The following is a 288,358-nucleotide window of genomic DNA, read 5'->3' as shown; positions in this document are numbered from 1 at the left end:
TCTACCAGGATACCAGGATACATCATCACAATAGGCATTGGTTAATGGACCAAAATTCTTAGTCTAAACTGTTATATCAAATGCCTTTGTGCCATATGTTGGAATTTTCTCTGTTATGTTGAAATTGAATTTCTGATATTTTCATCAAAGGTGTCACTGTCTGCTAGATACCGATATAAATTGGAGAACTGTTACTCCTATTCATATCTTTTTTTCTTATTATTAATAATATAGAATCTGTCTTCAGATTCAAAAGATATTAGTGGAGAGAGGTTAAAAATTCTTTATGACCTTCTCCCAAAATATTATATGTGTGTTTGTCGGTGTACCATAATCTTATCATATTCTAATTAAAAGTTAAGTTTTATTTTTAAGCGTACCCCAACACAGAGTCTCTCTTTTTTCTTTTAAATACTGTTAATAGGACTTATAAGGATTACATATATGCATTTGTTTTTTATCTTTAAGACACATTTAAGCATTTGAGGATTGCCATGACAACATCTAATAGAAAGTCCTCATGTAAGAAAACTGATCTGGGAACGCATACATAGAGTGGAACAATTGTTGAGGGATCATATGATGAGAGGAAAGATCTTGCGGTACACACCTCCGGAGGAAGTATGGCAGACACGAGAGATCGAGGGAAGGAGACCGCGGAATGGACTTCCGGCGGAAGTGGGGCGGATGCCGCATCGCTCGTGGATGGAATCTAGCGGCCGCATCAGAGGACCGGAAGATGGACCGCTGGCGGAAGCGGGGCAGACGTCATGTTACGTTTGGATGGAAGTTAGTTAACGGCCATATTAGGAGTGGCAAGGACCACCTCACGGCCGGGACTGTGTTTGTTTTAATCAGGAGCCATGTATTTAAGGGAAATCCATCCCTAGTATACAGAGGAAGGGGCTTTTCCTGTCAATCGCACACACCTGAATTACATTGTTAATTTCATTGGGTATTTATTGCACACATCACAAGTTACCCCATACACCTTGACAAAGATCCCTGGACGATTGAAATGCGTAGGTGGGGGTACCTGTGCTACCGAAAGGACGCTATCCGGCGAGAAGGGACTTCTGGGATTGATTAAACGGGGCCCCGTTTTTTCATAGTTACCATCTGCTTCCTGGGCTATCTCCAATCCGGGTATGCTCCTTAAAGCTTTTTAAGAGAGTTGTTTTTAATAAAATGTTTTTTTTATTAGTGAAAAATCGGTATATCATTCCACTTTTTTTTGAGGATTTGCTTTGAGAGATGAATGTGGATTAAAACAACCATAAGGAAGAGAAGAGACCCACCTATTTTGCATCTGTACAAGGTTTTGTTTGTGAGTGTCTTGCTGAAGGGGGCATCCCCTGACTTTCATCTAGTTTTGGAGTCATTTTATGTGTTTACATACAAGTTTCCTCTTGTGAGTCCTTCATTGAAGGGGGCATCCCCTGACTCTTTTATCCTGTATTTATGTGATTGAAGTACTCTACGTGCCTATATACAAGCTTTCACTTGTGAGTTCTATGTTGAAGGGGGCATCCCCTGAAATCCATATGGTGACGGTTCTTTATCATCTTAACATATAAGAAAAATCCAATCTCTATATCACCATTGTCGAGTGACTGGATATAGGGGTATAGAACCCCAATTGAAACTCACATCACTATTAGTGAGGTGCTATTTCCTTATCTGAATGTGCAATCTTACTCAACAGTATTACACAAGGATTTGTGTTTTTTGCTCTCTTTTATGTCATACATCAACTTAAAGAGACAAGTGGAACATCTCAAGAATCACATAAATCAGGGGAGTATATTTATCTTTTCTCTCATATATTTTTTTAGTTTAGGCGCACATATATACCAGAGATAATTTGTCTTTTTCTGCATTACTGTTTGGGATCTAGGGTGTGACCCCTTATCTCATGGTTTATTAGAGCTGCCTAATTGTGCGCACATAGACATTATCATTGTATTTCTGGTCTAGCCTGATCTCAGCCCTCTCTCAGGCAGTGACCATGCAAGAAACCCAGGTGGGGCAAGCCCAACCGGTAAGAGCAACAACTGCTTCCTCTTCAGGTGAGACGGCTGGGATCAGAGCTACCGGTAAGTATGGGTCCGTCTATTATGAAGAGACAGTGTATCCCCATGTTGATACAGAAAGGAGTGATATAGTTGGGCTACACCCCATCTGCATAATAGCTGTACCTAATGGGAGAACTGAAAGGGACGGGGTAACCCCCATGAAGAATGTTGCAATGTATTGCCCGTGGACCAGGTCTGAACTGCGGTCGATCATTACAGAATTCCTCGATCATAGCAAGGATTTGGTCAAATGTCAAAAATTCATCAGGGATCTGGGTAATGCCCATTAACCCACAAACAAAGATTAGCGGATTGTGTTGCGAGCGTGCCTTCCCCCTAATATTGACCAGCAAAAATTTATAAATGATTGCAAAATAGAGAAAGATGAACCTCTAACGGATGAATATAACCAAGAGAACGTTAAAAAAATTAATGTTCAGTTAGGACTATGTTTTCCGGTAGTGATGAATTGGGGTAAAATATTTACCATCAAACAAAAGGAAAGTGAACTGGCAGCAGACTATTTCCACATGGGGATAGAAGAAATGCCTAAGCACACTGGGATCGAGAATTTCAAATTGAGGTGAATTATAGGGAGGTGGCTGTCTTGGTGTTAATGAACAGACTCGGGGAGCCATTGAAAGCCAGGGTACAGTCCTCTCTGCCCAATTGGAGAGGGATAATAGTGGATGCCCTTAGGGAATCCACAGTGGAACATGATAAAAACATTCTGAGACGGAAGGAGGCACAGGGGGAGAGGTTGATGGTGGTGAGTATACAGGCACTTGAAGGAATGACCAATCAACCGAAACCCCAGACCTTTGAAGACAGGAGAAGGTCAATCAAATGTTATAATTGCCAGAGGGAGGGACATTTTGCCAGAGATTGTAGGAGCACAGAATCATATAGTAAGTATAGATCCCCTAGACAAAAGCACAAGCCACGTTATCAGACACATAGACTTGACCAGGTAACATACAGGAGGGATTATGAGCCACACAGAGGGGAAACACAGAGGTTCCCACCAAAGAAGGACTGGCAGGCCTCCGAAACTTTAAAGCTAGCTTCCCCACACATAATAGCTGCCAATACTCTGCGGGGAGGCCAACATCCTTAATGGGGGTCAGGTCACACCTGTAGTCTGCAGCCAGTAAGATTGACCACTAGACTTAGCAACGAACCTGAGGTCATGGTAAATGTAGCTGGTACAAGACAACCCTTCCTTGTAGATACAGGGGCGGCCAGATCTGTATTAACCTCTTCTAATGGAGTAATGACAATGGGCAAAACTATTTTGGCAATGGGAGTAATGGAAAAAGTGCAGCACTATCCTTTGACTAGACCTGCAGAGGTTACGATAGGGCCCTTGCATACCAAACATTCTTTCTTGTTGGCTGCAGCGGCCCCGACTAATCTACTTGGCAGAGGGCAGAGACCTATTATGTAAGATGCGGTGTGTTATATATTGTACCCCTGAGGGTGTGTTTTTAGATATCCCTGAAGTCCATGCCCAGGAAGTACAATATATGTTAGACACACCTTAAAGGCTAATGTTTCACTCTACCGTTCTAGACACATGTCCATCACAGGTAGAGGAAATGATCTCACAAATACCGGGTTCCCTATGGACTAAAGATGGACAGGACACTGGATTGATGGCAAATGTTGCCCCAGTAGTTGTGCAAATAAAAGATGGCAGGATAGCTCCAAAAATCCCACAGTACCCTCTGAAGCCAGAGGTGGAATTAGTAGTATACCTTGTCATAGAACGGCTGCTACAGCAGGGCATCCTAGTCAGGACATCCAGCACAGCCAATAGTCCCATCTTCCCTGTGAAAAAGGTTGGGGGTGGGGTTACAGGCTAGTGCAGGATTTAAGGGGGATAAACAAAATAGTCGAGAGTCAGTTCCCCGTAGTGCCCAATCCAGCTGTCATTCTTATGCAGATCCCCTCTACCTCTACTTACTTCACTGTAATTGACCTCTGCTCAGCTTTCTTTTCTGTTCCTCTTCACCCCGACAGCCAACTTCTTTGCTTTCTCTTACAGGGGAGTACAGTAGACCTGGACCTGTCTTCCCCAAGGTTTCATTGAGAGTCCAAGTATTTTCTCCCAGGCCCTACATCACTGTTTGCAATCCTTTCAGCCTGAGAATGGATCGGTGCTTATACAATATGTTGATGACTTGTTGTTATGCTCTGATTCATTTGAGTAGTCCCTGGCAGATACTAAACAGCTTCTGTTTCCCCTCTCCCAGACAGGACACAAGGTTTCTAAGCATAAATTACAGTTGTGCCGGACAAGGGTTAAATACTTGGGACACTGCTTGACACAAGGACTAAGACACCTGACCACAGACAGTATACCGGACATCCATGACGTGACTCAGCCACAGACTCAGCAACAAATTTGCACATTTCTAGGAATGTGTGGAAATTGTCGGAATTGGATTCACTCTCTACGTCTTCACTCTTACCATTAAAGCTATTGCCACCACAAATACTGCTGTGTTTACCGCAAAGAAAATAATGCAGGAATTTGTGTTTAGATATGGTATCCCTAAGATTATTGAGAGTGATAGGGGTACCCATTTTACAGGTGAAGTCTTTCAGGTTATGTGCAAACTTATGGGTATTAATAGCAAACTACATACTCCCTACCGACCACAGGCCAGTGCAAAGGTGAAGAGAATGAACAGCACTATTAAAAAGAAGCTGAGCAAAGTGATGGCTGAAACTGGACTGTTGTGACCAGAGGCACTGCCACTATTGTTGTAAAGCATCAGAACCACTCCCAGGTCACAGCTTAACCATTTACCTTTTGAAATTCTTTTTGGACGACAGCCCCACGTAATGATAAATCCCCAGGATGATCTGAAATGCAATAATGAGATGACTGTGCAATACTTCGTTAGGATGAGCCAGCAATTGAGAAACCAGCAAAGGAATTTGAAACTGGCGATTCCTGACCTACCAAACAGTAACTGTCATGAAATTGAATCTGGGGACTATGTGATGATTCGAAATTTTCTACACTCAGGTTGCCTAATAGACAGGTGGGAAGGACCGTATCAAGTTTTGTTGACCAGCACGACATCACTGAAGGTTGCCGAGAGGGAGACTTGGGTCCACTCATCCCATTCCAAGAAGGTCGCTAACCCGGAGAAAGCTCGTGAGAAAGAGAAAGGTGAAGAAAGCCTGATATCACTGGAGAATCTGTTCCGGGAAAGCTGAAAGACAGAACTGTCAAACGGTACCTGAGCATGGTGAGAATCAAGACCAAGGACTGTCATCTTATTTTTCTTTTCTCCAACACCCCCTTTTTTTCCTGCCGAAATGGATTTGCATCGAGAGACTGTGTTATCCCTATTCCGGATTTTTCTTGTGACTCTATTTTTGATCAGGACAATTTGTTTTTGCGAGGGCCCCCGAGAAGTTCAGCAAGGATCTGGAATGGGTTCTGATGAAGGAGATGAATTTGTAGTACTCCAGGATCAGTCCATCACTTTGGTCAAAGCTGGTATAAGTAAGATATCAGGTAGTCACGGAGTTTGGAGACAATGTGAGGGGTTGTTGTCTGATAAATACTGCATATGTAAGTACTGCGACCCCATAGTCGAAGATGAGTGCATCCAGAGATGTCAGTCAAACAATAATATCGATATTGACGGACATCCCTTGAGTGACTATCACTCACTAGTGGGTACGGTCTTAAACCAAACAGAATGCTGGGTCTGCTCACAAGTACCTCAAGGATAGAGTAAATAGGGATTAGTGCCATACCCATTAACAGTAAATGAGGTACTCGAATTGCATGGGGGGAGACCAGTGGACAGAAAATACAATATATCTAGACCCCCTAGCCTAAAGCTCCACCAGTACCACATAGACAGATCCCTACTTTGTTTCAACGTAACCAATTTCTGGAAACTTGGAACAATCAGACAATGACCTTCTCATACAGAGCTGATGAGGAGCCCATCAACTTTGATCTTGTACGTGGGATAGCCACAAGTGGGAGGTACTTCTGATACAGGTATACACGTGGGACCAAAACCATGTGGGCTGGAAAATTGTCACAGGGATACTGTGCGCACATCATCCAGCCAGATACTTGTGTCAATGGAAAAACTGGGGACAGGTGTCTTTTTGAGAATTATCTGTGACATGATATTAATGCATTTTGTCCCCTATGTTCTCCCAGATGACGCTTATTTCATACGTGGAAGAAAGGCGTACAAGTGGCTCACTCCGAGCTCTGAAGGGTTATGTTACATAGGCAGAGTACTACCATAAATCATGACCATTGCACATGACAAAATTAAAGACATTCACCACAGCGCTCCGCCTCCTTATACTCACACCCACTACGAACACATTTATAAGAGACACCTCATAGATAGGGGAGAGCCAGTGGCCTCAAATTTGATTCGTGAATCCACCGGGATTCAGATTCTTCTTGCATTAGACATCACCCGTACTGCCAGAGGAATCATAAATTATAGGTATATCCATGCGCTAGCGAACCTGATAGACAATATCACTAAGATGTTTGACAACACCTTCAGGTATACGGGTAGGGAGCTACAGGCCTACAAGAAGGAACTGGTACAACACAGAATGGTCTTGAATTACGTCACAGCCGTGACGGGTGGGTATTGTGTTACTTTAGCAACTCAGTATGGTGTAAAGTGCTGTACGTATATTACAAACAGTACTGAGGACCCAAAAGAGATAACTAATCAAAAGATGGATGCGATATTACAGTTAAAATAGGAGTTTAGAAAGAAACACAATCTCACTTTAGTGGCTGTGGGTAATGAATTGACAGGATGGGCCTCATGGTTGAACCCACTCAAGTGGTTCTCTGGGTTAGGAGAGTGGGCACAAGGAATGATCATGAATGTTGGGAAGCTTCTTCTCTGTATCCTGGGTGTTGTCATAATTATCAGACTGATATTTAAATGTGTTCAAATTTTGACGCAGTGAAAAAGGACAAACCACAATACAAACCTGATGAGTCTAAGGAGCGGGTGTGTTGTAAATGTGGCAGATCTGGTATACGACCCAACGATAGAAACAGTACTGTGATAGGAATGCAAATGAATTTCACGGCCTGTTTCTTTCACCATTTGTTTGTGTTTTTCTCTCCCTCTACCCATCAAAACCTCTACAGAATCCAAACATCAGTGTGCAAAGGCGTAGGTACATGTATGTATACAACGTACGTGCAGATCAGACATCATAGGCTATAGCACTGTCCCAGCATACTCTATAGATTGAATGTCGTCCCACATCCAACCACTGGTCCCGCGACCGCCGAGCGCATAAAGAGGATGTCACATCCTCTTCCCTGTCATCCCCAACTATAGTCAATATCTGATTTGCGAAATGAATACATACACCAGTTATGTGTTTGAAATATTTTTTTTTTATTATGTTTAGTGTGACAGTTATGATAGTTATTGTTTACTGTCAAAGGGCGGACTGTCACAGTCAAATATATTATACACACACGTGCAAACTCCAAACAGAGTGGCCTCTGTTCGTGCGCATTGCCGCCGTGCGTACGCATACACGCATGCTACATACCCAGGCCTTACATATGAACGCATGGCAAGAGTATATACGGTAACAAACGCATTCGCACAGAAAAGCCACAAAGACATATTTAATACTTTTTTCACATAGTGCATAATTTACACATAGTCTCCACACACTGTGTCAGCAACTTACATGCACTTAAAAGGTAAAACAACAGAGCTATTCAGGTTTAAAATTGTCTTCATAATCGTAAGGCACACAAATAACAAGTATTTGTGAGTCATGCGATTTGATCGCACCTCTGCTCATGTGATACGCATCGCAACGTGATACGGTTTTTGCGTCATTTTGCGCAAATAGCGTCATTATACGCACTGTGTTAGCATATGCAGAGGTGATTGAGTAAAGAACTTCACTGCTCTCCCAGAAAGATTCTTGGTGGACATTCATTGGATGGTGTGGTGACATTTCCCACATGGAATTCCAGTGGATAGAAACCCAAAAGTAGCAGGCCTGTAACCTCCACTGGTAAGGCGTGGTATTACTCGGTTAATACATTTCGTGCTCCCAGTGCCTGAGGGGTCTGATAGGGTCCTCTCTGATATACGCGTGTCATCAGTCGGTGGGGCGTTGTATATTCGGTTGGGAAGGAGTTGGTGAAAGAACTCTGAGGACTTTCACCATCTGCTCGTATTGTCATTTGGGGATCGTGTTAAAAGGCCCCCAATGGGATCCAAATGCACAAGCGAGAGACGTTCGGCAGCTAGGGTTCAGGCCTCTCTTTTATACAATGTGTCCAAATACAGTACAATAGGTCAGAGGGCAGATCATTTACAGTACATGAGGGGTCATAGGCTGGTTTGAACCAGTTGGCGATGCTTGGTCCAGGGTGCACTTGCAGGTGTTCGCCTCTGGTTTCCCGCCGAATATCCTGAGTGCAGTATCATAACAGTTTGCGAATATTACGTTTCTGCGTATATCTACATGCAGAAACATGCGATCAACTGTAAATAGCAACCGGAATGTAGATCTAAAAAACCTGCACATCTGGATACCAAACACTAAGTCCTAACCTTGCTCCATCCCCTCACATCCTGAAAACCTGAATAGCTCTGTTGTTTTACCTTTTAAGTGCATGTAAGTTGCTGACAAAGTGTGTGGAGACTGTGTGTAAATTATGCACTATGTGAAGAAAGTATTGAATATGTCTTTGTGGCTTTTCTGTGCGAATGCATTTGCTACCGTATATACTCTTGCCATGCGTTCATATGCAAGGCCTGGGTACGTAGCATGCGTGTATGCGTACTAGTGATGAGCGGGTTCGGTTTCTCGGAATCCGAACCCGCCCGAACTTCACCTTTTTTTTACACGGGTCCGAGCGACTCGGATCCTCCCGCCTTGCTCGGTTAACCCGAGCGCGCCCGAACGTCATCATCCCGCTGTCGGATTCTCGCGAGACTCGGATTCTATATAAGGAGCCGCGCGTCGCCGCCATTTTCACACGTGCATTGAGATTGATAGGGAGAGGACGTGGCTGGCGTCCTCTCCGAGTCCGTTGTATTATATTAGAACTTAGTTAGTTATAATTGTGGGGAGGATTGGGGACGGGGAGCAGCTGTTAGGGAGTACAGTGCAGGGTTTTGAGTTTAATCCGTTGTTTCTCTGCCTGAAAAAAAACGCTCCACCATATCTGTGCTCACTCAGTGTGCTGCACTGCTGCATGATATATCTGTGCTGAGTGCACTGCTCACACTGCCTAATTGTGGGGACTGGGGAGCAGTTATAGCAGGAGTACAGTGCACAGTTTTGCTGACAGTGACCACCAGTCCAGTATACGTTTGTCTGCCTGAAAAACACTGTGGTGTTTTTTTTTTTCTTTCTTCATGCTAGTTTGTTTAGCAGTCTGCTGACACTGCAGTGTCCACCAGGTCCGTTATACAGTATATTATATATATAATTAAGCACTAAGCAGCAGTACGGTAGGCCACGGCTGTACCTACCTCTGTGTCGACTCGTCACTCGTCGTCCATAAGTATAAGTAATACTATCCATCCATCTACATTGTATACCTGTGGTGTGTTTTTTTTCTTTCTTCATACTAGTTTAGCAGTCTGCTGCTGACACTGTCCACCAGGTCCGTTATACAGTATATTATATTTATATATAAGCACTAAGCAGCAGTACGGTAGGCCACAGCTGTACCTACCTCTGTGTCGTCACTCGTCGTCCATAAGTATAAGTAATACTATACTATCCATCCATCTACATTGTATACCTGTGGTGGTTTTTTTTTCTTTCTTCATACTAGTTTAGCAGTCTGCTGACACTGTCCACCAGGTCCGTTATACAGTATATTATATATATAATTAAGCACTAAGCAGCAGTACGGTAGGCCACGGCTGTACCTACCTCTGTGTCGACTCGTCACTCGTCGTCCATAAGTATAAGTAATACTATCCATCCATCTACATTGTATACCTGTGGTGTTTTTTTTTTCTTTCTTCATACTAGTTTAGCAGTCTGCTGCTGACACTGTCCACCAGGTCCGTTATACAGTATATTATATTTATATATAAGCACTAAGCAGCAGTACGGTAGGTCACGGCTGTACCTACCTCTGTGTCATCACTCGTCGTCCATAAGTAATATAATACTATACTATCCATCCATCTACATTGTATACCTGTGGTGGCTTTTAGTTGTGCGCAAAATATGGAGAACAAAAATGTGGAGGTTAAAAAAATAGGGAAAGATCAAGATCCACTTCCACCTCGTGCTGAAGCTGCTGCCACTAGTCATGGCCGAGACGATGAAATGCCATCAACGTCGTCTGCCAAGGCCGATGCCCAATGTCATAGTACAGAGCATGTAAAATCCAAAACACAAAAGATCAGTAAAAAAAATGACCCAAAAATCAAAATTAAAAGCGTCTGAGGAGAAGCGTAAACTTGCCAATATGCCATTTACGACACGGAGTGGCAAAGAACGGCTGAGGCCCTGGCCTATGTTCATGGCTAGTGGTTCAGCTTCACATGAGGATGGAAGCACTCATCCTCTCGCTAGAAAAAAGAAAAGACTTGCGGCAAAAGCACAGCAAAGAACTGTGCGTTCTTCGAAATCCCAAATCCCAAAGGAGAGTCCAATTGTGTCGGTTGCGATGCCTGACCTTCCCAACACTGGACGGGAAGAGCTTGCGCCTTCCACCATTTGCACGCCCCCTGCAAGTGTTGAAAGGAGCACCCGCAGTCCAGTTCCTGATAGTGAAATTGAAGATGTCAGTGTTGAAGTACACCAGGATGAGGATATGGGTGTTGCTGGCGCTGGGGAGGAAATTGACAAGGAGGATTCTGATGGTGAGGTGGTTTGTTTAAGTCAGGCACCCGGGGAGACACCTGTTGTCCGTTGGAGGAATATGGCCATTGACATGCCTGGTGAAAATACCAAAAAAATCAGCTCTTCAGTGTGGAAGTATTTCAACAGAAATGCGGACAACAGGTGTCAAGCCGTGTGTTGCCTTTGTCAAGCTGTAATAAGTAGGGGTAAGGACGTTAACCACCTCGGAACATCCTCCCTTATACGTCACCTGCAGCGCATTCATAATAAGTCAGTGACAAGTTCAAAAACTTTGGGCGACAGCGGAAGCAGTCCACTGACCAGTAAATCCCTTCCTCTTGTAACCAAGCTCGCGCAAACCACACCACCAACTCCCTCAGTGTCAATTTCCTCCTTACCCTGGAAAGCCAATAGTCCTGCAGGCCATGTCACTGGCAAGTCTGACGAGTCCTCTCCTGCCTGGGATTCCTCCGATGCATCCTTGAGTGTAACGCCTACTGCTGCAGGCGCTGCTGTTGTTGCTGCTGGGAGTCGATGGTCATCCCAGAGGGGAAGTCGGAAGACCACTTGTACTACTTCCAGTAAGCAATTGACTGTCCAACAGTCCTTTGCGAGGAAGATGAAATATCACAGCAGTCATCCTGTTGCAAAGCGGATAACTGAGGCCTTGACAACTATGTTGGTGTTAGACGTGCGTCCGGTATCCGCCGTTAGTTTACAGGGAACTAGACAATTTCTTGAGGTAGTGTGCCCCCGTTACCAAATACCATCTAGGTTCCACTTCTTTAGGCAGGCGATACCAAGAATGTACACGGACGTCAGAAAAAGACTCCACAGTGTCCTAAAAAATGCAGTTGTACCCAATGTCCACTTAACCACGGACATGTGGACAAGTGGAGCAGGGCAGACTCAGGACTACATGACTGTGACAGCCCACTGGGTAGATGTATTGCCTCCCGCAGCAAGAACAGCAGCGGCGGCACCAGTAGCAGCATCTCGCAAACACCAACTCGTTCCTAGGCAGGCTACGCTTTGTATCACCGCTTTCCAGAATACGCACACAGCTGAAAACCTCTTACGGCAACTGAGGAAGATCATCGCAGAATGGCTTACCCCAATTGGACTCTCCTGGGGATTTGTGGCATCGGACAACGCCAGCAATATTGTGCGTGCATTACATCTGGGCAAATTCCAGCACGTCCCATGTTTTGCACATACCTTGAATTTGGTGGTGCAGAATTATTGAAAAAACGAAAGGGGCGTGCAAGAGATGCTGTCGGTGGCCAGAAGACTTGCGGGCCACTTTCGGCGTGCAGGCACCGTGTACAGAAGACTGGAGCACCACCAAAAAAACCTGAACCTGCCCTGCCATCATCTGAAGCAAGAGGTGGTAACGAGGTGGAATTCAACCCTCTATATGCTTCAGAGGATGGAGGAGCAGCAAAAGGCCATTCAAGCCTATACATCTGCCCACGATATAGGCAAAGGAGGTGGAATGCACCTGTCTCAAGCGCAGTGGAGAATGATTTCAACGTTGTGCAAGGTTCTGCTGCCCTTTGAACTTGCCACACGTGAAGTCAGTTCAGACACTGCCAGCCTGAGTCAGGTCATTCCCCTCATCAGGCTTTTGCAGAAGAAGCTGGAGGCATTGAAGGAGGAGCTAAAACAGAGCGATTCTGCTAGGCATGTGGGACTTGTGGATGGAGCCCTTCATTCGCTTAACCAGGATTTACGTGTGGTCAATCTGTTGAAATCAGAGCACAACATTTTGGCCACCGTGCTCGATCCTAGATTTAAAACCTACGTTGGATCTCTCTTTCCGGCAGACACAAGTCTGCAGGGGTTCAAAGAACTGCTGGTGAGAAAAATGTCAAGTCAAGCGGAACGCGACCTGTCAACATCTTCTCCTTCACATTCTCCCGCAACTGGGGGTGCGAGGAAAAGGCTACGAATTCCGAGCCCACCCGCTGGCGGTGATGCAGGGCAGTCTGGAGCGACTGTTGATGCTGAAACCTGGTCCGGACTGAAGGACCTGCCAACGATTACTGACATGTCGTCTACTGTCACTGCATATGATTCTCTCACCATTGAAAGAATGGTGGAGGATTATATGAGTGACCGCATCCAAGTAGGCACGTCAGACAGTCCATACGTATACTGGCAGGGAAAAGAGGCAATTTGGAGGCCCTTGCACAAACTGGCTTTATTCTACCTAAGTTGGCCTCCCTCCAGTGTGTACTCCGAAAGAGTGTTTAGTGCCGCCGCTCACCTTGTCAGCAATCGGCGTACGAGGTTACTTCCAGAAAATGTGGAGAAGATGATGTTCATTAAAATGAATTATAATCAATTACTCCATGGAGACATTCACCAGCAGCAATTGCCTCCAGAAAGTACACGGGGATCTGAGATGGTGGATTCCAGTGGGGACGAATTAATAATCTGTGAGGAGGGGGATGTACACAGTGAAAGGGGTGATGAATCGGACGATGATGATGAGGTGGACATCTTGCCTCTGTAGAGCCAGTTTGTGCAAGGAGAGATTGATTGCTTCTTTTTTGGTGGGGGCCCAAACCAACCAGTCATTTCAGTCACAGTCGTGTGGCAGACCCTGTCGCTGAAATGATGGGTTGGTTAAAGTGTGCATGTCCTGTTTATACAACATAAGGGTGGGTGGGAGGGCCCAAGGACAATTCCATCTTGCACCTCTTTTTTCTTTTTTTCTTCTTTGCGTCATGTGCTGTTTGGGGAGTATTTTTTGGAAGGGCCATCCTGTGTGACACTGCAGTGCCACTCCTAGATGGGCCAGGTGTTTGTGTCGGCCACTAGGGTCGCTTAGCTTACTCACACAGCTACCTCATTGCGCCTCTTTTTTTTCTTCTTTGCGTCATGTGCTGTTTGGGGAGTATTTTTTGGAAGGGCCATCCTGCGTGACACTGCAGTGCCACTCCTAGATGGGCCAGGTGTTTGTGTCGGCCACTAGGGTCGCTTAGCTTACTCACACAGCTACCTCATTGCGCCTCTTTTTTTTCTTCTTTGCGTCATGTGCTGTTTGGGGAGTATTTTTTGGAAGGGCCATCCTGCGTGACACTGCAGTGCCACTCCTAGATGGGCCAGGTGTTTGTGTCGGCCACTAGGGTCGCTTAGCTTACTCACACAGCTTCCTCATTGCGCCTCTTTTTTTTCTTCTTTGCGTCATGTACTGTTTGGGGAGTATTTTTTGGAAGGGCCATCCTGCGTGACACTGCAGTGCCACTCCTAGATGGGCCAGGTGTTTGTGTCGGCCACTAGGGTCGCTTAGCTTACTCACACAGCTACCTCATTGCGCCTCTTTTTTTTCTTCTTTGCGTCATGTGCTGTTTGGGGAGTATTTTTTGGAAGGGCCATCCTGCGTGACACTGCAGTGCCACTCCTAGATGGGCCAGGTGTTTGTGTCGGCCACTAGGGTCGCTTAGCTTACTCACACAGCTACCTCATTGCGCCTCTTTTTTTTCTTCTTTGCGTCATGTGCTGTTTGGGGAGTATTTTTTGGAAGGGCCATCCTGCCTGACACTGCAGTGCCACTCCTAGATGGGCCAGGTGTTTGTGTCGGCCACTTGGGTCGCTTAGCTTAGCCATCCAGCGACCTCGGTGCAAATTTTAGGACTAAAAATAATATTGTGAGGTGTTCAGAATAGACTGAAAATGAGTGGAAATTATGGTTATTGAGGTTAATAATACTATGGGATCAAAATGACCCCCAAATTCTATGATTTAAGCTGTTTTTTAGGGTTTTTTGAAAAAAACACCCGAATCCAAAACACACCCGAATCCGACAAAAAAAATTCGGTGAGGTTTTGCCAAAACGCGTTCGAACCCAAAACACGGCCACGGAACCGAACCCAAAACCAAAACACAGAACCCGAAAAATTTCAGGTGCACATCCCTATTGCGTACGCACGCCGGCAACGTGCACGAACAGAGGCCACTCTGTTTGGAGTTTGCACGTGTGTGTGTGTGTGTGTGGTGAGGCCGTGAGGGTAAATTTGGGCTCCCATGTTCAGACCTTGCTCCTCCACCTGGTGTCACGCAGCATGTGCTTGTGATGTCAGGGGTCCCTTAGCCTTGTAGGTTTTAGACCTATCCGAGAGAAGATGATAAGCATTAGCGGCAAATCGTTGCGTGATGGTGTATAGTACTACACGAGGCAGCACGCCCTTCCACTCGGTCTGCAGCCTGATTGCCCTGAGGAGGAGACCCATCACCCAGGCAGTCCTGGTTCCTGGCCCCAGCAGCAGCACAGCACAGAAACTGCAGTATCAGCACTGACAGGAGGATCCATGTGCCGGCCCCCGCCAGGGTAAGTGCAGATGAATACTTGCCCTGGCTGTCTCACTTTCTCTGTCCCTCCCCCATCCTCTCTCCCATCCTCACTTCTCTCTCTCCTGTCCTTCCCTCACATCTCTCTTTCTCTCTTTCAATATGTTTAGTCTGGGTCATATAAAGCTTTAGGAAGTGCTTGGACATCCAGATGGAACTGAAAGTGGAAGAGAGAATGGAATGAGAGGCTTAGGAGAGGAGAGGAATATTTGAGTGTCATCAGCTTAAAGATTAAAGGAACTAAGTTTTACAAGAGAGGAGGTGTAAAGGGAGAAGAGAAGTTGGCCAAGAATGAACCCTCTAAACGTAGAAGTGAGGTGGAGATAGAGTGATATGAAGAGACAGGAAAGGAGTGGTTGGTAAGATAGGAGTCGAAACAAGATAGAACACAATCACAGAGGCTACTGGAGTGGAAAGTGAGGGGTAGTAAAGGCTGGTGTCAGTGCTGAAGACAGCAAAGAGATCATGAAGGATGAGGAGAGAAGTGATCCTTGGATTTGGCCGCGAATAGGTAATTGGTGTCTTTGGCAGGGCTGGCAACAGAACTCTTGGGGCCCTATATATGAGCAAGAGAGATGGTGTCAGGGTGAGAGAGAAGTGAGAAAGAAAGGGAGGGGTCATTCCGACCTCATCGCACGCTGCAGTTTTTCATAGTGCAGCGATCAGGTCACTACTGCGCATGCGTATGCACTGCAAAGTGCAGGCGCGTCATACGGGTACAAAGTGGATCGTTGTTGTGCGATGGATTTAAGAATCCATTTGCACAGCCGATCGCAAGGAGATTGACAGGAAGAAGGCGTGTCCAAACGTTTGCAGGGCGGGTGACGTCAATTCCGGGACCGGGCAGGCTGAAGTGATCGCAAAGGGCTGAGTAAGTTCTGAGCTACTCAGAAACTGCACAAACTGTTTTTGTACCGCTTGCCTGCACATGCGATCGCACCCTTGCACAGCAAAAATACACTCGCCAGTGGGCGGCAACTATGCGTTAGCACGGCTGCAAAAAGTAGCAAGCGAGCGATCAACTCGGAATGACCCCCATAGACGGGTGGGTCAGGGAGAGAGTAGGGTTTCATTGAAAAAGATGAAATGAGAGGAAGAGGGGGGACAGTGAGAGAGAGGGAGAGAGAGAGACAGGAGCAAGAGAGAGAGAGAGAGAGAGAGAGAGGGTGTCATGGAGAAAGAGAAAGGGATGAGAGAGGGCATCAGGGAGAGAGCGAAAGGGAACATCACAGAGAGAGGGGGAGGAGCAAGTGGGAGTGGGAGAGAGAGTATCAGGGAGGGAGAGAGAGAGGGGAGCAAGAGAAAGAATAAGAGTGTCAGGGAAAGATATAGAGAGGGAGAGAGGGTGTCAGGGAGAGAGAGAGAGAGACAGAGAGAGAGTGTCAGGTAGAGAAAAAGAGATAGTGTCAGGTAGAGAGAGTCAGGGAGAGAGACAGTGTCAGGGAGAGAAAGAGAAAGGGAGAGAGACAGTGTCAGGTAGAAAGACTGTGTCAGAGAGGAAGAGAGGGACATAGAGTGAGAGAGACCGTGTCAGAGAGACACAGAGAGAGAAAGACAGTGTCAGAGAGGGGAAGAGAGTGTCAGGGGGAGAGAGGGAAAGAGACAATGTCAGAGAGAGAGATGGAGAGAGTGTCAGATAGAAACAGACAGTATCAGGGAGAGAGAGAAAAACAATGTCAGGGAGAGAGAGACTGTCAGCGGGGGAGAAAGATACTCTCAGAGAGAGGAGCATGAGGAGAGAGAGTTATGGAGAGAGAGGACTGGGAGTGAGAGAGGCAGTGGGAGAGAAAATACCTGATTACACAGTGATACAGCATAGGTCTCATGGAGCCAGCCAACTTTTCGGCAGTAGGCTCGACCTACTAAACACCCGCAAATCGTGGCACAGCTCTGCTGCTGGGAGCTGGCTCCTGGCAACGGGGGAGGGGTAGAAAGGAAGGGTGGGGTTTGTGGAGTGGCTTAATTATAGGATACTAGGAGCCGCAAAACAGTTTCTGGACTTTGGAAAATTAGTGCACAAAATTAGTTTGTCAAACTGGAGTTTGTGTAGTCTCTGTGCAGTCCAGCGTCAGAAACCCTCCCTCCAAATGCCTGGTCCCTCTGCGTTTTTCTGGACACTCCTCAAAAACGGTCAGTTGCCACCCACAAACACCCTCTTCCTGTCAATTTTCTTGCATTCGCAGGTGCGTTGGGATTATTCGCAACCATCCCGTTGCTGCCCGGTGCTCCCTGTCGCTGCAGATTGCTGCGCCTGAGCATTGCGGTGCATACACATGCACAGTTCAGACCTGATCGGCCACTGTACGAAAATGCACAGCAGCGATCAGGTCTGAATCGGCCCCCAAGACGGAATACTGTCGGTAGGAAGAGGTGGATAACTGAGAAGATGGAGGGTGCAACGGGAAGGATCAGGGAGGTGCAGTAGTACAGCAGAAGAACTTTCACCATATTGTCGATCATAAAATGCCCCTGGCTGAAAGAGCTTCAGGGGAAGTAGTATCTAACAGGGAGAGCCAGGTATTGGTAATGGATAGGAGGAAGTGAGAAAATGAAAGGCAAAGTTCTGAATGAAGACAAATCTGTTAAAGACTGATATGACGTACCACAAGGCACATGAGAAAGAGAGGGAGTGACAGCGGTTGATGGAATATGGTTGGCAGGATTGATTAAAAGTTTAATTCATGTTTGTATGAAATAACACAGCCGCTACAATTCCGTGTAATTAAAATTCAAATGCAGCAGGAAGTGTCTGTAGGAGATAGATGCCTCCTGCATGCATTTGCGAGATCCAAGTGCTGCATCTCAGGACAAAGCCTTGTATCACCATTGCAACCATCCAGCAGTTTTCCAGTCACGCATATATCAAGCATCTCGTGTCTGGATGGATGTAACAGTTTGGGACTGTTATTCAGGGGGGTTTCCACAGGTATGTGTGTATGTATATGCAGTATATATATATATATATATATACTGCTCAAAAAAATAAAGGGAACACTTAAACAACACAATGTAACTCCAAGTCAATCACACTTCTGTGAAATCAAACTGTCCACTTAGGAAGCAACACTGACTGATAATCAATTTCACATGCTGTTGTGCAAATGGAATAGACAACAGGTGGAAATTATAGGCAATTAGCAAGACACCCCCAATAAAGGAGTTGTTCTGCAGGTGGTGACCACAGACCACTTCTCAGCTCCTATGCTTTCTGGCTGATGTTTTGGTCACTTTTGAAAGCTGGCGGTGCTTTCACTCTAGTGGTAGCATGAGACGGAGTCTACAACCCACACAAGTTGCTCAGGTAGTGCAGCTCATCCAGGATGGCACATCAATGAGTTCTGTGGCAAGAAGGTTTGCTGTGTCTGTCAGCGTAGTGTCCAGAGCATGGAGGCGCTACCAGGAGACAGGCCCATACATCAGGAGTAGTGGAGGAGGCCGTAGGAGCGCAACAACCCAGCAGCAGGACCGCTACCTCCGCCTTTGTGCAAGGAGGAACAGGAGGAGCACTGCCAGAGCCCTGCAAAATGACCTCCAGCAAGCCACAAATGTACATGTGTCTACTCAAACGATCAGAAACAGACTCCATGAGGGTGGTATGAGGGCCCGACGTCCACAGGTGGGGGTTGTGCTTACAGCCTAACACCGTGCAGGACGTTTGGCATTTGCCAGAGAACACCAAGATTGGCAAATTCGCCACTGGCGCCCTGTGCTCTTCACAGATGAAAGCAGGTTCTCACTGAGCACATGTGACAGACGTGACAGAGTCTGGAGACGCCAAGGAGAACGTTCTGCTGCCTGCAACATCCTCCAGCATGACCGGTTTGGCAGTGGGTCAGTAATAGTGTGGAGTGGCATTTCTTTGGGGGGCCGCACAGCCCTCCATGTGCTCGCCAGAGGTAGCCTGACTGCCATTAGGTACCGAGATGAGATCCTCAGACCCCTTGCGAGACCATATGCTGGTGCGGTTGGCCTTGGGTTCCTCCTAATGCAAGACAATGCTAGACCTCATGTGGCTGGAGTGTGTCAGCAGTTCCTGCAAGACGAAGGCATTGATGCTATGGACTGGCCCGCCCGTTCCCCAGACCTGAATCCAATTGAGCACATCTGGGACCTCATGTCTCGTTCCATCCACCAACGCCACGTTGCACCACAAACTGTCCAGGAGTTGGCGGATGCTTTAGTCCAGGTCTGGGAGGAGATCCCTCAGGAGACCATCCGCCACCTCATCAGGAGCATGCCCAGGCGTTGTAGGGAGGTCATACAGGCATGCGGAAGCCACACACACTACTGAGCCTCATTTTGACTTGTTTTAAGGACATTACATCAAAGTTGGATCAGCCTGTAGTGTGTTTTCCCACTTTAATTTTGAGTGTGACTCCAAATCCAGACCTCCATGGGTTAATAAATAGGATTTTAATACCTACCAGTAAATCCTTTTCTCTTAGTCCGTAGAGGATGCTGGGGATGCTACAAGAACCATGGGGTATAAACGGGATCCGCAGGAGACATGGGCACTTTAAGACTTTAAAAGGGGAGTGAACTGGCTCCTCCCTCTATGCCCCTCCTCCAGACTCCAGTTATAGGAACTGTGCCCAGGGAGACGGACATTTCGAGGAAAAGGATTTATTTAATTTTTAAACTAAGGTGAGATACATACCAGCTCACACCTCAAACACGCCGTACAACATGGCATTCAACAACAACGCATGCAACAGCATGACCAACATCAGCCACAGACTGACTGAACTTAACTCAACATGAGTGTAACCATAACCAAACTGCAGATACAGCCCGCACTGGGACGGGCGCCCAGCATCCTCTACGGACTTAGAGAAAAGGATTTACCGGTAGGTATTAAAATCCTATTTTCTCATACGACCTAGAGGATGCTGGGGATGCTTCAAGAACCATGGGGTTTATACCAAAGCTCTATAACGGGCGGGAGAGTGCAGATGACTCTGCAGCACCGATTGACCAAACAAGAGGTCCTCCTCAGCCAGGGTATCAAACTTGTAAAACTTTGCAAAGGTGTTTGAACCTGACCAAGTAGCAGTTCGGCAAAGCTGTAATGCCGAGACCCCTCGGGCAGCCGCCCAGGATGAGCCCACCTTTCTGGTTGAATGGGCTTTCACCGATTTCGGTAACGGCAATCCTGCCATAGAATGAGCCTGCTGAATCACAAAAGTCTGCTTGGAAGCAGGAGCCCCAATCTTGTTGGGAGCCCACAGGACAAACAGAGCCTCTGTTTTCCTAATCTGAGCCATTCTGGCGACATAGATTTTCAAAGCTCTGACCACATCGAGAGACTTCGATTCCGCCAAGGCGTCAGTAGCCACTGGCACCACAATAGGCTGGTTTACGTGAAATGATGAAACCACTTTCGTCAGAAATTGCTGACGAGTTCTCAACTCCGCTCTATCAGCATGGAAGATTAAATAAGGAGTTTTGCGAGACAAAGCCAACAACTCAGATACCAGCCTTGCGGATGCCAAGGCCAACAACACTACTACTTTCCAAGTAAGGAATTTTAACTCAACCTTATGTAAAGGTTCAAACCAATGAGATTGCGGGAACTGCAATACCACATTAAGATCCCACTGTGCCACAGGGGGCACAAATGGAGGTTGGATGTGCAGCACGCCTTTCACGAAGGTCTGAACTTCTGGAAGAGAGGCCAATTCTTTCTGAAAGGAGATTGATAAGGCCGAAATTTGTACTTTAATGGAGCCTAACTTTAGGCCCGCATCCATACCTGCTTGCAAAAAATGGAGCAAACGCCCCAGCTGAAAATCCTCCGTAGGAGCCTTCTTGGATTCACACCAAGAACCATATTTCCTCCAAATACAGTGGTAATGCTTTGCCGTTACTTCTTTTCTAGCCTGAAGCAGTGTGAGAATGACTTCACTGGGAATACCCTTTCGGGCTAGGATTTGGCGTTCAACCGCCATGCCATCAAACGCAGCCACGGTAAGTCTTGAAACACGCACGGTCCTTGTTGGAACAGGTCCTACCTTAGAGGAAGAGGCCAGGGATCTTCTATGAGCAACTCCTGAAGATCTGGATACCAGGCCCTCTTTGGCCAGTCTGGAACAATGAGTATCGCCTGAACCCTTGTTCTTCTTATAATCTTTATCACCTTTGGAATGAGTGGAAGTGGAGGGAACACATAGACCAACGGAAACACCCACGGTGTCACTAGGGCGTCCACCGCTATTGCTTGAGGGTCCCTCGACCGGGAACAATATCTCTGAAGTTTCTTGTTGAGGCGAGACGCCATCATGTCTATTTGAGGAATTCCCCAACGACTTGTCACTTCTGCAAAGACCTCTTGATGAAGACCCCACTCTCCTGGATGGAGATCGTGTCTGCTGAGGAAGTCTGCTTCCCAGTTGTCCACTCCTGGAATGAAGACTGCTGACAGAGCGCTTGCATGTCTCTCCGCCCAGTGAAGAACTTTCGTGGCCTCGGCCATCGCCGCTCTGCTCTTTGTTCCGCCCTGGCGGTTTTTGTATGCCACTGCTATTGTGTTGTCTGACTGAATCAAGACGGGCAGACCGCGAAGAAGATGTTCCGTTTGCAGAATGCCATTGTAAATGGCCCTTAATTCCAGAATGTTTATGTGCAGACAAGCTTCCTGGCTTGACCATTTTCCCTGAAAATTTCTCCCCTGTGTGACTGCTCCCCAGCCTCGGAGACTTGCATCTGTGGTCACCAGGATCCAATCCTGAATCCCGAACCTGCGTCCCTCCAGAAGGTGAGAACTGTGCAGCCACCACAGGAGGGAGATTCTGGTCCTGGAAGATAGGATTATTTTCTGGTGCATGTCCAGGTGAGACCCGGACCACTTGTCCAACAGGTCCCACTGAAACACCCTGGCATGGAACCTGCCAAACTGAATGGCCTCGTAGGCTGCCACCATCTTCCCCAGCAACTGAGTGCATTGAAGAATCGACACTCTTGCCGGTTTCAGAATCTGTTTTACCATGTTCTGTATTTCCAGAGCCTTTTCCACTGGAAGAAAAACTCTCTGTAATTCTGTATCCAGAATCATACCCAGGAACGACAGCCGTGTTGTTGGAACCAACTGTGATTTTGACAAGTATAGGAGCCAACCATGTTGTTGCAGAATCGTCAGTGGCGAGATCCAAGGAGCAATTGCTGAAAAACATGGCGCTCTCACTGAGAGCGCCATGTTTTTCAGCAATTGCTCCTTGGATCTCGCCTTTATGAGGAGATCGTCCAAGTACGGGATAATTGTGGTAGAGATGAGCGGATTCGGTTTTACTCGGTTTTACTCGGTTCTCAAAACCGAATCTTATTGGCTATCCAAAACACGTGACATCCGTGAGCCAATAAGATTCGGTTTTGAGAACCGAGTAAAACCGAGTAAAACCGAATCCGCTCATCTCTGAATTGTGGTTCCTTGCTTGCGCAGGAGAACCATCATTTCCGCCATAACCTTGGTGAAAATCCTCGGAGCCGTGGACAGACCAAACAGCAACGTCAGAAATTGGTAATGACAATCCTGGACAGCAAACCTCAGGTAAGCCTGATGTGGAGGATATATGGGGACGTATAAATAGGCATCCTTTATGTCGACCGACACCATAAAATCCCCCTCCTCCAGACTGGAGATCACTGCTCGGAGAGATTCCATCTTGAATTTGAATTTTTTTAGAAAGAAATTGAGGGATTTTAGGTTCAGAATCGGTCTGACTGAGCCATCCGGCTTTGGGACCATGAACAGGCTCGAATAAAAGCCTTCCCCCTGTTGTGACGGGGGTACCGTGACAATGACTTGATTTTGACACAGCTTTAGTATTGCAGTGCATACTACCTCCCTTTCTGTAAGAGAAGCTGGCAAGGCCGATTTGAAAAATCGGTGAGGGGGCACGTCTTGAAACTCTAATTTGAACCCTTGGGTTACTATTTCTAATATCCAAGGATCCAAGGCCGAGTGAACCCAGACCTGACTGAACAGTTTGAGACGTGCCCCCACCGGTGCGGACTCCCGCAGAGGAGCCCCAGCGTCATGCGGTGGATTTGGTAGAAGCCGGAGAGGACTTCTGTTCTTGGGAACTTGCCACAGCCTGAGACCTTTTTCCCCTTCCTCTTCCTCTCGCAGCAAGGAAGGAAGACCCTCGTCCTTTTTTGTATTGATTGGGCCGAAAGGACTGCATCTGATAGTGGGACGTTTTCTTTTGTTGTGCAGGAACATAATACCCCTTTCACACCGCAGCTTGTACCCGGTAATTCGCCGTTTTTACTGGCTTCCTAAATGGTTCGAGCTGCGATGTGAAAGGGTCACCTTCAATTTACCTTTTACAAAATACCGGTATTTTGAAACGGTAAAAAAGCAGGGTCCTACCCGTTTCAGACCCGTTTAATTGTGCAGTGTGAAAGGGTCTGAAACGGTATTTGCAAGCCCCAGAAGGTGATATGCTGTCTCCATGTGTGATCTCACCAGGCAGAAGCAGGAAATAAACATTTATAATGACAACCACTGTTTTCTATGGGTGAAACGGGTTCAGTGTGAAAGGTAATGAAATGGTAATGAAATGGTAATATACTGGTTACAACATGCAATGTGAAGGGGGTTTAACTGCTCAGACCCGTTTTAAGAACCGTTTAAAGAACCGTTTCAAAAGCAGGTTAAGGTAAAAATTATGACTTACCCGCGGTAGCCGTAGATACCAGGTCAGTGAGGCCGTCACCAAACAAGACACTACCGTTAAACGGTAGAGACTCCATAGTCTTCTTAGAGTCAGCATCAGCATTCCATTGATGAATCCACAATGCCCTCCTAGCCGAGACTGCCATGGCATTGGCCCTTGATCCCAAAAGGCCAATATCCCTCGCAGCTTCTTTTAAATATGCTGCAGCGTCCCTGATATGACCTAGAGTCAAAAGCACACTATCCCTGTCCAGGGTATCTATCTCAGATGACAAGTTATCTGCCCACTTTTCAATAGCGCTACTTACCCATGCCGAAGCAATGGCAGGCCTGAGTAGCGCACCTGTAGTGACATAAATGGATTTTAGTGTATTTTCCTGCTTAAGATTCGTAGGATCCTTTAGGGCTGCCGTGTCAGGAGACGGAAGCGCTACCTTTTTGGACAGACGTGATAGAGCTATGTCCACCGTGGGGGTTGACTCCCACTTTTCCCTGTCCCCAGAGGGTAACGGATATGCCACCGGAATTCTTTTGGGAACCTGTACCTTCTTGTCAGGATTTTCCCAAGCCTTTTCAAAAAGAGCGTTCAGTTCATGAGAGGGAGAAAACGTTACCTCAGGTTTCTTTCCTTTAAACATACAGACCCTTGTATCAGGAACAGTAGGGTCCTCCGTGATATGTAATACATCTTTTATCGCCACAATCATGTACTGAATGCTCTTAGCCAGTTTAGGATTCAATCTGGCATCACTATAGTCAACACTGGAATCAGAGGCCCTCATTCCGAGTCGTTCGCTCGGTATTTTTCATCGCATCGCAGTGAAATTCCGCTTAGTGCGCATGCGCAATATTCGCACTGCGACTGCGCCAAGTATCTTTGCTATGAAGAAAGTATTTTTACTCACGGCTTTCTCATCGCTCCGGCGAACGTAATGTGATTGACAGGAAATGGGTGTTACTGGGCGGAAACACGGCGTTTTATGGGCGTGTGGCTGAAAACGCAACCGTTTCCGGAAAAAACGCAGGAGTGGCCGGAGAAACGGGGGAGTGGTTGGGCGAACGCTGGGTGTGTTTGTGACGTCAAACCAGGAACGACAAGCACTGAACTGATCGCACAGGCAGAGTAAGTCTGGAGCTACTCTAAAACTGCTAAGTAGTTTGTGCTCGCAATATTGCGAATACATCGGTCGCAATTTTAAGATGCTAAGATACACTCCCAGTAGGCGGCGGCTTAGCGTGTGTAACTCTGCTAAATTCGCCTTGCGACCGATCAACTCGGAATGAGGGCCAGAGTCCGTGTCGGTATCTGTATCTGCTATCTGGGTAAATGCACGTTTCTGTGACCCCGAAGTGGTCTGAGCTTGCGACACGCATCCTCCATGGATTTTCTCCATGTCTGGTTCTTAGACTCAGCTTTATCTAATCTCTTAGTCAACCGAGCCACATTTGCATTCAAAACACTCAACATATTTACTAGAGATGAGCGGGTTCGGTTTCTCTGAATCCGAACCCGCCAGAACTTCATGTTTTTTTTCACGGGTCCCAGCGACTCGGATCTTCCCGCCTTGCTCGGTTAACCCGAGCGCGCCCGAACGTCATCATGACGCTGTCGGATTCTCGCGAGGCTCGGATTCTATCGCGAGACTCGGATTCTATATAAGGAGCCGCGCGTCGCCGCCATTTTCACACGTGCATTGAGATTGATAGGGAGAGGACGTGGCTGGCGTCCTCTCCGTTTAGACACTTGATTTACTAATTTTGGGGAGCATTAGGAGTACTCAGTAGTGTACAGTGCAGAGTTTTGCTGATAGTGACCAGTGACCACCACTTTTATTTATAATCCGTTCTCTGCCTGAAAAAAGCGATACACAGCACACAGTGACTCAGTCACATACCATATCTGTGTGCACTGCTCAGGCTCAGGCCAGTGTGCTGCATCATCTATTATCTATATATAATATTATATATCTGTCTGACTGCTCAGCTCACACAGCTTATAATTGTGGGGGAGACTGGGGAGCACTACTGCAGTGCCAGTTATAGGTTATAGCAGGAGCCAGGAGTACATAATATATTATATAGTGAGTGACCACCAGACACACAGTGCAGTTTATTTAATATATCCGTTCTCTGCCTGAAAAAAGCGATACACACAGTGACTCAGTCAGTCACATACCATATCTGTGTGCACTGCTCAGGCTCAGGCCAGTGTGCTGCATCATCTATATATATTATATATCTGTCTGACTGCTCAGCTCACACAGCTTATAATTGTGGGGGAGACTGGGGAGCACTACTGCAGTGCCAGTTATAGGTTATAGCAGGAGCCAGGAGTACATAATATTATATTAAAATTAAACAGTGCACACTTTTGCTGCAGGAGTGCCACTGCCAGTGTGACTAGTGACCAGTGACCTGACCACCAGTATATAATATTAGTAGTATACTATCTCTTTATCAACCAGTCTATATTAGCAGCAGACACAGTACAGTGCGGTAGTTCACGGCTGTGGCTACCTCTGTGTCGGCACTCGGCAGCCCGTCCATAATTGTATATACCACCTAACCGTGGTTTTTTTTTCTTTCTTTATACATACATACTAGTTACGAGTATACTATCTCTTTATCAACCAGTCTATATATTAGCAGCAGACACAGTACAGTGCGGTAGTTCACGGCTGTGGCTACCTCTGTGTCGGCACTCGGCAGCCCGTCCATAATTGTATATACCACCTAACCGTGGTTTTTTTTTCTTTCTTTATACATACATACTAGTTACGAGTATACTATCTCTTTATCAACCAGTCTATATTAGCAGCAGACACAGTACAGTGCGGTAGTTCACGGCTGTGGCTACCTCTGTGTCGGCACTCGGCAGCCCGTCCATAATTGTATATACCACCTAACCGTGGTTTTTTTTTCTTTCTTTATAGTCATACTAGTTACGAGTATACTATCTCTTTATCAACCAGTCTATATTAGCAGCAGACACAGTACAGTGTGGTAGTTCACGGCTGTGGCTACCTCTGTGTCGGCACTCGGCAGCCCGTCCATAATTGTATATACCACCTAACCGTGGTTTTTTTTTCTTTCTTTATACATACATACTAGTTACGAGTATACTATCTCTTTATCAACCAGTCTATATTAGCAGCAGACACAGTACAGTGCGGTAGTTCACGGCTGTGGCTACCTCTGTGTCGGCACTCGGCAGCCCGTCCATAATTGTATATACCACCTAACCGTGGTTTTTTTTTCTTTCTTTATACATACATACTAGTTACGAGTATACTATCTCTTTATCAACCAGTCTATATATTAGCAGCAGACACAGTACAGTGCGGTAGTTCACGGCTGTGGCTACCTCTGTGTCGGCACTCGGCAGCCCGTCCATAATTGTATATACCACCTAACCGTGGTTTTTTTTTCTTTCTTTATACATACATACTAGTTACGAGTATACTATCTCTTTATCAACCAGTCTATATATTAGCAGCAGACACAGTACAGTGCGGTAGTTCACGGCTGTGGCTACCTCTGTGTCGGCACTCGGCAGCCCGTCCATAATTGTATATACCACCTAACCGTGGTTTTTTTTTCTTTCTTTATACATACATACTAGTTACGAGTATACTATCTCTTTATCAACCAGTCTATATATTAGCAGCAGACACAGTACAGTGCGGTAGTTCACGGCTGTGGCTACCTCTGTGTCGGCACTCGGCAGCCCGTCCATAATTGTATATACCACCTAACCGTGGTTTTTTTTTCTTTCTTTATACATACATACTAGTTACGAGTATACTATCTCTTTATCAACCAGTCTATATATTAGCAGCAGACACAGTACAGTGCGGTAGTTCACGGCTGTGGCTACCTCTGTGTCGGCACTTGGCAGCCCGTCCATAATTGTATATACCACCTAACCGTGGTTTTTTTTTTCTTTCTTTATACATACATACTAGTTACGAGTATACTATCTCTTTATCAACCAGTCTATATATTAGCAGCAGACACAGTACAGTGTGGTAGTTCACGGCTGTGGCTACCTCTGTGTCGGCACTCGGCAGCCCGTCCATAATTGTATATACCACCTAACCGTGGTTTTTTTTTCTTTCTTTATACATACATACTAGTTACGAGTATACTATCTCTTTATCAACCAGTCTATATATTAGCAGCAGACACAGTACAGTGCGGTAGTTCACGGCTGTGGCTACCTCTGTGTCGGCACTCGGCAGCCCGTCCATAATTGTATATACCACCTAACCGTGGTTTTTTTTTCTTTCTTTATACATACATACTAGTTACGAGTATACTATCTCTTTATCAACCAGTCTATATATTAGCAGCAGACACAGTACAGTGCGGTAGTTCACGGCTGTGGCTACCTCTGTGTCGGCACTCGGCAGCCCGTCCATAATTGTATATACCACCTAACCGTGGTTTTTTTTTCTTTCTTTATACATACATACTAGTTACGAGTATACTATCTCTTTATCAACCAGTCTATATATTAGCAGCAGACACAGTACAGTGCGGTAGTTCACGGCTGTGGCTACCTCTGTGTCGGCACTCGGCAGCCCGTCCATAATTGTATACTAGTATCCAATCCATCCATCTCCATTGTTTACCTGAGGTGCCTTTTAGTTGTGCCTATTAAAATATGGAGAACAAAAATGTTGAGGTTCCAAAATTAGGGAAAGATCAAGATCCACTTCCACCTCGTGCTGAAGCTGCTGCCACTAGTCATGGCCGAGACGATGAAATGCCAGCAACGTCGTCTGCCAAGGCCGATGCCCAATGGCATAGTACAGAGCATGTCAAAACCAAAACACCAAATATCAGTAAAAAAAGGACTCCAAAACCTAAAATAAAATTGTCGGAGGAGAAGCGTAAACTTGCCAATATGCCATTTACCACACGGAGTGGCAAGGAACGGCTGAGGCCCTGGCCTATGTTCATGGCTAGTGGTTCAGCTTCACATGAGGATGGAAGCACTCAGCCTCTCGCTAGAAAACTGAAAAGACTCAAGCTGGCAAAAGCACCGCAAAGAACTGTGCGTTCTTTGAAATCCCAAATCCACAAGGAGAGTCCAATTGTGTCGGTTGCGATGCCTGACCTTCCCAACACTGGACGTGAAGAGCATGCGCCTTCCACCATTTGCACGCCCCCTGCAAGTGCTGGAAGGAGCACCCGCAGTCCAGTTCCTGATAGTCAGATTGAAGATGTCAGTGTTGAAGTACACCAGGATGAGGAGGATATGGGTGTTGCTGGCGCTGGGGAGGAAATTGACCAGGAGGATTCTGATGGTGAGGTGGTTTGTTTAAGTCAGGCACCCGGGGAGACACCTGTTGTCCGTGGGAGGAATATGGCCGTTGACATGCCAGGTGAAAATACCAAAAAAATCAGCTCTTCGGTGTGGAGGTATTTCACCAGAAATGCGGACAACAGGTGTCAAGCCGTGTGTTCCCTTTGTCAAGCTGTAATAAGTAGGGGTAAGGACGTTAACCACCTCGGAACATCCTCCCTTATACGTCACCTACAGCGCATTCATAATAAGTCAGTGACAAGTTCAAAAACTTTGGGTGACAGCGGAAGCAGTCCACTGACCAGTAAATCCCTTCCTCTTGTAACCAAGCTCACGCAAACCACCCCACCAACTCCCTCAGTGTCAATTTCCTCCTTCCCCAGGAATGCCAATAGTCCTGCAGGCCATGTCACTGGCAAGTCTGACGAGTCCTCTCCTGCCTGGGATTCCTCCGATGCATCCTTGCGTGTAACGCCTACTGCTGCTGGCGCTGCTGTTGTTGCCGCTGGGAGTCGATGGTCATCCCAGAGGGGAAGTCGTAAGCCCACTTGTACTACTTCCAGTAAGCAATTGACTGTTCAACAGTCCTTTGCGAGGAAGATGAAATATCACAGCAGTCATCCTACTGCAAAGCGGATAACTGAGTCCTTGACAACTATGTTGGTGTTAGACGTGCGTCCGGTATCCGCCGTTAGTTCACAGGGAACTAGACAATTTATTGAGGCAGTGTGCCCCCGTTACCAAATACCATCTAGGTTCCACTTCTCTAGGCAGGCGATACCGAGAATGTACACGGACGTCAGAAAAAGACTCACCAGTCTCCTAAAAAATGCAGTTGTACCCAATGTCCACTTAACCACGGACATGTGGACAAGTGGAGCAGGGCAGGGTCAGGACTATATGACTGTGACAGCCCACTGGGTAGATGTATGGACTCCCGCCGCAAGAACAGCAGCGGCGGCACCAGTAGCAGCATCTCGCAAACGCCAACTCTTTCCTAGGCAGGCTACGCTTTGTATCACCGCTTTCCAGAATACGCACACAGCTGAAAACCTCTTACGGCAACTGAGGAAGATCATCGCGGAATGGCTTACCCCAATTGGACTCTCCTGTGGATTTGTGGCATCGGACAACGCCAGCAATATTGTGTGTGCATTAAATATGGGCAAATTCCAGCACGTCCCATGTTTTGCACATACCTTGAATTTGGTGGTGCAGAATTTTTTAAAAAACGACAGGGGCGTGCAAGAGATGCTGTCGGTGGCCAGAAAAATTGCGGGACACTTTCGGCGTACAGGCACCACGTACAGAAGACTGGAGCACCACCAAAAACTACTGAACCTGCCCTGCCATCATCTGAAGCAAGAAGTGGTAACGAGGTGGAATTCAACCCTCTATATGCTTCAGAGGTTGGAGGAGCAGCAAAAGGCCATTCAAGCCTATACAATTGAGCACGATATAGGAGATGGAATGCACCTGTCTCAAGTGCAGTGGAGAATGATTTCAACGTTGTGCAAGGTTCTGATGCCCTTTGAACTTGCCACACGTGAAGTCAGTTCAGACACTGCCAGCCTGAGTCAGGTCATTCCCCTCATCAGGCTTTTGCAGAAGAAGCTGGAGGCATTGAAGAAGGAGCTAAAAGGGAGCGATTCCGCTAGGCATGTGGGACTTGTGGATGCAGCCCTTAATTCGCTTAACAAGGATTCACGGGTGGTCAATCTGTTGAAATCAGAGCACTACATTTTGGCCACCGTGCTCGATCCTAGATTTAAAGCCTACCTTGGATCTCTCTTTCCGGCAGACACAGGTCTGCTGGGGTTGAAAGACCTGCTGGTGACAAAATTGTCAAGTCAAGCGGAACGCGACCTGTCAACATCTCCTCCTTCACATTCTCCCGCAACTGGGGGTGCGAGGAAAAGGCTCAGAATTCCGAGCCCACCCGCTGGCGGTGATGCAGGGCAGTCTGGAGCGACTGCTGATGCTGACATCTGGTCCGGACTGAAGGACCTGACAACGATTACGGACATGTCGTCTACTGTCACTGCATATGATTCTCTCAACATTGATAGAATGGTGGAGGATTATATGAGTGACCGCATCCAAGTAGGCACGTCACACAGTCCGTACTTATACTGGCAGGAAAAAGAGGCAATTTGGAGGCCCTTGCACAAACTGGCTTTATTCTACCTAAGTTGCCCTCCCACAAGTGTGTACTCCGAAAGAGTGTTTAGTGCCGCCGCTCACCTTGTCAGCAATCGGCGTACGAGGTTACATCCAGAAAATGTGGAGAAGATGATGTTCATTAAAATGAATTATAATCAATTCCTCCGCGGAGACATTGACCAGCAGCAATTGCCTCCACAAAGTACACAGGGAGCTGAGATGGTGGATTCCAGTGGGGACGAATTGATAATCTGTGAGGAGGGGGATGTACACGGTGATATATCGGAGGGTGAAGATGAGGTGGACATCTTGCCTCTGTAGAGCCAGTTTGTGCAAGGAGAGATTAATTGCTTCTTTTTTGGGGGGGGTCCAAACCAACCCGTCATATCAGTCACAGTCGTGTGGCAGACCCTGTCACTGAAATGATGGGTTGGTTAAAGTGTGCATGTCCTGTTTTGTTTATACAACATAAGGGTGGGTGGGAGGGCCCAAGGACAATTCCATCTTGCACCTCTTTTTTCTTTTCTTTTTCTTTGCATCATGTGCTGATTGGGGAGGGTTTTTTTGGAAGGGACATCCTGCGTGACACTGCAGTGCCACTCCTAGATGGGCCCGGTGTTTGTGTCGGCCACTAGGGTCGCTAATCTTACTCACACAGTCAGCTACCTCATTGCGCCTCTTTTTTTCTTTGCGTCATGTGCTGTTTGGGGAGGGTTTTTTGGAAGGGACATCCTGCGTGACACTGCAGTGCCACTCCTAGATGGGCCCGGTGTTTGTGTCGGCCACTAGGGTCGCTAATCTTACTCACACAGCTACCTCATTGCGCCTCTTTTTTTCTTTGCGTCATGTGCTGTTTGGGGAGGGTTTTTTGGAAGGGACATCCTGCGTGACACTGCAGTGCCACTCCTAGATGGGCCCGGTGTTTGTGTCGGCCACTAGGGTCGCTAATCTTACTCACACAGCTACCTCATTGCGCCTCTTTTTTTCTTTGCGTCATGTGCTGTTTGGGGAGGGTTTTTTGGAAGGGACATCCTGCGTGACACTGCAGTGCCACTCCTAGATGGGCCCGGTGTTTGTGTCGGCCACTAGGGTCGCTAATCTTACTCACACAGTCAGCTACCTCATTGCGCCTCTTTTTTTCTTTGCGTCATGTGCTGTTTGGGGAGGGTTTTTTGGAAGGGCCATCCTGCGTGACACTGCAGTGCCACTCCTAGATGGGCCCGGTGTTTGTGTCGGCCACTAGGGTCGCTAATCTTACTCACACAGCTACCTCATTGCGCCTCTTTTTTTCTTTGCGTCATGTGCTGTTTGGGGAGGGTTTTTTGGAAGGGCCATCCTGCGTGACACTGCAGTGCCACTCCTAGATGGGCCCGGTGTTTGTGTCGGCCACTAGGGTCGCTAATCTTACTCACACAGCTACCTCATTGCGCCTCTTTTTTTCTTTGCGTCATGTGCTGTTTGGGGAGGGTTTTTTGGAAGGGCCATCCTGCGTGACACTGCAGTGCCACTCCTAGATGGGCCCGGTGTTTGTGTCGGCCACTAGGGTCGCTAATCTTACTCACACAGCTACCTCATTGCGCCTCTTTTTTTCTTTGCGTCATGTGCTGTTTGGGGAGGGTTTTTTGGAAGGGACATCCTGCGTGACACTGCAGTGCCACTCCTAGATGGGCCCGGTGTTTGTGTCGGCCACTAGGGTCGCTAATCTTACTCACACAGCTACCTCATTGCGCCTCTTTTTTTCTTTGCGTCATGTGCTGTTTGGGGAGGGTTTTTTGGAAGGGACATCCTGCGTGACACTGCAGTGCCACTCCTAGATGGGCCCGGTGTTTGTGTCGGCCACTAGGGTCGCTAATCTTACTCACACAGCTACCTCATTGCGCCTCTTTTTTTCTTTGCGTCATGTGCTGTTTGGGGAGGGTTTTTTGGAAGGGCCATCCTGCGTGACACTGCAGTGCCACTCCTAGATGGGCCCGGTGTTTGTGTCGGCCACTAGGGTCGCTTATCTTACTCACACAGCTACCTCATTGCGCCTCTTTTTTTCTTTGCGTCATGTGCTGTTTGGGGAGGGTTTTTTGGAAGGGCCATCCTGCGTGACACTGCAGTGCCACTCCTAGATGGGCCCGGTGTTTGTGTCGGCCACTAGGGTCGCTAATCTTACTCACACAGCTACCTCATTGCGCCTCTTTTTTTCTTTGCGTCATGTGCTGTTTGGGGAGGGTTTTTTGGAAGGGACATCCTGCGTGACACTGCAGTGCCACTCCTAGATGGGCCCGGTGTTTGTGTCGGCCACTAGGGTCGCTTATCTTACTCACACAGCGACCTCGGTGCAAATTTTAGGACTAAAAATAATATTGTGAGGTGTGAGGTATTCAGAATAGACTGAAAATGAGTGTAAATGATGGTTTTTGAGGTTAATAATACTTTGGGATCAAAATGACCCCCAAATTCTATGATTTAAGCTGTTTTTTAGTGTTTTTTGAAAAAAACACCCGAATCCAAAACACACCCGAATCCGACAAAAAAAATTCGGTGAGGTTTTGCCAAAACGCGTTCGAACCCAAAACACGGCCGCGGAACCGAACCCAAAACCAAAACACAAAACCCGAAAAATTTCAGGCGCTCATCTCTAATATTTACCCAATCAGCCGTCGGCGATGCCGACACGGTCACTTCCACAGCCTTTTGTGTCCCCACTCCAGCCTCCTCCTGGGAAGAGCACTCAGCCTCAGACAGTGTCGTAACTACTGCCCCCGCAGCCCTCGCGGTGGCTTGGAGGCGCAGGGCTGCGGGGGGCGCCGCCACTGATTTAGCGCAGATTGACATGCGGATGAGCTGTCCGCATATCAATCTGCTGTCTCGCTCCTTCCCTCCGCTGGCGCCCGCGGCCCTAGCCGCTGCTGTAAGGAGGGACACAGAGGGCACAGCGCGCGCCTCTCCTGTGTCCCTCCTGCATCTCCGACGGGTCTATTGAATGAAGCTCTGATTGGCTCACGAACCGACACTTCATTTAACACACACGCCGGAGACGCAGGAGGGAGACAGGAGAGGCACGCGCTGTGCCCTCCGTGTCCCTCCTTACAGCAGCGGGGGAGCGGGGGAGGGGAGCTGTACCTGGCACTGGGGGAGGGGGAGCATATTTGGCACTTGGGGGGACATATGTGGCACTGAGGGGACATATGTGACACTCGGGGGTATATGTGTACCTGGCACTTGGGTGGGGGGGGGCATATTTGGCTTTGGGGGCATGTGTGTACCTGGCACTGTGGGGAAATATCTGGCACCGGGGGCATATGTGGCACTGGGAACACAGCCCTAGCAACAAGCATTACCCCCTAGCAACGAGCATGACACCCAGTGCATGAAACCCCTGGCAACGAGCATAACACCCAGTGCATGAAACCCCTGGCAATGAGCATGACACCCAGTGCATGAAACCCCTGGCAACGAGCATGACACCCTGAGCATGGAAACCTCTGGTACCGTGCATGGAACCAAGAGCATGAAACCCCTGGCAACGAGCAGGTAATTTAAAAGTAATTAGAAGCCTTACTGTAGGACTTAATGTGTAATGGGCATTGCTGGGTGTGGGATAATGTATCACGGACATTGCGGTGTGTGTCATAACGTGTCACAGGCATACTATATCACGGGCATTGTGGTATGTGGTATAATGTCTCAGGGGCATTGCAGTGTGGCATAATGTATAACGGGCATTGCGGTGTGTGGCATAGGGTATAACGGGCATTGCGGTATGTGTCACAGGCATTACGGTGTGTGGTATACTATATCAAGGGCATTGTGGTATGTAGTATAATGTCTAGGGTCATTGCAGTGTGTGGCATAATGTATCACGGACATTGCGGTGTGTGTCATAATGTGTCAGCCATTACGGTGTATGGTATACTATATCACGGACATTGTGGTATAATGTCTCAGGGTCATTGCAGTGTGTGTCATAATGTGTCACAGGCATTGTATGTGCTATAATGTATCAGGGGCATTGCAGTGTGTGGCATAATGTATAACGGGCATTGCGATTCCTGTCATAATGTGTCACAGGCATTACGGTGTGTGCATATTGTGTCATGTGCATTATTGTGTGTGGCATAATGTCTAAGGGCCATTGCAGTATGTGGCATAATGTATACTGGGCATTACTATAAGGAGGAAAAATTACAAATAATGTAAGGGGCATGAATCAGGATAATTTTTCTTTCCTGTTGTGGCCAACGTCTGGGCGTGCAGGGTGCAAAACTGGGGTATAAGGTAGTCTTTTTCTGCGAAGCCACGCCCATTTCAACAAAGCCACGCCCCTTTGTGTGAAGCCACACCCATTTCAACAAAGCCACACACCCTTTTTGCGACACGCGCACGCTGAAGGCGCGCGCAAGTTCAACCCTTTACTAGTGCTATTTATGGGGATGAGGGGACGCCGGAGAACTTTTTGGCTTGGGGGAGAAAAAATTCTAGTTACGCCACTGGCCTCAGACATGTCGACACATGCGTACCGACACCTGCAACCACACTGGGGCTATAGGAGACAGACCCACAGCAAAGTCTATTAGAGAAACACAGAGGGAGTTTGCCAGCTCACAACCCAGCGCCTATCCCGGTTCTGAAGCGAGTAATATACTGCCCAGACCTGTTAGCGCTTTTATATTCAATAAAATAGCACCAAATCAACTGTGCCCCCCCGTTTTGCACCCTGTTACTTGTACAGCAGTGTGGGAGGCCAGGCTCAGCGTCTCTGCAACTGTGAAGAGAAAATGGCACTGGTTAGAGCTGTGAGGGCTAAGCCACGCCACCTTAATGGCGCGCTTCAGTCCCGCTTATTTTTATATATTTATACTGGCGGGGGTCTGTATTTAGTGCCCACGCACTGTATACACCTGTGCCAGTCGCTAATGAGGATTTATGCTGCCCATGGCGCCCCCCCCTGCGCCCTGCGGTTCCGGTATGAATGGTCGACCATGTTATGGTCGACAGTCATTAGGTCGACCACTATTGGTCGACATTGACATGGTCGACATGGACACATGGTCGACACATGAAAATGGTCGACACATGAAAGGTCGACACATGAAAAGGTCGACATTAGTTTTTTTAACTTTTTTTGGTGTCGTTTTTTGTGTAAAGTGACTGGGAACCCCAATTAGTGCACAGCGTCCCCTCGCATGGCTCGCTTCGCTCGCCATGCTTCGGGCATGGTGCCTTCGCTCCGCTACCGCTTCGCTCGGCACAGATTACCGTTCCAATCGTAGTCCACGTGGATCGTAAAGTATGAAAAAGTTCCCCAAAAGAAAAAAAAGTTAAAAAACTCATGTCGACCTTTTCACGTGTCGACCATTTTCATGTGTCGACCATGTATCCATGTCGACCATGTCAATGTCGACCAATAGTGGTCGACCTAATGACTGTCGACCATAACATGGTCGACCATCTGAACGGATACCGCGCCTGCACCCTGCAGTGCCGTTTTGTATGTGGGAGCATGGCGCGCTGCGTGGTACCTCAAAAGCCGTCACTGAAATCTTCTGCTGTCACTAAAGTCTTCTGATCTTCTTCTACTCACCCGGCTTCTGACTTCTGGCTCTGCAAGGGGGTTGACGGAGCTGCTCCGGGAACGAGCATCTAGGCCTACCTAGCGATCAGACCCTCTGGAGCTAATGGTGTCCAGTAGCCTAAGAAGCAGAGCCTTGAAACTCACAGAAGTAGGTCTGCTTCTCTCCCCTCAGTCCCACGATGCAGGGAGCCTGTTGCCAGCAGGTCTCCCTGAAAATAATAAACCTAACAAAAAGTATTTTTTCTGAAAAACTCTGGAGAGCTCCTCAGTGTGCATCCAGTCTCACTGGGCACAGAATCTAACTGGAGTCTGGAGGGGGGGCATAGAGGGAGGAGCCAGTTCACACCCCTTTTAAAGTCTTAAAGTGCAGATCCCGTCTATACCCCATGGTTCTTTAAGCATCCCCAGCATCCTCTAGGACGTATGAGAAAATTTGATTTCCATTAATAATTTTTGTGTGATTTTGTTGTCAGCACATTCAACTATGTAAAGAACAAAGTATTTAATAAGAATATTTCATTCTTTCAGATCTAGGATGTGTTATCTTAGTGTTCCCTTTAGTTTTTTGAACAGTGTATATATTATATATATATATATATATATTGTGACAAGAACACTGGGATAGTGTTTGAGGGCAGGTATATTTGTCCCAGGTTCTTGTCTTACATGTTTTAGAAAATGTTAACTTCTAGGAAAAATGCTTTTTGTTTTGTCTGAACCTTTTCAGTTTGCTGTAAAAGCTGGGTAAAGGCTCTGAGAGAGAGATAAGGCGAGTTCTAGACATTGGGCCCAGTTCGGGTCTTTGGCCTCACAGAGGGCTAATCAGGGTTTCAGCTGTGTAAGAGTGATATAGTGCTTCTAACCTGATTAGTATGGGCAGACTGCCTGGGAAGGCTGAGGGATCTGTGTGTGAGAGACACGCTTTCTGATGCAAGTAAGCTATACAGTATGTACTGAAGAACTCTGTGTTTTGTTTAGTGACAGTTAGGAATATCTTATGTTTAGTTAGTGCCGGACAGGCAAGGTATTTTTATTTTGGGGTTTGTTTTATTTTCTGTTTCAATAAAACTGGCCGGGGTCAGTTGTACCAGAAACTGGACTTGTGTTGTTCCTCAGCTGCTGCGTGCTACCATATTCCCCAGGAAAAGGCGCCTTGCACCCCTACAGTGTTACAACTTGGTGGAGAATGCGAGCAACCCCGTTCTGCGCATAAGTGAAAGCAGCAGCTTTGTGAGGCCTGCAGAAAACGGTGGTTTATGCAGATACAGCCCAGTGTGAAGTTACTGAGACTCACCCCTGAGGGTTTGATATATGTCTTGGGTGAAAGCAGCTACAAAGCCGCCTGAAAAATCTGTCGACATGGAGGATCTGCTTAAAGCCTTGCTGCAAGCTACAGCGGCTCAGCAGGAGGCCAACCGACAGCAGCAGGTGGCAATGGAGGAAAATAGGAGACAGCAGCAGGTGGCTATTGACGAACTTTACCGGCAACAGCGTCAGGATAGAGAGGCCTTAACAGAAGTGGTGCAGAGCCTTGCAGCCCGGATTGGAGATGTGGCCGTCAGTGCTCCGACTAGCTCTAGTTCTATACGGGCCAGTCACTTCTTCCAGAAAATGACAGAGGCTGACGATGTGGAGGCCTACTTGACCACGTTTGAAAGGACTGCAGAGCGTGAGAACTGGCCAAAAGCACAGTGGGCCAGTCTGCTGGCACCTTTTCTGTCAGGTGAGCCCCAAAAAGCGTACTTTGATTTAAGCCCTGCTGAGGCTCGGGACTATGATAAACTAAAGACTGAGATCCTGACCCGCCTGGGAGTCACGCTGTCAGTACGAGCACAACGGGTGCACCGTTGGGTGTACGCCATGGAGAAGCCTCCGCGCTCTCAGATGCACGACCTTATTCAGCTAACAAAAAAATGGCTACAGCCAGAGACATTAACTGGTCCCCAGATGGTTGAAAGAGTCGTCATGGACCGCTACTTGAGATCTTTGCCCATGGTCCTGCGCAAGTGGGTGAGCCATGGAAACCCGGGTACTGCTGACCAATTAGTAGACATGGTAGAGCGGTATTTGGCAGCAGAGGAACTACTGATGACCACCCAGCAACCCATAGATCCTCGACAGCGCCCTTCAGTAAAGACTGGTAAGACTGTTCCGTGGGAAAACGTTGCTGGGCGGTTAAGAGAACGCAAGGCTGGAGAGACTGTAAACACTGGCCCTGGAGACAGGCCAATGGGGCTAGAACGGTCTATGTTGCCCAAACGGGTTGATAATCGTGTGGTTAAATGTTTTAGATGTGGTATGCCAGGTCATGTTGTTGCCAATTGCCCAGTCATGCAAGAACCCATGCATTGTGATGCTGCCTTTGAATGTCGCAGAATGTCTTTCTTTGCTAGGTTAGCCTGTACTGTGGTACCTTCACCTGAGCTGGAAAAACAAATGTGTGATGTGTTCTTAGAGGGTAACCGGGTAGAGGCCTTGCTAGATTCAGGAAGTTTAGTTACCCTCGTGAAAGCTGGGTCAGTGAACCCCTTAAAGGTCCAGCAAATACCTATTGGGGTAACTTGCATACATGGGGATACCCAACATTATGCCACTGCTGAGGTGAATATAGAAACTTGTTGTGGGTCAGCAATGGTTAAAGTGGGACTGGTCCCTACCTTGGTGCATGAGGCCATAATAGGGAGGGATTTTCCTCATTTTTGGAAACTGTGGGAATCACGGTTATCAACAGATGTGAGAAGTAAAAAGCCAGTTGATAATACCGGTGATTTTATGGATGTACGTGGGTCTTCGGAACTTTCTGGCCCTTTGCCTTTTGCTAGTTAGGCTGGGGAAGTGACAGATGGGGAGTCCAGTGAGGACCCTCTTGCCGGGAACAGAGACATAGTAGTTAGAACTGAAAGCGTGCCTGACCTGGAGGTAAAGAAGGATCTGTTTGCGTCTGAACAGTTAAAGGATCCTACCTTAATAAAGGCTAGAGAGAATGTTAAGATTGTTAATGGGGAACCTGTGGTACCAGGTGACAGGGTTACGTATCCCCACATGGCCATCTGTAATGAGCTCTTGTACCACATTGTCAAAAGGGGTGAGGATGTGGTAGAACAGCTGGTAGTTCCCCAGCCTTATCGGAGAACGGTACTAGATTTAGCTCATAGTCACGTTACCGCAGGACATTTAGGGGCAGAAAAAACCACTGAAAGAGTTTTACAAAGGTTCTTTTGGCCAGGGGTTTATAAAGAAGTGTCTGAATATTGTTCTTCCTGTCCTGAATGCCAGTATCATGCCCCTAGACCCCATTTCAGGAGCCCACTAGTTCCCATGCCTATTATAGAGGTCCCGTTTGACAGAATAGCCATGGATCTCGTGGGGCCCTTGTTAAAGTCTGCTCGGGGCCATCAGTATATCCTGGTAATTATGGACTATGCCACTCGATATCCTGAGGCTGTCCCTTTACGCACTATCACAACCAAGGCGATAGCTAAGGAGCTGGTGCAGGTATTTAGTAGAGTGGGAATACCAAAAGAAATTTTGACTGACCAAGGTACTCCATTTATGTCCAGGATCATGAAAGAATTGTGCAAGTTATTTAAGGTCACTCACCTCAGGACGTCCATCTACCATCCCCAAACTGACGGGTTGGTGGAAAGGTTTAATAAAACATTAAAAAGTATGTTAAAAAAGGTTGTTGAGAGAGATGGGAAAAACTGGGATTGTTTGTTGCCCTACTTGTTAATGGCCATCAGAGAAGTTCCTCAGTCCTCTACGGGGTTTTCTCCGTTTGATTTGTTGTATGGTAGACACCCCAGAGGGTTGTTGGATATTGCCAAAGAGACGTGGGAAGGACAGCCCACTCCTTATAGAAGCGTTATTGAGCATGTAACACAAATGCAGGATAGGATTGCAGCCGTGGTACCTGTTGTCAGAGAGCACATGGAACAGGCAAAAAGTGCTCAACAGAGGGTCTATAACCGGAGTGCCAAGATACGGGAATTTGCTCCTGGAGATAGAGTTCTTGTTTTGGTACCCACTGTGGAAAGCAAATTCCTAGCTAAATGGCAGGGTCCATTTGAGATTAGGGAAAAAGTGAATGAGGTTAATTACAAAGTATACCAGCCGGGAAAGAGAAAACCCGAACAGATTTACCATGTTAACTTAATCAAACCCTGGAAAGATAGGTTGTCTCTGTCAGCGGAGCCTTGCCCTTCGGTGTCTTCACCCCGGTTGCTTCCCGCAGTGAAGGTGTCAGAGACATTATCAGCTGATCAGAACAATCAGGTTAAAGAATTTCTCATCCAAAATAGGGAGGTATTTTCAGAGCTGCCTGGCCGAACGACCATAATAAAACATGACATTGTCACAGAACCAGGGGTCAGGGTTCATTTAAAGCCATATAGGATTCCTGAAGCTCAGCGAGAAGCTATTTCTAAGGAAGTTAAAACCATGTTAGAACTTGGAGTCATAGAGGAGTCTAACAGTGAGTGGTCCAGTCCCATAGTGCTCATCCCGAAGCCCGACGGTAGCATACGCTTCTGTGATGACTTTCGTAAGTTAAATGAGGTGTCCAAGTTTGACCCATGCCCCGTGTGGATGAGCTTGTAGAAAGGCTGGGAACAGCCAGGTTTCTCACCACATTGGACCTGACCAAAGGTTACTGGCAAATACCTTTATCTGATAGCGCCAAAGAAAAAACAGCCTTTTCGGTTCCGGAGGGGCTGTACCAGTATAAGATGTTACCCTTTGGGTTGCATGGGGCTCCAGCAACCTTTCAACGGGCGATGGATAAAATTTTGAGGCCCCATAGAAAATATGCAGCTGCCTATTTGGATGATGTGGTAATTCACAGTACAGACTGGGGGTCCCATTTGGTTAAAGTACAAGCAGTACTGGACTCAATCAGAGAGGCAGGGTTAACTGCTAACCCAAAGAAGTGCTGCCTCGCAATGGAGGAGGTCAAATACTTGGGCTTCACCATAGGCAGAGGTCTGATTAGGCCCCAATTGAATAAAGTTGATGCTATTCAAAACTGGCCTCGTCCAGTGAATAAAAAACAGGTAAGGGCTTTTTTGGGAATTACTGGGTACTATAGACGGTTTATTCCTAATTTTGCGACCACAGCGGTGCCGTTGTCAGACCTTACCAAAGGGAAGCAGTCAAATGTGGTGAAATGGAACCCTGATGCAGAAAAGGCGTTCCAAGCGTTAAAAGTGGCTTTGTGTTCACAACCGGTGTTGATAACACCAGATTTTTCAAAAGAATTTGTGGTACAGACAGATGCCTCAGAGGTAGGGATAGGTGCTGTGCTGTCCCAAACCAGAGATGGGGACGAACACCCTATCATTTATTTGAGTAGGAAACTCAATGAGCATGAAAAAAGGTATGCCATTGTGGAAAAGGAGGCTTTGGCCATTAAGTGGGCAATAGATACCTTGAGATATTACCTCTTGGGTAGACAATTCAGACTAGTGACAGACCATGCCCCTTTAAAATGGATGTATGTAAATAGAGGCAAGAATGCTCGTGTAACTAGATGGTTTCTAGCGTTGCAGGACTTTAAGTTTACTGTCGAACATAGACCGGGAACACAATTGGCCAACGCAGATGCATTGTCTCGCATCTTCTGTTTGGGGGCTACAAGTGTTCCGGCCCCTAGGTCGAAACAGGGGAGGGGGATATGTGACAAGAACACTGGGATAGTGTTTGAGGGCAGGTATATTTGTCCCAGGTTCTTGTCTTACATGTTTTAGAAAATGTTAACTTCTAGGAAAAATGCTTTTTGTTTTGTCTGAACCTTTTCAGTTTGCTGTAAAAGCTGGGTAAAGGCTCTGAGAGAGAGATAAGGCGAGTTCTAGACATTGGGCCCAGTTCGGGTCTTTGGCCTCACAGAGGGCTAATCAGGGTTTCAGCTGTGTAAGAGTGATATAGTGCTTCTAACCTGATTAGTATGGGCAGACTGCCTGGGAAGGCTGAGGGATCTGTGTGTGAGAGACACGCTTTCTGATGCAAGTAAGCTATACAGTATGTACTGAAGAACTCTGTGTTTTGTTTAGTGACAGTTAGGAATATCTTATGTTTAGTTAGTGCCGGACAGGCAAGGTATTTTTATTTTGGGGTTTGTTTTATTTTCTGTTTCAATAAAACTGGCCGGGGTCAGTTGTACCAGAAACTGGACTTGTGTTGTTCCTCAGCTGCTGCGTGCTACCATATTCCCCAGGAAAAGGCGCCTTGCACCCCTACAGTGTTACAATATATATATACACAGATATATGGGATGCAGTTAAAATGACGGCTGTCAGGATCCCGGCGTTCAGGAGACCGGCGCCGGAATCCCGACAGCCGGTGATATCCTGACTAACGGAATTTTGAAATCTGAAGCATGGCAAGCGCGGGGAGCCCGCGAGGGAGGAAGGAGGACTCGATTTTAACAGGCGGGATGGCGCTGTTGGTATACTGAAAGCCTGCATCCCGTGTGCCGGTAAAACATACCTTTTCCAAGAGGAAAGCTGGATGGCACTCATGGGTCTTCAATTAGCATATGCTAGTAAATATAGGGGGTCATTCCGAGTTGTTCGCTCGCAAGCGGATTTTAGCAGATTTGCTCATGCTAAGCCGCCGCCTACTGGGAGTGAATCTTAGCATCTTAAAATTGCGAACGATGTATTCGCAATATTGCGATTACACACCTCGTAGCAGTTTCTGAGTAGCTCCACACTTACTCGGCTTCTGCGATCAGTTCAGTGCTTGTCGTCCCTGGTTTGACGTCACAAACACACCCAGCGTTCGCCCAGACACTCCTCCGTTTCTCCGGCCACTCCTGCGTTTTTTTCGGAAACGGTAGCGTTTTTCCCCACACGCCCAAAAAAGGCCTGTTTCCGCCCAGTAACACCCATTTCCTGTCAATCACATTACGATCGCCAGAACGAAGAAAAAGCCGTGAGTAAAAATCCTAACTGCATAGCAAATTTACTTGGCGCAGTCGCAGTGCGGACATTGCGCATGCGCATTAAGCGGAAAATCGCTGCGATGCGAAGATTTTTACCGAGCGAACAACTCGGAATGACCCCCATAGTCTGCACGACTTAGTAGCAACAAGTCTATATACATACAAACACATACACACATACATACATACATACATACAAACAAATAAATACATACATACATACATACATACATACATACATACATACATACATACATAAGCACACATACATACCTACAACAAATACATACAGTACATATAAAAATAAGATTTTACTTACCGGTAAATCTATTTCTGGTAGTCTGTAGTGGATGCTGGGGACTCCGTAAGGACCATGGGGAATAGACGGGCTCCGCAGGAGACATCGGCACTTTAAGAAAGAATTTAGATTCTGGTTTGCACTGGCTCCTCCCTCTATGCCCCTCCTCCAGACCTCAGTTAGAGAAACTGTGCCCAGAAGAGCTGACAGTACAAGGAAAGGATTTTGGTAATCCAGGGCAAGATTCATACCAGCCACACCAATCACACCGTATAACAAGTGAAAACAACCAGTTAACAGTATGATAAACAACAGAGCATCAGGTCAACCCAGATGCAACCATAACATAACCCTTATTGAAGCAATAACTATATACAAGTATTGCAGAAGAATTCCGCACTTGGGACGGGCGCCCAGCATCCACTACGGACTACGAGAAATAGATTTACCGGTAAGTAAAATCTTATTTTCTCTAACGTCCTAGTGGATGCTGGGGACTCCGTAAGGACCATGGGGATTATACCAAAGCTCCCAAACGGGCGGGAGAGTGCGGATGACTCTGCAGCACCGATTGAGCAAACACAAGGTCCTCCTCAGCCAGGGTATTAAACCTGTAGAACTTTGCAAAAGTGTTTGAACCTGACCAAGTAGCCTCACGGCAAAGCTGTAATGCCGAGACCCCTCGGGCAGCCGCCCAAGAAGAGCCCACCTTCCTAGTGAAATGGGCCTTAACTGATTTTGGCAGCGGCAACCCAGCCGCAGAATGAGCCTGCTGAATCGTGTTACAGATCCAGCGAGCAATAGTTTGCTTTGAAGCAGGAGCACCAAGCTTGTTGGAAGCATACAGGATAAACAACGACTCTGTTTTCCTGACCCTAGCCGTTCTGGCTACATAGACCTTCAAAGCCCTGACCACATCAAATAACTCGGAATCCTCCAAGTCAGTAGTAGCCACAGGCACCACAATAGGTTGGTTTATATGAAAAGATGAAACCACTTTCGGCAGATATTGTGGACGGGTCCGCAATTCTGCTCTATCCGCATGGAAAACCAGATAGGGGCTTTTATGTGACAAAGCCGCCAACTCTGACACACGCCTAGCCGAAGCCAAGGCTAATAGCATGACCACCTTCCACGTGAGATATTTCAACTCCACCGTTTTGAGTGGTTCAAACCAGTGGGATTTCAGGAAACTCAACACCACGTTAAGATCCCAAGGTGCCACTGGAGGCACAAAAGGGGGCTGAATATGCAGCACTCCCTTTACAAACGTCTGAACTTCAGGTAGGGAAGCCAACTCTTTTTGAAAGAAAATGGATAGGGCCGAAATCTGGACCTTAATGGAACCCAATTTTAGGCCCAAATTCACTCCGGACTGTAGGAAGTGAAGAACACGGCCCAGCTGGAATTCCTCCGTAGGAGCATTCCTGGCCTCAGACCAAGCAACATATTTTCAACATATACGGTGATAATGTTGAGCTGTCACGTCCTTCCTAGCCTTTATCAGCGTAGGAATGACCTCATCCGGAATGCCTTTCTCTGCTAGGATCCGGCGTTCAACCACCATGCCGTCAAACGCAGCCGCGGTAAGTCTTGGAACAGACAGGGCCCCTGTTGCAACAAGTCCTGTCTTAGAGGAAGAGGCCACGGGTCCTCTGTGAGCATTTCTTGCAGATCTGGATACCAAGTCCTTCTTGGCCAATCTGGAACAATGAGTATTGTTCTCACTCCTCTTTTTCTTATTATCCTCAGCACCTTGGGTATGAGAGGAAGAGGAGGAAATACATAGACCGACTGGAACACCCACGGTGTCACCAGGGCGTCTACAGCTATCGCCTGAGGGTCTCTTGACCTGGCGCAATACCTCTGTAGCTTTTTGTTGAGGCGGGATGCCATCATGTCCACCTGTGGCAGTTCCCACCGACTTGTAATCTGTGCGAAGACTTCCTGATGAAGTCCCCACTCTCCCGGGTGGAGGTCGTGTCTGCTGAGGAAGTCTGCTTCCCAGTTGTCCACTCCCGGGATGAACACTGCTGACAGTGCGCTTACGTGATTCTCCGCCCAGCGAAGAATTCTGGTGGCTTCCGCCATCGCCACTCTGCTCCTTGTGCCGCCTTGGCGGTTTACATGAGCCACTGCGGTGATGTTGTCTGACTGAATCAGAACCGGTTGGTCGCGAAGCAGGGTCTCCGCTTGACGTAGGGCGTTGTATATGGCCCTTATTCCAGGTTGTTGATGTGAAGGCAAGTCTCTTGACTTGACCACAGACCTTGGAAATTTCTTCCCTGTGTGACTGCACCCCAACCTCGGAGGCTTGCGTCCGTGGTCACCAGGATCCAGTCCTGAATGCCGAATCTGCGGCCCTCGAGAAGGTGAGCGCTCTGCAGCCACCACAGGAGTGATACCCTGGCCCTGGGGATAGGGTGATTAACCGATGCATCTGAAGATGTGATCCGGACCACTTGTCCAGTAAGTCCCATTGAAAAGTCCTCGCATGGAACCTGCCGAAGGGAATGGCCTCATATGATGCCACCATCTTTCCCAGGACACGAATGCAGTGATGCACTGACACCTGTTTTGGTTTTAATAGGTTCCTGACCAGTGTCATGAGTTCCTGAGCTTTCTCTATCGGGAGATAAACCCTTTTCTGGTCTGTGTCTAGAATTATGCCCAGGAAAGGCAGACGAGTCGTAGGAACCAACTGCGACTTTGGAATATTTAGAATCCAGCCGTGTTGCCGTAACACTTCCAGAGAAAGTACTACGCTGATCAGCAACTGCTCTCTTGATCTCGCTTTTATGAGGAGATCGTCCAAGTATGGGATAATTGTGACTTCCGCAGGAGTACCATCATCTCCGCCATTACCTTGGTAAATATTCTCGGTGCCGTGGAGAGACCAAACGGCAACGTCTGAAATTGGTAATGACAATCCTGTACCACAAATCTGAGGTACGCCTGATGAAGTGGATAAATGAGGACATGAAGGTATGCATCCTTTATGTCCAGAGACACCATAAAATCCCCCCTTCCAGGCTTGCGATGACCGCTCTCAGTGATTCCATCTTGAACTTGAACCTTTTCAGGTATATGTTCAGGGATTTTAAATTCAATATGGGTCTGACCGAACCGTCCGGTTTCGGGACTACAAACATGGTCGAATAATAACCCCTTCCTTGTTGAAGGAGGGGAACCTTGACCACCACTTGTTGAAGATACAATTTGTGAATTGCAGTTAACACAATTTCCCTCTCGTGGGGGGAAGCTGGCAGGGCCGATTTGAGGTATCGGTGCAGGGGCATCTCCTCGAATTCCAGCTTGTATCCCTGAGACACAATATCTATTGCCCAGGGATCCAACTGGGAGTGAACCCACTTGTGGCTGAAATTTCGAAGACGTGCCCCCACCGGGCCTAGCTCCGCTTGTGGAGCCCCAGCGTCATGCGGTGGATTTTGTAGAGGCCGGGGAGGACTTCTGTTCCTGGGAACTAGCTGTGTTGTGCAGCTTCTTTCCTCTGCCCCTGCCTCTGGCAAGAAAGGACGCACCTCGGACTTTCTTGTTTTTCTGTGATCGAAAGGACTGCATTTGATAATACGGTGCTCTCTTAGGCTGTGAGGAAACATATGGCAAAAAATTAGACTTTCCAGCAGTAGCTGTGGAGACCAGGGGCAATATTTACTAATATTCGTGTTTGAGTCGGTTTGTGTAGTGTTTAAACTCGTTTTGTATCGGGTGCATTTTCATGCAACTTTTTGAATCCATATACGCAAAGTTACGAAGCAGTCGACTTTATGGTTTTCGTGTTTTCCAATGTCGATGCCAGTCGTTTTTTTTGGGCACATTTACGGCCGTCATTGTCGTTTGCGTACGTGTTTTTGTTGTATTTGCTGTTTTTTTCCCTAAGTTAAACGCGGCAGGGTTTTTTTTTTTCCCGTGGCCGCATTTTCACTTTCAGTTTCGATTTTCATCCCCGTTCGTGATTGGTTGTGTTTCAGAAGGTAGGAGTGTCTGTGCGCAACCATATAAATACGCCCCAAACCGTCCACACCTCGTGGGTTTAGTTAGTGGTGAGGAGGAGGGAGGTTGTGCTGTGGAGGTAGGTGAATTTGTGGTTTGAAGAGGAGTGGTGGTAGCTATTTCTGAGTGTGGTATTGTGTTTGAAAGTCATCTTGTCATTCTTGTTGTCTTGTATTTTGTGGTTTTGTCTCATTTTTAGTCCAAGTTATTTTTCTTTATAGTCCCTTGTCAGTGTTTGTGTGTATGTGTGTGTGTGTGTGTGTGTGTGTGTGTGTGTGTGTGTGTGTGTGTGTGTGTGTGTGTGGGAGTTGTGTAGTGGTAGTGGAGATGTGTGTTGTTTTTTGTTTTTCCTGTGTTAACTGTTTAGACACACAATTATGTGTGACTCAGAGGTGGAGGGTGTGAGTGAGGGGGAGGAGGTTGGTCAGGTGGAGGAGGTGAGTGTTAGTGAGGTTAGTGAGGTGGAGGAGGTGGGTGAGGTTGCTGCAGCAGCCTCAAGTGATAGTGACAGTCAGAGTGCTCCGCAGCCACGCACCACTACTAAGACTGGGCGGAATGTTAAGTTTAGTTTTGATGAAAATGTGGCATTGGTGCGTGAGCTGATGAAGTATCAGAGGCAGCTATTTGGCCCTGAGTCCGCCAAGGTGCCAACACGGAGGAAGACGGTGTTGTGGGCGAAAGTAGTTGCTGCTGTCAATAGTGAGGGGGTGGTCAATCGGACGGAGGACACGTGCCGCAAGCGGTACTATGACATAAAGCGACGTGTCAAGTCCAAAATGGCCAAGGAGGCCAAGTCGGCTCGGAAAACCGGTGGTGGGCAGCCCTATATTGCAAGTTATCTGGAGTGTGAGGAGCCCATGCGGAGTGTAATACCTCCAGAAGTTGTCTCTGCAACCCATGTCCGGGATTCAGATAGGCCCAGGAAGAATGGTGAGCATGTGTATTAGCATTTATTTTATTTATTTTTTTTATGTATTTTTTTGTAATGTGTGTCATGTGACGTTGCATATTACTCCCATCTTCAAGTGTGTGTCAGCAAATACATTGTTTTGGTTAATGTTTTATATAAAAGCCAATGTAACATCTTACTTTATTGTATGTCATGTGTTTTTCAGACAGATATTTTGCATGTGTAGTTTGGACTTGGTGTGTCTCTGAATTGTCCTGCAATAATGTTTTCCTTTTGGCCGTTTTTTTTTTTTTAAAATTGTGACTATGGGGGTCATTCCGAGTTGTTCGCTCGCAAGCGGATTTTAGCAGATTTGCTCATGCTAAGCCGCCGCCTACTGGGAGTGAATCTTAGCATCTTAAAATTGCGAATGATGTATTCGCAATATTGCGATTACACACCTCGTAGCAGTTTCTGAGTAGCTCCAGACTTACTCGGCTTCTGCGATCAGTTCAGTGCTTGTCGTTCCTGGTTTGACGTCACAAACACACCCAGCGTTCGCCCAGACACTCCTCCGTTTCTCCGGCCACTCCTGCGTTTTTTCCGGAAACGGTAGCGTTTTTTCCCACACGCCCATAAAACGGCCTGTTTCCGCCCAGTAACACCCATTTCCTGTCAATCACATTACGATCGCCAGAACGAAGAAAAAGCCGTGAGTAAAATTCCTAAGTGCATAGCAAATTTACTTGGCGCAGTCGCAGTGCGGACATTGCGCATGCGCATTAAGCGGAAAATCGCTGCGATGCGAAGATTTTTACCGAGCGAACAACTCGGAATGACCCCCTATGTTTTATATTTAAGTGATCCATGTGGAATTTTGAAAAAAAAGTGGTTGTCATGTTAGAGGCTGGAGTACTGGAAAGTGGTTTGGAAACCACTTACATGTGTAATGTAATCTTTAGATAATGTTAATTATTTAACTTAAAAAACAATATTTATTTATTTATATATTTTGCTTGTATTTGTACCGTGACACCACACTGCAGTGTAATTTTTTTTATAAATTGCTGCATTTTGTTTTTGCTCATATAGTGGTAATGTGTCTTTGGAGTGCCACATCACAGAGCAAATTAGATATTGCATCTGTAATATTTTTCCTTCCAATACAAAATGAAGTTGTGTGTTTTTTTTTTTATTTTAAAACCTTTCCTTGAACTTGTGGCCTATGTCAGTGTCCTGTACATGTTTTCCTGTGTTGATGTTGCCATAGTGCATATGTGTTTTGGTCATTGTTTTTGTTTTTGTTTTTTATTTCTGGTCTTTATGTTTGTTTTAAATAAAAACCAAGCATTTCTAAAAGAATAAATGTTTATAAGCATATTGGGTGGATGTATACACAATAGCATGATTTTGTAATATAATTCATTTTATACAGTGTCTGAAAAAAGCAGTACTACTCGTCGGTTAGTAACTCCTATCACATCTGATGATGATGACGCTGCGGAAGCAGGTAACGTGTCCATTGTAGTATAGGGTATGCTTGTAAAGGAATGGGCATAACAAAATTGCACTTTCATTAAAAGGTCCATCAAAAGAAGTATGGAGCAGCAGAAGTGGCACTTCTGTAAGACATCACCACAAAAAACCTGTGGCCGAAAAGAAAGCAAGGTCGTATGTCCCGGCACAAACACAGCAGGCTACCCCGCCACGAAGATTATCGTCCGTATGTTCTGTACCCCCACTCCAAATTTTGGACACACCTCCAAGACGTCATCCACACTCCCCTCATCTTGATTGTGAGTATCAAACTGAAAAAAATGTGTAAAATGTCAGAACATAATCAAAATCAGTCATAACCGCATTGTCAAAACACATCCAAAACTAAAATACTTACCGCAGTAAGTAAAAGCTGAAATGGAATCCAAACTAAATGGTCTTGTCCACATCCAGTAAAGATATGTATGTCCACTTGAGCCATACAGTATGACATTGGGTATAAGATGCTGCAACAATAAAGCATGTTGGTTTGTTTGCAAAAAGTAAGGTTGTTTTTCCAAAAATCACATGTGTGCTTGAGGTAACATTGCAAAATACATATAAAAACATTACTATGTTTGTTAGAACATAGCTATAAGGTAACACATTATGTATTCCAATGTGTTTTTATGGTGGAGTATGTGTGAGCTACAATAAAACTAAAGTGTTTGCTTTCACAATTAAGTAACCAGACACATTTGCCTCAAACAGGCATATGTATGTATTTAAGCTATGAGTGATGATGATGCTAGCCAGAATAGTTGAAAGCAACAGTGAATGACATGTGTTCCATGTGTAGTGATTTTTTAACATTTCTCAAACATATGGATAGCTAACAGAGATTTGTTTAACATTTCAGCTTCGAGTCCTGGGAACAGCATCCCTCCACAACAACACCAACACAGTGACATGGAGGAGACAAACATCTTAGAAATGCAGCCATTAATGCAAGGAATGAGCCCCCCAGCACCTGTGAGTACACCACCACAGCAAAGCACACCACCACCACAACACAGCCCAACAACACCAGGAACACAAGGCCCTGATCAGGTGTTTTGGACTATTTGGGCTAGACAGCAGGCCACTAATGAAGATTGCCTGCGTAAGCAGACACAAATGTTTGCAATCCTACCATCTCACTTCAGAAGAATATCTAGAAATCTGAGTAGACAAAATGAACAAACAACCAGAATAGGCAATACCATGGAACTCATGCGTACAGACATTACACAGGTCATGGGCAACTTACAGCGCATAATGGAAGAACAGCACAGACAACAGCAAAGTTATATGAGCATTTTTCAAAACAATCAAAAGATTAATGAAAGTTTATTCCGAATAGTAGACAATCAAAATGCTGCTACACGTGAACTCAATGCCACCCTCACTAACCTGAATGAAACACTCAGATGCATGCACCAACAGCAAACAAGCAGCAGTTCTGGTACGACTACTCCAAATACCACGCCAGTCATCACCACCACCAGAGCACGACAACATGATAGTGCTAAAGGCAAAGGGCAGGACAAGCAACCACCCAAAAAACGTGAAAAAAAACAAGTTAGACATTTGTGATAAGTAACTCAAAATAGTTAGCAAGTGTTTTTGTTGCTTAAAAAATATAACACTTAGCTCATTGACCCTTTTTTCAACATCATTAATTATAAGTGGGCCAAAAAAAAAAAATTTAGTACGCACATTTATTCATTAACATTTTTTTTTGGTATTGGAGGAGGGAAATGTTGATGGAGACACACATACATGTTAGCAGGAAGTAAACTGACCACTTTTTTTCTAATCATTACTCTTTCTAGATTCCAATCATTCTCCGTGCCTGCAGACAATCCAAATTACAATGTTAGTGATACATATCTTAGCTATCTTATCTATACAACATTACAAGAAGAACACAATTGAGTTGCGTAAAAAGCTTGTAATATGTTGCCTTTGTTTTGTTTGAAAAACATTGTCCAAATGAATGTCAGTATTGTTGGGACATGTTTGTGTGTGTTAAAATTTCTTAAGCATGTTTTTACACATGATGCTGAAACAAACAAATATGTATTTTTTCAACAAAAAACAAAAACTGTGTATAATAATGTATATGTGTGGCAAACTGTGTATTTACTTACACATCATCAAGTTTACAGCATCAAACATTAGGAAATAAATTTTTCCTGATTACAGTAAGTTTGTGAGTCTTAAATATGATGGTGCATCACACATAGGGACACATGTATTCCTCAAGGCTAACATATTATATGTTGAGGAGTGTTTTTTTGGGAACACAGGTTCTCAAACTCGGCCCTCAGGAACCCACACAGTGCATGTTTTGCAGGTCTACTCACAGAATCACAAGTGACATAATGTTAGGGTCTCCTGCCCTGTGCTGCCACGTCGTCATGGCAACCGGGAGACAAGTGCTAGTGGAGTAACCTGAGCGCAGCTGATACTCCGGTTCGGGTCTTTTGCTGTGCAGTGGTTATAGGCTCTGTGCACGGCAGGGGATCCGGTGCTGGTTTTTGTGCTCACAGTCTGTGAGGTCTGAGTGGGGCGTGGACAGCACCTGCTTTATAAGGCCTCTTTTCAGGGTAAGCAGATGCTGCTGAATCTCTGTTGGTTAGTCAGTTCATGAAAGTTAGCCAGTACTGTGTAGCTTTGTATTTGTTTGTTGCTTACTGCAAATAGGCCTGGGGATTTGGTATTACACTCTGCCAATCCAGACCTAGCAGTAAGACTGGAGTCAGTCGTTTAGCTTGCTGGGGTTCTGTTATTACTCTGTGAACTTAGCAAGTTTGCGGCTGTATTCTAACACTTGCCTGTCTAATCCTGTCTCACTGTGCTAGGTGTCAGGGGTCAGTTTAGTGGCAGTAAGCTTAAACCTGTGCACTGCAAGTGAGAATCAGGATTGTGGAGGCTCTCCTTGTGTCTATCATTCCATCTCTGACCAAGGAGTTTACTGCCACACCCGTTGGTAACCCTTTAGGGTTTTGCTGTTGCCCTTAGCAACAGCATTTCGGGTTCTCTACTTATTAAAACACAACATCTTGCTTTTTACATCTGAGCAGTTCTAATACAAGGGAGATACCCAGTTCCTTAGCCTCTGGGCTTCTCTGTTCACTGTGTGTGTATTTTGTTACCCTATCACCTTCTGTGTACGTTATGTCATATTCCCCAGTTTGTCTGTGAGTCCATTTGTTTTGCATAACAGTTCAAACACCAGTACATTCCTGCAGACACTGGAGTGCATAACAGTTCTGACACTAGTACTTTCCTGCAGGCACTGGTGTGCATAACATATTCAGCAGCCTAATACTCCTGTTGAAATTTTGTGGGAATATGGAGCATACCCCTCAAAATACGTTGCAACAGGTGGTCGATCAGGTGCAGGTCCTGACTCGACAATTTAATGATTTGTCCATTAAAATGCACACCTCCCAGGCTGCTGGCGGAGCTCCCGCAGCAGCAGCACCTGCAGGGGTTAAGGAGCCGAAAGTAAATCTCCCGGATCGTTTTTCTGGAGATCGCTCGCAGTTCTTTTGTTTCAAGGAGAGCTGCAAGCTATACTTCCGGCTTAGGCCTCAGTCTTCTGGGTCGGAGATTCAGCGGGTGGGCATAGTGATTTCCTTGCTACAAGGAGACCCACAGGTCAGGGCATATGGGTTGCAGCCTGACTGTCCGTCGCTTAAAAGTGTTGATGCTTTTTTTACGGCACTGGGCATGTTGTATGATGACCCTGACAAGACTGCCTCAGCCGAGGCTCAGATTTCGATCCTTAAGCAAGGGCGAAGGCCAGTTGAGGTTTACTGTACGGAGTTTCGGAGGTTGGCCCATGATACCCAGTGGAATGACCCAGCCCTGAGACACCAGTACCGAAGAGGTCTTTCTAACCAGATAAAGGACCAACTGGTACAATATCCCTTGCCTGATAGCTTGGATCAGCTCATGCAGTTATCCATCCGGGTGGATAGACGGCTGAGAGAGCATAGGCTTGAAAGGGAGACTGAGATTTCCTTCCTTCCCATGGGAACCTCAGACTCTGAGGAATTTTCTGAGGAGCCTATGCAGATTGGGGCTAACCGCCTCTCCTCGCGTGAGAAGACGCGGAGGAGACAGCAGGGGTTGTGTTTGTACTGTGGGAATAAAGGTCATGTGGTAGTATCATGCCCAGAAAAGCCGGAAAACTTCAGGGCCTGAGGGTGATGGGAAATATCCTGTCAGGCCAGAAGTCAGAATTTCCCAAGAAGACTTTTATCATTCCGGTGACCTTGAAGATCCTCGGTCAAACTGTCAAGACTGAGGCCTTTGTGGACAGTGGGGCCGACGGGGTTTTTATGGACCGCCAATTCGCCCTAAAACACTCTGTTCCCTTAGTACCCTTGGCATCGGAAATTGAGATTTGTGGGTTAAACGGGGAACCATTATCCCAAGGTAAAATTACCTCTTGCACTAGCCAGATTTCTTTGTTTATTGGAGCCACACACTCTGAAAAATTGTCCTTTTATGTGACTGTCTGTACTTTTGCCCCATTGGTGTTGGGGTTACCCTGGTTAAGGGCCCACAATCCTCAATTTGACTGGGTCTCTGGGGAGATTCTTAGTTGGGGTACTGATTGTTTCAGGAGTTGCTTGAGCCTTCCAGTCAGGCTCTCGCAGCTAAGTTTGCCAGGATTGCCAGGGTGTTATGCAGATTTTGCGGACGTGTTCTCCAAAAAAGTTGCAGAGGTACTACCTCCCCATCGCCCCTATGACTGTGCCATTGATTTGTTGCCAAATGCTAAGCTTCCCAAGAGCAGGTTGTACTCCCTGTCACGTCCTGAGACTCAGGCTATGGCAGAGTACATTCAGGAGAACTTGGCTAAGGGATTTATCAGACCTTCACAGTCTCCAGTTGGGTCGGGGTTCTTCTTCGTGGGTAAAAAGGACGGTTCGTTGCGACCCTGCATCGACTTCAGGGAATTGAACCGTATCACGATTAAAAACTCATACCCACTGCCTCTCATTTCGGTCTTGTTTGACCAGCTTCGTACTGCCACCATTTTTTCTAAGATTGACCTACGCGGTGCGTACAATCTAATCCGAATAAGAGAGGGGGATGAATGGAAGACTGCCTTTAATACCCACTCAGGGCATTATGAATATTTGGTGATGCCTTTTGGGCTCTGTAATGCCCCGGCAGTCTTCCAGGATTTCATGAATGATGTGCTCAGGGAATATTTGGATAGATTCTTAGTTGTATACTTAGATGACATCCTAATCTTCTCCCATTCCCTGGAGGAACATCGGAAGCATGTACGCTTAGTCCTCCAGAAACTCAGAGACCACCGGCTTGGGGCGAAGCTGGAGAAGTGCGAATTTGAAGTTCAGCAAATCGCATTTCTAGGATATATTATCTCCCCAGAAGGTTTCCAAATGGAGGGTTCCAAGGTACAGGCAGTCCTGGATTGGGTGCAGCCCACTAGTTTGAAGGCGCTTCAGCGTTTCCTGGGCTTTGCGAATTTTTATAGACGATTTATCGCTGGATTTTCGTCTATAGTGGCGCCCTTGGTGGCACTCACTAAGAAAGGGGCGGATGTTGCTCACTGGTCTTGTGAGGCTAAAGCGGCTTTTGCCCGTCTCAAAAGGGCATTTGTTTCGGCCAAGGTGCTGCGACACCCAGATCCAGAGCGTCCTTTTGTGGTGGAGGTGGATGCCTCTGAGATGGGTATTGGGGCAGTGCTTTCTCAGATGGGAGTGTCTGATAATCGCCTTCATCCCTGTGCTTACTTTTCCCGTAAATTTTCGCCTGCCGAGATGAATTATGACGTGGGTAACCGGGAATTGTTGGCTATTAAGGATGCACTCGAGGAGTGGAGACACTGGCTTGAGGGGGCTAAGTTTGTGGTCTCAATTCTCACTGACCATAAGAATCTGGCATATTTAGAGTCAGCGAAGCGTCTCAATGCCAGGCAGGCACGATGGGCTTTGTTTTTTGCTCGCTTTAATTTTTTGATAACATATCGCCCTGGGTCAAAAAACATCAAGGCTGATGCGCTCTCGCGGAGTTTTGCTCCAATCCAGGAGACCACCGAGGAGCCGTTGCCCATTGTTTCCCCATCATGTATTAAAGTGGGCATTACCCAGGACCTCTTATCATTAGTCCTTAGAGCACAGGAGCAGGCTCCTCCAGACCTTCCGGTAGGTCTTTTGTTTGTGCCTCCTAGGTTAAGACAGCGAGTGTTCCTGGAATTCCATGCCAAGAAGTCGGCAGGTCACCCGGGTATTGCCAGAACTCGGGAGTTGCTATCTAGGGCGGTGTGGTGGCCCTCGGTGGCTAAGGATGTGGATCAGTGGGTTCGGGCATGTGACATCTGTGCCCGAAATAAGACTCCTAGAGGGGTTCCTGTTGGCCCATTACATCCACTCTCTATCCCATCTAAGCCATGGACCCACATTTCAATGGATTTTGTGGTGGACTTGCCCAAATCCTCGGGGATGACAGCCATCTGGGTTGTCGTTGACAGGTTTTCGAAGATGGCGCACTTCGTTCCACTGGTTGGGCTGCCATCAGCCAGACGCCTGTCTGAATTATTTATGCTGCATGTTGTGCGTCTCCACGGGTTGCCACTTGATGTGGTCTCTGACCGCGGATCCCAGTTTGTGGCCAAATTCTGGAGGGCATTTTGTTCCGATCTCCAGATTTCTGTCAGCTTGTCGTCAGGCTACCATCCGCAGTCTAATGGGCAGACTGAAAGGGTGAACCAGTCCTTGGAGCAGTTCCTCAGGTGTTATGTCTCCAAGTGTCAGACTGACTGGGTTGCTCATCTGTCCATGGCGGAGTTTGCCTATAACAACGCGGCTCACTCTGCTACAGGGATCTCTCCCTTCCTTTGTGTGTATGGGCATCATCCTAAGGCCAATTCTTTTGACCCCCTGGACTCCACGCCTGGTGGTTCCTCTGTGGTTTCGGTCCTTAGAGGTATTTGGCGGAAAGTGAAGAAAGCCCTTGTGTCTGTGTCATTAGTGACCAAAAGGGTTTTTGATAAGCGGAAAAGACCCTGCAGCTTCAAATTAGGAGACTTCGTCTGGTTGTCTACCAAGAATTTGAAGTTGAGACAGCCATCTCATAAGTTAGGGCCCCGGTTCATCGGCCCTTATAAGATCACCAGGGTTATCAATCCGGTGGCATTTCAGTTAGATCTGCCCCGTTCTTTGGGTATCAATAAAACATTTCATTGTTCCCTTTTAAAACGGGCGATTAGTAATCCTTCTTCCAGTGGAAGACCTTCCCCTCTTCTGATACGTGGCCAGAGGGAGTTTGTTGTTGAAAGGATTCTTGACTCCAAGGTGGTTCGGGGTCGGCTGTCATTTTTGGTGCACTGGAAGGGGTATGGCCCGGAGGAGCGGTCGTGGGTGCGCAGTTGTGATCTTCATGCCCCCAGACTGATACGCTCTTTCTTCTCGCAGTTCCCCGATAAACCCGGTGGTAGGGGTTCTTTGACCCCTCGTCAGAGGGGGGGTACTGTTAGGGTCTCCTGCCCTGTGCTGCCACGTCGTCATGGCAACCGGGAGACAAGTGCTAGTGGAGTAACCTGAGCGCAGCTGATACTCCGGTTCGGGTCTTTTGCTGTGCAGTGGTTATAGGCTCTGTGCACGGCAGGGGATCCGGTGCTGGTTTTTGTGCTCACAGTCTGTGAGGTCTGAGTGGGGCGTGGACAGCACCTGCTTTATAAGGCCTCTTTTCAGGGTAAGCAGATGCTGCTGAATCTCTGTTGGTTAGTCAGTTCATGAAAGTTAGCCAGTACTGTGTAGCTTTGTATTTGTTTGTTGCTTACTGCAAATAGGCCTGGGGATTTGGTATTACACTCTGCCAATCCAGACCTAGCAGTAAGACTGGAGTCAGTCGTTTAGCTTGCTGGGGTTCTGTTATTACTCTGTGAACTTAGCAAGTTTGCGGCTGTATTCTAACACTTGCCTGTCTAATCCTGTCTCACTGTGCTAGGTGTCAGGGGTCAGTTTAGTGGCAGTAAGCTTAAACCTGTGCACTGCAAGTGAGAATCAGGATTGTGGAGGCTCTCCTTGTGTCTATCATTCCATCTCTGACCAAGGAGTTTACTGCCACACCCGTTGGTAACCCTTTAGGGTTTTGCTGTTGCCCTTAGCAACAGCATTTCGGGTTCTCTACGTATTAAATCACAACATCTTGCTTTTTACATCTGAGCAGTTCTAATACAAGGGAGATACCCAGTTCCTTAGCCTCTGGGCTTCTCTGTTCACTGTGTGTGTATTTTGTTACCCTATCACCTTCTGTGTACGTTATGTCATATTCCCCAGTTTGTCTGTGAGTCCATTTGTTTTGCATAACAGTTCAAACACCAGTACATTCCTGCAGACACTGGAGTGCATAACAGTTCTGACACTAGTACTTTCCTGCAGGCACTGGTGTGCATAACACATAATTAGCTCCACCTGTGAACCTTTTAACATATGTCTGCGAGTAATTCATACACCTGTGCTTCTACTGGGTTACGAGAAAAACATGCACTGTGTGTGGTCCTGAGGGCCGAGTTTGTGAACCTGTGCATTAGGACGTTACACACAATGATAAAGTGAAATACTAAATGGATGATGTGGGCTTGTAATAAATTAGCACTGCAAGTTTTCGATCACTTATCCAGACTTAATGCATGCCACTCATAATCTGTTGTTTTGAGATTAAAAATACACACAATACACATGCGACATTTGTTTTTCATATAGCGAGGGTATGTTTGTATGTGTCAAGGAGACAGACACATTCTGAGAAATGGATTTTGGTAAAAAAGGCAAAACATCTATTTATGAATACACAACAAATGAAATAAGCAAACCAAGCTTACCTTAGAAATAGCGATTGATGATCTGTTGCCTAACCTGCCTCCCTACATCAGTACTCCAAGTATCACCAGATGTCTCTAATTCCTCTGCTTGCTGGCTGCTTTCTTCCTCCTCCTCAACATGTGGCAGATGTTGTTGCAAACACATGCTATGAAGAAAGCAGCAGCAGAACACAATTTGAGTCACCTTGGAGGGACTATACAACAAAAGGCCACAAGACTTATCCAGACACCGAAACCTAGATTTCAGCACACCAAAACATCTTTCTATCACATTCCGCGTGGACTTATGTGCATTATTGTAATTGTGTTCAGCAGGGGTAACAGGTCGGGACAATGGAGTTAGAAGCCAAGAGAAACAGCCATATCCTCCATCACCTAAAAGACAGATATAGTAACGTGATTCATGTTAAGATACAGCAACACATAAGTAACACACTGTGGGGCAGATGTATTAACCTGTAGAAGGCATAAGGAAGTGAAAAACCAGTGATATGTGCAAGGTAATAAAGGCAGCAGACAATCTGTTCCTAAATGTTAATTTACATATTGGAGGAGATTGGCTGGTGCCTTTATCACCTTGCACAGATCACTGGTTTCTCACTTCCTTATGCCTTCTACAGGTTAATACATCTGCACCTGTATTTGGACAAAGTATATGCAGGCCTACACATATCAAATTACATACCCAGCAGCCATCCATCTGGCATTTGTCCGTCCTCAAACTTATCAAAGAGGGATGACTGACTGAGGATGAAGGAGTCATGGCAGCCCCCAGGGTAACCAGCAACAACACTCATTATTTTGAGATTTGCATCACAAACCACCTGCACATTTGTGGAGTATTCGAAATGGCGGTTTGTATATATGTGCTGCCTGCCCCTAGGTGGTCTCAGCTGAATGTGTGTGCAATCTATGGCTCCAAGCACATTGGGCATGCCAGCCAGCTCATAGAAATCTACCCTGACGGCATGCCACTGAGACTCCTGGGTAGGGAAGCAGATTGAGGCCTCGATGTGGGGCTGCAAAACAGCCAACACCTGTGTGAACATTTTAAAGAACAATAAACATGAGATTTTAGGACAGAACTGGCCACCGAGAAAATAAAACAAACACAAAACAGAAGAGGTCGTTAGGTATACATCACCTGTGTTAAGATTCTGGAAAATGAGGGCTGTGAGATTCCTATGACATCCCCAGACACAGCCTGAAAGCTGCCAGTAGCCATAAAGTGCAACACAGCCAGGAGTTTGTGCAGGCCTGAGACAGGGCGAGAGCGTGCTGTCTCAGGGTCTAGGCCCAGTTTGACAAGGTCATACAGACGGAAAATGTTGTTACGATTTAGACGGAACATCTGTATGACCTTATCATCGGACAATGCGTTCAAGTTTAAACGCCCCCTAAAAAAACGAGGCCTGCGCAGCCTCCGCGGAACCTGTACAACCTGCTGACCATGTTCAGTTTCTTGGCCCTGGGTACTTACAGGCTGATGTCTGAGTCTGAGAAATCCCACAGCACACAAAAGATCACTGGCCCACAGTCCTGCTGCCATTTCTGAGTGTAGGTGTATTGAAATGGGCCTAACATCCTTTTATAGGCATCCTAATTCAGGTGTGAGTGATTTTTTATTTGCAACACATGTAAACACGACTGAAAAAAGCAGGTCTATTTTTTTGCCGCTTTTTTTAACGAATCGCAAAAAAATACGACCGCATTTGAGCACTCAGAAACTAACACCCAAATACGAATGAATAGTGAATTCCCGTATTCTATGAAATAACAGCCGCGTTTGACCGATGGTCTATTCATTCGTATTTCGGAACGTTGTCATTCAAACCATTACGAATAGACCAGACACTGCCGAGATTGGTGCTTAGTGAATTCCCGGATTGGGAAACACAAATCGGCCAAACTCAGATTTTTAGTAAATACTGGCCCAGGTCCGAGAGACCCTCCCCAAACAATTCCTCACCCTTGTAAGGTAAAACCTCCATATGCCTTTTTGAGTCGGCATCACCTGTCCATTGCCGAGTCCACAGGACCCTTCTGGCAGAAATCGACATAGCATTTATTCTAGAACCCAGTAGACTAATGTCTCTTTGAGCATCTCTCATATATAGGACAGCGTCTTTAATATGCCCCAGGCTCAATAATATAGTATCCTTGTCTAAGGTATCAAGTTCCTCAGACAGGGTGTCCGTCCACGCTGCTACAGCACTACACACCCAGGCCGACGCGATCGCCGGCCTCAGTAAGGTACCTGAATGTGTATAAATGGACTTCAGGGTACCCTCCTGTTTTCTATCCGCAGCATCTTTGAGGGTAGCTGTATCCTGTGACGGCAGGGCTACCTTCTTGGATAAGCGTGTTAAAGCTTTGTCCACCCTAGGGGAGGATTCCCAGCGTAACCTGTCCGTTGGCGGGAAAGGATACGCCATAAGAATCCTTTTGGAAATCTGCAGTTTTTTATCTGGAGATTCCCAAGCCTTTTCACATAACTCATTTAGCTCGAGTGAGGGGGGAAAGGTTACCTGTGGCTTCTTTTCCCCATACATATGTACCCTCCCGTCAGGGACTGGGGTTTCCTCTGTGATGTGCAACACATCCTTAATTGCTATAATCATATAACGGATGGATTTAGCCAATTTTGGCTGTAATTTTGCATCATCGTAATCGACACTGGAGTCAGAATCCATGTCGGTATCCGTGTCAACAATTTGGGATAGTGGGCGCTTCTGAGACCCTGTCGGCCTCTGCGACATAGGATCAGGCATGGGTTGGGACCCTGACTGTCCTGAGGCTTCAGCTTTTTCTAACCTTTTATGTAAGGAATTAACATTATCATTTAAAACCTTCCACATATCCATCCAATCAGGTGTCAGCGCCGTCGACGGAGACACCACATTCATTTGCTCCCGCTCTGCTTCCACATAGCCTTCCTCATCAGACATGTCGACACAAGCGTACCGACACACCACACACACACAGGGAATGCCCTTTTTGAAGACAGTTCCCCCACAAGGCCCTTTGGAGAGACAGAGAGAGAGTATGCCAGCACACACCCCAGCGCTATAACCCAGGAATAACACAGTAACTTAATGTTAACCCAGTAGCTGCTGTTTATATTGTGTTTTTGCGGCTAATTTATGTGTCCCCCCCTCTCTTTTTACCCTCTTCTACCGTGAATCTGCAGGGGAGAGCCTGGGGAGCTTCCTCTCAGCGGAGCTGTGGAGAAAAAATGGGGCTGGTGAGTGCTGAGGAAGAAGCTCCGCCCCCTCGACGGTGGGCTTCTGTCCTGCTTAAATATGCATTTTTTTAGCGGGGGCTCATACATATATACAGCGCCCAACTGTATATATGTTTACTTTAGCCAAAAAGAGGTTCCAAATGCTGCCCAGGGCGCCCCCCCCCCCTGCACCCTTACAGTGACCGGAGTATGTGAGGTGTGTGGGAGCAATGGCGCACAGCTGCAGTGCTGTGCGTTACCTCAGTGAAGAACGGAGTCTTCTGCCGCCGATTTGAAGTCTTCTTGCTTCTCATACTCACCCGGCTTCTGTCTTCCGGCTCTGCGAGGGGGACGGCGGCGCGGCTCTGGGATCGGACGGCGAGTCTGAGATCCTGCGTACGATCCCTCTGGAGCTAATGGTGTCCAGTAGCCTAAGAAGCAGGACCTAGCTTCAGAGAGTAGGGCTGCTTCTCTCCCCTCTGTCCCACGATGCAGGGAGTCTGTTGCCAGCAGAGCTCCCTGAAAATAAAAAACCTAACAAAATACTTTCTCTCAGCGAACTCAGGAGAGCTCACTGAAAAGCACCCAGCTCGTCTGGGCACAGTATCAAACTGAGGTCTGGAGGAGGGGCATAGAGGGAGGAGCCAGTGCACACCAGGAACTAATTTCTTTCTTAAAGTGCCCATGTCTCCTGCGGAGCCCGTCTATCCCCATGGTCCTTACGGAGTCCCCAGCATCCACTAGGACGTTAGAGAAATACATATATGGTGGTATACATAGTTACGCTTCCATCAGGCTGGGAAACAGGAGTGGCAGACTGGCGGCCCTGTCACCTGTGAGGAGCGAGGGAGCTGCTGCAGCTGAGCATGTGCAGCCAGCAGCTTCTCCCGGACTTTCTCTGCGCAGAGAGCTACGTAGCTCTCAGCAGCAACAGCAGCTCCGCGGTCGCGATCGCGGCTTCTGCTGAGACGGAGCACTGCTGTCTCCATCTCAAAGATTAAACACTTGGCTCATCAGGGGGGGTTTCTCGGTACTCGGAACCCCCCCCCCTGCATGCGCTACTGTCATAGGTCATGTTGTTTCATCTGCAATAGAACATTTGAGGAGTATAAATAATACTGAATAGTTAATTATTTCACTGCACCTAAATGTCGTGGTTTAAAACACAGGTGCAAGTGAGGTGTAAGGGGCTGTGATATAAAACTAAAGAAAAATGGAGCATGTTTTCACAATTGACCTTTTTTTTTTTAAACTGGGCTGTTTGGCTGTAGAGAGTGGGAGGCGACGGGTAGCATTCTACAAAACGGTGGGGGTGTCACCTCCATTTTGCAGGCGTTACAAAGCCGGGGTCTTTGCCTTTTGCAGACTTTCTGGCCCCAGCCACAGTTGGGACAGCCTGCAGAGTGATCCGATGCAGCATCCTCGGACACAGCAATGGATCAGAGAAGCAGCCAGGAGGCGCCTATTTACACAAGATGCCTCCTGCTGGATTAGCATTTAGCAGTAGAAGCTACGACTACTGCCAGAGCTGCTACTGCTTGCCATACTAGGATGAATTAAGCCCATACTGTGGTTGCCAATCAAAAACAAATCTTGATTGTAGCTCGTATAAGAATTTGCTACTAATTCTGCATCAGCCCATGGGTCTGATTCAGAGAGGAATACTGCTGCATCTGCTCTAGTGCACTGTTCCGTAGTTGCGGATGTGATAATATGCAAATAATAGTTTCATCCTACCCCTTGTACACTAATGTGCGGCGGAATGTGTAAGTCCTGAGATGCTCATTTTCTGTGCCCCTGTGCGCAGTAGCACTGCCGGTGGTTTAGATAGTCCACCATCGAAACTTGAAACTGTCTATGGCTGGTGCAGTGTCTCCGTATGGACATGGCCTCTGTGGACAGTGTTGTGCGACAATGCAACTGCTTGCAGTGACACCACCGTGACACTTCCATAACATGCTCAGGCAACAGATTATTTTGCACTCCCTTCAGACCACCTCCTATGCATGCTCAGGAAAGCCCATTGCTTTGTCCCTGCCATATTGGATTCCAGTGGCTCCATAAGCAACAGTGAATTTGTGTGTACACTTACAGTTAAGGTATGCACCATAGAGGCTTTCAGAATAATTTCCACATGTGCAGTAGAAATAATCACTCAACTGCGCACACATCGACATTGCTTTCAGTTAGCGTCCACCTCTGTATCAGGCCTGATATGTTGGTAAAAAAATTAGCACTAGATCTTAAAAATACTGACTTGTTACAACGTAGACCAGAAGCATCTTAGTTTAGATTAATTAATTTTAGTTCAAAAGTTATTTGCCCATTTGTAGTACCTACAGTATGGTTATGAACACCAGCAGTTCGGATGATTCCCACTCAGTGGCAGTGCAGGGAGGTGCCAGGCTGAAGAGGCGCTCTCTCCGCTCTGCTACACTGCTGTTGTTGCCAGCTGCCGCTGTGCCTGTCAGACAGGCAGCGGAGTCAGCAGCATGTAGGGCAGCTCCCCGTGTAAGGTTCCTCCTGCTCACTACCCCTCCTCCCGCAAAAGCTGGCCTTGCAGTGTATGCCTGCCCTGCTGCACATACCTGGTCACACAGCCTGGTCCCTGCGCCCGATGAGTACAATGAGTGCGGCCACATGTCATGGACCCTGGTGAGAATGTTACAGTGTGCACCCCCTGGCACTGCCATGTCTCTTCTACTTATTGTTCTGCCTGGCCTCATTTATGCCAGGCTGCTGCACACTTTACCGCGGTCAGGCAACCTCTGCAGTGCCGCTCAGATCAGGGATAATTCTGTGTAGTTACTAAAGTCCTGCAATCACTGCCCAGGATTTGAACTGTCCATGCTGGACCCTAATATTCATGTGTGTTCTATGCAGCACCACTACTGGGGGCACCACGTGTATAAGTGGCACTACTACTAGATGCATTATGTGTATAAGCGGCACTACTACTGGAGACATTATGTGTATTGGCGGCATCACTACAGGGGGCATTATATGTATACGCGGTACTACTACTGGGGGCATTACGTGTATAAGGGGCATTACTACTGGAGGCATTATGTGTATAAGCGGCACCACTACTGGGGGCATTATGTGTATAAGCGGCACTACTACTGGGTGCAATATGTGTATAGGCAGCACTACTACACGCAGGGTAATGTGAATAAGATTGTGCTACTGTGTGGTGTAATTTGAAATGGGGGTACTATTGTGTGGCCACGCCCATTCCTTGTGAAACCACACCTCTTTTTTCGACGTGCACTGTCCCTTTGTAAAATATGGGAGGGTGCAAATTTATAGTTTGCAGGGGGGCAGCAAACACCCTAGCACCGGCCCTGGGTGCAGGGATGCTGAAACATATTGTGATGGATCTCTCTGTGCCCCCCTGACAACTGGCAACTGGAGGCCAATGCTTCCATGGCCTACACGAGTTCCACCACTGTGTCACAGTATACAGTCTTGCAAAGTGTCCCAAGACGGACCATGCACATGCTCAATAGACATCTCAGTGGCCATCTTGGAAAAGGGCATGAAGCCTCTCGGAAAGGACAGGAAGACTGGAGTTTGCACATTAGTAAACTCCTCATTCAACACTATGGGCCTATTCTGTGGTAGAAACATGGTGCATGTCTCCCGCTCTTATGCTATGTACGCACAGATGCGCACTTGTGCACGCTATCAAATTTGCAGTGAAAAGGGTGGGTGGTGACTGGAAGGTGGATAGAAACGCACACAAAATTTGTCCACCTCAGGGACGGATATGGGATTGTCGTGGGCATGTCAATGAAAGTGGATGTGCTCCCAAACGCACAGTCACAGATATAGTTGGCCAGAGTCAGACTGAGAATCTGTATTATCCATAGGGCTGGTGCAAATTTCGATGATGCGAGCCACGGTGGTGTCTAAAGATGTACCGGTGGTATTACAGAGTCCACAAAGCATAAACAGCTTGCAGCTGAATGTGTGTGACTGGACAGGAATAGGGTGTTCACATGTACGATGTGCAAACTACGCAATGTCATCAACAATTTCCTTTGAACTCCCAGGCAAACTATATAGTGCATCAGTGTCGGACTGGGACATGAAGGGCCCACCGGGGGAATGCTGCTGTAGGGGCCCATGCTTAAAGGTGTAGCCAGGTTCCAGTGGGGGTGTGGCCAGCCACCGCAGAGGTTTGGCTAACAATTACATGTTCTGTGCCCCTTGGTAAATATATAATAAACCAAATTATTGTGAAGTATAATGTAACATATGTATAATGCATAAATCCAGTGCACTAGGATAGTCTGGAACTTGATCCCTAGAGGAGGTGGAGGGCCCACAGGCAGTAGGGCCCATCGGTGGTTTCCCCTGTGGGCCAGTCCGACCCTGTAGTGCATACACACTGTGCAATGTTGCAAAATATATTGTCAGTGTCCATATCCTGGAGCCTGATGTCATTAAAGATATCATCAAATTGAGCTGCAAGCACGACCAACCTGAAGGCTCACGGGAGCGTGCGTACATACTGGTTGATATGAACGATCCTGAAGTCCCGATACGTAGGAATTGAGCACATCGTTGAATAAAATCGTCTGACGTGTGTACCCAGCTTTAGTGTTGTGAATGCGTATTATGGGCGTGTAGACAGAATTGCAGGTCATGCAGATGGGATGTGGTCATGTTACCGGCGGTCATGATCCTGCCGGTCAGTATACCAATGACGAAATCCTGACTGCTGGAAATCCCGACTGTCGGCATGCTGACTAACAGGGATTATCCCCACTCGTGGGTGTCCACGACACCCGGAGAGTGGGGATAGATACTGTGGTGAGCGCAGCGAGCCACCAAGCCCGCTGCGTGGCGAGCACAGCGAGCCCGCGAGGGGTTTAATTGCGCTCGCCTATCCGGCCCAGCAATCTAGCAACCAGGATCCCGTCGTTGGCATGCTGACCACCGGGATCCCGACCGCTGGTCTCACAAACTCAACCCATGCAGACCAGTGACGAGCGGTGGGGTGAGGCAGGTGCTTATCTTTTCAGCACATCTCTGATCAAAACCCACCAAATTTCCAGAAGTTTATACTGCTGTACCTATGTATAATGGCCAGAAGTACCCTTTGGCTTATATATTGCATGGAAATCCGGCTCTGGGGTTAGCCAGTGCCTCCTGAGCCATTTAGCTCACCGCACGTCCCTGATGCAGACGTATGCATACACAGAGATCCATCTGATTTTGAATGGATCTCTGGCACCAATGACAGAGCTGGTGCAAATACATGGTATTAGGGATGATGGCTACGTCTGCTCCATACTGTAGATGCATACAACTCTGAATACATGCAAAAATCCTAATTTACCTCTGTGCACTAAGGACCTGATTTCAGAGTTGTACGTAAATCCGATGGTTTCTGTTCAACTCCGATGGTAGGTGAACTGCAGATGCGCAGGACGAGTTCTGCGAGATCTCACGCAGTGCCCCAAAAAAGCAGAATGATTGACATGCTGCTGCCATTTGGGGTTGGGGGACGGGGTGGCACTGCCTGCGTTTCCAGAAAACGGGATCATCAGCTCTGTTTTCTGCAAGTGCCTATATCTTCCAAAGTGATGGTCGTAATGTTGATCTGATTCTGCGTCTCAAGACAGGCATCAAATCTGACATGACGTCAGGAAGCGTCTTTTTCCATCAGATGAATGCTGCAGGCATTAGATTATCCCCCCCCCCCGCCCAGCACCTGATGCGGCTATCTAAGGTGGTCTGGGTGTTTTGTGTCCGTTTCTGGCACCCAGAATGTTTGTCTAAGGTGGTCTGTGTCCAATTCCAGCACCCAAATGGCTATCTAAGGTGGTCTGTGACCCACTCCAGCACCCAGCATGGCTATATAAGGATGTCTGGGTGTTCTGCACCCCATTTCAGCACCCAGCATGAGTATCAAACGTGGTCTGAGTCTTATTCCAGCACCCGGAACAGCTATCTATGTTGGTCTGCGTCCCATTCCGACACACGGAACAGCTATCTATTGTGGTCTGTCCCATTCCGGCACCCTGAAACAGCTATCTAAGGTGGTCTGGGTATTCTGCACTCTGTTCCAGCACCCGGAATGGCTCTCTTAGGTGGTCTGCACTCTGTTCCGGAATCGGTATCTAAGGTGGTCTAAGTCCTGTTCCAGCACCTGGAACAGCTATCTAAGGATGTTTTGGTGTTCTGCACCCCGTTACAGCACCTGGAATGAGTATCTAAGGTAGTCTAAATCGTATTCTGGCACAGAATGGGTATCTAAGGTGGTGTGGGTGTTTTGCGTACTGTTCTGGCACCTGAAACTGTTGTCTATGGTGGTCTCTGCCCTGTTCAGGCACTAAGATGGTATGCGTTCCATTCCATCAACCAGCATGGCTATCTAAGGATGTCTGGGTGTCATGAATCCTGTACTGGCACCCAGAATAGATATCTAAGGTAGTTTGCGGTCTGTTCCAGCTCCCGGAATATAAGGTGGTCTGCGGACCATTCCTGCACTGGAATGGCTATCTAAGGTAGTTTGCTACATGATACGGCACCTGAAATGGCTGTGTAAGGGGCTTTATGGCCCATTCCGGCACCCGGAATGCGATCTAAATTGGTACCCGGAACATAATCTAAGGTGGTCTGTGTCCCATTCTGGCACCCAACACAGCTATCTAAGTATGTCTTGGTTTTCTGTACCCCATCCCAGCACCGGGAACAGGTATCGAAGGTGGTCTGCGTCCTATTCTGGCACCCAGCACAGCTATCTAAAGATGTTTTGCTGTTCTGCCACCCCCAGAACAGGTATCTAAGGTGATCTGTGAGCCATTCCAGCACCCAGCATGGCTATCTAAGGATGTCTGGGTGTTTTTGTACCACGTTCCGGCAAACGGGAAGGCTATCTTAGGTGGTCTGCATCCAATTCTGGCACCCAACATGTATATCTAAGGATGTCTTGGTGTTATGCACCCCATTCCAGTACTCAGAAGGGGTATCTAAGGTAAGTGCAAACAAAAAGAAACCCAGAACCAGCGCTAATTATATACAATCACTTGTAATTCAAATATGGTTCAGAAATTTCCACGTAGTGTAGTATCACGGAGATTCCTCTCACACATTTGACTGACACTTACAGGATAATTCTGACAACATTCATATCAAGGTATCTTTAGTGGGTGGGCTGCTGCCTGTTCCAGCATCCAGAATGGACATCTAAGGTGGTCTTCTGCCATGTTCAGGCACTCGGAATGGCTATCTAAGGGGGTCTGCATCCCATTCCGGCACCAGGAATAACTATCTAAGGTGGTCTGCGTCCCATTCCAGCACCCAGAATGGCTATCTAAAGTGGTCTAGGTATTCTTCACCCTGTTCCGGAACCCGTAACGGGTATCTTAGGTGGCCTGCGTCCCATTCCAGCACTCAGCATGGCTAACTAAGGATGTCTGGGTGTTTTTGCACCCTGTTCCGGAAACCGGAATGACTATCTAAGGTGGTCAGCGTCCCATTCTGGCACCAGAAACAGCTATCTAAGGTTGCATGGGTATTTTGCACCCTGTTTCAGCACCTGGAACAGCTCTCTTAGGTGGTTTTCACCCCGTTCAGGCACCCATAACAGGTATCTTAGATGGTCTGCGCCCCACTCCATACCCAAAACGGCTATCTTAAGGGGTCTGAGTATCCTGCACCCTGTTCCGGCACCGGGAATGGCTCTCTTAGGTAGTCTGCTCCCCGTTCTGGCACCTGGAATGGGTATCTAAGGTGGTCTAAGTCCTATTCTGGCAATCGGAAAATGGCTATCTAAGGTGGTCTGGGTGTTCTGCTTCCTGTTCCTGTACCCGGAATGGCTATCTTAGGTTGTCTGCTTCCCATTCTGGCACCCAGCATGGCTATCTAAGGTTGTCTGCGTCCTATTATGGCACCCGGAACAGATCTCTTGGTGGTCTAAGTCCCATTCCGGCACTCATCACAGGTATCGAAGGTGGTCTGCGCCACATTCTGGCACCCAGAATGGTTATCTAAGGTGGTCTGGTCTTATTCTGCACCTGGAACAGCTCTCTTAGGTGTTCTGCATCCCATTCCAGCAACTGGAACAGTTATCTAAGGTGGCCTGGGTGGTCTGCTCCCCATTCTGGCACCCAGAATGGCTGGCTAAGGTGGTCTGTGCCCCGTTCTGGCACCCATGATGGCTATCTTAGGTTATCTGCATCCCATACCAGCATGGCTATCTAAGGATGTCTGCACCACATTCTGGCTGGTTAAGGTGGTCCGGTTGATCTATTCGACGTTTCGGCACCCAGAATGGCTATCTAAAGGTAGTCTGCTGCCCATTCTGTCACCCGGGACAACTGTGTAAGGTGGTCTGGGTTGTCTATGCCCCATCCCGGCCTCCATAATGGCTGGCTAAGGTTGGCTACGCCCTGTTCCACCACCCACATTGACTAAGGTGGTCTTCTTTCTGTTCCGGCACCCTGAACTAGCTGGCTATGGTAGTCTGTTCTCTGTTCCTGCACCCAGGGAAGCTATATGTGGAAGCCTGTGGCCCGTTCTGACTGGAGAAATGATGATCTAAAAAGTCAGAAGTTGAATTGGGAAATAATAATCATCAAAAATGGAGGAGGGTTTCTTTTTTTAAATCAACGACTGTTAGGCAATGGCATTCCCAGTTTGGGTTACACCCAGGGGCGTAGAGAGCTATGCCGGGCCTTGGTAAAGGGGGCATGGCTTTGAACAGGGGGTGTGATGGTGCCCATTACAAAATAATATTTAAATAATAAATAATTGTAGAGCCGCTTCCGCACTCCAGAGGGGGGCACAATTATAACAATGGGGGTGGGGGTCCCTTCCCCCTGGCCAGCGCCATCTTTCCAGTGATATTTGGAAAGATGACACTGACCACTAGAGAGCAAAGACTCTGGCACAGTGCCTGTTGTGGGCACACACAGACTAATATATTCTCTTATAGTCAAATATCCTTACGATAGATGACCAATAATATTAAAATTTAACTTTTATTATTGTCATTAAAACATAAGCGAAATATTGTGCAAGTGTATTAATTTGTGTGAAAAAAAATAATAATAAAGTGAATGAAAAGGCTTTGCCACTGTATTTTACTCTTTATTCACTGACTTTAATATTCTTAAACAGTGTTTCAATATTTGTTGCAATGTCAGCTGCTAAATTCATTTCGTCGATACACTTGTATCTCAGGATTAATAACTCCTGTGAATGGTTTTATTGTACCACCACTATCCTTATCAAATACTGTGCTTGCAGTGTTGCACATCACTGACTCATAATGCACCTTTTATTATAGATGATTTTATGGTGGACCTTATGACTTAACTATAGTGCCTTGTGGTATCCAAAACAATGATTGCTTCAGGGAGTATCACCAGTGTGTTTCTTTACTTGAATCAGTACAGTACAGTGTCACTGTGTGATGGAGAGTGTGTGGTAAAGATTGTTCCCACTTATTATCACAGGCTATCCACAATTTTCTGTTTAACAGATATATGGTCCACATTAGAGGCTTGAATAATTCACACTTTATCTATGTGATCTGTGTATCTATTGATTTGTCTGTAATGTGTTAATAAATCACAGTGCACTGAACTGTGCTTTATAGCTTATTGGTGGTATAGCACATTGTGTTTCACATATTAGTGTTCACTCTAGGCCTTTTTAGCAGGGCGCCGCACCCTGCCCGTTTTTTAGAAGGCAAAACCCGCCCTGCCCCTTTTGCTGTGCCCTGCTAGAACAACCGCCCGCTTCCTGCCCTCCCAGCATGTAAAGATGCCGTGCGCATGCGCGTGGCATCCATTCACGCATTGGGAGAGAGCTGGGGGAAGCCCAGCACCGACGGAGGTGCTGGGCACGCCCCCAAAAGTGACGTCGCCGGCCACAGACGCCCTCTATAGTAGCGTCTGTGGCCCGCACCGCCCACTAAAATGACGCCCCCTAATTTGCATGGCCGCGTGCACGGCTTCGACGTGCGCGCGCCAATGTGCCCCCGAACTCCAGCGTCCTGCCCCTGCCTCATCCTAGGGGGGACACTACATATCAAATGTAGAATTTATAGTATGATAATCTGTGACTTTTATTCCATAAGTACACTGGTCATCAGCAGTAATTCACATATATTCACACAGAGAGAAATTCCAGCATCAGATGCTGGCACAGTGTAATGAAAGCCAACCTATATCCCCACACACATGACTGTCTGCACCCTGCGGTTTTAATCTCCACAGTATGACTACCCTCTGTCTCCTAAATATTGCTGCTCGCACACCGCGGTATCCACTATGGGACCCTCCACACGTGTGTGACGTCTCCCGTGATGGCTGGGGAATACCTCTATCTATGCCTCCCCTTCGCCGCGTATCCCAGCGTGAAGCCGCTGGCCGTGGCTCCCGTCTGGGAGACCACCCACGTGGTTGTCCACTGGTTATGATAAAGCTGTCTTCGGCTATGAGATCAGTGGCGCCGACAGCGGCTGCAATAATAGCTTGGATCTCGACACTTAGGTAAAATACGGCACTTGGCTATACATGCAACATCATTTAAATTAAATAGTGGCTAGGCTATTAAAATGAACGGACACATAGTATCTGCGTCCGATCTCCTAACGATCGTTTCACATTTGCTTAATCATAGGAAACCCGATTTCCGAGTTTGAGAGAACTATGGGGGTAATTCTGAGTTGATCGCAGCAGGAAATTTTTTAGCAGTTGGGCAAAACCATGTGCACTGCAGGGGAGGCAGATATAACATGTGCAGAGAGAGTTAGATTTGGGTGGGGTGAGTTCAATCTGCAATCTAAATTGCAGTGTAAAAATAAAGCAGCCAGTATTTACCCTGCACAGACACAAAATAACCCACCCAAATTTAATTCTCTCTGCAAAATGTTATATCTGCCCCCCCCTGCACTGCACATGGTTTTGCCCAACTGCTAAAAAATTTCCTGCTGCGATCAACTTGGAATTACCCCCTATATCCCCTGTCTCAGTCTCTCATTCATCACCAATTTTGATTGACAGGTCCAATCACCTATCAACATTTTTTAAGGCAATAACATCTAATATTATCTTTCTATTCTGTTTATTTATTCCTAGAGAGGATTATATAATAGTACTCACCTCTGGAAAAATAAGAATTTACTTACCGATAATTCTATTTCTCATAGTCCGTAGTGGATGCTGGGAACTCCGTAAGGACCATGGGGAATAGCGGCTCCGCAGGAGACTGGGCACAAATAGAAAGCTTTAGTACTACCTGGTGTGCACTGGCTCCTCCCCCTATGACCCTCCTCCAAGCCTCAGTTAGGATACTGTGCCCGGACGAGCGTACACAATAAGGAAGGATTTTGAATCCCGGGTAAGACTCATACCAGCCACACCAATCACACCGTATAACTTGTGATCTGAACCCAGTTAACAGTATGATAAACAGAGGAGCCTCTAGAAAAGATGGCTCACTACAACAATAACCCGATTTAGTTAACAATAACTATGTACAAGTATTGCAGACAATCCGCACTTGGGATGGGCGCCCAGCATCCACTAGGGACTATGAGAAATAGAATTATCGGTAAGTAAATTCTTATTTTCTCTGACGTCCTAGTGGATGCTGGGAACTCCGTAAGGACCATGGGGATTATACCAAAGCTCCCAAACGGGCGGGAGAGTGCGGATGACTCTGCAGCACCGAATGAGAGAACTCCAGGTCCTCCTCAGGGTATCAAATTTGTAGAATTTAGCAAACGTGTTTGCCCCTGACCAAGTAGCTGCTCGGCAAAGTTGTAAAGCCGAGACCCCTCGGGCGGCCGCCCAAGATGAGCCCACTTTCCGTGTGGAATGGGCTTTTACAGATTTTGGCTGTGGCAGGCCTGCCACAGAATGTGCAAGCTGAATTGTACTACAAATCCAACGAGCAATAGTCTGCTTAGAAGCAGGAGCACCCAGCTTGTTGGGTGCATACAGGATAAACAGCGAGTCAGATTTTCTGACTCCAGCCGTCCTGGAAACGTATATTTTCAGGGCCCTGACTACGTCCAGCAACTTGGAGTCCTCCAAGTCCCTAGTAGCCACAGGTACCACAATAGGCTGGTTCAGGTGAAACGCTGAAACCACCTTAGGGAGAAATTGAGGACGAGTCCTCAATTCTGCCCTATCCGTATGAAAAATTAGGTAAGGGCTTTTATAGGATAAAGCCGCCAATTCTGACACGCGCCTGGCTGAAGCCAGGGCCAATAGCATTACCACATTCCTTGTGAGATATTTTAAGTCCACAGTGGTGAGTGGTTCAAACCAATGTGATTTTAGGAACCCCAAAACCACATTGAGATCCCAAGGTGCCACTGGAGGCACAAAAGGAGGCTGTATATGCAGCACCCCTTTGACAAACGTCTGAACTTCAGGAGCTGAAGCCAGTTCTTTTTGGAAGAAGATCGACAGGGCCGAAATTTTAACCTTAATGGACCCTAATTTTAGGCCCATAGACAGTCCTGTTTGCAGGAAATGCAGGAAACGACCCAGTTGAAATTCCTCTGTAGGGGCCTTCCTGGCCTCGCACCATGCAACATATTTACGCCAAATACGGTGATAATGCTGCACGGTTACATCCTTCCTGGCTTTGATCAGGGTAGGGATGACTTCATCCGGAATGCCTTTTTCCTTCAGGATCCGGCGTTCAACCGCCATGCCGTCAAACGCAGCCGCGGTAAGTCTTGGAACAGACAGGGTCCCTGCTGGAGCAGGTCCCTTCGTAGAGGTAGAGGCCACGGGTCCTCCGTGAGCATCTCTTGAAGTTCCGGGTACCAAGTCCTTCTTGGCCAATCCGGAGCCACGAGTATAGTCCTTACTCCTCTCCTTCTATGATTCTCAGTACCTTGGGTATGAGAGGCAGAGGAGGGAACACATACACTGACTGGTACACCCACGGTGTTACCAGAGCGTCCACAGCTATTGCCTGAGGGTCCCGTGACCTGGCGCAATACCTGTCTAGTTTTTTGTTGAGGCGTGACGCCATCATGTCCACCTTTGGTTTTTCCCAACGGTTCACAATCATGTGGAAAACTTCTGGGTGAAGTCCCCACTCTCCCGGGTGGAGGTCGTGCCTGCTGAGGAAGTCTGCTTCCCAGTTGTCCACTTCCGGAATGAACACTGCTGACAGTGCTATCACATGATTTTCCGCCCAGCGAAGAATCCTTGCAACTTCTGTCATTGCCCTCCTGCTTCTTGTGCCGCCCTGTCTGTTTACGTGGGCGACTGCCGTGATGTTGTCCGACTGGATCAGCACCGGCTGACCTTGAAGCAGAGGTCTTGCTAGGCTTAGAGCATTGTAGATGGCCCTTAGCTCCAGGATATTTATGTGAAGTGATGTCTCCAGGCTTGACCACAAGCCCTGGAAATTTCTTCCCTGTGTGACTGCTCCCCAGCCTCTCAGGCTGGCATCTGTGGTCACCAGGACCCAGTCCTGAATGCCGAATCTGCGCCCTCTAGAAGATGAGCACTCTGCAACCACCACAGAAGAGACACCCTTGTCCTTGGGGACAGGGTTATCCGCTGATGCATCTGAAGATGCGATCTGGACCATTTGTCCAGCAGATCCCACTGGAACGTTCTTGCGTGGAATCTGCCGAATGGAATCGCTTCGTAGGAAGCTACCATCTTTCCCAGGACTCTTGTGCATTGATGCACTGAGACTTGCCCTGGTTTCAGGAGGTTTCTGACTAGGTCGGATAACTCCCTGGCTTTTTCTTCCGGAAGGAACACCTTTTTCTGGACTGTGTCCAGAATCATCCCTAGGAACAGAAGACGTGTTGTCGGAATCAGTTGCGATTTTGGGATATTTAGAATCCAGCCGTGCTGCCGTAGCACTACTTGAGATAGGGCTACTCCGACTACTAACTGTTCTCTGGATCTTGCTCTTATCAGGAGATCGTCCAAGTAAGGGATAATTAAAACGCCTTTTCTTCGAAGAAGAATCATCATTTCGGCCATTACCTTGGTAAAGACCCGAGGTGCCGTGGATAATCCAAACGGCAGCGTCTGAAACTGATAGTGACAGTTTTGTACCACAAACCTGAGGTACCCTTGATGAGAAGGGTAAATGGGGACATGGAGGTAGGCATCTTTGATGTCCAGAGACACCATATAGTCCCCCTCTTCCAGGTTCGCGATCACTGCCCTGAGTGACTCCATCTTGAATTTGAACCTCTGTATGTAAGTGTTCAAAGACTTCAGATTTAAAATTGGTCTCACCGAGCCGTCCGGCTTCGGTACCACAAACAGCGTGGAATAATACCCCTTCCCTTGTTGCAGGAGGGGTACCTTGATTATCACCTGCTGGGAATACAGCTTGTGAACTGCCTCCAATACTGTCTCCCTGTCGGAGGGAGACGTTGGTAAAGCAGACTTCAGGAACCGGCGAGGGGGAGATGTCTCGAACTCCAATTTGTACCCCTGAGATACTACTTGCAGGATCCAGGGGTCCACTTGCGAGTGAGCCCACTGCGCGCTGAAATTCTTGAGACGGGCCCCCACCGTGCCTGAGTCCGCTTGTAAGGCCCCAGCGTCATGCTGAGGACTTGGCAGAAGCGGGGGAGGGCTTTTGTTCCTGGGAAGTGGCTGTCTGTTGCAGTCTTTTTCCCCTTCCTCTGCCCCGGGGCAGAAAAGAGGAACCTTTTGCCCGCTTGCCCTTATGGGGACGAAAGGACTGAGCCGGATAAGACGGCGTCTTTTTATGTTGAGAGGCTACCTGGGGTAAAAATGTGGATTTCCCAGCAGTTGCCGTGGCCACCAGGTCCGATAGACCGACCCCAAATAACTCCTCCCCTTTATAAGGCAATATTTCCATATGCCGTTTAGAGTCCGCATCACCTGACCACTGTCGCGTCCATAATCCTCTTCTGGCAGAAATGGACAGCGCACTCACTCTTGAAGCCAGAGTGGAAATATCCCTCTGTGCATCTCGCATATATAGAAATGCATCTTTTAAATGCTCTATAGTCAACAATATACTGTCCCTATCCAGGGTATCAATATTTTCAGTCAGGGAATCCGACCAAGCTACCCCAGCGCTGCACATCCAGGCTGAGGCGATTGCTGGTCGCAGTATAACACCAGTATGTGTGTATATACTTTTTAGGATATTCTCCAGTTTTCTGTCACCTGGTTCCTTGAGGGCGGCCGTATCAGGAGACGGTAACGCCACTTGTTTTGATAAGCGTGTGAGCGCCTTATCTACTCTAGGGGGTGTTTCCCAACGCGCCCTAACCTCTGGCGGGAAAGGGTATAATGCCAATAACTTTTTAGAAATTATCAGTTTTTTATCGGGGGAAACCCACGCTTCATCACACACCTCATTTAATTCGTCTGATTCAGGAAAAACTACAGGTAGTTTTTTCACACCCCACATAATACCCTTTTTAGTGGTACTTGCAGTATCAGAAATGTTTAACACCTCTCTCATTGCCGTGATCATGTAACGTGTGGCCCTACTGGAAGTCACGTTTGTCTCCTCACCGTCGACATTGGAGTCAGTATCCGTGTCGACGTCAGTATCCACCACCTGAGGTAACGGCCTTTTTAGAGCCCCTGATGGTTTCTGAGACGCCTGGACAGGGACTAGCTGATTAGTCGGCTGTCTCATGTCATCAACCGTCTTTTGTAAGGAGCTGACACTGTCACGTAAATCCTTCCATAAAGCCATCCACTCAGGTGTCGACTCCTTAGGGGGTGACATCTCTATTATAGGCAATTGCCCCGCCTCCACATCGTTTTCCTCCTCATACATGTCGACACAAACGTACCGACACACAGCACACGCACAGGGAATGCTCTGATAGAGGACAGGACCCCACTAGCCCTTTGGTGAGACAGAGGGAGAGTATGCCAGCACACACCAGAGCGCTATATATAGATATAGGGACAACCTTATATAAGTGTTTCTTCCTTATAGCTGCTGTATTGTTAATAATCCGCCAATTAGTGCCCCCCTCTCTTTTTTACCCTGTTTCTGTAGTGCAGGACTGCAGGGGAGAGCCAGGGAGACGTCCTTCCAGCGGAGCTGTGAGGGAAAATGGCGCCTGTGTGCTGAGGAGATAGGCTCCGCCCCCTTCTCGGCGGCCTTTCTCCCGCTTTTTGTGAAAATCTGGCAGGGGTTAAAATTCATCCATATAGCCCAGGAGCTATATGTGATGTATTTTTAGCCAGCCAAGGTGTTTCTATTGCTGCTCAGGGCGCCCCCCCCCTAGCGCCCTGCACCCTCAGTGACCGGAGTGTGAAGTGTGCTGAGAAGCAATGGCGCACAGCTGCAGTGCTGTGCGCTACCTTGTGGAAGACAGGATGTCTTCTGCCGCCGATTTGCCGGACTCTTCTTGCTTCTGGCTCTGTAAGGGGGCCGGCGGCGCGGCTCTGGGACCGAGCTCCAAGGCTGGGCCTGTGATCGGTCCCTCTGGAGCTAATGGTGTCCAGTAGCCAAGAAGCCCAATCCACTCTGCACGCAGGTGAGTTCGCTTCTTCTCCCCTTAGTCCCTCGATGCAGTGAGCCTGTTGCCAGCAGGTCTCACTGAAAATAAAAAACCTAAACTAAAACTTTCACTAAGAAGCTCAGGAGAGCCCCTAGTGTGCACCCTTCTCGTTCGGGCACAAAAATCTAACTGAGGCTTGGAGGAGGGTCATAGGGGGAGGAGCCAGTGCACACCAGGTAGTACTAAAGCTTTCTATTTGTGCCCAGTCTCCTGCGGAGCCGCTATTCCCCATGGTCCTTACGGAGTTCCCAGCATCCACTAGGACGTCAGAGAAATTTAATTATCTTTATATACTAATTATTTATTCCTAGAGAGGATAATGTGGTGATAGTAAATTTATGGAAATTACATTCTCTGTTTTTATCAACATGTCATATTACCATAATATTCCAACATTCTTGTGAACACAGGTAGGACTGGGGCGTTTTCAGAGCGGACACATGTCGTCAAACAAGACTGCTGTGTCAGGTAAAATGGCCACGCTGCACCTGCCTTCGCAGCCAGGCTGCGCAGGCAGGGGGCATCCCTTATTTTGTGGGACCAGCAATGCGATCAATTGTGATAGCATCGCTTGTGGCCATTTGCATGCTGGGTGGCTTTGCCCTGTGCTGGGCGGCCCCCAGCATATGATTGCAAGCAGTTGCAGTTTTGCTAATTTAGCAAAACTGCAAGAGAAGCTGAATAAGGCCCCATGTGCTGCACCATCTTCCCCAAGAGATCACTGGGAAAATGTCGCCACCGCCGCTGACCACCCCACATGTATACTGGGGGTGGGTGGGTGGGGGGTGGGAGTGAACTCGGGCCTGGGTAATTTGTACCCACTCCCCCCTCCTCTATGTACCACTGGATACAACACCTACCCTTTCAACATTAACTGAGGGCAAGGGATAATTCATTATTTATTATATATAATACTGTATTCCACACAGTACATGTCCCCCTCAGTGGCAAACGCAGGATTTCTAGAGGGGAGTTTCCAAATGCAGTCCACATGATATCCCACTCTACGGACAATGGAGCAAAAACGGGAGTCTGGGGGAGTGGTAGAAGAACCTAGTAACAACTCTGGACATTAATGTAAATATTGGTCTTTTTATATTTTTGATACTGTATGGAAAACAGTATTAATATTTAACACTATAGATGGTCTTTAGTATAGGCTGTATCACACATTTACATAATAAAAATAAGTGGGCAGGAAAAGGTTAAACATACCGCAATGAATAAATAAATAAATAAATAAATACACAAACATAACCAGTACACATTCTCCCACCTCATGGTGAGGCTCCTGTCTCTTCTTCTTGATTGCTACTCACTAGTCTAATGGATTGATTGAGGATTCAGATACACATAAATAGCAAACTTGGTAGAAGAAGCTGCTACCACTGGGCATGTGCAGCAGCTCTGCCCTGTCCCTTAAACTGCATGATGTGGCAGCAGCTCTAGTAATTGCATTGTATACCATTGCTATTGTCATAGTTTGAGACACTTGCTAAGAGGAGGGGGGTTTCCGGGCAACTGGAAACCTCCCCTGCGTTTGTTTATGCCCCTCTCCGTATGCAACAAGCAGTTAAATATGATTTGTAGCACCAGCATCTCCCTGTGCTGCTCCCTCCCTCCCTGTGTCTGGGGGACAGCAGCAGTGGGGTAGGACTGAAGCCTGGAGGCTGTCATTTCTCCCAGCAAACAGCAGTGCACGGACCCCTCCGCTGAGCAGGGCTGACAGTCTTCCGGAAGCAGCAGCCGCAGCTTTGTTAGGGGGGTGTAGTACGGTCTGCCGGCGGTCGGGCTCCCGGCGACCAGCATACCGGCGCCGGGATACCGACCGCCGGCTTACCGACGGTGTGGCGAGCGCAAATGAGCCCCTTGCGGGCTCGCTGCGCTCGCCACGCTACGCTCGCCACGCTGCGGGCACGGTGGCGCGCTTATTCTCCCTCCAGGGGGGTCGTGGATCCCCACGAGGGAGAATAAGTGTCGGTATGCCGGCTGTCGGGATTCCGGCGCCGGTATAATGTGCGCCGGGATCCTGACAGCCGGCATACTGAAGACCACCCTGTGAGGGAGCCGGCTCTAAACTCTCGCTCCCTGTCTCCCCGCTGACAGCCTGTCAGACACGCCCCCGTACGGGCACGCGCTTACAGAGATCCTCAGCGGCAGGTGTCGCTGTAGGGAGCACGTCTCATCTGGCATTCCGGAATCTGTTCCGGTCCGGCTTTCACCGAATTCCACCTGCTACTGAGGTAGTATGCTGAGTGCATGCAAGATCCATCTCAGGGATCAATGTTGCTATATCTAGCTGTGCTCTAGTTTCAGGCACCATGTGGATGAATGCTGCCCACAGCTCCTGATTACAAGTACATGTACTGTGCACATGATGTATGCATAGTATATATTTACGAAGTAATCAGAATTAAGGCTGAGTAATGCTGCTTTCAGATCGCAAATGCCGGATCCTACCCGGTAAGAGAAACGTGTCCTTACCGGGTGGGATCCGGCATTTGCGCTCCTTTGCTGGCTTTCCGACCCGGCAATATACCGGGTCGGTTACCATAGCAGCGGGGGGCGCAGCAGCAGCAGGGGCGGGGGTGGAGGCGGCGCTGGGAGATGAGCTCATCTCCTGCGCCGCCTCTCCCTATGCTGTGAATGGGAGCAGTGTCGCATCGACGCGGCTCCCATTCACACTGCACCTGACCCGGTATTCAACCCGGTAATAACCCTTCTTTTTAACCGGGTTGAATTACCGGGTCAGGCGACCCGCTAATTCGGCAAAGGCGTTTTAACATCGCACACTGACCCGTTTCGACATGGCAATATGCCGTGTCGATACCGGGTTATTTGTGCGATGTGAACGGGGTATTAAATGTCTTGCACACACACCCGAACGATCGATTTTCCTATCAATCGGCCCAGACCAAAAATCTTGGCCACAAATTCCCGATATCTTGCAGTGTGTGCACATTTTTAATAATCTGCCCACATTTCCTATGTTTACCTGTCACTATGTCATCCACCTTGTGGGTGGATATATGCAAACGCAGTGTGATGTGGCAGAAAATTGGTAACTGAAAAAAAAAAAATCTTTAAGTGTGTAGCTCAGATATTTTGGCCTACAATTTCCTGAAAAATAGTCAGATTGTCGGGCAGACCAAAAAAAAAAAAAAAAAAATCTGCCAGTGTGTACCTACTGTAGCTTAAGCAGCAGTCAACATAATGTGAATGGTGTTGGGGATGTTGTGGTGTGCACTACTTAAACGTTTTCAAACAAGCTTCAATTATTTATTTTTTTGGGATGCCCATAAAAATATAGATCAATTATATTCTAATCTATATTGGTAAATAAATATTGGGGGCTACTTTACCATAATTCAGACATTCCCAGGAGAGATTTATAACACAGGGTATTTACCTGACAGTCAAAGATTTTTTTTATCTATGCTAAACAATCATCACAAATGATTTAGCACTTTGTTACTCACCTAAGCAATACACATGTGCTAGTAATGAGCTGATGAATGCTGGAGGTGATGCACAATTGGAAAGCTTAGCAGTGTTGCATTTGTGAAAACAATCAGGATCAATATCGGATGATACACATTGGGGCAGGGACGTGCGGTGAGCTAAATTGCTCAGGAAGCACTTGCTTGCACCAGAGCCAGATTTACATGCAATATATGAGCCAAAGGGTACATCTGGGCATTATACACAGGTGCAGCAGTATAAACTCCTGGAAATTTTGTGAGTTTTGATCAGAGATGTGCGGAAAAGATATTCAGGGGAGGCACTGCCTCACCTGCCATAGACTTTTTACTCCAGAGTTTGGGCTATAAAAATTATTAGAATAATGCAAAGAAGATATTTCAAACAAATTATTAGTATTTTTCATATACTTTATTCAGTCAAAGCGCTGGTTTAAACGTAAGTATGACAGGAAAAGCTCTGCCTCACCTGCCTCACCCCACCGCATGTCACTGCATTGGGGGTCATTCAGATCTGATCGCTGCTGTACGTTTTCGCACAGCTGGCGAGCAGGTCCTAAATGCGCATGCACCGCAATGCGCACGTTCGTCGGACAACAACGGGCATAGCGGGCCAGCAACAGGATGGTGCAAAAAATCTGTTCGCACGGGCGTTCGCAAGGTGATTGACAGGAGGAGGCAGTTTGTGGGTGGTAACTGAGCGTTTATTGGGAGTGTCCGGAAAAACCCTGATGTGTCCAAGTGTTTTCAGATGTCTGATGTCCGCTATGGCCCCGATCAGCCTGTTGTGATCACACTGTAGGAGTAAGTCCTGGGTTGCGCACAGACTGCACGCACTGGATTTTCGCAGTTTGCCATACACATTGCATCCCACACTTCCACGGCGAATTTACACTCCTGGAGATGGCGACTATCTGATCGCAGGACAGCAAAATGACAGCCCAGCGATCAGATATGAATCACCTCCATTGTGCATTGGTGGTGCCCTATCTGCTGAAGGGGAGATGTATCAAACCTAGTAAAAAAAAAAAGAAGTGGATATGCTTCCCATACCAACCAATCAGCTTCCAACTGCAATTTTATAGAGGGTGGTTGCTATGTGCAACTTCTCCACGTTTTCCCCCATTGGCTTGATACACCTCACCCTCAGCGTGACTTGTACACAAGCAGGAGGTGACATATGCTCCTGTCACACTGCCGGCAGCACCATGATCCCGCAGTCAGCGGGTAACTCAGCTGTGAGGAGTTACGTGGCCTGAACAGAGACCGCTATAGCACTGGCATGGCCACAAGGTGGCGTACACCTCACACAGCAAGCGTGAAGGCGGCTGCTCTCACTTCTGAGCTACGTGTGTGTGCCAGTCCCCACCCTGTGATGTGAGAGGGAGGAGGGGAGGGAGCAGCAGGTTAGGAGTCACCATCATCACAGCACAGAGAGAGGGAGCTGCTGCTGATACTACTCACGGGAGCAGCGGCGGCCACTCCTCCTCCTCCACCAAGGACACATCCACTCATTGGGAAGCAGAAGACATCATCCCTGCACAGACAATAGCCGCCGGCTCCCTCCCTGTGGGCTGAGGCTGCCGGGAAGGAGCTGCAGTGAGGAAGTTGAATTTTTTTTTTTTGTATCTTTCTGCTCTGCCATTGTTATTACCATCACTGCTGCTGCTGTCACCGCCGGATCTCACACAGGGGGGCAGGGAAACATGTGCAGTTGCCCCCCCTCAGCATGCCAGCCGCTGCCCGCTGTACGAAGGGGATGCAGCCAGGCCAGGCATAAGACGGTGGGCATCGCTGCCAGCTACCCCGGCTGCTGCCCGGATCTCTCTGCTGCTGCTCCAGCCTCCTTCTCCTCCCCTCCGCGGCACTGCCCCCTGCTGCCTCCCCAACCCTGAGGCGGTGTCACCGGCTGCAGCAGCACATCGGGGACATCATGTAACAGGCGCTGCCGGCGTTATGTATGCGCCCCCCTCCTGCAGCCGGCTGACGGAGCGCTGACCCCGGCCCCGACCATGCCGCTGTCCCGGCGCTGACCTCCCACCCCCCTGACAATGATGATGATGGCAGCACAGGACGCCTGCGGCAGCAGCGCCAGCTGTGACCTGAGGACCGCCCGGCTATGGAGGGACGCAGCCCTGCGCTCCAGGAAACTGCGGAGCAGCCTGCGCCAGCTGACACTGAGCTGCGGGGAGCAGAACAAGCTCATCCTGCCCGAGGACCTGGGGGACGTGGAGGTGCTGAACCTGGGCAACAACTCCCTGGAGGAGGTGCCGGACGGGCTGCAGAGCCTGGGTGCGGGCAACCTGCACGTCCTCATCCTGCGCAGGAACAAGTTCCTCAGCGTGCCCTCGGCCGTGTACGAGCTGGGCCGCCTGACCGAGCTGGACATGAGCCACAACCAGCTGAGCTGTCTGACCGAGGCGGTTGGGCTGCTGGGCCAGCTGCGGAAGCTCTGCCTGAGCCACAACAAGCTGCAGACCTTGCCCCGGCAGATCGGCTCCCTGCTGCAGCTGGAGGAACTGGACGTCAGCTTCAACCGCATCAGCCACCTGCCGGACACCGTGCAGGCGCTGCCCCGCCTCCGAGCCCTGGACCTGGACCACAACGAGCTGCGCAGCTTCCCCCAACAGCTGCTGCACCTGCCCGGCCTGGAGGAGCTGGACTTCTCCGGCAACAAGATGCTGGGCAGCAGCTGCGGCGGCTCCCTCCCCGACGGCATCCGGGCCATGAGCTCCCTGAAGGTGCTGTGGCTGAGCAGCACAGGCCTCTGCTCCCTGCCCGACTCCTTCTGTCAGCTCAGCAACCTGGAGAGCCTCATGCTGGACAACAACCGCCTGTGCTCGCTGGCTGACGGCTTCGGCTCCCTGCAGAAGCTGAGGATGATCAACTTGTCCTCCAACTCCTTCCAGGAATTCCCCGGGATCCTGCTGCAGCTGCGGGAGCTGGAGGAGCTCTACATGAGCAGGAACAGGCTGACCGTAGTGCCAGAAGGAATCTGCAGCCTCCTCAGGCTGGTGACTTTGTGGCTGGACAACAACAGGATCAGGTACCTGCCAGACACCATTGTGAAGCTCGGCTTACTGGAGGAGCTGGTCTTGCAGGGCAACCAAATAGCAATTCTCCCTGATGACTTTGGTAAGCTCTCCAAAGTTAAAATCTGGAAGATCAAAGACAACCCCCTGATTCAGCCCCCTTATGAGGTGTGTATGAAAGGCATCCCTTACATTGCTGCTTATCAGAAGGAACTTGCCCATTCACAGCCAGCAGTAAAGCCAAGGTTAAAACTAGTCCTCTCTGGGCTGAAGAATGCTGGCAAAACTGTGCTGAGACATTGCCTGACCGACGGTCACCAAACCAGTCGGATACTGGTAAATACAGGGATTGAGGTCACTAACTGGACTGCTGATGCGGAGCGAGGACTTATCTTTATCGTTTATGATTTAGCTGGGGACCAGAGCTATGACATAATCAACCCTTTCTTTCTCTCCCCTGGTGCTCTCTATATCTTAGTAGTTAATTTAAAGTCCTACGTTTCTAAGCATTTTTATACATCTGTAGGGTATTTTCTACATTTTATCAGTGCCAAGGTACCACATGCAGTTGTTTGCATAGTAGGGACTCATGCAGATTTATGTGAGGGGATGGAGATGGAGGAGAAATGCCTTGATATACACCAACAGATATCACAGCAGGAGAAGAAGGATTCAGAGACACTACAAAATTTGGCACAGACTGTTGATGAAGCTCTCAGCCAAGACTACGACATGCGTTCCTCAAACCCTCATGCAGCTTTTTATGGTGTTAATGACAAGAATTTGAGAAGAAGAAAAGCCCAGTTCCAATATTTAATGAACAACCGTCTTCAGATTCTCTCACCTGTGCTTTGTGTTAGCTGCAACGATTATTCGAACATTAGGCGCTTGAGGGAAAAGCTGCTTTCTGTGGCCGAACACAGAGAGATTTTCCCAAACTTACATAGAGTTCTTCCTAAATCTTGGCAAATGCTGGAGGAATTGCACTTTAAACCTCAGGAGCTGTGGCTGACCTGGTGGGATTCGGCAAGACTAGGCCTACAGGCAGGGCTAACCGAGGACAGGCTGCAGAGTGCCCTGTCTTATTTACATGAGAGTGGCAAGCTGCTTTATTTTGAAGACAATGTGACTCTTAAAGAGTACGTTTTCCATAATCTGACAAAACTGATTGACATTTTGAATGTTTTTTTCCAGAGGGATGCCTCTGTCCTACTGCAGAAACTTATGAGTGACAGTAAGGTAGATGAGCTGAGGGCCACACAGTTGCATCATTATGTGGAAGGGTTCCTTCTTCATGGACTATTGCCCACTCATGTGATTAAATTGCTTCTCAAACCACATATCAAAACACAACAAGACTTGCAGCTCATCCTTGAACTCTTGGAAAAAATGGGTCTCTGTTATTGTATAAATAAACCAAAATCTAAACCCTTGAATGGAGCAACTGCCTGGTATAAGTTTCCATGTTATGTAAAGAATGAGGTACCACATGCTGAGGCTTGGATCAATGGTACAAATCTATCAGGACAATCTTTAGCGGTTGAACAGCTTCAGATAGAATACAGCTTTCCGTTTATATTCCCGCCTGGCTTGTTTGCCCGCTTTAGTGTCCAGATTAACAGTCACATAGTTCATCGCTCAGATGGTAAATTTCAGATCTTTGCATACAGGGGAAAAGTGCCAGTTGTAGTGAGCTTTCGACCTTCAAAAGGAGCCTTACAGCCAGACATTTTATCTATTGCCAGCCATGCCTCACTGCCTAACATATGGACTGCATGGCAGGCAATAACACCCTTGGTTGAAGAACTGAATGCACTATTACAAGAGTGGCCAGGCCTTTACTACACAGTACATGTTCTTTGTTCCAAGTGCCTTAAGAGGGGATCACCCAACCCACACACCTTTCCAGGTAAGATTTATGTTAGACATACAGTAGGCTACATGCCATTTTCAGTTGACCTTTTGCAAACGGAGTTTTATTTTTTATGTTCATGAAGTTTTGTTGCTCATTACAAATCAGTTTGTCTGTAGAAGTTTTTGTGCATACCCATCATTTAAAATGTGTTTTAAAGGTGAGCTTAATAATTTCTAAAGGCAAATTGAAGTCATTTTGACAATGATGTTTTAAATGTGCCTTTGGTGCAGTTGTTGAGCGCTGTATTTTTTTTTATTTATATTTTTGACTGATTACTATAAATGACTGGCCACAATTGTTTCAAGGAAACAAATTGCACAAGCAAAGTATGGTATAAAAAAACTTCAGGAAATTAGATTGGAAAATGTTATTAAACAAGTGTTTGCATTTTCATTGTAATATTTCTGTTTGTAGTTTACGAGGGTTATAGTTGTGGGTGGTAATTTAAGCGTAGTAACTACAGTTTGATATATGTAAATTAATGTACATTGAGAGAGTCAGGACGGGTCTCTCAAAGAGGAGGAGGTTGTATCATTTTAATGATTCATATACACTAATTCTCTGTATATTTCACAAAACAGACATTTGCATATATAGGATATAATAGCAACAAGCTGTAGAGCATGTGATAAGGCAACTGAATGTACCTGTTGTATATCTAGGAATATTTACTGAGGCTTAATTAGAGGACACACAGGTTGGATGGACACTGAAGTGCTGTTTTTGCGGTTTCCACAATCCTGAAGTGGGCATGCATCTTGTATAGCTCTAGGTAGCCAACGTAGGCAGGATTGTGCACATAAAGAAACTATAGGGTTCCACACGTTTTGTGGAATGGAAACCTGAACAGCTGCAACATGTCTTCTTAATAGCATCTCTAGAATGTCCATTTCCCCTCTGAGGTCATTGACACTGGGATATTGTTTTCAAACCACATATTTTCATTAGAATATTGTTGCACTGAGCTGCATAATATTTATTTTGGGTATCTTGACTTTTTGATCAGTGAAGGAGGATGTTGATTGTGTGATGATTTGTGCGATCATGTGAGTCATACTAGAAATCAGTAAGATCTGACACATGGTCCGTTCTCGTTACAGTGTGGATATTTTTTAAAAGAGAGAGACAAAACTATGAGAGATAAAGTAGCAACCAATCAGCTCCTAACTGTCATTTTACAAATAAAGCCTATAAAATGTAAGGCAGAAGCTGAATGGCTGGTACATTATCTTTCAAATTTGATCTCTCTTCTAGCTTTGATAAATTCCCCCCAAAATCTTTTAGCCTGATCTGAAAACAGTCTAGTACAGTTTCCCAATAACTGGTCCATGGCAACATCAGCGCTTGTCCTTTTTCATATCAAATGAAGGAACCAATGTAAAACCGCGATATCATTATTGCGGATTCTCACAGCTTTTGATTAGTATTGCAACATTTTCTAATTTACTAATGAAAATGTTTTTGAGCTATCTTTAATCCCTTTATTCTCAGGTGTACTTTGTTTACTGATATCATAGGTACTAATGTTACTTTTACTTCTAAAGTGCATATATTTAGTGTCCCTAGAAACAGCATGAATTTCTGGGTTTGCACTAATTGTGTAAGAGGAACTATTGGAAATTACTGAAAGTTTTGCTTTTTTTTCCATAGAAGGGGCTCTTTATTAGTCAGGAGCAAAGTGAAAAAAGAAAGTAACTTGACACCTTGACAAATCAGGGTTCAAACACATTTTCTTTCTCATGCAAGGTCAATACTGGCTGATTTGAAATGCTGGACAGCTTTTATTTTACACTGCAGTTTAGATTTTAGTCTGGATCCATCCCCTTTTTTTTTTTTTTTTTTTATTATCCCAACTCAGAATCAGCCTAATGGGCCCTACACACTGGCAGATCCGCCGCCGAGCTGCCCGACGGCGGATACGGGCGACCCGGCGGCGGGGAGGGGGGAGTGAAATCTCTTCACTCCCCCTGTCGCCCGGCTCCATAGCACTGCATGCTAATATGGACAATCTCGTCCATATTGGCCTGCATGCATAAGCGACGGGGCACCAACGATTAAAGAGCGCGGGGCCGCGCATCGTTAATCGTTGGTGCCTACACACTGCACGATATGAACGAGTTCTCGTTCATTAATGCACAAGAACGTTCATATCGTGCATTTTATCTGCCAGTGTGTAGGGCCCTTCTGGTGAGCATGAACCACTTAACTCGTGATTTTGTTTTCCAAAAAAAGTTGTTCAGGAATTGTTGTGTTTAATGAATTAGAACTTTTCCAAAATGATTTTATTAATAAAAATAAAGAAAAAATGAACAATTGTAAAATAGAATTTTTTCAACAATTTGGAGCACTGGGGCCATTGCTACTTATTTCCCCAATGGCTGTTCATCTGAGCAGCGGCCAGGCACACACTGGGGGGTTGAGGGGGGGTTAATTTACATTTCCTGTGCAGCTGCCCAGTAGGGGGTCATGCTGTGCTGACCAATCAGCAGTGATTAGCAACACGACAGACACTGGGGGAGAGTTCAGGAGCTGGGAGGTCCCTCTGTCATTGGTGGATGCAAGAAGATTATCTTCCAGCAGCCACCGTCTCTGCGGTTGACTGGTCACATTGTTTGCAACAAGGTCAGATAACGCACAGCCTGGTGTCATTGCAAACCATGCCCTCAATCCAATTCAGCGTTGATCGAATAGCGCCGGGAATTAACTCCCGGTCCTATTCAATTCAGCGCGTTGTTATTATTATTATTATTATTATCCTTTATATGGCGCCACAAGGGTTCCGCAGCGCCCAATTACAGAGTACATAAACAAATAATCAAACAGGAAAACAGCAACTTACAGTTGATGACAGTTTAGGACAAGTACAGGGTAAATAAACAGTTACATCAGCAGATGACACTGGAAGAAGTATCAGGTGGCAGAAGACTGCTGGATTTGGTGCAGTTGAAGATTATTAAAGTAAGAAAGGATAAGCACATGAGGGAAGAGGGCCCTGCTCGTGAGAGCTTACATTCTAAAGTCATGTCTGATAAAGCCGGTTCTTGTGGACTCAACAGGGTGTTTAGTTGGGAGAATGACATTCTCAGTCTAAAGTGCCCGGCGCAATGCTTTTTCTGCTGTGCTAAGGGCAGAAATCAGCATCACGCCAGCACTTTTGTTGGATTTCTGTAGGCCGTCACATTGCGCTGAATTGAGTAGCATCGGGGGTTAATTCCGAGTGCTATTAATTTCACGCTGAATTGAATCGAGCCCAATGGGGGGAATTGATTAGTTTTGAGCGTCTAATGTTCCTGTCTAAAAGGGACTTTTTAGACACCCAAACAATTTTCACTATTCAATTGTTTGGGCATACATGCATGTCGCGCCCGGACAGACTGGGTTTAGTTGCCTAAACAGCTAAACCCGTCTAAACTCCGGTTTGTATGCCAAAAGTGCTGAGTTTGCACATAGGAGGCTGCGAGAAACATGTGTTCTGCCATTCGGGTGCCCAGCAGCCACGGAGAACAATTGATTTGCTGCCGTCAGGCACCATCTATCGGTGGCCGTGAATAAAACAATTGAATCGGCCCCAATGTGACCACGCCAGGCAAGTAGTTAAATAAAATATCTTTGTCAATAAGCAACCACTGCACAGCCCCATACGTCAAAGTAAAAAGGTTAATCTCAGTGAAATACCACAACATTCACAAATTATAAATTTGTCTTGTCAGTGATGTGAAAAGCCTTAAACTACTTCTATTAAATAGTGTTAGAGCAGTAGTTATGTAAAATGCTAGGTCTTTGGTTCAGAGATACGTATAGTAAACTGTTGTACAATTTCGATTGCTGGAAGCCCCTATATGCAGATAAGAGTAATGAGTCATATCAGCAAATTTTGTGAAAATGGATAAATTATTATAAAAGCTGATGTGTGTTTTTCACAACCCTAGCAAGATGCCTCCTTATCTAACATTGGGGGTAATTCCAAGTTGATCGCAGCAGGAATTTAGTTAGCAATTGGGCAAAACCATGTGCACTGCAGGGGAGGCAGATTTAACATGTGCAGAGAGAGTTATAGGCCCTACACACTGGCCGATTTTTTGAAAGATATGAACGATCTCGTTCATAAATGAACGAGAACTCGTTCATATCTTTCAGTGTGGAGGCTCCAGCGATGAACGATGCGCGGTCCCGCGCTCGTTCATCGCTGGTCCCCCGTCGGCTGTGCATGCAGGCCAATATGGACGATCTCGTCCATATTTGCCTGCAGTTCTATGGAGCCGCGTGACGGGGGGAGTGAAGAAACTTCACTCCCCCCGTCGCCGGGTCGGCCGTATCCGCCGTCGGGCAGCTCGGCGGCGGGTCGGCCAGTGTGTAGGGCCCCTTAGATTTGGGCGGGGTGTGTTCAATCTGCAATCTAATTTGCAGTGTAAAAATAAAGCAGCCAGTATTTACCCTGCACAGAAACAAAATAACCCACCCAAATCTAACTCTCTCTGCAATTGTTATATCTGCCTCCCCTGCAGTGCACATGGTTTTGCCCAATTGCTAACTAAATTCCTGCTGCTATCAACTTGGAATTACCCCCATTGTGCAGACACCAGTATATTTTGTGTGTGATTTACTAATTTTAGTTATCTGTTTCCAGTTATGGCAATTTTTTCATTGCATCATTTCACAGCCTGCCCAGAATAGTAATTTTACAAAATTACTAATGAATAAATGGAGTATTTGTGATTTCCACAGATAAGTGAACATAACTGTACAGCATTACAGTGCTCATCATGAGCCTCATTCTTACATGGATGATTTACTGCATAGCTGAAGACTAAACATTTTCTTGCTCTGGAATCAGTCTTTCCAGATTCCTTACATAACTTGGTGCTAGATTAAAGTCGTCTCCACAGTACAGGCCATAGCTGTGCACATCATACACTTTTTCCTAAATCATTGGCTGTGATTTTCAAAAACGGTTACAATTCCTTAAGCTGGTTTCAGCTAAAACGTATATATTTTTTATTATACATTTAGCTAAAATAAATGAGTTACAGAGCAAGGCAGTTGTATGTGTATTGCAGCTGCTTTGGCACTTGTGACCTTGGCTAGTTACCTCAGCACACCAAGCTTGAGCATATACAGAGCTCACATTCCAGGCTCTCAGGGCACGCATTCTATGTCACTGTGTTCTACAAATCTGCATGCAGAGTTCATTCTAAAGAAATTGTAATAAAATTTGTCTTGTGGGTTTAGGGCTACAATTCTGTGTAAACAGCGCTTTGTGTTTCTGGAGCACTGTTGATCTTACGATGATACGGAAAAGCTCTCCTATGAATAGACTTTTTAGTTTGACTAGTAGAGCACAAAGGAATTCCTGCTAATCATTCTTTTCAATGCTTGAAAATGCTTCCAGGAGTAAAATTAAAAGTGGATCTGCCACACACAATTTATCATGAGCTCATCATAAAATGGGTCACTTTAAATTTTGTATTACAGGTTGAGTATCCCATATCCAAATATTCCGAAATACGGAATATTCCGAAATACGGACTTTTTTGAGTGAGAATGAGATAATGAAACCTTTGTTTTTTGATGGCTCAATGTACACAAACTTTGTTTAATACACAAAGTTATTAAAAATATTGTATTAAATAACCTTCAGGCTGTGTGTATAAGGTGTGTATGAAACATAAATGAATTGTGTGAATGTACACACACTTTGTTTAATACACAAAGTTATAAAAAATAATGGCTAATATGACCTTCAAGCTGTGTGTATAAGGTGTATATGTAACATAAATGCATTCTGTGCTTAGACTTAGGTCCTATCACCATGATATCTCATTATGGTAAGCAATTATTCCAAAATACGGAAAAATCCGATATCCAAAATACCTCTGGTCCCAAGCATTTTGGATAAGGGATACTCAACCTGTATTTTTTTTAATCTAGTAAAGGTTATTTTAAATGTAACCGGTGTATTTATTATGTACTGTAGGTGTCACGGCCAGTGAATGCATCATTTAAAGCATTACCAGTTGTCTGCTTCAGCTTATTCATTTTGAAGCCTCATTTGTGCATCTCTTGAGAACAATCACTTAATTCACTAAAAGTCAGGGATAACTATTATTTTGCAAATAGCAAAAGTCTAATTTCCAAAGGTTTGGTAGTTCTATGGAAAAGGGTGACTTGCTCTGATGTATGTTATGGTGCAGGATGTAGGGGCGGATCTAGACTTTTCATTTTGGGAGCAGTTTATGAATGATTACTGACTTCTCCTTCTACTTCTACTGTCAGAGAGAAATCAGGGACTGTGTGTGTGTGTTGGGGGGGGGGGGGGAGGATCAGGGGAGAGAGAGAGGGAACAGGAGAGTGATCTCCTGTATCTGCTGCAAGGGTGGAGCTGGCAGCGACAGTGTGCAGATACATGCAAACAACCCTCAGGATGAAAATTGTACAGGATAATCAACCAGTAGATGCTAGAAGCAAGTGGGCTAAAGGACTTCTGATGTCAAGGGGAGGAGCTAGGCCGGTTGGATAGTTTTTTCACGATCCATGCCAACAACTGCTCCCTTTAGTAACCCGGTGTCGAGTGGAGCATGCCAGCAAGGGTACATTTCGGATACCATGTTCGGGCCTTCCCCAACTTGGTTTTAGCCATAACCCTTACCACACGCTCCGTATGCCACTGTTTATCGAATGGGGGATCCTCCTGCAGCTGAGATGACATGATAATGCAGGCAGGAGACACTCCCAGTAGTGCTTTGCACAGGAGGCTGGCTCACACGCAGGGAGACTGGGGCAAAGCCAGCATAGGGAGAGAGAAGACGCAGGGGATTGGCCGGAAGTCGTGAGAGCTCTCTCCTCTCTCTGTTCAAGTGATGCTGGCTCAGTCCCCCTCTCTTTCTCTCTCTCTCTCTCTCTCTCTCTCTCTCTCTCTCTCTCTCTCTCTCTCTCTCTCACTCTCTCACTCTGCAAGCCTGTGGAGAGACTAATGCAGATCATATCTGGCACACTGTGCATACAGCAGCACGTGGCAGGGAAATATATGTCTGGAGGGGGAAGGGGGGCGTTCAATGTAATTATCCTCCACCCCTAAATACTCCAGTGGTAGGATGATCATGGCCCAAGCAACCTTGCATTTGGTACTTCCATTTGTTTCCTTTCAATGTGCGTTGAGGTTGTGGGTGATAAAGGGAGCATAGACTAACTACTTCCCAGCCCTTTCCGGGTGGGACCATGTGAGAGGACAGCCCCGTTATTTCCACAGCTATGATATACAGGATATATTGGAATATGGTACACAGAATTTCCAAGGTTTGCACAGTTAAAAACTGAGTGTATTGACAGCAAGTGAAGCAAAACCATTTTATGTCCATGTCCCATTCCTTTTCTACACGATTTTAACCCATCGGGCTGATAAATCGTGTGAAAAAGTGTCAAATCGTGTTTCATTTACTTCCAAATCTGATGCGAGGTCCCGCGCATCTGAGCGAACCCGGAGAGTGTCACTGCTGCTCCAAGGCTGGGATACGATGTATCCTTGAATGGGATCGCATGTAAAATATTGTATGCAAAATGACCGCATACGATGTATCGTATGCTATATAGCCGCCGGCGGGGAGTTGCCAAGGTATCGCATGCGAGGCTGCATGCGACACCTTGGCTTAACGTATGGCCACCTTGGTGTGCGCATGGTGTTCTATGATCAGTCCTAAAGTAAGTTAATACTCGCATGTTATCCTTAACAGAATTTCTCCCTGGTAAGAGCTTTAATGGAAGGTGTGAGTTTAAAAAACCCCAAAAAACTAACAGTCTGTTGGTTTCCGCTAGTAGTCTGTTAATAGAACTGGTGTGATGTAGGGCAGTTAGTTCAGCTTTGTGGTGTAATACGGCAAGGCATGACAAACTGCAGTGCCAAATTCCGCTGGCATAATGAGCAATTTGCTGGCAAATGAGGAATGAGGCAAATAATTTGTGTAACAGTTTGAAAAATGTTGTTGATTCCTATTCAAAACCGTAATGTGCCCAAATACGGGTGGTCTTCTGTTTGCCGGCGGTCGGGCTCCCGGCGCTCAGTATACCGGCGCCGGGAGCCCGACAGCCGGAATACCGACAATTATTTTCCCTCGTGGGGGTCCACGACCCCCATAGAGGGAGAATAAAATAGTGTGGCGCGCGTAGCGCGCCACCGTGCCCGTAGCGTGGCGAGCGCAGCGAGCCCGCAAGGGGCTCATTTGCGCTCGCCAAGCTGTCGGTAAGCCGGCGGTCGGGCTCCCGGCGCCGGGATGCTGGTCGCCGGGAGCCCGACCGCCGGCCAGCCGTAGTGAACCCCCCAAATACAGAGGGGAAAACCATTTACTGATCTTTGGCAGAAAATACGGATGAGTGTAATGTGTAACCTTTTTATGCTCTTTAAAAGGGTTGGACTGCTTGTACTTTGTAGAATATATTTATAGATGCCTGCTTAAGATATGATCATTTATATACTCTCCTTTATTTGACCTATTTTGGTTTTATATCACATTAGACAGTCATTTTTAATTACATACAAAAAAAAAAATGAGCAAAGGCATTAGACTGCTCAGTGTTTACTGGGTGAAATCTGTTGCAATAATAGAAACTGGAATGAAATGACTCACACTGTTGTGCGCGCTGTCTGATTTTCTGTAGCAACAGCTACATGTAACTGATGACTAAAATAAGGAATTGTGTAGTTAATATGGGAATGTTAACGGAATCTGCATTATGAGATGTAGTTGGCATCCTGACGTTCACAATGCCGGCCGTCGGAACTCGACAACGCTGAGAATTCTGTCGCTGGAACTCAGAATGTAAGCATGTCTCGAGGGGGTTAGGCTGCGGGGGGAGTGTGTTAGGGTTGGGCTGCGGGGCGGGAGAGGATGTTTAGGGTTAGGCTGCAGGTAACGAGGGTAAGTGGTAGGACAAAAAGTGTCTGGATTCTCACCTTCGGGATGCTGCTATCTGTATTCTGACTGTCTGGGTCTCGTACCAAACCCTGCATTATATGCTAAGACCAGTTTGAGACGTGAGTGTCTGCAGAACTTATGTACAGTTGCAAGCTGCAACATGTAGAAAAGCATACATTTTTATTTTTTTTGTCAATGAAACAAGGGTACATACTGTTCTGAGATGTTTTACTTAGGAGGTATTGCTTAGTAAAATCAGGAAAGTTATCATGTAGCGTTTTCAAAATATATATATATATTTTTTAATTTGTCTTTTCTAAACTTAGGGGCCGATTCAATTGTTTTTCTCCCCGGCCCCTATTAGATGGCGCCCAGTGGAACAATTCAGTTGTTGCTCCATTTAGGCGCGCATGCAGCCGGGGAGCTGAATTGTGCCGTAAATGCTGTGGTTTGAGCGCTCAAACCTGTGTTTAGATGGGTTTGGCCACTTTGCGTGGCTAAACTCTGTACTAATGGGTGCGTATACAGGGCATTCACGCCCAAACTGTAAGTTCCAAATCAAATCAGATGCAGGGAATTAAACACCCTGCAAAAGTGGTTGCAACACGCCTGCATTTTTAATGACCCTTCTTCTTAATGATCCCTGACTTTCAATCACTTTGCAAATATACCCTCTATGACAGCTGTCGCAGGACCCTTGCGGCACATGCACGGTGCTTCTTCCAATAATACAAATCGCTCAATAAAATTAATAAACAGATCAAATACATACAAGGTGGATGAAGGAGGGGAAGGCAGGAGACAGGGGTAAGAGAGGGCTCTCTTAGTAAATGCTTATCCGCAGTAGTGTTTCCCATGGAGTATTCTACAGCAGATAAATTCCTGCAGTTTTGCAACACTATTGAAAACAAGATGACCTTCAGGTATAGTGCCCTTCTGCCTTCCCTTGCCAGCTCCATGATTATTGATGTTTAGAATCAATAAGCTGTCATAATGGAACAGCTTTATGATATCCATTAACACAGCGAATAACCCCTGTCCAGCTTTATTTTGGTCCCCAAGTTCCTCATGTAAAATTATTTCATTTTATGTTTAACAATTGCCATTTTCATAATTTTACTTTTCACTCAGGAATGACAGATATTTCAAATATGATGTTTCCTTGATATAAAGTACAAAATGGAGTGAGACTGTTGTAGACTAGAAAATACACATTAGTGTGGCAAGTCATGATGGGTTTGCTGTACTATTATTGTGCTTAGCAGTTTGCTTGTTTTCTGCTTTGACTACCTTAAATGATGACTCATGAAACATTACTAATGTTCTGTACATGGCAGTTACGATTCCCATAAAGGAAACATTACATCATTATTCAGTGTAACAAACTGTGAGTTGATAAGTAAGGTGAGACGTCTCCTGTTTTAAATGGTTAAGCCATTTCACAATGGTTTTTCCATATTTGCCTAGCCAGTATTGATCATACACTAATTCAATAATATCTCTTCAGAAAGTACCACATGGAACAATCTAATTGCCCCTGGACTGAATATATAAGAGAGTCTTTCTTCATAGTGTGCAGCAGAAAATGGGACAGAAATGCGAAATGTTCCATATTAGTGTTTGCTATATATACTGCTACTGTACTAAAAATAAAAAATAAAAATAATAATAATAATGTATATGAGATATTTAACCCTTTGTAAATAGGCATTGCTTGCTTTTACATAGTCTCTGTTGAGGTCTTAAAGTTAGGATTACATCTGTGAAAGAGGGTGCCAGCTGCTCCCTCAACAACTGATTTCACATTGCACCAGTGTGCTTCTATTTGAGGTACACGCATTGGCGTATCTATAGTGGGTGTAGGGTGTGCAGTGTGCACGGTCCATTGGGTACATGGGGACCCACACCAAACACACTGCTCTCATATAATTCTAGTTGCCCCTCCAGAGTCCCGTGGTGGGAAATGGCACGGCGGGCACTTTCCTGGTTAAATGCGCAATAGATACGTTTCCCAGAGACCTGTGCATGTGCAGTAGACTCTGGCACAAAGCCAGAGTCTACAGTGCTGCGGCCGCTGACAAAGAGGAGGGCTCCTGCACGGAGCCTGCACACGGGCTCCCTCTCTTATTCTGCCCCTGGAAAAGCCCTGGAAAATTAGTCTGCACCTGCATAGTTGGCAGACATTTCAGAAAATGTGCTCGGTTTAAACAGCTAAGTTAGCGTTGTAACTACGATGGGTGGAACATGTCCCATGCTATGGGACCCAGAAGCCCTCCAGGGCCTGACCCCTGCACCAAGTTTACCCCACCGATCTGTAACCAGGAACTCTGATTACGGACGCTGAACTGACTGCTGACTGTCTACATTCCACTCACTTTTCAGGTCAGTGGCCGGAACCATCCACACAGGCAGTGAACATTAATATGACACAAGCGGAGCTGTTGCACGTGCACGCCAGCTCCTCTGAGAGAGATCCCATCTGCTGAGCTTCCTCTCAGTGTCGACCCCTCTCTATACACTTCTCACTCCTCCCAGAGCTTTCCTTTCTCTGACGTCCTAGTGGATGCTGGGGACTCCGTAAGGACCATGGGGATATAGCGGCTCCGCAGGAGACAGGGCACAATAATAAAAGCTTTAGGATCAGGTGGTGTGCACTGGCTCCTCCCCCTATGACCCTCCTCCAAGCCTCAGTTAGATTTTTGTGCCCGGCCGAGAAGGGTGCAATCTAGGTGGCTCTCCTGAGCTGCTTAGAATAAAAGTTTAAGTTAGGTTTTTTTCTTTCAGTGAGACCTGCTGGCAACAGGCTCACTGCTACGAGGGACTTAGGGGAGAGAAGTAAACTCACCTGCGTGCAGGATGGATTTGCTTCTTAGGCTACTGGACACCATTAGCTCCAGAGGGAGTCGGAACACAGGTCTCACCCTGGGGTTCGTCCCGGAGCCGTGCCGCCGACCCCCCTTGCAGATGCCGAAGTTGAAGAGGTCCAGAGGTCCAGAAACAGGCGGCAGAAGACTTTCAGTCTTCATAAGGTAGCGCACAGCACTGCAGCTGTGCGCCATTGTTGTCAGCACACTTCACCAACAGTCACCAACTGTCACTGAGGGTGCAGGGTGCTGGGGGGGGCGCCCTGGGCAGCAATGTATAATACCTTTTTATGGCTAAAATACATCACATATAGCCCTTGAGGCTATATGGATGTATTTAACCCCTGCCAGATCTCACAAACTCCGGGAGAAGAGCCCGCCGAAAAGGGGGCGGGGCCTATTCTCCTCAGCATACGGCGCCATTTTCCTGCTCAGCTCTGCTGTGAGGAAGGCTCCCAGGCTCTCCCCTGCACTGCACTACAGAAACAGGGTTAAAACAGAGAGGGGGGGCACTTATTTGGCGATATGATTACATATATAAAAATGCTATAAGGGAAAACACTTGTATAAGGGGTTGTCCCTGTATAATTATAGCGTTTTTGGTGTGTGCTGGCAAACTCTCCCTCCCCAAAGGGCTAGTGGGGTCCTGTCCTCTATCAGAGCATTCCCTGTGTGTGTGCTGTGTGTCGGTACGTGTGTGTCGACATGTAGGAGGACGATGTTGGTGAGGAGGCGGAGCAAATTGCCTGTATTGGTGATGTCACTCTCTAGGGAGTCGACACTGGAATGGATGGCTTATTTAGGAATTACGTGATAATGTCAACACGCTGCAAGGTCGGTTGACGACATGAGACGGCCGGCAAACAAATTAGTACCTGTCCAGGCGTCTCAGACACCGTCAGGGGCTTGTAAAAACGCCCATTTACCTCAGTCAGACACGGACACTGACTCCAGTGTCGACGGTGAATAAACAAACGTATTTTCCTTTAGGGCCACACGTTTCATGTTAAGGGCAATGAAGGAGGTGTTACATATTTCTGATACTACAAGTACCACAAATAAGGGTATTATGTAGGGTGTGAATAAACTACTTGTAGTTTTTCCTGAATCAGATAAATTAAATGAAGTGTGTGATGATACGTGGGTTTCCTCCGATAGAAAATTATTGGCGGTATACCTTTTCCCGCCAGAAGTTAGGGCGAGTTGGGAAACACACCTTAGGGTGGATAAGGCGCTCACACGCTTATAAAAACAAGGGGCGTTACCGTCTCCAGATACGGCAGCCCTCAAGGAGTCAGCTGATAGGAAGCTGAAAAATATCCTAAAAGTATATACACACATACTGGTGTTATACTACGACCAGCAATCGCCTCAGCCTGGATGTGCAGCGCTGAGGGGGCTTGGTCGGATTTCCTGACTGAAAATATTGATACCCTTGACAGGGACAAGATTTTATTGACTATAGATGCATTTCTATATATGCGAGATGCGCAGAGGGATATTTGCATTCTGGCATCAAGAGTAAATGTGATGTCCATATCTGCCAGACGAAGACACGACAGTGGTCAGGTGATGCAGATTCCAGACGGCACATGGAAGTATTGCCGTATAAAGGGGCGGTCCATCGGACCTGGTGGCCATGGCAACAGCTGAAAAATCCACCTTTTGTTACCCCAAGTCACATCTCAGCAGAAAAGGACACAGTCTTTTCAGTCTCAGTCCTTTCGTCCCCATAAGGGCAGGCGGGCAAAAGGGCCAGTCATATCTGCCCAGGGGTAGAGGAAAGGGAAGAAGACTGCAGCAGGCAGCCCATTCCCAGGAACAGAAGCCCTCCACAGCTTCTGCCAAGTCCGCAGCATGACGCTGGGGCAGTACAAGCGGACTCAGGTGCGGTAGGGGGTCATCTCAAGAGTTTCAGCACGCAGGGGGCTCACTCACAAGTGGACTCCTGGATCCTACACGTAGTATCCCAGGTGTACATTGGAAATTCGAGACGTCTCCCCCTCACAAGTTCCTGAAGTCTGCTTTACCAACGTCTCCCTCCGACAGGGAGGCAGTATTGGGAACAATTCACAGGCTGTATTCCCAGCAGGTGATAATCAAAGTACCCCTTCTACAACAAGGGAAGGGGTATTATTCCACACTATATTGTGGTACTGAAGCCAGACGGCTCGGTGAGATCTGAAATATTTGAACACTTACATACAAGCGTTCAAATCAAGATGGAGTCACTCAGAGTAGTGATAGCGAACCAGGAAGAAGGGGACGATATGGTGTCACTGGATATCAGGGACGCTTACCTACATGTCCAAATTTGCCTTCTCACCAAGGGTACCTCAGGTTCGTGGTACAGAACTGTCACTATCAGTTCAGACGCTGCCGTTTGGATTGTCCACGGCACCCCGGGTCTTTACCAAGGTAATGGCCGAAATGATGATTCTTCTTAAAAGGAATATGGACGCTTTCCTGATAAAGGCAAGGTCCAGAGAACAGTTGGAGGTCGGAGTAGCACTATCTTAAGTAGTTCTACGACAGCACGAGTGGATTCTAAATATTCCAAAATCGCAGTTTTTTCCGACGACACGTCTACTGTTCCTAGGGATGATTCTGGACACAGTCCAGAAAAGGATGTTTTCTCCCGGAGAAGAAAGCCAGGGAGTTATCCGAGCTAGTCAGGAACCTCCTAAAACCAGGAAAAGTATCAGTGCATCATTGCACAAGGATCCTGTGAAAAATGGTGGTTTCTTACAAAGCGATCCCATTCGGTAGATTTCACGCAAGAACCTTTCCGTGGGATCTGCTGGAAAAATGGTCCGGATCGCATCTTCAGATGCATCAGCGGATAACCCTGTCTCCAAGGACAAGGGTGTTTCTTCTGCGGTGGCTGCAGAGTGCTCATCTATGAAAGGGCCGCAGATTCGGCATTCAGGACTGGGTCCTGGTGACCACGGATGCCAGCCTGAGTGGCTGGGGAGCAGTCACACAAGGAAAAAATTTCCAGAGAGTGTGATCAAGTCTGGAGACTTCTCTCCACATAAATATATTGGAGCTAAGGGCAATTTACAATGCTCTAAGCTTAGCAAGACCTCTGCTTCAAGGTCAGCCGGTATTGATCCAGTGGGACAACATCACGGCAGTCGCCCACGTAAACAGGGCGGCACAAGAAGCAGGAGGGAAATGGCAGAAACTACAAGGATTCTTCGCTGGGCGAAAAATCATGTGATAACACTCTCAGCAGTGTTCATTCCGGGAGTGGAAAACTGGGAAGCAGACTTCCTCAGCAGGCATGACCTCTACCCGGGAGAGTAAGGACTTCATCGGGAAGTCTTCCACATGATTGTAAACCGTTGGGAAAAACCAAAGGTGGACATGATGGCGTCCCGCCTGAACAAAAAACTAGACAGATATTGCGCCAGGTCAAGGGACCCTCAGGCAATAGCGGTGGACGCTCTGGTAACACTGTGGGTGTACCAGTCAGAGTATGTGTTCCCTCCTATGCCTCTCATACCAAAAGTACTGAGAATCATAAGAGGGAGATGAGTAAGAACGATACTCGTGGTTCCGGATTGGCCAAGAAGGACTTGGTACCCGAAACTTCAAGAGATGTTCACGGAAGACCCGTGGCCTCTACCTTTAAGAAAGGACCTGCTCCAGCAGGGGCCTTGTCTGTTCCAAGACTTACCGCGGCCGCGTTTGACGGCATGGCGGTTGAACGCCGGATCCTGAAAGGGCATTCCAGATGAAGTCATCCCTACCCTGGTCGAAGACAGGAAGGATGTAACCGCAAAACATTTTCACCGCATTTGGTGAAGATATGTTGCGTGGTGTGAGGCCAAGAAGGCCCCTACAGAGGAATTCCAACTGGGTCGTTTCCTACATTTCCTGAAAACAGGACTGTCTATGGGCCTAAAATTAGGGTCCATTAAGGTTCAAATTTCGGCCCTGTCGAATTTCTTCCAGAAAGAACTGGCTTTAGTGCCTGACGTTCAGATGTTTGTAAAAGGGGTACTGCATATACAGCCTCATTTTGTGCCCCAGTGGCACCTTGGGATCTCAATGTTGTTTTGAGTTTCCTAAAGTCACATTGGTTTGAACCACTCACCACTGTGGACTTAAAATATCTCACATGGAAGGTGACGATGCTATTAGCCCTGGCTTCAGCCAGGCGTGTGTCAGAATTGGCGGCTTTATCATATATAAAGCCCTTACTTAATTTTTCATTCTGACAGGGCAGAATTGAGGACTCGTCCTCAATTTCTCCTTAAGGTGTTTTCTGTTTTTCACATGAACCAACCTATTGTGGTACCTGCGGGTACTAGGGACTTGGAGGACTCCAAGTTACTTGACGTTGTCAGGGCCCTGAAAAATATGTTTCCAGGACGGCTGGAGTCAGAAAATCTGACTCGCTGTTTAGCCTGTATGCACCCAACAAGATGAGTGCTCCTGCTTCTAAGCAGACGATTGCTCGCTGGATTTGTAATACATTTCAGTTTACACATTCTGTGGCAGGCCTGCCACAGCCAAAATCTGTAAAAGCCCATTCCAAAAGGAAGGGGGCTCATCTTGGGCGACTGCCCGAGGGGTCTCGGCTTTACAACTTTGCCGAGCAGTTACTTGGTCAGGGGCAAACACGTTTGCTAAATTCTACAAATTTGATACCCTGGCTGAGGAGGACATGGAGTCTCTCATTCGGTGCTGCAGGGTCATCCGCACTCTCCCGCCCATTTGGGAGCTTTGGTATAATCCCCATGGTCCTTACGGAGTCCCCAGCATCCACTAGGACGTCAGAGAAAATAAGATTTTACTTACCGATAAATCTATTTCTCGTAGTCCGTAGTGGATGCTGGGCGCCCATCCCAAGTGCGGATTGTCTGCAATACTTGTACATAGTTATTGTTACAAAAATCGGGTTATTCTTGTTGTGAGCCATCTTGTCAGAGGCTCCTTCGTTGTTATCATACTGTTAACTGGGTTCAGATCACAGGTTGTACGGTGTAATTGGTGTGGCTGGTATGAGTCTTACCCGGGATTCAATATCCTTCCTTATTATGCACGCTCGTCCGGGCACAGTATCCTAACTGAGGCTTGGAGGAGGGTCATAGGGGGAGGAGCCAGTGCACACCACCTGATCCTAAAGCTTTTATTATTGTGCCCTGTCTCCTGCGGAGCCGCTATATCCCCATGGTCCTTACGGAGTCCCCAGCATCCACTACGGACTACGAGAAATAGATTTATCGGTAAGTAAAATCTTATTTTTGCTAACTCCAGCTCCTGATTTCTGGAACTCCCAATCCCTACTCATGTTTACGTCCTAAGGGATACTAGGAGTCCATTTAGTACCATGGGGTATAGATGGGTCCACTTGGAGCCATGGGCACTATAGAAGTTTGATAACGTGTGCTGGCTTCTCCCTCTATGCCCATCCTACCAGATTCAGTTTAGAGACTGTGCCCGAAGGAGCTTGGTCACATCTCTGGAAGTTCCTGAAGAGTTTTCTGCATTTATTTTTAAAGTTAGTTATTTTCAGGGAGGACTGGATGGCACCAGCCTGCCTGCTTCTTGGGACTTAGGGGGGGAAGGGCCCAAACCTATAAGGGTTAATTGTCCCGTTCCCCGCTGACAGGACGCTAGCTCCTGAGGGCACTATTTGCAAGCCCCACCATGGCGAGCGTACATTCCTGCAGCATGCCGGCGTCACGGTTAGCGGGTACGGAGATGCACGGCTTCTACACTGGGCGGAATGAGTCTCCAGACTTAGTACACTGTAGTGTACACAGTACGCAGACTGGCAATATAGGCTAAAAGGGGGCTTACTCCATTTTATGCACACAGACACATAAAGCCAGTACAAAGAAGAGCGGGAAGACCGCGCGCCATTGAAGGGGCGGGGCTTCATTATGAGCGGATCCAGCAGCTCACAGGAACCATTTTACCCTACTGCAGCTACACAGACGCTGACTACAGGGACGCGCAACTCCTCCGGAGAGCCTCCAGATTACCTCAGCGGTACCAGGGGGTCATAGCAGGGGTCCCTAATCTAAGTACTTAGTCTGCAACCTGCCTAAGATTGGCTTTAGCGATAAGGGCGCCATGTGCTGGTTCTATCATCTCTCTGTGTCTCTCGGGAAGGGCTCTTTGTGGGTTAATTGTGCTTTTAACCTTTTCCTGTGTGTGTGTTGTCACTGCTGCAGTATGTCAGGCAAAGAGTGTGTTTCATGTAAGGCACAGTATTGCTCTTCTCCAGGGGGTTCACTAGTGTGTACTCAGTGTAGTATCTCTTCTTAGTGGGGCGGAGCCAGCATGGCTGGACTCCATTAGAGAGATGATTTCCAGCATCTCTACAAAATTATCTCGTAATAAGAAAGAGACGCAATATTGAAGACAGTCTATGAGTTTATGCGAAAGGACTCCGTACTTAGACCAGCATCTCAGTCCTCTGCCATTTGCCAACAAAAATGTACTTTGGTCCATGTCCTGCATTCTGACTCTGATAATGAAGGGTCAGAATTGGAGGAAGGTGAGGTGGACATAGAGGTAGGGGAGGGTACTCTCTGCCGCAGGGTGTAGAGGCTCTCATAGATTCTATCAGAGAAGTCCTAAATATCCCTGATAAGGCGACAGAGGAGTGTGAGGAATCTTACTTTAATATAAAGAAAAAATCCTCAGCCACTTTTCCCGTATCAAAGGAACTAAATACCCTGTTTGAAGAACCGTGGGTTAATCCAGATAATTAATTTCAAATTCCTAGGTGGTTATTATCATCTTTTCCTTTTCCTCCTGAGGATAAGAAAAATTGGGAAAATCCACCAATAGTGAATACATCAGTCTCCAGGCTCTCACGTAAAATAGCATTACCTGTTCCTGGTGCAGCCTCCCTAAAGGATACAGCTGATCGTAAGATTGAGACTACACTCAAATCTTTGTATACAGCTGCAGGGGTGGCACAGAGAACCACTATAGCATGTGGGTGGATTACTTGAGACATTGCTAAATGGTCTGGTAATTTAATTAAGGGGTTAGACACCTTACCTCAAGAGGAAATTGTGTTACTCCTGCAGCACATATAAGACTCTGCAAACTTTATGGCGTAAGCTAATTAAAGAGAGAGTTCTACTTAATGCGCGCACTACAGCTATGGCAGTGTCGGCACGCAGGGGATTATGGCTACATTAGTGGACTCCAAAAAAAGGTGTGGAGGGCCTGCCTTTCACAGGTGAGGCCTTATTTGGCGACTAACTTGACAAGTGGATCTCACAAGCTACTGCGGTTAAGTCCACTTATCTACCTTCTGCAGCTCCGCCAGCCTGGAAGGCCTACTCTGGACCCAATTTACAGTACTTTCGGACTGCCAAGTTTAGGGACAAGACCAGAGGTTCTTCTACTGCCGCTAGAGGTGCTAGAGGTAAACCACACAAACCAGCTGGTTCACAGGAACAGAGCTCTGGCTCTGTCTCCTCAAAACTTTCCGCATGACTGTGGACCGCGATGCCTGGGAGACAGGCAGGTGGGAGGTCGGCTACAATTCTTCAGTCTGACCTGGGCAAGATCTTGCCAGGATCCCTGGGTCATAGACCTTATATCCCAGGGCTACAGGCTGGAGTTCCAGGATCTCCCACCTCACAGATTCTTCAAATCAGGCTTACCAGTTTCATAAGAAGCAAGAGTAACCTTACAAGAAGCCATTCAAAAACCGTTACAGACCCAGGTTATTGTTCCAGTTCCACCTCATCTACAAAACAAGGGAATACTATTCCAGCTTGTTTGTAGTTCCGAAACCGGACGGTTCAGTAAGACCGATACTGAATCTGAAATCATTGAACCCATACTTACAAGTGTTCAAGTTCAAGATGGAGTCTCTGAGAGCAGTGATCTCAGGGCTGGAAGAGGGGGAATTCCTAGCGTCTCTGGATGTCAAGGATGCGTACCTTCACATTCCAATCTGGCCGCCTCATCAGGCTTATCTACAATTTGCACTGCAGGACTGTCACTATCAGTTTCAGGCCCTGCCATTTGGTCTCTCCACGGCACCGAGGGTGTTCACCAAAGTGATGGCAGAGATGATGATGTTGCTCCACAGACAGGGAGTAAACGTAATTCCTTCACATGCATCAGCAGATTCGTCTGTCGCCAAAAGCCAGGATCTCCCTCCTGTGGTGGCTACAAACTTCTCACCTAGTGGAGGGTCGAAGGTTCGGGATTCAGAATTGTATTCTGCTAACCACAGATGCAAGCCTCAGAGGTTGGGGTGCAGTCACCCAGGGGGTGCAGTTTCAAGGAAGATGGTCAAGTCCGGAAATCGTTCTTCCAATAAACATCCTGGAACTCAGGGCTATCTACAGCGCCCTTCTGCAGGCCTCATCTATTCATAATCAGACCATTCAAGTTCAGTCAGACAATGTGACAGCGGTGTCTTACATCAACCGACAGGGCGAAACGAAAAGCAGGGCCGTAATGTCAGAGGTGTCAAGAATTCTCCTCTGGGTGGAAAAACACGCCGTGGCATTGTTGGCGATCTTCATTCCGGGAGCAGACAACTGGGAAGCAGACTTTCTCAGCAGACATGACCTGCACCCAGGGGAATGGGGCCTCCACCCGGAGGTGTTCCAGTGGCTGACACATCGGTGGGGTTATCCACAAAGCGACATGATGGCCTCTCGACTCAACAAGAAGCTCAAGCGGTGTTGTTCCAGGTCGAGGGACCCACAAGCTGTAGAGGTCGACGCCCTGACAACTCCTGGTGTACGTGTTTCCTCCCATTCCTCTGATCCCAAGAGTTCTCAAAAGAATAAAAAGGGAAAGAGTTCAAGCAATTCTCATTGCTCCAGACTGGCCGCGAAGGGCCTGGTATGCGGATCTTCTCGAGATGCTAATCGAAGACCTGTGGCCTCTGCCTCTTCGAGATAATCTTCTGCAAAAGGGCTCATTCGTCTATCAAGACTTACCATGGCTACGTTTGACGGCATGAATGTTGTACGGCTGATTCTAGCCAGGAGAGGGATTCCTGACAGAGTTATCCCAACTATGATCCAAGCCAGGAAGGTGGTAACGTCAAAACATTACCATCGTATCTGGAAGAAATATGTCTCTTGGTATGAGAGCAGACAATATTCTACGGTGGAATTTCATCTGGGACTTTTTCTGCAGTCGGGAGTTGACGTGGGCCTACGTCTAGGCTCCATAAAAGTTCAGATTTCGGCCTTGTCTGTTTTCTTTCAGAAACAATTGGCTTCTCTCACTGAGGTTCAGACATTCTTGAAAGGCGTTCTTCACATCCAACGTCCCTTTGTGCCTCCAACGGCACCTTGGGATCTCAATTTGGTTCTGTCTTTCCTCCAATCGGACTGGTTTGACCCGTACAGGAGGTAGACGTAAATTATCTTACATGGAAGACGGTCACGCTGTTGGTCTTGGTTTCGGCAAGGCGCGTGTTGGAGCTGGGGGCGTTGTCTCACAAGAGCCCCTACTTGATTTTCCATGAGGACAGAGCTGAACTCAGGACTCGCCAGCAATTCCTTCCTAAGGTGGTGTCGGCGTTTCACATCAACCAGCCAATTGTGGTCCCGGTTGTTACTGACACCTCTGCTACTTCAAAGTCCTTGGACGTTGTAAGGGCTTTGAAGGTATATGTAAAGCGAACTGCTCATCACAGGAAATCGGACTCGCTGTTCGTTTTATATGATGCCAACAAGATTGGGTGTCCTGCTTCAAAGCAGTCTTTTGCTCGCTGGATCAGTTTCACTATCCAGCATGCTTATTCCACGGCAGGCTTGCCGATTCCAAAATCTGTAGAGGCCCACTCTACTAGGTCGGTGGGTTCCTCTTGGGCGGCTGCCTGGGGTGTCTCGGCATTACAGCTCTGCCGAGCAGCTGTTTGGTCGGGTTCGAACACGTTTGCCAAGTTTTACAAGTTCGATACCTTGGCCTCTGTGGACCTTCAGTTTGGTCAGTCAGTTCTGCAGGAACCTCAGCACTCTCCCACCCGGTTTGGGAGCTTTGGTACTTCCCCATGGTGCTAAATGGATTCCTAGTAACCCCTCGGGACGTAAGAGAAAATAGGATTTTAATTACCTACCGGTAAATCCTTTTCTCGTAGTCCGTAGGGGATGCTGGGTGCCCGCCCGGTGCTTCGTTCTTCCTGCAAGGTTACTTGTTTAACTACTGTTGTTTAGTTCGGCTGTTGCTGTTCCGGTTTTCAAGTTGGGTTAGCATGGCTTTCCTCTTGTTCTGGTTCGGAATCTCACCACTTTCCTTATCTATATTCTTCTCTCAAAGTATGTCCTCAGAGCCTGATACATTGTGCTACACCTTTTTATCTCCAGCATATGGCCTATCCCCAGATGCACTCAGTAATGAGGGTACCTGAACTTCACTGTAACTTTTCTCTGTTACGTAAAATGTCCCATATAACTGCCTGCAACATCAGCCTGGATTCCATCTCTCTGCCTCTCCCGTCCCTCCTCTCCCAGTCCCTGCATCACAGCCGCCGCTGACGGCAGCGTCCACTCGGCTCCAGCAAGCGAGTGCTCGCTTGCTGGAGCCGGGTAGCGCTGCTGTGAGCGGCGGCTGTGACATCCTCCAGCGCTGCTCTCCTTGTCCCCGCCTCGGCTCTCCCCGTCCCCGCCTCTGCTCTCCCCATCTCAGTTCGACTTTTTTTTAAAGTCGAATTGAGATGGTCGAAAAGGGGGCCAAAACCTGTCGGTTTTTGCCCCGTTTTCGACACAAGGACGTTATCGGCAGCTATTCCGCCGATCCACGTGCTTTTCGACAAGTCGAATTACTCGACTTGTCGAAAAATTTGGGGTTTGATTGAATAGGTCGGAACCCCTTCTGACCTAAAAAAGTTGAAAACTGCCGTCTTTTCGACAGACGGCAGCTGTCGACTTCAATTGAATATACCCCTTTATCTATTTCTGGCGCTTTCTATTTTTCTCTGTGTAGGGTTTGTTTTGTGGAAGCGGTTTTCTTTATTAGATAAACATATTGGGTGAAGTTCAAGTTCAGCGGCCATGCGGGATGCCGGCCAAACTCGGTCGTTCTTTTTAAAGGGACACCTGATGGTTTAGCTTTGTACATGATTGCCCCTTTAAACAAACGGTGTTCGGCCGGCATCCCGCATGGCCGCCGAACTCGGACTTCATTACATCCCGGCCATTGGGTATTTAATTCCTCCCTTTTATTTATTTTTGTACGTCTTTCGGTTTAATAGTGCCTTTATATGTTAAATTTCCCTCTATCACAGGAAGTCAGCAAGGAGTGTGGCAAACCATTGGGGTAGATGTGTAAAGCAGTGATAAGAGTGGAGAAGTGAGCCAGTGGAGAAGTTGCCCATGGTAACCAATCAGCATTAAAGTAACATTTATAATTTGCATGCTGTAAAATTATACAGAGCAGCTGATTGATTACCATAGGCAACTTCTCCTCTGGCTCACTTCTCCATTCTTATCATGCATCATACATTTACCCCATTGTGAGCTGGGGGCACTGAGTGGCATAAAGTGAACTAGTGAAGTGCACTACATAGGGGAATAAAATAAGATTTTACTTACCGGTAAATCTATTTCTCGTAGTCCGTAGTGGATGCTGGGGACTCCGTAAGGACCATGGGGAATAGACGGGCTCCACAGGAGACATGGGCACTTTAAGAAAGAATTTAGATTCTGGTGTGCTCTGGCTCTTCCCTCTATGTCCCTCCTCCAGACCTCAGTTAGAGAAACTGTGCCCGGAAGAGCTGACAGTACAAGGAAAGGATTTTGGGAATCCAGGGTAAGACTCATACCACCCACACCAATCACACCGTATAACTTGTGATAACTTTACCCAGTTAACAGTATGAACAATCACAGAGCATCAGATAAACCCTGATGCAACTATAACATAACCCTTATTTAAGCAATAACTATATACAAGCATTGCAGAAGAAGTCCGCACTTGGGACGGGCGCCCAGCATCCACTACGGACTACGAGAAATAGATTTACCGGTAAGTAAAATCTTATTTTCTCTAACGTCCTAGTGGATGCTGGGGACTCCGTAAGGACCATGGGGATTATACCAAAGCTCCCAAACGGGCGGGAGAGTGCGGATGACTCTGCAGCACCGAATGAGCAAACACAAGGTCCTCCTCAGCCAGGGTATCAAACTTGTAGAACTTTGCAAAGGTGTTTGAACCTGACCAAGTAGCCGCTCGGCAAAGCTGTAATGCCGAGACCCCTCGGGCAGCCGCCCAAGAAGAGCCCACCTTCCTTGTGGAATGGGCCTTAACTGATTTAGGCAGCGGCAACCCAGCCGCAGAATGAGCCTGCTGAATCGTGTTACAGATCCAGCGAGCAATAGTTTGCTTTGAAGCAGGCGCCCCAAGCTTGTTGGAAGCATACAGGATAAACAAAGATTCTGTTTTCCTGACCTTAGCCGTTCTGGCTACATAAACCTTCAAAGCCCTGACCACATCCAGTGACTCGGAATCCTCCAAGTCAGTAGTAGCCACAGGCACCACAATAGGTTGGTTTATATGAAAGGATAAAACCACTTTCTGCAGAAATTGTGGGCGGGTCCGCAATTCTGCTCTATCCGCATGGAAAACCAGATAAGGGCTTTGATGTGACAAAGCCGCCAGTTCTGACACACGCCTAGCTGAAGCCAAGGCTAATAGCATGACCACCTTCCACGTGAGATATTTTACTTCCACCGTTCTGAGTGGTTCAAACCAGTGTGATTTCAGGAAACTCAACATCACGTTAAGATCCCAAGGTGCCACTGGAGGCACAAAAGGGGGCTGAATATGCAGCACTCCCTTTACAAACGTCTGAACTTCAGGCAGAGAAGCCAGTTCCTTTTGAAAGAAAATGGATAAGGCCGAAATCTGAACCTTAATGGAACCCAATTTAAGGCCCAAAGTCACTCCCGACTGTAGGAAGTGAAGGAAACGGCCCAGCTGGAATTCCTCCGTATGGGGATTCCTGGCCTAACACCAAGCCACATATTTTCGCCATATACGGTGATAGTGTTGAGCCGTCACATCCTTCCTAGCCTCTATCAGCGTAGGAATGACCTCATCCGGAATGCCTTTTTCTGCTAGGATCCGGCGTTCAACCGCCATGCTGTCAAACGCAGCCGCGGTAAGGCTTGGAACAGACAGGGCCCCTGTTGCACAAGTCCTGTCCTAGAGGCAGAGGCCACGGGTCCTCTGTGAGCATTTCTTGCAGATCTAGATACCAAGTCCTTCTTCGCCAATCCGGAACAATGAGCATTGTTCTCACTCCTCTTTTCCTTATGATTCTCAGCACCTTGGGTATGAGAGGAAGAGGAGGAAATACATAGACCAACGGGAACACCCACGGTGTCACCAGTGCGTCCACAGCTATTGCCTGAGGGTCTCTTGACCTGGCGCAATATCTCTGCAGCTTTTTGTTGAGGCAGGATGCCATCATGTCCACCTGTGGCAGTTCCCACCGACTTGCAATCTGCGTGAAGACTTCTTGATGAAGTCCCCACTCTTCTGGGTGGAGGTCGTGCCTGCTGAGGAAGTCTGCTTCCCAGTTGTCCACTCCCGGAATGAACACTGCTGACAGTGCGCTTACGTGATTCTCCGCTCAGCGAAGAATTCTGGTGGCTTCTACCACCGCCACCCTGCTCCTTGTGCCGCCTTGGCGGTTTACATGAGCCACTGCGGTGATGTTGTCTGACTGAATCAGAACCGGTTAGTCGCGAAGCAGGGACTCCGCTTGACATAGGGCGTTGTATATGGCCCTTAGTTCCAGGATGTTGATGTGAAGGCAAGTCTCCTGACTTGACCACAGCCCTTGGAAATTTCTTCCCTGTGTGACTGCCCCCCACCCTCGGAGGCTTGCATCCGTGGTCACCAGGACCCAGTCCTGAATGCCGAATCTGCGACCTTCGAGAAGGTGAGCACTCTGCAGCCACCACAGGAGAGACACCCTGGCCCTGGGGGATAGGGTGATTAACCGATGCATCTGAAGATGTGATCCGGACCACTTGTCCAGTAAGTCCCATTGGAAGGTCCTCGCATGGAACCTGCCGAAGGGAATAGCCTCGTATGATGCCACCATCCTTCCCAGGACTCGAGTGCAGTGATGCACTGACACCTGTTTTGGTTTTAATAGATTCCTGACCAGTGTTACGAGCTCCTGAGCTCTCTCTATCGGGAGATAAACCCTTTTCTGGTCTGTGTCTAGGATCATGCCTAGGAGAGGCAGATGAGCTGTAGGAACCAACTGCGACTTTGGAATATATAGAATCCAGCCGTGTTGCCGTTACACTTCCAGAGAAAGTGATACGCTGTTCAGCAACTGCTCTCTTGATCTCGCTTTTATGAGGAGATCGTCCAAGTACGTGATAATAGTGACACCTTGCTTCCGCAGGAGCACCATCATTTCCGCCATTACCTTGGTGAATATTCTCGGGGCTGTGGAGAGACCAAACGGCAACGTCTGAAATTGGTAATGACAATCCCGTACCGCAATTCTGAGGTACGCCTGATGAGGTGGATAAATGGGGACATGAAGGTATGCATCCTTTATGTCCAGAGTCACCATAAAATCTCCCCCTTTCAGGCTTGCAATGACCGCTCTTAGCGATTCCATCTTGAACTTGAACCTTTTCAGGTATATGTTCAGGGATTTTAAATTCAATATGGGTCTGACCGAACCGTCCGGTTTCGGGACTACAACATGGTTGAATAATAACCCCCTCCTTGTTGAAGGAGGGGACCCTTGACCACCACCTGTTGAAGATACAATTTGTGAATTGCAGTTAACACTGTTTCCCTCTCGTGGGGGGAAGCCGGCAGGGCCGTCGGTGAGGGGGCATCTCCTCAAAGTCCAGCTTGTATCCCTGAGACACAATATCTATTGCCCAGGGATCTAACAGGGAGTGAACCCACTTGTGGCTGAACTTACGAAGGCGTGCCCCCACCGGGCCTAGCTCCGCCTGTGGAGCCCCAGCGACATGCAGTGGATTTTCTAGAGGCTGGGGAGGACTTCTGTTCCTGGGAACTAGCTGTGTTGTGCAGCTTCTTTCCTCTGCCCCTGCCTCTGGCAAGAAAGGACGCACCTCGGACTTTCTTGTTTTTTTGTTCGAAAGGCTGCATTTGATAATATCGTGCTTTCCTAGGCTGTGCAGGAATATAAGGCAAAATATCAGAATTACCAGCTATAGCTGTGGAGACCAGGTCCGAGAACCCTTCTCCAAACAATCCTCAGCCTTCCATATGCCTCCTAAGTCGGCATCATCTGTCCATTGCATATTCTACAGGGCACGTCAAGCAGAAATCGACATAGCTTTGACTCTAGGACCCAGTAGACTCATGTCTCTTTGGGCATGTTTTTTATATATATATATATATATATATATATATATATATATATATATATATATATATATATATATATATATATATAATCTCTTAAGACCGCATCTTTAATATATATATCTCTCTATATATATCTCTCTATATATCTCTCTCTCTATATCTCTCTCTCTCTCTCTCTCTCTCTATATATATATATATATATATATATATATATATACATACATACATACATACATACATACATACATACATACATACATACATACATACATACTAGGGTCTCAATCTCTGCTGATAAGGTACCTGTCCACGCTGCCACAACGTTATAAACCCATGCCGACACAATCGCCGGTCTGAGTAGTGTACCAGAATGTGCACGCTATCTGCAGGATCCCTGAGGATAGCTGTTAAGTCAGGGCTACCTTTTGGGCAAACGTGACACCCTAGGGGAAGATTCCCATCGTATCCTGGCCCTAGTAGGGAAAGGATACTCCCTGAGAATTCTTTGTGGGAAACTGCAGTCTCTTGTCTGGAGATTCCCGCTCTTTTTCATCATGAGAGGAGGGAAATTTACCTCAGCTTTCTTCCCCTTAAACATGTGTACCCTTGTATCAGGGACAGATGAGTCATCAGTGATATGAAAATCGTCTTTTATTACAATAATCATATATTGAATACTTTTCTGCCATTTTGGCTGTAACTTTGCATTATCGTAGTCGACACTGGAGTCAGACTCCGTGTCGATATCAGTCTCTATTATTTTGGATAGTGAGCATTGAGAGACTCTGAAGGTCTCTGCGACATAGGGACAGACATGGGTAGATTCCCTGTCTGTTCTCTAATCTTTTGTGCAATAAATTCACCTTAGCACTTAATTACACATATCCAAACAGGTGTCGGCGTTGTCGACGGAGACACCCTCTCACACACATATTTGCTCCATCTCCTCCTTAGGGGAGCCTTTTACCTCAGACATGTCTACACACACGTACCGACACACCACACACTCAGGGAATGCTCATCTGAAGACAATTCCCCCACAAGGCCCTTTGGAGAGACAGAGAGAGAGTATGCCAGCACACACCCCAGCGCTATTAACCCAGGAATAACACAGTAACTTAATGTTAACCCAGTAGCTGCTGTTTATATTGATTTTTGCGCCTAATTATGTGCCTCCCCCCCCTCTCTTTTTACCCTCTTCTACCGTGTAACTGCAGGGGAGAGGCTGGGGAGCTTCCTCTCAGCGGTGCTGTGGAGAAAAAACATGGCGCTGGTGAGTGCTGAGGAAGAAGCCCCGCCCCCTCGATGGCGGGCTTCTGTCCCGCTTTCATGTACAATTTTTGGCGGGGCTCATACATATATACAGTGCCCAACTGTATATATGCAAACTTTTGCTAAAGAGGTCTCTAATTGCTGCCCAGGGCGCCCCCCCCTGCGCCCTGCACCCTTACAGTGACCGGAGTATGTGGGTGTAGTGTGGGAGCAATGGCGCACAGCTGCAGTGCTGTGCGCTACCTCAGTGAAGACTTCTGCCGCCGATTTCGAAGTCTTCTTGCTTCTTTCACCCGGCTTCTGTCTTCCGGCTCTGCGAGGGGGACGGCGGCGCGGCTCCGGGATCGGGCGACGAGGGTGAGATCCTGTGTACGATCCCTCTGGAGCTAATGGTGTCCAGTAGCCTAAGAAGCAGGACCTATCTGCAGAGAGTAGGGCTGCTTCTCTCCCCTCAGTCCCACGATGCAGGGAGTCTGTTGCCAGCAGAGCTCCCTGAAAATAAAAAAACCTTTCAAAATACTTTCTTACAGCAAGCTCAGGAGAGCTCACTAAACAGCACCCAGCTCGTCCGGGCACAGATTCAAACTGAGGTCTGGAGGAGGGACATAGAGGGAGGAGCCAGAGCACACCAGAATCTAAATTCTTTCTTAAAGTGCCCATGTCTCCTGCGGAGCCCGTCTATTCCCCATGGTCCTTACGGAGTCCCCAGCATCCACTAGGACGTTAGAGAAAAGGAAGAGAGGTTTCTCTCTAGAAGAATAGCCTGGGGCCCTTCAGAATGTTATAGGGCCCGCAAAGTTCAAGTTACGCCCCTGAATGAAGTCCAGCTTATGTCCACCTTAAGACCATTCTCTTAACTAATTTAAGTATTCACATTTTCCTACTTAAATGCTACTTTGTTCTAATTCATGGCTTAAGTTAGTCATAAGAGTGAAGGAACATCAATACTCTTTGGGCTTAAAATTAGTATTTTTCTCACAATTGTAAAAAATAGTTTTGTTAATTTATACCATAGTTGCCTACCCTCCCGCATTCTGAAAGAGTCTCCCTGAAATAGCAGCAATCTCCCTGACTCTCTAAATAGTCCATAAATCTCCCCAATTGCACCTTACCCCCATTATATAGCTGTTACATGCTTGGGGGGAAACATTCAAATGGGATCATCGGCACCATTTCCCTGCATTGGTTATTAGGCACAATGGGGCAACTGTATTAAGCCTGGAGAAGATAAAGAAGTGATAAAGTGGTGATAAGTGCAAGGTGATAACGGAGAAGCCAATTAGCTCATAACTGTCAATTTACAGTTATAATAAACACATATGTATAAGTAAATTATAACTATGAACTGTTAGTACTAGTAGCAATATATCCAAAGCAATATATCCAAGCTGGAAAAGCAATTTAATTGTCACAATTATGAAAGTAAATATTTCCATACATTGATAGAATATATATTTAAAATGAATTATACCCAAGCTATTTAGTTGTGTGGGTAGAGAATAAAATAATGGAATCCTTTTAATTCAGTTTATAGTCATTTGATTTTAAAACAGAGCAATTTCTCCCCAGCAGCCAAAATTCAATCAATATTTTCCTACTCTACTAAGGAAACAACCTGCTCAAAATAAATGTTTTGTCCTCTTTCTGAGACATAGTGTCTCCTTTTTCAAGGGTACCCACTTTAAATCTTTCATTATGTATTTTAGCATTAGATCTGTTTTGGCTATTTTTCATATCTGTTATGCATATCATGTTTAACCAAGAAAAGGTTGTCTCATTATGGTATGCAATTATTCCAAAATACGGAAAAATCCGATATCCAAAATACTTCTGGTCCCAAGCATTTTGGATAAGGGATACTCAACCTGTATTTTATTTCTGCCATCTTCATATTTTTGTTGTGTAAAATGTTTACCAGAAGAGACTGTTATACCCCTTTCAGACATAGGACCTGGGAATTTCCCTGCTCAGACCCGGGTTTTTCATCTCTGAAAAATCCCGGGTTTTTGCTGGAGACCCCTTTCACACTAAACCCGAGACCTGGGAAATTCCCGGGTCGACCCCTTTCAGACATAAGCCTGGTCTGCCGCTACTCTCATGACACACACACACACACACACACACATGTAACACTCGTAAATGTCTCACACACTCGTCATACACATACACATGTCACACTCAAACATACACATACATGTAATATACACACACATGCCAAATTCGTACACATATATATACACACACACACACACACACACACACACACACACACACACACACCACAACAGGCCGCCTCTCTGTTAGGCTGCGCTGACTGCTTCTACAACTACACTGCAGCACGGACTACAGCAGCCAGCGCACGCCCCCTCCAGGCAGCCCCGCCCCTTCCACTGGTTCAGTGCCAATCAGAGGCATGTAGGTGCAAGCTGGGAGCAAATTCCCGGGTCGCACGTTTCAGACCTAAGCCAGGTTGTCTACCCGACACTTAAGTCTCTGGAAAAACCCTGCTCATTGCAGGGTCGGCGGTTGGGACCTTGCAGACATGCCAAAATCTCGGGTTCATGCGCGTTCATGTGCAAAAACCCGGGATTTTGGAGCATGTCTGAAAGGGGTATTATTAGGATACCACCAAGAGGAAGATTCAATTAGCAGTGAGTTCTGTACAGTAGAGTTCGCCGTTTATGATTTGCTCACATTGCATGATATTTGCCAATAAAAACAGAGCAGCGTGCGCAGTTCAATTACAAAAGTCAAGTTGCAGATATCGCATTTTCACTCCTGATCTCCCCCCCCCCCCCCCCACCCAAAAACAAAGGTGTGAAATAAGATTACAAGCGGCCATAAGGACATTGTAGGTGGCCTTTTGTGGCCATTATAGCAAAGTATAGGAGACTGTTATAAGGTGTTGCAGGGTAGAATTTGAGAACTTTTATTAATGATTAAAAAATAATATCCGGAATGTGAATTTCAGCAAAGTGCTTAGAGTATGCTGGGGTATCTTTCTAAATGGCTTTATTGTTATTTAGAAGTGTGTATATACAAGTAGTAATATATAGGTAAACACACTTGCAACTGCCATCTGCAATTTAAAAAAACAAAAGCATTTCCCACAATACAACACCTCAATATAATTTTCCCACATAATTATATCCATTACTGTTTTTCAGATAAAAGTGCATGAAAAACGAATTCCCTTTATTTGTTAACTATATAACAATTGTCCAAGGTGTGTCCTGTCTCCTTAATGCACGTGCAGTGTAAGTGCCCCAATGCGTCCCACTGTGAGAAAAATTGGACAGATTAGGAGAGGACTGACCACTGTGTGAAATGTTGAAGCGGAGGGATGGAATGGACAGGGGTGGATGGGATGGAACGCTGGGAGAGGGTGGCGATTGGAGCAGGAGGGGCAGTTCAACAACAGTGGGGCATTGTCAATACAGGGTAGAGACGGTTTCTATTATAGTAGTATTTTAATATTTCTCTAACGTCCTAGTGGATGCTGGGGACTCCGAAAGGACCATGGGGAATAGCGGCTCCGCAGGAGACTGGGCACAAAGTAAAAGCTTTAGGACTAGCTGGTGTGCACTGGCTCCTCCCCCTATGACCCTCCTCCAAGCCCCAGTTAGATTTTGTGCCCGAACGAGAAGGGTGCAATCTAGGTGGCTCTCCTGAGCTGCTTAGAGTAAAAGTTTAAATAGGTTTTTTATTTTTAGTGAGACCTGCTGGCAACAGGCTCACTGCATCGAGGGACTTAGGGGAGAGAAACGAACTCACCTGCGTGCAGAGTGGATTGGGTTTCTTAGGCTACTGGACATTAGCTCCAGAGGGACGATCACAGGCCCAGCCATGGATGGGTCCCGGAGCCGCGCCGCCGGCCCCCTTACAGATGCTGAAGCAAGAAGAGGTCCATAAATCGGCGGCAGAAGACTTTCCTGTCTTCATAAGGTAGCGCACAGCACTGCAGCTGTGCGCCATTGCTCTCAGCACACTTCACACTCCGGTCACTGAGGGTGCAGGACGCTGGGGGGGGGCGTCCTGGGAAGCAATGAATTTACCTTAGTTGGCGAAAAATACATCACATATAGCTCCTGGGCTATATGGATGTATTTAACCCCTGCCAGTTTTCCAGTAAAAAGCGGGAGAAGAGCCCGCCGTGAAGGGGGCGGGGCCTATCTCCTCAGCACACAGCGCCATTTTTCCCACACAGCTCCGCTGGTAGGAAGGCTCCCAGAATCTCCCCTGCATCCTGCAACTACAGAAACAGGGTAAAAAAGAGAGGGGGGCACTTATTTGGCAAAATAACAGATATAAGCAGCTATAAGGGATAGACACTTATTGTAAGGTTGTCCCTATACATATATAGCGCTCTGGTGTGTGCTGGCAAACTCTCCCTCTGTCTCCCCAAAGGGCTAAGTGGGTCCTGTCCTCTATCAGAGCATTCCCTGTGTGTGTGCTGGGTGTCGGTACGTGTGTGTCGACATGTATGAGGAGGAAAATGATGTGGAGGCGGAGCAGAGTGTCTGTAACAGTGATGTCACCCCCTAGGGGGTCGACACCTGAGTGGATGTACTGTTGAAAATTACGTGACAGTGTCAGCTCTATATAAAAAAAACAGTGGTTGACATGAGACAGCCGGCTACTTAGCTTGTGCCTGTCCAGACGTCTCATAGGCCGTCAGGCAGATGGCAGATACAGACGCCGACACGGATACTGACTCCTGTGTCGACGGTGAAGAGACAACCGTGATTTCCAGTAGGGCCACACGTTACATGATTGAGACAATGGAAAATGTTTTATACATTTCTGATAATACGAGTACCACCAAAAAAAAAGGGGTATTATGTTCGGTGAGGGAAAAACTACCTGTAGTTTTCCTGAATCTGAGAAATAAAATGTGTGATGATGCGTGGGTTTCCCCCCGATAACAATTAATAATTTCTTAAAAAGTATTGGCTGCATACCCTTTCCCGCCAGAGGTTAGGATGCATTGGGAAACACCCCCTAGGGGGGATAAGGCGCTCACACGCTTGTAAGAACAAGGCTCTACCCTCTCATGAGATGGCCGCCCTTAAGGATCCTGCTGATAGAAAGCAGGAGGGTATCCAAAAAAAGGTATTTACACACATACTGGTGTTATACTGCGACCAGCCATCGCCTCAGCCTGGAGGTGCAGTGCTGGGTTGGCATGGTCGGATTCCCTGACTGGAAATATTGATATCCTAGATAAGGATAGTATATTATTGCCTATAGAGCATTTAAAAGATGCATTTCTATATATGCATGATGCACAGCGGAATAATTGCCGACTGGCATCAAGTATAAGTGCGTTGTCCAATTCTACCAGTAAAATGGTCAGGTGATGCGGATTCCAAACGTCATTTGGAAGTATTGCCTTTGAAAGGGGACATTTGGGGTCGGTCTTTTAGACCTGGTGGCCACGGCAACAGCTGGGAAATCCACGTTTGTACCCCAGGTCGCCTCTCAAAATAAGACGCCGTATTATCAGGCGCAGTCCTTTGTTGGCAAGCGGACAAAAGGTTCCTCTTTTCTGCTCGTGACAGAGGGAGAGGAAAAAGGCTGCAGAGATCAGCCAGTTCCCAGGAACAGAAACCCTTTCCAGCCTCTGCCAAGCCCTCAGTATGACGCTAGGGCTTTACAAGCTCAGGCACGGTGGGGGCCCGTTCTCAATGAATTTCAGTGCGCAGTGGGCTCACTCGCAAGTAGACCCCTGGATCCTTCAGGTAATATCTCAGGGGTACATATTGGAATTCGAGACGTCTCCCCCTCGCCGTTTCCAAAAGTCGACTTTACCGACGTCTCCCTCTGACAGGGAGGCAGTTTTGGAAGCCATTCACAAGCTGTATTCCCAGCAGGTGATAATCAAGGTACCCCTCCTGCAACAGGGAACGGGGTATTATTCCACACTATTGTGGTACCGAAGCCAGACGGCTCGGTGAGACCGATTCTAAAATCTAAAATCTTTGAACACTTACATACAGAGGTTCAAATTCAAGATTGAGTCACTCAGAGCAGTGATTGCGAACCTGGAAGAAGGGGACTACATGATGTCTCGGGACATCAAGGATGCTTACCTTCATGTCAAAATTTACCCTTCTCACCAAGGGTACCTCAGGTTTATGGTACAGAACTGTCACTATCAGTTCGGACGCTGCCGTAGGGATGGTCCACGGCACCCCGGGTCTTTACCAAGGTAATGGCCGAAATGATGATGTTCCTTCGAAGGAAGGGAATTTTAGTTATCCCTTACTTGGACGATTCCCTGATAAGGGTAAGATCCAGGGAACAGTTGGAGGTCGGTGTAGCACTATCTCAGATAGTGTTGCGGCAGCACGATTGGATTCTCAATATTCCAAAATCGCAGCTGGTTCCGTCGACGTGTCTTCTGTTCCTAGGGATGATCCTGGACACAGTCCAGAAAAAGGTGTTTCTCCCGGAGGAGAAAGCCAGGGAGTTATCCGAGCTAGTCAGGAACCTCCTCAAACCGAGCCAAGTCTCAGTGCATCAATGCACAAGGGTTCTGGGTAAAATGGGGGCTTCCTACGAAGCAATCCCATTTGGCAGATTCCACGCAAGAACTTTCCAGTGGGACCTGCTGGGCAAATGGTCCGGGTCGCATCTTCAGATGCATCAGCGGATAACCCTGTCACCAAGGACAAGGGTGTCCCTCCTGTGGTGGTTGCAGAGTGCTCATCTTCTAGAGGGCCGCAGATTCGGCATACAGGACTGGGTCCTGGTAACCACGGATGCCAGCCTGCGAGGCTGGGGAGCAGTCACACAGGGAAGGAATATCCAGGACTTATGGTCAAGCCTGGAGACATCACTTCACATAAATATCCTGAAGCTAAGGGACATTTACAATGCTCTAAGCTTAGCAAGACCTTTGCTTCAAGGACAGCCGGTGTTGATCCAGTCGGACAACATCACGGCAGTCACCCACGTAAACAGACAGGGTGGCACAAGAAGCAGAAGGGCAATGACAGAAGCTGCAAGGATTCTTCGCTGGGCGGAAAATCATGGGATAGCACTGTCAGCAGTATTCATTCCGGGAGTGGACAACTGGGAAGCAGACTTCCTCAGCACGACCTCCACCCGGGGAGAGTGGGGACTTCACCCAGAAGTCTTCCACAGGATTATAAACCGTTGGGAAAAACTCGACAGGTATTGCGCCAGGTCCAGGGACCCTCAGGCAATAGCTGTAGACGCTCTGGTAACACCGTGGGTGTACCAGTCAGGGTATGTGTTTCCTCCTCTGCCTCTCATACCCAAGGTACTGAGATTGATAAGATGGTGAAGAGTAAGCACTATATTCGTGGCTCCGGATTGGCCAAGAAGGACTTGGTAACCGGAACTTCAAGAGATGCTCACGGAGGATCCGTGGCCTCTACCTCTAAGAAGGGACCTGCTCCAGCAAGGACCCTGTCTGTTCCAAGACTTACCGCGGCTGCGTTTGACGGCATGGCGGTTGAACGCCGGATCCTGAAGGAAAAAGGGCATTCCGGATGAAGTCATCCCTATCCTGATCAAAGCCAGGAAGGATGTAACCGCAAAAACATTATCACCGCAATTGCCGAAAATATGTTGCGTGGTGCGAGGCCAGTAAGGACCGACGGTGGAAATTCGACTTGGTCGATTCCTACATTTCCTGCAAACAGGAGTGTCTATGGGCCTGAAATTGGGGTCCATTAAGGTTCAAATTTCAGCCCTGTCAATTTTCTTCCAAAAAGAACTAGCTTCAGTCCCTGAAGTTCAGACGTTTGTAAAAAGGGTACTGCATATACAGCCTCCTTTTGTGCCTCCAGTAGCACTTGGGATCTCAATGTAGTTTTTTTTTTTGGATTCCAAAAGTCACATTGGTTTGAACCACTTAAATCTGTGGAGTTAAAATATCTCACATGGAAAGTGGTCATGCTGTTGGCCCTGGCCTGGGCCAGGCGCGTGTCAGAATTGGCGGCTTTATCCTGTAAAAGCCCTTATCTGATTTTCCATTCGGACAGGGCGGAATTGAGGACTCGTCCTCAATTTCTCCCTAAGGTGTTTTCAGCATTTCAATTAAACCAACCTATTGTGGTGCCTGCGGCTACTAGGGACTTGGAGGATTCCAAGTTGCTGGACGTAGTCAGGGCCCTGAAAATATATGTTTCCAGGACGGCTGGAGTCAGAAAATCTGACTCGCTGTTTATCCTGTATGCACCCAACAAGCTGGGTGCTCCTGCTTCTAAGCAGACGATTGCTCGTTGGATTTGCAGTACAATTCAGCTTGCACATTCTGTGGCAGGCCTGCCACAGCCAAAATCTGTAAAAGCCCATTCCACACGGAAAGTGGGCTCATCTTGGGCGGCTGCCCGAGGGGTCTCGGCTTTACAACTTTGCCGAGCAGCTACTTGGTCAGGGGCAAACACGTTTGCTAAATTCTACAAATTTGATACCCTGGCTGAGGAGGACCTGGAGTTCTCTCATTCGGTGCTGCAGAGTCATCCGCACTCTCCCGCCCGTTTGGGAGCTTTGGTATAATCCCCATGGTCCTTTGGGAGTCCCCAGCATCCACTAGGACGTTAGAGAAAATAAGAATTTACTTACCGATAATTCTATTTCTCATAGTCCGTAGTGGATGCTGGGCGCCCATCCCAAGTGCGGATTGTCTGCATTACTTGTACATAGTTATTGTTACAAAAATCGGGTTATTGTTGTTGTGAGCCATCTTTTCAGAGGCTCCTTCTGTTATCATGCTGTTAACTGGGTTCAGATCACAAGTTGTACGGTGTGATTGGTGTGGCTGGTATGAGTCTTACCCGGGATTCAAAATCCTTCCTTATTGTGTACGCTCGTCCGGGCACAGTATCCTAACTGAGGCTTGGAGGAGGGTCATAGGGGGAGGAGCCAGTGCACACCAGCTAGTCCTAAAGCTTTTACTTTGTGCCCAGTCTCCTGCGGAGCCGCTATTCCCCATGGTCCTTTCGGAGTCCCCAGCATCCACTACGGACTATGAGAAATAGAATTATCGGTAAGTAAATTCTTATTTTCACCACCTTCAAATAAATTATAATTCATTAGGAGGTATGCACCAAAGGTTCTGCAATTTATACTGACAATTTTACATTGAAATAAGGACTACCTCAAAACCCATAATTTCTCTTACTGAAACTGTTACATAGTTTGATTTTTCTTTCTTTCTTTCTTTCTTTCTTTCTTTCTTTCTTTCTTTATTTATTTATTTTAGTTGAATAGTAAAAAGTTTCGCCCGTGGGTTTTTGAAAAGGTTGTGCAACGTGTAATCGAGTGTGCCTTCAAATGTACAGTACAAAGATTAATATAATTCAGTAGACATCTATGGATATACTGAAATAAAATACAAAATGATATGAAACCCTTTTACTTTTCCTCTCCATTATCCACACATGCAGAGGAAGGGGGTTATACTAATTTACCATTGCTAATAGGTTTGCCAGGGGCTGCCCATTTAACCCCAATTACTGACATTTATCGGGGATTATGCTTCAGGTGCTTCAGGCACTCAAGCAGAATTCCCGATAACCAGCCCTCTGAGTCGCATAACACATGGTTCCGGGAACTTATCCCAGATCCCACGTGTTATCCTACAATAGGTCCTTTTTCAGCCGATAAAAACGGCCTATTATTGGATAGCCCGATAATCGGTCAGAAATTGCGTGTTCAGCCTGTTTTTATTGGCTGAAAAATGATTACAGCTAATTTGATACCCTCTAAGGACTCGTCCTGCCAGTGTAATTAGAGAATGTGACACAAGAAACTGTACCATTCCCCTTTTTTAAATAAAATGAAATCACAGTAGTGCAGCCAGCAAGTTTCAAAGATAAACGTCATCTTTCATCTGGATTTAAAAATAGAAAGCTCTCTAGTAGTATGGCTTTTGTTTCATGTTAAATTATATAGTTGAAAGAAATAGAAGTAACCAAATGTAAAAACCTTTTAATTTGTGCTTCCTTGGAAAGAAGACAGACTGAATCTTAATGGAATGAACCTGTACTTCATATTGAAATGTCTCAGTGATGTCCTTAATTCCTAGACAATTGAAAAGCTGACTACTACTGTACAGTCCCCCCAACATTTTTTACGGTCCAAATAGGGAAAGTATGTACAAGCTGTCACGGTTCTGAGTCACCTTGTAGGTGAGACATTCTCTTAAATGGGTGGACGCTGAAGTACTAGGCTGCCCCCAAACCTCTTTCCCTATCCTAATACAGCAGTGGCAAAGACATACAGCACACATACCTCCTAGCAGTCGGGCAAAACTCCTGTGTCTGATTGTGACCCTTTAAGAGCTGTAGGCAAAACTTCAATACTGAACACACAAGGCCAAACCATGTGTCTGCAGGTACCTACATTTAATCCCCTGAAATGGTAGAAAATGTTCAAAAGCCACTAATAGGTTCTGAGGAGTCCAAAAGGAAATTGCAAATTAGTCATACTGTAGATTAAACTAGAAATGTTAAACTTGAATAAAAGTTAACTCAAATGTCCCAGAATAAGTCGGGCTGGGGCTTATTTGCCCAATGTTTGTTGTTGGTACAGATATGGAGAATTAAGCTTTCCTAAAGATGCTGTGGGTTAATTATGGGTGATAATGGCACACATTCCAGAGGTTTTCCAGAAAACCAATCCTTCCACTCAGTTAAAGGACTGGTCAATCTGTACCAACATCTCCCTCCTACCCCAACATGCTTCTGCTCCCCTGAAACAGATCACTGACTTACTGGAACTGCTGAAGGTTGTCTGTGGGTCATTCTACAGCCACAGACAACAGTCTGCCTCTCACTATCCCATCCTTTACTCTGTGGTTGGTCTCTGAGTCTGGACAATCGAGGGCGACCCAGACTCAACCCTCAACCTTGCTCCCCTCTCCACACCTTCGCGGGTCTGGCCCGGGGACACAAAATTAGCAGATGTTGGCTTGGCCGGTTGGTCACTTATTCGGTTATGCAGCTCTTAGAGTATTCAGCATTGTCTATATAGTGCCTTTTTATTGTTTTGTGTGACCATTTAAGCACTTTCAAATAATGCTTTATGTATTTTCTACCGTATATAGAGATTCGGAGATGATTGAGAAGAGAAAAAAATGTATATGCTATGGGGGCGATACATTTGTTCTAGCTGTAGCCTCTACTAGATGGCGAGCAATTCAATTGTTGCTCTGTTCAGGCGCGAATAGCCGCGGGGGACACATTTCAGCTCGCAGCTTCCTTAGGGGAAACTGAAATGTGCAGAGTCAGCATTTTGAGCACCCAAAAAAACAATTGCATTGTGAGCTGAAATGTGTCTCCCAGGCTGTATGTGCGCCTGAATGGAGCAACAATTGAATTGCTCTGTTGAGTGCCATCAGACCAACAATTGAATCGGGCCCTTTGAAAGAAATTGTCCATTCGTTTTTATCTGTGCTTTATAGAAATGGATCCCAGAAAGCATATTTTATCAGTTGTTTTTGTATAACCTTTTATATGAAAAAAAAATAAAAAATCAGGGGTTCTTACTGTGACTCTCGCTGCTAATTGTAATTTGAGTGCAGTTTATTGACATTCAGTTATATCCAACTAAGTAAATTTCACAAGTGCCCAATACATCCCCCGGGCAGCAATTAGGGCTGTGCAAAAGACAGCCTTCCAGGACCCAAATCTGAAAGGGGAAGGGAAATTAATAGTCAAGTTGGCACACCCTCAAGGTGTAGCAACCAGACGAAGAAGTCATGGCTATTTCCCAATGTAGGAATAGTAAATGTTGGGAGGTTTTATATTGTTTAGTTTGTAAAAGTGTAAGGGAATTGTATTTTGATGCATTGGTATAGTCAGATTGGCTAGGTGTAGAGTTCTACCTATGTCTGTGCAAGAATTGTACCATTCTAATAACTTTTTGTCATGTCATGCTGGTTAGGTTTTTTTATTTGTATGAGCTTTTATGTTCTCCCCATGTTTCCCACGCGTCCTCTGGTTTCCCCACACAGCTTTGTACTTCATCACACAGTCCAAACAACATACTGGCAGCTTCATTTTAGTGTGATGTGTTTTAGTTACAAAGCAGTGATAACCACCTCTTCTGTTGAAATGGGTTATTACAGGTGTGGCCAACTTTTAGAATGTCGGCTACATGATATGGATATGTTCTGAATGTCAACAATCAAAATGTTGAAACTAAATAATTTCTATTTTGCCGGAATGTCCACATTGTGAATGTCAACAGTCAGCATGCCAACAGTGGGATTTCATGTTCACTTCTACTCTAAGGGGGAAATTCATTTAAACCTAATTTTTCGCCGGGTGTGAAAAAAGGATGGTAGCCCTTTGGGTTTAATTCCCAGAGCTGTTCAGTTAGAGCGCCTTTTTCTCACCAGGTACATTAACTGTTAACTGGCCTTAACACATAGGTTCGGACACTTTAATAATTTTTTGCGTGTTAACACGGTCGCAGCATGGACCATTTATTGGAGATTTCATTTTTTTGAGCCGTTAACTGCAAACTACAGAGTTGGGCTAATTGAATAGCCCCAAGGGATCAAGTAGCCTGCTCTAAATTACCGCAGCTAATTCAATTTCCCCCTAAATGTAACCCTAACTGCAGCATAATCCTAATCTTAAAAACTATAAAATAACACTGCTACAATTAGTTAAACATAATCAATGTAAAACCATATATAAATATATATAATTATTATATAGTGGTTTAACATCATTTCTCTATCGTCCTAAGTGGATGCTGGGGTTCCTGAAAGGACCATGGGGAATAGCGGCTCCGCAGGAGACAGGGCACAAAAGTAAAGCTTTTACAGGTCAGGTGGTGTGTACTGGCTCCTCCCCCCATGACCCTCCTCCAGACTCCAGTTAGATTTTTGTGCCCGGCCGAGAAGGGTGCAATTCTAGGTGGCTCTCATAAAGAGCTGCTTAGAGAGTTTAGCTTAGGTTTTTTATTTTACAGTGATTCCTGCTGGCAACAGGATCACTGCAACGAGGGACAGAGGGGAGAAGAAGTGAACTCACCTGCGTGCAGGATGGATTGGCTTCTTGGCTACTGGACATGAAGCTCCAGAGGGACGATCACAGGTACAGCCTGGATGGTCACCGGAGCCACGCCGCCGGCCCCCTCACAGATGCTGAAGCAAGAAGAGGTCCAGAATCGGCGGCTGAAGACTCCTGCAGTCTTCTTAAGGTAGCGCACAGCACTGCAGCTGTGCGCCATTTTCCTCTCAGCACACTTCACACGGCAGTCACTGAGGGTGCAGGGCGCTGGGGGGGGGGCGCCCTGGGAGGCAAATGAAAACCTTTAAAAAGGCTAAAAATACCTCACATATAGCCCCAGAGGCTATATGGAGATATTTACCCCTGCCTAAATGTACTAAATAGCGGGAGACGAGCCCGCCGGAAAAGGGGCGGGGCCTATCTCCTCAGCACACGGCGCCATTTTCTGTCACAGCTCCGCTGGTCAGGAAGGCTCCCAGGTCTCTCCCCTGCACTGCACTACAGAAACAGGGTATAACAGAGAGGGGGGGCAAAATAAATGGCAATATATTAATATAAAAGCAGCTATAAGGGAGCACTTAATCATAAGGCTATCCCTGTCATATATAGCGCTTTTTGGTGTGTGCTGGCAGACTCTCCCTCTGTCTCCCCAAAGGGCTAGTGGGTCCTGTCTTCGTATAGAGCATTCCCTGTGTGTCTGCTGTGTGTCGGTACGTGTGTGTCGACATGTATGAGGACGTTATTGGTGTGGAGGCGGAGCAATTGCCAAATATGAGGATGTCACCTTCTAGGGGGTCGACACCAGAATGGATGCCTTTATTTGTGGAATTACGGGATAGCGTCAACTCGCTTAAGCAGTCGTTTGCCGACATGAGGCGGCCGGACACTCAATTAGTGCCTGTCCAGGCGCCTCAAACACCGTCAGGGGCTGTAAAACGCCCCTTGCCTCAGTCGGTCGACACAGACCCAGACACAGGCACTGATTCCGGTGGTGAAGGTGACGAATCAACCGTATTTTCCAGTAGGGCCACACGTTATATGATTTTGGCAATAAAGGAGATGTTACATTTAGCTGATACTACAGATACCACTAAACAGGGTATTATGTGGGGTGTGAAAAAACTACCAGTAGTTTTTACCGAATCAGAAGAATTAAATGACGTGTGTGATGAAGCGTGGGGTGCCCCGATAAAAAACTGCTAATTTCAAAGAAGTTATTGGCTTTATACCCTTTCCCGCCAGAGGTTAGGGAGCGCTGGGAAACACCTCCTAGGGTGGACAAAGCGCTAACACGCTCATCAAAACAAGTGGCGTTACCCTCTCCTGAGACGGCCGCACTTAAAGATCCATCAGATAGGAGGATGGAAAATATCCAAAAAGGTATATACACACATGCAGGTGTTATACTACGACCAGCTATTGCGACTGCCTGGATGTGCAGTGCTGGGGTAGTTTGGTCAGAGTCCCTGATCGAAAATATTGATACCCTGGACAGGGACAATATTTTACTGTCGTTAGAACAAATAAAGGATGCATTTCTTTATATGCGTGATGCACAGAGAGATATCTGCACACTGGCATCACGGGTAAGTGCTATGTCCATTTCGGCCAGAAGAGCTTTATGGACACGACAGTGGACAGGCGATGCGTAGAGGAGTTATTTGGGGTCGGTCTATCGGATTTGGTGGCCACGGCTACGGCCGGGAAATCCACCTTTCTACCTCAAGTCACTCCCCAACTGAAAAAGGCACCGACCTTTCAACCGCAGCCCTTTCGTTCCTTTAAAAATAAGAGAGCAAAGGGCTATTCATATCTGCCACGAGGCAGAGGACGAGGGAAGAGACAGCAACAGGCAGCTCCTTCCCAGGAACAGAAGCCCTCCCCGGCTTCTACAAAAGCCTCAGCATGACGCTGGGGCTTCGCAAGCGGACTCGGGGGCGGTAGGCGGTCGTCTCAAGAATTACAGCGCGCAGTGGGCTCACTCGCAGGTAAATCCCTGGATCCTGCAGATAATATCTCAGGGGTACAGGTTGAAATTAGAGACAGAGCCACCTCGCCGTTTCCTGAAGTCTGCTTTACCAACGTCCCCCTCAGAAAGGGAGACGGTTTTGGAAGCCATTCACAAGCTGTATTCTCAGCAGGTGATAGTCAAGGTACCTCTTCTACAACAAGGGAAGGGGTATTATTCCACTCTTTTTGTGGTACCGAAGCCGGATGGCTCGGTAAGGCCTATTCTAAATCTGAAGTCCTTGAACCTGTACATAAAGAAGTTCAAGTTCAAGATGGAGTCACTCAGAGCAGTGATAGCGAACCTGGAAGAAGGGGACTTTATGGTATCCTTGGACATCAAGGATGCGTATTGCCACGTTCCAATTACCCCTCACACCAGGGGTACCTCAGGTTCGTTGTACAAAACTGTCACTATCAGTTTCAGACGCTGCCGTTTGGTTTGTCCACGGCACCTCGGGTCTTTACAAAGGTAATGGCCGAGATAATATTTCTTCTTCGAAGAAAAGGCGTATTAATTATCCCATCTCAAGAGGTGCTAAAGCAGCACGGATGGATTCTGAATATTCCAAAATCCCAATTAATGCCGACAACTCGTCTGCTGTTCCTGGGGATGATTCTGGACACAGTTCAGAAAAAGGTTTTTCTTCCCGAAGAAAAAGCCAAGGAGTTATCTGACCTGGTCAGGAACCTCCTAAAACCAGGAAAGGTGTCTGTACATCAATGCACAAGAGTCCTGGGGAAAAAAAAAATAAAAAAAAAAAAAAATGGTAGCTTCTTACGAAGCAATCCCTTTCGGCAGATTCCATGCAAAGGGATCTGTTGGACAAATGGTCAGGGTCGCATCTTCAGATGCACCTGCGGATAACCCTGTCGCCGAGGACAAGGGTATCTTTTCTGTGGTGGTTGCAGGAGGCTCATCTATTGGAGGGCCACAGATTCGGCATGCAGGATTGGATCCTGGTGACCACGGAGGCCAGCCTGAGAAGCTGGGGAGCAGTCACACAGGGAAGAAATTTCCAGGGAGTGTGGTCGAGCCTGAAAAAGTCTCTTCACATAAGCATTCTGGAACTAAGAGCAATCTACAATGCTCTAAGCCAGGCGGAACCTCTGCTTCAAGGAAGACCGGTGTTGATCCAGTCGGACAACATCACGGCAGTCGCCCATGTAAACAGACAGGGCGGCACAAGAAGCAGGAGGGCAATGGCAGAAGCTGCCAGGATCCTTCGCTGGGCGGAGAATCACGTGATAGCACTGTCAGCAGTATTCATCCCGGGCGTGGACGACCTTCACCCGGGAGAGTGGGGACTTCATCCAGAAGTTTTCCACATGCTATTAAACCGTTGGGTAAAACCAATGGTGGACATGATGGCGTCTCGCCTCAACAAAACACTGGACAGGTATTGCGCCAGGTCAAGAGATCCGCAGGCAATAGCTGTGGACGCGCTGGTAACACCTTGGGTGTACCAGTCGGTATATGTGTTTCCTCCTCTGCCTCTCATACCAAAGGTATTGAGGATTATACGGCAAAGAGGAGTAAGACTAGTGGCTCCGGATTGGCCAAGAAGGACTTGGTACCCGGAACTTCAAGAGATGGTCACGGACGATCCGTGGCCTCTACTTCTGAGAAGGGACCTGCTTCAGCAGGGTACTTGTCTTTTTCAAGACTTACCGCGGCTGCGTTTGACGGCATGGCGTTTGAATGCCAGATCCTAAAAGGAAAAGGCATTCCAGAAGAAGTCATTCCTACCTTGATAAAGGCAAGGAAGGAAGTCACCGCGAAGCATTATCGCCGTATTTGGCGAAAATATGTTGCGTGGTGCGAGCAGCGGAGTGCTCCGATGGAGGAATTTCAACTGGGTCGTTTTCCTACATTTCCTGCAATCAGGATTGTCTATGGGTCTCAAATTGGGATCTATTAAGGTTCAAATTTCGGCCCCATCAATATTCTTCCAAAAAGAATTGGCCTCAGTCCCTGAGGTCCAGATTTTTATCAAAGGAGTACTGCATATACAGCCTCCTGTGGTGCCTAAGGTGGCACCGTGGGATCTAAATGTAGTTTTAGATTTCCTCAAATCCAATTGGTTTGAACCACTAAAGAATGTGGATTTGAAATATCTCACATGGAAAGTGACTATGTTACTGGCCCTGGCTTCGGCCGGGAGAGTATCTGAACTGGCGGCTTTGTTTTATAAAAGCCCTTATTTAATTTTCCATTCGACATAGGGCAGAGCTGCGGACGCGTCCGCATTTTCTCCCTAAGGTGGTATCAGCGTTTCACCTGAACCAGCCTATTGTAGTGCCTGCGGCTACAGACGACTTGAAGGACTCCAAGTTGTTGGACGTTGTCAGAGCCTTAAAAATATACATTAAAGGACGGCTGGAGTCAGAAAATCTGACTCGCTGTTTATACTGTATGCACCCAACAAGTTGGGTGCACCTGCTTCTAAGCAGTTGATTGCTCGTTGGATTTGTAACAAAATTCAACTTGTACATTCTGTGGCAGGCCTGCCACAGCCTAAATCTGTTAAGGCCCATTCCGCAAGGAAGGTGGGCTCATCTTGGGCGGCTGCCCGAGGGGTCTCGGCATTACAACTCTGCCGAGCAGCTACGTGGTCAGGGGAGAACACGTTTGTAAATTTTTACAAATTTGATACCCTGGCAAAGGAGGACCTGGAGTTCTCTCATTCGGTGCTGCAGAGTCATCCGCACTCTCCCGCCCGTTTGGGAGCTTTGGTATAATCCCCATGGTCCTTTCAGGAACCCCAGCATCCACTTAGGACGATAGAGAAAATAAGAATTTACTTACCGATAATTCTATTTCTCGGAGTCCGTAGTGGATGCTGGGCGCCCATCCCAAGTGCGGATTATCTGCAATACTTGTACATAGTTATTGTTAACTAATTCGGGTTATTGTTTAGGAAGCCATCTTTCAGAGGCTCCTCTGTTATCATACTGTTAACTGGGTTTAGATCACAAGTTGTACGGTGTGATTGGTGTGGCTGGTATGAGTCTTACCCGGGATTCAAAATCCTCCCTTATTGTGTACGCTCGTCCGGGCACAGTACCTAACTGGAGTCTGGAGGAGGGTCATGGGGGGAGGAGCCAGTACACACCACCTGACCTGTAAAAGCTTTACTTTTGTGCCCTGTCTCCTGCGGAGCCGCTATTCCCCATGGTCCTTTCAGGAACCCCAGCATCCACTACGGACTCCGAGAAATAGAATTATCGGTAAGTAAATTCTTATTATAAATTCTAAATAGACACACTACAATCCCCCAAACCTCTAAAATACTTGCTGCAAATGGTAGTAGAGACTTCAGTGATAAATGGAAACATCCACTTTGAGTATTGTCCTTGATTTATAAGGCAGGTGCCAGAATTATTACGAGTCACAGTCTAGTTTTATTTAGGTACAATTACTAATCCATGCGGAATAATCTGGGTTCTCTTAGCAAAGAATGAACAACACAAATGGAGTATGACCTCCGTTACATGGTGTAAGGTGTTGGTTCGCCAAGATAGTAGCCTAGGAAAGGTTCAAGTCCTCAATAGGTCCAAGGTAGTCCACAATTGTTCTGGGGTTGGGGTTTAGTTGGCGGGAAGGCTACTTGACGTGTTTCACTGTACCAAACTACAACTTTATCAAAGGTACCTTTTGATAAACGTGTAGTTTGGTGCCTGAATAAGTGTTAATTTTACCTCCGTAAGATGCAGCCCATCAAAAGGGCTAGACCGGTAATGAAAAACAGGTGGCATGAAAACGTGCATGTATATGCCCTTACTGTATTTGTCCATAACATTGACAATCAGAGTTTCAAAATCATAATGTAGATATTCAAGATGTCGGCATGTTTAGAATGTCAACTTTCAACAAGTTGACATTGGCAGAATGTTGACATTGTGGTTGTCAATTGCCAGAATGTTGACATATGATATTAGGGTTAGTCTTTATGCTGTCAACATTCTTGGGGGGGAATTCAATTGTAACGGCTGATCCCGCGTAAAGTGATGGTATATTTCGGGGGTACTATTTTTTTTTAATTTTTATTTTTACTTTACTATTATTGTTTTTTTTTTTTTTTTTTATTGCTCTATCGGGTGCCATTTAGTGGCAGCTGGTGTGAAAAACAACTAAATTCCCCCCTTAATTGCATTCTGAATGCAAAGGGCAGGAAGTAGACTGAAATCTAGTAAGAACGGATTTTGGTATACATGGTCAATATAAAAATAATAAATGAGGCCATATGTTGTTGGAATGTTTGATACTTAGATATGTGTAGCTAGAGATCTCTATAAAATAGATGGACAGTTTTCAAAAAATGAGGATTTTAGATCACTAGAAGCTGTCATACGAAGAAAGGAAATTCACACTTGTATCCGTAATTCCAATTAAACTGGTGACATTCGCAATGCAGTCACATTGTATATACATTTGTTTTAAAGGCCCTAGGCTTAACGCTGAAGCATGTTAAATTTGACCTTTAGCATAGTGTAAATGAAAGTGACAAAGTTTTGTTTTAATTACACTTTTCACTGATAATGGTTATACCAGTGAGCCAAACAGTTGCTAAGCGTTTTTTTTGTTTTGTTTTTTTACTTCACAATAAAGTTCAAGATGGAAGTGTAAGAATACATTTGGTTGGAAGGGATGACTTTGTTAATCACAACTGATTGTTGCCTGTTGCATAAATAATGTATTTGTCTGGGAAAAGAACATCCTGGAAATCTAAAAATACAGAGACCTATACTTTCTGGAATGTTATTTATTTTATCAATATTTAATTCTCGTCATACTTTTAATAGGCTCCTGAGTAAATTGTTTAGTCTTTTATGTTAGAAGGTATATTGATTATGCGTCTGTATAGTATAATAATATTATGTTTGTTTATACTTGAAGTGCTTTGGATTCCTTTGTTGGTGTTTTTTCACTTAGCTCCTAGAATTGACCTGGAAACTCCATGACGTGTGAGTAAAATATTTTGGTAGCCATTGTTTTGATGACTGTGATGGCTAAAATTTAATAACTAGTGTCTTACAGACACAAAGTTAAAGGAAGAAACAATGAGTTTTGGGAAACAGGTAATTTGACAACACCACAGCCTAAGGAGAGTTTTAAATAACAGGTACACCACACTATGTATTTATTTTAAGCTTTTTGCTCTTCCGTAGTATTTCTTTAAACACATTTACCTCTAGATGGTTTCTTATGTAATACATTCTGTAGACAGCAAATTTCAGGGATGATATTATCAGGAACTACAATAGACCAAGGGGATGCAGTCAATTTACCTACAATCAAAATCCTGACGGTCAAAATACAGACAACCATTGACCGACGTCAAAATCCCAACATGGTCAAAATACTGACATTTAAAATACAGACAAGGTCAAAATACCGACATTTAAAATGTCGACAGGTGAAAAAGTCGACATGCTTTTTTCCATGATTTTTTCATTGAAACTGACTTGTTCATACTTTACCATCCCAGTGAACCTGGAGGGGGAATATAATAGTGTGCCGAGCACAGCGATATACAGTGTCCATGTCGATATTCACACAAAAAAATAATGGAAAAACTCATGTCGACTTTTTGACCTGTCGACATTTTAAATGTTGGTATTTTGACCTTGTCGGTGTTTTGACCTTGTCGGGATTTTGACAGTCTGTCAATTGTTGTCGTTATTTTAACCATCGGGATTTTGATTGTAGGTATTTCATACTAAACCCAGACCACGTAGGTTCCTGCTGGCTACTTAACATGGAAATCCTTGCTCACATCTTCTGACATTTATGTTTCTGAAGTCTGGATGGTGCACACCCAAGGGGAAAGTGTGGTCACATTGGGGTTGTGGCACCTGCTCCACAGAGGCAGTTGGGAGGAACAGTTGGATGTATGCCTTACTTAAGGGGGTGGTACCCCTTTAAAGGAACCATGCCAGAGACAGAAGACAAAGCTTATGTGCAAGTGTATGGAGCATCATCCAAAAGTGACAGGGATCTCTTCATTCTGCATGTATAAATGTTGGCAGGTATGGCTGTACTGATGTTTTATTTATAACGTTTCCCATAGAAAAAAATATGTTTTCAGTTAATTTATTGGAAATTTTAAACCTCTTTTTTTGTTAGCTGCATAACCCATCTGTAAGGTTTGTGTTTTTATGCTTCATCTAGATCAGACCTGTGCAACTAATGAACTATGGGTCAGAAGTAGTAGCCAGGAGGTTTTGTTATTTTATTTGTATTTACTGTATAATCCCAAGAAAATACTGTATCATACAGTATGTGTGTGTGTATGTGTGTGTGTGTGTGTGTGTGTATATATATATATATATATATATATATATATATATATATATAAAACCAAATATAGAAAACCACAGCACTCGCAACCCCAGAAGTGGGGTGCAGTGTCTGCACTCATAGGGTGGGGTGCATGCAGCCCATGGCCACCTACCCAAATACATACAAATAGAAAATTCAGCACTCACCATAGCAAGCTCACTTGTATATATAACTTGAACTTGACTAATAACTGTATACATATTTCCCTCCCGTCCCAATTTTCGGGACTCCACCATTATGCCCCTTTTCACCTGTGAACCGATGGTCGGTATGGTGGGAGAATGACTTGGTCATCACTGCTCTGCAGAGCAGCAGTGAATGGGTGCCTCATGTACATGCATCAGTGAATGGGTGTTTTGAGGGGTATCCGGTCTCTAGGTCGACCACACTTAGGTTGACAATGTCTAGGTCGACCACTATTGGTCGACACTAAGTACAACATGGTTTCTAGGTCGACATGGTCTCAACCATGGTTTCTAGGTCGACATGAGTTTTCACTTTTTCATTTTTTAAACTTTTTCATGCTTTACGATCCACGTGGGCTACAATTGGGAATGGTAACCTGTTCCGAGCACAGCGGTAGCGGAGCGATGGGACACGGAGCACTAATTGGGGTTCCCGGTCACTCTACGGAGAAAACTACACCAACATATTTTTAAAACACCCATGTCCACCTTCTGTTATGTTGACCTAGAGACCACGTCGACCTAGAAACCATGTCAACCTACTTACTGTCGACCAATGGTAGTTGACCTAGGCACTGTCGACCTAATTGTGGTCGACCCTATGATCCACAGCCGTTTTGTAGGAAGGTGGTAAAGATCATGCATACCCCCACACCCCCCTGTGTGGGGTAAGTCACAACTGCTTTTACAGTTTGCCCTGATTCAAAGATCAGCATAAAACTCTGTATATGTTTACGTTCAATTACAACTTTGTTTAAAGCTTCCACCAATTCCACCAATACCCTAAATTAAACCCAATGCCAAAAGATTAGTTTTATTACTTCCCTGTGGTCCAGAGCTCATCTGCCCAACTTAGCACTGCTTGCACACTGTTACAACTACCTGAGTGAGAGAGACCAGGTTAGCAGGAGTGAGTAGAGATCTCCAGCACTCTCCTTTCTCCTGTCATCCTTTTTCTATTTCATTGTGGCGGCTTGTATGCAACTTGCACGTGCTAGAGCCGACAGGTCCTGTGAATGCCAGAGTCCAGCTAAGTCGTCTTCTAGATAGACAGTAGACATTTGCCTCTGTTAAATGCACATATCCCCATTATTGTATATAAAAGTAATTGTCATTTGAAACCTACATTTTCCATAAGCCACAAACATGGAAGACCATCCCAATGGGATTGGGTATGAAATGCCGGCTGTCGGGATGCCGGCAGTCAGGAGACCGACAGCGGCATCCCGGCATGGGGCGGTAAGTAGTCCCACCCTCCCCCCTACTCTAACCCTCCCTTTTAGGTCCCTAACTAAATCCCCCCCCCCCACAGCCTAAACCTAACCATGTGTCATTACCCCCCACAGCCTAACCCTAACCTCCTCCTTTTGGGGCCTAACCCTAAGTCTTCCGGGGGTCGCCTAAACCCCCCCTTCCATCCCCGGCGTAGTACCTTGACGATCGAGATCCTGACTGTTGGGATTTCGGCATCGGTGTACTGTCCCCTTTTGGGATTCTGGCGACTGCATTCCATTGTGTAGGGATTCTGGCGCTGGTATGTCATGCACTTGGATCCTGACAGTCGGGAATGTAGCCACATCCCCAGTAGAGCAATAATACAACTAGAAGATGGAAGATGTAAAGTAAATACATATAAAATGTGATCACTTGCAGGAAATAAAGATTTCTCAATATGATTGTGCTTTATATTATATGTTGAAAATAGTTTGTTTAAATGCTTAATGTAATCCCATTTTCATAAAAGATTAGCACAAACCACAACTGATTAGTAATGGAAAGAACCTGTGAATCATATAGGAATGCAGTATGACAAAACTCAGATGGCACACACAACTTATCCTGAGGCTCCTTTGTTTTGTCATATTTTGTCCTGCTGCTTTGCGTGTTTTGTACGCACAAACACTGACAAATACAGGGAGATATACACACAAAATTAATGTTTTCATTGTTCTATTCAGCAAGAGAATGTTCTTACTGTATTTGTTGTTTCAGTATCTGGAGCACAATGTACCTTCGGGTTTCTTTACAATTTTCCAAGTGTAATTGTTTAGTTAGGTAAATCATGGTGGTGCTACTGTGTTTTATTTTTTACAAGACTGTAATTATAGTGCTAGTTAGTCTGCCAAAATTAAATTCTGAGTAATAATATGGATTTTCACCATAACTTGGAACACTAAAAACTGCAGTAGATAGAACACCTTCATAGTATTTGTGAAAGCAGGTCAAAGATGTCATTAGACTATTGCCACTGTAGCAGCCTCATATTGACGTTTATTTAGCACTGATTTAATGTATATTACGAAGCAAAACATTACTTGTTTGCTAAAAACTATTTTCCTGAGCATTCGTTGCCCCACTCTGTAACCTTGTTATGTGATTAGCATTCTCACTAGTGGGCAATTCAATTGTTTGTGAGCCCAATCTCTGATCTAAAGTGGCGGGAGATGGGGGGGGGGGGGGGGATATTAAACGGTTTTGTTACTTTTTATTGTAAATGTCGTGCCCGAACAGACCTGGTTTAGCCGCATAAAGCAGCTAAACCCGTCTAAATTAATGGCACACCATGGAAAGTGCTGTTTGGGCACCCAGCCAGCCGACGTTATGCACATTTCAGCTCACCACCTCCGCAGGCTGCAAGCAGAAATGTGTACCCCTGCGACAAATTGTGCCCCGAACGGAGCAACAATTGAATCGCTCCGTCGGGAGCCATCTAGTAGCGGCAGTTGAATTCCCCCCTAGGTGACAAGGTCCATAGATTTGTGTGCTGTAGTAGAATTGTAAATTTTTATGCTCTGAATGTTTTTACTAATTTCTGTGGCTTTAAACCTCCTTACTCTACGTGTTTGTATGTATTAAAGGCTATCTCTGTGCAAATTTGTTTTAATAATAAAACTCCAGGGGTGTGACTAACCATATTGCTGCCCTAGTTGTGAACTGAAATGGCCTTTTCTCTCATCTTGTCAACAATGTAACCAATAGTTATTAGTCAATAGTACATTATAAAACACTAATCATCACTTTAATCTTTGTTTAAGCTACCTGCAGGGGGAAAATAGCAATTAACTTTTGCAAGAAAGTTAGCAATTTTGTATTAATCATATACAGTCAGAAGGCACTATCAGAAGAAGAATATAACCTGCAATCGGGTGTATTAATCAGATGAGACAAGGATTATACCCCTTTCACACCGCAGCTATAACCCGGTAAATTGCCATTTTTTTAAGCCTTCCAAAACGGTTCTAGCTGCGGTGTGAAAGGGCCACTTTGAATTTACTGGTTACAGATTACTGGTATTTTAAAACGGGTAAAAAGCAGGGTCCTACACAGTTCAGACCCGTTTCATTGTGCAGTGTGAAAGGCTCAGAAACGGTATTTCCAAACCACAGAAGGTGATAGGCTGTCTTCATCGTGATGTCACCAGGCAGAAGCAGGAAATAAACTGGAGGAAACACATGAGAGTGAAGAAGCATTTTTTTTTTATACAGAATACAGTTTAAAATCGCAAATTGGAGTGATGTGGAGGTTAGGGAGCTGCTTAGGATCAAAGGGGATGAAGAAATTGCTAGACAAATCACTGGGACAGTGAAGGATGCAGTAATCTACAAAAACATGGTAAAGATGCTTGAAGCTGCTGGGTTTCATCGTAGGACTAGCCAAATTATTAATAATTATTAATAATGTGTGGGCCAGAAAAGTCCATTTAAAATGACAACCACTGTTTTCTATGGGAGAAACGGGTTCAGTGTGAAAGGTACCAAAACAGTAATGAAATGGTAATATACCGGTTACAACATGTGATGTGAAGGGGGTTTAACTGCTCAGACCCGTTTTAAGAAACGTTTAAAGAACCGTTTCAAAAGCAGGGTTTGCGATGTGAAAGCAGCATTAGTTACAGTTAACATTACCGTTTATTCCTCCATCATCCATGGGATAAATTAGGCAGCAACTGAACAATCAGTTCAAGTTGATGTGTTTGAAGTAGTAAAAATGATCAAGCGTAAAGAACTAAGGGGCAGATTTATTAAGCTCGGTGAAGTGATAAAGTGGAAGGTGATAAAGGACCAGCCAGTCAGCTCCTGACTGTTATTTTTTAAACCCAGCCTGTAACATGGAAGTTAGGATCTGATTGGCTGGTCCTTTATCACCTTCCACTTTATCACGTCACCGAGCTTAATAAATCTGCCCCTAAGGGACTTTGACAAGTGTCACGTTGTGATGGCTGGATGACTGAGTGAGCGCATCTCCTAAACTGCATGTCTTGAGGGGTGTTCCCGGTATGCAGCGGTTAGTCCAATAGTAGTCCAAGGAAGGGCAGCAGGTGAACTGGTGACAGGGTCATGGGTGGCCAATACTCATTGATGCACTTGGGGAGGGAAAGCTAGCCCATCTGGTGATTAAGGTTCAGTGGCTGATTAAAACCAGGGGAAACCACTAGCTCCCATGCAACTGTACTAATGTCAGGTAACTTTTTTTTTTTTTTTTTTGCTGAAAATGCTTGTAACTGATCAAATAAAATACATAGAATTAATTCCTATGGATTCATGTAAGTAATAGGAGTATTCAAGATAAAAAAAAATTGTATTATAGGAATATGCAATTCTTGAAGACTATGTCAAACATGAGTTAGATCTGTCCCCCATGTCCTGTGAAACTATGCTTGTGTCAGGCATCTGTTTTGCAGAAAAAGCATGTTAGTCGCAATGAGATTCGACCAGGACGCACGAGGAGACTGTTCTGATTAATTTGATATGGCACTTGTATAGTGTGTGTTACTGAGTCTGTTCACTCAGTAATTTTATATGGCACTTGTATAGTGTGTGTTACTGAGTCTGTACACTCAGCAATTTTATATGGCACTTGTATAGTGTGTGTTACTGAGTCTGTACACTCAGTAATTTTATATGGCACTTGTATAGTGTGTGTTACCGAGTCTGTATACAGAGCGAAACAGAACTTTTGTATGGAAAACTGCTGCGTCTGCTGCAGTATCACTATGCATACAGATTAAGAGACTCATTCACACACAGATATACAAGTATCACATATCAAATTAATTAGCACAATCTCCTGGTGCAGCCTAGTCACATCATGTTCTGACTAACATGCATTTCTGGCAAAAAAAAGTTGCACGGTGCTAGCAGAGTCTCCTGGGACCTGGGGGACAGGTCAAAATAATGTTAGCCATATCTTGAATATTCCTATTAATTATTTCTATGGATTCATTTTGTTGCACTGGTTAGACCAGTGTTTTAGCAGCTAAATAATAATGCAATGGAAGTCGTTGCTACATACAGTGCAGTCAGAAGTCCGGTAATGGAGTCCCTTTTGCAGCAGAGACCTCTTAAATGAAGTGAAGACTACAGTAAAAAGCAATTCTAATCACTGTGTCTGAAAGCCAATAATTAGTAAATATGCACATGAAGCAGTAAATGTGAAATAAAACCTGTAAGGTGCTAGCAGTATTTTAAGAACGGAGATATTTTTGTTGATATGCAAAATGTTGAATACGTAAGACAAACCTTTGTTGCCCATCTAAAATATGATGCCCTACATAAATGACTAATTAACAAGAGATCTTATTAAAATATAAAATAAGTAGGTATTGATAAGTATACATTCTAGTTCTAAAGTCTAATAAGGTGGATTCTTTCCAATGGAATGACTTAAGGGGAATACTCCATCCTGAATCCTTTATTCTGGTCCAAATAGTAAATCCTATTTGGGGTTATTTGCATATTTCACCCAAGCAAAAGCCATATATATTAGTGAGATTCAATAGACATAATATATTCCTGAATAGTTAACTTTACCCTAGCACGAATGGCAAAATGTATTCCCTATTGTTAAAATCATGCATCAGCTAATACTACAGTATGCACTTACTGGACGGTACAGACATCCTGCTATTACCACTATGGGCCTGATTCGGATTTGGAACCAAAGGCAGAAAAAGCAAGTTGAACAAACAATGTTGTTATGCAAGGGTAGCAAATACATTTATATTTTTTCAGTGCATGGGAAATACAGGATGCTTTTGCACGTAGCAAACAAATGTTACAGCTGTTATTTTTACACTGCAATTTAGATTTCCATTTGAACACAGCCCACCCAAATCCATATCTCTTTGCACATGTTACATCTGTCCCACCGGCAGTGCAACATGGTTTTGTCCAGTTGCTTGCTTTCTTGCTTTACTTACAAATCTGAATTAGACCCAATTTGCGGCTATAGGAAATTCAAATTTTCCAGAATTTACTAAAATTCACATGAATGGACAGTGCTTTGAAAGGAGCCTGTCCCTGTGATGTGTAAAGGAGGAAATTAAGCCATCTCCCTTCTATATCGGAAGCCAGACTGTTCTAAGCATGTGCGGTCAGCTGACCACTCATGTGCCAAGGCGACTGCCAGGGAGGGTTCCAAAGGAACCCTCTCCTGGGATTGTTGTGAAATGATAGCTTCACCTGGAGTTTCTGACAGTTTTACAGAAAGCTACATCCTGCTGTGCATCAGCCCCTGCTAAAGAGTGGAGAAGGGGACGAGTGGAGAAGTTGCCCATAGCAACCAATCAGCTTATACCTACCATCTTATAGAATGTGCCTGATAAATACAAGTTAGAAACTGGCGGGCAGAGTGACGGCAATATCTGTGCAGACCGATTGTAGACAAGCTCTCAATACCTCATACTGTGATGCACTTTTCAGTGCTTCAAGTGTGAATACAGAATAGAATATCAACCAATCAGCTTCTCCCTTTCATTTTATATATTGTACTTGATAAATGCTTGGTAGAGGCTGGTTGATTGTTATGGGCAACTTCTCCTCTTCTCTCTTTAGAACAGGCCTGGCTAACCTGTGTCTCTCCAGCTGTTGTGAAATTACAAATTCTAGCATGCCCTGCCTCAGTTTTGGTATTAGGGATTTCTACAACTTATACCCCTTTTACACCTACGAGCACGGGTCGCAGCCGGGAGCCTGACACGGGAGCTGCCCCCTGCTGCGACCCGTGCTCGGTCCCTTTCCCATCAGCAGTCACAACCCGGCATATGCCGGGTTGGTGACGCTTCTAGCTACACGGCAGGGGCGGCGCAGGGAGATCACATGATCTCACAGCGCCGCCCATCCATACAGTGTAAACGGGAGCCGTGTCGCATCGACACGGCTCCCGTTTACACTACACCCTACCCGGATCATTCCCGTGTCCTACCCAGGTAAATAGCCGGGTAGGATTCACGGGTCACTTGATCCGGGTTGACCCTTTTCCACTTGCCAAAAACACGGGTAAATGCGCGCCCCCGTGCATTTACCCGTGTTTTTTGAGCTAGTGGAAAAGGGGTGTTAGTGTAGTTTCACAACAGCTGGAGAGAAACAGGTTGGCCAGTCCTGCTTTAGAAGGTTTATTACATTTTCCTTGCTGGGTAGAGTAAAGTTATAACCAATGTTTTCTGGCATTGCTGTTACTAGTACACTGCACATTGTGTACAAGTGACATGACATGGAAGGTTCCGGTATGAATGGTCGACCATGCTATGGTCGACAGTCATTAGGTCGACCACTATTGGTCGACATTGACATGGTCGACATGGACACATGGTCGACACATGAAAATGGTCGACGCATGCTTCGGGCATGCTCTCCACGCTTCGGGCATGGTGCCTTCGCTCCGCTACCGCTTCGCTCGGCACAGATTACCGTTCCAATCATAGTCCACGTGGATCGTAAAGTATGGAAAAGTTCCCCAAAAGTAAAAAAACTCGTGTCGACCATTTTCATGGGTCGTCCATGTCGACCATGTCAATGTCGACCAATAGTGGTCGACCTAATGACTGTCGACCATAACATGGTCGACCATCTGAACGGATACCACATGGAAAGCCCACAAGCAAAGAAATTGACCAGAACTGTTTTCTGCAGAATAAGGGTGATATCCTATTAGCTGCGGCTGATTACCGCCGATGGTGCGCTTATCAGGTTTTTAGCAAAAACAAATCCACAATAAATTACCATATTTTTTTTACCCGATTGTGGGGGTGATTCCGAGTTGTTCGCTTGCTAGCTGCTTTTAGCAGCATTGCACACGCTAAGCCGGCACCTACTGGGAGTGTATCTTAGCTTGGCAGAATAGCGAACGAAAGATTAGCAGAATTGCGAATAGAAATTTCTTAGCAGTTTCTGAGTAGCTCTAGACCTACTCACAAATAGCGATCAGTTCAGTCAGTTTCGTTCCTGGTTTGACGTCTCACACACACGCCCAGCGTTCGGCCAGCCACTCCCCCGTTTCTCCAGACACTCCCGCGTTTTTCCCTGAAACGCCTGCGTTTGTCCGCACACTCCTAGAAAACGGCCAGTTTCCACCCAGAAACACCCACTTCCTGTCAATCACACTACGATCAGCAGAACGATGAAAAAACTTTGTTACGCCGTGAGTAAAATACCAAACTTTTGTGCTAATTTACTTGGCGCAGGCGCGCTGCGTACATTGCGCATGCGCAGTTTGCTACTAATCGCTCCGTAGCAGACAAAAATAACGAGCGAACAACTCGGAAATGACCCCCTGTGACCGCGAACACGCATAGGTTTACGGCTTTTTGTGGATCCTATATATTTTTGCGCAATACAGGGTAATTTGCCACATGAAATAAACGCGCTGTAATAGGATAGTCCAAACTGACTATTGGGCCTTTATCACGATAAAAAAACATTTTTTGTTTCATGCAACACATTCCCACAGAATACCCTCTTAGCAATGTGTCTATGACCTGACACCTATATGGAGAGAAATGAAAATGGGGTTTACCAGCACTGGCTGTGATGGTTATATCAAAGACGGTTTGACTCTTGATTGACAATTCAATACCCATATGAGTGGACGTTTCTAAGTGATCCGTTGTATAGGGAGGTATCTTCATATGAATAGTTGCTAACAGCATCAATATACATCTACTCCTGTTTTTATATAATGTATTGTATCAAATAAATCGTTATTATTTTATATGAAGCAAACCGTCTTTGATATAACCATCACAGCCAGCGCTGGTAAACCCCATTTTCATTTCTCTATATATATATTGGAGGGTCTGACCACCCCCCATACCAGCTGCCGCTGACTGCGCACTTACATATTCTCTTTTGTATTGCGATACGGAGAGAAGACTGACACATTCCCACTCTTTCCGCTATGTGTGCATCATGTTGGTCTTTTTACTCTCTCACTTTTGGAGCACAGATGCATTATATGTAAGGAACAGTTACTCCTTATGCTCTGGCCAAAAAAAAGAAAAGCGCAGAAGCTCTAAACTAGTACATGGAGCCCTAGGGCTAAATGTATTAGCCTTCGAGTTGCCAGAGGTGCGGGACTTTGTGTGAGTCTGCGTGTTTAGTTGTTTATTTTATGGCAGACCAGCACCTCAGGCAACTCAGAGGCAGTTACGTTTAGCCTCTACTATTTAAATGTAGTTTTCCCATATAGTGCTGTGCATAATAAGAAGTACATATAATATAACCTCAAATGACCAACATGTAATAGAGCTTCAAATACAATCAGATGATACATCTGGTGGCTCTATCATAGAAGAAGCAGCTGTAGTGCTAGCTACCAATGACAGCGCTGGTGGTTAGCAGGACTGCACCTGAGCATTCTTTATCTGAGCAAAGAGTGTATAATGCAGAGACAGTGCGTAACACCGTACAGTAGATTGTTTTGGGGTGTTTTTTTTGCACAAATCTTGCAAGTGGGCTACTCATGCGGTCTTGATATTCTAATGAGTTTTTTTTTTTCCATATGAAATACCTTTGTTGTCTGGACATAGCACACTGCCTGTATTTGTTTTCTTTGTTTATGGTGTCATATGAAAGAACTGTGCTGCAGACTTGTTACCTTGAATTGGAACTGCTGAAGATCTGCATTAGGAGAGCAGACTGGTGTAGCTGGAGTATAAGTGAGCACTTTATCCAAACCCTCTGCCTTTTTATTCAATCTTAATATAAGCCTGTAAAGGTATGCTGGTCCTAGTAACCTCTTCCAAGTAAGACGGCCTTGTCATAAAATGTAATTTAGACAAAAGATACCCTACTAGTATAGAGAATCCTATGAATTTGTAGAGAAGGGGCTGAAATAGATTTACACTGAACTATTGATATAGCACTGCTTTGTGATTAACTTTAAAAGCTTGCATTAATTTCTGCGCATCACATTCTTTGTGGCTCTCATAAGTGTCACTTTTCACCTATAACACACAGAATTGCGTGTTATTATGAGCCATTCTGTAAATATGGTAAATCACGTATAACTCGTTAGCTGTGATCATCGTTCATGGCCGCTTTGTTTGAACTTTGCCTTTTAGGTTGGTCTTTGCATGTGAACTGTGCCTTACATATAATCTAACAGCACAGTCATGTAGTGAGGTATTGGAGTGCATTCATTGTGCACAGAAGTCTGTAGCCTATGTTTGCACAAGAAAATGTTTAACTTGTATGTTATTGCTCTGAGGAATTCTTAGCAGATGTCACAAAGTTAGCCGGATATGCACCCCTAAACAACAAAGTTAGTTTATACTGAAGCTTATCCAGGTGAACGTTAAATCTCCACTCAGGAAATTTACTAGATCTGCATGTAGATCGTGCGGAAATAGAAGAATCTGAAGAGGTGCTCTGTACAAAATTGCAATCATCACATCAGTAGTGTAACCCTTGGGCACTTTTTCTGCAAAAATCTTACTTTGTTTAGCGTCATGTATAGCTTAAATGAATCATGGCAGTGAGGTGAGGCTGCCTTTTAGTATGTGTGTCACTTTTGCATGGTTGAAGCGCTTTCTTAATGTTGGACAAGGCATGCCTTGGAGTGTACGCCTGCTGGCCCCTTCAGTTGTGTTCTAACAATACAACTGGAGCAATTGGATTGGATCTTCTCCCTGCTTCTTACCTGCCTGACACAACCATGTAATGGTTACCTCAGGATTGAACTGGGCAACCATTGCTGAGAAGGGAAGATTGCTCTCTGTATCCACCTTTCACTCAGCCTTATTACTCCCACTGGTTGGTTCAATTTCTGCTCCTTTTGGTGGAAATCCAAATCAAGGCACATGTGTATGTTATATGTGTAGTCATTTTAATATAAGCTTCTGTAAATAATTGTGAATACTGTACTTTTGTGGACACAAAGTATTACTGCATATTTTAGACGCATTTAGAACTGAATTGCATACCATGGTGTGCAAAATTGCATATCCTCTTGCTGCTGTACATCCAACTGTGAGGTGCAGCTCAGACATATTTTAGGTAAAAAAATTCCATCTGTTCTTCATTCATTCTCTTTTGTCATTGCTAGCAGGCTGCTAGTAACTGAACCAGTTACAGTAAATTTGGTCTCCTGACCTTTGTTACAGTGTATCTCCTATGTCACAGTTTGTACCAGTGACGTGAGGTGAGGCAGAGCCTTTCCTGTCATACTAACGTATATACCAGCGGTTTGAGTATATGAAAAATACAAAGAATATATTAGAAATATCTTCTTTGTATTATTCTAATCATTTTTATAGTCAAAACTCTGGAGAAAAAAGTCAGTACCCCCCCTGCCTGCCTTTTCTGCACATCAAAACTCACCAAATTTCCAGCAGTATATACTGCTGTATCTTTGTATAATGCCCACATGAACCCTTGGGCTCATATATTGTGTGTAAATCTGGCTCTGGTACCAGCCAGTGCCTCCTCAGCCATTAACCTCACCGCATATCCCTGCTTTGTACAACCATTGCTGTAGTTATAGAGGCGCATAATGCATTTAAAATTAATTATTTTTCTTGTACTAGCTAAAATTATACCTACAGGGCCGTAACTAGGGTGGTGCAGACGGTGCTTAGCACACAGCATGTTTGTCCTGTGGGCGCACCGTCCATATTCACCCCGATTGGGCATTAAGGGAAGCTCTGCCGTTGCAGGGGTCAGATTCTGGCCTGAGTACAAACAAACGGTGAGAGGAAGACACTGGAGTGATCCCCAGGGGGGAGGTGGGAAAGGTCAGAATAGGTCTGGAGTCCTGCAGCGAGTGCCTTCGTGTGAGTCGGCCGTCTCTGGTGGTACGCATTTTTCCTCTTCTTTGCTACAATCTTAAATGTATGTCTACCACCACCTCACTACTATGCCTATTCTCATCCCCTATCCTCCTACTAGCCATCCTGACACATTCATGCTAATAGGAGAGACCAGATAAAAAAATAACACTACCAACGTTTACCTTCAAAATTCCGGAGAGGAATGATGAGAAGGAATGAGGTGTAGGGGCGGCTGCTGTCTGTATTCTGTCGGAATCCCGAATGCTGGGATTTTGCACCCAACCTGTGCAGCCAGTATTTACATATTATCATAATTACAGATCATTAATAAAGATTATAAAACAGAGTGAGGCTAGTTCAAGGGGGTATACCTGCCCAAAGAAGGCAATTGTCATTATTAGAAGTCTAAACCTATGAGGATTGAGGAGTAACACAGAGGGCAAACATTGCATCTAGCATGTTTAAATGTTCCTATTCAATAATTAAGCAGAGACAAATAACTCATAACCAAAAATGGTATTTGCTCCGCTGTCTTTAACTACTAAATGGTTTCAAAATAAAATGTATGCATTAAAAATGATACTTAAAAGATTCTGGACTGTATAAAAAGATCAGGACTGGGGTCTGGAACCCTCCTGCAGAAGGGGTGGTCTTCAGTATGCCGGCTGTCGGGATCCCGGCGCACACTATACCGGCGACGGAATCCCGACAGCCGGCATACCGACACTTATTCTCCCTCGTGGGGGTCCACGACCCCCCTGGAGGGAGAATAAATGCCGGTAAGCCGGCGGTCGGCCTCCCGGCGCCGGTATGCTGGTCGCCGGGATCCCGACCGCCGGCCTACCATACTACACCCCTGCAGAAGAAGGAGTTTGCTTGCTAAGGGAATTGCAATTTCAAAACTATCCAAAATGATTTGCAGTGTGTTTTTTCTAAACTGTTGGAGCCCTAGTTTTATTGCTCAAGCCTAAAATTATATCAACGTCCCACCCTGCAACAAATAAATCTGTACAGTGATTAACGCTGCCACAGAAAACTGCAGCCCAATTACAGTAACCATTACTGTTGATGCATTGTGAATATATCCTTTCTAGGAAATGCTTCACCCATCCAGGCTAACTGCCCTTAATTAACTCCTCAAATGTAATATTTTTTGTTGAGTAAAGAACAGAGACCTTTCTAACTTCATGGTACAATTCTTCGATCACAAGTTTTTTTTTAAATTGCTGGATGATTGTGCTTACAGTACAGTATATTATTAATGTTCTGTACAGTGTGAATGCAAGTGCTAGAATCCCTGATACTTCCAACAGGGAAAATACAACTCTAGTATATACAAAAATACAGTTGGTATTTCTCTTACGTCCTAGAGGATGCTGGGGTCCATATTAGTACCATGGGGTATAGACAGGTCCACAAGGAGCCATTGGCACTTTAAGAGTTTAACCGTGTGGGATGGCTCCTCCCTCTATGCCCCTCCTACCAGACTGTTTAGAAAATGTGCCCGGAGGAGCCGGTCACAGCTAGGGGAGCTCTACAGAGCTACGTTAGTAAAAGGTTTTTTTAGAGTTTGTTATTTTACAGGGAGGCTGCTGGCAACAGCCTCCCTGCATCGAGGGACTGAGGGGGGAAGCAGTGTCCGCCCTGCGGGGTCTGAGCCACTGTCTCCGCTGACTGGACACTGAGCTCCTGAGGGGATAGATCGCTCCCCGCCGCAGGGGAACGCTCACCCTAGCAGCATGCCGTCACCCCCTTACAGAGCTGAAGTGTGGCGAGTGAGTCATTGGCTCCCTGGCAAGCGGGGAGCCGATGTGAAGATGGTGGCTACAGGGTAGGAAGTGCAGTACTGACTGAGCTCCGGGGGCTCAGCGGCGCCCTGAGCCGGCGCCTTAACCCTACACTGACAAGAAAGCCTGTCGGGGTCCTCAGATCTCGGCCAGCAGAAAATACTCAGGCCAGTATAATCTTGGAAGAGTGGGAAGACAGCTCCATTAAGGGGGCGGAGCTTCTCAGAGCGGACCCAGCAGCGTTCAGCGCCATTTTCCTGCCTGCAGACACGCTGCCTGTGAAGACCAGTCACTCCAGAGCAACTCCAGCTATTTGTACGGTACCAGGGGGTTGTAGAAGGGAGGGGAGGCTGCGTATAGACTGTGTCACCTATTAAGGGACACAGTCAGCGCTGGTTAAGGGTCTCTCTATACCTGTATGGCGCTGTGTGTGGGTTGGCTCCAATCTCTGTGTGTGTCTGCCATTCTTGGGGCGGAAACTCTGTCTGCCCTGTACCCTGTGTGTATGTGGGGTGTGCAAGCAACCATGTCTAGAGACTCTGGGGGGTCATTCCGACCCATTCACACACAGCGGCTTGTCGCTGCGGTGCGAACAGGTCCGGAATGCGCATGCGCACGCGCGTCGGTTACGAAGCGGATTACGATGAAAGCGGCTTCCACAAGAAGATTGACAGTAAGAAGGCGTTCCTGGGCGTCACCAGACCGTTGGCGGACGTTTTCGGGGAGTAGTGGAGAAAGCGCAGGCGTGGTCAGAAGAACGGAGGGTGGGTGTCTAACGTCAAAGCCGGGACCTGCATTGCTGGAGCCGTTGCACAGGGTAAGTAGGTCTAGGGCTAGTCTTCTTTTGCACAAAACTTTTTTAGCTTAGCAGGGCTGCACAAGCGTTCGCAGCCCTGCTAAGCTAAAATACACTCCCCTATAGGCGTGGACTAGTTGATCGCACCAGCAGCGCTGCGATCATCTAGGAATGACCACCACTGTCTCATATGCTGCAGAGGATATATCTTCTCAGGAAGATCCCATCCCATGTAATCAGGATTGCAATGTTGTAGCACAGATCCCAGCTAGGGAACCAGAGTGGTTAGCCTCTCTTAGGGGGGCTATTTCTCAGATTTCTGAAAGGGTTGCAAGGACTGAGCATGCAACTCAGGTATTGCAGTCCTCTATGGCAGTATGGTCTGATACTGCTCCCCCGGGGCCCCCTGTGGTACATTCTCACAAACGTTCTCTTGTCCAAATTACGCAGGATGACGCAGATACCGATTCTGACACAGCAGACGGTGATGGGGATGTGTTAAGGGGGACGACATCACTTGCTAAGGGGGTGCAGTTGATAATTGAGGCCATGCGGGATGTGTTAAATATTTCTGACACACCTCCTGAGCAGGTTGAGGAGGCTTTTTTTCACAGACAGTAAGAAAGCCCCTCTCACCTTCCCTGCTTCTAAGGAATTGAATGCCATTTTTGAAAAAGTCTGGGAAAACCCGGAGAAAAAATTCCAGATCCCTAAAAGGGTTCTGGTTGCTTTTCCCTTCCCAGAGGAAGATAGAAGCCAACGGCACGATGGAATCTTGATGTGGTGTTGCAGTTCCTACAATCGGATTGATTTGAGCCTCTACAGGAGGCTGAAATCAAGTTTCTCACATGGAAGGCAGTAACTTTGTTGGCCTTGGCTTCTGTTCGACGTGTGTCGGAATTGGGGGCTTTGTCCTGTAAAAGTCCCTATCTGGTCTTCCATGAGGATAGGGCGGAACTCAGGACTTGTCCACAGTTCCCTCCTAAGGTTGTGTCGGCTTTTCATATCAACCAACCTATTGTGGTGCCAGTGGCTACTGACTCCTCAATTGCTTCAAATGCCTTGGATGTTGTGAGGACTTTGAAGATTTATGTGAAGAGGACGGCTCGTCTCAGGAAATCTGACTCTGTTTGTTATATATGATCCCAAGAAAATTGGGTGTCCTGCTTCTAAGCAGACGATTTCTCGCTGGATCATGTTCACCATCCAGCATGCCTATTCTACAGCAGGATTGCCGTGTCCAAAATCGGTTAAAGCCCACTCTACTCGTAAAGTGGGTTCTTCCTGGGCGGCTGCCCGGGTTGTCTCGGCCTTACTGCTTTGCCGAGCAGCTACTTGGTCTAGTTCGAACACGTTTGCTAAGTTTTACAAGTTCGATACTTTGGCCTCTGATGACCTCAAGTTTGGTCAAGCAGTTCTGCAGGAGCCTGCGCGCTCTCCCTCCCGTTCTGGGAGCTTTGGTACATCCCCATGGTTCTAATATGGACCCCAGCATCCTCTAGGACGTAAGAGAAAATAGGATTTTAATTACCTATCGGTAAATCCTTTTTTCATAGTCCGTAGAGGATGCTGGGCGCCCGCCCAGCGCTTCTTTATCCTGTGGTGGTTATTTGGTTCAGTACTACCTGGTTCCTAGGTAAGTTCTGTGTTCGTTACTGTTTCAGCTGTTGCTGAGTTTTCCGGTCTGTTGGCCGGATTTGCCTTTGTTGTGTGAGCTGGTATGACTCTCAACAATATCTGTGTATTTCCTTCTCTCGAAGTATGTCTTCTCCTGGGGCACAGTTTCTAGACTGGTAGGAGGGGCATAGAGGGAGGCGCCAGCCCTCACTGTTAAACTCTTAAAGTGACTGGCTCCTGGTGGACCCATCTATACACCGTGGTACTAATATGGACCCCAGCATCCTCTATGGACTACGAGAAAAGGATTTACCGGTAGGTAATTAAAATCCTGTTTTATCCATTCGCCAAATGACTCTGCTTCTTCTGTTAATGAACAACGCAGTAGTATTCATACCCTTTACAAAATCTGCCTCGACCAATTCTTTTCCTTTGATCTTTTTTGTGGAAATATAGGAAAAAGGGGAATTGCCTCATCTTTTATGAAACGTGAACTGCTGACTTATGACTTTTCCTAAGATGTGCAGATCATGGCTCAGAAACTACAGTCTGTGTATTTCTCATATCTCATTTATTTTCTTTGTTAGCTCCCCTGATACTGTATGTCAAAGAAAAAAAGTTGTAGGTGATACATATAAAAATACTGTTTATTGGTTTTGTTTTAGGTAGGCAATACATAAGAGAATTATTCCTTTAATTTATTCTGACTAAATTGTAGGCCAGTATCCAATTAATCCTGATCATTTTTTTTGGCCGATAAAAGTGGGCTGATAGACCAATTTTTGACCAATGGTCATTATTGGCTTTCCAATTATAGCCCGTTTGTATCGCCTTAAAAATGCCTCGTTTTCAGCTAACACTTGGGATCCGGGATAAGTATCCGGACCCATGTGTTATCGCGGAGAAAAGGGTTTCTTATTTGGGGTTTTACTTTGCGTGCCTGCTAATTGGATATCCCCCAATCAGTATCTGATTGCAGTTGATTAGTCTATTGTTCTGCCATGGATGAGGATGGAAATAACCACCCGTTGAAGAAATAATATTCCTATAATATGATTGTACATTTTAATATCTTCGCCATCAACCCCCTTCTTTGAGCATTTATTGTCGGGGTATGTAATATGAAATTGAAACAATTATATATTATTTGTTAAATTGCCTAAATTGCAAAAATCTCCAATCACTAAATAGTTGATAATCCACTAAATAGTTTAAAAAATATATTTATATTGTGTTTTTTCTTTTCCCCTTATCCTTTCCTCCCAAATTGATCCTACATGAAATGTACATCCTGCGGAATACATACCATTGGTCTAAAAATTCTATCTTGATTTTCCGCTTTACAAAGCACAGTTATCATTATTGTTTATATGGCGCCGCAAAGGTTCTGCAGCGCCTAACAAAGTACATAAGCTAATGGACAAGACAAGAAAACAAAGACTTACAGTACAAGACAGTGTAGGACAAGTACAGGGTATATAAAAATTGTGCATTAGGGAACAGGACACGAAAATAGTCATTAGGGTGGAAGAAGCTGAGAGTTAGGTGCCAATAAATAGAGTATGGAGTAGAAAATAGTCTAAAGGTGCATACACACGGAGAGATTTTGACTATGAGAGATTTTGACTAACTTTTCCCTTGAACTGGCAGTAGGAGATTTTGACTAACTTTACCAGAGATTTTGTCTAACTATGCAAGAGATTTTGGCTATGGGAGATTTTGGCTATGGGAGATTTTGACTATCTCATTTAAATAAGGGGATGAGTGTCATATATAGGACGATTTTACAGGGTGGCTGGTATTTAAATAGCTAAAAGTAAAAAAAAAATTTTTGCATGGGGTCCCCCCTCCTATGTAAAACCAGCCTCGGGCTCTTTGAGCCAGTCCTGGTTGTTAAAATACAGAGAAAAAAATGAGTAGGGTTCCCCTATATTTAGACAACCAGCACCGGGCTCTGCGTCCGGTCCTGGTTTAAAAAATACGGGGGACAAAAGACATAGGGGTCCCCCGTATTTTTCAAACCAGCACCGGGCTCCACTAGCCAGGGAGATAATGCCACAGCCGGGGGACACTTTTATATTGGTCCCTGCGGCCGTGCCATTACCCCCCCAACTAGTCACCCCTGGCCGGGGTACACTGGAGGAGTGAGGACCCCTTAAATCAAGGGGTCCCCCCCTCCAGCCACCCAAGGGCCAGGGGTGAAGCCCGAGGCTGTCCCCCCCCATCCGTGGGCGGTGGATGGGAGGCTGATAGCCTTTCAATAGTAATATTGTTCTTTACAGGTGGCCTACAGGTCCCAGCAAGCCTGCCCCAGCATGCTGGCACTTGGAGAACCACAAGTGCCAGCATGCCCGGACAAAAAGGGCCCGCTGGCACCTGTAGTCCACCTGTAAAGAAAATATTGGAAAAAAAACACGACACATTCTTTAAAAAATCCTTTATTAAACTGGGTCTTCACCTGGGGGCGGCGGCCTTTAAGCTCTTTTGCATGGCCGCCGCCTTCCCAGGGCTTCCGGCGTCTTCACCTGGGGGGGCGCCACCTCCCCAGGGCTTCTGGGGTCTTGCTCCGGCGTCTTCACCTGGTGGGCGGCGGCTGCTAAGCTCTTTTGCATAGCCGCCGCCCATCCAGGACTTCCACGGCGTCTTCAGTCTTCAGGAGCTCTTCTCCGCTCCTCCTCCGCCGTCGGACTGAAAGCCGCTGCCTCGCGCTGACTTATATAAGTCAGCGGGAGGGGGCGGGGCGATGACGCGGCGAGCCGTGATTGGCTCGCGGCGGCCATCTTGAATTTCAAAAATGACGCTGAGGCGCCATTTTTGAAACTGGTACCGCTCCGCTGCCAAACTCTGCAAGATAAAGGTAAATTTCCGCCGCCCGTTCCGCCGCCGCCCGCACCACCGCCTCAACCCGCCGCCGCCCACACCACCACCGCAACCCGCCGCAGCCCGCACCGCCGCCACAACCCGCCGCCGCCCTCACCGCCACCGCAACCCGCCGCCGCCCGCACCGCCGCCACCACCCGCCGCCGCCCGCACCACCGCCGCCGGCAACATCGCTATCGCTGGGAAAAATCGCTGGCCTCTAGCGATTTTAACTAACTTTCCCAGCGACATAGCCAAAATTGACTTGCCTGCACTGACTATTTTTCCCAGCGATAGCGACCTGGCGGGGACGCGCATCGCTATCGCTGCCTGTGTACACACGGAGCGATCTGCACTAACTTTCTGAGCGATTTTGACTATATAGTCAAAATCGCTCAGTTATATCGCTCCGTGTGTATGCACCTTAAGAGGTGGAAAAGCACATGAGGGGAGAGGGCCCTGCTTGGATGTAGTTACCCTGTAGTTACCATGTGAGATGTAAGAGAGAGTGCTAAAGGTTATCTATAAGCCAAATCAATAGTCCTATATTAAGGTCTAGATGTATACAATGTTTTTAATGCTGGAAGAATTAGCGCTGATAGAACAGCCTTGTGTAATATATATTTACATTATTTTTACTCTTAATAAACTAAGTGATGCATCATGTCATTGAGTAGAATGATCATTGTTATATCACTGTATAAATAATGTGACCTTTTGTAACTTATCTTATAAGTCTGGTTATTACTTTCTTGGTTTGCTTATTGAACACAAATGCCTTGCAGTGTACATTTACATGCAGTGGCACTTGGCATACTACAAACACAGTAGAAATTAGAAACCAGTGAAACAAAAATAAACTAAGAATTGGCGACCCCCTCACCTTCCCTTTAACCTTTCCATGTCATAGATCTGCAAACATAGAGGTGCTAGAACTGCTGATTAGGCTCCTTGAGCTAGGTAACTAATCTGGCTGCAATTTATATGCCATTTAAATTTGGCACATGCTTTCAGTCTACTGTACAACTGTAAGTGACACTTCTCAGCACTTTGCTTACTGACAAGGTTCCAGTGTGTTGGACCGTAAAATGTTAGTTTCAGTGACTGAAATATAAATAGTGACATACTTTGTATGCAGCGTTTTTTATGTTCAATATTTCATGTAAAAGTATACTTACACCTACTGTAAAATCTTACAAACCTCAATCATCCTGAGCCATGGTGAGAGCACCATTCGGTCACTTTTATGGGTCTCTACCGGTTTTGTAACACAGAACCGGTATCAGAGGCGTCGGAACTGGGGGGGGCAAGGGGGCAGCACGCCCCCCCCCCCCCCCAAACATAGAGAGGCGCCGATCACGATACAGGAGGAGCGATGTACGGTAGGAACACAAGTGAGTTACATGTACGTCTAGTCAGTCAATGTTCAGGAGTTCAGCAGGCGGACCGCTTGGGGAAAGAAACTTTTGAGGCTTCTGGTGGACCTGGCGGGGACGGCCCTGTAACGCCTGCCTGAAGGAAGCAAGTTAAACATGCTGTGGCCCGGGTGTAGCTGGTCTTTTACTATCTTCATTACCCGCTTTTTAGCTCTGGACAAGTACAGGTCCTGGACTGAGGGAAGGTCGGCCCCGATGATCTTCTCTGCGGTTCTGACCACCTTTTGGAGCCTGCATCTGTCCCTCGCGCTGGCGGAGCTGTACCATTCTAAAATCGAGGAGCACAGTACCGACTCCACAATCGCGGAGTAGAAGAGGAGCAGAAGCTTCTGTGGGATGTTGAACTTCCTTAGTTGCCTGAGAGAGAACAACCTCTGCTGCGCTTTCCCAACAGTGGCGTCAGCGTTGGACCCCCATTTAAGGTTCCGGGAGATTGTGGTCCCTAGAAACTTGAAGGAGTCCACTAGCGATACCACACTGTCAGCAATCATTAGCGGAGGTGCACTAGATGACTTCTTCCTGAAGTCCACTATCATCTCGACAGTTTTGAGGGGGTTGAGCTCGAGGTTGTTGTGGATGCACCACTGGGCCAGCCGGTCTACTTCCCGTCTATAGGCCGATTCGTCCCCATCCTTGATGAGGCCGATGACGGTGGTGTCATCGGTGAATTTGATGATCCTTACTGATTGCGCCTCTGAGGTACAGTCATTTGTGTACAAGGAGAAGAGCAGGGGTGAGAGGACACAGCCCTGAGGGGCCCCTGTACTAATGGACCGCGCTTGAGAGGTGAATTCCCCCGCTTTCACCACCTGTGTCCTATCTGTCAGGAAGTCTATTATCCAGGAACAGGTAGCTTCTGGGACCCCTAGGCGAAGTAATTTGGGGTGGAGGATGCTGGGGACGATTGTATTGAAGGCCGAGCTGAAATCGACAAACAGGACCCTCGCGTAGGTACCGGGAATGTCTAGGTGCTGTAGAATGTAGTGCAGGCCCAGGTTGACTGCATCCTCGACACACCGATTTGAGCGATAGGCGAACTGCAGGGGGTCCAGTTGGGGGCCAGTCACAGTTTTCAGGTGATTCAAAACCAGACGCTCAAACGTTTTCATGACCACAGACGTCAGTGCTATCGACCTGTAGTCGTTCAGGTTCGTGATAGTGGGTTTCTTGGGGACCGGGACTATAGTAGACCTTTTGAGGCAGGAAGGGACTTTCTGTAGCTCCAGCGATTTATTGAAGATCTTGGTGAATATGGGGGCGAGCTGACCCGCACATGCTCTTAGGGCAGATGGTGACACTCCGTCAGGACCCGGAGCTTTCCTGGTTTTGGCCCTTTTGAACAATGCCTCCACCTCTTCTTGGGTGACTTGCAGTGCCTGGGGTTGGCCGTCGGTGTTCGGGGCATCGTAGAGGTGATTGTTTGGGTTGCAGGGGACTTCTTTTGCGAACCTGCAATAAAAGTGGTTCAGTTCATCTGCATGGCGGTGGACTTTGATGTTTTCCTATAGTTGGTTATGGATTGCATTCCTTTCCATACAGATACGGGGTCATTGGTGGAGAGATCGTTTGTCAGCTTGTCCGAGAACCGCTTTTTTGCTAGCATGATTCCTTTAGTCAGAGAGTTCCTAGTACGGTTGTATAGTGCTCTGTCACCGCTGCTATAGGCCTCCTCTTTGGCTCGACGAAGTTGCCTGAGCTGGGCATTGAACCAGGGCTTGTTGTTGTTGTAAATGCGGTAAGTCTTGGTAGGTACACACATGTCCTCACAGTAGCTGATGTAGGATGTGACAGTGTCTGTCAAGTCATTGAGGTCGGTTGCCGAGGCTTCAAAGACCCCCCATTCCGTGCAGTCAAAGCAGGCCTGGAGCTTCATCTTGGCATCATTGGTCCATTTCTTAACAGTCTTAACGACAGGCTTAACTGCTCTCAGCTTCTGGTAGGGAGTAGATGGACGAGGCAGTGGTCAGATAGGCAGAGTGCAGCACGCGGGATAGACCGGAAGGCAGACTTGAGGGTAGTATAGCAGTGATCAAGGGTGCGCCCTTCTCTAGTGGGACACGTGACTTGTTGTTTGTACTTAGGTAACTCCTTGCTCAGGTTAGTTCTGTTGAAGTCACCCAGTATTATAAGCAGAGAGTCTGGGTGTTTTTGTTCTATGTCGGATATACATACGGCCAGGTGGTGCAGGGCTTCGTTCGCGCAGGCGAGGGGGGGGTGTACACTCCCACAAGGACAATTGAGGCAAATTCCCGGGGGGAATAGAAGGGGTTGCAGTTGATACTCAGCATCTACAGGTGAGGGCTGCATGATTTGCCTATGATCGTGACATTGGTGCACCATCCGTCGTTGATGTAGAAGCAGATGCCACCACCCTTCGTTTTTCCTGAGAGAACCTTGGAGCGATCGGCCCTGAAGAGACTGAAGCCCGGCAGAGACATCGGGTTGTCCGCAATATGGTCGTCCAGCCACGTCTCCGTAAAGCAGAGGACGGATGACCCTGTAATGCCTGACCCTGCGCTGTCCAGAAGGAGGGACAATTCGTCGAACTTGTTTGCCAGTGAGCGCACATTCGAAAGCAGGATCGCGGGAAGTGCAGACCGGTGCCCTCGCCGCCGCCACCTCACTAGGGCGCCTGCGCGACAGCCTCTCCTCTGAGTCCAGGTCCTTCTACTAGGGCCGACATGAGGGCCTCCATCATTCTGTTTCCGGGGCCGGTGATCCATTCGCCAGTCGCAACCTGGGCTGCGGGGGGGCGCGGCCGCTCGGTCATCCACTTCGGTCTCCACAACGTCTGCATCCTTGCCACACAGGGCAGCGAGGGCTGCAAGGGCTGCTGATCCGCCCGCCGACGGGCCCGAACGTGTGGTAAGCACCTCGGGAGTGCTCCAACTTAGGAGGGCTTCCCTGCTGTATTTGGTCACCGGTGGGGTAGACAAGGGCAAGGGAAAACAAGGGGAAACAGGTATTTTGGCTGAGCTGCGTAGCTCCGAGGCAGCCATCTGCGGCGCCATCTTAGACTGTAATCGCTATAATCGTTGTTGCTGTAACCTATTGCTGCTCCGTAATACAATGGGTATATTTGAAACAAGTGATACTGTAAATAAAATAACTGCTTTTTCTGTTGCTGATTTAGTCAAAACTAAAAACAGCCTTGTGGTGAGGTGTTAGAATCCAATTCCTGTTGTGTAGGTGTGAAAGATCTCAGTGTGAGAGGCCTTTGAAGTAAATTTCTTGTGGGGGTAGTGATAACATGTGTCCTTTGGAATGGCTCTTGCAAATTGAAGTGAGCAGTGACCCTTCAGTGATTCAGAGCCTGAATATACTGTATATTAGTTCATTAATGCAAGAAGTCAGTTATTTTTTGCTCAGAGAACAGAGGTGAATGATGTCTAAGTGAGGGGCTGGATGGAGCCAAATATACAGTAGGTTGTAGTTCACAGTACCTTGTCTGGGATGTCCAATGCAGAGCTCAGTAGATTCCAAACTGAAGGACTTCTAAGTGGAGAGTTGCAGAGGTTTCAATCTAGTGTGTATCTCAGCGCAGGAATGCAATCCGTTGGTTTTGATCAGATGTCCGTGTAGAGTAGTACAAGTTAAAGGTAAGTCCTTGGATATTTACGATGATTTATAGGTCAGTTGTGGTGAATTTCAGCTGTTTTATGGAGATGATCAGGAGCATGCAAAAGGTGATGCAGCCATCTTGGTGTTAAGGGTTATATTATGTCATTATATTATGTCACCCTCACCACGTCACCCGCTATCCCCCCTTCACCCTCACCCTGTAACCTGCTATCCCCCCGTCACCCTCACCATGTCACCCGCTACCCCCCTGTCACCCTCACCATGTCACCCGCTATCCCCCTGTCACCCTCCCTATGTCACTCGCTATCCCCTGTCACCCTCACCATGTCACCCGCTATCCCCCTCCTCTAATAAAGCTATTTTTATAGGCCCCTTCCCTCACTCTCCCTGTAAGTCCACCCTCCCTGTAACCCCCTCTCAGCATTCCTACTCTCACCCTCCCTGTGACTTCCCCCTCAGTGCCCCTGCCTTCTCCCTCCCTGTAACTCCCCCCTCAGTGTCCCAGCCCTCATCCTCCCTCTAACTCCACCCTCAGTGCTCCTCACATTCCTTCTAACTCCCTGTCAGCATCCCTGCCCTCAGCCTCCCTGTAACTCTCTTCCCTCAGCATCCCTTCCCTCACCCTCCCTGTAACTCCCCCTCAGCATCCCTGCCCTCACCCTACCTGTAACTCCCCCTCAGCATCCCTGCCCTCACCCTCCCTGTAACTCCCATGGCCACTACTAAAAGTCACCTTGATGCCAGCACTGCTAGTGCTTGACCTACTCTCCCTGCTACATGGGGCACATGGTGGGAAACTAGAGTGACATGGAAGAGGTGAAGTGCTAATTTTGCTGTTCTGTGTTCAAATAATCGCCACCTCCAAGGGGAGTGTATATTTGCTGCTAAAATCCACTGTGTGCAGTCTGTGCGCAGCCCAGGACTTACTCATACAGTGCGATCACATCAGGCTGATCGGGGCCGGAGCTAACGTCAGACACCCTCCCTAAAAACGCTTGGGGACAACTGCGATTTTCCGGACACTCCCAGTAAACGATCAGTTACCACCCACAAACGGCCTCTTTCTGTCAATCACCTTGCGAACACCTGTGCCAATGGATTTTTCGCATCATCCCCTCCCTGACCAGAGATGCCCTTTGTTGCTGTCTAATGCGCAGTTAATACCCGATTGCCCGCTGTGTGAAAACATACAGCAGCGATCAGATCTGAATGACCCCCTTAGTGTGGATCTGGCCTTCTCAATGTATTTCAGGTGGATCTGGCCTTTAGCGATTCAGCAATTTAGGGGCGCCAAAATGAGATTATATCTTGCCCCCCCCAACCTAAAAACGTTCTGACACCCCTGACCGGTATATAAGTACCATTTCATATTGATTACAATAGTGTCAGAAGCGAGTGTGTAAGCGGTAGGGCCAGTGTGGGTGGTAAAAATGTTCTGTGTGTCTCCCCATTCATTCTGTTTATTCCATCTTCTGCTATTATACCTCTTGTGCTTTCCACTTCTACAATATTTTACAGGGACACTTTTAGTTCCTAATCTGCCCCTGGTCTCAGACACAACTGCAGCAAAAGATGCAAGGAAGGCCGCAATTGTGTACAATAAGGCTCTATGAGAAGGGATCCCACCCCTACATCAGCCAGCACCCCCATAAGGGCTGCTTTCATAAATTTCCCAGGCTGGTTTTCCAGCCCCTGATTACATATTGATCTATACATATTTTTATTATGCTTTATTTAAATATATGAAGCATTTTTTTTTCTGGGCACACCCATTGTTTGTGTATTTATTAATGGGAGATAAGACATTTCAAGGGTCTTTATATGAGACGGGAGCTTGATTGAGGCCAGACTAGTGCTTGCAAATGCTATTATTAATAAGTAGACTTGGACTATAGCAGGCTTACCTTTATTTCCAGTATAGGGAACACGTTAAAGCTTGCTTATGATATATTTCTCTTCATCCATAAGGGATATTGGGGACAAATTTAGTACGATGGGGTATAGACGGGTCCAAAGGAGCCAGTGCGCTTTAAATTTCTTCAACTGGGTGTGCTGGCTCCTCCCCTCTATGCCCCCTCCCACAGGCAGTTTAGAAAAATGTGCCCTCAGGAGAGGATGCACACTCTACAAGCTCCAGAGTTTTTCTTCAATTTCATTTAAACTTTTATTTATTTCGGTATGCTGTCTGGGCAACAGAATACCTGTGTCGCGGGAGTTAGGGGGGGAGACGGTCACCAGCCTCATGAGGTGCAGAGCCGCTTCCCCGCTGCAGGACCACCGTCCTGAGGGGCTGTTTGTCCAGTGGGGCACTGCGAGTTAGTTGTCGTAGCCGTAGCTTGCGCACACCCCTAACAGAGTCTGAAGGTGATCATTGTGGTGAGTACAAACCGGGGCCCCCGCTAGGGGGGCCCCCCCGGTTCATTGTGCAGCAGAAGTATGGGTAAGGCATACGGTCCCTCTTGGGGGGGACCCGCGGGTGCCCCTGCGTGAGACTGGCTGGAGGGGTGTTGTACCAAGCATTTATGTGAGGCTGCACATCCTGTGGAGACATTGCTAGTATAAAACTTATTAGTAGCTCCGGCGCCATAACGGGGGGCGGAGCTACATCAGACCGGGCTCAGCAGCATTTTGTCTCCTTCCTCTGCATAAGCAGCAGCCTCATACAGCTCCTCCAAACGGTCACAGGATCACTGGTACCGGGTGTAGAGGGGGAGAGCCGCTATTAGTGCACAGTTTACATTCCTCTGGGGAATTCTCTGTACAGCAGTATAACTGTTATATATTACTACATAAAACGCTGATAGTCTCACTGGGGCTGTACAGTGTTGGGTGTGCTGGTGTCCTCTCTTCTGTGTCTCCTCTCACATGCAATAGGGCAGGCTTGTATTGTATTCAGTCTGTGTTGTATGTGTATTGTTTCTGTATTTCATTATAGTGAAACAGAAGTTATGCAATGTATGTAATGCCAGATTATCCCCTATTTAATCAGGCTCCATATCCTGTGAGCAGTGTAGTCAGTCATCACAAAATGCTGATAACAACATGGAGGAGAGTCCAGAGCCTGGCTGGGGGCTATAAAAACCATGATGTCGGATATGTCATCTCAGCTTACTGCCAATGCCAACAAAACACAAGAACTGCAACAAGCAGTAGCTAGCCTAACTGCCAAGGCTGATGCTTCCCATCCCCAGCTATCTACTACAGGTGCACAAAAACGTGCTTTGCCTGCAATCCTGTCAGATTCTGATGATGATGTACAGGTGGATGGGGATGATGGGGATCCCATTGGTGGCGATTCCACCTCTACACAGGGTATCGAATCCCTCATATTGGCTATACGGGATGTGTTAAAGCTCCCCCTGGAGGATGCTACTAATCAGCAGTCATTTTTCCTCCCACAAGACAAACTGACAGTCGCCTTTCCTGATTCCAAAGAATTGGATGATTTATTTAAATTAGCCTGGAAAAATCCAAATAAAAAATATCAGGTGTCCAAAAGGTTTTTTTAAATACCTTCCCATTTGCCCCTGAAGGCAGGAAATTCTGGGAAGAATCTCCAGCAGTAGACATCTCAGTCTCTCGCCTTTCTAAAAAGACGGTGATCCCTGCTCCAGGCTCTTTTACGGTAAAGGACCCGGGGGATAGGAAAATAGAGACCACTATAAAATCTATCTACACTGCTGCAGGTGTAGCTCAGAGACCGGTCATTGCTGGTTGCTGGATGACACATGCCATTCATACATGGGCTGCTCAGATTCAAGAGGGTCTTTCAGGTGCTATGACCTTGTTTACTACTGTAACCTTCCTAAAACACATTCAGGACACGGCAAGAGTCCTCTGTGACTCCCTTAAAGAGATTGGCAATATAAATGCTAGAACCACTGCTATGGCTGTGTCTGCACGCAGAGCCATATGGTTGCATCACTGGATTGCAGACGCTGACTTCAAATGTAATGTGGAATCTCTTCCCTTCACAGATGAATGGCTCTTCGGAGGTGAATTGGATGCATGGATCTCCAAAGCTACTGCTGGGAAATCCACATTTCTTCCTTCAGGGGCTCCGCCTGCTAGGCGTCCTTTCGGTCCTCCAGATTTCGATCTAAGACCGGGGGTGCCTCCAATGCAGCTAGAGGCTCCAGAGGTAAACCTAAGAAACTAGCCATTGCTGGCTCTCAGGAACAGAGCACCAGTTCAGCTTCCACAAAGACTTCAGCATGATGGTGGCCACCCACCCCGAGGGGATCTCGTGGTGGGAGCTTGGTTACGTCACTACAGCAAACATCTGGGACGGTTTCTTCCAAGATGTCTGGGTAAGAGACCTTATCACTTAGGGTTACAAGCTGGAGTTTGACTCTGCTCGTCCCCAACGATTTTTCAAATCAGGTTTGCCAGTTTTGGAAAATGTGTGTGTTACGCTACTACTGGCCATCAACAAGTTGGTCCAGTCCCGAGTCATTGGTCCAGTACCCCTGCTACAGGAAGGACAGGGTTACTACTCCAGTCTGTTCGTAGTGCCAAAACCAGACTTGTCTGAGAGACCCATTTTGAATCTGAAGTCCTTGAATCCTTACCTGAAGGTTTTCAAATTCAAGATGGAATCTTTGAGAGTGGTGATCGCGGGCCTGGAACAACAGGAATTCCTCGTGTCCCTGGATATCAAGGACGCCTACCTACATATTCCAATTTGGCCTCCTCATCCGGTCTATCTGCGGTTCGCCCTACTGAACGCTCACTATCCGTTTCAGGCGTTGCCCTTCAGCCTGTCTACAGAGCCAAGGGTGTTCACGAAGGTGATGGCGGAAATGATGTTCCAGCTCAGAGTACAAGGGGTCAACATTGTCCCTTACCTGGACGATCTCTTGATAAAAGCAAGTTCTAGGGAGCTTCTACCACTCCATATAGATCGCACTATCCAACTTCTGTCTCACCACGGGTGGATCCTCAATCTACAGAAGTCTCAACTGGATCTGTCTCAAAGGCTCCTGTTTCCAGTCTCTGAAGGCCCACTCTATAAGGTCAGTGGGCTCTTCCTGGGCGGCTGCCCGTGGAGTCTCGGCCTTGCAACTATGCTAAGCTGCTACCTGGTCGGGGAAGAACACCTTTGTGAAATTCTACAAATTTGATACTCCGTCTAAAGAGGATACCCAGTTTGGGCAGGCGGTGCTACAGCAGTTCCCGCCCGTTCTGGAAGCTTTGGGACATCCCCATCATACAAAATCTGTCCCCAATATCCCTTATGGATGCTAGAGAAAATAGGATTTTAAAAACCGACCGGTAAATCCTTTTCTCGTAGTCCATAAGGGATATTGGGCGCCCGCCTCTGTGTGGTGACTTCCTGCAGGTTATCTGTTATGTGTTACAGTTCAGCTGTTGCTGTTTTCTGTTGCCAGCCGTTGCTGGTCAGGTTATGTTATGGCGTGCTGTTGCGTAAATCTCACCACACTTATTGTTGTTATGTTCCTTCTCTCAAGTATGTCATTCTCCTTCGGGCACTGTTTTACCTAATAACTGACCTGTAGGAGGGGGCATAGAGAGGAAGAGCCAGCACACCCAGTTGAAAAAATTTAAAGTGCACTGGCTTCTTTGGACCCATCTATACCCCATCGTACTAAATCTGTTCCCAATATCCCTTAAGGACTACGAGAAAAGGATTTACCGGTAGGTATTTAAAATCTTATTTTAGTAACATGTATCTGCCTTTATTGAAACCAGGAAATCTGGAGTAAAGCTATTTGTCTTATCTACTAACTCCCTTATTAGCTGAGTTTCAGGCTGTTTCCTGAAATTGTGCTGGGATTCGGTCATTAGCTCGACACCACATAGGTCGACAGTCATTAGGTCGACCACTATTGGTCGACCTGCATTAGGCCGACATGTACTAGGTCGACAGGTCAAAAGGTCGACATAAGTGTCACTTTTTTTTTTTTTTTTACTTTTTCATACTTTACGATCCACGTGGACTACAATTGGGAACCTGTGCCAAGCACAGCTGTAGCGGAGCAAGGCACCTTGCCAGAATTATGGCGAGCGAACACAGTGCACTAATTGGGGTTCCCCGTCACTTTATGAAGAAAATTACACCAAAAAAAGTTTTTTAAAAACCCTCATGTCGACCTTTTGGCCTGTCGACCTAGTACATGTCGACCTAATGGCCCTGTCGACCCAATGTATGTTGACCGATAGTGGTCGACCTAATGACTGTCAACCTAATTTGTGTTGACCCAACGACCCATACACATTGTGCTAGCTACAACTTAATTGTGTAATTGAAATGCATAGGGTTTATCTAATACTTTAAACCCTTTTTCTGAATTAACTTGTACTTTGTGGTGGTGGTAGGGGGGCGTGGGGGTTTGGAACAGAAGTGTTATGGTTTGCATGCAGACATTTTAATGTTAGCCGGCAACAGCACTGTCATCTGAAGAGGCCATATAGCTTTAGCTGCATTATTCAGAGACTGGGCCACTTAGTGGAAGTGCAGTATAAGCTGTAAAATGAAAGACTTGGAAAAAAACAAAAGTGCAAATGATCCATGAAAGGAAAGACCTCACAATGATGGGAAACAATTTATCTTATGACACAGGAAATAATGCTCTCCGTTAGATGAAACATGTTTCCTGCACATAGGAGGATTCCAGGTGGCTGGATAAATAAAGGGGAAAATGACTGTAAATATCCCACATGTGCAGTATCTTGCAGGAACAGACCTGCCAGCATTGTGTCACTTGGATTGTGTAAGTGCTCGGTAAAGCAATCGGTTTTGGAGGGTGTATATAGCCTACATATACTGCGGCACACTGGTTATAACCTATTTACCACTGCATGTGATTTTACACATTGCTAATGCCAATATTTTTACTCTATATTTATATCCATGATTTTGAGAATAATAATATCCACCCAATATTTATTTTTTTCTCTAACGTCCTAGAGGATGCTGGGGACTCCGTAAGGACCATGGGGAATAGACGGGCTCCGCAGGAGATGGGGCACTTTAAGAAAGCTTTGGATTCTGGGTGTGCACTGGCTCCTCCCTCTATGTCCCTCCTCCAGACCTCAGTTTTACACTGTGCCCAGAGCGAGATGGGTGCACTGCAGGAAGCTCCCCGGAGTTCTCTGCCTAGGAAGCATTTTTGTTTGGATTTTTTCTACATTTTTACAGGGAGCACTGCTGGCAACAGGCTCCCTGCATCGAGGGACTGAGGAGAGAGGGGCAGACCTTCTTAATTGATAGGCTCTGCTTCCTCGGCTACTGGACGCCATTAGCTTCAGAGGGGATGAACGCAGGTTCTTACTGGGCGTCCACCCCCAGAGCCGCGCCGCCGTTCTCCTCACAAAGCCAGAAAAAACAAAGTCAGAAGACGTCTCAGGCGACAGAAGCCTTCAGAGCTTCACTGAGGTAACGCACAGCACTGCAGCTGTGCGTCATTGCTCCCATACACCTCACATACTCCGGTCACTGTAAGGGTGCAGGGCGCAGGGGGGGGGGCGCCCTGGGCAGCAATATAACACCTCTCTTATGGCAAAAGACAATATACATGTACAGGTGGGCACTGTACATGTATATAAAAGAGCCCCCGCCATATTTTAGTAACTTTGAGCGGGACTGAAGCCCCCCGCCAAGGGGGCGGGGCTTCTCCCTCAGCACTCACCAGCACCATTTTCTCTCCACAGCACCGCTGAGAGGAAGCTCCCCAGACTCTCCCCTGCTTACACACGGTGAAGGGGTGTTTAAAAGAGATGGAAGGGGGGCACATAATTGGCGGATAACATATTATACAGTGCGGCTGGGGAAAAACATTTTCTGTTGGTCTCCAGGGTCATTGCGCTGGGGTGTGTGCTGGCATACTCTCTCTCTGTCTCTCCAAAGGGCCTTAAAGGGGATACTGTCTTCAGAAAAGAGTTTCCGTGTGTGTGTGTGTGTGTGTGTGTGTGTGTGTGTGTTGGTACGCGTGTGTCGACATGTTTGACGAGGAAGGCTCGCTTAATGTGGAGGGAGAGTGCTTGAATGTCATATCGCCGTCGGCAGCGCGGACACAGGAATGGATGGATATGCTAAATGTCTTAAATGCAAATGTCAATCTATTGCATAAAAGGTTAGACAAGGCTGAAGTTAGGGATCAGTCAGGTAGCCAGACCATGCCTGTCCCTGTGGCGCCAGGACCTTCGGGGCCTCAGAAGCGCACCATATCCCAGATCGATGACACAGATACCGACACGGATACCGACTCTAGTGTCGACTATGAAGATGCAAAATTACAGCCGAAGGTGGCAAAAGGTATTCGGTACATGATTATTGCCATAAAAGAGGTTTTGCATATTACTGAGGAACTCCCTGTCCCTGACACGAGGGTACACATGTATAAAGGGAAAAAGCCTGAGGTCACCTTTCCGTCCTCATTTGAGCTGAGCGAATTGTGCGAAAAGGCTTGGGAATCTCCGGATAGGAAACCACAAGTTCCCAAAAGGATTCTTATGGCGTATCCTTTTCCACAAACGGATAGGATACGATGGGAATCTAAGCCTAAAGTAGACAAGGCGCTGACACGCTTATCCAAAAAGGTGGCACTGCCTTCGCAGGATACGGCTTTCCTCAAGGATCCTGCTGATTGCAGACAGGAAATTACCATGAAGCACATTTACACTCATTCCGGTACTATTGTTAGACCGGCTATGGCGTCGGCCTGGGTTTGTAGTGCTGTCGTGGCATGGGCAGATTCCTTATCTACGGAGCTTGACACCTTAGATAGGGATGCCATTTTAATGACCATAGAGCATATCAGGGAGGCTGCCTTGTATATGAGAGATGCTCAAAGAGACCTTTGTTTACTAAGCTCCAGAATAAACGCTATGTCTATTTCTGCTAGGCGGCTCTTGTGGACCCGACAGTGGACGGGAGACGCCGATTAAAAGCGGCATATGGAGTCCTTGCCTTACAAGGGGGAGGAGTTGTTTGGAGACGGCCTCTCGGACCTTGTCTCTACTGCTACGGCTGGAAAGTCAAATTTCTTACCTTATGTCCCCCCGCAGCATACAAAAAAGGTACCTCATTATCAAATGCAGTCCTTTCGTTCCAATAAGAGCAAGAAGGTACGGGGATCGTCCTTTGTTGCCAGAGGAAAAGGCAAGGGAAAAAGGCTGCACACAGCTAGTTCTCAGGAGCAGAAGTCCTCCCCTGCATCTGCAAAGTCCACCGCATGATGCTGGGGCTTCCCGGGGGGAGGCAGACCTATTGGGGGCTCGTCTTCGGTTTTTCAGCCACGTCTGGGTACGCTCGCAGGTGGATCCCTGGGCATTAGAGATTGTTTCTCAGGGATACAGGCTGGAATTCAAAGACTTGCCTCCTCGCCGGTTTTTCAAATCGGCTCTGCCGGCTTCCCCGTCCGAGACGGAGCTAGTGTTGGCAGCAATCCAAAAATTGTATATTCAACAGGTGATTATCACAGTTCCTCATCTCCAGCAAGGAGAGGGATATTACTCCACCCTGTTTGTGGTCCCGAAACCAGACGGTTCGGTCAGACCCATTTTAAATCTAAAATCCCTGAACCTGTACTTGAAGAGGTTCAAGTTCAAAATGGAATCACTCAGGGCGGTTATCGCCAGCCTGGAGGGGGGGGATTGGATGGTGTCCCTGGACATAAAGGATGCTTACCTTCATGTTCCGATATTCCCCCCTCACCAGGTGTTCCTGAGATTTGCAGTGCAGGACTGTCACTACCAATTTCAGACGTTGCCGTTTGGGCTTTCCACGGCCCCGAGAATTTTCACCAAGGTAATGGCAGAAATAATGGTGCTCCTGCGCAGGCAGGGTGTCACAATTATCCCATACTTGGACGATCTCCTCATAAAGGCGAGATCTCGGGAGAAGTTGTTGGACAGCGTGTCTCTGTCCATGAAGACGTTGCAGTTACACGGCTGGATTCTCAATATACCGAAGTCCCAGCTAGTCCCTACAACGCGTCTGACCTTTTTGGGCCTGATTCTGGACACAGACCAGAAAAAGGTTTTTCTTCCGATCGAAAAGGTTCAGGAGCTCATAGCCCTGGTCAGGAACCTATTAAAGCCAAAAAAGGTTTCAGTGCATCATTGCACACAGGTTCTGGGGAAGATGGTAGCTTCATACGAGGCCATCCCCTTCGGCAGGTTCCATGCGAGGACTTTTCAATGGGACCTCTTGGACAAGTGGTCAGGGTCCCATTTACAAATGCATCAAAGGATCATCCTGTCTCCCAGGACCAGGGTATCTCTCCTGTGGTGGCTGAACAGTGCTCACCTACTAGAGGGTCGCAGATTCGGCATTCAGGTCTGGGTCCTGGTGACCACGGACGCAAGCCTCCGAGGCTGGGGAGCAGTCACACTGGGAAGAAATTTCCAAGGTCTCTGGTCAAATCTAGAGACTTGTCTCCACATCAACGTCCTGGAGTTGAGGGCCATATACAACGCCCTGCGTCAAGCGGAGGAATTGCTTCGGGAAAAACCGGTTCTGATTCAGTCAGACAATGTCACGGCAGTGGCTCTAGTAAACCGCCATGGCAGAAGCGGCCAGGATTCTACGCTGGGCGGAAGGCCATGTAAGCGCACTATCAGCAGTGTTCATCCCGGGGGTGGACAACTGGGAGGCGGATTTCCTCAGCAGGCACGACCTGCATCCGGGAGAGTGGGGACTTCATCAAGAAGTCTTCGCACAGATCACGGGTCGGTGGGGGCTGCCTCAAATAGACATGATGGCGTCCCGTCTCAACAAAAAGCTAAAGCGATATTGCGCCAGGTCAAGGGACCCTCAGGCGGTAGCGGTTGACGCTCTGGTGACACCTTGGGTGTTCAGATCGGTCTATGTGTTTCCTCCTCTTCCTCTCATACCCAAGGTGTTGAGAATAAGCAGGGTCAGAACAATCCTCATTGTTCCAGATTGGCCACGGAGGACTTGGTATCCGGAGCTGCAAGAGTTGCTCACAGAAGATCTGTGGCCTCTTCCTCTAATGCAGGACCTGCTGCAGCAGGGGCCCTGTCTGTTCCAAGACTTACCGCGGCTGCGTTTGACGGCATGGCGGTTGAACGCCGGATCCAAGCGGAAAAAGGGATTCCGGAGGAGGTCATTCCTACCCTGATCAAGGCTAGGAAAGACGTGACGTCGAAACATTATCACCGTATATGGCGAAAATATGTCTCTTGGTGTGAGGCCAGAGCTGCTCCTACGGAGGAGTTCCAGTTGGGCCGTCTGCTTCACTTCCTTCAAACGGGAGTGAATTTGGGCCTAAAATTAGGGTCCATAAAGGTTCAAATTTCGGCCTTATCCATTTTCTTTCAAAGAGAATTGGCTTCTCTTCCTGAAGTACAGACTTTTGTGAAGGGCGTGCTGCATATTCAGCCTCCCTTTGTACCTCCGGTGGCGCCTTGGGACCTAAACGTGGTATTAAGTTTCCTCAAGTCACCTTGGTTTGAACCACTCAAAACAGTGGAGTTGAGATACCTCACTTGGAAAGTGGTCATGTTGTTGGCCTTAGCTTCTGCAAGGCGGGTTTCGGAATTGGCGGCTTTATCATATAAAAGCCCATACCTGATTTTTCACGTGGATAGGGCAGAGTTGAGTACTCGTCCTCAATTTCTGCCCAAGGTGGTCTCATCTTTTCAGATGAACCAACCTATTGTCGTGCCTGTGGCTACACGGGACTTGGAGGATTCCGAGTTCCTAGATGTGGTCCGGGCTTTGAAGATTTATGTGACCAGAACAGCTAGGATCAGGAAGACCGAAGCTCTGTTTGTTCTGTATGCGGCCAACAAGGTTGGCGCTCCTGCTTCAAAGCAGACTATTGCTCGCTGGATCTGTAACACGATTCAGCAGGCGCATTCTTCGGCAGGATTGCCATTGCCTAAATCGGTTAAGGCCCATTCCACTAGGAAGGTGGGCTCCTCTTGGGCGGCGGCCCGGGGGGGTCTCTGCACTACAACTGTGCCGAGCTGCTACTTGGTCGGGGTCAAACACCTTTGCAAAGTTCTGTAAGTTTGATACCCTGGCTGAGGAGGACCTCCTGTTTGCTCAATCGGTGCTGCAGAGTCATCCGCACTCTCCCGCCCGTTTGGGAGCTTTGGTATAATCCCCATGGTCCTTACGGAGTCCCCAGCATCCTCTAGGACGTTAGAGAAAATAAGATTTTACTTACCGGTAAATCTATTTCTCGTACTCCGTAGAGGATGCTGGGCGCCCGTCCCAAGTGCGGACTTCTTCTGCAAGACTTGTATATAGTTATTGCTTACATAAGGGTTATGTTATAGTTGATCGGGTTTGAACCGAGGCTATGTTATTCTTCATACTGTTAACTGGGTAGTTTATCACAAGTTATACGGTGTGATTGGTGTGGCTGGTATGAATCTTGCCCTTAGATTTACAAAAATCCTTTCCTCGTACTGTTCATCTCCTCTGGGCACAGTTTCTCTAACTGAGGTCTGGAGGAGGGACATAGAGGGAGGAGCCAGTGCACACCCAGAATCCAAAGCTTTCTTAAAGTGCCCTATCTCCTGCGGAGCCCGTCTATTCCCCATGGTCCTTACGGAGTCCCCAGCATCCTCTACGGACTACGAGATAATAATAATAATCTTATTATAATACATTTATTTTGTTATTAAGAAATGCTATACATTGTTAAATAGCTCAATTCTCCAAAACTTTGTTTAACTGCTTCATGCTTACATCTTTCCATATAAGTTTTAAGTAAGTCTTAGTGACATTTTACCTAGTATGTAATTTACAGCAGAATTAGGGGGACATGTACTAAGCAGTGATAAAAGTGGAGAAGTGAGCCAGTGTAGAAGTTGCCCATGGGAACCAATCAGCTGCTTTGTATACTTTTATAGTATGCAAATGGTAAATGTTACGTCAATACTGATTGGTTGCCATGGGCAACTTCTCCACTGTCTCACTTCTCCACTTTTATCACTGCTTAGTACATGTCCCCCTTAATTTGCTATGAGTTTGGCATACATTTGGCAGGATGCAGTTAAAATACTGGCTGTTGGGATCTCTGCGTTCAGGAGACCGACGCCGGAATCCCGATAGTCAGTGAAATACCGCCGGACAGGATCTCGACCATTGCAGGTTATTCCCACTCGGTTGGTGTGTCCACACCAACAACTGAGTGGAAATATAATCTGTGGCAACCGAAGCAACCCACCGTGCACGAAGCGTGGTGAGCAAATGTCGCTGTATTATACGGACAGCCGGCATCCCGTCTGCCGGTGAAACATACTGATCCCGTGACATCCATTAGTTTAGCTCTTCTTTGTTAACAAATAGACATTGGTGGTCATTCCGAGTTGTTTGCTCGCAAGCTGCTTTTAGCAGCTTTGCACACGCTAAGCCGCCGCCTACTGGGAGTGAATCTTAGCATAGTAAAATTGCGAACGAAAGATCAGCAGAATTGCGAATAGACACTTCTTAGCAGTTTCTGAGTAGCTCCAGACTTACTCGGCAACTGCGATCAGTTCAGTCAGTTTCGTTCCTGGTTTGACGTCACAAACACTCCCAGCGTTCGCCCAGACACTCCCCCGTTTCTTCAGACACTCCCGCGTTTTTCCCAGAAACGGCAGCGTTTTTTCACACACACCCATAAAACGGCCAGTTTCCGCCCAGAAACACCCACTTCCTGTCAATCACATTACGATCACCAGAACGAAGAAAAAACCTCGTAATGCCGTGAGTAAAATACCTAACTGCATAGCAAATTTACTTGGCACAGTCGCAGTGCGAACATTGCGCATGCGCAATTAGCGGAAAATCGCTGCGCAGCGAAGAAAATTACAGAGCGAACAACTCTGAATGAGGGCCCATGTTGGAATTATTTTCTGAACAATTCACTTTAGTTTGAGCAGGCAACACAAAACTTAAACATACATTTTACCCTACTATTTAAAACGGTACCTTTGGGGCCCAATATATGAATCTATTATGTAAACCTAGAAACTAAAAAAAAAAAAAAAAAAAGAAGAATAATAAAACCTTACAATGAGCTGCTTTTATAAATAATCAAATATTGGTATACAAGCTTCCCAGAGGCGTTCAAGCGCTGTAAACATCTGTCATATGACAAACACAGTAGGTCTGCTGATACACACAAGTCTCCAAATGTGTTTTGCTGGTGTTTTTTTAAGGCTATATGATTCATTTCCCAAGCTTGGAGAATGTTTTGTGCTGTTATTTAATTTTTATTTAGAGCTTTCTTGTAACGCTCTGTACTGAAAATGGTTATATAGAAGAATGTGTTTGTGCATGTGTAGCAAAGCAAATATGGGTAGCAAGCAACCTATTTCCCACCTTCCTCCATCTTTGTCTCCTATTTGTCACTTTTCACGCCCATCTGCCAGAGCAGGGACCAATAGGATATGTCCATGCTATATGTTTGCCTGCTCTTTCCTCACCCATGTGTGCCAAAATCCTGTCACTTCTGCTCTGTTTATGAGAAAAGCAAATGTCACATGGAATTAGCAAGACATTCTCTGGAACACACACATACATAGAGGTGTAAATAAGTTACGATTATTAAGTGTCAATAAAGTACACACACATCTTGAGAAAGTGATATTTTTTTATTCTTATTTCACAATCTTTTTCCTTTTTTATTAATATATCATAGATGGTGCAGCACTCAATCACTATAGCTAAGTGGCCAATGTACTAGTTGTGTGGTGATTGGTCTATCTATGTGTGTTTTGACAAGTTTACTGAAAAATCCAGTCACAATGATGGTCAGTGTACACTCTAAACACAAATCTATACAATTAACACCTAGAAAGTTGCTGAAAAACTACTATTTTAATAATAAAGGGCCTGATGTGGAAATATGCTAATGCTGAAGGAGGCATCTGAGAACAGAAGATGTTTCCTGCCAGATCCAATTGCTGCGTCCTAAGGCTACTCAGAATGGCCGCCTCAGCTCCGTGCTGAGGTCAGTAAATATACATAGGAAGATGCAGACATACTGATCTCGCCACTCACAGCAAACAGGACCTACACACAAATTGGGGTATAGCAGTGGGAGTGTGTGCTTACATTATAAATAGTTTTGAAGTGAATTTATGAATGTTACTATATTTATTCCATGCCGCCAACCTTGACAGATTTACTTTTTTCAAAGTACAGTATTCCTAATGGTGATGTTTGCAAATAAGACATTGCTGTTCTTTTCCTGAAGGAAGCAGACGGTCATTACTGAACTGATCTATATTTTGCAAAATGAGGATCAGCAGTATGGGAACTCTAGGATTTCCTGGGGCCTGAACTCTGCACTTTCATTCATGTGTGACTGCTGTCCCATGAGACTGTCCCCTTTTTCTTTCTTTTTATTTACATGGCATAGGCTCTGTGGCAGGCAAATTGTGCCTCACTGTTGATTTAAGGTGAAGCCACTGTGTACCCTAAAGCCTAAATAAAAATGTTATGCCTTGTGATGTTGAGCTTCAGCCTTAAATTCTATAAACGCACAAAGCTGATTCCTCATGAAGAACAAGCTAAAAAACAATACTTTTCAGAAAGAGAGGAAATACATTCCGTGTAATGTATGCGACGCGTAGAAACAAAGTACTGCGTCTCAGTTTTCCTCAGGAAGTACAATGGTATTTACAAGGTTTCAATAGACCTTACATTGTGTTAAACAACACGGTCGATGTATTAATGTGATATTTTTCATAGTTTCTTCAGAGAGAACCCAGTCTCACACAACCACAGTTTTTGATTACTGTATTCCCTTTGATTTTACTACAATATTTGTCGTACAGTGTCCATCTTGGAATATCCTCGGGTATCATAGTCCAACTGTATAGACATGTTACTTTCAAGACTAATGACTGACACATAATAAGTTGCCATATGTCATTGGCGCTTGTTAGTGTCATGCTTTTTTATAGTTACACAATAACATCTTACAAATAGTCATACAAAAGTACATCTGTCAGAAGTCAGCCTATACTGTAGATGAACTCACAAAACAACTAATATACTGCACCCTGTCTGTATGAGACTTGTATTATGGTACATTGTTTGTGTCTTCAGTGTTCTAATATATTCAGTATTTGCACTTGAAGCACTGAAAAGTGCTTAACATTATATGGAGTCTGCACTCTGTCTGCACAGAAGTATTCCTGCCGCTTTAATGCTATGTCATGCTTAGTGGCAGGGATCGAATGAGTAGTGGGCAGATAGTGAGTTGGAGGGATCGAATGACGAGTGTGAACTGGTGCCTATCGCTGCAAACCCAAGCTGTCAACCATGGACATTGGAGTGGATTGGCAGCTGGGTGGTGCACCCGTGAAAAGGGTTCTGGAGAAGAACACTGGTCTTATAAATATTATGTCATTAGCTCAATGGAAAATTTGTGATTGGTTCACGCATGTGGCTGACTTGTATACAGCTGGTTAGTACAATTGCCATCTCATCTTAAGCCTGGCTATGACACCTAATGACAATGTCAACAGTCATTCTCAGTAATTAAATATTAACTCCATAACAGTACGGATGATGTAATGGTTAGCATTACTGCCTCATAACACTGAGGTCATGGGTTCAATTCCCACCATGGCCCTAACTGTGGGGAGTTTGTATATTCTCCCCGTACTTGCGTGGGTTTCCTCCGGGTACTCTGGTTTCCTCCCACAATCCAAAAATATACTGGTAGGTTAATTGGTTCCCAACAATATTAACCCTAGTGTGAATGTGTGTGCATGTATATGTGGTAGGGAATGTAGATTGTAAGCTCCACTGGGGCAGGGACTGATGTGAATGGGCAAATATTCTCTCTGTAAAGTGCTGCAGAATATGCGTGCGCTATATAAATAACTGGTAATAAAATAATAACCAAGATTATATAACACACGTTTCTGAATTAAGCATGTTAGGATGACTAATGCTTACAAAGTGGCCGTTCCATATTTTTGACAGTGTATTATGAAGACTTTCATAACGTAATGGCCCAATACCATGCATAGGGCTCTACACAGCCTCTTGTTACTGTTACAAACAGAAGGACAACAATCAATCCACAATCTGGACCACTGAAGGACAGCTTTCAAACAAATGTGAGTCCAATTCCTCTACACATCAAACTACTCCAGCCTGAGTAACTCATACACTTATAACTTAAATCTGTGTTTGGAACGCTGCAAGACCTTTTCACTTCATACGCAACTACTCAAATTTGTCTATAGCTTACCAAAAACATCTGAATTCTCACCTGTACCAATGTTATCTGTCTTTTTAAACTATGAAAAGACATCCCCAATCTGCTCACTACAGTTCTCTCTTATTATTATTTATTTATTATTTATTTATTAACAGTTTCTTATATAGCGCAGCAAATTCCGTTGCGCTTTACAATTTGAAATAACAATTACAAACTGGGTGATAACAGTCATAGAGGTAGGAAGGCCCTGCTCGCAAGCTTACAATCTATAGGCATATGTACATAAGGAAAGGTGCTATCTATTGCATAGAATGAGAAGACATGTGAGGATATGTGTGGACTGTACAGAGTGGATGTAATTTGATAGCAAGGTTTATGAAAGTTATGTGGGCGGTTCAGGAATTTGATACGCTTGCCTAAAGAGGTGAGTTTTGAGGGAACGCTTGAAGGTTTGGAGACTAGAGGAGAGTCTTATTGTGTGTGGTAGGGCATTCCACAGAGTGGGTGCAGCCCGATGAAAGTCCTGCAGTCGTGAGTGGGAGCGAGTAATGAGTGTGGATGAGAGACGCAGGTCTTGTGAAGAGCGCAGAGGTCGGGTTGGGAGATATTTTGTGATAAGCGAAGTGATGTACGTTGGTGTAGTTTGGTTAATGGCCTTGTGTGTGAGTAAAAGTATTTTATATTGAATGCGGTAGAATACAGGTAACCAATGGAGGGACTGACAGAGTGGATCTGCAGACGATGAACGTCTAGCGAGGAAGATAAGCCTCGCCGCTGCATTCAGAATGGATTGTAGTGGTGAGAGTCTCGTTTTGGGAAGACCAGTTAGGAGACTATTGCAATAATCAATGCGGGAGATAATGAGAGCGTGGATTAGAGTTTTAGCAGTGTCTTGTGTAAGGTATGGTCGTATTTTGGATATGTTTTTTAGATGCATGTAACATGATCTTGAGACAGATTGAATGTGGGGAACAAAGGACAGATCAGAGTCAAGGATGACACCTAGGCAGCGAGCTTGTGGGGTAGGGTAGATAGTCGAGTTTTCAACAGTGATAGAGATATCAGGTTGGTACCTACTATTGGCCGGTGGAAATATAATTAACTCTGTCTTTGAAATATTAAGTTTGAGGTGGCGAGATGTCATCCAGGATGAGATAGCAGAAAGGCATTCAGTGACACGGTCCAGTACAGATAGGGACAAGTCAGGGGAGGATAGGTAGATTTGAGTATCATCTGCGTACAGATGATACTGAAAACCAAAAGAGCTGATTAGTTTACCAAGAGATGAGGTATAGATAGAGAAAAGCAGAGGACCCAAGACTGAACCTTGCGGTACTCCAACTGAAAGAGGTAGCGAAGAGGAGGTGGATTCAGAGAAGCGAACACTGAAGGAGCGATTAGATAGGTACGAGAGGAACCAAGAAAGGGCTGTGTCTTTAAGACCTAGGGATTGTAGTGTCTGTATGAGAAGAGAGTGGTCTACAGTGTCAAATGCAGCAGATAGATCTAGAAGAATAAGTAGTGAGTAGTGGCCTTTAGACTTCGTAGTGACCAAATCATTAACCACTTTAGTCAGTGCCGTCTCTGTGGAATGTTGGGAACGGAAGCCTGACTGAAGTGGGTCCAACAGAGTGTATGAGTTAAGAAAGTGTGTGAGTCGAGTGTAGGCAAGTCTCTCAAGTAGCTTAGAGAGACAAGGGAGCTGAGAGATAGGGCGGTAGTTTGAGAGAGCATTAGGGTCAGAATTTTGTTTTTTTTAAATGGGAGTAATAACTGCATGCTTGAAGAGTGAAGGAAAAATACCAGTAGAGAGAGAGAGATTACAGATGTTAGTTAAGGTAGGGATGAGCACCAGAGACAGAGCTTTACTTATTTGTGAGGGTAAAGGATCAAGAGGAGAGGTAGTAGAGAAGCAGGATGAGAAGAGTGATGATACTTCATCTTCATTTGTGGGATCAAATGAAGAAAGAGTGCCAGAGGGTTCAGGTAAAGAACGGAGCAGGTCACTGGCTGCCGAAGAGCATACCATTTCATCTCGGATCTTATCAATCTTCTCCTTGAAGTAGGAAGCAAGATCCTGTGCCTTGATAGTGGCTGGTGGGGTAGGTGCGGGAGGATTCAGAAGTGATTTAAATGTATTAAAGAGTCGTTTGGGGTTAGAGGCTTGAGCAGAGATAAGAGTTTGGAAATATGTTTGTTTGGCAATGTCCAGGGCATTTTTATAAGAATGGTAGACTGTCTTATATGTGAGGAAGTCACTTGAAATACGAGATTTACGCCACTGACGTTCAAGTTTTCGTGTGAGTTTTTGTAGTTGTCTTGTTAATTTGGAGTGCCATGGTTGACATCTAGGCCTACGTGGAGTGTGATGGGTAGCTGGAGCCACTTCATCAAGGGCTAGTTCTAGAGTCTTATTAAGGTGTGATACAGCCATCTCAGGAGAGGTGAATGCAGAAATAGGTGAAAGCAGTTGTTGGAGTGAAGTGGAAAGTTCTTGAAGATTAATTGTGTTAATATTTCTGCGAGTTTGAGGAAGATTGGAGAACTTCCGCAACACAGGGTTTGAATTAACAGAGGAAAGCATGCAGGTGATAAGGTTGTGATCTGATAGGGGGAAAGGAGTGTTAGTGAGTTCAGAGATGGAGCATAGTCTGGTGAATACTAGATCAAGGCAGTGGCCCGCCTGATGAGTAGAGGAGTCAGTCCATTGGGAGAGGCCAAGAGAGGAGGTTAGAGAGAGTAGTTTGGAGGCATGCGCAGCAGATTTTGGACAATCAATAGCAATATTGAAATCACCCATGATAATGGTGGAGATGTCAGAGGATAGAAAGTGAGGGAGCCAGGCAGAAAAATCTTCCAAAAATTGTTTTGGATGCCCAGGTGGGTGGTAGATAGCTGCAACACGCAGAGAGAAAGGAGAGTAAACCCTAATGGAATGTACTTCAAATGATGTGAGTGATGGAACCTGTGGTAGAACAGTATATGCAAAAGATTGTGAAAGTAAAAGTCCAACTCCTCCTCCTTTATGGTTATCGGGTCTGGAGGTGTGTGTAAAGTGGAGACCACCATGTGCCAGTGCTGCAGGGGAGGCTGTGTCAGATTGTGTGAGCCAGGTTTCTGTTATAGCCAGCAGATTGATGTTGTTAGATATGAAGAGGTCATGGATAGATGTTAATTTGTTACAAACAGAGCGTGCATTCCATAAGGCACATTTTAGTGATCTGGAGGGTGATGGAAGACATGTGATGTTTATGAGGTTAGCTGGATTTCTATGTTGCTGTGAATCAGGTGAATGCGAGTGATGCAAGTGGCTGGGTCCTGGATTTGGTGAAATGTCACCAGCTATCAGAAGCAGAAGAGAGAGATAAATGTGGGTGTCAGAGGTTTGTGAAAGTTTTTTATGGTGAGAGGTTGTAGAGGTTATTGTCAATGAGTATAGGGAAGTAAAAAGCTCATGAGTGCTAATAAGAGGGGAGTGTAGAATTGAGGGGGCAATACGTACAGAGGGCTGAGTTGCTGGGAGACTGAATGATGCAATGGCCTTTATGAATACTCCATGAAGAGCAATGCAGAAAATCAATTTGTGGAACATAGTTAGTTTGAGATGAAACCAGTGTTTTCTAGGCTGAGAGTGTAGGGTTTTACCTGCTCAAGTTAAAAGTGCAGGTGCCTATTTACTGGTGGTGTTCTGCTGTATGTTAACTGTGCATTATAGAGCAAAGTGACAAACAGGTATGTACAATCACATGTAAATCACAATGTATATAGTTGTCTACCAAATTGGTTGCATTTTGTTCTTAGAGGTCATGAGGTTTTTAGTTGATAAAATTTTACATACGCTGAAATACACAGATGATTGGGAATGAAAGGATAGGATGATGTTTTCTGTTTTGTCGGTGGGTTGTTTCCGTCTGTTTTCGTCCTGGTAAGTCCTGGGTAAGTCTATATTGTAATATTTTCATAACCCTTTTAAAAAAAAGCCCTTATAATAAAGCCCTGTTCAGCCGGCTGTTGTTCAGCCAGGCATCTTTCCTTATGAATGGTAAGTATCCATGTGTCTCTAGTAATTGCAATCAAGGCCTAACATCCCACCCCCGTTTACAGAGCATGCCATAAAACTCAGCTAAAACAAATACTAAGATAGCAGTTAACAACTATATAAAGTTGCAAGACAGTTTCATCCTACAATACAATTTAGCATATAATATACAAATTGGCAGTGTAGATTACCTAGTTATATTAACACTATCACTGATGCATATATATTCTCAGCAGATCCAAAATGCAAAGTAGTGTAGATTACCTAGTTATATTAACACTATCACTGATGCATATATATTCTCAGCAGATCCAAAATGCAAAGTAGTGTAGATTACCTAGTTATATTAACACTATCACTGATGCATATATATTCTCAGCAGATCCAAAATGCAAAGTAGTGTAGATTACCTAGTTATATTAACACTATCACTGATGCATATATATTCTCAGCAGATCCAAAATGCAAAGTAGTGTAGATTACCTAGTTATATTAACACTATCACTGATGCATATATATTCTCAGCAGATCCAAAATGCAAAGTAGTGTAGATTACCTGCAGAGAAAGGAGAGCAATTGTCATATTGGTCCGGCACAGCCCTTCAGTATATGGCAAACATACAGCCACTATGTAGAAGTCCTGGGTAAGTCTATATTGTAATATTTTCATAACCCTTTTAAAAAAAGCCCTTATAATAAAGCCCTGTTCAGCCGGCTGTTGTTCAGCCAGGCATCTTTCCTTATGAATGGTAAGTATCCATGCGTCTCTAGACATACATATTCAAACTCATGTATGTTTTTTGATGTAATTATTGTCTTGTAATTGGCATTGCATGTGTGGGGAAGTTGCTCAGTGTAACATAGTGTATTATTGCATGCTGTCCGGTGTTTACCTCCTTTGATTATTTGGCCATTTGTGGTCAGGTGTATTACATCTTTACATTTAGTGAGGTGTAGTCGTGGTGTAAAGGATAGAGTGTGATTCCTGATTAGTAAAAAAAAAACCTAACACTGAGCAACATCACCAAACAGGTAATTTCAACTTTGAACTTTGTCATTTATTTTGTACTGTCTGGACATGGCTACTAATAACAGATGCACAGACAAAATTCTTCAAGCAATGTGTGTAAATGCTAGGAGCTTAGGAGACAAAATTCCAGAGCTATTTGTGATAATGACAAGGGATAACCTGGATTTTGTGGCAATTACAGAGTCATGGTGCAATGAGAATCATGACTGGGACATAGCTATACTAGGATACAATTTATTTAGGAAGGATAGAATGGGAAGAATAGGAGAAGTGGTAACAATGTATGTGAAAAAAAAGCATAAATGCTACTTTAATACAAAGTATTGAAGATAAAACTGAGGCCCTTTTGGTCACCATAGAAACCGGGGAGAAGGACATTATTCGCATTGGGGTAATCTATGGACCACCAGGCCATGGGCAGGATTTGGACAGGAACCTATTGTTGGACATCACTAAAATGGCTTTAAAGGGAGAAGTCATAATCATGGAAGACTTTAATTTACCTGGTGTAAATTGGGAGGTGTCTTTTGCAAGTTCAGCTGCAAGTGGCAAATTTCTACATTTCTTACAGGGAGCATCTCTCAAGCAATTGGTGAGGGAGCCAACTCGCAAAGACTCAATATTAGATTTAATTCTTACAAATGGTGACAGGATATCCGACATATATGTGGGTGAGCACCTGGGATCCAGTGATCATCAAGCAGTATGGTTTAGTATAAAGACAGGATCCAACTCCTGTCACACGAAAACAAAGGTGTTGGACTTTAGAAATGCTGACTTTGCAAAAATGGGGAGATGTTTAAGTGATTGGCGGACTGGAGGAACTTGGAAGGAGTGCAGGAGAGGTGGGGAAAACTGAAAAATGCAATACTAAGTGCAACAGACCTTTGTATCAAAAGGGTTAGGAAAAGCACCAGGAAAAGGAAGTCAGTGTGGTTCACAAAAGAAGTAGTAACTAGTGTGAAAGCAAAAAAGATGGCTTTTAGGAAATACAAACACTCAAAATAACGACAGACTGAAGTATGCTAAGAAAGTGATCAGATGTGCAAAGGCAGAAGCCGAGGAGAAAATGGCCCAGTCAGTAGATAAAGGGGGCAAAACTTTTTTAAGTATATAAGTGAAAGGAGAAAATCAAATGGAGGAATAATAAGACTTAAGACAGAGAGTGAGCATTTGGTGGAGGGAGACCAGGAAATAGCAGATCACCTAAATAATAATTTTTGCTCAGTATTTACTACAGAAGGAGAAGGGATGGGGCCACAGTTAAGTTGCAAGGACATTCATAAAAATAAGGTAGATGAAAGCACATTTACAGGGGAGAAGGTCCTGACAACTTTCAAAACTAAAAGTGGATAAATCAATGGGGCCAGATACACCCAAGGATACTTAAAGAGCTAAAAGATGTGCTGGTTACACCTTTAACAGAATCATTTAACCAGTCACTAAATACAGGTGCAATTCCAGAGGACTGGAAAAGAGCAAATGTAGTTCCACTGCACAAAGTGGAAGCAAGGAAGAAGCAAGTAACTACAGACCAGTAAGCCTTACATCAGTAGTAGGGAAACTAATGGAAAAACTTTTAAAAGAAAGAGTTGTGGAATATCTTAAATCAAACAACTTACAGGATCCAAAACAGCATGGATTCACTGGTGGGAGATCATGCCAAACAAATCTTATTGACTTTTTTTAACTCTGTGACAAAAATAATAGATTAAGGGGGAGCTGTAGATGTAGCATATCTAGACTTTAGTAAGGCATTTAAAAACTGTCCCACATCGCAGACTGCTAAATAAACTTGAAAGCGTGGGGGCTGATTATAAAACAGTTATATGGATAAGAACCTGGTTGCAGGATAGGGAACAGACAGTTGTAGTAAATTGAGTGCAATCTATGGAGGGAAATTTTACCAGTGGAGTACCCCAGGGATCTGTACTGTGTCCAGTTCTCTTTAATATCTTTGGTGACATTGCAAATGGTATTGAAGGGAAAGTATGGCTTTTTGCAGATGATACAAAGATATGCAACAGGGTAAACACACCGGGAGGGGTAAAACAAATGATTGATGACCTAGGTAGGCTTGAGAAATGGTCAAGAACGTGGCAACTACAGTTTAATGCTAAAAAATGCAAAATCATGCACTTGGGTCTCAAAAACCCAAAGGCTAAATATAGTATCAAGGGTACTATAATGGAAACTACTGAGGAGGAAAGTGATTTTGGAGTCACTATTTCAAGTGACTTGAAGGCAGGAAAGCAATGCAACAAAGCAATGAGAAAGGCAAGTCAGATGCTTGACTGCCTAGGGAGAGGAATCAGTAGCAGGAAAAAAGAAGTGATAATGCCATTGTATAGGTCATTGGTACGGCCCCATCTGGAATACTGTGTCCAGTTCTGGAGACCATATCTCCAGAAGGATATAAATACATTAGAGAGTGTACAAAGAAGGGCAAATAAAATGGTGCATGGCCTACATTACAAAACTTACCCGGAAAGGCTAAAAGATCTATAGTTTGGAGGAGAGAAGGGAAAGGGGGGGGCATGATAGAAACTTTTAAATATATCAAGGGTCTTAACAAAGTTCAGGAGGGAAACATTCTTCAAAGGAAGAGAAGTATTAGAACTCGAGGACATACACTGAGACTGGAGGGGGGGGGGGTTCAGGGGAAATTTAAGAAAACTTACTTCACGGAAAGGGTAGTGGATAAGTGGAATAGCTTCCCATCAGAGGTGGTAGAGGCTAAGACTGTAGAGCAATTTAAACATGCTTGGGATAGGCATATGAATATCCTTACAAAGAATTAAGGTTAAGCAGGGTTGAGATTGCCTAAAGGATAAAAAAAAAGGGGCAGACTAGATGGGCCAAGTGGTTCTTATCTACCATGAAATTCTGTGTTTCTATGTAAATTCGCATGTGTTGGCAGAGTAAATTATATTAAAGGCACAAAATAAAAAATCTAAAGAAAATGGTTATTAAAAGGCAAACATACTGTAGTGTGAGTAACACACACACACACACACACACACACACACGCCATGTAGTGACACAGGTCATATGTTCAACTAAAATGACGACATGACACCTGTTAGATCATTCAGAGAGGTCACAATAGATTATTGAAAAGGAAGTATATAGAACTAGTCCACTTAAAGGTCTCCCTATCCATTCCACAGATAATCATAGCTTGTCTATAATTCATTGTTATCTTGAATGAAATAAAGGGCAGATGCTACAATCTTAACTTTTTTGTTTTTTTTTAGGCTGTACAATATTGTATAATGAATTGTTGGAATCTCAATAATAGAAAACCTACAGTAGCCTGAAGGATAAAAGCTGACTCGTTATAAAGCTCCAGTGAGGCTTGTACTGTGTGCATTCTGAAAGGAGTTATTCGCCTAATTTGTAAGCACTTCATCTTCTGTCTCTAATATACATAGGCCCGGATTTATCAGGCTTTGGAGAGTGATAAATAGCACGGTGATAAAGGACCTGCCAACCAGCTGCTAACTGTCATTTTTCAAACACAGCCTGTGACATGGAAGTTAGGATCTGATTGGTTGGTACTTTATCACCGTGCTATTTCTCACTCTCCAAGGCTTGATAAATGGAGGCCATAGTATGAAACATTAATAAAAAATAAATAAATAACTTGTCAGGGTACAGGAAAGTTGTGAACAGTATTATCCTCTTGAGAGTTAGTCTGGAGACATAATGATCATGAGATGCTTACTCACTAGTTATCCATTCAAATGTTGTATTAATGAATCATAGGTATGCAGAGCTTTAGATAGCGACACAAAAGATAAATTCCTGCAGATTTGAGGACTATGGTTAGAAAGAAGATACAGCCACCCCCTCAATATTCCTTACCCTCCTATTACATTTGGTATTCATTTATACTGTATAATGAAATGTCCTGACATGCTTATTTAGGTCTGTTATAATGCTTATTTGTACAAAGTGGAAAAGTGTCCAACATAATTATATACTTATTTCTCTTTCACAAACTTACACTTATTATGGACATTATAATGTATTTATACAAACCTATACATCAAACACAATGTTCTGGGTGCTAAGCTGTGGGTACAAGAGAGTGATACCCCTTTAACACCTCCACAATAAGCCGCATTATTGCCGGGTCTCTGCTTGGTGTAAAAAGGTCTCGGAAACATAACCTGTGCTCAGTGACCCAGGTAGCGAGCAGGGTTGGATCTGGGTAATGGTGCAGTCTAAACTGGTGACCCGAGCCATCTGGCCCAGGTCCTCTTATAAGCCTATAGAGAGCCTACTCACTGGCACTAGGATATTGTCAAGTGCTGGGAGAGGGAAGCCCCCGCAATAACCTTAGTCCAGCATGCAGTGTAAATGTGTAAATGGGGTTTCAAGCTGATGTAACACAGCTTGAAACGTGTTCAGTGACCCTGGCTGGAAACCGGGTTGGCAGTGTAAAAGGGGTATGACTGCTCTGTGAAAAGAAGAATAGTTTGGTGTAGCAATAAATCTTTAATCCTTTAAATTACCCACGCGTTTCTTCATATTTTTACAGAATAGGCATTTTGTAATATGTTTTAACCACAAACAGTGTGTCCTTCCTCTTGTGGGTGAGAAACACCATTGTCTCTCCATATATCAGAGGTTCCCAAACTGTGTGCCGTGGCTCCCTGGGGTGCCTTGGGACACTTTCAGGGGTGCCCTGGGTTGGTGGTCCAAGACCAATTCAAATTATTCATGGTCAATATAATAGGTAAAACCAGTGCTGGTGGCTGCCAGTCATAAAATATGTGGCCAAACAGAAGCAAATCTTGTCCCTCACCACACAACTGACCCTAAGGATGACATATAAATGCGATCTAGTTAATGTGATATCTCTTTCTAAATTTCTCAATAAGAAATTTTTGGCCTAGGGGTGCAGTGAAAAAAATTCTGATATTCTATGGCGCCGTGATTCAAAAAAGTTTGGAAACCACTGCTATATATATATATATATATATATATATATATATATATATATATACATACATACATATACATGTCTTGATAAAAGGGAGAACGGTCCCTGAAACGTCGACCGAAACTACACCTGTTTGTGTGTGTTTATTCATTACGGTTTGGAGTGGCAACTACTGCATTCCCTCTCTCTCTCTCTCTCTCTCTCTCTCTCTCTCTCTCTCTCTCTCTCTCTCTCTCTCTCTCCCCCTCCCTCTCTCTCTCCATATATATGTATGTGTGTGTATATATATGTGTGTATATATATATATATATATATATATATATATATCCGTAGTTTGGAATACACTCACCAGACTAGTCATAGCATCAATGAAGGTTTTTTATTTCAGCATGGGTACAAGCAGCGTGCTGACGTTTCGGTCCCCCTTGGGACCTTTGTCAAGGTTCAAATGCAGTAGGCACCATGTCACAATATATACCCCCTTCAATTATACCCAGTATCATACCAAAAACGTGGACAGAAAGTGAAAATATAATACATCACATACAAACATATATACACACATTTAAAATACTCACTTCCATGTTCCCATATCTTACTTATAGCACTAGAGGCACACAGCTGATAAATCCACATAGCCTGCACTGGCTACAACGAGCCGCACGCCGGTGGAAATCCACTCACAGCACAAGACCGGTGGAACGCAGCACCACTCACATCTGGCGGAAGCGGAACACAGAGCTGATACGCAGTGGAACGCTCCAGTAGGACGCGCCTCCCACCTGAGGTATCGCGTCATATCCACTGCCATCCCTCCAACGGCTCACTAAATAAAGCCACTATCGTTGCTAAGCAACCAACGTATTCAGTAAACAAGACACTCTAGCGTACCTCAGCGCTATAGTATCATCAGATAACACCAACGATCAGATAGCTATGCCATATTGTTATCTATATATAAGTACACATATCACAAAGATAAGATACAGATATTGGGATATTGGGAACATGAATGGTGTCGTTAAAAAACATATAAATGGAAGTGCATGTTGGAAAACATCACATCATGTTGAATACAATAACTATGGACAAGATATAGTACAGAGGCCACCAAACACAACACACCTAAGTGTGGAAAAATAGTAAAACAGATGAAGAAAGTTCTTTTGTGTATATGGATGTATTTATTTATTGTAGTATTAAATTATTGTAGTCCCAATCTGAGTTTAGCTCAAAGTCCCGATATGTCAAAGAAAGATACTCCAATGGATAGAGTCATTTAGGCCTTTTGGCCAAACAGTGTCCAACTTATGTATCCAATAAGCTTCTTTACGTAGAAGGGCTTTAGCACGATCCCCCCCTCTCTGTAGCGGCGGAATCCAATCAATAACCATGTAGCGTAAAGATGTCAATTGGTGTTGATGTTGCACAAAATGTCGTGCTACAGGCTTATCTGATCCACCCGTCTTTAATGTCAACCTTATAGTAGACCGATGATTGGAAATACGTTTGCGGAAGGGTCTTATTGTTTTGCCCACGTATACCAATGAACAGGGACATAGAAGTATGTACACCACATAATCAAATGTACACGTCAATCGGTGTCTGATAGCAATTCTCTGCCCATTTTGCGGGTGGGGAAAGGTGTTGCCTGTATTCATGCTACTGCACGTCGTGCAGTTTGGATATCTATAGCACCCCCAAAATCGTTGTATAGCCCGAGAGAGACATTTCTCAATTAGATCTGGATGATCCCCTCTATCCAGGAACCGGTGTTGCATCTCAGTTAATTGAAGCTTAAGTGTCCTGGGCTATACAACGATTTAGATACGGGGGTGATAACCCATCTAAGAAGCAGCTATGCGACCAGAGCAGCTGTTAAGAAAAATTGGGGTATTGTAGCAACTGACAGTATCCTCAGCAAGTCCCTTCCCAAAAAGCCTCTAGTTTCCTACAGAAGGGGCCCCAATCTGTGTAATATCCTCATGCGACCAGATATGTCATTCAATAAGGAGACAGAATATTGGCTACCCACTGCAAAATTGGGGTGCTTTAGATGTCCAAACTGCACGACGTGCAGAAGCATGAATACAGGCAGCACTTTTCCCCACCCGCAAAATGGCCAGAGAATTGCTATCAGACACCGATTGACGTGTACATTTGATTATGTGGTGTACATACTTCTATGTCCCTGTTCATTGGTATACGTGGGCAAAACAATAAGACCCTTCCGCAAACGTATTTCCAATCATCAGTCTACTATAAGGTTGGCATTAAAGACGGGTGGCTCAGATAAGCCTGTAGCACGACATTTTGTGCAACATCAACACCAACTGACGTCTTTATGCTACATGGTTATTGATCGAATTCCGACGCTACAGAGAGGGGGAGATCGTGCTAAAGCCCTTCTACGTAAAGAAGCTTATTGGATACATAAGTTGGACACTGTTTGGCCAAAAGGCCTAAATGACTCTATCCATTGGAGTATCTTTCTTTGACATATCGGGACTTTGAGCTAAACTCAGATTGGGACTACAATAATTTAATACTACAGTAAATAAATACATCCATATACACAAAAGAACTTTCTTCATCTGTTTTACTATTTTTCCACACTTAGGTGTATTGTGTTTGGTGGCCTCTGTACTATATCTTGTCCATAGTTATTGTATTCAACATGATGTGATGTTTTCCAACATGCACTTCCATTTATGTTTTTAACGACACTATTCATGTTACCAATATCTGTATCTATCTATCTATCTATCTATCTATCTATCTATCTATCTATCTATCTATCTATCTATCTATCTATCTATCTATCTTTGTGATATGTGTACTTGTATATATATAACAATATGGTATAGCTATCTGATCGTTGGTGTTATCTGATGATACTATAGCGCTGAGGTACGCTAGAGTGTCTTGTTTACTGAATACGTTGGTTGCTTAGCAACGATAGTGGCTTTATTTAGTAAGCCGTTGGAGGGACGGCAGTGGATATGACGCGATACCTCAGGTGGGAGGCGCGTCCTACTGGAGCGTTCCACTGCGTGTCACCTCAGTGTTCCGCTTCTGCCGAATGTGAGTGGTGCTGCGTTCCACCGATCTTGTGCTGTGAGTGGATTTCCACCGGCGTGCGGCTCGTTGTAGCCAGCGCGGGCTTTGTGGATTTATCAGCTGTGTGCCTCTAGCGCTATAAGTAAGATATGGGAACATGGAAGTGAGTATTTTAAATGTGTGTGTATATATGTTTGTATGTGATTGATTTATATTTTCACTTTCTGTCCACGTTTTTGGTATGATACTGGGTATAATTGAAGGGGGTATATATTGTGACATGGTGCCTACTGGATTTGAACCTTGACAAAGGTCCCAAGGGGGACCGAAACGTTGGCACGCCGCTTGTACCCATGCTGAAATAAAAAAAAACTTCATTGATGCTATGATTAGTCTGGTTAGTGCATTCCAAACTACGGATGAATATTCATGAGTTTGCTGCTTATGAGACATGAGTGACACCCCAGCAAATTGATCTTATTTCTGTGAGTGCTGGCATCTTCCAAATAAATATATATATATATATATATATATATATATATATATATATATATATATATATATATATATATATAGTAGAAGAAAGGTGTGCCCAGGTTCCCAGTTGCGCTCAGGAGTGTTAAAAGCAGCACCTCTTGATGAACCTTCTGTTAGCAAAGAATCAGAAATAACACTAGAAAACTCAGATCAGATGAATCAGCATATGTCTGAGAAATTGAAATTCAAGACAATATCTTTATTGGATAAGGGCTTTAGTATCTAGACCATCTATATCAGACCAATGGGCTGTAAAGAAATAAACAGCACTGAACTTTTAGAAGATGGCGCACATTCTTTAACATAAATTTAGTAGAGATGAAGTACAAAATGCACAAGTATTCCTCACAGAGTCCAGTGGAAACACTGGACTCTGTGAGGAATACTTGTGTCTTTTGCGCTATATTGAAGAATGTGCGCAATCTTCTAAAAGTTGAGTGCTGTTTATTTCTTTACAGCCCCTTGGTCTGATATAGATGGTCTAGATACTAAAGACCTCCTTATCCAATAAAGATTTTTTCTTGAGTTTTAATTTGTTAGACTATGGGGTATATGCAATTGCGGTCGAATTGCCGCAAATGTCGAAAAACGGGGCATTTTCACACAAAAAAATGATTCGACAATGCAATACAGTACTTTTCGACAAAAAAAGGCCGTTTCAAATTCGACTTTTTGCAGTTCGACAGTTGTCAAATTCGACATGTCTGCAATGGTAAAAATGCGGCTTTTCGACAAAAGTATATTCAATTGAAGAATGTCTATTCGCCAACAGTGCTTTTCGACAGTCATTTCGTCAATTTCAGTCCGCCTCATTTTGCTGGCGGGATCTAATAAAAAAATTTTAAAACATGTTTTTTTTTTTTATTATTGCTAATAGCATATCTATTTATATTAGAAGGGATTATCTACTTGGTTTGTCTATTAGGAGCCACAAGTATTATTTAATATATTTTTTAAAAGAATATATATATATTTTTTTTTTACTAAAATAATATGGAGAGATCAGAGCATGTTTTTCAGTGGGAAGGGGTGGGAATGGGTTAAAAATCATGAAAAAAAAATGCGTGGGGTCCCCCCTCCTAAGCATAACCAGCCTCGGGCTCTTTGAGCCGGTCCTGGTTGTAAAAATACAGGGGGGGGGGGGGGGGGGCAAATGACGGGATCCCCGGTATGTTCACAACCAGCACCGGGCTCTGCGTCCGTTCCTGGTGCCAAAAATACGGGGAACAAAATACTTAGGGGTCCCCCGTATTTTTAACACCAGCACCGGGCTCCCCTAGTCAGAGAGATAATGCCACAGTTGGGGGACACTCTTATATCGGTCCCTGCGGCCGTGGTATTAAATCACTAACTAATCACCCCTGGCCGGGATACCCTGGTGGAGTGGGGACCCCTTAAATCAAGGGATCCCCCCTCCAGCCACCCAAGGGCCAGGGGTGAAGCCCGAGGCTGTCCCCCTCATCCAAGGGCTGCGGATGGGAGGCTGATAGCCAAGTGACAAAATAAAGAATATTGTTTTTTGTAGCAGAACTACAAGTCCCAGCAAGCCTCCCCGCAAGCTGGTACTTGGAGTACCACAAGTACCAGCATGCGGGGGGGAAACGGGCCCGCTGGTACCTGTAGTTCTACTGCAAAAAAATACCCAAATAAAAACAGTACACACACACCATGAAAGTAAAACTTTATTACATAAATGCACACCGACACACACATACTTACCTATGTTGACACGCCGACTCGGTCCCCTTCACCAGTAGAATCCATGGGTTACCTGTAAATAAAATTATACTCACAAAAATCCAGTGTAGATCTGTCCTCTTCTTGTTTGTAATCCACGGACTTGGCAAAATAATAAAACGCAAAACCCGGATCACGCACTGAAAGGGGTACCATGTTTACACATGCGACCTTTTTCCCCGACTGCTAAGACCCCCCATGACTCCTGTCACAGAGGGTCCCTTCAGCCAATCAGGGAGCGCCACGTCGTAGCACTCTCCTGATTGGCTGTGTGCGTCTGAGCTGTCAGGTGGTGCATAGCACTATGCCGCTCCATTATAGTCAATGGTGGGAACTTTGCGGTCATCGGTTGACCGCGAGTAACCTCAACCGCTGATGCAAAGTTCCCACCATTGAATATGATGGAGCGGCATAGTGCTATGTGCCGCCTGACAGCTCAGACGCGCACAGCCAATCAGGAGAGTGCCACAACGTGGCACTCCCTGATTGGCTGAAGGGACCCTCTGTGACAGGAGTCACGGGGGGTATCAGCAGTCGGGGAAAGGGGTCCCATGTGTAAACATGGTCTCAGCAGTCGGGGAAAGGGGTCCCATGTGTAAACATGGGACCCCTTTCAGTGCGTGGTCCGGGTTTTGCGTTTTATTATTTTGCCAAGTACGTGGATTACAAACAAGAAGAGGACAGATCTACACTGGATTTTTGTGAGTGTAATTTTATTTACAGGTAACCCGTGGACTCTACGTGGACAGACACAACATTGGTAAGTATGTGTGTGTCGGTGTGCATGTATGTAATAAAGTTTTACTATCACGGTGTGTGTGTGTGTGTGTGTGTGTGTGTGTGTGTGTGTGTACTGTTTTTATTTGGGTATTTTTTTTGCAGTACAACTACAGGTACCAGCGGGCCCGTTTCCCCCCCGCATGCTGGTACTTGTGGTTCTCCAAGTACCAGCTTGCGGGGGAGGCTTGCTGGGACTTGTAGTTCTGCTACAAAAAACAATATTCTTTATTTTGTCACTTGGCTATCAGCCTCCCATCCGCAGCCCTCGGGCTTCACCCTTGGCCTTTGGGTGGCTGGAGGGGGGGGACCCCTTGATTTAAGGGGGCCCCACTCCAGGGTACCCCGGCCAGGGGTGACTAGTTAGTGATTTAATGCCACGGCCGCAGGGACCGATATAAAAGTGTCCCCGGCTGTGGCATTATCTCTCTGACTAGTGGAGCCCGGTGCTGGTGTTAAAAATACGGGGAACCCCTACGTTTTTTGTCCTCCGTATTTTTGGCACCAGGACCGGACGCAGAGCCCGGTGCTGGTTGTGAAAATACGGGGGATCCCCTGTAATTTCCCCCCCATATTTTTACAACCAGGACCAGCTCAAAGAGCCCGAGGCTGGATATGCTTAGGAGGGGGGACCCCGCGCATTTTTTTTTCTTGATTTTTAAACACTTTTGTGCCGTCCATGAAGTCGAATCCAGGATGCACACTATCGTCAATTGGTCCGTTTTTCGACAGCGGGACTGTCGAATCCGTTTTTTTATTGAATATGTCGAATTCGGGTCCCGGCGGGAGGGTGTCTGACTGTCGAATTTAAAAACAGTCGATTTCCAGCCGGAATTTGATCGCAATTGCATATACCCCATAGTATTGATTCAGATGAATCAGCATATCAGTGATATTTTCACTCTTTTCAAGCTACCTTTTATCACGTTGTGTTTGAACAATCAATCTAGTACCCCGAAGAAATCCTACGGGACGAAACGCGTTGGATCCTTCATTTGTTCCACCAATATGGTGTATGCTGAATTTACGACAACAAGAAAACACACTTAAACTGGTTGTCAATTTAAGAAATCTATAAATGTATATCTGAGGAATTGTCCTGCTATTTTATCATTGTGAAAAGTAAATTGCATATCTGAGGAATTGTCCTGATATTTTATCATTGTGAAAAGAAAATTGTTTTATTAATACTGTCAATAAATTGTAAAGAAAATGTTTTTAAGGATCCCTTATAATGTGGATGGTTGAGATTAGGATTATGTTTGATCTTTAGCGCCCTCTGATCTGTGTTTTTTATATATATATATATATATATTATACTGTGTGTGTGTGTGTGTATATATATACACACACACACACACACACACACACACACACACACACACACACACCAGTTTTAGGCTGAAATACCTCTACAAGGACCTTTTCTAAATAGACTCTGGAGGCAAGTGTATATGATAGATGACAAGATGATGTTCTAGTCCTTGAAAATCCTGATGCATTTTTAAATATCAATCTTTAGTACTCCATTAGGTGCACTACAAAATTGTAGGAGATCACATTAAAAAATAAGTACGGCTCATATATCACAAGAGCAGAGGAAAAAAATTGTATTGAATTGGGAGGCTGCCCACAGTGTAGAATGGAGGGGACATACCTCTTGCTTAACTTCTGGACTTGCCAGAAGATTGTAAACCTGCACCAAAAGTTTACATTTTATTATTTTTCATGTCATGTAATTCTGTGATGTTGCTATGTAATTTTGATCCCTGGCAGGCCAAGTCTCCTCCTCCTAAAAAGCGTGATGGCTAACTGAATATCATGATCATTCTCCATAAGTGCATTTCCCCCTCACCTTTCATATCAGATGTTAAAAAGGAACTTTTTAAAACCTTGTACATTGATAGGGATGCATCTTTTAATGAAGTATGTGAAGTATTCTGTTATTTTATGAGAAGTGGGTCCTTTTCCTGGACATTCCAATACCCAAGCAGAGATTTTGAAAGTCTGAACCAACAGGTTCTTTTTCATAATCTTGACACTTCAAACTGAACACTAACACTCCAACACTTTCAGTTACATCATTTTAGAGGTTCATATTTAGGTTCACATCTTTTTATACAATTCAATCTACTTGGTCCCCCCTCCTTCATAATTGGCAAAGCCTGACAAGCCCTCTTCAGGTATACCTCTAGTTTGTTTGTTTTCTGGTGTGGACTTACCAGCTTTAATCATCTTGTGTTTTACTTAGTTTAATTTTCTGGTTCCTGTTTGAACTTCAATTTTACTGAAGGGTCTCGCATGTTTACTGATGGTGTTTTCTTTATTTCTCTAACGTCCTAGAGGATGCTGGGGACTCCGTAAGGACCATGGGGATAGACGGGCTCCGCAGGAGACATGGGCACTTTAAGAAAGACTTTGGATCTGGGTGTGCTCCTCCCTCTATGCCCCTCCTCCAGACCTCAGTTTGATACTGTGCCCAGTGGAGACTAGGTGCTTTCAGGGAGCTTTCCTGAGTTTCCTGTTAGAAAGAATTTAAGTTAGGTTTTTTATTTTCAGGGAGCCTGCTGGCAACAGACTCCCTGCATCGAGGGACTGAGGAGAGAGAAACAGACCTACTTCTCTGAGTTTCAAGGCTCTGTTTCTTAGGCAACTGGACACCATTAGCTCCAGAGGGATCCCTGAACCTTTACTTCAAAAAAAACGGTTCAAGTTCAAAATGGAATCGCTCAGAGCTGTCATTGCCAGCCTGGAAGGGGGAGATTTTATGGTATCTCTGGACATAAAGGATGCATACCTGCATGTACCCATATATCCTCATCAGGCGTACCTGAGATTTGCGGTACAGGATTGTCATTAGCAATTTCAGACGTTGCCGTTTGGGCTTTCCACAGCCCGAGGATTTTCACCAAGGTGATGGCAGAAATGATGGTGCAGATTAATTTGGTGGGTGTGGAAGAGCCCACACCTCACCAAACAGAAGAAATTCCTATGTTTGGAGCACTCTTTTATATAATGTGTATGTATGAATGGATGAAAACTGTATTTAGTTTAAAACTTAGCTTTTATTCATCAAATACTCAACTAAAAAATGATAACAGGGGTATTCTAGAAATATCAATTAATTATTCCCCTTCTAAACAGTGGTAAAAATATAAATAAATAAGAGCAAATACTCTCGTCTTGAAATTATGTATTTTGCTCAAAAATTGATGACAGGAAATGATAGTAATCTATCAAACTTATCCAAAAAGCAGCAGTAGTGATATTGGTGATATATATTCTATACAATCAGAAAGGTTATTTTAGAAAATTGATTAATCTTTAGATATTCAACTTCAATATCTCATATAAGGTCCAATCTGATAATACATGTTTGAATTTCACCTGGCGGTATAAATAATACTATACATATCGGATCGACTTCTCCCCATATTTCACAATAATTTTTTGTACATCAAATACTAACATCCCTTCCATGCAGAAGAGAGAATGCTATCCATGTCTGTGTAGAGACACATGAAGAATACATAGTTGCAATTAAATTTTACTGAACACTCTATCTACATATTGGTTCATTTGTATCTTTAAGTAGAAAGCTGACACACTGATGTTTATATCAGCTGATTATGTAACAGATGCAGATATTTTAAACAGCCACTATTTGCAAGGACCACGTCCTAATCATAATGTAACAGACCACATCATATACATTAGGGCTCCTGTATAATTTATTGATTAGCTGTATTCAGAAAACATATTGTTGCATAGAGAATTTGAGAAAACACGATCATATTATACTGTGTCTTTGACAGTGGAAAGAAAAGATTGGTTTACACTGGCATGGATAGTAGAAAATTAGATGGTGACACTCTAGTCTGCTAGTCCCATCTGCTGTCTAACCTCATCCGTGAGCGGAGGAAAGATGAGAGTAGGACAGTCGACTGTGTCACGGAAAAGAGTAAAGCTGGCGCACTGGCTAGAGACCCCGTCGTGGTGTTAGATGGGCCCTGATGCTTATATGCCTTGCAAGGTCCTAAATGCGCCACTTGGGCCAGAGCCAGAGTCCGAAAATGAAAAGAACCACAGTGACAGAGTAGGTCACAATTATGTTGGTATCGCTAAATCATTAGAAAGCATTTGAGTTATGTACTGAGATTACACACACCAGAATTGCTCCTAGTGGAAAATATGACTATTGCTGGAAAACTATTGTAATTATTTTCTTAATAGGCACAGATTGAAACGGTTTCTCAGGTATTCATATCCACATTGATTGCACCTTGCTTGTTGCCATATTTCTTATAAAGGTTGGTACCTATTTTATTATCAAGAGTACACAAACATAGCTCGTCACATGTGAGACTATAACTCTAGAAAAAGAAAAAGAAAGATAGTCGGCACTCCAGTTCACTGATCCCATCTGCTGTCTGACCTCATCATTAGAGCGGAGGACAGATGAGAGTAGGATCGTGGGCTGTGCCGTGGAAAAAGAGACAGCGGACGGCAACCTGAGAAGCCGTATGTGGTGTTAGGCGAACCCTGTTGCCGCTTGCCTTGCAGGGTCCGGATGCGCCACCGGAGACCAGGTGTCCGTCCGTGAAAGTGAGGATTAACAGGAGAGGAAAGGATGTGGGGAGTGTCGGGTAAGTGTGTCTAACCCACAGGTCACTGTACGTTACCACTCTTGAGCGCGATATCCCCGAACTCAGTCAATCATAGCCGCTCAAACGCTCTGGATTGCTGCTGCTGGTCACGGCTCCCCCTGCAGTGAGGAGTCCGTGCGTTAGGCCGTTTGTTGTACGTACGTTTCACCACCTGGGCTTGCTCACCTGGCAGCCTGATGGTGCTCCTGCGCAAGCAGGGTGTCACAATTATCCCATACTTGGACGATCTCCTCATAAAAGCGAGATCACGGGAGAAGTTGCTGAACAGCGTATCACTTTCGCTGAAGGTGTTACAGCAACACGGCTGGATTCTCAATATTCTAAAGTCGCAGCTGAATCCTACGTCTCGTTTGACCTTCTTGGGCATGATTCTGGACACAGACCAGAAAAGGGTTTTTCTTCCGACAGAACAAGCTCAAGAACTCATGACTCTGGTCAGGAACTTATTGAAGCCAAAACAGGTGTCAGTGCATCACTGCACTCGAGTCCTGGGAAAGATGGTGGCATCATACGAAGCCATTCCCTTCGGCAGGTTCCATGCAAGGACTTTCCAAAGGGACCTACTGGACAAGTGGTCCGGGTCACATCTACAAATTCATCAGCGGATCACCCTGCCCCCCAGAGCCAGGGTATCTCTCCTGTGGTGGCTGCAGAGTGCTCACCTCCTAGAGGGCCGCAGGTTCGGCATTCAGGACTGGATCCTGGTGACCACGGACGCGAGCCTCCGAGGTTGGGGAGCAGTCACACAGGGAAGAAATTTCCAAGGTCTTTGGTCAAGTCAAGAGACTTGTTTCCACATCAACATCCTGGAACTGAGGGCCATATACAACGCCCTACGTCAAGCGGAGGCATTACTTCGCGACCAACCAGTTCTGATCCAGTCAGACAACGTCACCGCAGTAGCTCATGTAAACCGCCAAGGCGGCACAAGGAGCAGAGTGGCGATGGCGGAAGCCACCAGAATTCTTCGCTGGGCGGAGAATCATGTAAGCGCACTGTCAGCAGTGTTCATTCCGGGAGTGGACAACTGGGAAGCAGACTTCCTCAGCAGACACGACCTACATCCGGGAGAGTGGGGACTTCATCAGGAAGTCTTTGCGCAGGTTGCAAGTCATGCCCCAAATAGACATGATGGCGTCCCGTCTCAACAAAAAGCTACAAAGGTATTGCGCCAGGTCAATAGACCCTCAGGCGGTAGCTGTGGACGCCCTAGTGACACCGTGGGTGTTCCGGTCGGTTTATGTATTTCCTCCTCTTTCTCTCATACCCAAGGTGTTGAGAATAATAAGAAAAAGAGGAGTGAGAACAATCCTCATTGTTCCAGATTGGCCACGAAGGACCTGGTATCCGGATCTGCAGGAGATGCTCACAGAAGATCCGTGGCCTCTTCCTCTAAGACAGAAAAAAGGAAAGAGAGGCGCCCGTATCTTACAACCTTGGTGAACTTCCAGATGCCGCACAATATGGAAGAATGGGGAAGCTGTCAATCCCCAAAAATTAACAGTAACAAGATAAAAGAACCAAAACGTGCGCAAAAGGAAGAGCCAAACTAAAAATATATTAATCTATTTTATTAAATAGTAATTGTAGTTATTAAAAAATATTCAATTCAAATATATATTCCTCGGAGTGACCACAGTAGGATATTACAAATAAATTTAAAATAAATAAAACAACATAATCATAAAATATATTACCAACTAGTTGTTCTCATATATGATTAATATTCTAAAGGATCAATAATGGATACAGATATATATAATCCTGAAGAACAATGGCTGGCCAGCCTTAATTAATACTTAATAAATTGTGCACAAATAGGATGTATCAAAAGATCGAATAGAAAAATGAAAGATTGTTGTCTAGAAGATATCATATAATTTGCATAGATGGTAAGAGCTCAGGATTCTTCCAACAACAGTCTAAAATAGTAATAGTTAGCCGTTATATATGTATCCAAAAGTCTCGTGAGGGAATTAACCTCATACGGCTGCTGATGTAATTGCTAAATGTTGGAGCTAATGAATAGACACCAGTCCCGTCTTTTAGACCAAAAACTAATGAAAGTCTCGGTAAAAGCACCTAGCCTTAGGCAGCTGTTTAATGTGGGCAGCCAATGCCGTGATAATGCAGTCCCGCAACAAGATGATAAATGTGAACAAAAAATACTGGAACAAAGTCCCGAATGACTCAAATAGCACCTAGCCCAACGAGGCCATATATGTGGGTAGCTATAATGACGGGATAATGTATAAATGAATAAACCCCGTATCACTCGTAGCAGTCTCACCCGTGCCAGTGAATGCAATAGCCGTCCGTCCGGCCGGATGTTCACCGGACCTCCGCCGTTACCAATCCACAAGCCGTTCAGTGCTGCACTGCCTGGGTGCTCCTCCGACAGTGCAGCTGGGTAATCCTTTAGGCTGGGATGTTAAAGAGGAAAATAACTGTGGCGGTTATGGGCAGGTTAGGGCTGTTGGTGATGTCCGTTCGTCTCCCAATCGCAGAGAGATGGTGTATAACCGTGGATCACTCCAGAGCCGTTCAACCTAACGCGTTTCTCGACCGTAGGCACTGGTCGTTTCATCAGAGGAAGTGTAATAAAAGGGAGTCCTCATCTGGCTGTATTTAAAGCTCCCCGTTAATTGTCTAAACAGAAACAGCTGATGAATTTCCAACTATTCACCCATAGAAATCGAGTTGAAGTGAAAGAGTCTAATATATTTCTCAATACCTATGTATAAATCTCAGTGTCATGCTAAAATATTAGGATCAAAAGCCAATATATGAAATAATATAAATATATAGAAAATAAATATATGAAAAAAATGAAAAAAATATATATAGAAATACAGAAATAGTGAATATATAAACTAAAATTAGTATCATTAATATTTAATCTTTCAAAAAACAATCAAACAGATCTCAGGAGTGGCGTGTCTGAAGGTATAAAGACATAATAAATATAGTGTACCACAATAAATCATATGAATAGTGAAGTGAAAAACATATATAAATGCAAAATGAAACGGTAATAGTTATAATTCATAAAAAACCCGTTTTCTATAAATGTGTTACAAATAAATGATAAAGAAATAGATAAAGAATATATATATAAATATAAATACCCAATAATCTGTACATCAATATATGACTAATATTTCATTTGTAATCTATAGTCATTAAAGAAAATATATAAAAAGAACATATATTAAATAAAAATATAAATGTAAATTATAATAAATATATAAATAAAAGCATATATATCAGCACAAGAATTAGGACTGTGTCACATCATATGACCCGTCTACGGGGAAAACAAAGGGAAGAACTAACCTAAAAAGGAGAGATATATTTAAACTCATCCAAAAAAAGGTCTGTCTAACGAATGTCAACCCCGCCTGCAGGGTCCAACACATGACACCTCCAAATACACAAATTAATTAATAATATAATACTCATCTATCAGAACATGAAGAAAAAGAGGTATAATGAATAAACTAAAATATATTATAATAGAAGTACGCATTAAACCACAGACTCAAGCTCATTTAAATAAATTAATAAATTTTTAGTTTAAATGGCATATATCAAAAAAACCTTTTATAGCTAAAAAACCATTATCAATATATGAAAAATATACATAAAAATATATTGCATGATCATACATGGACAGAGGATGTAAAACTACCTATCCGTATAGGCATAATATGAATGGACTAGAAGTCTAACTACCAATAAAATACTAGTAACTAACAATTCAATTACCCTCAATTATTCCATTGGGACAACTAATACTGATAAAAATAAATAAAAGAAGAAAAGGAGAGAAGAAAAAGAAATTTATAAGAATGATGGTATCATAATAACCCAGCTGAAAACCTAGTACTCGGTCATCCACTAAAATCCAAGATCCTAACGATCTTAAATCGGTAGGGATTCTAAAAATCACACATTATTAAGTTCAACTGTATCGTTTAAACCTTGTGGGGACAATGTTTGTAATTGGAAGATCCAAAAAGCCTCCCGCTTACACAACCTGTTGAATCTATCACCACCCCTACTAGTTGGCTTAACCTGTTCAATTGCTCTCAGTGTGAACTTATTTTGTTTCCCCTTTTGACATGAAGCAATATGACTAGAAAGGGTATGTGTCTTCAGACCTTTCAAAATATTGCGCCTGTGTTCAAGAAACCGCATATGTAGGGGGCGTATCGTCCTACCCACATATTGGATCCCGCAAAAACACTGAATCACATAAATCACGTAATTGGATCTGCAGTTTAAAAAAGCAGTGATCTCAAATTCCTCTTTGGTGACATGCGAAGTAATCATAGTGCATTTATGGTCCACATATGAACAGGTAATACATCTTTCTTTCCCACATTTAAAAAACCCTTTTGGTCTGGGAGGTAACCTAAACTCCTGTTCATTAATATCCACACTAGATAATGTAGATGTTCTTTTAAACAAACTTGGCGCCAGCCTCTGTTTCAAGTTTTGTGCTTTCTTGAATATAACAGGATTCTTATCCGTGATGACACCCTCTAAAAACCGATCTGACTGTAGGATAGTGAGATTCTTAGAAATTATCTTCTTGATTTGGCTCGCAGCTGAATTATATTGTGTAACAAATATAGGGACCTGGCTAAACCTCATATCTTTTTTAGGCAATCTCCTGGTGGAATTCAGCATCAATGGTCTAGAGCAACTTGAAGCTGCCTCTAATGCCCCATCAAGGAGGTGGGTGGGGTAACCCTGTCTAACAAATGATGTATACATATCCTTTGCTTGTAGCTTAAAAGATTCTTCTGTGGAACAATTCCTGCGTAATCGGAGAAACTGGCCTTTAGGAATATTATTTTTCCAAGGATGATAATGACCACTTCTGTAATGCAGGTAATTACCACAATCCACCTCCTTGATATAGGTAGAAGATTCTATTCTACAGTCTCTTATAGAAATGGTAATATCCAGAAAATTAAGACTATTCGGACTAGAATTATATATAAATTTCAAACCCAAAAAATTGGAATTAAGATAGGAATTGAAAACTGATAATGATCCTATGTCACCCTCCCAAATCATAAATATGTCGTCAATATATCTGCCATAGAGAACTAGGTTCGCGCCAATGTGGCTATTGGAAATATGATGATGTTCAAACCAGCCCAAAAAAAGGTTGGCAAAACTTGGCGCGAATCTAGTTCCCATGGCAGTCCCTTTAACCTGTAAATAAAATCGGGAATCAAAGGAAAAGTAATTATGCTCTAAAATAAACCTAATGGAATGTAATATAAACTTGTGATATAGAGTCTTTATATACCAACATATCACATGAATGGGGTTTATTGGCTATTAATTATTACTTAACACATGATCCAGAAGTGTCTGATAACTTGAGACATTTTATATTACATTCCATTAGGTTTATTTTAGAGCATAATTACTTTTCCTTTGATTCCCGATTTTATTTACAGGTTAAAGGGACTGCCATGGGAACTAGATTCGCGCCAAGTTTTGCCAACCTTTTTTTGGGCTGGTTTGAACATCATCATATTTCCAATAGCCACATTGGCGCGAACCTAGTTCTCTATGGCAGATATATTGACGACATATTTATGATTTGGGAGGGTGACATAGGATCATTATCAGTTTTCAATTCCTATCTTAATTCCAATTTTTTGGGTTTGAAATTTATATATAATTCTAGTCCGAATAGTCTTAATTTTCTGGATATTACCATTTCTATAAGAGACTGTAGAATAGAATCTTCTACCTATATCAAGGAGGTGGATTGTGGTAATTACCTGCATTACAGAAGTGGTCATTATCATCCTTGGAAAAATAATATTCCTAAAGGCCAGTTTCTCCGATTACGCAGGAATTGTTCCACAGAAGAATCTTTTAAGCTACAAGCAAAGGATATGTATACATCATTTGTTAGACAGGGTTACCCCACCCACCTCCTTGATGGGGCATTAGAGGCAGCTTCAAGTTGCTCTAGACCATTGATGCTGAATTCCACCAGGAGATTGCCTAAAAAAGATATGAGGTTTAGCCAGGTCCCTATATTTGTTACACAATATAATTCAGCTGCGAGCCAAATCAAGAAGATAATTTCTAAGAATCTCACTATCCTACAGTCAGATCGGTTTTTAGAGGGTGTCATCACGGATAAGAATCCTGTTATATTCAAGAAAGCACAAAACTTGAAACAGAGGCTGGCGCCAAGTTTGTTTAAAAGAACATCTACATTATCTAGTGTGGATATTAATGAACAGGAGTTTAGGTTACCTCCCAGACCAAAAGGGTTTTTTAAATGTGGGAAAGAAAGATGTATTACCTGTTCATATGTGGACCATAAATGCACTATGATTACTTCGCATGTCACCAAAGAGGAATTTGAGATCACTGCTTTTTTAAACTGCAGATCCAATTACGTGATTTATGTGATTCAGTGTTTTTGCGGGATCCAATATGTGGGTAGGACGATACGCCCCCTACATATGCGGTTTCTTGAACACAGGCGCAATATTTTGAAAGGTCTGAAGACACATACCCTTTCTAGTCATATTGCTTCATGTCAAAAGGGGAAACAAAATAAGTTCACACTGAGAGCAATTGAACAGGTTAAGCCAACTAGTAGGGGTGGTGATAGATTCAACAGGTTGTGTAAGCGGGAGGCTTTTTGGATCTTCCAATTACAAACATTGTCCCCACAAGGTTTAAACGATACAGTTGAACTTAATAATGTGTGATTTTTAGAATCCCTACCGATTTAAGATCGTTAGGATCTTGGATTTTAGTGGATGACCGAGTACTAGGTTTTCAGCTGGGTTATTATGATACCATCATTCTTATAAATTTCTTTTTCTTCTCTCCTTTTCTTCTTTTATTTATTTTTATCAGTATTAGTTGTCCCAATGGAATAATTGAGGGTAATTGAATTGTTAGTTACTAGTATTTTATTGGTAGTTAGACTTCTAGTCCATTCATATTATGCCTATACGGATAGGTAGTTTTACATCCTCTGTCCATGTATGATCATGCAATATATTTTTATGTATATTTTTCATATATTGATAATGGTTTTTTAGCTATAAAAGGTTTTTTTGATATATGCCATTTAAACTAAAAATTTATTAATTTATTTAAATGAGCTTGAGTCTGTGGTTTAATGCGTACTTCTATTATAATATATTTTAGTTTATTCATTATACCTCTTTTTCTTCATGTTCTGATAGATGAGTATTATATTATTAATTAATTTGTGTATTTGGAGGTGTCATGTGTTGGACCCTGCAGGCGGGGTTGACATTCGTTAGACAGACCTTTTTTTGGATGAGTTTAAATATATCTCTCCTTTTTAGGTTAGTTCTTCCCTTTGTTTTCCCCGTAGACGGGTCATATGATGTGACACAGTCCTAATTCTTGTGCTGATATATATGCTTTTATTTATATATTTATTATAATTTACATTTATATTTTTATTTAATATATGTTCTTTTTATATATTTTCTTTAATGACTATAGATTACAAATGAAATATTAGTCATATATTGATGTACAGATTATTGGGTATTTATATTTATATATATATTCTTTATCTATTTCTTTATCATTTATTTGTAACACATTTATAGAAAACGGGTTTTTTATGAATTATAACTATTACCGTTTCATTTTGCATTTATATATGTTTTTCACTTCACTATTCATATGATTTATTGTGGTACACTATATTTATTATGTCTTTATACCTTCAGACACGCCACTCCTGAGATCTGTTTGATTGTTTTTTGAAAGATTAAATATTAATGATACTAATTTTAGTTTATATATTCACTATTTCTGTATTTCTATATATATTTTTTTCATTTTTTTCATATATTTATTTTCTATATATTTATATTATTTCATATATTGGCTTTTGATCCTAATATTTTAGCATGACACTGAGATTTATACATAGGTATTGAGAAATATATTAGACTCTTTCACTTCAACTCGATTTCTATGGGTGAATAGTTGGAAATTCATCAGCTGTTTCTGTTTAGACAATTAACGGGGAGCTTTAAATACAGCCAGATGAGGACTCCCTTTTATTACACTTCCTCTGATGAAACGACCAGTGCCTACGGTCGAGAAACGCGTTAGGTTGAACGGCTCTGGAGTGATCCACGGTTATACACCATCTCTCTGCGATTGGGAGACGAACGGACATCACCAACAGCCCTAACCTGCCCATAACCGCCACAGTTATTTTCCTCTTTAACATCCCAGCCTAAAGGATTACCCAGCTGCACTGTCGGAGGAGCACCCAGGCAGTGCAGCACTGAACGGCTTGTGGATTGGTAACGGCGGAGGTCCGGTGAACATCCGGCCGGACGGACGGCTATTGCATTCACTGGCACGGGTGAGACTGCTACGAGTGATACGGGGTTTATTCATTTATACATTATCCCGTCATTATAGCTACCCACATATATGGCCTCGTTGGGCTAGGTGCTATTTGAGTCATTCGGGACTTTGTTCCAGTATTTTTTGTTCACATTTATCATCTTGTTGCGGGACTGCATTATCACGGCATTGGCTGCCCACATTAAACAGCTGCCTAAGGCTAGGTGCTTTTACCGAGACTTTCATTAGTTTTTGGTCTAAAAGACGGGACTGGTGTCTATTCATTAGCTCCAACATTTAGCAATTACATCAGCAGCCGTATGAGGTTAATTCCCTCACGAGACTTTTGGATACATATATAACGGCTAACTATTACTATTTTAGACTGTTGTTGGAAGAATCCTGAGCTCTTACCATCTATGCAAATTATATGATATCTTCTAGACAACAATCTTTCATTTTTCTATTCGATCTTTTGATACATCCTATTTGTGCACAATTTATTAAGTATTAATTAAGGCTGGCCAGCCATTGTTCTTCAGGATTATATATATCTGTATCCATTATTGATCCTTTAGAATATTAATCATATATGAGAACAACTAGTTGGTAATATATTTTATGATTATGTTGTTTTATTTATTTTAAATTTATTTGTAATATCCTACTGTGGTCACTCCGAGGAATATATATTTGAATTGAATATTTTTTAATAACTACAATTACTATTTAATAAAATAGATTAATATATTTTTAGTTTGGCTCTTCCTTTTGCGCACGTTTTGGTTCTTTTATCTTGTTCCTCTAAGACAGGACCTGTTGCAACAGGGGCCCTGTCTGTTCCAAGACTTACCGCGGCTGCATTTGACGGCGTGGCGGTTGAACGCCGGATCCTAGCGGAAAAAGGTATTCCGGATGAGGTCATTCCTACACTAATAAAGGCTAGGAAGGACGTGACATCAAAACATTATCACCGAATATGGCGAAAATATGTTTCTTGGTGTGAGGCCAGGAATGCTCCTACGGAAGAATCCCATCTGGGCCGTTTTCTTCACTTCCTACAAACTGGAGTGAATTTGGGCCTAAAATTAGGATCTATTAAGGTTCAGATTTTGGCCTTATCCATTTTCTTTCAAAAGGAATTGGCCTCTCTCCCAGAAGTACAGACGTTTGTGAAGGGAGTACTGCATATTCAGCCTCCTTTTGTACCTCCGGTGGCACCTTGGGACCTTAACGTGGTGTTAAGTTTCCTTAAGTCACATTGGTTTGAACCACTTAAAACGGTGGAGTTGAAATATCTCACTTGGAAGGTGGTCCTGTTGTTAACCTTGGCTTCGGCTAGGCGAGTTTCGGAATTAGCGGCTTTATCACATAAAAGCCCCTATCTGGTTTTCCATATGGATAGGGCGGAATTGCGGACTGTCCTCAATTCCTACCTGTCACAACTGAGGGCCTGAGCTGACGGGAGGCAGCCTCAGTTGTAGGGGCTGAGGTGTAATGGAACCTGGCAGGTTGTATCAGACCCCTAGACATATAGAAGAATTGCCCGAAGGCGTGACCACGACAACCAGGAATAAAAGTCAATGATGTTTATTTATGACAAACTCCATGCATCACAGTAGCAGTAAAGAAACATAAAAATCAGCAGAGAAATAATAATACAGTTCCTGGGTACTACAGGGTGGCAGGGGCCACAGAGCTCTGGTGGTATGAGACAGTTCTTATTATCTGCAAGTTAGAAAGTCCTTACCAGGCTCAACTGTAGCAATGCAGAAAGCCCAGGGTCGTACCAGCTGGTGTTCCAGGGAAAGCTGGACTGCTGAAGATAAAATGCTGCTGTGGGTACTGGTTAGAACCAGACAGGTGTTGGCACAGAGTGGATACTGGCTGGAACCAGTTAAATAACAAATGAGGCTTGAGAGCGATGCAATATGGATGAAATGTAGAATTTGAGAACGGAGAAATAATAATACCGGTGGAGAGAGGTAAACTGCAGAAAGGACACCGGCCCTTTAAGAGAAGCTGTACACTGCTGGAAGCTGGGCTGGAAGCAGGTGATTGTTGTAGCTGGAAACAGGTGAGTCCAGAATGGATCGGAGAGTCAGGCTACACCGCAGATGGAATGCTGGTACACCGGCCCTTTAAGAGAAGCTGTACACTGCTGGAAGCTGGGCTGGAAGCAGGTGATTGTTGAAGCTGGAAACAGGTGAGTCCAGAATGGATCGGAGAGTCAGGCTACACCGCAGATGGAATGCTGGTGCGGGTCTCTATAGCAGAAGTCTGGAGACAGGAGCTGGAACCTGGAAGACAATCACAGGAGAGAGACAAACTGGAACTAGGTTTGACAACCAAAGCACTGACGCCTTCCTTGCTCAGGCACAACCTATTTATACCTGCAGCAAGGAAGGCATTGGCTAGGCAATTATGCAAATTAATAATACTGACAACGGATTGGTAGGAAAGATCAGCTGACAGAATCCAAGATGGCTGCGCCCATGCAGACACTTGGAGGGAAGTTTGGATTGTAATCCATGTGGTCTGGAAAACAGTAATGGCGGCGCCGGCCACCGGAAACAGGAGACGCCAGGCTGACAGATGCACATCCAACCACGCGGACACAGCGGAGGCCGCGGCTGACGTAATCGCCACTCTGAATGCAGAAGCTCAGGGACGGCGGCGGAGGCCGCGGGAGACGCCATGCCAGATGTATAAGGCGTTACTGTGACTGCGTCCAGAGAGACAGGCGAGGATGTGGGAATGTGCACATCAGGATGACAGATGGGATCCGGTCCTGGAGCGCTGAGCCAGCCTTAGGAGGCATCTGATAGGTAAGAAATGGCGTCCAGATACCCGGATCGTGACACTACCTAAAGTGGTCTCATCTTTTCATATGAACCAACCTATTGTCGTGCCTGTGGCTACGCGTGACTTGGAGGATTCCGAGTCCCTTGATGTGGTCAGGGCTTTGAAAATTTACGTGGCCAGAACGGCTAGAGTCAGGAAGACAGAAGCACTGTTTGTCCTGTATGCAGCCAACAAGGTTGGCGCTCCCGCTTCAAAGCAGACTATTGCTCGCTGGATCTGTAACACGATTCAGCAGGCGCATTCTACGGCAGGATTGCCATTACCAAAATCGTTTAAGGCCCATTCCACTAGGAAGGTGGGCTCTTCTTGGGCGGCTGCCCGAGGGGTCTCGGCACTACAGCTGTGCCGAGCTGCTACTTGGTCGGGGTCAAACACCTTTGCAAAATTCTGTAAGTTTGATACCCTGGCTGAGGAGGACCTCCTGTTTGCTCATTCGGTGCTGCAGAGTCATCCGCACTCTCCCACCCGTTTGGGAGCTTTGGTATAATCCCCATGGTCCTTACGGAGTCCCCAGCATCCTCTAGGACGTTAGAGAAAATAAGATTTTAAACCTACCGGTAAATCTTTTTCTCGTAGTCCGTAGAGGATGCTGGGCGCCCGTCCCAAGTGCGGACTACTTCTGCAAGACTTGTATATAGTTATTGCTTACATAAGGGTTATGTTATAGTTTCATTGGTTTTGGACCGATGCTATGTTGTTTTTTCATACTGTTAACTAGATAGTATATCACAAGTTATACGGTGTGATTGGTGTGGCTGGTATGAATCTTGCCCTTGGATTAACTAAAATCCTTTCCTCGTACTGTCAGTCTCCTCTGGGCACAGTTTCTCTAACTGAGGTCTGGAGGAGGGGCATAGAGGGAGGAGCCAGTGCACACCCAGATCCAAAGTCTTTCTTAAAGTGCCCATGTCTCCTGCGGAGCCCGTCTATCCCCATGGTCCTTACGGAGTCCCCAGCATCCTCTACGGACTACGAGAAAAAGATTTACCGGCAGGTTTAAAATCTTATTTTATAAAGCTATTTTGGTACATTTCCTGTCTCACACAATACTCTGTACTTTAAAAATGAAGCTACTTCTTGGTTGCAATTTTTATTTCTATGAATATGTTTGTTCTTGTGATGTTTTGAACAGAATATGGTAAACTAGTACTTTGGGAATGGTGTGTTTTATGAATTATTAACATAAATAGTTGGTTTCACAATTACATGTGAACAAAATCCAAAATAGAGAAAAGGGCAGGCCTCTTATCACAAACAGACGGAGGTGAGGATGTTTTGTCATAAACCAGCCACATGCCTGATGTGGCGACAGACTCAAATGTGTAGGGATCTGCATATGGATGGAAACACACTATTTTTATGAGAAAATAAATCTTGTGTGCAGTGAAACAGACAATTCTCAGTGTGTGTACTATACAAAAATGATTCCCAGGTTTTTGGGTACTTTTATTCTGAAGTACAGTATAAGCTGAGTTATGGCTTCTTGTAATCATGAGAGTGCGGGCACATGGCATGTTAGTGTATGTGATACTTGTTTTACATTACTTTTAGTGACCCTGGAATTGCTCTTCTTCTTGGAAGGGCACACCTGCATACTGTCTTGGCACCATTCCACCCACAACTCCCATCTGGATCTCCTTCCCCATTATCTCCCAGAGGTGACCATTGAAAAGTAAGCAAATATGGCATAGATCCCATTAATGGGACTATTAAAGTAGTAGGACAAGACCTGAAGACTGCCGGCAAAAATGTAAGACTTAGCAGAGTGGCACGATAGCCATGTACCCATCAGCACATCAGTGAACACCCGCAAAGCTGCACTTTCTCCACCACTTTATTCCCTTTTAATAATCTTGTTTCACAAATACATTTATTTTCCTACAAACCTAGTCACTCTGGTGCTTCTACTCCACCCAGTTCATTCCCACTGCTTGTGCTAACTGCGTCTCTGCAGTTGCCACCATCTTATACCCCTTTTTCACTGACCTAAAAATCCTGGGGTTTTGCATGTGAAAGCTCATCAACCCGGGTTTCTAGTCAGTGGAAAAGGAAACTGGCCAGAACAAAGTTACCAGGGTCGGGGTTGAGACCAGGAAATTTTCTGGGTTGATAGACCTGGCAATTTCCCGGGTCACAATGGAAGAGCGGTATTCCTTTACAAACCCATGCTCTGTGATGAAATTCCATGCACCTTTTTGTTTTCCGTAATTGTCTTTCATTATAAACACATTTCTTGTGCTGAATAGAAAATCCTCATAGCCCTGTAAGGGTGTTGTACACACGGTGCGATTTTTCTTACGATTTTGACTATATTGTTAAAATTGTTAGAAAATATAGTGCATATCGCACCGTGTGTATAGTCCTTGCAATACCTATGCGCGGTCCTGCGGGATCGGCATCGCAAAGAAAAATAGACAGTGCAGGCAGCCCAACATTGACTATATCTGTTGTTCCAGGCTCCGGCTACATTGAATAGTCAATGTCGGGCTGTACAGCACATCGCACCGTGTGTACACAGATTACATAGTTGAACATGTCAATGTTAAATGTAATGTAATATACTACAATTAAACAATAACTGTGAATAAAGATCTCAAATCTCTAATATATCCTGTATCAGAGGATGTCCCAGTCATATTACTCTTCCCTTTTCACTTAATGCTGGAACACAGCAGGGTCTGTGGCCACCTGTCCCATTGTTAACTGGATGAAGCCCAATAATTAATTCCTCGGAAGCCAGCTAAACTCCTTCCCTGGATAATAACTTTCATTTGGTAATACCCTGATCCTGTAGTAGAATTAGCAGCTTAGAGACTGAAATGTGTCTTATTCAAGTAGTCTTTGCATTATGTTATTGGATAACTGCATAGTTAAACGTCACATAGTCAGACTGGACTAATGATTACAAATAGGCACCAATGGGTCATCCAGATATGTCATTTTTTTTTAAAATAAATATTTAATACTTTTTTGCCACTTTCTGTTTCTGGCAAAGTAATAATGCAACAGGCCATTTGTTTGTTTGTTTGTTTGTTTGTTTTACCCACAAGATTAACACATCTGGCATAACAAGGGTAAAAGTACTTTCATTGTGCTTACCAATTAAAATATATAATTAATATTCCACTACAATTAATATTCCACTACTTCTTGAAACAAATGTTTTAAGTAGATTTTAAAAATGTTGAGTAGCATTGCTATTTCTCTAATCCCATGTAAGGACTTGGTGGCTGCATTTAGCATTTCCCACTCTGCTCACTGAGTTAACATATTGTATATGTGTTTCTTTAAATATGTTTAGTAATATGGGTCCAGATTCATGTTTGTAAGGAATAGCACAGCTGCAAGGAAGCGGCTGTGCAATTCTGTCTAATTTAAAACACTGATATAGCAGGAGGTGTCTGTGAGAGTTGGACTAGGTATAGCCATCGGTGGGTTATCGATTTGTACTATCAATTGATAACCTCGATGATGGCAAATCATCTGTAAGGGAACCATCAATGGTTTTGATCATCGATGGTCACCCTTACTTTAATATCGAGTAAGTCGCGGGCCAATCAGGGCCCGGGAGCGTGGCTTTGCGGGTGTCAGGGGCGGAGCTATACTCCGTTACCCTGACACCCTGAAAGATAAAATTATATATATATATATATATATATATATATATTTGATAACTCTTTAACATCGATAGTGAGAATCCATCTGGTTCTCCCCATCAATGGTAAAAGTAGTTAACATCGGTCATAGACCATCAATGATTTAGAATCATCGATGGTCGATGGCCATCCCTAAGTTGGACACCTCCAGTTAGCAATAGTGGGGATCCGAGTGCTGCGTTGGAGGACACAGCCTCAGATCACCAATGTGACCCTGGGTAGAATTGGGTTTTGCATCTGTGCAGACCCCCAAACATTGTATTTGTATGCAAACAGGTTTGCGTACAATTATGAATCAAGCTCACAGTTAGAAACACAGTACAGAAAATAAAGTACATTCTCTTTAAAATCAATATTTTACATAGCCAGGCACACTTAACAATCATTGTCCTCACCAAGTGCTACAATTTCATAAAACTAAACTCATGTACAAATAGCACACATCAATTTTGCCTTTCTCATTATTTATGAAAAAAATAAATAAGATAAGCAAATATGATGAAACGATTAGGGTACAGTAAGAATTTTCCAAAATTACTTTATCAGCCTATCACAGGGGTAGGCAGGGCTGCAGAGAAGGGGAGTGCAGATACTAATTACAAGTCCACCTCCACCCACCCTCCTCCTCCTTCTTACCTGTCAGCATCCAGTGTCTCAGCCCCTCCCCACCAACCCATGGATTGCCAGACATTCAAAATTATAGAACACCACCTATACAACGTACAGAAACATTGACAGAACTTATAGTTGGGTGCTGAAATTTTTGGTGCTTCCCTGTCCCTCCTTTTCTGAAGCTAGTTTGCTCAGGTTTGGTTGATAATTTGTAGTCTGGAGTGAACACACGTTTCAGAATTTTATCTTGTTATATGACTGAGCAGAAATAACTGTGGCAGGGTTCACTCGCCAGAGGCCCAAGCTTCATAGTATATGCAGGCCATGCTTTGGTTCTTCGGTTTGAGGGTGTACAGTGTGCTAAAAGGGTATGCTTTGTAAGTAAAGGCAATGGAAGCTGAGGTGAGGAGCATGCCTAGTTAGACAGAGATTGACTACCACAAGTGCCACTCAGAACAACCTTTTGCCCACACAGGAATGGCAGATATTACATTGCTAAATATGTTACAAGTTATTTGTAAACGGTGCGTTATCTTTTAAAAACCTTTGGGGGGCTGCAGCGATATCTGCTGTGATCTCTCCTTGGTATGTTTAAGAGATACTTAATATTTGCCATTATCTCCCGAAAATGTGTGTTTTCTGGGAATATCCTGCAATATTATTTGATAAATAGGCCCCTTAGTATTTGACCAATAAATGTGTAATTATAGTAGAAATACACTCTGCTATGCAACACAGAAACGGTCTCTGAGTCCAACTCTTCGTTCTCTATGCCTATCAACTCAATGCATGAGTCGTGTAATGTGAAATAATGAGAGGACCCTGTCTATGACCATCCTTAGGCTATGTACACACTAGTACGATGTGCGCCCCATGCGATATTGTATACAATTTCCACGACATAAGATATCGGGCATACACACTATACAATGAAACAATAAGATAAAATGAAATGATATCTTATGGGGTTGGAGTTGTTTTTAGGGGCGCAAAAGGAGGAGGAGGAGGAGGGTCCAGGCTGATGTCAATGCTCTAAAATGGTATGGTTGTATGTACACACTACAAAAAAGATCAGGATATTGCACCATCAAGACTGCATGCAGGTCAGATATTGGATGTCAAATGTGACCCGCGGGGCCACACATCATATGATAAATCGTGTGTACACCCTATGCAATATTGTATGTGTACACACTATGCAATAGTGTGTATGCAGCCTTAGACTGTATTCTCCTAAACCCCCAATATTGTATTTAGAAAAAAAGCATGCATTAAATGTATTTGATTTGCATTAGATTTGTTTGTATTTCTCTAACTTTTACTCCTCCACCTATTCAGTCTCTCATAATAAGACTTAAGGGCCCCATACACTAGAATGATAATGCCCGATTTCATCCAATTCTGGGCATTCAGGCCGGTATATCGGGTGAAATTGGACATTTTGGAGGTGTTTCCTGATCCGATCCGATGCTCGTTCCCGTGAGGGTCGGATCGGCTCCTCTAGATCGTTAATGCTGCACTTGTGATATGTCAGTTCCCGCAGGCATGGCTGGGATCGCATACGATATTGTATGGAATCGTATGGAACCACTCCTGGGAAGCTCCCGGGAGAGTTCAAGGGAAATCGGCTCCGACTTCAGCCTCAGACATATCGTTGTAGTGTATGGGGCCCTTTAGGGCCTGTGTTCCAAGAAGGCATCATAAATTGGGAGCAGTACATGTATTTTTTTATTATTATTTTTAAATGCTGTTTGTGTATTATAAGAAGTTAATCTTCAATTTCAGATTGTTCAGGAAATAATTGGGATCTTTGAGAAAGTGTCCACTAAGATCTAATCTACGTCTTGTGATATTGCAGTAAATATGTGGTTTTAGGAACTGGCTGTTTTTCATTTGGAAAAGAAACAAAAAACATGGACTCGTTTCTAAAAATGTAGTTGTAAAACTGAAAGGAAATATGTGTGACAGCTAAATGTGTAGGGTGCGCCTTATACGAAGGACTGGAGCACAAATAATTACCGCTAATGGCAACGCCAAGTGTCATGTGCAAGCTGTAGGAAGATAGTTCAGAAGAGGAGTGACTCTGCATTGTAGCTAAACTAAATTTATTATTCTGTTATTCCTATTATCAGACTAGTGTCCGGAAAATGCTAATTCCTGGTATTAGTCATTGCCTGAGCAGAATCATAATGTTAAATTATTGTGAGTCTTGGTGTTTATTAGATCAACTACATAAGGTGGGGAATTTTACTCTGGAACTGAGGTGACCCTAGACGAGGAGGAAAGGAGGACATGCTTATGAACGGAGCTCCTTTTTTGTTTTACATCTACCGCTACCTCTATATACTTCGTATAGTCTCACCCTCATTTATTTTGACTGTCTACTGTTTGCTATGTTTATGATTTAAAAAAGCTTTTATACAAACTTTCACCGCTGTATGGGGGTGATTCATAACTGATCGCTGCTGTGCGTTTTTGCACAGTGGGTAATCAGGTACTAACTGCGCATGTGTATGCACCGCAATGCCCACGCACATCTGACAGCAACAAAGGGCATCGCCAGTCAGCGACGGGATGGTGCGAAAAATCTGATCGCATAGGCATTTGCAAAGTGATTGACAAGAGGAAGCCGTTTGAGGGTGGTAACTGACGTTTATTGGGAGTGTCAGGGAAAACGCTGGCGTGCCCAAGCGTTTTCTGGGGGGGGGTGATGTCTGCTCTGACCCCGATCAGCGTGTTGTGATCGCACTGTAGGAGTAAGTTCTGGGCTGTGCAGAGACTGCACAGAGTGGATTTTAGCAGCTCAGTGTACACTTAGGATCGCACACTTACACAGCAAATTTACACTCCCCCCGGAGGCGGCGACTATCTGAACGCAGAACAGCAAAGTTAGCAGCCCAGCGATCAGATCTGAATCCCCTATGTGCATTCTACCTATGCTGAGGGTCTATCTGTATTAAAGAACAAGGAGTAAGGAAGGCTTCTGAGCTAAAGACCAACCCAATTTTATACACGATGATGGTCATTACCTGTTGTGGATGGTTATTTGAGAAGCCTGATCACTACCCACCATTGTGAGTGTTTGGTTAAGGGGGAGCACCCCACCATACTGCAGTTCAATTCAATTCACAGATTATCGTGTGTGTGTGTCCCAAGGTGATTACAGGGGAACTGTTGCACCCTCCGTTTATGTATGAACCACACATCTGCTGGGGATCAGTATGGGATACCGACAGTCTGGATCCCGCGGTCATCGGACTGACGTCAGAATCCCAATGGTGAGTGCAACATGTCCCCTTGCGGGCTCGCAGTGCTCACCACGCTTCGACAGGCTCAGTGGCGAGCTGCCACACTAATTTATTCCCCAGTGGAACCCTCCCCCCACGACCCGAGTGGGGATTCTGGGCTCCGGTCGGCTGTCGGCATTCCGTCGTTGGTATCTTGACAGCTGGGATTGCGACAGCCGGGAAAGTAACTGATTCCCATCTGCTGAAGTGGAAGAAAAAGTATTGTATTGAAGGGAAGTGTGGTTAGTGTTTTCTTTATGCACCTATGTTTAGTATTAGAAACTGTGTTTCTACAATTACATAAGCAGTCAACACAAATGTAAAAATAAATAAAAATGTTTTATAGTACAGGTTGAGTATCCCATATCCAAATATTCCAAAATACGGAATATTCCGAAATACAGACTTTTTTGAGTGAGAGTGAGATAATGAAACCTTTGTTTTTTGATGACTCAATGTATACAAAATTTGTTTAATACACAAAGTTATGAAAAATATTGTATTAAATGACCTTCAGGCTGTGTGTATAAGGTGTATATGAAACATAAATGAATTGTGTGAATGTAGACACACTTTGTTTAATGTACAAAGTTATAAAAAATATTGGCTAAAATTACCTTCAGGCTGTGTGTATAAGGTGTATATGAAACATAAATGCATTCTGTGCTTAGATTTAGGTCCCATCACCATAATATCTCATTATAGTATGCAATTATTCCAAACTACGTAAAAATCCGATATCCAAAATACCTCCGGTCCCAAGCATTTTGGATAAGGGATACTCAACCTGTATTACTGACATCCAGAAAATGATGATGTTCGCACCAAGCAGTATGGCTACTTTGTAATGTCATTGCCATTCTAAGATAAAGCTAGGCATCTTACTTTTTTTAAATACCCAAACATGACCTCAGACCCCTAATTACACAATATGCACTCAGCCTACACTTGCTATAAAATTCCCCCATATGCCACTTATACCGCACCACACACTACACACACCTGAACTCCTGTCCCTGCTAGATGGCTATTTTATGGCCTAAAAATACTTATACTTACACTTACACTTACAGAGGAAGGAGGGAGTGCGCAGAATACACTGCAATTCCTCCTCCAGTGTGTAGTGTGACCCTATACAGAAGCCAACTGATCCTATCAAAACTGAATAAGTTAGGATGTAGACACAGAGCTGGGGGGCTGCAGGAGAAGATCCAGCTGGCCACAGCCATCCTGCAGGACACCCGATGCCCACTAACGCTGCATACAGGTGAAACTCAGTAAATTAGAATATTGTGCAAAAGTTCATTTATTTCAGTAATTCAACTTAAAAGGTGAAACTAATATAATAATAATAATAATAATAATATTATTATTATTATTATTATTATCCTTTATTATTATTAGTATCCTTTATTTATATGGTGCCACAAGGGTTCCGCAGCGCCCAATTACAGAGTACATAAATAATCAAAACAGGAAAACAGCAACTTACAGTTGACAACAATATAGGACAAGTACAGGGTAACTAAACATCAGCAGATGACACTGGAATAAGTATCAGGTGGCAAAAGACTACTGGATTTGGTGCAGTTGAAGATTATTAAAGTAAGAAGAAGAATAAGCATATGAGGGCCCTACTTGTGAGAGCTTACTTTCTAAAGGGGAGGGGTGACACAGACGGGATACATAGAGAGCATGGAACAGGGGGTTAGGATGAGATTTGGCTGAGTTTAGTGGGTCTTGAGAGTCCGTTTGAAGTTTTGTGGAGAGGTAGGGAATTCCAGAGAAATGGGGCAGCATGTGATAAATCTTGGAGGTAGGAGTGGGAGGAAGTAATCAGTAGGCAGGAGAGTCCGCGTGCATTAGCAGAGCCAAGAGGACGGGTGGGAGTGTAAAGGGAGATAAGGTCAGAAATGTAGATGGGAGTGGAGTGGGTGAGGGCTTTGTGAGTGTGAGAAGCTTGAAATGGATTCTGAAAGGGAAGGGGAGCCAGTGAAGGTCTTGTAAGAGAGGAGAGGTGGACGTAGTGTGTTTGGTGAGGAAAATGAGCCAGGCAGCAGCATTGTAGTAGAGAGAGGTATTTGTCAGGAATGCCAGTCAGGAGGAGATTACAGTAGTCCAGTCTGGAGATGACCAGTAAGTGGATAAGAGTCTTAGTAGCATCCTGGGTCAGAAAGGGTCTGATCCTGGAAATATCTTTTAGATGAAAACGGCAGGTTTGCGAGAGGTTCTGAATGTGTGGTTTGAAAGAGAGGGAGGAGTCACGGATTACTCCAAGACAGCGCACTCGGGGGCTAGAGGAGATAGTAGTGCCATCAAGAGATAATGAGATTGTAGGAGGTGAGGTTATGCGGGAGGGAGGGAAGATGATCAGCTCGGTCTTAGATATGTTAAGTTTAAGTAAGCACTGGGACATCCAAACAGAGATAGCAGAGAGACAGTTGGAGATACGAGTGAGGAGAGCAGGGAGAGGCCTGTAGACTCATTACATGCAAAGTGAGATACTTCAAGCCTTTATTTGTTATCATTTTGATGATTGTGGCTTACAGCTTAATATAACCCCAAATCCAAAATCTCAGAAAATTAGACTATTACATAAAATCAATAAAAAAAGGATTTTAAATACATAAATGTCAGCCCTCTGAAAAGTATAATCATACATATGTACTCAGTACTTGGTTTGGACCCCTTTTGCGTGAATTACTGCCTCAGTGCGGCGTGTCATGGATTCTATCAGCCTGCAGCACTGCTGAGGTGTTATGGAAGGCCAGGATGCTTCAATAGCGGCCTTCAGCTCTTTTGCAGTGTTCGGTCTCATGTCTATCATCTTTCTCTTGGCAATGCCCCATAGATTCTCTATGGGGTTCAGGTCAGGCGAGTTTGCTGGCCAATCCAGCACGGTTATCCCACGGTCATTGAACCAGGTTTTGGTACTTTTGGCAGTGTAGGCAGGTGCCAAGTCCTGCTGGAAAATGAAGTCAGCATCTCCATAAAGCTTGTCTGCTGAAGGAAGCATGAAGTGCTCTAAAATGTCCTGGTAGATGGCTGCGTTGACTGTGGACTTAATAAAACAGTGGACCAACACCATAAGATGACATGGCTCCCCAAATCAACACAGACTGTGGAAACTTCACACTGGACTTCAAGCATCTTGAATTGTGTGCCTCTCCATTCTCCCTCCATACTCTGGGACCTTGGTTTCCAAATGAGATGCAAAATTTGTTCTCATCAGAAAGAGGACTTTGGACCATTGAGCAACAGACCAGTTCTTTTTTTAATGTCAGGAAAAGGCCATTCAAAAGTGTGAGTGAGCTTCACAAGGAGTGGACTGAGGCTGGAGTTAGTGCATTAAGAGCCTCCACACACAGACGGATCCTGGACATGGGCTTCAAATGTCATATTCCTCTTGTCAAGCTGCTCCTGAACAACAAACAACGTCAGTAGCGTCTTACCAGGGCTAAAGAAAAAAGAGAATCTATGGGGCATTGCCAAGAGAAAGATGAGAGACATGAGACCTGACAATGCAGATGAGCTGAAGGCCGCTATTGAAGCATCCTGGTCTTCCATAACACCTCAGCAGTGCCACAGGCTGATAGAATCCATGCCACACCACATTGAGGCAGTAATTCATGCAGAAGGGGCCCAAACCAAGTACTGAGTACATATGCATGATTATATTTTTCAGAGGGCCGACATTTCTGTATTTAAAATCCTTTTTTTTATTGATTTTATGTAATAGTCTAATTTTCTGAGATTTTGGTTTTGGGGTTATATTAAGCTGTAATCCACAATCATCAAAATTATAACACATAAAGGCTTGAAATATCTCACTTTGCATGTAATGAGTCTATATAATATATTAGTTTTACCTTTTAAGTTGAATTACCGAAATAAATGAACTTTTGCACAATATTCTCATTTTCTGAGCTTCACCCGTACATACTAAAATTATAGATATGACATATTGTGCTGAGACACGTGCATAACAGCCATCTTTTATCTGCAAGCTAAAATAAAACAACAATCACCATTTCAGTAAAAATTAGATTCAATAAATGTAATTATGCAGATCCCCAAAATCCCCCAAAAACTGAAAATAATCCCTTAGAAAATGTAAGGGGCTATTGTCTGCTACTTCATTATCCCTCTCTGCCACACACTCCGTCCTTTATGGACCTGGCCACAACAGCAATGACAAGATGTTACTCATCACATACCACTGCATAGGCAAACACTGGGGGGGGGGGGGTTTGCCTGAAAACCCCCCTACTCTTAGCCAGCAGCTCATTTTATGACCATGATAGCAGTAGCTGAAGCTAGAACATACAGTTTAAGGCAGTGGTTCCCAAACTGTGCGCCTAGGCACCCTGGGATGCCTCAGGACACTAGGCAGGAGTGCCTTGGATTGGTGTTCCAAGACCAATTCAAACTATTTTTGGTCAAAGTAATAGACAAAACCAGTGCTTGTGGCTGCCAATTGTAAAATATAAGGACAAACAGAGGCAAATATTGTCCAGCACCACTCTAAAGAAACTAAGGATGACACATAAACATAATTTACTTATTGCTTTCTAAAGTTCTCAATAAGAAACGTTTGACCTAGGGGTGCCGTGAAGAAATTCTGATACTCTTGTGCACCATGATTCAAAAAAGTTTGGGAACCACTGGTTTAAGGGACAAAGTGGAGCTGCTGCGTATGTAGCAGCTTCCTCTACCAAGTTTGCTGTGTGTGGAGATCTGAGTGCTCAATCAGTGCCCTGGACCAGAAAGTTACTGCAGGAAGCAGAGACAGGCACCTTACCATGAGGTAGGAGAGTGTGGACAGTTAGTGTGCCTTGAGAACCGTGCTTGAGAAACACTGGCCTATACAATGTACAGCAGCTGTAGTGCTAATGGTTAATGCTGTATTCCATACAGTATCCAGTTTATAAAATAAATATATATATATATATAATGTGTGTATTATATACACACACACACGTGTCCAGGGTCGGTAGGTTCTTCTACTGCTCCCTTCGTCTTCTGCACTTGATCCAATGTTTTTGGCATTTGGAAACCCCCTCTCCAAAAACCCTGTGTTTGACCCTGACTAAGCCAAATCCGATTATTGTGTTGTGATACTGTAGTATTATCACACCAATCTAGGCGGACAGGAGAGCTCTGGGAGGAAACAAAAAGATTGGTAGTGGCAATAAATGGCAATTGTGCTGAAGTGGGCTATAAGCTGACTAAATGGTACGTAAAAATGAGGTAGAATTAGAATATTTATTTACATTACACAAATACAAAGGGAACTTAGTAATACAGTATAGGGGTTGAGTTCCTTTACTTCCAAAGGAGGCAGTGAGATTTATCTATTGCTATCTCTCAAAGTTTTTATAATGTGCGTACATTTTATCAATACTGTTGGCTTTTGGCATTTACCTGCCTCATGAAGTTGCCTGTTTAGATCAATGGAAACCTATTTTGCAATATTTCACATGCCCATTCTCTGACCCCCATTGTCTTGTTACTAGTGGGATGGGGGTACAGTATGTGCAGAGTATGTTGCTGAAACATGATGAGTGTAACTTCCCAATAACCTTTTTTTTTTCTTTTATCAGTAAAAGGGTTAATAAACAGACCACAGATCATACAGTTCATTACAGTAAAGCCAATATACTGTAGCAAATAATAGAGGAATTGATGTTTCATAATTGCTTTAAAAAGGAAAATCAGATATAAACATGTGACTCAAGAGCTGGCTGTTCTTTATTTCCTTTTGTGGTCATTTCTGGAGTATGCTTTGTGCTTATAACAAAGTTAAAATAAATAAATAATAACAAAATGATTGAAACCTAGTTTGGAAATTGGTTTACAAAACACCTGTACACCTGACGTATAAGCTCAAAGACAATGCTGTGTGAAAAGAGTCCTAGCCGATGGTCCGAGCGGGTTTCTCTGGGGTGCACATTGCTGGTACATTCTCTCGTTTTCTGTGTTTATCACCATGGCAGATGCTGCAATTATTCAGTAAATAAGCACTGCCAAAATACAACACTTAACTCCTATTACAGTTTGGTTTCTTAATAAACATCCATCTAAAATGTAACCTAACATGGTATGTGTTACAATACTTGTATTTCATCTCTGGGGGAATAGAAGCCAAATGCTGTGTTAAGTTTCTCTGCACTATCTTTAGCCATAGAACTTTAAAAACAAGCGAAGCGAGAACATGACACTAATACCGCTTTCACATCGCAACAGCGGGTCGCACTCGGGTCTTATACACGGGCCCTTCCCAGGTGAGACCCCTTTCTGACTGGAGGCACCAACCCGGCATATTGTGTCATGTGACATGTGCGGAGGCAGTGTCTGGAGATCAGATCATGTCCAAGCGCTGCCTGCCCCTATAGCGACACCTCTCCCTATGGAGTGAACGGGTCCCAGGTCGCATCGATCCGGCAACCCTTTCACGTTGCTCTTCAACCCAGGAATAACCCTGCGTTGTTCCCGGGTTGAATTACCGGGTCAGTCAACCCAGGAAATTGTAGCATACCATTCGTACTTTCATACCCGCATCGACTCGGCAATATGCCGGGTTATTTGTGTAATGTGAAAGGGATATAACACAACTTTCCAGCATTGGCCTTGGATGGATTTTGTCAAGGCGCACACAAAAAGTGTAGGTCATACCATGTTGAAGGCATGGGCACGTCATTTTGTTACTTCCCCCTAGGTCACACCTAGCCCTTCAGATGCATTTGACAGATTGCAATCCCCCTTCTCTAAAAGGACCCTTGTATTGCCTTATGTGCCAATGGAAGCCACTACCAGCAGTCCCAGTAATTGGGACTACTAGGGGAGAGGTTCTTCCCTCACCAAACCAGCAGACATTGACAAACTGCAATGCAGACCTATTGTGCAGATATGCGCTGTGTAGATACAGATTTCTAAGCTTTATGACCTGTATATGGTGATAGCCGGCTGAAATAAATATCTAGGAGGACCTTTAGTTTCCAGATAAACTGAGAAGATGCGTTATTAATTAACAAGTGCGGTGAAATATCAGCTCAACACTGAACAAAGTATTTAACTCCAGAATTCGTAGCTATCTGAAAATTTTGGGGTTTAGTGGCCTTTAAAAGCATTATACAGGTTATTATGCGTTAGACTTTTTATTTCTACTGTAATATGAAACCACAAATGGAGATGTGCACTTAATGGCATTCTAAAAGCTTAACCTCACATAAGAGAGATCTTCTTATGAACACCCCCCCCCTCCCAAAAAAAAACAGAAACAAAAAAAACTGTCAGGGTTTTGACTAGCTCACTTCTGCCTGTAATGTCTGCTGTCCACATAGATGGCTGATGGGAACACGGAAGCTGCCTCCTGAGGAACAGCATCTCTGTCCATTCAGCATTTATTCGAAATGAACGTGCATTGTTTGGTTTTGGTTCTTCCAGGTTTTAGCAATGCTAGTTGCGAGCTCTTGGAAAAAGTGCAGGTGCCTCATAGTTGCTTGTGAGAGTACATATGTTAGGTTTTGGGGGGTTTTGTACAGCTAGCTAATAATTTTTTTGCTTTAGATACTCAGTGGTACTTCTTTTATTCAAACAGGTGGTGTTGCTAAATTGTCCTCATCCGATTGGACAGTTACAATGGCTGCCTAATCAGCTGCACTCAACATCCAAATATTAGCAGTAGTGGAATGAAAATGTACTTGTACCTCTATGATACGTACAGTGGACATAGGGCCTAATTCAGACCTGATCGCTGTGCTACAAATTACACTGTCCTGCGATTAGATAGTTGCCGCCTAGGGGGAGTGAAAATTCGCCCCGTGCAAGTGTGCGATTACATGTGTACACTGTGCGAAAATTCCCCTCAGTCAGCGGACAGCTGCAAAACCGTTCACATCACACTCACCATCGAATGTTTTTCCCATTCTGTGCAGTGTGTGCAGTCTGTGCGCAGCTCAATACTTACTCCTCCAGTGCGAAGGAATCAGGCTGATTGGGTCCGGAGCTGACGTCACACACCCACCCTGAAAACGCTTGGGAACACCTGTGTTTTTCCTGACACTCCCAGAAAACTGCCAGTTACCACCCTCAAATGGCCTCTTCCTATCAATCACCTTGCGAACGCCCATGCACTCAAAATTTTTGCACCATCCTGTCGCTGTTTGGCAAACGCCTGTGCATTGCAGTCTATACGCATGCGCAGTAGTTCAATAATCGCCCGCTGTGCGAAAACGTACAGCAGTGATCAGGTCTGAATCGGGCCCATAGACCCTTTTTTTGGACAGACCATGAAGCTAATGTTACCTGTCTTGATATTTGTCACCCGCCCTCCTGCTCCTTCTGTAGATTCAGTGGGCGATATTCAATTGTTTATCACTCATATAAAGTGACAGTGGTCCATTGTGCTTATTTATCGAGATTGTTGCTAATCCCGACCAACTACTACTATGAAAGTGGTCTTGTGGGCCTGTCAGGTTATGTTCCTGAAAGGCCCGCTAGACCCTTTGATAAGGTTTTGAGCCCCTGGACTTAAATTTAACAATGTTTCGGCCATTTCATTGTAAGGAACTTTCCTTTTTTTCAGGTATTATCTGAGAACCCTCCCCCGTCTCTTCCTCTTTTTGTTTTGAAAATTTGAGCATCCTTTCTTTCATTTTAATGTGCATGGCAACATTTTACAGCTCAGTCTGTTTTAGTGCCATCCGCAGGACATTTATAACTATTTTTTTTTGGTGCCTCAATAAATCTTATTTACAGAAAACAAGAGACAAAATGCATTTGTACTATAAACTGTGCACCTGCTAAAGCTGCTATACAGAAACTGATTTGCTGGTTACATATTAACGGTAGTCTTGGAGACGTGCTGTATTTGTTGCCAAGGAATATTGTCTACATTATTACAGTATATATGGTCAATAATACATTCTTTGTGGTTACAAATACCTTCTTTATCCACATTTATCATGTCTGTACTGTAAAAAAAAAAAAAGTTCAGTGGATTTTGTTCCTGAGGGGGATCAGTATGAAATACCTACAATCAAAATCCGGATGGTCAAAATCCCGCCAACAATTGACCAACAGTCAAAGTACCGACAAGATCAAAATACCGACATTTAAAATGTCGACAGGTCAAAAGTCGACAAGAGTTTTTCATATTTTTTGTGTCGACATGGACACCGTATAAGTGTACCGTGTCCCCTCGCATGGCTTGCTGCGCTCGCCATGCTTCAGACACAGTGCCTCGCAGCGCTCGGCACACTGTTATATTCCCACTCCAGGTCCACTGGGATGGTAAAGTATAAACAAGTCGGTTTCAATTAAAAACTTGTGTCGACTTTTTGACCTGTCGACATTTTAAATGTCGGTATTATGACCTTGGCAGTATTTTAAGTGTTGGTAAATGGTTGTCGGTATTTTGACCTTCGGATTTTTGATTGTAGGTAAATTCACTGCATCCCTCCTAAGATAACAATTGTGTAATTCTGTGATCACTGTTGTAACTTAATGAAACTGAAGACCTGGTCTGTCTGATTATTTATCCTGTCTAAAGTTACTGTCAGTATCAGCTGGTATTTTAGCTCAAAGTATTTTACACTTTTGCAGATCAAAATACAGTATATCCATATTGTATCCAACATTTGCCAGTCACCTAACGAAATGTGTCAAGAGATTAGACATCCAAATTTGGTTTCTATAGGATTTTAAATTCTGTTCATATACACTAAATTGGATACATGATGATTTGTCACTCTGATTAAATTATTATCTAATCTGAAATACAGATAATAGATTTTGACTCTTGGGCTAATGGGCCCTACACATTTAACGATCCGCCGCCGAGCTGCCCAATGGCGGATACGCCCTACGGGCGACCCAGCGGCTGGGGGGCAGTGACAGGGGGAGTGAAGTTCCTTCACTGCCCCCTTCACCCGGCTCCATAGAAGTGCAGGCAAATATGGACGAGATCCTCCATATTGGCCTGCATGCACAACCGACGGGGGACCAGCGATGAACGAGCGCAGGGCCGCGCATCGTTCATCGCTTGTGCCTCCACACTGAAAGATATAAACGGTATCTCGTTCTTAATGAACGAGATCGTTCATATCTTTCAGTCAGATCGACCAGTGTGTAGGGCCCATAACAATCTACACATAGAGGAGGTCACCATTTTGGGGCTGATTCAGAGTTGCAAACAAGACAAAAAAGTAACTACCTTTTTTCGTGCAGGGCAAATACTGTCTGCTTTTGCATGTAGCCCACAATTGCTGGAAAGCTTTATTTTTGCACTACAATTTAGATTTGTATTTGGACCCGCCCCTCTCACGTCTATATCCCTCTGCCCTATATGCAATGCAGCATGGTTTTACCAAGGTGCACAGTTACTTGGTCTTTTTATCCCCCCCGCTTTGCTCCCAACTGAGTATGTCTCTTTGGGCGGAATTCAATTGATTATTGCTTCTGATCTCCCGTCTAAAGTGATGAGAGATCAAGGTGGAGATATTTAATTGAGTCCCGTTATCGCACTGATCGTGCCCATAAAGGTCAGGAGCTTGGCGCGATTGTGAAAAGTGCCGCTTGGGCGCTCAACCAGGTCACCTTTTGTGCATTTCAGCTCCCCACCCCCGTGAGTGCAAGCTGAAATGCGGAAGCCAGCAGCCATCACACACGAACGGAGCTACAATTGAATAGCTCCGTTTGGGCACCATGTAGTGGCTGCCGGAGGGATAAGATTTGAATCTTGCCCTTTGTGTGCTGTTTCGGTCTCTAAATTCCCTCAATACAAAGCTACTTTCTAGAAACAAATGTCATTATAATAGCCCAACTTGTACAGATTTAAACAAATGTGAACTGACTTAAGTTCTTTGAGGTAAAACATCAGCGCTATGCACAAGGTAATGTCTGCATATATCAGTTTTTACTTTTCTTTTACTTTTTTTACTGATTTCAGTAAAAGGATTGATTTTATTTGTGATCCATTCTGTAAAATCATTTTTTTTAATAAACTTTGATTAACGCCATATAATATATGCTAATAATGTGGTTTTGTTTTCTTTCATAGGTGAATTACTTACTCAGCCAAGGCCAGAAGGGATAACTGAAATAATCTGTCCTAAAAATGGCAGTGAGAAAGTGAACGTAGCCCTGGTTTATCCCCCTACCCCCACAGTGATCAGCCCCTGCTCAAAGTGATCTCCCAATATCCCGCTTCTTTGCTGCAGTATTCCTGAGCTAAGTGACGACAGAAAGGAGTGAGCATTTGACAATTTAGACAATCGCCCAAATAATTATTTAAAAAAGGACTGTGGCCTTGTGGTATTTGGAATGCAGCTAAGGCACAACTCATTAACTGGGAGGCACCAATTTCCCTTCAGAGCTTTAAGGTGAGTAAATATGAAGGTGAACATGATTGTGTACTTGCAAAGAATACACAATCCTAGATTGCAGCACTGGAAATATGACACCCCACCCCCCCAAAAAAAGTGTGGACTTTCACTAATGTGCGAATGAAAGTAGAATAACCAGGATTATATAAAAGAAAGCTTTGCCAGGAATAATATTATTTACACTTACATATATAGCGCCTACATATTCCATATATACAGTTATATTTTGTGGTTGTGGATATTTTATAATAAGCTCTCGGAAACAAAAAAAATGTAGTTTAGTGAGTGCACTTAATTATGTTAATGAAAAACATAAACAGTTTAGGAACATTTAAATGACAACTAATGTTTACTCATAATGCACGATTGTAAAGTTTTCAACAGGCAATTTGTATGTTTTGTACATACCATCAAATTTAATAAAATCTTTTTTTTTTCTTTCCTATTATTGCTGGAGAGGAGTTGCTAGAATTGGGAGCTGGGTAGTAATAAAGCCTATCAGTATTTAAGGACAGAGGAGCTGATGCAGAGTAAATGCTCTCTCATACCCCTTTTCCACTAGCTCAAAAAACACGGGTAAATGCGCGCATTTACCTGTGTTTTTTGCTAATGGAAAAGGGTCCCACTGCGAAAACCCGGATCAAGTGATCCGGGAATCCTACCCGGGTAGCTTACCGGGTTGAACACGGCTCCCGTTCAGTGTATGGAATGGCGGCGCTGGGAGATCATGTGATCGCCAAGCCCAGCCCACCCCTGCCGCGTCGCCAGCAGCGTCACCAACCTGGCAATATGTTGGGTTGGTGAGTGTAGTGGGAAAGGGGGCTGAGCACGGGCCGCAGCCGGGTAGCACACGTGTCAGGCTCCCGGCTGCGACCCGTGCTTCTTAGGTGGAAAAGGGGTATCATTGGGTGCGCAGAACTAATCGTGTATATCTGTATGCAGAGTTGTACACATCTTTGTGGGTGGAGCGCCCCCTATCTGTGCACTTTGGTAGCAGTACTCATTCTGGGGCACACCTGCACCAGCCTATACTTACTGTAGGGCAAAACCAACTCTGCATTAGCCAACCATTCTGTCACACGCATCTGTAAACTTTGCCTATGTGATGAGCCTCATGCAACAGACCAGTTACCTCCCTGCAGTTGCAATGCGGATACGATTGAAGTGCATATGATTCTGAATCTCCAGTGCTTGCGTAGGCTCGATTCCAGAGCGTGTGCTAAGTTGAAACACTCAAGTAATATGCACAGCAAACTGTTGTAGGTGATTCAACTCTGTATCAGCCCCAGAACATGCAATTCTAGCTACACAGGGTTTTATTTTATTTTATAGAACAGGCCTGGCCAACCTGTGGCTCTCCAGTTGTTGTGAAACTACAAGTTCCAGCATGTCCTGCCACAATTTAATAACACAGCGTAGGAGTACACAAATAGGTTGAACTTGATGGACAAATTGTCTTTTTTCAACCTCAAACTATGTAACTATGTAATTTCACTACTAGGGAATGCTAAAGCTGTGGCAGGGCATGCTGGGATGTGTAGTTTAACAACATCTGGGGAGCCACAGGTTGGCCAGGCCTGTCATAGAAGCACATATTGTCTATGAATACAACAGAACCACATATAACTTGGGAATCCTACACACTGTGTTGAATATAAAACCAAGATAAACACTAGTAAAAGCTTAGTAATGATGTGTCCTTCATTTAATGGAGTAATAACTGCACTTTTAAATGTGTTCATTAACACGTCTTAAAGCAGCACAAATGCCTAATAAAAGATTTTATTGAGGTGAAGATTCCCCAGCCGGAGCATACAGCTGTTTTTCCTGGGACTCTTCTTACCCCTAGCTGAAAACCAGTGTGGGTGGAATGTACTAGAGAACCAATCACTTGTGTTACAGTGTCCATATAGTTCCGAATATTTTCAGACAACATCGACACAATATTTGTTTTTTCTCAATTCAGTCTCCCATATCTGAAATGCTTGGTACCTACTACCAGAAGTATTTTGGATATCGTATTTTTTCCTTATTTTGGAATATTTGCATACCATAATGAGATATTTTGGGGTTGGGAACAAGTCTAAACACGGAATACATTTACGTGTCATATATACATCTTATACACACAGCCTGAAGGTCATTTTATACTGTATTTTTAATCATTTTGTGCATGAAACAAAGTTTATGTACATTGAACCCATCAGAAAGCAAAAGTGTCACCATCTCAATCACAGTCAAAGTGTTTCAAACATTGCAGCATTTAGAATTTCAGATACGGAAACATCTGAGCATATGTTTTATTCTCGTAGTGATCAATTACTGTTTTAATATCACTTAATTTTAGAAGTGTTATGTTTTAAGTTAGAATAACTAATTCCGCTATATCATATTGTCTATATCACTAGTGTAATGTATATTGTGACCTCTTATTTCATATGTCTAATGCAATGTTTTCTCTTTTTTTTTCCCCCCCACCCAGGAAACATGAAGAATTTATCAATTCATTGCTGCATGGGGTTCATGGGGAGAGAATGGGTGCATTGCATCCTTGGACAAGTAAACCGTGACCTTTTGTGCTAAAAGACTTTTATTTCTTTCATTTTTTTTTTTTAACTTGAGTTTTTATGGACAATAAAGTTTGTTGTTGGTATTGGGTATATGTTATCTCCACTATAAAGGTATCAATGAACTGTTATATATCACAAAAGAATTGTGGGAATTAAACAAATGACTATGTTAATGGCTTCTCAGGGATTTTGCTTGCCATGCACATATAAGCCATAATATATAAATGATGGTAGTGTTGTGAAAGTATGCTCCGTAAATGTTAAAAACGTACACAGAAAAACACAAGTCCTTTAACTTAAGCAAAATGATCAGCATTTTGTTGTTAAATGTTTAGAATCAAAGGCACATAAATGTTTCTACATTTCACAAACCCTGTCCCAGCAGTAGTGAGAATCAGCATGGGCACAGGTATATGTTTTTGTAAGAACTTTTGTAGCAGCATATACACTCTGATATTACTGGATTTTCAACTGTATTGTAAAACAGGTGATACTAATTAAAATTCTTTAAAGGTAGCCAACTACAAACCTGCATTGGGATATATTTGGTAGACACCTGAATCAGTACTACATATACAACATAACCACCTGTTTCAGTGGTTTGCGTACAATATCTGTTTTCAAATAATTTCTTACTGTAAAGAAATAGTATAATTACATAGACAAATATATTTCATGGTATTTAAAACACACTCAGGGCCGGATTATGGCTTTTGGCGGCTATGGGGCAATGAAGTTGTGGGGGCCCCCACTAATAAAAATGATTGAAAATCCTAAGTAAACCCCTGCTCCCCCTTCTTCCCCCACGAAAACACACACACTGGACGCGCGCGCACACTGGACACTCCAACACACACACTGGACGCAACGTCTCACCAGGACGTTGCAGCAAGTACAACAACAGACGCTTCCGGGTCAATGTCCGTGACTTGCAGGATTTTACCACACTATCACGCCAGACTAACACAACACAGAGTAGCTCCCCGCCGGCCGCTGTTAATAAACAGTTGATCGCCTGAGGGGACTACTCCACTTCACACACCACTGTTTGTGTGTGTGTGGACCCCTAAAGTGTGGGAGACCTGGGATGACAGCCCCTGTCGCCCCTCCCTTAATCTGTCCCTGAGCACACTACTCCCCTTGTAAACTTGTGAGCAGTACTGTAGCCTGTCACAGTAACAGATTAGTGTTTGGCTTTCTTAGTCCTGTCTGCCATCCTCACGCAGCAATAGTAAATAGTCAAATTGAGGATATTTTGAGGGCTGCTGAACCTAAGTTGCCTTATATAAAAGATGTGACATATAATATATGTGATGATTTCAGAAGCTTTATGGGAAGTAGAAATATTTTAAATAAAGTTCTATCATAGATTGCATTTAGTTGTATAGCACACACACATACAATGAAAAACATCTGAAATATTCTCACAGTATAGAACCGCTTACATACGTGCTAGTGTTATTGCCTGCCTTGCTATATCAGATATGCTTTTGGATATATATATATATATATATATATATATATATATAGTGGCCCTTTCAATTTAGTTATACGTTGGGGAAAATTGAGAGATCCTCAGTAAAGTGGGTTAAACGGCTGTCAGCATATTAGTGGTACACTTGTCAATTCTTATGGAATAAATACTTCATCTTATTACAGTGAGTGTAGAGCTCTCATTTTTCTGCAAAAGAGGAAAGTGTGGGTTATTTTTATAGTTATGGATCCTGCACCAATAATGTCATATACCTAAGTGTGCTGCTTGCTTACACCCGGATAGTCAATGAAATTACTTTACTGTTGCAATTTCATTAATATTAGAATTTAGAATGCATATGCATATTTTTTTGGTTACTCTCTCACCTTTGTCAAAACAGTGAACCCAACATACTGCTAAGGGAAGACAATCACAGCAGGATATTGAATATGCTGAAACCAATTTATTTAATTGTGTAATGAAACCAACAGCAGTTTAAATAACATATTAAACTTTCTTATTTTGCATTTTATTATTTCCAGCATGAGCCTTATGTTAAAAATCCCCCATGTTAAATTGTAGAACCAAATGTGTTTCATGTTGTGCAATTCTTCTTTTTCTGAAAACACAAAAAGTTTTGCTAGTTCAGATATTCTTAGTACATTCCAAATTAAACTAAGCAAAACATGGAGAGGTCATCATACTGCAGGTCTGTCTCAGAGGTGGATGCAGACACAGCTGCTGCTTAATGCAAATGCCGCTACAAAGTCCTTCCCTGGTGAACATCCGAGTGTATGAGTGTGCAAGGAATAAGATACCCACTGTCACTGCCTGGCACACCTTTATACGCGTTACACCAGCAAAGCTTTCATCAGCCCTATGGCAAGAGCAAATTTTACATCTGAGTCCGGCATCCAAAGTGAGCGAGTGAGCGTGCGTACAACGAATCCCAAAACACGCCCATAAGACGAACCATCTTAATGCATCTGTTTAGCCACTGCCAGTCACCACCCAGGAAATCCCAGCACGTTTCCAAGACATTTCTGGTACCGTGTCTTAATCGCAGCAGCCTTGGTGTGGTAACTCTGTGTAAGGGCATGCACCTTAGGAGTTTTTAGGGATTTTAAGGAGCAAAAAATCACTTAACTCCGTGAACATCAGCATTGCTTACCGCTCTGATTCAGGCCCTGTGTGCGATGTATAAGTATGTAATTAGATGTAAAAATGTATTTCTGCTGCAGGGTACACTAGGCTCCACAGGGAATGACATTGGGGGTGTAGAGTAGGATCTGGATCCGAAGCACCAACAGGCTCAAAGCTTTGACCTTCTTCCCAGAATGCATAGCGCCGCCTCCTCTATAACCCTGCCTCCGTGCACAGGAGCTCAGTTTTGTAGTTGGTGCCATGCAGATGAGGCATACAACAGGGGGGCTGCTCCAGCAGCCCTGAGAAGAAGCTTTTAAAAGAAAAATGAAGACTTCAAGGGCTGCAGAAGAGGCATTGTGTGTTAGATGTCAGTCAGACATCTCCTACTGCAGCTCCATCACCTCCCCCAGCGGTGCTGTATACTCCCGCGCCCTGGTTGCGGGGTACTTACAGCGGAGGCTCCGGTTTTCTTCTTGTTAGTCACACACACACGACCGTTGTTCTCCTGGATCGCGTGGCCGCACTCAGTGGGTCCCCCCGGCGGGACCCGCTGTAAATCGCGATCCCACGTGGCCGGTTGGAGGCGGACCGCGCGCGCTGGCGTGGACACTGTGGTAGTACAGGGACCCCACTAGACCACCAGGGCAAGGGCAAAGGTCTGTTTTCTCTCATAAACCATTTATATAAGCCCACAGTACTACAATCAGGAAAGTGCTTCTTCCTGAAAGCAGAGCGGCATCACAAATGCGACCTTTGGAAGATCTTCTGGCCCCAAGTTCAGGATCTGTTCTTCTTGATGAAGTTAAGTCCAGCAGGGGGATAAGGCTTTGACCTGTAGCCCCTACCCCAATCCCAGGGCGCCATTTAGAGTAAATGTTCCCACCCTGGAGCTGCATATCTCTCCCTCACTCCCTGTCAGCGTTTGGGCGCCATTAAGACAAGCTGAGCTGATCCTGGGACTGTTTGGGCAAATCCTCCTCTGTAAAGCCGCCTGCCTGTCAGCGTTGTGCATTTTACAGGACACTTAAGTATTCTACATGTCTGCTGACAGTGTCAGTTAAGAAAGAGTGCATTTAGTCAGGGTTATATAGTACAAGTACCCTGTGATATACATCCAGTCTTTACTGTGCATTGTTATATCTATTGAGTGTATAGCTATACATAGTACTACTCTGTATTGCTAGTCCAGTGTAGTTTTATTGCATGTCATAATTTCTGCATTGTACAATGTGACTGTGTGCATATAGCTGCTGTGTGACCTCCATTTCGTGTATCTCACTCAGATTGCTATCCCTATATTCTATAACCTGAGGGGGCTAAGTGCGTCAGGTTTATCATTTAATATAGGTAGTTCACAGGATATACTCAGTGTGTATTTTTCTCTGTGATTTTTCGTCATGATATACCTCTTGAATTCCCTGTTTGTGCTGATACACTACGCAGGAGGTTCTTGTCAGGTATTGTGCTGCTGATATTGTACTGTGTTGCCTTGCATTGAGCTTTCAGATATGTCAGCTACAAAGGGCAATGGTGCTGGGGCTGATCCTACATTGCATGGTGGGGACGCTGCAGACACATTTGAGGAAAACAGCAGCTGAGGGTTCAGGTTCTGGGGGATCCTTACCCCCAAGTGGGACTGTAGCTACGGGGGTTCAAAATGACCCACCTTGGGCTACCTTCTCCACGCTATTGAATACGCTGGTAACTAGACTAACGCCCCCTATGGGACCTCCTCTGCCGGTACAACCGCTTACGGGCCTTTACTTCCTCACAATCCACCAACGTCCCAGACTCCTCGTCTGATGAGGATGGCGTTTATACTGACCCCACAGATTCTGATCCCGACGCTTCTGATGGGGAATCTGTTTCACAGGTGGATGTTCCTGACTTGTTGGAGGCTATCAGGATCATTCTTCAAATTACTGATGACCCGGAGCCTGATGCTGCCCTAAGAAACCGGACAGGTTTTAACGTCAGAAAGTGGTTAAACAAGTTTTACCTCATTCTGACCATTTAGTTGAAATACGTCCGGAATCCTGGGAAAAGCCAGGAAAGATATTCACGCTTCACAAGAAGATGCTGGCTCGCTACCCCCTCGCAGTGGAGCCAAGTAAAAATTGGGAAACACCCCCGCCAGTGGATTCGCAGGTGCCGTGGCTGGTGGTATCCTCAGCTCTGCCGTAACTACCGTCACGTCTATGAAAGAACCGAAGGATAGGCGCGTGGAGGGTTGCTTGAAGGCAATTTATATCCTAACTGGTGCTGCGCATAGGCCCACCATTGCAGAGACATGGGCTGCAGAGGCTGTTGAAGCGTGGGCTCAGGAGCTGGAGGCGGAGTTGCCTTCCAACGCTTCTGATCATGCTAGACAATGTCTGTCTTATATTGTCACAGCTACTCATTACATTAAGGAGGTGGCTTCTGATGCCGGTATTCTGGCGGCCAAGGCTTCTACCATGACCATTTTGGCTCGCCGAATTCTTTGGTGACGGTCCTGGTCTGTGGATCTGGACTTTAAGAAAACCCTGGAGGTACTCCCTTTAAGGGAGACATTCTTTTCGGAGAAGACTTCAACAAGATAGTGGCTGACTTAGCTTCTGCTAAAACAGCATGTCTACCTAGTACTGCTCCTTCGGTGCCGAAGGCTAAGAGTACTCCATTTCGCTCCTTTCGTCCTTCAGGTAAAGCAAAAGGTCAGGCGTACCTGAAACAGGTTTGCACTGCCAAACCCAATAAGCCCAAACCCAAACGGGTCTGGGCTGCCCGTCAGCCTGCTTCCAACACTGACAAGCCTGCACATGACGGGGTGGGCCTCCCTCTGGGGGATCCCAGGGTGGGGGGCCAACTTCTAGGGTATACCCAGGAATGGTTGAGGACCACTTCCAAAGCTTGGGTACGGGAAGTCATTACTCGTGGTTACGCCGTATCCTTCAAGATTCGTCCCCCTCATCGATTTTGCCTGACAGATGTCCCTTCATTTCAGGTGAAGGCAAAAACTCTTCATTTGGTTACCTGAGCACAGGAGTGGTAGTACAGGTGCCTCTGGCTCAGAGAGGCAAAGGGTACTATTCACCGCTGTTTCTAGTCCCGAAAGCGAACGGGTCCTCACGGCCCATTCTCAACCTCAAGTCCTTTAATAAATTTGTGAGGGTCTCCAAGTTTCGTATGGAAACTCTTCGCTCTATTGTTCTGGCATTGGAACCTGGGGATTATATGGTCTCCCTGGACATACAGGATGCTTACCTGCATATTGTCATTGCAGTGTCGCATCAGCAATACCTAGGGTTTGCGGTTGGCAACCTCCATTACCAATTTCGGGCGTTACCTTTTGGTTTGACCACGGCTCCGAGAGTTTTCACCAAGGTCATGGCGGTAATGACGGCTGTACTCCGCCGTCAAGGGGTCAGGATCTTACCGTACCTGGACAACTTGTTGATCCTGGCAAATTCCCCAGAAATTCTCCTACGCCATCTGGATCTGACTATACAGTTTCTGCAAGCCCACGGGTGGCTCATCAACTGGAAGAAATCTTCCCTGGTCCCTGCTCAGAGCATGGTGCACCTGGGGGCATTGTTGTACACTCACAACCAGCAGTTGTTCTTGTCTCAGGAGAAAGTCCTGAAGATTCAGAACAGGATTCAATGCTTCCTATCTCGTCCGCAAGTGTCGATACATTCGGCAATGCAAGTGCTAGGTCTCATGGTGTCAGCTTTCGACACGGTGGAGTTCGCTCAATTCCATTCCCGCCCTCTGCAGAAGCTAATTCTTGCCAATTGGGATGGCCTGCCTCACCGGATCAGGTCTCAAATGATCTCGTCTCTGGAGGTCCGTCTGTCACTGACCTGGTGGCTTCAGGACCAACGATTGAGCAGGGGTTGTCCCTTTTGGATCTCTAACTGGATCCTTCTGATGACGGATGCCAGACTGAGAGGTTGGGGCACTGTGTTGGAGACACATTCCCTTCAGGGTAGGTGGACCAAGGAGGAGTCTCTCCTCCTAATAAACATTCTGGAATTGCGGGCGGTGTTCAACTCATTGAACTTGGCCAAGCATTTAAAACAGAACAGACCTGTTTAAGTACAGTCGGACAACGTCACCACGGTGGCATACATCAATCATCAAGGCAGCACTCGAAGCCGCATGGCAATGAGGGAAGTATCACGGATTCTTCAGTGGGCGGAACGCCATCTGCCAGCCATATCGGCAGTGTTCATTCCAGGGGTCCTAAACTGGGAGCAGACTTTCTCAGTCGTCAGGACGTACACGCCAGAGAGTGTTTCAACTCCTCGCGGACAGGTGGGGCCTTCCAGATGTGGACCTGATGGCGTCTCGATACAATCACAAGGTTCCAGTCTTCGGAGCAAGGACAAGGGATCCTCAAGCAGCGTTTGTGGACGCACTGGCAATTCCATGGAAGTTTCAGCTGCATACGGGTTCCCTCCGGTGTCACTCCTGCCCAGAGTAATAAGGAAGTTCAAGCAAGAAGGAGGAATTCTATTTCTGTTCGCTCCCGCGTGGCCCAGACGGCGTTGGTTCTCAGACCGTCAGGGTCTCTCGATAGAGCGTCCTCTTCTACTTCCACAGCGCCCAGATCTCCTCGTTCAGGGCCCCTGTGTATATCAGGATTTAGCCCGGTTGGCTTTGACGGCATGGCTCTTAAAGCTTCCGTCTTGAGGGACAAAGGATTTTCTGAGGCGGTCATTCAAACCATGTTGAAAGCCCGGAAACCGGCTTCTGCCCGGATTTACCATAGGGTCTGGAATTCTTACTTTGCTTGGTGCGCATCTAACAATCATGACGCTTACAAGTTTAGTACGGCCAAACTTTTGGCCTTTCTACAACAGTGCCTAGACTTGGGCCTTCGTCTGGCCTCCATCAAGGTTCATATTTCTGCCTTGTCGGTTTGGTTCCAGAGAAAAATTGCGACTTTACCTGATGTACATACATTCACTCAGGGTGTGTTGCGGATTCACCCTCACTATATCCCGCCTGTGGCCCCTTGGGACTTATCTGTGGTTTTAGAGGCATTGCACGGGTCTCCGTTTGAGCCTCTTGAATCTGCAGACCTTAAGTGGCTTTCTCTTAAGGTATTGTTTCTGCTGGCTATTGCCTCTGCTAGAAGGGTGTCGGATTTGGGTGCCTTGTCTTGTAGGTCACCATATCTGATTTTTCACCGTGATTGGGCGGTTCTTAGGACACGCCCTGGATATTTACCAAAGGTGGTGTCTTCTTTCCACCTTAATCAGGATATCATGGTTCCAGCCTTTGCCTCTCCTGATTTGTCTGCCAAAGAACGGTCTTTGGATGTGGTACGGTCTCTCCGTATCTACGTGAAGACAACTGCCTCCATCAGGAAGTCTGATTCTCTCTTTGTTCTGTTTGGCTTTCACAAACGTGGCTGGCCTGCTCACAAGCAGACCCTGGCCAGATAGATTAGAATGGTGATTGCACATGCTTATGTACAGGCTGGCCTTCCAGCTCCTGATACCATAAAGGCCCATTCTACTCGGTCAGTTGGACCTTCTTGGGCGGCCCGCCGTGGTGCGACCCTTGAACAATTGTGCAAGGCGGCTACGTGGTCCTCAGGGAACACGTTCATAAGGTTATATGCCTTCGATACTTCCGCCTCCCAAGATGCTTCCTTTGGACGCCGGGTTCTTGTGCCCGCTGCAGTGCATCCCCTCCCATAAGGAACTGCTTTAGGACATCCCCAATGTCATTGCCTGTGGAGCCCAGTGTACCCCGCAGCAGAAAACGAGAGATTTATGGTAAAAACTTACCATTGTTAAATCACTTTCTGCGAGGTACCCTGGGCTCCACAGGGCACCCACCCTGACGCACTTAGCTTCTTTGGGTTGGTATGGCATTAGCCGCTGACACTTTCTCATGACGTAAGAATGAGGTGTTGTGGCTAGTAACAGTTGTCGGCTCTTTTGCCTGCTACTGCATTGGACTGGTTAACAAAAACTGAGCTCCTGTGCGCGGAGGCGGGGTTATAGAGGAGGCGGCGCTAGGCATTCTGGGAAGGTCAAAACTTTGAGCCTGTTGGTGTCTCGGATCAAGATCCTACTCTACACCCCCAATGTCATTCCCTGTGGAGCCCAGTGTACCTCGCAGAAAGAGCTTTAACAACGGTACGTTCTTACCATAAATCTCGTTTTTGCCCTTCACATCTTCTAAAAACTGTCCGGAATTGTGTATCATTAGGAATCATCATGTTTTACTTCTTTTTCTGTTTTGGGCAAAACCTTCAGGTGGTTATCCACATAGGTCAATAATGGACAACCGAATATATAAATAAAAAATATAGGGGTCTGTTTACTAAGCCTTGGCTGGAGATAAAGTAACAGCCAATCAGTTCCTATCTATCATTTTTCAAACACAGCCTGTAACATGGCAGTTAGGAGCTGATTGGCTGGTACTTTATCTCTGTCCACTTTATCTCCATCCAAGGCTTAGTAAATAGATCACATAGTACCATGCATGCTTTGACTTTAAGTAATGGGAAAAGTTTGCGCTAGGTGGTGTGTGAGCTGCTCCGTTTAAGAAGTAAATATAGTTAATGAAAAGAGCGCTAATATATATATATATATATATATATATATATATATATATAGTGTGTGTGTGTGTGTGTGTGTGTGTGTGTGTGTATGTATGTATATATATATATATATATATAATATGTGTGTACTGAAATACTAACTGCGCTTATAGCTGTGAAAAGTAATTTTTATTTCAACACATATATTATTATTATTATCCTTTATTTATATGGCGCCACAAGGGTTCCTCAGCGCCCAATTACAGAGTACATGTGCACATAATCAAAACAGGAAAACAGTGACTTACAGTTGAAGACAATATAGGACAAGTACAGGGTAACTAAGCATAACTACACCAGTAAATGACAGAGAAGTTCCAGGTGGCCAAAAAAACTGCGTGATTTGGGCAGTTGAGGATTATTAAAGTAAGAAAAGGATAAGCACATGAGGGTAGAGGGCCCTACTCGTGAGAGTTTACATTCTACATTCTATATAGCACTCCTTTCATTAACTATTTTATGCATTGACTTTAAGGTAAATCTCTTAAACATTTTTTTTTCTTTGTTCTGATTACTTTCATTCAATGGTTTGTACATTCTGTCCCACTCCTTTTATTAGCAGCATTGCTTAGTTCCTTCTCTTCCTTCCTTTTCACCAAATCCTTTATATCATGCAACAAAATTCATTGCATACCACAGAGCTGACCAATGTCATATCCAAGTTGAGATATAATAAATAACTTGGGTATATCTAAATAATGTCATATAGAGTATATTATAGGTATAAGTGAGAGAGATTAAGCAGTGTATAAGTAAATAGTTACATTTACAAATCAAATGCAATTAGCAAAGGCAAATTGTATTCCTGAATTGATGAGACTTTGTTGTTGACATAGTCTTGCAATATTGAATACATGTTGCTCATACATGTACAGTATAAGACACATACTAACCGTGCCACATGTGGAAGTTTAATAAATACTGTGTATAGAACACAGTCACTGCAATTCATTTATGGACTTATCCACTACTTCACAATGATGCCTGGGATGAACAATGGACTAAACACATTACTGGTTGAGAATCCCTTATCCAAAATTCTTGGGACTAGAAGTATTTTGGATATTGGATTTTTCCGTATTTTGGAATAATTGCATACCATAATGAGATATCATGGCGATGGGACCCAAGTCTAAGCACAAATTGCATTTATGTTACATATACACCTTATACACACAGCCTGAAGGTCATTTTAGCCAATATTTTCCATAACTTTGTGCATTAAACAAAGCTTGTGTACATTCACACAATTCATTTATGTTTCATATACTGTACACCTTATACACACATCCTGAAGGTCATTTAATACAATATTTTTAATAACTTTGTGTATTAAGCAAAGTTTGTATACACTGAGCCATCAGAAAACAAAGGTTTCACTATCTCACTCTCACTCAAAAAATTCTGTATTTCAGAATATTCCGTATTTCGGAATATTTGGATATGGGATACTCAACCTGTATAAATATAAATTCATAAACAGTATTATCGGAGTGATAAAGCATTTAATGCAGCAGGAGTAGTCAACCTGTGGCCCTCCTGCTTTTGTGGAACTACACATTCCAGCATGCCCTGACAAGAGTTAGCATGCCACACATTGCCTACCTCTGTAATACAGTATATGTGATCTCTTTGGCTTTACTGAACTAAAGGGTGAACTCTGCGTGATTAAGATACAGATCCCTTTATGTCGAAGATGAAAAGCAGGAAACACTATCCCCAATTTTGTTAATTCACTGATTCTTCACTATCCCAACACCCTTACAATATTTCTCTAACGTCCTAGTGGATACTGGGGAATGGTATATTACCATGGAGTATAGATCGGGTCAACTGGGCACTTTAAGAAATGAATAGTGTATGCTGGCTCCTCCCTTCTGTGCCCCTCCTAGCAGACTCAGTTTTGAAAATGTACCCAAGGAGCCGGGTGCATTCTGTTGCTCTCCAGAGAATTTTCTTCAAAAATGTATTTTTATTTTCTCTTACGTCCTAGAGGATGCTGGGGACTCCGTAAGGACCATGGGGGTATGGACGGGCTCCGCAGGAGATAGGGCACCTAAAAAGAACTTTGACTATGGGTGTGCACTGGCTCCTCCCTCTATGCCCCTCCTCCAGACCTCAGTTAGATCTTGTGCCCAGAGGAGAATGGGTGCACTGCAGAGAGCTCTCCAGAGTTTTCTGTGGAAAAATAATTTTGTTAGGTTTTTTATATTCAGGGAGTCCTGTTGGCAACAGGCTCCCTGCATTGTGGGACTGAGGAGAGAGAAGCAGAGCTGGCTTGTGAAGTTGGGCACTGCTTCTAGGCTACTGGACACCATTAGCTCCAGAGGGAGTCGGAACACAGGTCTCACCTGGGGTTCGTCCCGGAGCCGCGCCGCCACCGTCCTCCTCACAGATGCCGAAGATAGAAGCCGGGTGAGTATTGAGGAAAAGACTTCAGGCGGCAGAAGACATCAGATCTTCATGAGGTAAGCTGCGCGCCATTGCTCCCTGTCACACACACAATGCAGGCACTGAAGGGTGCAGGGGGGGGGGGGGGGGGGGGGGCGGCAATAAACCTCGTTTTGGCCATATATAAAGTGGATTAGGCTGGGGGACAGTAAATCCGCGGACCCCCGCCTTTTTATTAATATATGATGAAGGACCGAAGCCCGCCGTTGGGTGGGCGGGGCTTGATCCTCAGCACTAACCAGCGCCATTTTCTCCACAGAGGCTGCATGAGGAAAACGCTGGCTCCCTGTTCTCTCCCCTGCTGAGCTTCACAGGTTGGAAAAAGGAGGAGGGGGGCACTTTGGCGACGCAGTGAGTGGAGATTACGATCATAAACATATAAAAGCGCTATCTGGTTGTATATTCCAGTGTTTTTAAGCGCTGGGTGTGTGCTGGCATACTTTATCTCTCTGTCTCTCCTAAGGGCCTGGTTGGGGTTTTGTCCCCTTATAGGTAAATCCCTGTGTGTGTGGGGTGTCGGTACGTGTGTGTCGACATGTCTGAGGCGGAAGGCTTCTCCAAGGAGGAGGTTCAGCAAATGATTGGTGTGTCCCCGTCGGTTGTGCCGACTCCTGATTGGATGGGCATGTGGCATACGTTGCATGCAAGTGTGGCATCTTTACATAAGAGGCTGGATAAGGCTGGTTTAGGGGGGACATCAGGCGGTCCTCAGATTGGACCGACTCACAGGGCCCGTCGGGGTCTCAAAAGCATCCCTTAACACAAGACACTACTACCGACACGGATTCTGATTCCAGTGTCGACTATGACGAAGTAAAATTGCACCCTAGGGTGACTAAAACTATTCAGGGTATGATTGTGGCAATAAGGGATGTCTTGCATATTGTGGATGAACCCTCGGTCCCCGACACAAGGGTACACATGTTTAAGGAAAAGAAACAGATTATTAATTTTCCCACATCTCATGAATTAAATGAGTTCTTTGGAAAAGCTTGGGAGACTCCGGATAAGAGACCGCAGATCCCCAAAAGAATTTTTATGGCATACCCTTTCCCTAAGCAGGACAGGGAGATTTGGGAATTACCCCCCACTATGGACAAGGCTCTGACACGCTTATCCAAGAAAGTGGCGCTACCGTCTCCTGACACAGCGGCCCTTAAAGACCCAGCAGATCGCAGGCAAGAAACTACCTTAAAGGGTATTTATTCTCATACGGGTGCTGTGCTAAGACCGACGATTGCGTCGGCATGGGTGTGTAGCGCAATTGCAGCTTGGACAGATGAGCTGAGAGATCAATTTGATACTATGGATAAGGACACTATATTCCTAAGTCTAGCCCATATAAAAGACGCAGTCTTATTTATGAGGGATGCTCAAAGGGACATTGGATTGCTAGCTTCTAGGGCCAATGCCATGGCTATCTCAGCGAGAAGATCCTTATGGACTCGCCAATGGACGGGTGATGCGGATTCCAAGAAACATATGGAAGTACTACCCTATAAGGGGGATGTATTGTTTGGGGATGGGCTGACGGACCTGGTTTCCACAGCTACAGCAGGTAAATCAAATTTTTTACCATATATTCCCCAACAGCAAAAGAAGGTAACACCCTATCAGATGCAGTCCTTTCGGTCGCACAAGTCTAAAAGAGGTCGGGGATCCTCTTTGCTCGCCAGAGGTAAGGGCAGAGGCAAGAGAGCACCTGCTGCGGCAGGTGCCCAGGAACAAAAGTCCTCCCCGGCTGCTTCAAAACCCACAGCATGACGCTGGGGCTCCCCTGAGGGAGTCCGCACCGGTGGGGGCACGGCTTAGACTTTTCAGTCAGGCCTGGGTCAGTTCGGACCTGAATCCCTGGGTGCTGGAAATAGTTTCCCAGGGTTACAAACTGGAATTCGAGGAGGTGCCCCCGCGCCGATTTTTCAAATCGGCCCTACCAGCTTCCACATCGGAAAGGGATGTAGTGTTAGCTGCAATTCAAACGCTGTGTATACAGCAAGTGATAATCAAGGTTCCCCTGCACCAGCAGGGAAGAGGTTACTACTCAACCCTATTTGTGGTCCCGAAACCGGACGGTTCGGTCAGACCGATTTTGAATCTGAAATCCCTAAACCTGTACATAAAAAGATTCAAATTCAAAATGGAATCACTCAGAGCGATAATAGCCAACATGGAGGAGGGGGAGTTTATGGTGTCTCTGGACATAAAGGATGCGTACCTTCATGTCCCCATATATGTCCCCCATCAGGAATACCTGAGATTCTCTGTACAGGATTGTCATTACCAATTTCTCTAACGTCCTAGTGGATGCTGGGGACTCCGAAAGGACCATGGGGAATAGCGGCTCCGCAGGAGACTGGGCACAAAGTAAAAGCTTTAGGACTAGCTGGTGTGCACTGGCTCCTCCCCCTATGACCCTCCTCCAAGCCTCAGTTAAGATTTTGTGCCCGAACGAGAAGGGTGCAATCTAGGTGGCTCCCCTGAGCTGCTTAGAGTAAAAGTTTAAATAGGTTTTTTATTTTCAGTGAGACCTGCTGGCAACAGGCTCACTGCATCGAGGGACTAAGGGGAGAGAAACGAACTCACCTGCGTGCAGAGTGGATTGGGTTTCTTAGGCTACTGGACATTAGCTCCAGAGGGACGATCACAGGCCCAGCCATGGATGGGTCCCGGAGCCGCGCCGCCGGCCCCCTTACAGATGCTGAAGCAAGAAGAGGTCCATAAATCGGCGGCAGAAGACTTTCCTGTCTTCATAAGGTAGCGCACAGCACTGCAGCTGTGCGCCATTGCTCTCAGCACACTTCACACTCCGGTCACTGAGGGTGCAGGACGCTGGGGGGGGGGGCATCCTGGGAAGCAATGAATTTACCTTAGTTGGCAAAAAATACATCACATATAGCTCCTGGGCTATATGGATGTATTTAACCCCTGCCAGTTTTCCAGAAAAAAGCGGGAGAAGAGCCCGCCGTGAAGGGGGCGGGGCCTATCTCCTCAGCACACAGCGCCATTTTTCCCACACAGCTCCGCTGGTAGGAAGGCTCCCAGAATCTCCCCTGCATCCTGCAACTACAGAAACAGGGTAAAAAAGAGAGGGGGGCACTTATTTGGCAAAATAACAGATATAAGCAGCTATAAGGGATAGACACTTATTGTAAGGTTGTCCCTATACATATATAGCGCTCTGGTGTGTGCTGGCAAACTCTCCCTCTGTCTCCCCAAGGGGCTAAGTGGGTCCTGTCCTCTATCAGAGCATTCCCTGTGTGTGTGCTGGGTGTCAGTACGTGTGTGTCGACATGTATGAAGAGGAAAATGATGTGGAGACGGAGCAGAGTGTCTGTAACAGTGATGTCACCCCCTAGGGGGTCGACACCTGAGTGGATGTACTGTTGAAAATTACGTGACAGTGTCAGCTCTATATAAAAACAGATGGCAGATACAGACGCCGACACGGATACTGACTCCTGTGTCGACGGTGAAGAGACAACCGTGATTTCCAGTAGGGCCACACGTTACATGATTGAGACAATGGAAAATGTTTTATACATTTCTGATAATACGAGTACCACCAAAAAAGGGGTATTATGTTCGGTGAGGGAAAAACTACCTGTAGTTTTCCTGAATCTGAGAAATAAAATGTGTGATGATGCGTGGGTTTCCCCCCGATAACAATTAATAATTTCTTAAAAAGTATTGGCTGCATACCCTTTCCCGCCAGAGGTTAGGATGCATTGGGAAACACCCCCTAGGGGGGATAAGGCGCTCACACGCTTGTAAGAACAAGGGCTCTACCCTCTCATGAGATGGCCGCCCTTAAGGATCCTGCTGAGAAAGCAGGAGGGTATCCAAAAAAAGGTATTTACACACATACTGGTGTTATACTGCGACCAGCTATCGCCTCAGCCTGGAGGTGCAGTGCTGGGTTGGCATGGTCGGATTCCCTGACTGGAAATATTGATATCCTAGATAAGGATAGTATATTATTGCCTATAGAGCATTTAAAAGATGCATTTCTATATATGCATGATGCACAGCGGAATAATTGCCGACTGGCATCAAGTATAAGTGCGTTGTCCAATTCTACCAGTAAAATGGTCAGGTGATGCGGATTCCAAACGGCATTTGGAAGTATTGCCTTTGAAAGGGGACATTTGGGGTCGGTCTTTTAGACCTGGTGGCCACGGCAACAGCTGGGAAATCCACATTTGTACCCCAGGTCGCCTCTCAAAATAAGACGCCGTATTATCAGGCGCAGTCCTTTGTTGGCAAGCGGACAAAAGGTTCCTCTTTTCTGCTCGTGACAGAGGGAGAGGAAAAAGGCTGCAGGGATCAGCCAGTTCCCAGGAACAGAAACCCTTTCCAGCCTCTGCCAAGCCCTCAGTATGACGCTAGGGCTTTACAAGCTCAGGCACGGTGGGGGCCCGTTCTCAATGAATTTCAGTGCGCAGTGGGCTCACTCGCAAGTAGACCCCTGGATCCTTCAGGTAATATCTCAGGGGTACATATTGGAATTCGAGACGTCTCCCCCTCGCCGTTTCCAAAAGTCGACTTTACCGACGTCTCCCTCTGACAGGGAGGCAGTTTTGGAAGCCATTCACAAGCTGTATTCCCAGCAGGTGATAATCAAGGTACCCCTCCTGCAACAGGGAACGGGTATTATTCCACACTATTGTGGTACCGAAGCCAGACGGCTCGGTGAGACCGATTCTAAAATCTAAAATCTTTGAACACTTACATACAGAGGTTCAAATTCAAGATTGAGTCACTCAGAGCAGTGATTGCGAACCTGGAAGAAGGGGACTACATGATGTCTCGGGACATCAAGGATGCTTACCTTCATGTCAAAATTTACCCTTCTCACCAAGGGTACCTCAGGTTTATGGTACAGAACTGTCACTATCAGTTCAGACGCTGCCGTAGGGATGGTCCACGGCACCCCGGGTCTTTACCAAGGTAATGGCCGAAATGATGATATTCCTTCGAAGGAAGGGAATTTTAGTTATCCCTTACTTGGACGATTCCCTGATAAGGGTAAGATCCAGGGAACAGTTGGAGGTCGGTGTAGCACTATCTCAGGTAGTGTTGCGGCAGCACGATTGGATTCTCAATATTCCAAAATCGCAGCTGGTTCCGTCGACGTGTCTTCTGTTCCTAGGGATGATCCTGGACACAGTCCAGAAAAAGGTGTTTCTCCCGGAGGAGAAAGCCAGGGAGTTATCCGAGCTAGTCAGGAACCTCCTCAAACCGAGCCAAGTCTCAGTGCATCAATGCACAAGGGTTCTGGGTAAAATGGGGGCTTCCTACGAAGCAATCCCATTCGGCAGATTCCACGCATGAACTTTCCAGTGGGACCTGCTGGACAAATGGTCCGGGTCGCATCTTCAGATGCATCAGCGGATAACCCTGTCACCAAGGACAAGGGTGTCCCTCCTGTGGTGGTTGCAGAGTGCTCATCTTCTAGAGGGCCGCAGATTCGGCATTCAGGACTGGGTCCTGGTAACCACGGATGCCAGCCTGCGAGGCTGGGGAGCAGTCACACAGGGAAGGAATATCCAGGACTTATGGTCAAGCCTGGAGACATCACTTCACATAAATATCCTGAAGCTAAGGGACATTTACAATGCTCTAAGCTTAGCAAGACCTCTGCTTCAAGGACAGCCGGTGTTGATCCAGTCGGACAACATCACGGCAGTCACCCACGTAAACAGACAGGGTGGCACAAGAAGCAGAAGGGCAATGACAGAAGCTGCAAGGATTCTTCGCTGGGCGGAAAATCATGGGATAGCACTGTCAGCAGTATTCATTCCGGGAGTGGACAACTGGGAAGCAGACTTCCTCAGCACGACCTCCACCCGGGGAGAGTGGGGACTTCACCCTGAAGTCTTCCACATGATTATAAACCGTTGGGAAAAACTCGACAGGTATTGCGCCAGGTCCAGGGACCCTCAGGCAATAGCTGTAGACGCTCTGGTAACACCGTGGGTGTACCAGTCAGGGTATGTGTTCCCTCCTCTGCCTCTCATACCCAAGGTACTGAGATTGATAAGATGGTGAGGAGTAAGCACTATATTCGTGGCTCCGGATTGGCCAAGAAGGACTTGGTAACCGGAACTTCAAGAGATGCTCACGGAGGATCCGTGGCCTCTACCTCTAAGAAGGGACCTGCTCCAGCAAGGACCCTGTCTGTTCCAAGACTTACCGCGGCTGCGTTTGACGGCATGGCGGTTGAACGCCGGATCCTGAAGGAAAAAGGGCATTCCGGATGAAGTCATCCCTATCCTGATCAAAGCCAGGAAGGATGTAACCGCAAAAACATTATCACCGCAATTGGCGAAAATATGTTGCGTGGTGCGAGGCCAGTAAGGCCCGACGGTGGAAATTCGACTGGGTCGATTCCTACATTTCCTGCAAACAGGAGTGTCTATGGGCCTGAAATTGGGGTCCATTAAGGTTCAAATTTCGGCCCTGTCAATTTTCTTCCAAAAAGAACTAGCTTCAGTCCCTGAAGTTCAGACGTTTGTAAAAGGGGTACTGCATATACAGCCTCCTTTTGTGCCTCCAGTGGCACTTGGGATCTCAATGTAGTTTTTTTTTGGATTCCAAAAGTCACATTGGTTTGAACCACTTAAATCTGTGGAGTTAAAATATCTCATATGGAAAGTGGTCATGCTGTTGGCCCTGGCCTGGGCCAGGCGCGTGTCAGAATTGGCGGCTTTATCCTGTAAAAGCCCTTATCTGATTTTCCATTCGGACAGGGCGGAATTGAGGACTCGTCCTCAATTTCTCCCTAAGGTGTTTTCAGCATTTCACTTAAACCAACCTATTGTGGTGCCTGCGGCTACTAGGGACTTGGAGGATTCCAAGTTGCTGGACGTAGTCAGGGCCCTGAAAATATATGTTTCCAGGACGGCTGGAGTCAGAAAATCTGACTCGCTGTTTATCCTGTATGCACCCAACAAGCTGGGTGCTCCTGCTTCTAAGCAGACGATTGCTCGTTGGATTTGTAGTACAATTCAGCTTGCACATTCTGTGGCAGGCCTGCCACAGCCAAAATCTGTAAAAGCCCATTCCACACGGAAAGTGGGCTCATCTTGGGCGGCTGCCCGAGGGGTCTCGGCTTTACAACTTTGCCGAGCAGCTACTTGGTCAGGGGCAAACACGTTTGCTAAATTCTACAAATTTGATACCCTGGCTGAGGAGGACCTGGAGTTCTCTCATTCGGTGCTGCAGAGTCATCCGCACTCTCCCGCCCGTTTGGGAGCTTTGGTATAATCCCCATGGTCCTTTCGGAGTCCCCAGCATCCACTAGGACGTTAGAGAAAATAAGAATTTACTTACCGATAATTCTATTTCTCATAGTCCGTAGTGGATGCTGGGCGCCCATCCCAAGTGCGGATTGTCTGCATTACTTGTACATAGTTATTGTTACAAAAATCGGGTTATTGTTGTTGTGAGCCATCTTTTCAGAGGCTCCTTCTGTTATCATGCTGTTAACTGGGTTCAGATCACAAGTTGTACGGTGTGATTGGTGTGGCTGGTAATGAGTCTTACCCGGGATTCAAAATCCTTCCTTATTGTGTACGCTCGTCCGGGCACAGTATCCTAACTGAGGCTTGGAGGAGGGTCATAGGGGGAGGAGCCAGTGCACACCAGCTAGTCCTAAAGCTTTTACTTTGTGCCCAGTCTCCTGCGGAGCCGCTATTCCCCATGGTCCTTTCGGAGTCCCCAGCATCCACTACGGACTATGAGAAATAGAATTATCGGTAAGTAAATTCTTATTTTCAGACGTTGCCGTTTGGACTTTCCACGGCCTGAGGATTTTCACCAAGATAATGGCAGAAATGATGGTGGTCCTGCGCAAGCATGGAGTCACAATTATCCCATACTTGGACGATCTCCTGATAAAAGCAAGATCAAGAGAGAAATTGCTGAGCAGTGTGGCGCTCTCTCTGAGAGTGCTCCAGCAACACGGTTGGATTCTAAATCTACCAAAGTCACAGTTGATTCCGACAACTCGACTGCCGTTCCTAGGTATGACACTGGATACGGAACAAATGAAGGTCTTCCTCCCAATAGAGAAAGCCCAAGACATCCAGAACATGGTCAGAGAACTGCTAAAACCGAAAAGGGTGTCAGTTCACCAATGCACTCGAGTTCTGGGGAAAATGGTGGCGGCCTACGAGGCCATTCCCTTCGGCAGGTTCCATGCAAGGACTTTTCAATGGGACCTTCTGGACAAGTGGTCCGGGTCCCATCTGCACTTACATCGGAAAATAACTCTGTCCCCAGGGACCAGAGTGTCCCACCTGTGGTGGTTGCAAAGTGCTCACCTCCTGGAGGGTCGCAGGTTCGGAATTCAGGATTGGATCCTGGTTACCACGGACACGAGCCTCCGAGGATGGGGAGCGGTCACACAGGGAAAACATTTTCAGGGTCTGTGGTCAGACCAGGAGTCCTGTCTACACATCAATGTGTTGGAACTCAGGGCCATTTACAACGGCCTTCGACAAGCGGAGAATTTTCTTCGAAACCTACCGGTTCTGGTTCAATCAGACAATGTCACAGCAGTGGCTCATGTGAACCGCCAAGGCAGGACAAAAAGCAGAGTCCGATGGCGGAAGCCACAAGGATCCTTCGCTGGGCGAAAAATCATGTAAGCGCTCTGTCAGCTGTCTTCATTCCGGGAGTGGACAACTGGGAAGCAGACTTCCTCAGCAGACACACAATCTCCATCCAGGAGAGTGGGGACTTCATCAAGAAGTCTTTGCAGACGTAACACGTCTTTGGGGAACTCCTCAAATAGACATGATGGCGTCACGTCTCAACAAAAAACTTCAGAGGTACTGCGCCAGGTCTCGGGACCCTCAGGCAATAGCAGTGGACGCTCTGGTAACACCGTGGGTGTTCAAATCGGTCTATGTGTTTCCTCCTCTTCCTCTCATCACGAAAGTGTTGAGGATCATAAGACGAAGAAGAGTACAGACGATACTCGTTGTCCCAGACTGGCCTCGAAGGGCTTAGTACTCGGATCTATAAGAGATGCTCACAGGAGACCCCTGGCCTCTTCCTCTGAGGGAAGACCTGTTGCAGCAGGGGTCCTGTGTATTTCAAGACTTACCGCGGTTACGTTTGACGGCATGACGGTTGAACGCCGAATCCTAGCAAAAAAGGGGATTCCGGAAGAGGTCATCCCTACGTTAATAAAGGCTAGGAAGGAGGTGACGATAAAACATTATCACCGTATCTGGCGAAAGTATGTGTCTTGGTGTGAGACCAAGAATGCACCTACGGAAGATTTTCATCTGGGTCGTCTTCTCCACTTCCTACAGGCAGGAGTGGATATGGGCCTGAAATTAGGCTCTGTTAAGGTACAGATTTCGGCCCTCTCGATTTTCTTTCAGAAGGAATTGGCTTCTCTTCCAGAAGTCCAGACGTTTGTAAAGGGAGTGCTGCACATCCAGCCCCCTTTTGTGCCTCCAGTGGCACCATGGGACCTGAACGTGGTGTTGCAGTTCCTAAAATCACACTGGTTTGAACCGCTTAACAAGGTTGAGTTGAAATTTCTTACCTGGAAGGTGGTCATGTTGTTGGCCTTAGCATCAGCAAGGCGAGTGTCAGAGTTGGCGGCTTTGTCACACAAGAGCCCCTACTTGATTTTTCATGTGGATCGAGCTGAATTGAGGACACGTCCGCAATTTTTGCCTAAAGTGGTTTCTTCGTTCCATATGAATCAACCTATTGTGGTGCCTGTGGCTACAAGTGACCTGGAGGATTCCAGATCCCTGGACGTAGTCAGGGCCTTAAAAATTTATGTAGCCAGGAAGGCTAGAATTAGGAAAACAGAGGCTCTGTTTGTCCTGTATGCGGCCAATAAGATTGGCGCTCCTGCTTCGAAGCAGACTATTGCTCGCTGGATCTGTAATACGATTCAGCAGTCTCACTCTGCGGCTGGATTGCCGGTACCAAATTTGGTTAAGGCCCATTCCACTAGGAAGGTGGGCTCTTCTTGGGCGGCTGCCCGAGGCGTCTCGGCATTACAACTTTGCCGAGCGGCGACTTGGTCGGGGTCAAACACTTTTGCTAAATTCTACAAGTTTGATACCCTGGCTGATGAGGACCTAGCGTTTGCTCAGTCGGTGCTGCAGAGTCATACGCACTCTCCCGCCCGATTGGATGCTTTGGTATAAACCCCATGGTCCTTATGGAGTCCCCAGCATCCTCTAGGATGTAAGAGAAAATAAGATTTTAAACCTACCGGTAAATCTATTTCTCCTAGTCCGTAGAGGATGCTGGGCGCCCGTCCCAGTGCGGAAACTCTGCAAGACTTGTATATAGTTGTTGCTTACCTAAGGGTTATGTTACAGTTGACATCGGTCTTGGACCGTTACTGTGGTTTGTTCATACTGTTAACTGGTTATGTATGTTCCAGGTTACATGGTATGATTGGTGTGGGCTGGTATGAATCTTGCCCTTGGATTGCTAAATCCTGCCTTGTATTGTCCATCTCCTCTGGGCACAGTTCTCTAACTGAGGTCTGGAGGAGGGGCATAGAGGGAGGAGCCAGTGCACACCCATAGTCAAAGTTCTTTTTAGGTGCCCTATCTCCTGCGGAGCCCGTCTATACCCCCATGGTCCTTACGGAGTCCCCAGCATCCTCTACGGACTAGGAGAAATAGATTTACCGGTAGGTTTAAAATCTTATTTTTTTTGTAATTTTCAGGCAGCACTGGTTGACTGCCTGCGTCGTGTGACTTAAGGGGGGGACCGGACCAACTTCCTAACAGTTAATGGTTCGTAATCCCAGCTGACAGGACACTGAGCTCCTGAGGTGATGTTTCTCATACTCCCAGAGTGTGAGCCCACGCCGGCAGCATACCGCCACCCCTTAGCAGATGCCAAAGTCGGTGCGGTGAGTGTTACACTGGGAACAATGGTGGCATGAAAGGACAGTGTTCACCTGGCTCCGGGCCGCAGTGCCCACTGGATACCCAGACTGGCAACATGATGAACGGGGGGTGCGGGCACTCGTTTTCACACTTTCTGGAGATGGCCAGTATAAAAAAATGTAAAGGGGCTGCGCGCCATTATGGGGACGGGGCTTCCCGGAAGCGGGACCAGAGGCTAAACGGCGACAGCTCCTCCAAGACCCACTGAATCACCACTGTAACTGCTACCAGGGGGTTATAGTGAGGGGGGAGCTTATAAACAGCGATTCTACCGCTGTGTGCAAAATTACACATTAAGGACACCCAGCGGCTCAGTCTGTGGTGTAATGTGCTGGTTCCCATATCTCTCTGTCACTCCAGGGTAGTCTGGGTTAGTGTGCATATCTCACTAATACTGCACTGTGTTTTTCACACTAATCTGTGTCATTTCTACTCAAGCATGTCTACAAATAAGTTTGTGTACTTTATGCAAGGCTTCCTCACAGGGGTCTCTTATGTGTGCCCAATGCTCAATTCCTTCACAAGTTAGTAATGTGCAGGAACCTGAGTGGATGGAATCATTTAAGACTATATGATTTTATATGATTTCAGATATTCAGAGTTAGCTATGGCTAAGCATAAAAGACAGACCCTGAAACAAACTATAGACACATTTATGGTTGCTGCTGCAGACCACAGGCAGGCTTACCCAGCCCCCCTGTTGGTCTCTCACAAACACACTCTCCCACAATTATTGCAATCTGACTCTGATTCTGAAATACCAGAGTTTGTGGAAGGAGAGGCTGACATGGACGAGGATAATTCCCTGTCCCCGGGTGTTGAGGCCCTCATTTATGCCATTAGAGAGGTACTCAATATCCCTGATAAGGAGGAAGAACAGACAGAGGAACTGTTTTCTAATGTGAAACCAAAGTCCTCTGCTACCTTCCCGGTTTTTAAGGAATTAGATTCCCTGGCTAGGGCAGCATGGCTAAATCCTGACAAGAAATGTATTACCCCTAAACGGGTATTACATTCATTCTCTTTCCCTACAGAGGATAGGAAAGTCTGGGAAACCCTGTCAACAGTGTATACTTCTGTGTCCAGCCTGTCACGTAAGATTGTTTTACCTGTACCAGGGGCTGTTTCCCTTAAAGACCCAGCTGATCGCAAAATTGAAACTACTCTTAAATCAATTTATACTGCGGCAGGTGTAGCCCAACGCCCTACCATAGTATGTGGCTAGATTTCTAGAGCCATGGTAAAATGGTCTGATGATATAGGTTGAGTATCCCTTATCCAAAATGCTTGGGACCAGACGTATTTTGGATATCGGATTTTTCCATATTTTGGAATAATTGCATACCATAATGAGATATCATGGTGATGGGACCTAAATCTAAGCACAGAATGCATTTATGTTACATATACACCTTATACACACAGCCTGAAGGCAATTTTAGCCAATATTTTTTATAACTTTGTGCATTAAACAAAGTGTGTCTACATTCACACAATTCATTTATGTTTCATATACACCTTATACACACAGCCTAAAGGTCATTTAATACAATATTTTTAATAACTTTGTGTATTAAACAAAGTTTGTGTGCATTGAGTCATCAAAAAACAAAGGTTTCACTATCTCACTCTCATTCAAAAAAGTCCGTATTTCGGAATATTCCGTATTTCGGAATATTTGGATAAGGGATACTCAACCTGTATTCTGAAAGGGTTGCTTACACTACCTCAAGACCAGATAGTTACATTACTGCAACACATCCAAGATGGTGCAAACTTTATGAGTGAGGCAACTGCAGGTGAATCTATATATCTGCAGTCTGCCGCACCACCAGCCAGGCGTCCCTACCCTGGACCCTCCCTGCAGTCCTTTTAGGTGGCCAGATTCAGAGGCAGAGCCAGAGGTGCCTCCAATGCTGCTAGAGAAACTCGTGGTATGTGCCGTAAACCAGCAGCTGCTGGACCTGTGGACCAGGCCTCAGGATCCTCTTCCACGAAGCCCTCCACGTGATGGTTGGCCCCAGCAACAAGGCGACTTTCAGGTAAGTGGTCGCCTTCAACACTTCGCCCACATATGGACAGAGTCCTGCCGGGACCTTGGGTGAGGGACCTCATATCCCAAGGATATTGGCTGGATTTCCAGGAACTCCCTCCTCTGAGATTCTTCAGGTCAGGCTTACCAGCTTCACAGGAAGCCAGGGTTTCCTTACAGCAGGCAGTGCAAAAGCTGCTTTCTACAGGAGTTACTGTTCCAGTGCCTCCTCAGCTGCACACAAAATAGGATTTTGGTTACCTACCGGTAAATCCTTTTCTCGTAGTCCGTAGAGAATGCTGGGGTCCGTATTAGTACCATGGGGTGTAGACGGGTCCACCAGGAGCCATTGGCACTTTAAGAGTTTAATAGTGTGGGATGGCTCCTCCCTCTATGCCCCTCCTACCAGACTCAGTCTAGAAACTGTGCCCGAGGAGACGACATACTTCGAGAGAAGGAATTACACAGATAGTGGCGAGATTCATACCAGCTCATACAACAGGCAAATCCGGACAACATGCCGGAACAACTCAGCAACAGCTGAAACAGTAAATAACGCAGAACTTACCTAGGAACCAGGCAGTACTGAACTATAAAACCAATGCAGGAAAATGCAGCGCTGGGCGGGCGCCCAGCATCCTCTACGGACTACGAGAAAAGGATTTACTGGTAGGTAACCAAAATCCTATTTTCTCTTACGTCCTAGAGGATGCTGGGGTCCATATTAGTACGATGGGGAGATACCAAAGCTCCCAGTACGTGAGGGAGAGCAACACTGCTTGACCAAACTTGAGGTCATCAGAGGCCAAAGTATCAAACTTGTAAAACTTGGCAAACATGTTCGACCCAGACCAAGTAGCTGCTCAGCAGAGTCGTACAGCCGAGACACCTCGGGCAGCTGCCCAGGAAGAGCCCACTTTATGAGTAGAGTGGGCCTTAACAGATTTCGGACCCACAAGGTCTGTGGGTCCTTCCTGGGTGGCTGCCTGGGACGTCTCAGCCTTACAGTTGTGCCGTGCAGCAACTTGGTCTGGTGTGAACATGTTCTACAGGTTCGACACCTTTGCCAAGGATGACCTTCAGTTTGGTCAGGTGGTTTTGCAGGGGTCTCAGCACTCTCCCACCCATTCTGGGAGCTTTGGGACGTCCCTATGGTAATATACTATTCCCCAGTATCCACTAGGACGTTAGAGAAAATAGGAATTTAATACCAACCGGTAATTCCTTTTCTCGTAGTCCATAGTGGATACTGGGCGCCCGCCTCTGTGCTTCGTTTTCCTGCTTACCTGGTTGTACGTGTTCTTGCTTGGGTTTACTACTGCTTTGCCTGTTCCATGTTTGGTTAGCGTTGCTATCCTTCATAGTTAGCGTTGCTTTCCTCTGTTATGGTTAGCTCTTCTATCTTTGCTGTTATTGTGTGTTGGTTCGTTACCTCACAGCTTTATGTGTTATTTCCTTCTCTCAAAGTATGTCCGTCTCCTCAGGCACAGTTCCTAGACTTAGGGGGACATTTACTAAGCAGTGATAAGAGCGGAGAAGTGAGCCAGCGGAGAAGTTGCCCCATCCACCAATCAGCAGCTCTGTATAATTTTATAGTATGCAAATTATAGATGTTACTTCAGTGCTGATTGGTTGCCATGGACAACTTCTCCACTGGCTCACTTCTCCGCTCTTATCACTGCTTAGTAAATGTCCCCGAGTCTGCAAAGAGGGGCATAGAGGGGAGGAGCCAGCACACACCATTCATTTCTTAAAGTGCCAAGCTCCAGTGAACCCAATCTATACCCCCATGGTAATATACTATTCCCCAGTATCCATTACGGACTACGAGAAAAGGAATTACCGGTAGGTATTAAATTCCTATTTTATCCTATGTGTAAATTACATTTATACAAACCTTACGGTTTTAAAGATACAAGAAATAAAGATTGATTGATTTATGTAAGTTCTCCAGTTCCACAACTACTGAATAACTATTTTTCTTGGTTGAAGTTGACAATTTACCAAATCAGTGGTCGCATCTTATGAGGTTGAAAATATATAAATTATAGAGACACAGGACATCTATGTAGGAAAGGAAAACCCTTCTTGTATGAAATGATTTACCAATGTGGAAGGTGAAACAAAACAAAGATGTAATCAGAGCTTAATTTGTCAGCTCCTCCTTGCAGATAGCCACTTACTGCTTATAAAGATGTATGATGTATGTTGTGGTACGCCAGCTTCTCTGAAACTACAATTACCAGCATGCCCTAACAACAACACTGTAGCAGTTCATTCTGGGATGTGTAGTTCCACAGCAGCTGGAGTGCCACATGTAGCCCTCCCCTGCTCTACGTTAGCAAATACTGTTCACTACTGCTTGTGGGCAACATGTCTAAATGTACTTGTGGGGTGTGGATCAGTCCCATTTGGGCCATCAGTGTTGATGTTGACAACATGGCTGTGATTTAAAAGGGGAGTTTATATGGCCACTTTGTCAGAAAATTTATTTTAATGTTCAAAGATATGTATTTTGTGTAATGAAGGTTATGAAGGATTTAAAAATCTTGGGTCACTGCATTCAGCCTGGTAGGCTAATTACTGACCCAGCAAAATATATTAACTCACCTGTGCATGATTAAAGAATCCACAAAATTGACTGACATGCTGCGGAGTTTGGGGAGAGGTAACGGGGGGGTACCCATTTTCTAGTCATGGGAGCTCAGGGTCTGCGTGTTTGAATGCAGACTTCCTGAACTCAGCAGAGGTGTTCCGACAGCCAGTCTGAGTAAGCTTAGGCTTACTCAGATGGCCGACAGCTGCGAACATCACAATTGATGGTGATTCGATGCTGCTTCAGACGCACACTTGGATCTGTGATGCATGCAGGTGTCTTGTTCCTACAGATGCCTCCTGCAGCATTAGCATGTTAGTGTTACAATATTGCACAGCCTCTTCTCTGCAGGGGTGCAATACCGTACTTCTCTATCAGGCCCATAATGCACTCTTTTATACTTGACACCTTTTTACGTTGAGGGGGCAAAAAATGTATATTAGCCGTCCTATGTTGAGGATACACATTCCCCCTGTGTTACCTACAGAAAAGCAAATCCAATGCAGCTTCTTACCTTAGCAGGTGGGAGAAGAAGTCTCATTTCTTAGATTGGGAGTGTGTCACTTTGCTGTGACATCATAGCCCAGTACCGTATCTCAATCCCAGTATAACACTGACAGTCTGCAGAGCTCCTGCTCCTTAATGTCAGCAGCTGCCATTCAGTGTGGGAATGCTGCAGGGCCATTAAAAATACTGGATGAATAATATTACCATATGCATTGGTGCTCTTAAATGACCACTTAGGATTACCTAATAATAGCATCTGTCCTGCATTTACCTTTTCTTAATGTGAAGCATCTCCATAGTGCTTTGTACATGATTATGCCTCTCAAGTCTAAAGCATGGGTTGTAAAACATCAGAAGTCACATCATTGGGACTTTCTATATGTTGCATTCACCAATTCAGTTTTTGCCGCAGCTGTAACAGGAGCCTAGAGGACAGCAGCAGAAATGTTGGTTAAATCCCTTGCAGAGCATTAACATAGTTTACGTGACTTGGTGGGAAGCAACTCCGTCACACTACTATGTCTGTCTGAATATCAGTGTAATTCTGTGTGTCAGTCACTCTCAGTGAGTGTTATTTGTAAATGTGAGTCCTTGTGTGGATCTCTGTGTATCAAAGAAGTAAAAAGGAGATTTATGGTAGACTTACCATGGTTAAATATCTTTCTGCGAGGTACACTAGGTTCCACAGGGAATACATCGGGGTGTAGAGTTGGATCTTGATCTGAGGCACCAACAGGCTAAAGCTTTGTCTGTTCCCAGGATGCATTACATGGCCTCCTCTATAACCCCACCTCCGTGCACAGGAGCTCAGTTTCGTTAACCAGTCCAATGCACTAGCAGGTAAGAGATGTCAGATGTTAGTCACATAGAACCACATTCTCGCGACAGGAGAAGGGACCAGCGGCTAATGCCATACAAACCCAAAGAAGCTTAGTGCGTCAGGGTGGGCGCCCTGTGGAACCCAGTGTACCTCGCAGAAAGAGATTTAACCATGGTAAGTCTACCATAAATCTCCTTTTCTGCAGCGGGGTACACTGGGATTCCACAGGGAATACATTGGGGATGTCCTAAAACAGTTTCTCAAGGGAGGGGACGCACCTTAGCGGGTATGAGAACCCGGCATCCAAAGAAAGCATCCTGGGAGGCGGAAGTATCAAAAGCATAGAACCTAATGAACGTGTTCAATGAGGACCACGTAGCCGCCTTGCACAAATGTTCTGCGGATGCGCCACGGCGGGCTGCCCAAGAAGGTCACAAGACCGAGTAGAATGGGCCTTAATAGCAGCAGGAGCCGGGAGCCCGGCCTGCGCATAAGCTTGTGCAATCACCATTCTGATCCATCTGGCCAAGGTTTGCTTGTTCGCAGGCCAGCCACGTTTGTGAAAACCAAAAAGTACAAAAAGGGAATCAGACCTCCTGATAGAGGCAGACCTTTCCACGTATATTCCGAGAGCCCGTACCACATCCAAAAACCGCTCTTTGGAGGACAAGTCAGAAGAGATAAAGGCCAGGTCCACAATCTCTTGGTTAAGGTGAAAAGATGACACCACCTTAAGCAAATAACCTGGGCGAGTTCTAAGAACCGCCCGGGGACGGTGAAATATCAGAAAGGGTGGACGGAACCCTTCTAGCAGAGGCAATAGCCAGCAAAAAGAGGACCTTGGCAGTGAGCCATTTAAGGTCCACTGTCTTAAGAGGTTCAAATGGAGACTCTTCAGGGTATTCAGGACAACAGGCAAATTCCAAGGAGCCACAGGAGGGACATAGGGAGGTTGAATTTGCCCTGGGGGAATGTATGAATGTCAGGAATAGACGCAATTTTCCGCTGAAACCACACCAATAAGGCAGATATATGAACCTTGAGGGAGGCCAGACGAAGTCCTAAGTCCAGGCATTGTTGCAAAACAGCCAGAAGCCTGGAAGTACTAAACTTGTAAGCATCGTAATTCTTAGCAGAACACCAGGTGAAGTAAGAATTGCAGCCCCTATAATCCGCGCAGGAGCCGGTTTGCGGTTTAGCATAGTTTGGATAACCGCCTCGGAAAATCCTTTGGATCTCAGGAGTGAAGCTTCAAGAGCCACGCCATCAAAGCCAGTCTGGCCAGGTCCGGGTAGACACAAGGGCCCTGAACGAGGAGGTCTGGGCGTTGAGGAAGTAGAAGAGGACGCTCTATCGACAGACCCTGTAGGTCTGAGAACCAATGCCGTCTGGGCCACGCTGGAGTGACTAGAAGTAGTGTTCCTCCTTCTTGTTTGAACTTCCCCAGAACCCTGGGCAGGAGTGACACTGGAAGGAACACGTAGGGCAGCCGAAAGTTCCACGGAATTGCCAGTGCATCCACGAATGCTGCTTGAGGATCCCTTGTCCTTGATCCGAAGACCAGAACTTTGTGATTGTGTCGAGATGCCATCAGGTCTACATCTGGTAGGCACCACTTGTCCACAAGGAGTTGAAAGACTTCCTGATGAAGACTCCACGTGCACGTCCTGATGACTGAGGAAATCCGCTTCCCAGTTGAGGACTCCCGGAATGAACACTGCCGATATTGCAGGCAGATGGCGTTCCGTCCAACAAAGGATTTTTGACACTTCCATCATTGCCATACGGCTTCGAGTGCTTCCTTGATGATTTATGTATGCCACCGTGGTGGCGTTGTCTGATTGTACTTGAACAGGCCTGTTCTGTATCAGAGGAAGGGCAAGAGTCAAAGCATTGAACACTGCCTGCAATTCCAGAATGTTTATCGGGAGGAGAGATTCCTCCTTGGTCCACCGACCCTGGAGAGAGTGTTGCTCTAGCACCGTGCCCCAACCCCACTGACTGGCATCCGTAGTCAGTAGGACCCAGTTGGGGAGCCAGAAGGGACGGCCCCTGCTCAACTGTTGGTCCTGTAGCCACCAGCTCAGTGACAGACGAACCACCGGAGTCAAGGAGATCATTTGAGACCTGATCCGATGAGGCAGGCCGTCCCACTTGGAAAGGATTAACCTCTGCAGAGGGCGGGAATAAAATTGAGCGTACTCTACCATGTCAAAAGCCGACACCATAAGGCCTAGTATTTGCATCGCTGAGTGTATCGACACTCTTGGGCGAGAGAGGAAGTATCTGATCCTGTCCTGAAGTCTCAGGACTTTCTCCAAAGACAAGGACAGTCTTTGGCTGTGTGTGTCCAGCAGTGCCCCCGGGGAGCACCATGCTCCGAGCAGGGACCAGGGAGGACTTTTTCCAGTTGATGAGTCACCCATGGGCTTGTAGGAATTGAACAGTCAGGTCCAGATAACTGAGGAGAACATCTTGGGAGTTCGCCAGGATCAGCAAGTCGTCCAGATACGGCAGGATCCTGATTCCCTGACAAGGAAGATGAGTCGTCATCATGGCCATTAATTGGTGAAGATCCGAGGGGCCGTGGTCAATCTAAATGGCAGGGCCTGGAATTGATAATGTAGGTTGCCAATAGCAAACTGCAGATACTGCTGATGCGACATGGCAATAGGAATGTGCAGGTAAGCATCCTGTATGTCCAGGGATACCATGTAGTCCTTGGGTTCCATGGCCAGTACAATAGAGCGCAGAGTTTCCATATGGAATTTGGACACTCACAAATTTGTTCAATGATTTGAGGTTGAGTATAGGCCGGAAAGACCCATTTGGTTTCGGTACTAGAAACAGGGTCAGTTAGCATCCTTCACCTCTCTGTGACAGAGGTACCGGCACTACCACACCTGTATCCACGAGGGAATGCACAACCAAGTGTAGAGCTCGCACTTTGAACGGATCCGAAGGGATAACTGTCAAGCAAAACTGGTGAGGGGGACGTCTCTTGAAACAGATTGCGTACCCGTGAGAGACAACTTCCCGCACCCAGGCATCTGAAGTGGTCTTTAACCAGGCCTGGGCGAACTGCAGAAGTCGGCCTCCCACCCTGGGATCCCCGAGAGGGAGGCCCGTCCCGTCATGCAGCAGGCTTATCTTGTTTGGAAGCAGGTTGACGGGCGGCCCAAGACTGTTTTGTTTTGGGCTTAGTGGTTTGGGAAGCACGAGCCCGGGTATGCCTGACCCTTTGTTTTTCCTAGAGTTCGAAAGGAACAAAAAGTAGTACTCTTTGCCTTCAGAGCAGAAGAATTAGAACTTTGGGGGGAATGCAGTCTTAGCAGACGCCAAGTCAGTCACAATCTTATTAAGATCCTCTCCAAATAGGATGTCTCCCTTAAAAGGGAGCACCTCTAATGTCTTTTTGGAGTCTAGGTCCACCTTCCAGGGCCTTCACCACAGAATTCGGCGAGCCAGAATAGACGTACTAGACGCCTTGGCCACCATTACACCTGCCTCAGAGACCACCTCCTGAAATTATATAGTGGGAGGCTGTGGTAATGTGAGACAGATATTGTCTGGCAGTGTCAGAAATATCCAGAGGTAGCTCATCCTCAAATGCCTGAACCCATGCTTCAATTCCTTTTGCGGCCCAGCAGGTTGCCATAGTGGGTCTATGTACAGCACCGGTAAGTGAGTAAATAGACTTCAGGCATCCCTACACACGCTCGGTTCCTTCAGTGAGGTGACAGTGGTGACAGGCAGAGTACATGACACCACAAGACGGGCGACATGAGAGTCCACCGGCAGTGGAGTTTCCCACTTGGTACTCAACTCCGCAGGGATAAGATAACGAGCTAGCATCTTCTTAGACAGGGAGAATTTCTTTCCTGGAGATGACCAGGATTCCTGATTAATGTCAATTAAATGGTCAGAATGTGGTAAAACTACTTTAGTAACCTTCTGACGTTTGAATTTATCAGGTTTCTTAGACTCAGTAGTGGGATTTATCTCATCATCAATTTGTAGAATCAGCTTAATATCCTCCACTAGGTCAGGAACATCAACCTGAGTTGTATTTTCCTCGTCAGAAGCAACTGTATCAGTGTCTGACGGATCAGTATATTCCCCATCCTCAGGAGAGACGCGCGGTGTGCTCACCTCCCCTCAGCATCAGAGGCGGGAATCAGCGGCACTGGCAGCAGTAGGGTGAGCACAAATGGGGGCATATATGTATCTGGTACCACTGGGGACATATGTATCTGGCACTGCTGGTGGCATGTGTATCTGGCACCGCTGGTGGCATATGTATCTGGCACCGCTGGGGGCATATGTATCTGGCACCGCTGGGGGCATATGTATCTGGCACCGCTGGGGGCATATGTATCTGGCACCGCTGGGGGCATATGTATCTGGCACCGCTGGGGGCATATGTATCTGGCACCGCTGGGGGCATTTGTATATCTGTCACCGCTGGGGGCATTTGTGTTTCTGGCACTGCTGGGGGCAAGTGTATCTGTCACCGCTGGGGCATTTGTGGATCTGGCACTGCTGGGGGCAAGTGTATCTGCCACCGCTGGGACATTTGTGGATCTGGCACTGCTGGGGGCATTTGTGGATCTGGCACCGCTGGGGGCATTTGTGGATCTGGCACCACTGGGGGTATTTGTGGATTTGGCACCGCTGGGGGCATTTGTGTATCTGGCACAGCTTGGGGCATTTGTGTATCTGGCACCACGGGGGGCATTTGTGTATCTGGCACTGCTGGGGGCATTTGTGTATCTGGCACCGCTTGGGGGCATATGTGTATCTGGTACTGCTGGGGGCATATGTGTATAAGGCACCGCTGGGGGTATAGCGTAAGGGGCACCGCTGGGGGCATATATGTATCTGGCACTATGGGGGCATATGTTTATATTGCTTTGAGTGCCAATAGGCGGTGCTAGACACACCCAATAGGCGTGCTAGACACGCCCAGTAGGTGGTGCTTAACACCCCTCCGACGGTGCACCCCCTAATAAAATGTTCTGCGCACGCCTATGCTTAGAGCGTAACAGTACACTATAGCCAGACAAACACAATACCTGCAAATAGCCCCCTGATTTATGTGACAGTAAATACAGGACACAAACAGAATTGAAGTGGTATGAGGTGACTGAAATACACAGTAAGAAACACAAAACAGTATAGACTGAGTAGCACTATATATTGAATATGAGTCCCTGACGCACCTAGCCTCCCAGGGTACAGAATATAGTGATAGCAATAAGGGTGATACATGAGAAGGAAATCCACACAGCAGCTACAGGCACACTCAGTCACAGGTACAATGCAGAAGTTATTTCAGATAAACAATAAAACTGCACTGGACTAGTAAAATTACATATATATATATATGTATATATATACAGAATCCATAACAGCCCGCACTCCATAGATATAGTCACAACTAGTCTCTGTGCCGGAGTAAATCCAGACACGTTTCCATAAAGCACAGCACTGGAGACTTTTGTATCGCAGAAAAAGGCCTGTATTATAGATAGACGTTTCGGAGCTTACGCCCCATCCTCAGTACCATACATAATAGTACTGTATGGTACTGAGGATGGGGCGTAAGCTCCAAAACATCTATCTATAATACAGGTCTTTTTCTGCGATACAAAAGTCTCCAGTGCTGTGCGACAGACAGATAGATAGATAGATAGATAGATAGATAGATAGATAGATAGATAGATAGATAGATAGATAGATAGATATAACAATGCACAGTAGATACTGGATGTATATCACAGAATGCTTGTACTAAATATTCAGGTAGAAGTACACTTGTTCTTAACTAGAGATGAGCGGATTCGGTTTTACTCGGTTTTACTCGGTTCGCAAAACGACATCTTATAGGCTCACGGATGTCACGTGTTTTGGATAGCCAATAAGATTCGGTTTTGAGAACCGAGTAAAACCGAGTAAAACCGAATCCGCTCATCTCTATTCTTAACTAACACTGTCTAAAATGACGTGTAGAATACTTAAGTGACTGAAAATGCACAGCGCTGATGAGGCAGGCTGATTTACAGAGGAGACAAAATTGCCCTGCAGTCCTGGAGATCAGTTCAGCTACTTGTATAAAGATGGCGCCGAAATCTCTGTCAGGGAGTGAGGGAGTTAAATGCAGCTCCAGGGCGAGAACACCAGCAGTAGATGGTGCCCGGAGCTGTGGGAGGGGTTACAGGTCAGTGCCTTATCCCCTATGCTGGTCCTCACCACTGGGTACTGTGGAGCCTATGTGAAACGGATTTATTAAAATCCGATCTGTGCTCCCTGCCCTGGTGGATATAGTGGGGTCCCTGTGCAGTACAGTGTCCACGCCAGCGGCGCGGTCCGTCTCCTGGGGTACCCTCTTACCTCCTCCCTGATGTGCAGCCACGCGATCCTGGAGAGCGTCAGCGGCAGTCTGCCTGTGGACGGGTGCGTCTCCGCTGCATGTACCCGGGAACCCGGCCGTGGGAGTATGCAGCGCTGCTAGGGAGGTGATGGAGCCGCAGCACAGCATGTCATAATGACATAGAAACTGCTGCAGCCCTTGAAGTCTTCTAAAAAAGCTCTTTTCACGGCTGCCTAGCGCAGGCACCAACTTACAAAACTGAGCTCCTGTGCACGGAGGCGGGGTTATAGAGGAGGCCATGCAATGCATCCTGGGAACAGTCAAAGCTTTAGCCAGTTGGTGCCTTGGATCAAGATCCAACTCTACACCCCAATGTATTCCCTGTGGAATCCCAGCGTACCCCGCTGCAGAAACTTGGGTATAAAAGAATAATGTACCCACTACTTTAAATTGTTACATACTAGAAATTAATGCAGCTTTTAGAAGTCTGATCTTCTCTTTATATGGTTACGCTTTCTGCTTTTTCTAACTTTACGGAGATTCTCAATAACATCTAAATATATTAGTATATACAGAAGGAGTACAGTATTAAGAATCTTACGCACTGTGGGAATAGCATGCATTTGAAGGACAAAAAATAGTGTGTCTTACCTGCGTGCTGATTTCAGTGCATTTTCCCCTGTCTGGCACATCTGAAAGCATATGACTGATAAAAACAGAGCAAGATAAGACACTTCCTTATGAAGGCAGGTTCAATGTGTCGCTTGCCTGTCGGGGAGGGGGAGGACGACTCTAAGGTATAAAATGCTGTCTGGGCTATTTGTCTGTATCACACAAACCGGGCAAGCTGGCTATTGACTAGGGAGTAGATCTCAGTGACAGGGCAATGAACGTTTACTGTGTAATGGTTACTGGTTTGAGGTCATCCTGACAAAATAAAACCATAGTGCAGAAGTCCAGAATCAGTGTGTGCTTCCACTACAGAGCTTCTTTATCACAAGTAGTGTCAGTGCATGGAATGCTATGGGAAGATAGTTTCCACTTCCCAGCCCATAAAGAAGCCAAAACTGGAGGAAATATAGTGAGTGTGCAGTAGCAATTCCAGCAAGATACAACAGCAGTAGGAATTGTGGTATGAATGGCTGCTACTACTGCAATGTCAGCAACAACAGCCAGGCTCTAAGAGGAGTTTCAGAAAATGTCAGCTGATGACAACAGAAGCCTACCTCGCCACCTTCTAAAGAATGGCATGTACAGTAGGGTGAAATGGCCAGAAGTCTGAGTGGAGAAGCTGGTATCATACTTGTTCAGTGCGGGCCAGTGGGTATATATAGACTTCGAGGACAGGGCGTCGTTGGTGTACTCAACTTTAAAGACCGAGATGCTTGTGTCAGCAGTACCAGACCAGGCCAAGCTCAGCGCTTCCATGAGGGGCATTTCAGAGACCAGAGAAAAAAAACAAATAAAAAATAGCAGCGCTAATGGTAGAAAATTATGAAAAAACAGATGGGTGGGATGAGAGGTTCACATTTAATAAAAACAAGCATACAACAATTACTTTAAAATTAATATTATAATAATAATCATTTTATTTATATAGCGCACTTTCTCCAACAGGACTCAAGGCGCTTTACAGACATCAAAAACAATGCACATAATACAGAATATTTAAATAAGACAGCAATAGATAAGCCACACAAACATAGTAAAAGAAAACCTTAAGCACACAGAAAGCATAATGCAGGATTGGTGTAGGTATTTTGGGTAATAACTTCCAAGGGTGGTGTATTCCACCCTCACAAGGTATCAGGTGCGGCAGCCACCTTGGGCGCTCAGTGTAGGATTACCAAGGGTGGAATAGTCCACCCCTAGTAGAGATGACACAAAATGGGGGTGATTTCAGACTCCTAAAGTTCAGAGTAGGGTTTCGACAAAACCACCAGGTCCATGTATTTTTCATCCCATCCACAAGCGTACCATATCGGGCAGCCATGTTGGGCGCACTTCGAAGGTTACACTGTGAGAGGTGAGCCATACATGGGCCCAGTACATATATGGGAAAACTGACACTTGTGTAGTAGTATGATGTACCCTGTATGTAGGGCGCAATGGCAGCGGGTGCAATCAGTGGAGGTAAACATTACAGGAAAAGCACACAGTGGGGTGGAAGAGAAAAAAATGAAAAAAATAATAATATATATATATATATTATATATATAGCAAAAGGGGAGATAACGAACAATTGCAGGTAACCAGTGTCAGAAGGAAAATTGGGATAACATCATTTTGATAATAGTACGGGTGGGTATGAGAATGTGGATAGCACCCTCAGGACAAATGGAGATGTCCCTGCTGAGCATGGTCCTGGTGTTCTCCCCCCACAGCTCCCTGCTCATCTTTAGGTTTAGGCCCAGGGGCAGACTTGATGTTCTCAGCCAGAGAGGTGGTAAGCCTGGTCCTGGAGTTCTCATGGTAGAGGTGAGGGGAGGCCACATAATGATCCTGAGGTTTGTGGATGTAACGCAGTCCTTCTGTCATCTTGTTGGTTTGTTTGCCTTCTGTTGGTGAGAAGGAGAGAGGTCACCAAATTCAGGCTGCTCAATTTATAGTGTCCGTTCCTTTCAGTATAAACTGGATTGCAGATAGGTGTACAGAAAATTTGTTAGGAACTGATAGCACAGTCCAAGTAAACAATTACCATATATGCACCGCTGGAGACATAGTCCATTGAAGGAGTCCCTTGTATATGTATAAGGTGTCCGGGGTCTTGGGTCCCCACCAGAATATGGTGTCTTTAGTATGGAGTGCAGCGTTGAGAATGATGCCCAAAAGCGGATCTGTTCATCAAGAGGTAATTCTGCAAAGCTGATTGGAAGTCCAGTATTGGTCCGGGCACATGAAAGGCAGCATCCAATTTTGTAAAAGTGACCGGGAATAGCAACTGACGCGTTTTGCTGCAAATACTGCAGCTTTTTCAAAGGTGACATAACGTGTACTAGTAAGGTATTTATACCCTTAATGGCTGCCAATTAGCCAGCACCTGTTCATCCAATCCATCTTAATAAATAAATTACCTATTAAAACACATGTATCTACACTTAATATATTAAGCCCTATTGGGACTACAGCACAGACTCATTGATAATAATGTCAATTTACTATTCGGTTTTTATTAAAAAGTATATTTCTCTTTCTCAGAAACAATACTTCCGGGTTACGCAATATCAATATGATCACCTGACGAACTTTCAATAGCTAGCATTATCATATTATATCCGAGTCAGGGAGCGCATATACTTAGCATTGCTCCTCAACAACAAGATGCGGTCACGTGACATCCTCCCCGTGACCCGCATCGTGAATCCATTTCCGGACTGTGGACTGCATATGAGCGATTATACTTCCTGGAACGTTCCCAAGAGAGCGAGAGTGTAGGGCACCCCGTATTGTACTTGAGCACGAAGTTGTTAACAAGGGGACAAAAATAAGCTACGGTAGAGAAGGAGTGCCTGGTCATACAGTGGGCCATAGGCACACTTCGGTACAATTTGCTGGGGAGAGAATTTTCCTTATAACCGGACCATGCTCCATTACAATGGATGCAGAGAAACCAAGAGGAACAAGGACATGGGCATACGGCTTGGACTGAACATGATATTGTCATGCCTTCCAGGGCAGGGTGGGTGTGTTGCTTGCCTGTCAGTCAGGGAGGGGTAGGAGGACTTTAAGGTTCAAAAGGCTGTCTGGGCTACTTAACTGTCTGACTGATGCCGGGTAAGCTGGCCGGTGACTAGGGAGTAGATCTCTGTTGCTTAGTGACGGGCCATGAACATTTACTGTGTAATGGTTACTGGTCTGACAAAATAAAGCCATAGTGGAGAGGTCCTGAGTCAGTGTTTGCTTCCACTACAAAGCTTCTTTATTACAGCATGTTAACCATCTCACTGCTGCTGACATGCTTTACATATCGTAAAGAACAAAAAACAGTAACTCATATTTACTCAAACAGTAGCCTCCATTACTTCCAGAGTTCATCGTTTGCAGCAACCTCTGTTCTAAGAGCAAATTGCTTTACTATATAAAATGAAGAATTATAATTCTCTACACTTATGCCTATTTCATAGAACTTTATTCCCCATCACTTATTAATTTTCATTATTCTACAATTACAATTTTAGTAAAATAATTGATAGCTTGCTATATCTCGTAATAATAAGAAGGATATTTGGCGTTAATTTGGACTTCTATTACCTGTGTAAAAGTACCATATCCTGTACCTTGCAGCCATAGAAATACCTGGTCACATATCTTTATGATATATAATAGAGGCAACATTGTCTTCCAGATGCGTCACCTACAGTATGTAGCTGTTTTCTTGGTCTCCTGGCTTAAAGCAGGAGTCATGTGGTATATTATTCCAAAGACCTTTAACAAAAGAAATGGTTAAAAGCATGATTAACATGCAGAACAACATGGCTGCAGACACATCATGAATAAATCTGCTTTCCTTCACTCACTTGTACATATGTTGGGGTGGCATGGAGCACTTCATTTTGTAAAACCCTCCTTGTGCCCTCACCTAGGCCCACGGCATTCTTAGTCCTTGTAGGGAATTTCCAGATTGACTGAAATTCTGCAGTGTTCCTTTGCAGATGTTTTTAATTAGTAGCATGATGTAAGAAAGTGATATACTGTAACACAACTCTTTTGCAGAAACTAGATTTCATTAGCACATCTTCCTTCTTTAGAAAAAGAAAAAATGTAGAGTAAAATAAGCCCTATCCAAATTCCATATTTATGTGCCCAAGCCCCTGCTGTGATTTGCCCAATCAGGCACACAATCCAGCAAAACTATACCTACAGTGCCTACTGAAAGGATGCAATATACTGTAATTGTAAGCTAGATCAGCGTACCTTCCAAATATCAATATAAATAATGGTTTGTATCACTTACAAAAAAATTAAGAAACAAACAAAAGAAAACTATCAATGTCCTAAAGTGGCTAAGTCAGATTAGAAAATTGGGTTACATACTATTTACTGGCGGGCGGGATGCCGGCTGTCAAGATCCCGACAGTGGCATCCCACCCGCCAGAATGCCAGCAGCGAGGCAAGCGCTAAGAGTCCCCTTGCTTCTCTTTTTTTTCTCTGCAGAGGTTGTGAATGTCAATAGTTCATCCGTAGACTGGTTTACAGACCTGCTATATTGGGCAAGCAGTGTGGAGAAGTCTATATCTGTCGGGTTGACAAATGGGCGCGGGTATGTTCTCATTCTTGAAAAGGACATTGTACCCGTTCAGCTCGTTTTGTTTCCCAGCAAAAGGTACAGCAATAGATGCTTTGTGACATACTAACATTTTTGGGGAATTTAAAGCATTTAGGACCTTATTCAGCTTCAGTTGCAGTTTTACTAATTTAACAAAACTATAACTACTAGCACTCGCATGCTGTGGGCCGCCCAGCACAGGAAAAGGCATGCTAATGGCCGCCAGCGATGCAATCGCAATTAAATTGCAATCGCTATCCCCACAAAATAAGTGATACCCCCTGCCTGCGCAGCCTGGCTGTGAAGGCAAGTGCAGCACAGCAATCTAACCTGTCATAGCGGCCGCATGTGACATTATGCGGCCATCCCAAAATTTACCCAGACCCACCCCCGTTTTCGCCATCACGCCACCGCAATGCCGCCCTGCGAACTCCTCTGCCTGTCATCATGTTCTGGTTGGCTGTCATGCAGGTATTCTGTCATTTGAGTCTTCTCTAAAAAAGAGTGTTTTGGTTTATCTGAACACTCAAAGCACCGTGTAACAGGCATCTATACTTTTCATGTGTCATTTATACTTTTTTTTTTATAGGATTTTATTGCATTTTATGCTGTTTATGTACCCATTCTATTTAGGATAGTCCCAATAGCACACTGTAGTAGCCTGAAAGCTTTGGAGATATATAGGCTACTTTGAGAACCCCTTTTCAGTTGTGACTCTAAACTTTAGTTATTTGAAAGAGTGTAGTATGGTATGCCGGCGGCCGGGCTCCCAGGGGCCGGCATACTGGCGCCGGAATCCCGACCGCCGGCATACCGACAGCTTGGTGAGTGCAAATGGGCCCCTTGCAGGCTTGCTGCGCTTGCCACGCTGCGGGCACGGTGGTGCGCGCTATCTATTCTCCAATCCAGGAGGGTCGTGGACCTCCAAGAGGGAGAAAAGATGTCGGTATGCTGGGTGTTGGGATTCCGGCGCCGGTATACTGTGCGCCGGGATCCCAACAGCCGGCAACCTAAATACCACCCATTTGAAAAACCACATGCAAGCACCCTTCCTGAAGCAATACATTATGCAATTCTTAGAAGCAGAAGTTTGAGGATTAACAACTTTTTTGTGGATATGTTTATGTACCACGGTCTCTAAGGCATTAAGATTAATTCCTGTAACAAAGCACATTGTGCATAACTGTGGCAAAAATGCTTACAAAATCCTAATTAGGTAAAAAAAAAAAAACAGACTGCACTGCATTTTGTCCCCCACAGATACATGTGGGTGACACATGTACTGGATCAGCAAATACAAATAGGTAGAAATAACTTGTACTGGCATGTCTTTGTGGAGATATGCATTTCTGAAACTGGATAGATAATATGTAGTGAGCCACAGGGCTGAATTCAGTTGCTGTCAAAGGGGGTGATTGCAGTTTCCGCAGCATTTGAACGGCAACGGTAGCCTGACTCGCTCCCATTGCGCGGCTGATTCGCACCCCTGTTTGCCTAAAAATGCTCGCTATCCTATAGGGTTTTGAACACTTTTCAGCAAGATCCCACCGCTGTGCGAATTTGGCCAGGTCTTCTGACCGCCGGTCACATGACTACATTCCTGATCAACACATAATCTGCTTACGCTTGAGCCCTGGATAGGACAACACTGATTACCCCAGTGTTTCCCAACAAATCCTCAGGGAACCCTAACGGGGTGTGTTTTTCAAATCTCCTTGCTGAAGCACAGTCTATTCACATTACTGACACGTTATAAATGGTCCACAGGTGGAATAAATTATTTACATTGTGATTTTGTGAGGAGACCTGGAAAACATGCACTGTTGGAGTTTCCTGGGGAATGAATTTGGTAAAACAATGCATTACCATCTGTAAATACACCATAAGACATACTTCTGACAAAAATAAAATGACAGACAATATATTAACTATTTAAGAGCAGAGCCGGCGCTACCCGCTCAGCAAGGTCTGCAAAGCAGGGAGGCGTCACTCTGGAGAGGCGCTCTCCCCACTCTGCTACCTTGCTGATGCGCCGTGTTTCTGCTGGCTGCCGCACCACCTGTCACACTGTGACAGGCAGCGGCGCCGCAAGTGTGAACAGAAGCTCTTCTGTCACTCAGCGTGATCTCCTCCTGTGAGTCAGGCTCCCACCCGCTCTCCTCCTTCTCTCTGCTCATGTCTGCTGGAACACAGGCAGCAACGTCGCCTCCCCAAACGGTTGGTTCTATATCGGAGGGGCTGAAGGGACCTTGTGACGTATTGAGGGGAGGAGCTATGCCACCAAGGGGAGGAGCTACGGGCGAACAGGGTACCCGAAAAGTACCCTCGCGGGCTCGCTTCGCTCGCCACGCTTCGGGCACGGTGGCTCGCTCCGCTCCGCTTCGCTCACCACCTAATTACTAAAGGTAATAGTTGGTGGCGTGGATAGTAGAGGAACTATCCCGCTGGCCTAGCTCCTCCCCCTTGCGGCGTAACTCCTCCCCCTTACGGAAAAGGTCCCTTAGCCCACTTGATTCTAGCATCTACCCTCCCCAAACTCCTCTCTTCTCTCCCCTGCTTCACCGAAGACTCGGCAGTCTTCAGCACCGCCCCCCTCTCTCTCCTCCCGTCAGTGCTGGATTCAGAGAGGGGACACAGGAAGTCACATGATGTACATGTGACTGTGCAGTGTGCACTGTCTGGAGGAGCAAGGCAAGCTGTCATCATGAGAATAGGAGCAGCCAGCCTGTAGCAGCCTGTATCTCTAGCAACAAGCCACAGAAGAGCTGAGACAGGTAACTTCTGCTGCAGATAAACAGAGGGGGGGTACCCTATTCATGTTTCTGGGAGGGGGGGGGGGTTGTAGTATCCTATTTGTGTGTCTGGGGACGGGGGTGTGTGTGTAATATCCTATTCATGTGTCTGGGGAGGGGGGGTGGTAGTATCCTATTTGTGTGTCTGGGGACGGGGGGGTGTAATATCCTATTCATGTGTCTGGGGAGGGAGGGGGGGTAGTATCCTATTTGTGTCTGGGGACGGGGGGGTGTAATATCCTATTCATGTGTCTGGGGAGGGGGGGGTAGTATCCTATTTGCGTGTCTGGGGACGGGAGGGTGTAATATCCTATTCATGTGTCTGGGGAGGGAGGGGGGGTAGTATCCTATTTGTGTGTCTGGGGAGCGAGGGGGGTGTAATATCCTATTCATGTGTCTGGGGAGGGGGGGTAGTATCCTATTTGTGTGTCTGGGGACGGGGGGGTGTAATATCCTATTCATGTGTCTGGGGAGGGGGGGTAGTATCCTGTTTGTGTGTCTGGGGACGGGGGGGTGTAATATCCCATTCATGTGTCTGGGGAGGGGGGGGGTAGTATCCTATTTGTGTGTCTGGGGAGCGAGGGGGGTGTAATATCCTATTCATGTGTCTGGGGAGGGGGGGTAGTATCCTGTTTGTGTGGGCGGGAAGGGGGGCTGGTATGATATTCGTGTGTGTAATCTGACACCCGTACGTGGACGTGTGGTGAGATAAATGGCTCAGCTAGTACCAGCATTGGCGTTTCTATAATGGGTGCAATGTGTGCGGTGCACATGGGCCCCTGAGTCCAGGGGGGGCCCACACCGCACACATTGCACCCATTTAAATACTTACCTTACCGGAGTCCAGTGGCGGGCGCAGCATTGACGAGGGAAAGTAGACTCCAGCACAATGCCAGAGTTTACAGTGCCGTTCAGAGGAGGGGGCCCACCCGGAGGTGCACACGGGCCCCCTCCTCTGTAGAAACACCCCTGAGTACCAGAGCAAGGTTTACACAGAATATATGAGCTCAAGGGTATTATACACGGGTGCAGCAATATATACTGCTGGAAATTTGGTGAGTTTTGATCAGAGATGTGCAGATAAGGTAAGCAGGGGAGGCACTGTCTAAATTCTTAGAATAATACAAAAAGATATTTCTTATATCTTATTTGTATTTTTCATATACTTTGTATAGTCAAACCTTTGTCTTATACGTTAGTATGACAGGAAAGGCTCTGCCCTCCTGCCTCACCTCTCTGCACGTCACTGCCTCCTCATCACCTATCTCTCCTGTTACCCATTGATTCTCACCATTTCCCTGTCACCTCTCTCTCCTGTCACCCACTAACTCTCACCCTCTCCCTGTCACCCTCTCTTTTCACCCTCTGCTGGTCACTCTCTACCTCTCATTGTCACCTTCCGCCTCTCACTGGCATCCATTGCCTCTCCCAGCGTCACTCTGTGCCCATCTCCCACTGCTCCCTGCCGCTACCCCCTCCCTGTCACTTCTCTCTTGTTACCCACTGACTCTCCTGTCACCCACTGACTCTAATCTTATACCTGTCACCTTCTCTCTCCTGTCATCCTCTCTCTGTCACACACTGACTCTCACCCTTTCCCCATCAACCAATCACTCTTTTCACATTTTAATAGGCCCAAATGTTTTAAGCCTTAAAAGTGATTATGTGGAGATGGATAAAGAGTGATAAAGTACCAGACAACCAGCTCTTAACTCTCATTTTTCAAACACAGCCTGTAACATCTCAATTAGGAAGCTGATTGGCTGGTTCTTTAGCCGTCTCCACATTATCACCTTTTAAGGCTTAATAAATTTGGGCCAATGACTATGATGCGGCTGTTGGAGGGCGCAAAATGTACAGTTTGCAGGAGGGCGCCGAACACCCTAGCACCGGCCCTGTTTAAGAGCATAATAATATGTATACATATGTTTTTCTGTTTAGTCAATAGGAACCATTAAAATAGATGGAAGTGGTAGATATACTTTCAGAGATGTACTTACATAAAGACTACATTGTCCTGGGCCTTTCGGTTTTTGAAGGATGGTTCCTTTTGCTGATGAAAACAAATTGTTCTTTTTGTCAAGAAACAATCCAGCGACTTGAGAATTATTTCTAAACTCTTCAAACCTTTTTGCATTCACTGTGCTACATGAGCTCCAGCAATCCATTAGTAAGTGGTCATTAGTACTAATTTTTTTAAAAGCAGTATCTCCAGGCTTAGCTTAGAAAGTGGTACATTAATACATAAGTGGGAATGGTGCCAGTGTCTCTCACGTTACAGCTTCACCAGGTGGCCAGGTGCTAAGCTCTGGTTAGGTATCTTTTTTTCTTCCCCTCATAACCAGTTGTAACATGAACATGATTGCTAGAGTTCACGTGGTAAAGGTATAAGCAATAAGTGATGGTTATCACTAAGGCACTTCTGCCCTGAGCTTCTGGAAAATGTTCTCCAAAGGAGATATACTGAATTTAGGCGATCTGCATGGACATCTTTACTAAGGTTTAAATTATATATTGTTTTAATTGGAAAAAAAGTCCAGCGTTTACTGAGAAACTGATCTGCCAAAAAATGTTTTGCAGTTCTTTGTTTCGGACAGGTGAATGCATATATGCTAGACAAACTTTGTGATAACTTGACCTCACCAGATACAAAATCTTTGATAGTTACTTTTTGATGTGCAGTGTCTCTTTGTTAGGACAAAAAGTGGGGTCTCAAATTCATATACATTTTTGGGAGTAACCAGAACATTATTATTACTTTTATTTTTTTATTGGTGTGTGACCCAATTGTAGTTAGTATGGTAGGACAATAGCACACTGACATCTACTGTAGGTACCAGTTAACATAAATCTAAAGCACTGCTATACTATTTGACTGCTATATTGCTAGAGATACGTGGCTATGAGCTCGCATTGGGTTAGCAGCAGGTCTATCACACCCAGCCACAGCTGATTGGGCAAGAAACGCACACAGGTTACGTCCAATGGGAGGCTCTGCCCTTTGGCTACTGTGTGTGTTCACAGAGCAGGATTAACAATGGGGCTGATGGAGCTGCAGCTCCAGGTCCACACCCCAAAATAGGCGCACTGCATGTGCAGCAACATACCCTCCAACAATTTTCACATAAAAATCACTACAAATGTGAAAAGGGGGCGTGGCCACAGGTACAGTGGCGTGGCCACAACCCTTTTCCTATATTTTTAATGAAAGTTTGGAGGGCCAAAAATCAGTACAGACCATATAAAAAAGGTACTGTACCTGCCAAAAAGGTACAGTTGGAGGGTATGCCACTGCATCTGCAACAAGTCTCTGGGCTGTAGATAGGGGGGAAAAATCCTTTTGCTGCAGCGGCCTGTGTCCTGCTGCCAGTCCGCCTGCCCCCTCCGGCATCAACAATCCCCACTCCCTAGCCGCGGCGCAGGTGGAACAAAAGCTGCTGCGGCCACCGGCATAAAGGTGTATGAAAGCGGCGCAGCGGCAGGCTTTCATAGCCCTCCCTGCGCCGCATACTCTCTGAGCCCCGGAGCCGCCTCTGCAGATGATGTCACATAAGTGCCTCCTCGCCACAGCTGCGCCCAGATCCCCAAAGGCCCTGACTCCGCATCACAGCACCTGTGCTGCCGGCCTGGAAGCTCCGAGATGGCTAATGTAACGGATAGAGTGGGTGATATCACGGAGGGTAATGTCTGGACCAGGGACGTGCAGTCAGGGGAGGCAGGGGAGGCAGTGCCTCCCCTGTCATAATGATTAAGATAATACAAAGAAGATGCATATGACACATATTCTGTGCCATATGTATCTTCTTAATATTATTCTTATCGTTGCTGTTTTGTATATATGTTTGGGAGGCACCGATCGTGGTGCCTCCCGTTGTCACTGGGGAAAGTATGGGGAGCGGGGGGTGGGCACGGGCGGGGACTAGCCATTGGCTGTAAAAGCCCATTGAAAATATATGGGAAAGCGGCACCATTAGTGGTGCCGCTTTCCATCAGGGACGTGCTTTCAACCTATGAAAGCACGTCCCTGTCAGTGAGGCCACAGTGATTGGCCAGCGGATCCGTCACTGGATCCGCTGTCAATCACTGTGTGGGCGATGCTGGCGGAGGAGGTGCGGGCAGCTGGATGCGGCGATGGTGCGGGCGGCGGGATGCGGCGGTGGAGCGGGAGCGTCGGCGGTGCGGGTTGCGGCGGCGGAAAATAAGAATTTACTCACCGGTAATTCTATTTCTCGTAGTCCGTAGTGGATGCTGGGAACTCCGTAAGGACAATGGGGAATAGCGGGCTCCGAAGGAGGCTGGGCACTCTAGAAAGATTTTAGACTACCTGGTGTGCACTGGCTCCTCCCACTATGACCCTCCTCCAAGCCTCAGTTAGGATACTGTGCCCGGACGAGCGTACACAATAAGGAAGGATTTTGAATCCCGGGTAAGACTCATACCAGCCACACCAATCACACCGTACAACTCGTGATATGAAACCCAGTTAACAGTATGAAACAACTGAGCCTCTCAACAGATGGCTCAACAATAACCCGATTTAGTTAACAATAACTATGTACAAGTATTGCAGATAAACCGCACTTGGGAAGGGCGCCCAGCATCCACTACGGACTACGAGAAATAGAATTACCGGTGAGTAAATTCTTATTTTCTCTGACGTCCTAGTGGATGCTGGGAACTCCGTAAGGACCATGGGGATTATACCAAAGCTCCCAAACGGGCGGGAGAGTGCGGATGACTCTGCAACACCGAATGAGAGAACTCCAGGTCCTCCTCAGCCAGGGTATCAAATTTATAGAATTTTGCAAACGTGTTTGCCCCTGACCAAGTAGCAGCTCGGCAAAGTTGTAAAGCCGAGACCCCTCGGGCAGCCGCCCAAGATGAGCCCACCTTCCTTGTGGAATGGGCATTGACAGATTTTGGCTGTGGCAGGCCTGCCACAGAATGTGCAAGTTGAATTGTACTACAAATCCAACGAGCAATAGTCTGCTTAGAAGCAGGAGCACCCAGCTTGTTGGGTGCATATAGGATAAACAGCGAGTCAGATTTTCTGACTCCAGCCGTCCTGGAAACATATATTTTCAGGGCCCTGACCACGTCTAACAACTTGGAGTCCTCCAAGTCCCTAGTAGCCGCAGGCACCACAATAGGCTGGTTCAGGTGAAACGCTGACACCACCTTAGGGAGAAACTGGGAACAAGTCCTCAATGCTGCCCTATCCATATGGAAAATCAGATAAGGGCTTTTACAGGACAAAGCCGCCAATTCTGATACTCGCCTGGCCGAAGCCAAGGCCAACAACACGACCACCTTCCACGTGAGATATTTCAGATCCACGGTTTTAGTGGTTCAAACCAATGTGATTTTAAGAAACTCAACACCACGTTGAGATCCCAAGGTGCCACAGGGGGCACAAACGGGGGCTGAATATGCAGCACTCCCTTTACAAATGTCTGAACTTCAGGTACTGAAGCTAGTTCTTTTTGAAAGAAAATCGACAGAGCCGAGATCTGTACCTTAATGGAGCCCAGTTTTAGGCCCATATTCACTCCTGCTTGCAGGAAATGCAGAAATCGACCTAGTTGAAATTCCTCTGTTGGGGCCTTTTCGGCCTCACACCATGCAACATACTTCCGCCATATGCGGTGATAATGATTTGCTGTAACCTCTTTCCTAGCTTTAATAAGCGTAGGAATGACTTCCTCCGGAATGCCCTTTTCCTTCAGGATCCGGCGTTCAACCGCCATGCCGTCAAACGCAGCCGCGGTAAGTTTTGGAACAGACAGGGCCCCTGCTGCCGCAGGTCCTGTCTGAGCGGCAGAGGCCATGGGTCCTCTGATATAATTTCTTGAAGTTCTGGGTACCAAGCTCTTCTCGGCCAATCCGGAACCACGAGTATCGTTCTTACTCCTCGCCTTCTTATTATTATTCTCAATACCTTTGGTATGAGGGGCAGAGGAGGGAACACATAAACCGACTGGTACACCCACGGTGTTACCAGAGCGTCCACAACTATCGCCTGAGGGTCCCTTGACCTGGCGCAATATCTTTTATAGCTTTTTGTTGAGGCGGGACGCCATCATGTCCACCTGTGGCCTTTTCCAAAGGTGTACAATCCTTTGGAAGACTTCTGGATGAAGTCCCCACTCTCCCGGGTGGAGGTCGTGTCTGCGGAGAAGATCTGCTTCCCAGTTGTCCACTCCGGGAATGAACACTGCTGACAGTGCTAACACATGATTTTCCGCCCATCGGAGAATCCTTGTGGCTTCTGCCATCGCCATCCTGCTTTTTGTGTCGCCCTGTTGGTTTACATGGGCGACCGCCGTGATGTTGTCTGATTGGATCAGTACCGGCTGGTTTTGAAGCAGAGGCCTTGCCTGACCCAGGGCATTGTAACTGGCCCTCAGTTCCAGAATATTTTGTGTAGAGAAGTCACCTGACTTGACCAAAGTCCTTGGAAGTTTCTTCCCTGTGTGACTGCCCCCAGCCTCAAAGGCTGGCCTCCATGGTCACTAGGACCTAGTCCAGTATGTCGAACCTGCGGCCCTCCTTAAGATGGGCACTCTGCAGCCACCATTTTAGAGATACCCTGGTCCTTGGAGACAGGGTTATCAGCCGATGCATTTGAAGATGCGATCCGGACCACATGTCCAACAGGTCCCACTGAAAAGTTCTTGCATGGAACCTGCCGAATGGGATTGCTTCGTAGGAAGCTACCATTTTTCCCAGGATTCGCGTGCAATGATGCACCGATACCTGTTTTGGCTTCAGGAGGTCTCTGACTAGAGATGACAGCTCCTTGGCTTTCTCCTCCCGGAGAAACAGTTATTTCTGGTCTGTGTCCAGAACCATCCCCAGGAACAGTAGACATGTCATAGGGACCAGCTGTGACTTTGGACTGTTTAGAATCCAACCCTGCTGTTGTAGCACTTTCCAAAATAGTGCTACCCCGACTAGCAACTGCTCCTTGGACCTCGCCCTTATAAGGAGATTGTCCAAGTACGGGATAATTAAAACTCCCTTTTTTCGAAGGAGTATCATCATTTCGGCCATTACCCCGGTAAACACCCTCGGTGCCTTGTACAGTCCTGTCTGGACTTGGTAATGGTAATCCTGTACCACAATCTGAGGTACTCCTGGCGAGGATGGTAAATGGGGACATGCAGGTAAGCATCCTTGATGTCCCGGGATACCATGTAATCCCCCTCGTCCAGGCTTGCAATAACCGCCCCGAGCGATTCCATCTTGAACTTGAATTTTTTATGTATGTGTTCAAGGATTTTAATATAAATGGGTCACACCGAACCATGCGGTTTCGGTACCCCAACCCGTGTAGAATAGTAACCCCGTCCTTGTTGAAGTAGGGGCACTTGAGTATTACCTTTGGGAATACTGCTTATTAATTGCCTCTAGTACAGCCTCCCTGCCTGAGGGAGTTGTCGGCAAGCCATAATCTAGGAAACGGCTGGGGGGAGATATCTCGAATTCCAGCTTGTACCCCTGACATACTATTTGAAAGAAACAGGGATCCACCTGTGAGCGAGCCCACTGATCGCTGAAATTTTGGAGACGGCCCCCCACCGTACCTGGCTACACCTGTGGAGCCCCCGCGTCATGCTGTGGGCTCAGAGGAAACGAGAGAAGAATGTTGATTCTGGGAGCAGGCTGACAGGTGCAGCTTTTTCCCTCTTCCCTTGTCTCTGTACAGAAGGGAAACGCCTTTGACCCGCTTGCTTTTCTGAAGCCGAAAGGACTGTACCTGATAATACAGTGCTTTCTTAGTCCGTGAGGAAACTTGAGGTAAAAATATTTCTTCCCAGCTGTGGCTGTGGATACGAGGTCCCAGAGACCATCCCCAAATAATTCCTCACCCTTATAAGGCAGAATCTTTTTAAAGTCAGCATCACCTGTCCCGGACAGGTCTCTAATACCCTCCCGACAGAATGGACATTACATTCATTTTGGATGCCAGCCGGCAAAATATCCCTCTGTGCATCCCTCATATATAAGACGACGTCTTTAATATGTTCTCATGTTTGACAGGGTCACCGACCACGCTGCAGCAGCACGCTCTGCAGGTCTCCGTCTAGTGCCACCTTTTTTGACAACCGTGTAAGCGCCTTATCCACCCTAGGGGATATCTCCCAGCGTAACTTATCCTCCTGGCGGGAAAGGGTACGCCATCAGTAACTCTTTAGAAATTACCAGTTTCTAAACGGGGGAACCCACGCTTTCATTTATTCATCTGATGGGGGAACAAAACACTGCCTGTTTTTTCTCCCCAACCTAAAAACCCATTTTTAGAGGTGCTTGGGTTAATGTCAGAAATGTGTAACACATTTTTTTATTGCCGGGATCAAGTCACGGATGTTCCTAGTGGATTGAGTTGACACTGTCGGTTAATACCTTTCACCTATCCATCCACTCTGGTGTCGGCCCCACAGGGGGCTACATCACATATATCGGCCTCTGCTCCGTCACCATATAAGCCTCCTCATTCATCATGTCGGCACAGCCGTACCGACACACCGCAGACACACAGGGAATGCTCTAAACGAGGACAGGACCCACAAAAGCCCTTTGGGGGGACAGAGTGAGATTATGCCAGCACACACCAGAGCGCTATATATATACAGGGACTAACTGAGTTATGTCCCTAATAGCTGCTTTTCATATAATATATGTATATATACTGCCAAATTTAATGTCCCCCCTCTCTTTTCCCTCTAACTGTACTGTAGATTGCAGGGAAGAGCCAGGGAGCTTCCTTCCAGCCGAGCTGTGAGGGAAAAATGGCGCCAGTGTGCTGAGGAGATAGGCTCCGCCCCTTTTTCACGGCCTATTCTCCCGCTTTTTATGGAATTCTGGCAGGGGTATTTTCCTCATATATAGCCCCTGGGGCTATATATTGAGGTATTTTAGCCAGCCAAGGTGTTTTTATTGCTGCCTCAGGGCGCCCCCCCCCCAGCGCCCTGCACCCTCAGTGACCGGAGTGTGAAGTGTGTGAGTGGAGCAATGGCGCACAGCTGCAGTGCTGTGCGCTACCTTGGTGAAGACAGAGTCTTCATGCCGCCGATTTTCCGGACCATCTTCTTGCTTCTGGCTCTGTAAGGGGGACGGCGGCGCGGCTCCGGGACTGAACACCAAGGACTGGGCCTGCGGTCGATCCCTCTGGAGCTAATGGTGTCCAGTAGCCTAAGAAGCCCAATCCGGCTGCAAGCAGGCGAGTTCACTTCTTCTCCCCTTAGTCCCTCGCTGCAGTGAGCCTGTTGCCAGCAGGTCTCACTGAAAATAAAAAACCTAAGTCTATTCTTTCTAAGAGCTCAGGAGAGCCCCTAGTGTGCATCCAACCTCGGCCGGGCACGAATTCTAACTGAGGCTTGGAGGAGGGTCATAGTGGGAGGAGCCAGTGCACACCAGGTAGTCTAAAATCTTTCTAGAGTGCCCAGCCTCCTTCGGAGCCCGCTATTCCCCATGGTCCTTACGGAGTTACCAGCATCCACTAGGACGTCAGAGAAATTACCTTTATCCTGCAGAGTTTGGCAGCGGAGCGGTTCCAGTTTCAAAAATGGCGCCTCAGCGTCATTTTTGAAATTCAAGATGGCCGCCGCGAGCCAATCACGGCTCGCCGCGTCATCGCCTCGCCCCCTCCGGCGAGGCGGAGGAGAGTCAGTCCTACGGCGGAGGAGGAGCTGTGAAGAGCTCCTGAAGAATGAAGACGCCGGAAGTCCTGGCTGGGCGGCGGCTATGCAAAAGAGCTTAGCAGCCGCCGCCCACCAGGTGAAGACGCTGGAAGCCCTGGGGAGGAGGCGCCCCCCCAGGTGAAGACGCCGGAAGCCCTGGGAAGGCGGCGGCCACGCAAAAGAGCTTAAAGGCCGCCGCCCCCAGGTGAAGACCCAGTTTAATAAAGCTTATTTTCAAGACTTGTGTGGTGTTTTTATTTTAATATTTTCTTTACAGGTGGACTACAGGTGCCAGCGGGCACTTTATGTCCGGGCATGCTGGCACTTGTGGTTCTCCAAGTGCCAGCATGCTGGGGCAGGCTTGCTGGGACCTGTAGGCTACCTGTAAAGAACAATATTACTATTCTTTGCAGGTGGACTACAGGTGCCAGCAGGCCCTTTGTGTCCGGGCATGCTGGCACTTGTGGTTCTCCAAGTGACAGCATGCTGGGGCAGGCTTACTGGGACTTGTAGGCCACCTGTAAAGAACACTATTAGCACACAATGAACCCCGCACCCACCGCCACCAGGGGTGCGGGGCATAGCACTGGGCTATCAGCCCAGTGCTGGTTATTGCTCGGGAGGGGGGACCCCATTTTAATTTTTTGGGGTTCCCACTTTCCGAGGAATTCCAACCCTGGGCTGTCTGGCTGGGGGGCAGATTAATGTTATGGCAGGGGGACCCCACACTGAGTGTCTCCCCTGCTGTGGCATTACTCCCCCTGGCTGGTTCTGCCTAGTGCTGGTTTTACTGATGTGTCGGGGGACCACACTTTTTTTTTTTTTTTTTTTTCAGGGGGGGGGGGGGGGGCTTGTTAGCTGCCAGTGCCTCCCCAACCAGTGACCTCACCGCACGTCACTGGTCTGGACGCTAAATCAATGTAAAAAGTGACAGTGCTATGCAGAGCAGTGGGTGTGTAGTGTCAGTGACACTGCACAGCACTCTCACCTTTTACATTGATTCAGCGAGTCAGTCACTTCTGCCAGCCAGTCACTATTGTTAGCACTGGGGTCCCAAGGCGCCGCATTACAGGGAAGTAGACACACTAAATAAACTACAGCTCCCAGCAGCCCTTAGCACCGAAGCATTCCGGCGCTAAGGGCTGCTGGGAGCTGTAGTTTATTGAGTGCATCTTCTTCCCTGTAATGCGGCGCGTTGGGACACCGGCACTACCAATAGTGACTGGCTGCTTGGCTGCTGTGCAAATCCCTGGGAGAGCCACTGCCATAGGGAGGACAGCAGCTTAGCGGCTTCCAAGAGGAGAAGAAGGAGAAGCATTACCAACCCCTCCCCCACTCACAGTACCTCCGGCTCCCATCCGCAGCACCTACACACACCCCCTCCACCACCCGCGGTGGCTCCAAACCCCCTCCCCCACCTGCACCCCCGCGCCTGCTCCTCTCCCACCCGCGGCACCACTGCACCCTCCCCCACCCGTGGCGCAACTGCTCCTCCTCCACCCGCGGAGACTCCGGACCCCATCCCCCACCCGCGGCACCCTCGCAACCACCCCTCCCTCACCCAAGTCTCCCCTGGACCCCCTCCTAGCTGCTTCCAGGAGGAGAAGCAGGAGAAGCATTACCTGCCCCTCCCCCACTCACAGTATCTCCGGCCCCCATCCGCGGCACCCACACACTCCCCCTCCACCACCCGCGGTGGCTCCAAATCCCCTCCCCCACCCGCAGCACCCCCGCACCTGCCCCTCTCCCACCCGTGCCACCACCGTACCCTCCCCCACCCGTGGCGCAACCACTCCTCCCCCACCCGCGGTGACTCCGGACCCCCTTCCCAACCCACGGCACCACCGCAGCAGCCCCAACCTCACCCGCGGCACCCTCGCAACCACCCCTTTCCCACCTGTATCTCCCCTGTACCAACTCCCCCACCCGCGTCTCCCCCGCACCCGCCACTCCCCCAACCACAGCACCTACTAGGTGATTCATCAGGCCCTGCATGTGCTGTTCACACCGTTGCAAAGGGCTACGACCCCTTAACCATCGCACGCCCTTTGTCCGTGCAATATTTAACCACTCACACAATTATGATTAGAGGTAATACTCAATATAATAAAAATATTGCACACCACAAGGGCGTGCATTGGTTAAGGGGGCGTAGCCCCTTACGACGGTGTGAAAAGCGCCCGTAGGGCGCGATGAATCACCTAGTATATACAGACACACACCAGGCTGCTATTATTTATGGTGCTGGTTCAGCGAATCCAATTTATCACCCATTGGAAACAGTAATTGTTCCATAGTGTTCCCTTTGTTCATATGCTTCATTGGTCCAATATAATCGTTGGTAACCATATATAAAGTTCCTGTTAGGGACCTTCATTGATTGAGGATTTTTATCCGATTTTAATTAATTCTGTAGTAATTTCCCACATGGAAAACCGATCTATTTTCAGAATATTACAAACTGACACTTCTAGCGACATACTCCTGTATATCATATTATCATATTTGCCTATAAATATTGATACTTGCCCCTGAAGAAGTCCTTTGGGACGAAACGCAATGGGTTCTGTCATTTTGTTTTTCATTTACCACCATCTGAATGAATATCTGACAAAAGCTATTTTGTCCTGTTCATGTTGGATCAATCAATACATGAATGTAAAATCTGCTGTTAATCTGAGCTTAACTGCTCTTATGTGTGGTTCTGTAAAATAAATTTTATTTATTTAAAGGAGTTTGTGTTTTACAAAGACTTTTAGATTTCTGGTACTATACAGTTGTCTTACACATTATTCTCACTTGGTTGTTAACAAACACCACTAGCGCCCTCAGAATTGTTTTTCATATCCCTTTCTTCGAGTCCCTTGCTAGTGGGGGGGATCTACTAGAGGTGCTGCTGTCCATTCACTCTAGTGCAGTTGGGTATATTGCGTTTTATATATATATATAAACAATAGATACGGGGGCGCACAGGTAACGTTATGTAAGCACTATAAGTGCACGTGATTCTGTGATTTATAAATGAGTGAATATATACATAAAAATATTAATGATTAAAAATAACACTTCTCCAAATAGTGGATGGCAGCAACCTTAAGCAATGTGATATGTGCTTGGATGGCACATATACGATGTGAAATAGAACAAGTGGGAAAAAAATGGCGCCTATTAGTGTTTAA

At 45.7% G+C, this 288,358-nt stretch overlaps 1 protein-coding gene and 1 long non-coding RNA gene across 6 annotated transcripts; one reads left to right on the top strand and one right to left on the bottom strand.

Annotated features, from left to right (window-relative positions):
* The first annotated feature begins 84,019 nt into the window (after positions 1–84,019).
* On the top strand, positions 84,020–234,504 carry MFHAS1 (multifunctional ROCO family signaling regulator 1). 5 transcript variants are annotated; one of them, XM_063920043.1, is made up of 3 exons: positions 84,020–87,715; positions 212,538–212,658; positions 229,604–229,692. In XM_063920043.1, exons 1-3 carry the CDS (start codon positions 84,826–84,828, stop codon positions 229,605–229,607), a joined length of 3,015 nt encoding a protein of 1,004 aa, XP_063776113.1. In that variant the 5' UTR covers positions 84,020–84,825; the 3' UTR covers positions 229,608–229,692. The 5 variants fall into 5 exon arrangements, 2 of the variants coding, with proteins under 2 accessions (XP_063776113.1, XP_063776112.1); XR_010177375.1 differs by lacking the exon at positions 212,538–212,658 and adding an exon at positions 187,247–187,388 and having other exon boundaries at positions 84,021–87,715; positions 229,604–229,694; XR_010177376.1 differs by lacking the exon at positions 229,604–229,692 and adding an exon at positions 187,247–187,388 and having other exon boundaries at positions 84,021–87,715; positions 212,538–212,616.
* Positions 234,452–268,436, bottom strand: LOC134914423 (uncharacterized). Its single transcript, XR_010177377.1, has 4 exons — positions 268,090–268,436; positions 260,517–260,670; positions 260,253–260,411; positions 234,452–234,591 (listed from the first exon to the last, which is right to left on the bottom strand). It is a non-coding gene; the product is annotated as an uncharacterized LOC134914423 (long non-coding RNA).
* Between the last annotated feature and the right edge of the window lie 19,922 nt (positions 268,437–288,358).

Source organism: Pseudophryne corroboree, chromosome 1 (genome assembly GCF_028390025.1).
Source record: "Pseudophryne corroboree isolate aPseCor3 chromosome 1, aPseCor3.hap2, whole genome shotgun sequence".
Lineage (NCBI taxonomy): Eukaryota > Metazoa > Chordata > Amphibia > Anura > Myobatrachidae > Pseudophryne > Pseudophryne corroboree.
Note: the sequence above shows the minus strand (reverse complement) of the source record. Positions and strands in the feature narration are given on the sequence as shown.

Bases quoted from the DNA above. Each gene is read 5' to 3' on its own strand.
- MFHAS1 (XM_063920042.1), top strand. From the start codon at position 84,826: ATGATGATGATGGCAGCACAGGACGCCTGCGGCAGCAGCGCCAGCTGT. The intron at 87,716-229,603 runs GTAAGATTTATG...TTTCTTTCATAG, and splicing joins CAACCCACACACCTTTCCAG to GTGAATTACTTACTCAGCCA.